General features: G+C 42.3%; 8 protein-coding genes across 12 annotated transcripts; 3 read left to right on the forward strand and 5 right to left on the reverse strand.

The window, feature by feature from the left end:
- Positions 1–10,807: 10,807 nt before the first annotated feature.
- LOC133461489 (protein FAM8A1-like) lies at positions 10,808–19,501 on the reverse strand. Its single transcript, XM_061742438.1, has 5 exons — positions 19,177–19,501; positions 15,609–15,729; positions 15,380–15,503; positions 13,250–13,389; positions 10,808–13,158 (listed from the first exon to the last, which is right to left on the reverse strand). The coding sequence occupies exons 1-5, from the start codon at positions 19,451–19,453 to the stop codon at positions 13,014–13,016; spliced, it is 807 nt and encodes a 268-aa protein (XP_061598422.1). The 5' UTR covers positions 19,454–19,501; the 3' UTR covers positions 10,808–13,013.
- Positions 19,502–24,485: 4,984 nt separating this feature from the next.
- Positions 24,486–52,523, reverse strand: LOC133461422 (protein FAM8A1-like). The gene is made up of 4 exons (XM_061742333.1): positions 52,462–52,523; positions 27,908–28,106; positions 24,772–24,911; positions 24,486–24,690 (listed from the first exon to the last, which is right to left on the reverse strand). Exons 1-4 carry the CDS (start codon positions 52,521–52,523, stop codon positions 24,492–24,494), a joined length of 600 nt encoding a protein of 199 aa, XP_061598317.1. The 3' UTR covers positions 24,486–24,491.
- A 632-nt stretch (positions 52,524–53,155) lies between these two features.
- On the reverse strand, positions 53,156–54,844 carry fabp4a (fatty acid binding protein 4a). Its single transcript, XM_061742439.1, has 4 exons — positions 54,683–54,844; positions 54,310–54,485; positions 53,995–54,096; positions 53,156–53,428 (listed from the first exon to the last, which is right to left on the reverse strand). The coding sequence occupies exons 1-4, from the start codon at positions 54,753–54,755 to the stop codon at positions 53,375–53,377; spliced, it is 405 nt and encodes a 134-aa protein (XP_061598423.1). The 5' UTR covers positions 54,756–54,844; the 3' UTR covers positions 53,156–53,374.
- A 4,388-nt stretch (positions 54,845–59,232) lies between these two features.
- mrpl53 (mitochondrial ribosomal protein L53) lies at positions 59,233–64,284 on the reverse strand. Its single transcript, XM_061742441.1, has 3 exons — positions 64,161–64,284; positions 63,041–63,153; positions 59,233–59,433 (listed from the first exon to the last, which is right to left on the reverse strand). Exons 1-3 carry the CDS (start codon positions 64,253–64,255, stop codon positions 59,318–59,320), a joined length of 324 nt encoding a protein of 107 aa, XP_061598425.1. The 5' UTR covers positions 64,256–64,284; the 3' UTR covers positions 59,233–59,317.
- Positions 64,285–69,720: 5,436 nt separating this feature from the next.
- Positions 69,721–123,340, forward strand: pag1 (phosphoprotein membrane anchor with glycosphingolipid microdomains 1). 2 transcript variants are annotated; one of them, XM_061742442.1, is made up of 9 exons: positions 69,721–69,928; positions 105,520–105,555; positions 107,266–107,500; positions 109,928–109,985; positions 112,740–112,836; positions 113,544–113,713; positions 113,851–114,288; positions 119,491–119,550; positions 120,616–123,340. In XM_061742442.1, the coding sequence occupies exons 3-9, from the start codon at positions 107,310–107,312 to the stop codon at positions 120,976–120,978; spliced, it is 1,377 nt and encodes a 458-aa protein (XP_061598426.1). In that variant the 5' UTR covers positions 69,721–69,928; positions 105,520–105,555; positions 107,266–107,309; the 3' UTR covers positions 120,979–123,340. The 2 variants fall into 2 exon arrangements, with proteins under 2 accessions (XP_061598426.1, XP_061598427.1); XM_061742443.1 differs by lacking the exon at positions 105,520–105,555.
- Positions 123,341–124,713: 1,373 nt separating this feature from the next.
- znf704 (zinc finger protein 704) lies at positions 124,714–184,671 on the forward strand. Of its 2 annotated transcripts, none has more exons than XM_061741829.1 (9): positions 124,714–125,404; positions 131,010–131,191; positions 172,478–172,581; positions 175,099–175,376; positions 178,918–179,018; positions 179,899–180,190; positions 181,479–181,613; positions 181,697–181,788; positions 183,062–184,671. In XM_061741829.1, exons 1-9 carry the CDS (start codon positions 125,084–125,086, stop codon positions 183,174–183,176), a joined length of 1,620 nt encoding a protein of 539 aa, XP_061597813.1. In that variant the 5' UTR covers positions 124,714–125,083; the 3' UTR covers positions 183,177–184,671. The 2 variants fall into 2 exon arrangements, with proteins under 2 accessions (XP_061597813.1, XP_061597814.1); XM_061741830.1 differs by having other exon boundaries at positions 131,013–131,191.
- Positions 184,672–196,514: 11,843 nt separating this feature from the next.
- Positions 196,515–219,240, reverse strand: tpd52 (tumor protein D52). 2 transcript variants are annotated; one of them, XM_061742446.1, is made up of 6 exons: positions 219,127–219,240; positions 201,886–202,016; positions 201,647–201,795; positions 200,743–200,844; positions 198,127–198,175; positions 196,515–197,210 (listed from the first exon to the last, which is right to left on the reverse strand). In XM_061742446.1, exons 1-6 carry the CDS (start codon positions 219,143–219,145, stop codon positions 197,076–197,078), a joined length of 585 nt encoding a protein of 194 aa, XP_061598430.1. In that variant the 5' UTR covers positions 219,146–219,240; the 3' UTR covers positions 196,515–197,075. The 2 variants fall into 2 exon arrangements, with proteins under 2 accessions (XP_061598430.1, XP_061598428.1); XM_061742444.1 differs by lacking the exon at positions 219,127–219,240 and adding an exon at positions 209,656–210,030.
- A 2,698-nt stretch (positions 219,241–221,938) lies between these two features.
- Positions 221,939–246,953, forward strand: zbtb10 (zinc finger and BTB domain containing 10). 2 transcript variants are annotated; one of them, XM_061742447.1, is made up of 5 exons: positions 221,944–222,927; positions 229,792–230,824; positions 236,556–236,621; positions 241,688–241,863; positions 243,754–246,953. In XM_061742447.1, the coding sequence occupies exons 1-5, from the start codon at positions 222,265–222,267 to the stop codon at positions 244,042–244,044; spliced, it is 2,229 nt and encodes a 742-aa protein (XP_061598431.1). In that variant the 5' UTR covers positions 221,944–222,264; the 3' UTR covers positions 244,045–246,953. The 2 variants fall into 2 exon arrangements, with proteins under 2 accessions (XP_061598432.1, XP_061598431.1); XM_061742448.1 differs by lacking the exon at positions 236,556–236,621 and having other exon boundaries at positions 221,939–222,927.
- The last annotated feature ends 41,405 nt before the right edge of the window (positions 246,954–288,358 follow it).

A 288,358-nucleotide genomic window follows, 5' to 3' on the forward strand; every position in this document is an offset into this window, starting at 1 on the left:
GCTCACAGAGTGGTGTGTATCCACGCAAGCATGTACTTGCACCGGTCTTTACTGTTCCACTCCTGCACTCTGCATGAATGCACGAGCAGGTACAAACGTGTCCATGTTAATGAAGGACACAGCCTACCGTGCAGAGAGCTGAATATCTGACTTTTTCCAATAGGCAGTTCCAGAGTGCCCTGTTGGCTCAAGCCTCGATTTGAATGACTTGCAGCGCTCAGAGTGCACTGAGAATGCATAGTTGAGCGATGGTGTGTAGTTCAGGGCCACGGTGCACAAGAGGAATAACGTGCTACTCCCAGAGGAGGAGCAGATTCTTTTTACAGTGTTGGGTTACTCCCTAGAGACATACCTGTGTTCTTCACAGGAGGTGTAAACAGTATACAATCAGGGACAATGCATGTGCTAGGTGTGGCCTGTTCGGAGTGGAGTTCTGAGAAATAGAGACGGCCCGCTTAAATGTGCATACTTGCACTGTAACTGACTCACACTGAAATGCCATTCGTGAATACTTTCATCTAAGCAAATACCCCGGACCACACAATCAAGCACGCACTCTGCTTAGCCAGTGATTTGTAGAAGGCAGGCGGACAACGGGTTTGTTACTGCGATTATGGCAGATAAAAGAAAACTACTTACAAATGAAGAGGACGTGCCATTAATCATTTCAAGTCTTCAGAAGAAGCTCTTTAGAGATGTTAAAATACTGTTTTGGTTATGGATTCTCTTCTTTTTATTAGACATGGGCTCTCAACAAATAAACTCCTACAGGCATTTTAATGACTGCATTTTTCTACATTGGTGCATGAAGTGAAAATGTAAGCAAGACGCAGAGTTGCTCAAATTTCAGCTCTTAAGGCTTCTTTGAAAGAAAAACAAAACAATTTAAAAGAAAAAATGTTATTATTAGGGGAAGGAATGCTCATCCTGTGAGTTTTAAAAGCAGCCCTCACTTATGGGTTCAAGGCTGCTGCCTGTGCGTCTCAGAGCTGCTTACTGCTCCCCCTGTTGGTCAAGTGTGGTAGTGTTTACAGCATTGGACCGTGTCACTCTTACTCATCACTTAAGAGCACATATACAGGAACATATATCATCTTGGTTCAGTTATTAACTCGTAAAAGCTCAACTCGAGGGTCTGCAAGGAATCAAAATCATTTTGTCAAAGTTACAACCTCACCAACATACCATCATCTTCACTGCAACTCTCTGACAACCAAATTACACAGGCTTAAAGTTGCCTTGGCAAGTGTAATCCTGCAGTGAATGCCTGCCACTGGCTTACCTGTTCTCACACACCTTCCCCATTCCGCGACACCCGAGGAATAAAGCGCTGAGGATTAGAATGCAAAGTGAGTTCCCTAATCTTGTGTATTAACAGCAGCCAGTTGAATCCCGGACGCATAGGTTTTAGGAAGTACTCCTCAGTGCTCTATAGTGCAACCACGACTTTAGTTTGACTGGTGCTTTTCTCTGTCACGTTCATGCCGTAAAACCGCAGTGAAATCCTGATTATTGCACAGATGGAACTGTAATATAAGACGGCCCTCTGCCTTCCTCTAATTGTAATTCTCTGCAGTCGTGATAAATGTGTTCAACTATCATAACTGCATAAACACCAGCGCCTCGTCTTTCAGAAATGTTCCTTCAGCTGTCTTCAGCTGTTTTCTGGTTGAATACATTTCAAAATAAAGCCTCTCATGTTGATCCACTCTCCTTCATAGTAACCATCTGAATTATTGACCAGTTATGGGAGACTTTCCAACACACTTTTGTACAAACACAAACAATCGAGCATACACACGGTGAGTGATATCGTGACAGGTCTCTACACTACACAGCCACTCACCTGTGGGTCAGAGGGGAGTCAGCTGGATAATAGATGAACTTCAGTGAGCCAGTCTGAAAAATCTGGAGCAGTCGCCCAACACCCTCGGTGGGCGGTTTTCTTTGGCGTGTGTGTGTTTTTTCCTAATAGCCGGTGGAAAAGAGAGCAAGAAACTGACAATCTGAAGAGCCACTTTCTACAACGCATGAGAACTAGAAATAAAGCAGATGGAGGCAAGTAAGGAAGGAAAACTAGCACATAAGGTCCCTTCAGAGAGCTGTGAAGGTGAGCACCCTAATGGAATCAGTCATGGACCTGTGACCTGTGACCTGAGGCCTTCACCCCCCCGAGATGACAATAGAGCCCTTACGTGACGCTGTTGTCCTAAGGCTTGTCCAGCACAGTTGAGAAGCTCCAGGGACGCCAGTTTTAACCGGGAAGGCCCCCTTTCATTCAATATATGAGTGCTGGAACAGGGGTCTAATAGAAATCTTACCCCATCTCACTTTCTTCTGGGTCCCGAACCGATGCTGTGCCTCAATTTGAGCCTGACTACCGTATTTTCTGGACTATAAGCCGCACCTGCATATAAGCCGCATCCGCTCTATTTAAAAAAAAAAAAAGATATGCAAGCCGTAGATATTTATGTTGTTAGATTAGATATTTACTACATGTACATAAGGATTTTGAACTGTAAATGAGGTACATGTTTGTACCTAAATAGATCCTTTCCTAACAGTGTCTTTTAACACGGCAGCAACTTTGCTGATTAAAACGGGACAGAACCAAGAGAAAATAACCGGTATTTATTTATCTATTTATCTGTTTGAAATCTGCTTCTACCTACTTCTATCTGCTAAAGAAGAAGTAGCGTATTCTTCTTTGCATTTATTTTGTCTTAGTTTTGATTCTAATTCCGGTTAGAGCGCCCCGAGCGGTGGAAGAAAAATCCACAGAATAGCTGCACCTTTGTATAAGCTGCATGGTTGAAAACCTATGAAAAAAGTAGCGGCTTATAGTCCAGAAAATACGGTATATAAAGCTTGTGTATTTTAAACACCACTCCAACGTCAACGCTCAGGTTCTTCCCCCAGCAGTGAAGTGATGTCTCATGCCCTTGTAGCTTGTAGCTGGATTCAGAAGCCAGTGCACAAAAAGGTGATCTCCTATAATGTGAGAAGAGCAGGCCCCATCAGCTCTGTGATCTCCCTCACTCTCTCGGTGTCTCACTCTGCCACCAAAGTTATCTTTCTGCTGCTCTTAACACCAGCCGGGCCACAGAGTCTAGACACATGTTTCAAAGGCCTTTTGAAAACTTGAATCAGTGACATTGTTGCCTCATCAATGCGCCTGGATGTCTGACCGTGAGAGGTCTGATAACGCCGATCTTGTAAAAACCAAGCCGTCAGAAATACAATGAAATATTCATCGCTGCAGCAACCGTCTGCCCATGTCGTCTTAGTTATTGTTACGGTGAGTAAGTATGGGATTAATGTCTGACTGTATTTATGCTGGATGAAAGCATAATTAAAAATCCCTGCAAGCATTTACTGCTCACGGTGTAAACGTGACACAGAGGCTGATCCTGAGGGATGAACAAGATCCTCCCACATCTGGTGCTGACCAACGCGTTGTTGTCGTCCCATGCATCTCCCACCCTCGCCGCTACTTATTTATAGATCCCTTTCTCTCTGACTTCTCAGTTCCTTGAGATATCAATTATGCAGACTCCTTGAAGTATACTAGCTCGACTTCTCGACTATCTCCGCAGCACTGACTTCGTCTGAGATGAAGCTGAAAGCAATGCGGCGTACTTTGCCCTACAAATGCCTCCATCGCTCAACGCAGCGCTTCCACTCATCGACTTTCCCAAAAAACCTTCTCATGTTTGAGTAATGGACTTGAGCTGACGGGTTCCTCTTGTGCGTGTCTGCTCTGCGTGTGTTGACAGTACTACATGATTCATCAGCTGTGGAAAATGAGGGGTTTTCCTCCAACTATAAATATCTTTGTCAGCGTGCTTCAAACATGGTTAAGTATTGCATGTTCGCGACAGGGATCCAATGCTACTCACATCTAGTTGATGATCTGCCAGATGTGGCACATGTGTGATGATTCACCTCAGATGCCCTCAAGCCCAAAGATGTCCAATTACAGGGTTAACAGAAGGATTTTTCATAGTTATATCAGATATCCATGATATGCAATACCACCTGTGGAACTGCATATCACAGGTGTCAAACTTGTCATTAAATCACTGAAAGTTAAAGCCTCTCCCTGTCTAGGTTCCCGCCCTCTTTAACCCAAGACGACCTATTTGATAGATGCCTTACATGCAGGAATGGATGAATGTGCTCTGTTCAACATAAAACATTAAATAAGTAGGATTCATAGAGACTGCAGTGTAACTGAGGTCAAAGTAAGTTAAAGAACCAGAATCTGTTTTCATCATCCACACCATCCAACCTTTTTTTTCTGATTTTAACTTGAAAATCAGAAGTCTTTATGAAGACTTTCAATCTTTACAGATTAATTGGCTATCTTCTGGCTCAACGCTGCACTTCATCTCCAGCACACGCCAGCCAAGCCTGAGAGAATCCACAATACACCGGTTCCTCCGTTTATTAGAGAAATACTCCCGCCCTTATCGATGAATTAACACAAAAACACGCATGATGGAGTGGGATGTTGCGTCTGGATCTGTGCTGCGTGTTGCGTTTGTTCTTCTTGCTAGCTGGGCGTGACCGTACTTCCCTGATTCTATTAATAGCAGAGCTCCAATAGCTGACCCGGTGTTAACACACGTTGTCAGTACGCGGACTACATTATAACCCACCCGACCCACTGAGCCATCTGCTATATAGGGGAGGGATTTCCCGCATGTCATGAACACTAACTTTAGATTTAGATTTATTTATTCAGCACAGTATAAAAAACAGAACAAGTAACATACAAATGTAAAAGAGTGATTGGTAATGTGCTAGGCTGAGGCAAAAAGCCCAAGGGGCTTATATGAGGCCTCTACCTATGTAAAATACAGAAAAAGATTGTACAAAGATTGAAAATATGCAGGATACACGATTGCAGTCTAAAAACAAAAACAAAGCAAATAAACAGCAGCATGAATAGAATACATGGTATCTACATGATTAATCTAGAAACATCATTAGGTATTCTGATCAATTAAATGTGTCCTGAGCTTATGTTTAAAATTGAACTAACTCTAGTTACTAGACTAACTCACAAGACAAGTTGGAAACAAACATATATATGATTATGAGCATTTTTTGCACAGCCACATCAAATTTACAAACTCCACCTTCGTTTACACACATGTAGGCCGCACATGTGCACACGTGAACCACGTGAGGACACTCATAATACCCCCATTAGTACCCACTCAGAAGTCATTACAGACCTGTCTGCCACCAGTCTGTGTGTGTGTGTGTGTGTGTGTGTGTGTGTGTGTGTGTGTGTGTGTGTGTGTGTGTGTGTGTGTGTGTGGGTCCAGCTGTTGGATTTACTGACACTCCACCGCAGAGCCATTAACGGCCCGCAGCCGGAGGCCTGAACGCTTTCTGTCATGCAACATGTAACCTCCCGCGTTGCAACCTGTCAAAAACTATAGATGTTTATGTGGGTGTGTAAATTATGACAAAAAAAAACATGTTTTTTCTGGCTTTCATTTGTTTTAATTTTGATTTAAGTTGTGAAAAGTTGGGTTTTGTAACACTCTGTTTGAGAACATAATGTCCTGTGAGAGGTGGGGCTTCTTTGTGAGTGTTGGGCAATACCTAGCAGCTGACATTATTGCTTTTTACACACACACACACACACACACACACACACACACACACACACACACACACACACACACACACACACACACACACACACACACACACACACACACACACACACACACATATTGATATAGTACACACAATGAGCGTGCTCCTCTGTCATTAAATGTTTACCACTTCCTCCTCTCCTCCTCTCCTACCCCCATCCCCATGCGGTATCGTACTACATGCTCTACTTGACAGCTCATGCCGAGCCAGCACATTCCACATTATTACTACTTCAGATGTTTGTGGCCCAGCAGAGCGCTGATTGGCTGAGCCGCCTCCGACACGGAGGTCAGTGGCAGCCAATGAGAAGCCGGAGCCTCCTCAAAACACACGCCCCCCGCCAGGACACACAGAGAAAGCCTAGTTCTGTTCAATCAGGGGGAATTAACTTTAACTGAATTAAATATCCACGGTACAAAAATGTTACTTTACATGTCTTATTTAATATTTTACTCTGCATTCTTCACCAGAGACCAAATACACGTCAGCAGACACAAACATCAGGGGTTCAACATTAACAGTAATGAAGCAAAACACGCACATTAAGTGGAGACATGAATGCACACAAGTGCAGGAACGGAGCCGGTGTTCTGTCAATTTCTGCTACCTGCCGAGAAATGCTACTTTGTGGTTCTGCGCATGCGTACAGTCGATTTTCAAAGATTGATTGCCACGCCAATCATTTCTTGCACCATGTAAAATTGATAATATGGGATGTTGAGTATTTGATCCTTCAAAATACACTACCCATGACATGAATTGCATTACCCTTTGTGAACATTATACGATAAAGAGAAAAAAAAACAATTCTATCGCTTTATTTGATATTCATGCAGTCATTGGCCTTTATTTAACCGGGCAGGTCATTAATAACACGTTCTTATTTACAATGACGGCCTGGCAAGCGACAAGCACCACTTGAGGGAAAAGGAAGTGGTTTAGGGAGTAAAACATAGTAAAATTGTAGCTCTACAAAGGTAGAAAACCATTAGGTAGCATTTTTTGGCAAAGCAGGTTTGTGGCCCGGATCTGGAGCACAGAGACGGCCCTGAACCAGAGACTGAGGCGTCAGGGTGGAGCACGCAGCAGAAAAACAGAGAAAAAAAATCACATGAAATGTTTGCTTACTGAGTCAGATGGAAAGTCCATTTCTTTGTGTAACTGTCTGAACTAGATCCCTTGTATAAAAAATAAAAAAAAACTAGACGGAATTTAAATTTCCTCTCATTATATACGACATAAAAGTCCTATTTGCGGCGGTGTTCATTGCTGAGACTAATCAGAGAGGTACTTAGTGAAGCTAAGATGTGACAAAAGCTACACATTGATACTGCCCATTATCTTTTGATACTTTCATTCATCGGATAAAAGTAATTACTATTTAAAATTATGGATGACACTTTTCCATATGACTTTCTGTAGTTTTTATCAGTAGAAATGTGTAATAAGGGCATATTGAGGCAGTAATAGGGGAGTAAATTGAGACTTAATAGCTGTGAGTATATTTTCAGGTTAAGCTGTTGGTAAAAAAGTGAATTTGGCTATTACACTGTAAGTGCTAATTCAGTGGGTCAGATTATCCCAGGCAGTGTTAAAGATGTCCCTATACTGATGACTCCGTGATATCATGACGCAGCTCTGCAGCCGTCCCCCAACTGAAGGCTGATTTATGGTTCCGCGTTACACCAACGCAGACCTACGCCGTAACCTTACTGTGCCTACGCAGTAACCCCTACGGCGTAGGCTCTGCGTCGATTTAACGCGGAACCATAATTCAGGCTTTAGTGTGTGTCAGCAGGTTTTGCTTCAGCGCTCGGGTTTCACCGCCAGTCCGACCCGACTGATCTCCTTCACCCCCACATTTACTGGCAGAGACAGACGCTTTCAGAGAAAGGAAGAAAAGAAAGAAAGAAATGTTAACATCCAGCGGATAAACAGAAACATGATGTCTGTCTGCATCTGCTGAATAGCTGTCTGCGAGTCAGGGTCACTCCAGCGTCTGCTGTGCTCTGCTCGGTTTGTGAGTCTGAGTAATTGTTGCCAGTGTGTGTGTGTGTGTGTGTGTGTGTGTGTGTGTGTGTGTGTGTGTGTGTGTGTGTGTGTGTGTGTGTGTGTGTGGGTGTGTGTGTGTGTGCGTTTGTACTGTATGTGTGTGATTGTGTTTCAGACACTGCAAGAAAAATGGCCATATAATCCAGCAGATTAGGCTCTTTCCGCAGCAATGACAGGAGCAAATACCTGTAAAGCCTCACCTGGAGGAGTCAGTGAAGACAGGTTGCACGCAGCTGTTGGCGTGCATGTGCAGATGAACTGTGCAGGGCATTGCTTGTACAATAACTGAGGGCTTAAGTGAATCTGGTTGAATTTTAATAGAGTTCTGCAGGGTATTCTATCGCCTCTGGTCCCAAGGCTCAAAGATCAGAGAGAATTTTCAAGCACGGTGTCGCTCAGCCTCGCACGAGCACTCCTTCCTCTCCCTGCTCCCCCTTTTCTTCCCATTTTGCAATCTCCTCATTTTGAACTCCTGTTTCAATCCTTTCCTTCCTCTTGGGCTTTTGTTCTTCAGTTCTTTTTTGTCTTTCTCACAATCCCTCTCAGTGTCTCCCCATTTTCTGTTGTCCTCTCTCACTATCCCTCTTTTTCTCTCTCTCTGTCTCTCTCTCTTCACTCCGTCTTCCTGTGTAATTTGTATTAAAGCCACTCGAGGCGTAATTATTACATAGCTCCTCTCGGCTGCAGTGTGCAGAGTGCAACTCATGTTTCTCAGCACAAAATCTCACGACTGAAGGACAAAGTGCTGCGATGAACTTTAAAAATCATGCATAACCGCTGGAAAATGTTTGAATAGTTTTGCACGCACAGAGATTATACAACAGAAAGCTAATTTCTCATTGCCTCAAAGCCACTGAATGTGTTTAATCTTTTGAAAATCTCATTGAAAATTATTTTAACTCAAAATGTATGGAATATATTATGAATCTATAACTAAAACATTGCATTTACGTGCGTTTCCCTCCTGCATGGTGCGAGGCCATGCGCGTGGGAGGAAGCTGAACTTCCGAGTGCATCCCACAATCCCCAAAGGCGAGATGTTGAAAGATGGAAATATGCAAATGAGGGCCAAAAACAGAAAAGAAAATGAAATGAGGCTATAGAGCTTATAAAAAGTTTTCAATTTAAGCTGATCTTTTTGTCTTATTTGTGTTTAGCTGGAGTGAGGAAGTCTGCAAGATGATTACCGACTCTTTAATTCATGCTTGCTATTTAAAAGCTGCGATTCTGAGGAGACCCAAATAAGCCTTGCATCTTCCTGCTGGGACCATATTACAAAATATGCTTGTGGCTAATCTTACTCAAACACAGAATATTAATATTCAACAGACAAAAAAAAATAAATAAAAAAGAGAGATTGAAAGTGAAATCATTAAAAAGCTCAGCTCTGCTAAATAAACTGTTTCAGAGGAGGGTTTTGATTTTGTCCTTGATAGGCAACACCATCTTTGTTGTGTGATATTTTGGCACAAAAGTAAAATTCTGTCCCTCGGATGTCCCTGCAACAAGAACTGGAGTTTATCAGCTGATACAACCACATGAGAAAGCCTAAATATTCATTCACAAATGACACTTTACTTGAGCGTAAAGAAGCAGCATCAACATCTCTGCTCTCGGAGGCTTCTGGTATGGACCACCACATGTTGGATAAATGCATTCCTCATAAGACAGATAAATATCCCAGATTTTTGGGGGGAAATTTTTTGAAATGTCCAAACTGCAGACAAGAAGGCAGACTCAGCCTGTTGTCTGCAACAGGTCTCAAAGCGAGGGTCCTTGGCATCGGTGCCCTTGGATAAAAGAAACCGACACTTCTGTGATGGCAATATGAACACAGAAATATGGACTGGTATATTTTAGCACAATATATGCTGCTATCCATGCATTTTCAACAAGATAATACCATATCCTACACACTTTACAAGGCCTAAGTGAAGAAGAAGGACTGGCTGGCCATGACAACCACACAATACTGATGTACACCTTAATGTAAATGTTTACCAGAAGAATGGGACAAAATAACGGTCGAAAATTCATCATTTCGTGTCCTCGGTGTCAGAAAACCTGAAAGTGTTGTGAGAAGTACGGGCAGGATTACAGAGCAGTAGAGCATTGCAGCTCCAGTCTATTTTAGGGGTGTGCTGCAGCAGGGAAATGCAGAGAGTACTGTATGTATCATCACATTACATTAAATTGATGACAAAAAAAAACAGGAAAACATCTTAGGGGTACACACAAATGAAAGCCAAAGTACATTTGATTTACATCTTCCAGATTATTTTACTATCTTTGATTTGGGGTTTTACTTTCTTCTCTGAATTTGTCCCCTTGTTTTAGTTGTGGACATAATTGCGTGTTGGAGGACAAGAAAACTGCAAGTTTCAAATATATTAAGCTACATGAACTTCTGGTTTCAACAAGGACCCATTCCTAACCCAAGAAAGTAAAATGACACTTAGTTCATTAACTTTTTCTGTTAATTAATATCTTTAATGCCTCCAGCTAACTGTAAATGTTTAATCCTTGCATTCATTTCTATGATTTTAATTCTTACTGTATTCTGTAATTTAGTGATGCGCAGACTTTTTCTGTACTTCTGTTCTTTTTTCTGTAAAACAATGAAATCCCTGATTAAAAGTGTTTTTCATGATCTAAGTTTAGGTGACTTAGTAACTGGTTTTGGGGGAAAGTTGTAATTAACAATGAATACGTGTTAATGCTTCTGTTCCGTTTCTAATCCATATATCTCTTCTTTTTCTGTGACCTGTTAGCACAGAGATTTTATGGCGTCCTCCCATGGGGGGCAAGTGTTCCCGTGGAGTCACTGCTGGTAATCTTCCCACCTGGAGCCAAGCGTGGTCGAGAAAGAGACCGAATAAGAGTAAACCTCAGATAGTGACAGTAAAAGCAAGTAACTTCTACGCTTACGGGGAACCCTCCGATGTATCTGATGACTTCACATTTCACACCAAAGTTACAACTTTTCAGTAATTTCCATATAGTTGATGGCAGTTGATGTTGGTGTGATTTGTCCCAATTAAACAATATTTGAAAAACACATCTCTCAATTCTGATAAAACACAGTTTAAAGTTTTATTCTTCACTTCAAACTCATTTTTTCAGTCATTAATACAAAACGTGACTGAGAAAAGTACAACTTTTAGCATAAAACATACCAGGAACGAATGTCCAAACTCTCACACAGATAAGTTCCGTGTAAGCAAATACAACTATATCATCACTGAGAGAGAGAGATTGTCAGTGGCATTAAAAGGTTGTGCTGCACAGCCAGCGGGACGTCATGTTTCATGCACATTTGTTGCCAGTTTGTGTGTGTGTGTGTGTTCCAGATGCTGCAAGTAAAATGGTCATATAATCCAGCAGATTTGACTCTTTCCACAGCAATGACAAGAGCAAATAAATTTAAAACAGTTTTGTTTCAGGGGAGATTTTCCTCAAACGCTGACAGTCAACACAAAGAAAACTGCAAATTTAACGAAGGACAGTGAATCCGGTCTGAGGAACTGCTATGCGGGACGTGTCATGAATTACAGCTGTTGATTTTGACCTCTGGAACTGTGAGGTCACACAAACTAGGTGAGCAACGCAGGTACAGCCAAGTTGTTTTGAATGTCAGAATGGACATGCCCTCAATGACGACTGCAGTTGTGGATTTACCAGGGCCCAGGATGCGCAGGTTCCTATTCCACAAAGTATGAGAAAACAAAAAAAAAAAGACAAATCTAGCAACCTCATTTTAATTTCTATGTGAGCCTCAGCATGTTAGCTCTGCTGCCCCCTTGTGGTGTGGCCCAGAGTGTGCACCGGTGGAAACACTGAAGCCAGTCCCTCCGTCAAATAACAAATAAACACATAACGCTACACACTCAACTTTCGGTACAACGTCCATATGGACAAATAACAGATATACAGGCGTTCCAACATTTTTAAGACAATTTAGGACCTGAAATCTGCAGGATTTTTACTGGAAACCTTCCACCTGTGATGCAACAACACTAACCATTGCTGCATGGACGATGGAGGAAACTAACACAGGGAGTAATTTAACTCATAAAACATTTAGATAACCTTGAATCTGCGGTAAAAAAAAACTTGCAATAATTAAAAGTGAAACGTTGTGATTATACCGTTCGGTCAGTTCAAGTCTTTGGTGATGAGACGAACTGCTTCACTGTGGAACGATCTTTATAACTCTTGAAGTACAACAGAATCCTTTTAATCCCATATTACCAGTTACACAATCCCCCACTTTTGCAAGCACGTCTTTAGGAAATTTAATTTCTCTTTAATCTGATTTAATTACACTAGTATTTTTTTTTTTTTTTTGCCCTTAGGCTACAAAAGCCTCCCCCTCAAGGTGCATAAATTCATAGATGCTTTAACAGCTACTTCACTTTTGCATTCTCTCATCTTTTTTAATAAAATAAAACTCCACCTCTTTTCAATATGTTCAAGAGAGATACTAAAACATTGCAAATTGTTGTATCTATTTCATTTTTCATTTCTCCCCCTGATGTCTGACCCTGGTTGAGCTGGAGTACGACTAACGTGAGCAGAGCTAAAGACCGAACAACAGAGACTGAATCATCTCAGAGGAAATTAAAGATGTGGGATTATAAAACTACAACTGCAGAGATATTGTATAATAACGGAGATAAATGTAACTTCTTTTTGCTACAGTGGCCCCGAGTTACACATGAGACAAGAATTGAAAAATTTCAAATATTTGAACCTCTCATGAAATCTTTTAGTCGCTTTTCAAAAACAATCCTTCAAAAGTACAAAGGACGTGAAGAGTGCCGACACGTCTTTTTGTTCTCCTTCATGTTCGAGCATAAATACATTCACGATGTAAAAGGAAAATTGTCAATAGCATACCAAATACTCAGTTTTTTCAACCAGAGAACTTTTGAAAAATATAAACCATTTAAAAGTGTCGCCGCAAAAAAATATCAAAAGTCACATCGTGTGAGGAGAAGTCACTGGAAAGTCCACGATAGCACCTTGTCAGATTACCTTGAAAAATATCAAAACTCCCAAATACTTCAGAGGAACAACAGCTTACCAGCTGGAACAGGAATCAAACATTTAGATGTTGTTATAGTTTCGCTGCATGAATTGGGCCTAAATCTGTATTTATAGTAAAGTGCAGTACAACTTTCCTCCAGTGTTTTCAGTGCAAGTAGACGTGATGAGGAGCAGACCCGGATCTGACGCGGCTCTGCCCGACCCAAGTGTGACGGAGCCCTTCTCCGGAGGCGGAGCTACCTCCCCCCCCGGCGCTGGACCACTATGGTCCCCGCCACGATGTCGTACACAGTCCTGTTGTGCTGGAAGAACAGCAGCGTGATGAAGACGGGGAAGAGGAAGGCGATGGAGAAGTTCTTGTTCAGGGCCCGGACTGCAGAGCTGCAAAGACGAAGGTGGAGGTCACATCAGGACAGATGTTTCACAGTCACGCGCTCATCTGAGCCGAAAACACGAATAGGATACCACTCACGCAGAGAGGGAGACGTTGGATGCTGGGACCACCAGGATGCGGTTTGGTCGGACCAGAGTGGACGTGTCACACGTCACCACCCGCAGACCGAGCAGGAACTTCCCTGGAGTTGCACCGCCGGCACCCCAAATGCAGATAGTCTGTTTGGGCAAAAGCAGTCAGCTTGTTACTAGGGGTGTAACAATACACTAATCTCACGATACGGTACGATACACGATATTGAGGTCACGATAACGATACGATATTATAGCAGTATTTTTTTTAACAACCTTGAATGAGGAACATATGACGGGAAAAAAATGTCTTTTATTTGAAAGACACAAAATACAAAACAATGCTGTACGTTTGCCCTATTGTTACAGTTTGTAATGCTTTATAACTGTTTAAGTTTTAAAGAGAAAGCCAGGCCAACCATTTTCCACAAACTGAACTAAAAGTAAATGTCAGGTTTGATTTATGCATCTTCAGTTTCATACAAGTACAAATATTTACCCACAAACTGAATAGTTTCTCTCATGTATGATTTGACTTTTTTCTTTTCCAGAAATTTAACAACTAAAATTAAATAAATAAATAAAAGTAAATAAATACATACAATTTTACATTATAAAAAAGATTGATTCATGCTCACCTTATAAGTGTAAGAGGAGATTTATTTTTGTTAAGAAGGTTATTTTGGTAATTCAGGGTTGATTATTTTATAAATATATTCTTTATATTCTGATGTAAATTAGGGACTATAATTAAACTACCGCAGTCAGTTTATCTGTAGTAATTAGTATGTTTTAGATTGGGCGGAGTGATACGCCACAGTACGGCACTGGGTGTTGTGTTGATGTTCTAAAATCCTACACTGTTGAGGGACATTAAAGTACACTGGAACTCAGCAGAAGTTGTCCCCGTGTTTATCCTACTCACGACCCGAAAAAGGTTTAATTTAATAAGGTAAGGCTTCACTCTACCCCAGCCTTACATAAGTAAAAGTTCAGCGCTCAAAACGGGACCGCAAAACAGTACTAGTTTCTTCTGAGCGGAGGAAGATTTTGGTCTGCAGGTCGAGGCGCGGTCGTCACGCGTGGTCGGATGCGCGTTACTAGTCAACACAATGGATTAATATTAATAACCCAATATCGCGATACAGTTTGTCACCTCCACGACACGTTTCGTGACGTTTTTGTATTTTTTTTTTTTTTAATTTCGTGGCACGATATATTGTTACACCCCTACTTGTTACTGTACTTCTATTATTATACTCACTATATTAATAAACAATATTTACTAGTAACACCATAACTCATTCTTAAATCAGTTTTTTAAACCACACATGACTTTCATTCCCACCTGGGAAGCCGAGCCTCAGATGTGACGCATGACTTCATCTCAGGCAACTACTAACGCAACGTTGCATCAGCATCCTCTGCAGGGAACCGCGTTGTGTTGTAAAGATCTCACTCTGTCTGACTGTGAAGCCGGTCCTCTTCCACATGGATGAGGACTCTGGTTTATACGTTCTATTTGTCTAAATGGTTTGGTTTGGTTTGTTTTCTGCAGCAGTTTCTCCTTCAAAAACACTGAAACAACTTAAAAACATAAGAGAGCAACTTAAAAAAAGGACTGTCAACATTAACAGCATCTTTATAGGCAACAGGTTTTAAAGTTTTACTGCTAGTTCTTAAAGTTTTAAACCGACTAAAAGACGTTCTAAGATCCAGATCAAAATACAGACATGATTCATCTTTTATCCCTTCGTAAGTGCACTATTTGGTACATTTATACACCAGTTTGACTTGCAGTGTAATGACTGAATGTGTGATCAAGCCGCTGCTTGAGACCTGCCTTACGTACTGACTTTGATTCGAGCCCGACGCCCGAATAATTCAATGTATTTAGAAGCGTTTTTCTATTTTACTCTCTTTTTTCCATTTCTACTACTTTAAAGGCCTTGCTATTTGATTAAATAAGTTTGAATCTGATGGCAAAAGTCAACTCTGTTGTTTTTACATGTGCCTTGCAGATAAATTTGAGCTTAAATCCAGAAAACAGCAGTGTACGCGTAAACTGTTTCAGTTCCCGTTTGCAGGATCGGTGTGAATGCACAGAGCAGAAAGTGAAGGCAGATTATAGACCCACCTCGTAGACGCAGACCAGCACCCTGTACACCAGAGCCACAGCCATCATCTTCTGCAGGTCCTCCATGGACGTGTTCTCATCGATCTCCTCAACAATGAAGTGGGTTATAAACTTGGCAATGTCTCTTAAAAGAGGACAGACAATTGGTCCGTGAGTTTGGACCTGGACACTTGATGGTTTTAGTCTGGAGACTGTGTCATCTCTAACACTTATGGCTCTCTGTACTCACTTCATGCCACTCAGATGCATGATCCACAGTACAATGGTGGCCTTCACGCAAAACAAGATGAAGAAGTCCACCGTTTCTGCCAAGAACCTCTGGAAAGGAGAAGGGATGGCATACTCTCGACCTGCGGGGCAAATAACAACAACACTAATATGAAAACTCAACAGATTTGTGTGCAATCGGAGCGAGATGCTGGATCACTGTTAGGGTTGCCAACCGTCCCTTGAAAAACGGAATCGTCCTGCATTTATAAACTAAAATACGCATCCCGTATTGACCTGAAAAGGGATGCACTTTGTCCCGTATTACTGTGAGAGTCAAAAAATAGTCATAAAATGCCAATGGAAAATGGCATTGAGCTGTTGAGTTCATAAGTTATTTTTCTGTTTTACTACAACTGTCGCCTACAGTCATGGTCTTTGAGGCACAAATATGTTTACAAGTTTTCTACAGACTTTCTGAACTTTTGTTATTGCACTAAAAATGTGCACTATTACAGAATGGATATTCTTCTTTCTTTCTATTGTTTGATATTAATTTATACAATTTTAAGTTAAGCAGTAAAGGATTCTGTTTTTCTTTATTTCAGACTACAAGGTCCATATTGTTTAAGAAAGATACTTATTTTATATTATTATTTTGTATTAAAGTGAATTGCTGGATAATAATTTGTTTTCCATGTGTTCATGGCATTCAAAAATATGCATCTAATTCAATTCAGGTTCGAGTCAAACAGTTAAAAAATAAAATCGTTTCATTCACAGAAAAAGGGTCTTAAATAAAAAAAAACAAAAAATAAATAAAATCACCAGGCCAGGAAGGGTGAAGGCAATCGGGTTGGCCGGCCCTGCCGATGAGGTGTCCCTTATTTATTTTCCAGGGAGTTGGCAACCCTAATCACTGTACACATTTAACCCTCCTGTTGTCCTCATTTTCTGAATACACCCCGTGTCCTCTGGGTCAAAATGACTGGTCTTCATTAAACCCCCATTATAAGCACCTTAATTGAATTTTAAAAACCAAATGTCATCTTGTTTGAAGAATCAACTAGTCATTCATCACGAAATGCGTGAATGCTTAAGTTTTCCCTCTTCAAAAAAATGTGCAAAACTTAGTTTTGAATGCATTTTTATTCATCCCAATGACTCAGTTTCTTTTTTTTCCCCCTCCAATGAACAATTTTAGATAATGTACAATACAAAAATATGAAATATAACATATCCCATTCAACTAATTAGCACATATACTGTAGGGCAGTGTGCAAGTGTACAGCCTTTGCAGATATATTTATTACACCTGCAGCCACAGTATAGTCCTTCTTTTGAGGGCAGAACTGACATCTCTTCCTCTTATTTGCCCTAACTGGGGAAGTTACATTTCAAGTTAAAAGTGGTGGATCATTGTGACCAGTACTGGAGTTGAGGGGGGATGGCATCCCCCCACTGATATAAAAACAGTCAAAATCATCCCCCCTGTAAAACTGCCATCCTGCTTTTCCACCCCTTATGTCATTTCAACAATGAATGTGGTATTACTGCTATTTCAACATTTAGAGTCATCACCAGAAAAATAACTTATTTGACAATTTTCACCTGTTGTTCATGTTGAGTTGGGTATTTATTTAATTAGTGATTTTATTAGATTTTTTAAAGATGAAGGTAACATGTAGACTGCACCTTTATTTTTAATTTCTTGTATTTCTTGAGGACATTTTGTTATCCCCATGGAGGCAATTTGTTTTACTGTCAGTCTTTTCTCTTACTTCTTGCTTTCATTTCATTACTTTAATCTTTTTGAGGGTAGGCAAATAATAAGCTTTGCTTCAGCCTACACCTTTTTCGGTCTAGATGGTATTTGTATATTGGAAATTTTTTGTAATGTTTTCTTTGAATAGTGTATTAGTTTTCTTGTTGTCATTTTTATTCTTTTTTTTAGTGATGTCATGACCGAAATAAACTAAACTAAACTATTTGATGTAAGCCCAGTGGATATTTAAAGCTTACAGAAGGCTGCATTTAAAAGGAGCTGTATGTAAGAGCAATAATAAAACGAATCATAAAATGACCCCGATATGTCAACAGACATTTAAAAATCATGTTCATTTCAAATACTTATGTCACTGACAACAGCACTCAAGCCAGGATATTCCAGTTTAAAAAGAGGAGTTGCAGCCCTCAACTGATGTTTATGTTGTCATTTTTTGTTTTGGCCTGAAGCTCCACCCTCCACCTATCTCCCAATCACCAAGTCAGTATTGTTTCTGAAGCTCCACCCTCCACCTATCTCCCAATCACCAAGTCAGTATTGTTTCTGAAGCTCCACCCTCCACCTATCTCCCAATCACCAAGTCAGTATTGTTTCTGAAGCTCCACCCTACACCTATCTCCCAATCACCAAGTCAGTATTGTTTCTGAAGCTCCACCCTCCACCTATCTCCCAATCACCAAGTCAGTATTGTTTCGGTATCCGGGTTGCCAGCTCGGCTCTAATTATCACAGCCATGGCAGCCTACGTTCCTGCTGCATTCTGCAGCCTGCCTGGCAACCTCTGGTCGGGGGGAGGGTACACGCCAATCAACAATATTTTGAAAGTGACTGCAGTAGGCTACCAGTTTTGGCAATTTCTTACAGACGGCTCCTTTAACTGCTGCTATGTCATTCCTGCAGTATTTCTGCAGGTGTTTTGGTCAGTGCTATTATGGTTAGTGCAGGGTTAAGCTCGTTTCCATGCGCACGTAGACTGTAAAACTGCCATCCCCCCTTTCCATCCCTTATGTCATTTCATCAATGAATGTGGTTTTACTGCTATTTCAGCATTTAGAGTCATCACCAGAAAAATAACTTATATGACAATTTTCACCTGTTTCAAGTAAATTTTCACTTGAAATAAGTAGGAAAGATTTATCTTCTTATTACAAGCAAAAAAATCTTGTTCTACTGGCAGATTTTTCTACTTATTTTAAGTGAAAATCTACTTGAAACAGGTGAAAATTGTTGTTTTTTACAGTGATGAGTCTTGTTTTAAGTGTAATAAGATTTTCTTTACTAAAATGAGACATTTTAACTAGAAATAGGACAAATATTCTTATTTTGAGTTTTTGCAGTGATCCATTTTACTTATCCTGTGAAGGACAGAGTCATATTGATAAGTTCAGAAAACTGTTTTTTATTTTTGTGTTTTGATGTATTTGATGTAAGCCCAGTGGATATTTAAAGCTTACAGAAGGCTGCATTTAACTGCTGCTATGTCATTCCTGCAGTATTTCTGCACGTGTTTTGGTCACTGCTATTATGGTTAGTGCAGGGTTAAACTCGTTTCCACGCGCACGTAGACTTAAAGGCTGATTTATGGTTCCGCGTTACACCAACGCAACACAACGCCTACGGCGTACGGTGCGCGTCGCTGTGTACCATACGCCGTAGGCTCTGCGTCGATTTAACGCGGACCCATAAATCAGGCTTTAATCCTGCTGTCCACCAGACTCGTGGCCTCGCTGAGGTTTGGAGAATCCCACACATGTCCTCAGACCTTTTCCCCGATAAACGACCCCCCTCTGCAGACGGAGCCCTACCTGCGGTAGCCGCGTTCCCGGTCTGCTGCTGGGCCGGCTGCGCGGCCCCGGGGTGCTGGTACCCTGCGGGGCTGTAGGGGTACCAGCCCCGCGGGTCCGCCGGCTGGCCCGCGCAGGGCGGAGGGAAGGGCAGCGCCGCCGGGGCCAGCCAGCCCTGCAGCCCCGCGCAGCCCCAGTAGTACCGCCACATCCAGCGCTGCAGCTCCCAGCAGTACTGCGTCGTGGCGGTGGTCGGGAGCGGCTCCGCTCCGGAGTCCCGGTCCCTGTCCCCCGTCATCGCTACTCACACGCCGGGGAGACTCCAAACCAAACTCTTACATAATTGTCTCCGGCAAAGCCTTTCCGGCCGTTCATTAGCCGCCTCCACTTCCCCCTGGACGGGCGGGGGGGGCGGGTTGCGTTATCCTTTCATACCCTATCTTTTATACATCAGAATATTAATTCTTTAAGTTTTAAAAGAATGTAAGTCACATAAAACAAGCTATTATAAGTCAACAGTCCCGATGGAATCAGCTAAGATCCGTCACATGGCAGGAACGACTACCAGCTCCCCCTCCTCTGTCTAGATTGGTATAAACCATTTAAAGGGACCCGCCACTGTGTTACAACAAATTCCTTTATCCGATATTTTTTTAACTTGAAATGTAACTTCCCAGTTGTTTTATATTAATTTATACAATTTTAAGTTAAGCAGGACAAGTTTCTGTTTAAGTAAGAAACTTATTTTATTCAGTTCATTTTGTTATTTTGTATTAAAGTGAATTGCTGCTTAATAATTTGTTTTCCATGTGTTCATGGCGTTCAAAAATATGCATCTAATTGAATTCAGGTTCGAGTCAAATAGTAAAAAAATCGTTACACTCACAAAAAGGGGGCTAAAAAAATTCACCAGGCCAGGAAGGGTGAAGGCAATCGGGTTGGCCGGCCCTGACAGCGAGGTGCCCTTTATTTATTTTTCAGGGAGTTGGCAACCCTAATCACTGTACACATTTAACCCTCCTGTTGTCCTCTTTCTCTGAATACACCACGTGTTCTCTGGATCAAAATGACCCTTCTTCAGTAAACCCACATTATTAGAACCTTAATTGAATTTTAAACACCAAATTTCATCTTGCTTGAAGAAACAACTTGTCATTCATCACAAAATGCGTGAATGCTTAAGTTTTCCCTCTTCATTTGTATTTCAAGGTCACTATGATCCGCCACTTTTTTTTACCTTGTCTGCACACATATTATTGATTGATACCATGACGGTAGAAACCAAAAGTGTATATATGTGCATTATTACTATATGTAATATATACATATATATACGCACACATATGCGTACACATACATAAATATACACATACAAACCCAGTGTTGTTTTTTTTTTTTTTTTTTTTTGGGGGGTGGGGGGGGGGGTGACGACATCCACTGCCAATCCAGGAAGCAGGAACACACGGAGACACACGTCAAGCACTGGAAATCTGCAACAAAAAACCACAAACAAAGCACGAAACCGGCACGGAGCCATCCAAAACACGAACAGCAATCGACCTAAATCTTGAGATCTGATCGCAGTTTGAGCTAAGCTATCGCTACCGCTACCTAAACCCAAAAACTAGAGAGCCAGCATGCAGGTGAACAAGCCAGTGTGTATGTCTATGTGTGTGTGTGTGTATGTATATGATATGATCCGCCACTTTTAACTTGAAATGTAACTTCCCCAGTTAGGGCAAATAAGAGGAAGAGATGTCAGTTCTGCCCTCAAAAGAAGGACTATACTGTGGCTGCAGGTGTAATAATCTGCAAAGGCTGTGCACTTGCATACTGCTCTAAATGTGCTAATTAGTTGAATGGGATATGTTATATAGTCTGTGTCAACTGCCAAATGAACTTATTAATTAATTAACTTCTCCTCCCTTTTCTCTCTTTTGTCCATGTTGCAGCATCCTTTGCCGGACACCGGAACCTGCAGGTGGTCGTGGGTGGCTTGTAGCTTGCATTACGGAGCACAAGTCTTTCCCCGACCCTGCACCCCAACCTGGGACTTGCTGATTGGGCCGGAGCTTCGGGAGCTGCGTGCTGGCCTGCGGTCCCCACCCCTGGTCATCCCGTTGCTGGCCCCCCCTTCTCCTCCCTTTTCTCTCTTTTGTCCTGCAGGTGGCCGTGGGTGGCTTGTAGCTTGCATTACGGAGCACAAGTCTTTTCCTGACCCTGCACCCCAACCTGGGACTTGCTGATTGGGCCGGAGCTTCGGGAGCTGTGTGCTGGCCTGCGGTCCCCACCCCCGGTCATCCCGTTGCTGCTTCCACCTGCCTGCTGTGCTGTTGCCGTCCCTGACCCACCAGTCTGGCCCTCGGCAGGAGGGTCCCCCCTGATGAGCCTGGTCCTGCTCAAGGTTTCTTCCCTCCTAAAGGGGAGTTTTTCCTTGCCACTGTTTGGCTTAAGGTTTTTCTCCCACTAGGGGAGTTTTTACCTGCCATTGTTTATGTAATAACTGCTCGGGGGTCATGTTCTGGGTATGGGTCTCTGTAAAGCGTCTAGAGACAACTCTGTTGTATTAGACGCTATATAAATAAAATTGAAATTGAAATTGAATTGAAATTATTTGGACCAATACAAATGACAATATAAACAATAACAAAATAATATCAAAATCACAGTATTATATAAAAATCTCAATATTTCAAAATGTGCTAATAACAATACATTCACTAAATATTTCCATTTAAAATCAATAGGCTAATAGAATCACAATAAACATAAAATAGGTGGTTATGAATAAAGGTAGTCTATAAAAAATGATCAATTCTATATAAGGGTAATGAAAGTACTCATTCTATATTTATATTATATACAATTCTTATTATTATCTATATAAAACAATTATATTATTCCCTTATGCCTTTAGTCACACAACAATTACATCAATCATATACGGTTCGTCCGAAATGCCATACTAAACAGTGTATACTCAAAATGTATACTTAAGTTCGGCACACTATGAGTAAATATCAGTAGTATGCATTAATTGGGACGTTTTACTCAGAGCGACACGGCACTTCCTACCGTTCGGAGGGGGACTTGTTACCATGGTAACAACTCCTGTCCAGATCTGTGCAGACCTGAACCAGAAGACCTGAGAGGTCTGGATGGTTGCTATGGCAGCAACAAGTCTCTGATGTATTTAGGTCCTAAACCATTCAGTGATTTATAAACTAACATGGAGTACATTTCAACTTTTCTGTTGATTTAAAGATACCTGTTGACACAAAGTAGTCCCTGTCTTTTAAGTAAGACTCAAACCAGTCAGGTACTGCTCCAGAAGGTCCGACCCACTTCTCCATTGGCTCTAGTAATATACCATGGTCACGGGTGTCAACCGCTGCACTGAGGTCCAGTAATACCAGCAGGTTGGTTCTCCCCCAGTCTGGATTTATGTGGGTGTCGTTGAACACCTTGACAAGGGCGGTCCCAGATCTGTGGTGAGCACGAAACCCTGACTGGAAGACGTCAAAGCGGTGGGTCAGAGTTAAGATGGTATTTAATGGTTGAAACGATCAATAACCTTACTGGTGGAGATGGGTCAGCAACTTGTCCAGATTGGTCTTTTTCAGCAGTGGTTTGGTGACCGGTGGGGAAAACACCTGACAAAAGGGATGAGTTCACTATCTGAATCAGATCAGATGCCGTGACGGGTAAAACCTTCTTGAAGCTGTGGGTAAAACATCCAAGACAACAATGAAATCCCTGATTAAAAGTGTTTTTCCTGATCTGAGTTTAGGTGACTTAACAACTGGTTTTTGGGAAAGTTGTAATTAACAATGAATATGTGTTAATGCTTCTGTTCTGTTTCTAATCCATATATCTCTTCTTTTTCTGTGGCCTGTTAGCACAGAGATTTTATGGCGTCCTCCCATGGGGGGGTTTGGGGGGAGGCAAGTGTTCCTGTGGAGTCACTGCTGGTAATCTTCCCACCTGGAGCCAAGCGTGGTCGAGAAAGAGACTGAATAAGAGTAAACCTCAGATAGTGACAGTAAAAGCAAGTAACTTCTACGCTTACGGGGAACCCTCCGATGTATCTGATACATAATTCAAAACCAAGACTTCACATTTCACACCAAAGTTACAACTTTTCAGTAATTTCCGTATAGTTGATGTCAGTTGATGTTGGTGTGATTTGTCCCAATTAAACAATATTTGAAAAACACATCTCTCAATTCTGATAAAACACAGTTTAAAATTTTATTCTTCACTTCAAACTCATTTTTTCAGTCATTAATACAAAACGTGACTGAGAAAGGTACAACTGGTAGCATAAAACATACCAGGAATGAATGTCCAAACTCTCACACAGATAAGTTCTGTGTAAGCAAATACAACTACTTCATCACTGAGAGAGAGAGATTGTCAGTGGCATTAAAAGGTCGTGCTGCACAGCCCGCGGGACGTCATGTTTCATGCACATTTGTTGCCAGTTTGTGTGTGTGTGTTCCAGATGCTGCAAGTAAAATGGTCATATAATCCAGCATATTTGACTCTTTCCACAGCAATGACAAGAGCAAATACATTTAAAACAGTTTTGTTTCAGGGGAGATTTTCTCAAATGCCGACAGTCAACACAAAGAAAACTGCAGATTTAACAAGGGAGACTTGGAACTGGCGGGACGTGTCATGAATTACAGCTGTTGATTTTGACCTCTGGAACTGTGAGGTCACACAAACAAGGAGAGCAACGCAGGTACAGCCAAGTTATTTTGAATGTCAGAATGGACATGCCCTCAATGACGACTGCAGTTGTGGATTTACCAGGGCCCAGGATGTGCAGGTTCCTATTCCACAAAGTATATGAGAAAACAAAAAAAAAGAAAAATCTAAATGAGCGATCTCATTTTATTTTCTATGTGAGCCTCAGCATGTTACCTCTGCTGCCCCCTTGTGGTGTGGCCCAGAGTGTGCACCGGTGGAAAACACTGAAGCCAGTCCCTCCGTCAGCTGGAGAAGGGCAAGTACAGCCCAGGCAGCTACGCTACACCCTCACAGGGCCACAAATAAACACATAACGCTACACACTCAACTTTCGGTACAACGTCCATATGGACAAATAACAGATATACAGGAGTTCCAACCTTTTTAAGACAACTTAGGACCTGCAATCTGCAGGATTTTTACTGGAAACCTTCCACCTGTGATGCAACAACACTAACCATCGCTGCAGTACAACTTTCCTCCAGTGTTTTCAGTGCAAGTAGACGTGATGAGGAGCAGACCCGGATCTGACGTGGCTCTGCCCAACCCAAGTGTGACGGAGCCCGTCCCCGGAGACGGAGCTACGTCCCCCACCGGTGCTGGACGACTATGGTCCCCGCCACGATGTCGTACACAGTCCTGTTGTGCTGGAGGTACAGCAGCGGGATGAAGACGGGGAAGAGGAAGGCGATGGAGAAGTTCTGGTTCATGAGCGGCGTGCTGAAGATGAATAAGAGGAAGGCGATGAAGCAGTTCTTGATCAGGGCCCGGACTGCAGAGCTGCAAAGACGAAGGTGGAGGTCACATCAGGACAGTTACGCGCTCATCTGAGCCGAAAACATGGAATACGAGACTACTCACGCAGAGAGGGAGACGTTGGATGCTGGGACCACCAAGATGCGGTTCGGTCGGACCAGAGTGGACGTGGCACACGTCATTACCCGCAGACCGAGCAGGAACTTCCCTGGAGTTGCACCGTCGGCACCCCAAATAAAGAGGGTCTGTTTAGGCAAAAGCAGTCAGCTTGTTACTGTACTTCCATTTTCATACTCACTATATAAACAAACAATATTTACTTGTAACACCATAACTCATTCTTAAGTCAGTTTTTTAAACCACACATGACTTTCATTCCCACCTGGGAAGCCGAGCCTCAGATGTGACGCATGACTTCATCTCAGGCAACTACTAACGCAACGTTGCATCAGCATCCTCTGCAGGGAACCGCGTTGTGTTGTAAAGATCTCACTCTGTCTGACTGTGAAGCCGGTCCTCTTCCACATGGATGAGGACTCTGGTTTATACGTTCTATTTGTCCAAATGGTTTGTTTTGGTTGTTTTACTCAGCACCCAATGAAGAAAAGTTCCTGAGTGAGGGCTAAATGAAAAAGGAGAGCACGTGTACCACCTCCCTGCAGCAGTTTCTCCTTCAAAAACACTGAAACAACTTAAAAACGTAAAAAAAACAACTTTAAAAAAAAGAGGACTGTCAACATTAACAGCATCTTTATAGGTAACAGGTTTCAACGTTCTACTGCTAGTTTTTAAAGCTTTAAACTGACTAAAAGACGTTCTAAAAACCAGATCAAAATACAGACGTGATCCATCTTTTATCCCTTCGTAAGTGCACTATTTGGTACATTTATAAACCAGTTTCACTTGCAGTGTAATGACTGAAACCCCTGCTTGAGACTTGACTTACTTCTTGACTTTGACTCGAGTTCAACACCCAAATAATTCAATGTATTTAGAAGTCACTGCTTTTCTATTTTACTCTCTCTTTTCCATTTCTACTACCTTTCTACCTTCTTCTTCCGGCTCTCGGTGAAGGCGGATGCTTTTCTGCTCCCTCTCCCTCCCTTTCTGCCCTGCTGCTGCTTTTTGTCCTGTCTTGTCTTTTTAGAGCCTCTCTATTTCACATCTTCCGAAACTCTCTACAATCATGGAATTGGTTAACTGGTCTCTCAGCACAATTGACCAGTCAGGGGACAAGGGAGCCATTGGAGGAACATGTGCCTGTTAGGAATGGGCGATATTTTACCGTTCACGATATACCGTCAAAAAAATGACTCACAATAAGAATTTGTCATCTCGCGGTAAAAACGATAAATTCCCGTTGATGACCTTTTTGTGTAAAACTGATTTATGGTTCTGCGTTAAATCCACGCACAAAGTACGTGAAGGAAGGAAGGAAGGAAGGAAGGAAGGAAGGAAGGAAGGAAGGAAGGAAGGAAGGAAGGAAGGAAGGAAGGAAGGAAGGAAGGAAGGAAGGAAGGAAGGAAGGAAGGAAGAAAGGAAGGAAGGAAGGAAAGGGGAGAAGGAAGGGAGAAAACAAGGAAAGGAGGAAGGAAGGGAGAAAAGAAGGAAGGAAGGAAGGAAGGGAAGAAGGAAGGAAGGAAGGGAAGAAGGAAGGAAGGAAGGAGGGAAGGAAGGAAGGAAGGAAGGAAGGAAGGAAGGAAGGAAGGAAGGAAACAAGGAAAGAAGGAAGGAAGGGAAGAAGGAAGGAGAGAGCAGGAGGAAAGAAGGAAGGAAGAAAGGAAGGAAGGAAGGAAAGGGGAGAAGGAAGGGAGAAAACAAGGAAAGGAGGAAGGAAGGGAGAAAAGAGGAAGGAAGGAAGGAAGGAAGGAAGGAAGGAAGGAAGGAAGGAAGGAAGGAAGGAAGGAAGGAAGGAAGGAAGGAAGGAAGGAAGGAAGGAAATGAGCGAGCAAGAAAGAAAGAAAGAAAGAAAGAAAGAAAGAAAGAAAGAAAGAAAGAAAGAAAGAAAGAAAGAAAGAAAGAAAGATAAATTCCCGTTGATGACATTTTTGTGTAACAAACATGGTGGATCTCATCTGAGAGCGAGATAGATTTATACCGTAGTTGAAAAGGTGGAGTTGAATTGGTATTTTTCTTATCGTCATTTTTATCGTTATCGGGATAAATGCCAGAAATTATCGTGATACATTTTTTAGTCCATACCGCCCATCCCTAGTGCCTGTCGATTCTGTTGGTCGAGGATGTTGAAGATGCCTTCATAATTGGATTAATGATAACAGGATTTCTGCTTTTTGGAGCTGGTGGATTCATGCTGTTCTGGCCCTCTCAAAGCTGCCCGACGTGGCTGAGAGGATAAGCTCTGCGACCAACACCAGACCTTGGAGAAGTTGGAAGCTCGGCTTGGCGGGAATTGACCACAAATTCGTCTGTTTGGAGTCGCCATTGATGAACCAGAGAGTTAAAGCAGACGAAAAATGACTAGAATCTGGCTGTTTTTTCAATACAATTGTTGATTCTATAATCTGACCTTGACAGAGCGGTTTGGCAGGCTGCTCCAGTCACAATCTCCCTGGAGGAATGAAAAACAAGGTGCTCTGCCCCCACTAGCCCTCCCCTTCCCAGGACATCTGTGGACCCGTAACAGAACTGTACCGGGCCGTCTGATAACGTCAAGGACAATGGCTGAGGAGTAGCTCTTGGGCAAAGTTCACAGACTTACCGCTCACACACACACATTTGCTGATAACCACACCTCCCTCATTTTCAACGCCTTCCCTGGCTCCCCCCCATACCGACATGCAAGTCTTTGTGATGATGTTAGTTGCTTTGTGTGCTGAGGTGTTTTCTGCACCTTGACACTGTGTATTTATACACAGTGTGAAGATGCCTTTCTTTGCTCGAACCCAGTGTTACCCTTGGGAAAACAGGCGCATAATAAACATCTGTGTCGCCGACGGTGTATCCAAAGTCAAATTCACTGTTTGATGTATTCTAACCCTGTCAATTAAAGTCTGATTCTGATACTGATTCTGATTCTTAAGGACCTTGCTATTTGATTAAATAAGTTTGAATTTGATGGCAAAAGTCCACTCTGTTGTTTTTACATGTGCCTTGCAGATAAATTTGAGCTTAAATCCAGAAAACAGAGCAATGTACGCGTAAACTGAGGAAGCAACAGTTCCCGTTTGCAGGATTGGTGGAAAGTGAAGGCAGATTATAGACAGTGCAACATGTGACCCACCTCGTAGAAGGAGACCAGCAGCCTGTAGACCAGAGCCACAGCCAGCCTCTCCACCGTGGACATGTTCTCATAGATCCTCCCGACAAGGAAGTCGATCATTAAAATAACCAAAATGAAGAAGTCCACCATTTCTGCCAAGAACCTCTGGAAAGCAGAAGAGATGGCATACTCTTGTCCTGCGGGGCAAATAACAACAACACTAATATGAAAACTCAATAGATTTGTGTGCAATCGGAGCGAGATGCTGGATCACCGTTAGGGTTGCCAACCGTCCCTTGAAAAACGGAATCTTCCCGTAATTATAAACTAAAATACGCGTCCCGTATTGAGCTGAAAAGGGACGCACTTTGTCCCGTATTACTGTGAGAGTCAAAAATAGTCATAAAATGCCAATGGAAAATGGCATTGAGCTGTTGAGTTCATAAGTTATTTTTCTGTTTTACTACAACTATCGCCTACAGTCATGGCCTTTGAGGCACAAATATGTTTACAAGTTTTCTACAGACTTTCTGTTTGCACTTTTGTTATTGCACTAAAAATGTGCACTATTACAGGATGGATGTTCTGCTTTCTTTTTATTGTTTTATATTAATTTATACAATTTTAAGTTAAGCAGGACAGGTTTCTGTTTAAGTAAGATACTTATTTTATTCAGTTCATTTTGTTATTTTGTATTAAAGTGAATTGCTGGGTTAATTGCTGGATAATAATTTATTTTCTATGTGTTCATGACATTCAAAAATATGCATCTAATTCAATCCAGGTTCAAGTCAAATAGTTAAAAAATCGTTTACTCACAAAAAAGGGGCTAAAAAAATCACCAGGCCAGGAAGGGTGAAGGCAATCGGGTTGGTCAGCCCTGAGAATGAGGTGTCCCTTATGTATTTTTCAGGGAGTTGGCAACCCTAATCACTGTACACATTTAACCCTCCTGTTGTCCTCTTTCTCTGAATACACCCCGTGTTCTCTGGATCAAAATGACCCGTCTTCAGTAAACCCCCATTATAAGCACCTTAATTGAATTTTAAACACCAAATTTCATCTTGCTTGAAGAAACAACTTGTCATTCATCACAAAATGTGTGAATGCTTAAGTTTTCCCTCTTCATTTGTATTTCAAGGTCACAATGACTTTTAACTTGAAATGTAACTTCCCCAGTTAGGGCAAATAAGAGGAAGAGATGTCAGTTCTGCCCTCAAAAGAAGGACTATACTGTGGCTGCAGGTGTAATAATCTGCAAAGGCTGTGCACTTGCATACTGCTCTAAATGTGCTAATTAGTTGAATGGGATATGTTATATTTCATAGTCTGTGTCAACTGCCGACTGAACTTATTTGGACCAATACAAATGACAATATAAACAATAATAATATAATATCAAAATCACAGTATTATATAAAAATCTCAATATTTCAAAATACGCTAATAACAATACATTCACTAAATATTTCCATTTAAAATCAATAGGCTAATAGAATCACAATAAACATAAAATAGGTGGTTATGAATAAACGTAGTCTATAAAAAATTATCAATTCTATATAAGGGTAATGAAAGTACTCATTCAATATTTATATTATATACAATTCTTATTATTATCTATACAAAACAATTATATTATTCCCTTATGCCTTTAGTCACACAACAATTACATCAATCATATACGGTGCGTCTGAAATGCCATACTAAACTGTACATACTCAAAATGTATACTTAAGTTCGGCACACTTTTGAGTAAATATCAGTAGTATGCATTAATTGGGACGTACTACTCAGAGCCACACGGCACTTCCTACCGTTGGGAGGGGGACTTGTTACCATGGTAACAACTCCTGTCACAGCAGCGTTAGCAGCACCGCTCCGCTATTTCCCCTTTATCCTGGCCGAAACAAGATGACATCATATATTATTATATACGAATATTATAATATTAATATTATATAATAATATTATTATACTTAATATTATACTTATGACATATACATATCTGCGCAGCAACCAAACACCGCTGCATTGCATTGTGGGAAGTTTCTGCTTAGCTATTTTCCATCAATCCACACTAATACATTTCTCCGGAATGAGTATGGATAGCGCATACTATTGTGTACGTACTAATGTTTTGGACGCACTAAAAAAATCTCACATAGGCTACTGTTGTTGCTACTCATTAGGGTGGAAATATGCAATTTCGGACGCAGCCATAATCTCTCCCATTTATCCTCTTTATTATTGACTCAGACCTGAACTTCAACAGCTATCTAAAGTTTATCACTAAATCTGCCTACTACCACCTAAAAGACATTGCTAGAATTAAGGGGATTCTGTCTAAACAAGACATGGAAAAACTTATTCATGCATTCATTTTCAGTAGGTTGGATTATTGCAATGGCATCTTTACAGGCCTGAACAAGAAATCTATCAGGCAGCTGCAGCTGATCCAGAACACTGCCGCCAGAGTCCTTACAAACACCAGGAAACTGGACCATATTACACCGGTCATGAAATCACTACACTGGCTTCCAGTGAGTCAAAGGATAGAGTTTAAAATCTTACTGCTGGTCTACAAAGCACTGAATGGTCTTGGACCAAAATACATGCTGGATCTGTTAGTTCCCTATGAAGCTCCCAGACCCCTGAGGTTCATCTGGATCTGGTTTGTTGTGGTTCCCAAGAACCAGAACCAAGCAAGGTGAGGCAGCGTTCAGTTATTCTGCTCCTCACCGGTGGAACAAACTTCCTGTAGACCTGAGGTCTGCTCCAACTGTAGATCCTTTAAATCAGGCCTAAAACATTACTGTTTACTGAAGCGTACTAAATTAAATACTTACCTGCTGTACTCTACTGCCCTTATTTTTAACTTGTGCTTATTATTATTTTACCTCTTTTCTTATCATTTTATTTCATGTATTTGTTATTGAAGCGTACTCTTAAATCAGTAACTTGTGCTTTTTATTATTTTACCTTCTTTTCTCATAATTTGATTTCATTTTATTTGTTATTTACTGTCTAATTATGTCTTGCTGCTTTTAATGTCAATGTAAATCACTTTGAATTACCTTGTGTTGAATTGTGCTATATAAATAAACTTGCCTCGTCTCTTTGTTTACATATGACGCATTACAGCCTGTGCGCTGCCTGGTTACCTTGGTAACGGTAAACTACAGCTGCTAATCAGCTGTTTGGGCTCTGGCTCTAACCAGAGACGTTCAATAAACGAGACAGCCCACTACAGTTCGTTTTCCTGTATCTATTGAGTCCTATGGGAAAAGTGAGCGTGAGCACAGATTATTACCAATTCCTTCGCCCCATAGTAACCTAAGTAAATATGGGACCCATTTTTCAAAAGCCACAAACCTTCTGAACATTCTGACACCAAAATGGAAATTTTCAGACCTACAGATTAGGAGAAAATGAACTTTGTTTGAGACCTGTCTCTGTCTGAGCAACACACTCTCGCGAGATTTGGCTCTCATCGTTTTCCCATCGGATAAAATGAAAAAACTAAAATAAAACTTGCTTCTTTGCTTAATAATACTGTTATTTTTATTATTTAAGTCTTTTTGGAAGAAAGTTGTACTGTATCTAGTGTTGCATGTTCCAAAACGATGTGGGGAGAGGGGCGGCCACGCCCACTTAGGAGACCGGAAGTGTATACCATTTCAAACCATTGCCAGTAACGGCAATGCGCTCTTTGCTCTAACCGTCTACATTCGTTAGGATAAAACAACTAACCGTTAGAGGAAAATTAATAAAACACAGAAAATATAAACAACAAAACACTCCAAAAGTGTACTCATACATATGTATCAGTTGAGTCAGGCAAACGTTACGTCCGACTCCGATTGACAGTTGTAACATTAATTTGACGGTAACCGGCAACTCCCGGTCCCGGTTTAGGAAACCAAACTAGCACAAATACCGCTAACAAACTACACGTTACGATGCAACAGTCCACTAAACAGAAAGCTAACAATATTGACAAACTGTAGTAATGCTTATGCAACATTTACTCACCTGAAAGAATAAATATAAAAACAGCTGATCGTCAGGGGCTTTTACTGGTCAGAGTGTTAACTGCCAACTGAAGAATTCAGCTCAGCCACAGCTTTTATACCCCCAGGTGGTCTCGTGCCTTTTGTACTTAAAAAAAAAAAAAAAAATGCTTAAAAGTGAACGGGGGGTAATATGCAATAAGAGCTAGATATAAAATAACATATTTAAGTGAGCAGGCAATTGTATATACAAGACTGTCTCAGAAAATTAGAATATTGTGATTTTCTGTAATGCAATTACAAAAACAAAGATGTCATACATTCTGGATTCTGGATCATTGCAAATCAACTGAAATATTGCAAGCCTTTTATTATTTTAATATTGCTGATCATGGCTTACAGTTTAAGAAAACTCAAATATCCTATCTCAAAAAGTTAGAATATTCTGGGAATCTTAAACTGTAAGCCATGATCAGCAATATTAAAATAATAAAAGACTTGCAATATTTCAGTTGATTTGTAATGAATCCAGAATGTATGACATTTTTGTTTTTTTAATTGCATTACAGAAAATAAATAACTTCATCACAATATTCTAATTTTCTGAGACAGTCCTGTATATAAATATGCTATGTGCCACATGTGCTTTTTTGCAATCACAGTTCCCAATAGAACAGCCTTTTTCTGATATTTGGTGGCAAAAGACAAAGGGGTATTTGTCCCGAGAATGGCTACAAGCGGATCCGTCTCCCAACATCTCCCATAAGCCATAGAGAAGAAATGGAAAATACCTTTCCAGTATGTATGAAGTTTACTGCATAAGAATGTACTAAATTACCAGTCGCAGTCATCATTACCAGTCATCTGTTGCAAATGGGTGAAACATCGGGAAAGAAACTCTGTAGCTTTTCTCTAGAATAATACAGTCTAACGTCTTAAACTGTATAAGAGAGTGCCTGACATTCACAGAACAGTCATACATACTTTTCAAACATTCATCCCATACTTTTTCTTCCAATTCCACATTCAGCTCATTCGTCCATGTCTGCTTACTGTAATACTTGCTGTGTTCGACTTGTTGTTATTTTGATTCTTTTTTTTTTTTTTTTAACTCAATGTCGGCACTGGTTATTTTATTTTATATCATTTAAAATGGACCATGAGCAGTGCCATTTGTACCAGAATTAGCCAAGGCTAATTTAAACTTGGATTTGGTTTGTATGGAATTCATTAGCATTTAATATATTCCTTCAATGACCAGCATCTCTAGTCTACAATAAACAGCAAGATACTCAACATATTCATCTAGCTAAATTAAGTTACTTTAACACATGAGGCCTTTTACAGTTATTTTAATCAATTTTAAGGCTACCTATCAAGATCTAAATTACAATCAAACACTAAATTAACTGATGATTTAATAAAGTTCATTTTGTCTATGGATTTACAATTCAATTTTCTAATTCGTTTGCTCTGCCTTCATCAGTTACAAGATGGTGTGTGTGTGACCCCTCATTTATCAGCTGATAGGCGATAAGGCGAAAGGAATCGCCAAAACATGTAAGGTAATTAAAAAACCTAAAAAGGTTTTTGTTGGACTGAAGAATTAGAAAATTAAACTCAATTAACTGTTCCTTAATGTGCCTTAAAGTTTAGTTTTAGTTTAGTTTAGTTGAGTTTATTGGTCCTTTCAATTTCCACAACACCATAACCCAAAGTACAGGTAACTCGACATAGCTTTTAGTGCAATGTCATTAATAAATATCATTCCATACAGTATTTATATAAGCAATAATACAATAGTACATACACATACCTACACATATACATATGTACATACACACACGCATACTGTATATACATATATATGTACACACACACACACACACACACACACACACACACACACACACACACACACACACACACACACATACATACGCATATATACATACATACATACACATGTCCATAGGTACATGCCTGTACACATTTTCATTTCTGTATCTAAGCTGTTCCACAGATTAACTCCTGTCACTGAGATGCATCGTTGTTTGACATTGGTTCTTGCCTTTGTTTTCCTGAACATACTGAATATGTTCCCCTTAGTTCATATTGGCTAACTCTGCTTTGGAAGAGCTTCTGAATGCTGTCAGGAAGAGTTTTATTGTTGATTTTAAACATAAATTGCGCTGTTTTAAGGTCCACTAAATCTCTGAATTTAAGCACATTTGAATTTCAATCTTTTTCAGAAAAATTGTGTTTTCATTTCTGTTAATGATGTCCTCCTCTACTCCATCTTTATTGGTAGGATCGTCTATTTGCTTTGCCAGGTCATAACCAACATTGACAATGTAATTATTGAAATCATTTGCAGTCTCTTTAATTTTGGTCATGATATGTTGATTGTCTTTGATAAAATAATTAGGGTATTCTGATTTTCCTGTACCTGGACGCCTCCCTAGGGAGGTGTTCCAGGCATGTCCCACCGGGAGGAGACCCCGGGGCAGACCCAGGACACGCTGGAGAGACTATGTCTCTGGCTGGCCTGGGAACGCCTTGGACTCCCCTCGGAGGAGCTGGAGGAAGTGTCTGGGGTGAAGAAAGTCTGGGCATCTCTGCTGAGGCTGCTGCCCCCGCGACCCGGGAACGGATAAAGGGGCGGACGAAGGATGGATGGATGGATGATTTTCCTGTGCCATTTTTTATTATACTGTTAACTACTTTCCATGTTCCCTGTATGTTGTTCCTATTTTCTATTAATTATTTATTATTATTTATTTATTTATTATCTATTATTGTTTATTATAATAATCCTTCCAATATACTTATTGATTTATTTTTTATACTTTTTATATTTGATTTCATCTTCCTTAGTTCTTTTTTTCATAAACTGTTTATAAAGTAAGTTTTTCTTTCTACTGGTGTTTTCTAATCCCTTAGTGAACCAAAGCTTGCTATTGTATTTGGCCTTCTTCTTTAGTGTTTTTAATGCACAGCACTTATCAAATGAGGCATTAAATAATTTGAGGAATACCTCATGAGCTTTATTAGGATCTTTTTGTAAGTCGACCTCATTCCAGTTTTGACTCCTTAGCTCTGCTCCAAGAGCCTTGATAGATGCTGGTGTTTTATGTCTGATTAATATAAAATGATCCGAGTTATTATTTGTTTTATTCTTAAAAATGTTCTGTAAGGTTGCAAACACTGGAAGGTGATCACTTATGTCGTTGAGTAGCAGTCCACTTATTATTTTACTCTCATGTTCATTGGTAAAGATATTGTCTATTAATGTGGCACTGTCGCTTGTTATTCTGGTTGGTTTTAATATGGTTGGGAATAGACATTGACTGTACATTGTATCAATAAATTCACTATTTTCTTTGTTATCATGTGGGTTTAACAAATCAATGTTAAAATCTCCACAAAAGCCACTCTGTGTGGCAATACAATGCGTGACCACATAGGGGCGTAAATATCTACTGTGCTGATTAAATGGCAACTGACAGGTCTGTGCTAATGAATGGTCCAGCAGGCCTTGTAATATCACTTTGTCCCACTAGAGGTACATTTTGTTTCGTCCTACCGTACACCCAGTACTGGAGTTGAGGGTAGATGAGGGTGGATGGCATCCCCCCCTGAAATAAAAACGGTCCAAATCATCCCCCCTGTAAAACTGCCATCCCCCCTTTCCATCCCTTATGTCATTTCATCAATGAATGTGGTTTTACTGCTATTTCAACATTTAGAGTCATCACCAGAAAAATAACACCAGAGAATAACTTATTTGACAATTTTCACCTGGTTCAAGTAAATTTTCACTTGAAATACGTAAAAAAATCTGCCAGTGGGATTTATCTTCTTATTACAAGCAAAAAAGTCTTGTTCCACTGGCAGATTTTTCTACTTATTTTAAGTGAAAATCTACTTGAAACAGGTGAAAATTGTTGTTTTTTTCCAGTGATGAGTCTTGTTTTAAGTGTAATGAGATTTTTTTTACTAAAATGAGACATTTTAACTGTTTGTTGTTGATTTTGAGTTTTTGCAGTGATCCATTTTACTTATCCTGTGAAGGATAGAGACATATTGATAAGTTCAGAAAACAGTTTTTTATTGTTGTGTTTTGATGTATTTGATGTAAGCCCAGTGGATATTTAAAGCTTACAGAAGGCTGCATTTAACTGCTGCTATGTCATTCGTGCAGTATTTCTGCAGCTGTTTTGGTCAGTGCTATTATTTGTAATATATTATATTATTTGTAATGAGCACAAATTATCTGTCCCCATATGATAAAATCCACCATCCCCCCTGATTTCTTTTTACAACTCGAGTACTGCGTACACCCATTCATTCTGATTAGGGTGACATCAGTTTTCAACCTTTAGCACTTCAGAGCAAGTATCAGCCAATCGAATCGCTGCCTTTACAGCTAGCGCCAGACAGTTAAATCATACATGATGGTGGGGCCATTTTAAAGCATGTTTGTGTAGTGAGTACAAAGGTATTTAATTGGGTGTTTATAGTGATGATGGCATGTCATGGCGGTGCGCCCGTCGAGCACTAACGCAGCAAAACACGTAGCTGACACATAAAGTTCCTTGTGGTACGCCATCTCCATGCATTAAGAAAGGGTATGGCTTCATAGAGTAGCTTTAAGCTTTTTTAGTAGCTTTTAGCATCCTTTCTGGAGCAATGTCCTCTGGACCAAAGTGTGTATGGTCATGATCCTCAACCTTGTTTCTTAATAATAGTTCAACAGGTCAGTTCAACTCAGCTCAAGACAACAGCTCATAGCAGCTGGCAGGCGTGCTGGTGCTGGTGGTTTTCAGACACAGGAACTGAGCATCTTTGGGTCATTGAATCAGCCACAAACCCCTCTGTCTGCACACCAGATTATTCTAGAGTCATATTTTCAGCTTAATCTTGGCAGAAACTGGTTAATGCAGCATGACAATGAGGTCAAGCCCTCCAGCAAATTTACAACAGAATGGCTGGAAGAAAATCAAGGTGTTGTAGTCAAAGTTCAGACCCTAACCTTGAAATACTGCTGTGGGACCATGAAGGATGAAGATCTTTGTTGAGGATTTAAGAGAGCTGTAAATGATCGTTCACAAACATCAATGAGTTGAAGCAACTTTGTGGCGAATAGTCTGGCCAAATTCCTCCACGTTGATGTAAGAGACTGATAATATCACCCTGAAAACAATCACTTCAAGTCATTTTTGCTAAAGATGGTTCTACAAGCTATTGCGTGGATTGTGTTTAACTTATATCAACTATGAATAAGGAGACTGTGTAAAATGTCATATGTTGCTGTTCATCTAAACTTCCTTTTACCTTAATTTATGGATTTATATTAGGAGCAGATATACTTTTTTAAACATATCTTGATACATCAAATCATAGAATTAAAAAAGGGTGCCATTTTTTTTCTATATAACCTTAAATAATCTGCAGCTTGAAATTTAAGCATCTTTCGTCTTGATCCTTTTTAAAATAACTCAGAATGTTTCAGAATGTTCCACAAGAGAGCAGCAGAGGCCCGCTGACCCAATTTCACAACATCAAATTCAGCTAAAAGAGCACTCTACTTCATAAATGAGTCTGTCATCCTACATTTGCATTATAGGCCCTTGTTACCCAATGTTGTGTCCCCTGCTTTTTTCCCATGTTTGGATTCTGTGCATTTATTTGAATATAAAGTAATTGGCTGCCGTTTGTGGTGGTTGTGTTTGTTTTTGGGTTGTTGTTCTTCTTAACCACTTAGGAGGCTGTACGCATCAACAGCAGATGATGAGTTCTGGTCTGCAAACGCCGAGAGCTCAAATATGTAAACTGGGGGACAAATCATTAGTCTTGTCTATTCAATTCAATTCAATTTTATTTGCATAGTGTCTAATACAACAAAAGTTGTCTCCAGACGCTTTCCAGAGACCAAGAACATAAACCCCCGAGCAATTATTACATAAACAATGGCAGGTCATCACTTCAATACTAGGTCTGCAAACAATCTCCATCCCACCTTTTTCAGGACTACTTTTTCCCAATTTTCAGTTAGGTTCAGGGGTTCCTCTTTATTGGAACACCTTACCACTCAATATTAGAGAATGCTCGAGCACAAATAATTTCAAAAAACAAATCACAACTTTTTTGCTAGCCCAGTTTAGCAAAACTTAACAACTAATTTCCAGAACTTCTCTGCACATCCTTATTAGATTCCTGTTTTTTTCTAGTAATTTAGCTTATTCTCCTTAGTTGTCCTATGTTTTACATATCTCTGTAGATATTGTGTGTGTCTTTATAGGAGGACCACTCGACAAGCCCTTATGGGTTTTTTTTGTTCCTCCTGCACATTTTTTTCTGTTACATTGTATTTCTTTTTTTTTTGTTGTTTCCTTTTTTCTCTACATACTGTTTGTCTGAATTTTTGGCGGTTGTATACTTTTTATGTGCAAATAAACTAAACTAAACTAAACTAAAGGTAAAAACTCCCATAGTGGGAGAAAAGCCTACAGGTCAATGAGGTGAAAGTGGTGTAAAAGCTGACCCGCCTATCATTCAGGTGAGGAAAAGCTTTGCTCGTTTCTGCTCTCTCTCCCCCTCCCTCTCCCTCCCTCTCTCTCTCTCTCTCTCTCTCTCTCTCTCTCTCTCTCTCTCTCCCTCTCTCTCTCTCTCACGGCCTTTCTTTCTCTTTTTTCCCCTTTTTCACGTCACTGCATTCTGCAGGATCTGTTCGGCCCCGTCATTCCTTGCCTCAGTCTCTCTCTCTTTGCCATCACCATCTCGTTGCCACCCCCCCCTCTGCTGTGATTAAAGGGTAAAGGGGGCATCGTATTTGCTGACGGGGCTGGCCTGACTCGGTGGGTTAGGTGTTAGCTCTGCCAGTTCTACATGATTGTCCTGGAACAAGTGAATGGAGCCAGTGACGCGGACACCAATGAGCGTTATCCCGGTGGACAGAGACCCGGTCAACATGCGATGACTGTGCCCAAAAGTAATCGGGTCCAAATAAAAGCTGCGTCCTGCAAACGCTGACCCCCACAGAAACCCAACAACCTGGTGGGATTATGACTGTGGAGGTGTGTGTGTGTGTGTGTGGTGCATGCTGGAAAGGAGGTGAATGCACGAGGGGTTGGGGGTTACCCAGATGCTGGTGGACTTGACAGCTTGGATATTGTGAATCACGATTGTTTCCATGGTTTCAGTGCTCTTGAAGGGACAATTGAACCCAAATGAAGTGTGAAGAGGATGAATAATCATGATATAAAAGTGTGAACATTTAGCCTCCCGATCCAATCCATATGTCCTGAGTCATTGTACAATAAATATCCTAAAATGTTGTAATCCTGCGTATTTTTAGGGTTTTGAAAATCCTTGAAAGTAAGATTTGTGCCCAAAAACATATAATGTTGTTGTCAACCAGGAGCCAAAGTGCCGATGGTACTCAACACGCATCCTCTTGTATTCATGATGGGACATGTGCATGTGTTGTTACCTTCATCCCAACACACTCGAGCTTGTCGTTTGTCATCTATTTGTCTTTTTTATTACAATATTAAGTGAGACAGACCAAAGGGTGAAGAATGCTTTTACTCACAGTTCATCCAGTTCCTGTGAAACATGTTGCCGTGTCTGAACAGGATGTGCACCGCACTCCTAGACATGCACGGATGGGACAAGGTCATCACATAATTGCTTGCAGACATTTTTCAGACCTCACAAAGTCTTGAGTGTTGTTATTTTCTTGGCTTAAAATAGACAACTTCATTGGACATTAAAAAGTTGCATATCTATTTATCAAACGTCTTATGGTTGAGGGTGTACGTCAGAGCCACTGGACTTCTGCTGCTCTAAAAGAGCCACTAAGCGGACTACCAATTCCTCTCAAAGAAGTTAGGAGCCGGGCTTCTTAGATTTGTGGGTAACAACCATCCAGGGGTCACTGTGCATGAGATTTGCCTCTCCGACAACCACCAATGCAGTACTTCATCCAGCAGGCTTTCATGGCAAAGTGGGAAGACAGAAGTCTCCCCACTAAAAGCATTCCTTTCATTCATTATCAGACAGAAAAAAGATCTTTTTGATGTGATGAAACAGAGCTTTGCCTCTATATGGTGAAAACCAGCAGGATGTACCTCATTATTAATAATAATAATAATAATAATAATAATAATAATAATAATAATAATAATAGTAATAATAATAATAATAATAATAATAATAATAATAATAATAATAAATTTTATTTATTATGCACTTTCCATTCAGTGAATCTCAAAGTGCTACAGAATTCAAGGCAAGAAAATCAACACAAAGCAGCAGTATCGTCACTAAAACGTAAAAAATCTGCAGTCAAGCATGGCGATGACAGCATTATTATGTGAGGGTTGTTTTCTTTCCCCAAACAGTAGCTGTCAGGATAGTCAGGATAGTCAGGATAGTCAGGAAGTCAGGATAGATGGAAGAGTGGATACAGACAAATAACTGATTCTTTGTAAAGCTACCCTATGTAACAATACCACGTCTGATCACATGGGGGCGGCAGCCTCTGACTTAAGACAACAAAATTCACTTCCAGTGGGAGAGAATGGTCCTGCAAGATGTGTCGGACACTCCCCACTCATTAGCACGGTAACACGGTAGCATATTAGCACAGTAGCACATTAGCACAGTGTCTATTTTGTCAACACAGCAGATTTACATGTCCCCACGTGGTCACAAGTGTTATTGATCCATTTGGTGGCTTTAATATGAATCTTTGATATGAAACCAAATAAATTGGTAAAATAATGAAAACAATTCTGTATGCACCATAATTGTTCTAAACCATTTTAACTAAATATGTGTGGTGATATTGTTCATTTCCTCTTTCTTTAACAATCATTTGCTCACATTTCTGTCATTCCATGAACTAAGGGCCAAAAGACTTGGATGAAATTGTGTTTTTCGGGCTTGCAAATGATTCTGGGATGCATTGTTGCTAGGAAAGTGTTGTTAGATGTGAAAAGTGATGTCACACACAAGTGCCAGTAAGTATTTAGTCAGCAGTCTGGGGAAAGATGGTTAAACAAACAAAAACAACCTTTTTTTTTTCATCTTAAACAGCTCAGCCTTTTTAGATAGTTGACTCCCAGATACATGTGGGAAACAGCATTAGTCTGAGCCAGGATCGGGGGGCCCTGGTCCTCGAGGGCAGCTGTCCTGCATGTTTTAGATGTCACCTTGCGTCACCTGGTTCAGAATAATTGTCATCATTAAGACGTTACCACCGTCCCTCATCATTGGTATTTGCCTGATTAGAAAGTTCTTACAACACTCAGGTTGTCTCCCACTAATATGACAGAGGTCCCAAACACTTGAGAGAATCCTACGTGATGATGTTTCAGCATCCGACCAATTAAAAGACATCAGCTGAGTTAAAATGAGGCAAAGCTGTTCATGTATTTTAAGGCAGTTCTTCGCACACGAGGGCCTCATTATATGACATCATGAAAAAATCAACCAGAAGAAATCAAACAAGACATCAGGAAAATAAATATTGGGTACTACTTCCAGTTGCCTGAAGGTCCCGCGCTCATCTGTTCAAACAATAACACGTACGTTTGAAGGGAGTCAACGTCGACCGCTGCAGCTCAGGAAGGAGATGGCTTCCCTGTCCCAGAGTTGAACCCTGTTAAACGTCTATAAGATAACATGAGAACAATAAGAAAGCATCTTGGTTGAAATAAAGCGTATTAACATCTACAATAATAAGTGTTTTGTCGCAACATGAAATGCAACAAAGTGAGGAGGAAGTTACTGCTCCATGAAAGCGTGAACGTGAAACGTGCACAACAAATGAACTTGTGGGAGTAACAGTACATGGACATGAGCTATTCCTCCAGACTCTCATCAGGAGATGAACGCTTGACCACAAACATACCTTCAGATTATTTACAAAGTGGCTTAAAATTACTGTCAGACATGGAGAACAAAATCTTTGTCTTTTCATAAACTCCATCTAAGCTTGTGGTTGTTCGTTTGTGTTTGCCTTTTTTCTTCAACTGTGAACTAGGGTTAAACTTTCACTGCAGACAAAGGTTGAAACACCCTGATTTAGCCCTCGAGAATAGCCGCTAGGTCACAGGTTAAACAAAAAGAAAGTATTCATGGGTGAACGTGGGTTCGCTCTTGTCCTGTTTCGGGAGGGTTGGGGGGGTCAGCCGTCATGTGACTCATGTGTAAGCTAAAATGACTGGCCACAATCCGTCTGGTATTTCACGTATTTCATTGTGCAGCTCAAAATAGTTCCCAGACTCTCAAATAGGACCGCTTTATGTCTGTGATGTCAATATACTGTAGTTCCTCTTTCATTTTAACCAGATTTCATCCACTGAACCTGGTTACAACTCTGTGCACTTGTAGCATAAGGACTTCTTCTTTGTGGGCAGAGCAGAGGGAAGTCATCTTTACCTTTGGCCCAGAGAAGAGAAAAATCCCTGCTTTGCTGTATACGTAGCAGCGGGCACTAATTAAGTGCATTACCTCTGCTTCCCTGGAGCTCTGACAGGAACACCCAAGAATGAGAGTCCAACTGCTCTCCTATCAGCTTCTGGTCCGAGAAACGCCCCCAACCCCGCGCTTTATCCCTCACCCAGTTCTCTTCATTTCCTGCCCCTCATGTCCATTCTCCTCTTCCTGTCCCACCAGATGTGTTTTCCTGACTTCAAGTTCAATCCTCCTGTTTTCAGAAGGGTTGAGATCTGCAACATGTGTAGTTTCTAGCCCGCTCGGTCCAGCTGTCCTGAGGGTTCATCATGTCTCACTGCTACCGTCACTCCCACCAGATCCTGACGTTCGGTCACATGCTTCATTTCTTTCCCTTCTGCTTTTTTATCCCCCCACCTTCTCTCTTTTTTTCTCCCCCATCAAAGGCTCTCGAGAAGACAAAGACTGCACAAAAGAGTTGACACACACACATGGCTGCTTGCTTGTTTAATGTGCAGCTGTGCATGGCAGGAGGGGCAGCCAGGTTCTGTCGTGGTGAGCTATGGGTCTCACCTCCAACAGCTGTAAACCCTCGGACCTCGCGGTGACGGCCCAACTCCTAAACTTTACTCAAAAAGGGGGAAAAAGTACACTTGTGGAGGACCTGTTGCTGTCAAAAATGTTTTATTGCAACCATCATTTGGTTGGTCAACGTCATTTAGAATTTAGAATTCTTTTTAGAATTTAGAATTTATTGAAGGATAGCCCCTTGAGATGTAACATCTCATTTTCAGCATTTCAACAGAGAGAAAATAAAAATAAATAAATAAATAAATAAATAAAAATAAATAAATAAATAAATAGAAAAAAGGACAAAAAATACATAAATAAAATAAAAACATAGGCAATTTATTTTAAGATGAGAATATACTGCCAACTTAAAACAATGAAAAGAGGTAATAGAACACAAAAAGAGGGGAAGATTATTCCAATCTGATGGAGCTTTTAAATAAAATGATCTTTTACCAACCTCTTTTAAAATTCTAGGAACAAAGAAAAAAGGAAAATTCATATGTCTAAGTGAGTATGGAGAGTTATATAGAATCATGAGTTCTTTTAAATACGGAGGACAGTGAAAATAAACACATTTAAAAAGGAACTGAAGCCAGTGAAATCAGTCATCTCTAAAATGTGAACTTTATAAAGTCTGCTGTGCAGCTGAACTTTGTGGGGACTTAGTAAAGCTCACCTGACGGGTGGAGGGAGGTGTGCAGCTCGGGGTTTGTGCAGCTTAGCGGCCGGTCTGCAGGCAACTCGAAGAAAAGGTCAGCCTGTGAGTAATGGTTTCCGCTTCCCTGCCGCCTATCAGAGGCAGCGGTTATCTCTCCAGCGCTGGCGGGAAGTGTCTGTCGCCTTCAGCACGTCGCAAAGTGTCCGTCAAGCCAACTTTCCTCACAGCCCATTGTTTTGTTATGAACTTGTTTGTGCTCCATTAGTTGGGAAATCTAACACAAGTTAGTGATCGTATATATAAGGTAACTGTGAATAAAGGATATCAGTGTCCACAACAGTATTAGTTTTCCCAATAAAATGACATTTAACCCAGCTTGAAAAGTGGTCAAAACCCCTGTTATGGTGAAAAAACTAAATGCAAAAGAAAAATGAATAGGTGAAAAGTTGCTTGTTTCTCTCATATTGGTAGTAAAATTACATTTAATTCCACTTTTTACAGTTTTAGATTTACTGAGAAGGAAAACAGCCCAAAGCAAATGTTTGGTTTTACTATTTCTTAACACAAAACCTTTCTGTAAGATTCTCGTCTATAAAGTTTTACTGAGTTTTGAGAATGACCCGACCCTGAACCTAAAATCGCTTTGATCATTGCGGTCAAGTTTTATTGTTGTCCCTCAAAGCAGTCATCCTGACCCGTCGTCATTGTCAGGTTTTATTTTTAACTAATCGGTCAACGGGACGTTTCCGCCGTCTCAGAACATCTGATGCTAAATTATTTTGGCATGCAGGAAATCTTTTTTGTGAAGACATCCTGCCGCCTCCGCACCAGAGTGCAGCATCCCTCGAAATGGAGGTATTTTGCAATTAAACAGGGTTTTAATTAACCCCTTTGGCAATATTGATGCCTGACGCTGGACATGATACCGTTCAGAGACGCCTGCAACTTTATGTGAATGAAAGCAGGTCAGACAACCGGCAGTTTGACCTTTGAGGCATCAACGGTTTCCAGAATTCCTTGAAACCCTAGCGATCCGGCCCGAGCAGCAAATGGCCCGCTACGTCGTCGTCTGCCAGGACAGAGCGACCAGGACCCAGAACAGGAGCGTCTCCCGCCACACGCCGGCTCGGCCAGCGCTTCACTTTGCTCATTTAAAGGGGACCTATTATGGCATCTAATACCTATTTTCAACAGGCCTTGGATGTCTTAAAAACAAGCTTTTGATTGTTTTTGATAAATAAATTAGAAATTCAGCCTCTGAGCCATGTCTTTATCTTCCCATTCTCTAACCTCATTATCTATGCAGGATTCTGAGTGGGTGGGGCTATGATAATGAGGCTCTGTGCTGATTGGCTGCCTGAATGACGGGATACACCGCTAGGAAAAAATGGCGGAAGCTCCGTCCGGCGGAGTTACCGTGTTCTACTGCATGCAATGCGAGCGAGCGTCAGCGAAAAAATCAATTCCATTGCGTTATTTTCTATTGGACTGTCCTAACTGTCCGCGTCGCGCAGCACGACGCGGTGCACCGTTTTGAGCTGAACATTTGTCAGACACCCTGCTTTATTTTCTTCCTGTCGCTCACGTTGAAAGCCGTTTGAAAGCGCTGTAGGAAACAGTCATGGATGAGGAACGGCTGATCCAGTTAGTTGAGATGAGAAGTTATCTCTATGATTCCTCCTCATTTCACTACAAAAACCTCAATAAAGTGGCAGCTGCTGGAGGGAGATGGACAGAGAGCATCCGATGTCACGCAGTGCTACGATAGTCGAACGCTCGCATGCAGTTACACGGTTTTATAGTTGTGGGCGTGGTTTGCATTTTGGTTACGTAACGAAAATGCACCGAATCTGAACGGCTGGTAGATCCACATCACACTGGACGGCTCATCCGGGCGGCTGTACAGACACTGCAGAATTTGGTTACTTTCCTCCTTCTCTGAGTTGGCAGGCTGAGGGGAGACCACTTTATATATGTTAAAGCAAGAGAAAACCTGTTTTTCATAATAGGTCCCCTTTACATGTGAGACGTGCACGTTCTGAAACACACCATTAGAACATTTGCTTAAGTTTTACATAATAATACATGAGCACAGCTGCAAAATGTATTTGTTCTGTTCAAGCTCACACAAGGCCGTAAACTGAACCTCTCCGCATGTTTCTTTCTGTGTGAGCAACACATGTCTGACATAAACAAACATGTCAGACATGATTCTAAACTTCCTGTTGAGTTTAACACTAATTTCCCTGCTCTCTTCCATCGGCATCGACCCTCCAGATTCCAGATTAGGCACCTTGTGACACGGCAGTCGGATAAGCCTAACAATGTGATGAGCTGTGGCCCATTTGGAGCAGAAAATCACCGGCTCTTTACGACCTTTTCACTTCCTATAGCTAGATATTTTTTTCCCATACTAGAAGTCGCACAATAAAGCAGGCAAGTATTTTTTACTTGTATGTGTACATAAAAGCCATATCTGGGACTTAGCTGGTCTCTGGGGGGAAGGCCATTGTGTAGGCTTTGGTTTTCAGTCTCACTTTAAAGATTTCCACCATCCTTCCTGTACATGGCCTTTACAATCCCCCGCAGGAGCCTCGCTCTATGTTAAACCTTGACAGGAACTCCAGCTGGGGCGACTTAGAAAAACTGTGGGTTGTTTTTTTTCTCATGCTCTTAAAGCCAAAAATGTATTTCCTCATTAGATATCGGGGATTCCTTTGGAAGTATTTAACTCCCTCGGTGTGCTCCCTTCTCCATGGCAACATCACCTTAATTAATGCTGGAACATAAATCTGTAGGGCAGGGAACAATTTCAGTAAGTGTCCGATCTCTTGAGTTTATACATTTAGCAAAAGTTGAATATTTTCTGTTGATAAAGAATGAATGTGCACCGATTAAAGCTGAAGGAGCCTGGATTTTCTCAAGAGAGGATTCCTGAGAGAGAGAGGGAGAGAGAGAGAGAGAGAGGGACCGATTTGGCTGGAGGGGAGCTGGACTAAAAACGGTCCAAATCATCCCCCCTGTAAAACTACCGTCCCCCCTTTCCATCCCTTATGTCATTTCATCAATGAATGTGGTTTTACTGCTATTTCAACATTTAGAGTCATCACCAGAAAAATAACACCAGAAAAATGTGACAATTTTCACCTGTTTCAGGTAAATTTTCACTTGAAATAAGTATAAAAATCTGCCAGTGGGACAAGATTTATCTTCTTATTACAAGCAAAAAAAATCTTGTTCCACTGGCAGATTTTTCTACTTATTTTAAGTGAAAATCTACTTGAAACAGGTGAAAATTGTTGTTTTTTCCAATGATGAGTCTTGTTTTAAGTGTAATGAGATTTTTTTACTAAAATGAGATATTTTAACTAGAAATAAGACAAATATTCTTAATAAGATTTTGAGTTTTTGCAGTGATCCATTTTACTTATCCTGTGAAGGACAGAGTCATATTGATAAAACAGTTTTTTATTGTTGTGTTTTGATGTATTTGATGTAAGTCCAGTGGATATTTAAAGCTTACAGAAGGCTGCATTTAACTGCTGCTATGTCATTCCTGCAGTATTTCTGCAGGTGTTTTGGTGAGTGCTATTATTTGTAATATATTATATTATTTGTAATCAGCACAAATTATCTGTCCCCATATGATAAAATCCACCATCCCCCCTGATTTTTTTTTTACAACTCGAGTACTGGACAGATCGATGAAGTGCAAAGTGACTTCTGAGTACATTTACAGTGACTCTGAGTTTAACTCTCTTAAACACACTTACCAGGAGGATTTAATAAAGTTCATTTTGTCCATGGTTTTACAATTTAATTTGCTAATTCTTTTTGTCAGACAAGAATTATTAGGTTTTTTAAATACCTGCCGTGTTTCGGCGATGCCTTTCGCCTTCATCAGAGTCTTTTCTGACAAAAAGAATTAGCAAATTAAACACTTACCAGGATTTTGGATTGGGGGGGGGGCGTATGACGGGTTCAAAAACATAACCAGCAGACGGCATTCTGTGATCACCGGGCACAGCTTTCTTAACACTCGTCGATGAAATCTTTCATACGACTGGACTGCAGAGATGAGTGAAGGGAGGCCTTGTTGCCTGGCAACCAGCCTCCCCTGCAGTCCGGGGCCTCCTCAGACATCATTGTTTGGCTTTTCAGTTGCCCCGGAGACACACCTGGGCTCAGCCGGGGAGCCATATACATTGTGCAGGAAGGGTTGATATGATATGAAGCTGATGTGTTTTTAGTGAAAGTGGAGCACGCTTCAGAGAAAGTCTCCCTGGAAAGCAGGCCGAGGCTCGACCTCAGGGCCATCCCTGTCTCCCAGTACAAACCTGAGCGCAGACACGGGGCTGGGACTGGGGCTGGTTGTGTTTTTATGCTGGCTTTCCTGGCACCAAAGCTACCGGGAAAGTTGGTGTAAACTCGCTTAAAGAAGAAAAAGAACCTGTTGCTGCTACTATGTTTATATAAAGAGCTAGAAATGAAGATCATCGTGCTTGACTGGAAGTGATAAAACGAATGAACAAGAACACGTGGCATATTTGACCGCATCATTCTTTATTTAGTAAAAACCAAAATGCAGAAAAAGGGTGTGAAAAATCAAAAATACCCTTTTCTTGACAAAAAAAAAGAAAGTCCAGAGTGCTCAGAAGGTTCATCTAAATCATGTGACGAAGGTGCTCTTTGGTGGGAAAAAGGATGTCAAAAAAGAAGAAAAATCCAAGGCACTCTTCTTCAAATATAAGAAGCCTTTATTTAAAATGGCTATTTCATATAGAAGATTTAAAAAATGGGTTACAGGCCACGCGTTTCGGCCACAGCCTTCCTCAGGAAAGAACTTTTTTAATCTTCTATATGAAATAGCCATTTCAAATAAAGGCTTTTTTATATTTGAAGAAGATTGCCTTGGATTTTTCTTCTTTTTTGATACCATTTTCTTCTTCCAACTAAGACGGTAATGCTGATCATCAGCAAGTGTGAACTCATCAATAAAAGCAGACATTTTAGTACCAGCTTTCTGATCTGGTGCATTCAGGTGTGTGTTAACACAATGCCAAGGAAGAAAGACTTCAGCACTGGTCATAGACACACAACTGTCGCTACCCATTAATGTTGGATGTCACAGCGAGAAGGATGCCAGTCTCCCCGGGAGTGGGTGTCCAATAAAGATCATTCCTACATCAGGTGCTCAGTAAAACTGTAAAGATTCCACTGGCTGCTGTGTATCTCATAGCTTCTAGGCCTCAAGTAGCCGCTTCAACATTAAAGTTAAGAAAGACTGAACGAGTAGCCTGTGGTTTGTTTGTAAAGTCATCAGGGTGAGGGCCTTCTGCTCGTAGTAGCACGGTTTAGGATTACAACGTTGCACCTGAACAAGCAGAGAGACCTCTGGAACAATGTTCTTTGAACAGACAAAAGCAAACATGGATGTTTGACCTTGCTACACAGCTCCGCTTTACTCAAAGACACAGAACACACACAGAAATCAAGCATGGCAGCGGAGGGGCGATGATTAGGGCTTTGGTGTTGCCACGGCAACTGGTCATCTTGCAGTCAGTGACTTGACCATGGACATCTTTGTGTTCAAAAGTATTCTCCAGTCAAATATGAGACCATCTGTCCAACTGGGCTGGACCTGGGTCATCCAACAGTACCGTGATCCCAAAGCGAGCGAAAAAAAGAGATAAATGAAGGTGTTGCAATGACACAGTCAAAGTCCAGCCCTCAACCTGACAGTAATACTGCGGCAGAGCTTTAAAGAGAAGGATCCATACATGACTTCTCTCAGAACTCGGGTGTGATGCCGTGAAGAAGAGGAGGCCAAGGATGATCCAGGAGGACGTTAGAACCTGACAATCATGCAGGACACGTTTACCTGCAGCGATCGCTGCTTACAGAGTTTCTGCAGGTTTCTAGATCCTGCTGTGTACTTCTACATGTGGCTTACTTCTTGTTAAATCAACAGAGGTGTCAAAAGTATTCACATTAATTACTCAGGTAGAAGTATAGATACTAGAGTTTAAAAATACTCCTGTAGAAGTTGAAGTATCAACTCAAGTTTTTTACTCAAGTAAAAGTATAAAAGTACTGGTTTCAAAAATACTTAAAGTATAAAAGTAAAAGTAATGTAGGGGGAAAAAAGCCATTAAGGACAAAAGCCATTGAAAATGAATGTATCTTAGTATAATGCAAATATATTAAAGAACCATATATGTGTACTATTGAGCATTAACATGTGTTTCAGAGAGCAGGAGATATGATGACTAGTTGCCTATAAGTATTGTAATGGTGCAAAAAGTCAAACTTCAGAGGCATGTTATCATTTATCCTAACCTTTATTGGAATGTACATCCAAGTTTAGTTGCAGGAATCTGAGGGAACGGATGTAAGAACAAAACTGGACAAGAACATCTGAAACAACCACAACCAAATTCACTCTATCCGGATGGAGCAATTTAACTGGATAGTTTTCTTTTTAAAGGCCGAAATGAAATAGAGTAACGAGGCTGTTTTTAAAATGTAAGGAGTAAAAAGTACAGATAATTGCGTGAAAATGTAAGGAGTAAAAGTAAAAAGTTGTCTGAAAAATAATTACTCCAGTGAAGTATAGATAACCAAAATTTCTACTTAAGTAAGGTAACAAAGTATTTGTACTTCGTTACTTGACACCTCTGTAAATCAATAGTGACACAGCGAAGGGCCACAACACGAGAACGGATGAGAAAAACCACCACGAGCTCTAGAAGTACTTCATTTTGTTTCCTTAATTAAACATCAAAGACACACAACCAAAGGAGAATAAAGGAAAGAAAAAAAAAACCTTCACCTTGTTAAACTCTTATCTGCCGAACCCTTAATGTTTGATAGGAAACAACAGTTTTGTGTCTGTCTCTGATCTGTGCCTTGCAGATCATCGCTGTGACGGAATATCAGCCGCTCACACGTCAGACAGCATTCAGACACTAACCGTCTCCAGAGATGCCGCTCAGCTTCCATCATTATCTTTGACTTGTTGAATCAGCAGCATCTCAATGGGGATGCAGCGCACGTCAATTAAGAACACTTGTGTCCTATAGCAAAGGTTTTAAGTGCGAAGTGGCGGTCCTGGAGTCATGGGTCATACATGGAGAACTTGTGCGTGTGCTCCATAGTTTACGTTAAGGACAAGCAGAGGAAGGGTGTCAACGCCGCCCCTTAAGTGGAGCTTTCCAGATGTTATGCAAAGGATGTGAGCTCATTCCTGCGGAGCCCAAGACCACCTTTCTTGACACAAAGCATCCCCGGTGTCAACCAGATTTATTTGTCTAACAGGCACAACAACACACACTAAGAGCTTGGCAGCAACGTGTTATTTTTAGAACTATTTTCCTGAACACATCGGATGTTCCAGACTGAGAACAGCTCTCTGGAGCATCGTACGTTTTTCTTTCTCTCGTTCTTTCTTTAATGTCCTTCACAGCGGAGGTTTACGTCAGGGAACTGCAAGCAGAAGAAGATCCAAGCGGCTTCCCTGGTTGTTTCAGGTGGTCCAAAGGAATCCCTCCCATATGCACGCTGGGAACCATGTTTATGTTTCTCATGTTTTAAACGCCAAGGTCACCTCTATTCAGTTATTCAAGGCACTTTCAGAATGTGACGCTGTTTTAAGATGTTTCCAGACACACCTTTCAAGTTAATTAAAGAAAAAGTTGTGGACTGAATGATGTATGAGATGAAACAGATCCGCCGCATTCCCTGTTGTTATCCAAAAAAGATGGTGTGGAGGCCCCGGGGACCTCCACGCTGTGCACCTGTAAGGAGATCCGCACCACAAGTCACGTGAGAGGCCTTTACAACGTGTACACGGAGTCCTCTCAACAGCTAAAAATTTTGATTAATAAAGCTGAACATTGCAAAAAGTACAACATACTTTACTTTATTGTTCAAAGTCTAACATATCCTGTAACGAAGGTTGAAAAGCTTGGTCTTTACTTTAAGAAGGTTTTAAAGTCGGCGTTCATTTCCAGCGTTGTTGACCCGACTCCATCACAAACTCAAGGACTTCTGTCAGCAACTCCTCGCTGATTTAAATGTCAAAGCGAAAGCTTTTTGGTTTATCCGTTTTTTTCTCGTATGAATATCGTGTTTTTTTTTCTTTTATTACACACACTTTTTATGTCGTTTCACCCAGATTTCCACATCTTAGATTTAATAAAGAAGAAGCAAAATCCCATTTTTGCATATGCATGTCAGTTCTGGTCACATTGACCTTTTCTGATGACCAAAAGTCAAAATTAATTCTTAGAGGACAGTTTTCCTTGAGTATTTTTTTTAAAGACTTTGAGGCTCTAGTGACCTTTATTCAAAGTGTAGAGAGGAAGGAGGTGGAGAGAGAGAATGTGGACGACATGCAGCAAAGGGACTCAAACCTGCGACTGCTGCAGGAGGACTGTAGCCTCAGTATATGGGCTGCACTTTAACCACTGTGCCACCCAGCTTTCCTTTTCCTCGAGTATTAAACATGCACTTTGAGGGTTGTATTTCCTTTGCCTGTGAATGTTTATTTCATTTTATGTGGTGCAGACCCTCTATGTGAGTAATTTTAAAGAAATATATAAAAAAAATGAAAACATGAACTAGATTTGAAACAAGAATCCTGTAAAAGGAGACTCATACTTCAAGATACAGGACCCAAGTGATGCTAAACACAACAGTTAAGTGTCATTAAATCCCTAAAACTTGTACAATGATGCAGGTTAAGTGAACGTTTCTGCAGAAGTCTACACACATAGAAACAACACTCTTGTTTCAGCAACTGTAAAACAGCCGTTTTCTCTTTTGAGGAAAGGGAAATTTCCTGCAGGCCTTAACGCGCCGACCTTTGCTTGCCGTCCGCTGTGACATGTTCCCTGACTTGGCTTTGTCCCAGACGGTCCAGCATCGCACATCCTTGATCGCTGCCGGTCCTATTGTCCAGGCAGAATGGAACAAGAGCTCTGGCCCGCAAGTTCCACCTGCTTCAGCTGTTTTGACCATTAGGTCCAATCAGTACTACAGCCTCCTTTTCCTGCCATGGGAAAGTGGTCGTTGTCTCGCGATCTTGGGGGTCAAAGGGTGAGGAGGTCTGATGGAACGACATGATACTCTGAGTTTTTCCTCTGCGCTCCATCTGCATGTTCTGTACGGCTGCCAGCAAAAGCGCAATGGGAAATGTCCCGCTTCCCAAAAAGGAAAAATATAAAACGCTACCCCCTCTGACCTCCCTGGAGGAGTCACTTCATTGCTCATTTATGTTTAAAGGAAAATAAGAGTGTCTGAATAGTTTGATTGTAGACATTAAAAGAAGCCGACATATTTTTGCATTTTCCTCTAATTGGAAGAGCATGAACCGAAAAATGAGACAATTATTCACCCTCCAATGAACTCAGGAATCACCTTGTCAGATTAGCGAGCGTTTCCATGACAGCACATTCATACATTCCTCTGCATGCTTTGATGATGCGAACGAGTCCAAGGAAAGGATGCTGCTGCAGCTGGTACACGGGTGTGAACATGCAAACTCAGGAGCCAGTGTTTTAGATAAACTTATTTTTTTTTATTATTTAAATCACCACAACAATTTGCAAATAAAACCAAGTGTCTGATGTTAGCGAACAGGGCACAGAGATCTGACTTTGGCAACACAGTGAGGAAAAAGTGGGCAGGAGATCAGAACACGCGGTTACTTCACTTTGGCATCTCGCTCATTGAACTGAGCCCGTCGTCCAGCGTCGCATCCGAGGAGGGAGGGCATCACATTTCCTTCACGTATGTCCTCACGGCCACCACGTCTCCCATTATGCATCTCTGTTGGACCAGACACATCAGGTGAGTTAAGAGGATCTGGGGGAGAAGCGTCTTGGATCTCAGCCGTCAGGCAGAGGACACCATCAAGCCTCAGATGAACTCCACAATTTGTGATCTTTTATTATATGTTTCCATTTTTACTCTCCTCTTTAAAAACCAGTGTGGTGTTTTTTTTTTGTTTTTTTTTTCTTTTTCTTTATACTGTACTTGGTTGTTTTTCTTGTCTCTGTCTGTCTGTCTGTTGTGAGTGCTGGGTTGGGGATGGGAATGTGGGAGGGATATAAAAAGATGGGAAAAATGGAAGGATGGAAGTGTTCCCAGTTATTTTGCTTTACTACTGTTATACAATGTGAAACTATTTCCAATAAAAAAATAAAAAAATCATAAAAAATAAAAAAAAACCAGTGTGCATAAAAGATGGATCACAAGTTGCAGTCATTTGTATTGTAAGTTGTGTGATGATGTCTGTAAAATATGCATAAAAGTAATTGCAATTCTGCAGCCCAACTGCAACACGTAGGTAGAATCGTACTTGTACAGGTAGAATCAAATAAGGCCGTTCTTACCGCTACCAACTTTCCATCTGAAATCTCCCTCTCGATGCTGGTTTCTCTGCCATCCCAGCTCTGTCTCTGCACAAGCTTGCCGTTCTCCATGGTCACCACGGTCTGCAGGGGAGGAAACAGAGCCAGCCATCAGTCCCGGCCCCAGGGTGGGGGGGTTTCACCCTCCCCGGGCCCCCCAGACCCTACTAAATCCTGAATTGTGTTAAATCGACGCAGAGCCTACGCCGTAGGGCACGGCGTAAGGTACGCGGCGACGCGCAACCTACGCCAAAGGCTCTGCGTTGGTGTGACGCGGAACCATAAATCATCCTTTACCCTCGTCTTCCTGTCGTCTGCGGTCGTCTCCTCGAAGGGCTCGTTGAGCTTGAACTTGATTTCAGTGGTTTTGAAGGTGCTCTGGGACTTGATGCAAACGTTTCCCTGGTCGTCCATGCTCACTATTAAATTGGGTTTGGTCCGGTTCCCCACCTGCCGGGTTGCAAATCCCACACCTGCAGAGCAGGAACGCAGCGTGTATGTACATGTTTGGATGGAAGCACTTTATGCATAAATACAGAGAACAGCTATCTAAAACAACAGTAGCAATATACTCATTTGAAAAGCCAATTAAAATAAAATTATAAATAAATAAAAAAAATAAACTATATTAAATTGACAATAAACAGATGTATACTGCATATTTTCTTACCAATTGCTTTCATGTAGTCATCAAAATTCTCGCTGGAAATCATCCTCCATGTTCCAACAAATTTTTCAACCATTTTGGCAGTATTAGATGGATATCCCCAACAGCAGCCGCGAACTTTAATCAGACTTTGTGTCACTTCTGGTGTGTGTGGGACAGGAGGACAGACTCAGCGCTTTTAAGAGGCCAGTTTCTCCTTTTTTTGTTTTTTCTCCTGGGAAGGCCCTGCCAGCCAATCACCGCTCGGTGCGTCACATGAGAGGCTGAAGCTCCGCCTCCAACTTCGTCTTCAACAAGAATCCAAAGCTTTTCTGAGCACTTTAGAAATCAAAAAAAGTCATCGATGCATCTTCAAGTGAACCTCAATGTGAAGGGAGAGAGATTAAGCAAATATTGTAAAATTATACCAATAATAAGAGGTATTAAATAGCATGAATTAAATGACTGTCAAAATCTGGCAATGGACATATAAGATCGGTCCCATTTTTTTTTAGTTAATAACTAAAAGCTTAGCAGCTTTTTTGTTGCAGGCTCAACATAACAAGGGTTGCTTTGGGTCATCAGCTTTCACTAAGCCTAACAATCACAAATGCAGTGATTGTCATAATAATGTCTAATGTGAACTTTCAAATGAGCAGGACATGTCGCCTGAGTTGCAAGGAGACATTGTGAACAAAAAAAGAAGTATACTTTAGGGGAGGTCTTCAACCCTGTCCTGCATGTTTTAGATTTTGAATTGCATCAACACACTTGATTCAATCTTGGAGCTCTGAAAACTTGTGTTAGAGAAATTGGAGCAGCTTCATATCATACTTGTTTCTGTTTTTAATGTGAATCCAGAGCCTTAGCCCTGTGGCTTCCACTTGAAATGTATTTTATCTGTGTGTTGTGATTTCTATGCCTTGTAATTGTTGTCATTTTTGTTGTGTGACTTGTGTGTCTGCAATTGTAATTTCTTTTATGCTGCTGTCTTGGCCAGGCTTCCCTTGAAAAAGAGGCCATTGTGTCTCAACGGGACCGACCTGGTTAAATAAAGGCAAAATAAAAAAAATAAAAAAATTCTAATTAAAGGTGGTCATCAGCTTCTCATACAGGTCTGCACAAGTCTGTTAATGACACAGTCTTGTATCAGGGTGTGCTGAAGCAGGGAAACATCTAAAACATGCAGGACAGGCGGTCCTAAGGACCAGGGTTGAAGACTACTGCTTTAGGGGGATATATTTGTGTGTTTCAAGTGACTACTAAATAAAAATGTTTTGCCTCTGTACAGTCACGTGATGCATTTGGAAGCCCATTCATTTCTACTATTTCTACTTTTTTTCTTCATGTTTGCGTCTCATGCATTGAAAAGCTTCAACTCACGTGGTGGACTTCTACACTGCAAAAACTCAAAATCTTAACAAGAATATTTGTTTTATTTCTAGTTAAAATGTCTCATTTTTAGTCAAAAAATCTCATTATACTTAAAACAAGACTCATCACTGGAAAAAACAATTTTCACCTGTTTCAAGTAGATTTTCACTTAAAAAAAGTAGAAAAATCTGCCAGTGGAACAAAATTTTTGCTTGTATTGAGAAGATAAATCTTGTCCCACTGGCAGATTTTTCTACTTATTTCAAGTGAAAATTTACTTGAAACAGGTGAAAAAGAAAATAGTATTTTTCTGGTAATGACTCTTGTTTTAAGTGCAATGAGATTTTTTTGACTAAAAATGAGACATTTTAACTAGAAATAGGACATATTCCTGGTAAGATTTGGAGTTTTTGCAGTGTAGATAGTGCATATGCTGTGCTACCGTCCAGTGCATGCCAAAAGAAACCGAGCAGACTTTTGAAAAGCGAACGTGTTCCAGCTGATTGATTATGTGCTGAAAGTGTACAGGCTGTTGGAAGGATTGCTTTTCTACATGGCAGCAGCAACTTGGCATTAGCAAACTCAACCTCAGGAAAAGAAATCATAAAAAGTAGCAACTTTATGTATAATTAAGGGGATGTGGTCACCTTCAAGGTCAACCCTGACCTAGATGGTCAGCTTCAAGGTCAACGCTGAAGCTCAGCAGCAGCTTGTGCCACGGAGGCCTGGAGCCGGGCTCTGGCCTCCATAGCTCCAGGCCTCCGTAGCTCCAGGCCTCCGTGGCTCCAGGTTCCATGGCTACAGGCCTCCATACCTCCTGAAGCCACGGAGCCTGGAGCTATGGAGACCTGGAGCCACAGCAGGTCATTTCAGGACGTTCCCAACCAGACGTCTGCTGAGACCTGCGGTCATTCAGCATCTGTGTCGGTTTCAGATGTCCTGTCGGTAGCAACACTTGGAATGAGGATGATTGGACAGATTTGACAAGAATGAATATAAAGCCAAATTAATGATTATCAACGGGAGCTTAAGTTAAGAGAGCCAATCTAAATTGATGCTTGAGTTCCAGTCGGCGTCCCGAGTTTGTTCGCTACAGCTGGTTACATCATGACACCCTTCCTACATGGGAAGGAAGCTTAACACCTGAGTGACCTCAGAGGGAGTTTTCTCAGTTCAAGGCCACGAAGCCAAATGCACCACCTCATCTTTGTAGTTTCTTGTGCTGGCCCCTTTTTTCTCTTTTGTGCACGTTTTCAGGCCGGAGCTTCAGGAGCTGCATGCTGGCCTGCGCTCCCCCCCATCCCCGGTCATCCCATTGCTGCTTCCACCTGCCTGCTGTGCTGCTGACGTCCCCGACCCCCAGTCTGGCCTTCGGCAGGAGGGTCCTCCCTTATGATCTAGGTCCTGCTCAAGGTTTCTTCCCTCCTAAAGGGGAGTTTTTACCTGCCATTGTTTATGTAATAACTGCTCGGGGGGTCATGTTCTGGGTCTCTGGAAAGCGCCTAGAGACAACTTGTGTTGTATTAGACGCTATACAAATAAAATTGAATCTACTTTGTACACACACATGTTAAGCAAAGCTAAATTCAGGTTTCCTCATATTTAATCTTATTTTAATGTTTATATTGATATATAACGTTGATATTGCCCTAAATCTATTGTTTTAGTACTGTAAGCCATGACTAGAAGCTGAGTGCAAGGTCCGTACTACCTCGTGAGTAAGTGTTTGCTGGTATGACAGTAAAAGTCCTTGAGTTCTCTCAAACAGGCGATGATGTCAGCCACCGCAGGGATCCTTACGCTGCACGCTCCAAACCTCGGGTTGATGCGGAAGACAAGGATTCATCACCAGTTTCAGGTCCTGCTTGGGTTGCCAGAACAGCCATCACAACAAAACACAGAAGTGGAGTCAGTTGGAGCAGCTTTTGCTGACAGCAATGAAACAGAAGCCGTAAGGCCCCGTTGAAGTAGACGTGGTACCGACGTTAATGCAGCTCAGACACTGATACTTCTTATTCCATAACTGTCTGGTTTGGCCTGTTTACTCTTAAAACCAGCAAACTGAAGCAACATGTGAGGATGTGTTGTAAGATTTCCGATGCTCGCCATCTCGTCCATGAGAAGATCAGCTCACGGGCCCAGCGGAGGTCGGGTAGTGTGGTCACATCGTTATTTTACTGTGTTTCTGTGAGGCGTTCTGGACCCTAGTAGCCTCTTATCTCTGCCATGTCCACTATCCTGGCCAAGAACAGAGATGCACATCCGTTTCATCCAAAAAGAAAGGACATCTTTGGTAAATCTACAGCTTGAATCGTAAACATGGGTCAGACCGCAGATTAACAGTCATCACTAACTAGTGATAGTTAATTAGTCGTCATATATATACAGGACTGTCTCAGAAAATTAGAATATTGTGATTTTCTGTAATGCAATTACAAAAACAAAAATGTCATACATTCTGGATTCATTACAAATCAACTGAAATATTGCAAGCCTTTTATTATTTTAATATTGCTGATTATGGCTTACAGTTTAAGATTAAGATTCCCAGAATATTCTAATTTTTTGAGATAGTATATTTGAGTTTTCTTAAACTGTAAGACATGATCAGCAATATTAAAATAATAAAAGGCTTGCAATACTTTAGTTGATTTGTAATGAATCCAGAATGTATGACATTTTTTTTTTTTTTTTTTAAATTGCATTACAGAAAATAAAGAACTTTATCACAATATTCTAATTTTCTGAGACAGTCCTGTATAACCTCTTTTATTCCCCAGGCGTCAAATCTTAAAGTTTTGATGGGGGTTTCATCTGTCCAGGTAAAAGTGCTTTTTGTTTTTTTCCACCCTGTTCCAGTGGGGCCACGTCACAAACTCATGTAAACCCTGCTGTGTCAAACCCTGGAGCCGGCACGGCCTTCTCTCAAACACTGGAAGGGTCTCTTTTATCAGGAAAGTGTTGCATCATGGAAGGACGCGCTCCGCACTGATCACAGCACATTTTTTAGCAGCTGAAGCAATTTAATTGATCTCTTTAATGTGCTGAATATAAGTGTAGCTGATGTCTAAGCTATTTTTCCTGCTGTTATTACAAGTTCTTCAGCTGGGAAATGATGACAGCAGTGTTTTTATGATGAAAACAAATCTGGTACAATCTGATCAATGAATGTCTAAAAAAAAACCTCTAGAAGCATTACATGAATTCAAGATATTTTAATATGTTACGTATCCAAGAATATACACAGATAAATACAAATTTATTCACAGAATGAGGAACATGTGGTCATTTCTTTGCAGGTTTGGCCTGTGCTGCCTTGGCGGTGCACCGGGACTGAAACGCGCTGAGCATCTCGCTGCTGGTCAGCTTCGCTCCCTTCATCAGCAGCTTCTCTCCATCCACTGCAGTTAACACACACACACAATGAAATGACTCATAAGGACACAATGTTAAAGGAGTTTGTTTAAGGAGGGTGAAAAGTTAACTCTGAGCAAAAGTCAACTCACAACGGGACTTGTTGGTACATAGTTCAGCCGAACTGTGGCCGACATTTGTGCATTTGGGAAAATGCTTGACTCACTGTGGGGGCAAATAACTTTGATAACGCATTAAGCAACAACAAAAATTCATCATGAAATTCCAACAGGAGGTCAGAGGGTCCTGAGCTCTACATGCCAGATGTTGTGCTGCGTTTGCAATCCCGTTCCTCTCGCTCTTTTTGTGTATCAGGAGCGGGCACGGGCTCCACGCGCTGCTCTGGCCCGCTTCCTTCACCTAAACCCCGTCTCAGCTGGGATTTATGTCTGCCCTCCATGGCCCATGGCTTGTAACCTTATTTAACATGAAGTAAATGCTCATAATCACCATTACGGTCTCGAGATGCTCCGATCGATCGGCAACCGATCGCAATCGGCCGATAGTACCCCTATCGGTTTTGATTGGAGTTCTCAAAATAGTTCAAAGCGGGACGATCTGATGGCATTTACAACAACAAACCGCCGCCCGCGCGCACGTTCCCACTTCCCAGACCCAGGTCTGGCATGTGGACATTCCTGTAACAATTAGAATTGACTTTAAGGTCCTGCTCCTTACATACAGAGCCCTAAATGGACAAGGACCAAGCTACATCTCCAACATTCTAACAAAGTATGTTCCAAAAAGAACCCTGTGGTCGTCAGCTGCTGGGTTATTAGAAGCTCCCAGAAACAGTCAAAAGAAGATCGGTGATGCAGCTTTTGTCAACTACGCCCCAAAACTATGGAACACACTGCCCAAAAACATCAGGGAAGCTGAGTCGGTAGAAATCTTCAAAAGACAACTATCTCTTCACTCAAGCATTTAAGCATGAGATATCCGGGTGACAAACCGCGCCTTAGTTGCCACTTTCCTTTAATCTATATATCATTGATTTTTACTGTCTGCATTACTTTTAAATGTTTTTATATGATCATTTTTATCTTGTACTCTTATTTGTTGATATTTTTATCTTTTTATATGCCTACGAGTGCAGCATTTTTACCTTTTTATATTCATATATTCATTTTTTATATTCCTTTTTATATTATCCATCTTAGTAGTTGTTCTGTGGAGGAATTTGGAACTGAATTTTGTCAGGGTTATGTAATATATCACTGCACTTAAATATTTGTGTTTTTTGTTTTATTTGCTGTTGTTGTTTCTTTTTTGTACTGTTACTGTTAAGCACTTTGAGCTGTGACTTTCGTATGAAAAGGTGCTATATAAATAAAGTTTATTATTATTATTATTATTATTATTATATTACGAAGCATCAACAGTGAAAATAGCGTTGCCGGTATGGAAGTTTGTCCGAAAGGGACAACAAATTTGCAGTTTGCAAGGTGTGTGCAAAGGAGATACTCCGAGGAGGAATGCTGGGTCAACCCTCACCGAGCCGGTCACCTTCAAGCTCAACGCTGAAGCTCAGCAGCAGCTTGGGCCTGCTGGGAGTCGACTCAATGCAGGGATCATTTGAAATAGCATTTGAAGCGTAGATTTCTCTTATAATTATTTGGAGTTTTCAAAGTTGGCTCCCGCTAAGGCAGAGAAAGAAAAGTAGCAACGCCACTAACTCAGCTGAACGTAACAGAGACCTATAAACAACAGCAAGAAAATAAAGAACTACATCGTAAGATAATGGGTTCATACGTCTCGATCATCATTTCTGTTGTAGAATACATTGGGTTTAAACGCGTCGTTAGCTGCTTGGATCCGCGATTCATGCTGCCGAGTCATAAATATTTCACAGATGAATGTCTGCCGGAGTTATACCAAACTATATACAGTCAAATCCAAACCCTAACCCTTATGCAGGACGACAGTCGTGTCAGTCGGCTTCACGAGGGACATTTGGAGTTTCTAATGTGAAGAGTTTCCTGGGTCACACGCGGCGGATTCTATCGCTAAAGCTTTCGCAATTCATTTTTATTTTAAGATTTAATTCCTTTTTCCACAGAAAAACTAAGGTTTAGTTTACAACTTGTATCAACTCTAAGAGAGTGAAATGTTTACTGTTGTCTGTGTTGGTGCACATGTTGCTGTACACATAATTACTGTCTCAAGAAAGCTTAAGCTAGTAAACTACACATACTCTTTCTAAATCGTCTCTAGAGTCTGAAATATTGCACATTGCCTCAGCCTGAAATAAAACAGTGGTCAATTGATGACAGTTTCTCATCTCCTAATTTTTATACCTAACAATACAAAATCAGTGATGAGAATCAGTACATGAGACAACAATATTGACGAAATTATGGCTGTCACGCTGTGATCGTGGTTGGCAATATATCGGGATCGGCACATACCAGATAAAAAACCAGATCGGTTATCGGCCCTCAAAATCCTGATCGGCGCGTCTCTATTACCTATTGCTGTCATGATCATACAGATCTGGGAGAGGTGAAGTGCACTCATGAGCTCTTTCCACACAGAAGTCGAGCCAAAATGATGTTAAACCGCTGTTGTTTCTCTTTGGTTATTGACTCAGACCAAACAGTGGCAGCTCATCAGTGTGTGGTTACATACACATCTAAATCAAGCTATTGGCAACAATCTAGTTAAGGATTAAACTGGAGGTTCAGAGAAATCCCAGTCTACATGTTCGAGAAGACAATCGATTATTGAGTGAGGTGCGTTCAACTCTGCAATGCTACGTGGCACCACGCGCACTTTCACGTTTGCATTCTTCCGGTACAATTAGTAAATAAGCGCGAATGAGAACAACAACATGCGAAAAAATGGACGTTAACGATGCAGCAGCTCTGTGAATGTCGTACATACTAAGCCTGATCATGTTGCAGGTACGATGCAGCAAAGTCTCCCTCTTCTTCTTCTGTTACCATGTTGTTGTGATGCCGTGACTGTTATTATTCCTGCTCCCGCGGCTGGTCACTCCGGAAGGGGGAGTCAGTAGCTCGGCTAAGTGTGGGGTTGCGTATACATGCTGGAATAACTCGGATTAGGAAGCATTATCTGGCACTAAAAGCTCGATCTCAAGAGCTTCAGTTCGGCCCAGCTGAGGTGTATACATGGCTTTTAAAAATTTGAAATCGGTCGGATTAAGGCAACAACTCGACTTTCTCCGCAAAGTGAAGCAACGCTCTTCACTGAAGAGCCTGATCTGTTAATGGGTTCAAATTTCTAGAATTTTTCTTTTCCTTTGTACATTTGGCTTTTTACGTCGTAAGAGCTTTTTTTAAGGTTAATATATTAGTTGGTCAAATCCTACAAGTTCTGGTTCTGCTGTCTCTTCCGTGTACTTACTTATTTTCTGTATGATTCACAGAAAATAAACAATCTTTGATTGATGCTGCGTTCACGTTTTCACATCCATCTCTCAGCCACATTTTCTAAATAAGTCTGTTAACATCCAATTTATGAAGAGGACTTTAAGACCCCGTTCCGACGCTGTCCACTGGTAGAACTGCAGAGTCACATGTGGGACGAGAAATCGACAGGGAACTAAACAAAACCACCAGTGAGTGCTCTCACCATAAGTTATATCCACTACGGGTTCAGAGCCGTCGTGTTTCACCAGGGCCTTCACCTCACAGTTCATGTTGGTGGCCCGGGCCTTCTCCGAGGCCACCTTGGCCAGAAACTCCCTGTGGGGGCAAACAAAACAGTTCAACTTTATTATCACAGCATTCAAACATTTTTAACCAGAATGTGAACCATAATGTGAATCAGTGTGATAGACTGTCAAAACTAATGACAATAAGCAATATTGTTTTAATTGATTTATTCTGTCAATTGATTGATTGTTGCTTTGTTTTTGTCTGATGTTGTTCTTGCCAACTGCTGGCTTCTTGGCCAGGTCTCATTTGAAAAAGAGATTTTAATCTCAACGAGACCCACACCCGGTTAAATAAAGGATAATAATAATAATAATAGATTCGCTAGACATCAATAGACAATCTTCATGTCCATACAGAACACCTGACTTTGATGCTCTTGTGCATTTTGCTGCACGTCGTACTTCATGTTAAGTATTATTACATCTAGTTCAGGAAATAAACCTTTATTCACTACAAAAATTCAAAATCTTAACAGGAATATTTGTCTAGTTAAAATGTCTCATTTTTAGTCAAAACAAATCTCATTACACTTAAAACAAGACTCATCAATGAAAAAAACAACAATTTTCACTTGAAATAAGTAGAAAAATCTGCCAGTGGAACAAGATGTATCTTCTCATTACAAGCAAAAAAATTGTTTTAAGTGTAATGAGATTTTTTTTGACTAAAAATGAGACATTTTAACTAAAAATAAGACAAATATTCCTGGTAAGATTTTGAGTTTTTGCAGTGATATTAGTCCTTGAACTCATTCAAATCTGAAGCAACGGATTGAAGTTTTAACCTTTCCAACCGCGCCGTTACCCTTCAACAGACCAGCTGACACCGACTAATCACTACCAGCCTGATGTTGAAGCGTTACCAGCAGTTTTTATTCACTAAATGCAGTTTTTAGTGAATAACCGGACGGATGAACATGTCCTGACTGCTGCAGCTTGTAGCTGTGGGAGCTTTAGGAGCCAAAATACAGCCCGACCCCGCGCAACAGACTCCCCAACACCAGCTTGTAGGTGCATACAAGGCCAACCTCTCACCGTGTGGAGCGAACACCGCCTTCAAAGGGACAAAACTGGACTGTTATTTTCTTCACCGCCTTCAGAACCACATTAGCTTTCCTGGCGGCCGCCATGTTTCCAGCTGAGTGACCTCTGACCTCGAGGGGCGGTGAGACGCTCTGGCCGCTAGAGGGCGCCAGAGGATAAGCAGACTCCGTAGACGCCCCATGGAGCTGCTGCGATACGTCAACGACGCCGCCATATTGGATGTGGCAAGACTGCGCTGTAAACTAATACAAGTAAATTGACTTATTTTCATAAAGCGCCTTTCTACAAAGAAATGTACGTTTTACGTCTCATTTATTCATTCACACACGCACTAATATACTTGGGAAACAGTTAGGCACCCAATATAATATATTTAATTTTCTCAGATGACAAAAATAAGAACTTTATTGATCCCACATAGGAGTAATTCATGTTATATCAGCTATAGAGAACAAGGTAGTGCTGAAAAATAATATATATCTCCCCTCACAAAAATAAGAAAAATAGAGAAACATATTTTCTCATCAACAAAGCATATTTTACATAAACATATTTAAAAATTTTCAAGTAACAAAATAACATATTTGAATATTTTTCATATTTTTTCAGTTATTTTATTGTCTCTTAAAAATTGTTAAAATATGTTATTTTGTTATTTGAACATTTTTTAATTTGTTTTGTTGATGAGAAAATATACATTACATTATCAAATATGTATGAGTGAACAGAGCATTTTATTTGATACAATAATATTTCTATAGAAATCAGTCATAATAAAGGGGCTACAGGCATTTTTAAGCTTATATCCATTTTCACCAGGGCTGGTTTCATGTAAACCTCTGCTTAGATTTTGTCCTCCACATTTCTCTTTAAATGTATGTACTGTTACTAGAGAAGTCTGCGTTGGGCGTTGGATTGTGTACAATCGCAGCAGTAATAATAATGGTAATGATTTATTAGTTGTTGAAGTTGAACAAGTGCGTCAAATAAACATCTGTTCAGATGAACACAAAAACAGCCCGCAGGCTATTAGTGTTAAAACTACAGGAACATACTCACAACTGATCATAAAACATGCCGAGACTTGAAAACATTTTGCAAAGAAAAATAGAAAAAGACTAAAAAAACAGATATGTCAGCATTTATTTAATCATTTGTCATGTTTCCCTTTACCAGAAAAAGGGATGTATTCTTCATGTCACCCTATGTAATAAATGATTCAAGAGGGGACTGAGGGAAGTAAGCTGTGCAGGGGTTTAAACAGAGAAAAACGTCAAACTTTTCTTTTATTACTACTCTTACGACATTGTATTTTAATTGTACTTTATTTGCTGTTTTACTGTAGTCTTATTATATAATGTACTTTATTTAAAACATTTTTTATCAGTAAATCTGCATTGTGCATTGTGTTTGTTACGCAGGGGTTGCAACTTAGCTCGTTTTTTGGACCTTTTTTCTTATAAAAGAAATCTGCTTTGGATCCACTTTGTTCCTCCTAAATCTGCCCTTCTCCGCCAGCAACACCGTCGTTACACTTGCTTGACCCCGTAAGCCCTTCGCATTTTTTCTTTAAATCAAAAGAGGCATTTTAAAACCCGAAAGGGCAGCATCTCGTCCTGGGTTACGTGACAAGGCACATCAGATCAAGCCCGAGGAGAGCCAGCTGTGGTCCTCTTCTGTAATCATCAGTATGTCCCAGGGCAGAATTATGTTAGAGGATGAGTGGGGGGTGGGGGGTCTTTCAGGAGCTAAGTCAATAAAGGAAGTGCAGCTCTATGGACTAACGGGCGGCTCATCTCCTAATCAAATAGACAAGGAGGATGGAGGCTGTCCCCCCTCTTGCAGTACTTATCTCATATTTAATCACAATAAAATATTTTCTGGTGAACTGGAGAAGTTTACTGAGTTTACAGAGGATCAGAACTGCATTTACTCATTAAAAGTGCTAAAACGGTGTTACGTTTAGCTGCACAGGATTCATTCATCCTTCTCCTACTTTTGTCATGGAGTTTGAATTTGGACTTTTTGGTCGCTAATCTTGAACAATTCAGTCTTTTTGTTTTATTATAATGTTTCATCTCTTATATAATGACTTATTTTGAAAGAATTGCTGACCATAAACCACCTCATCCACCCATTTTGCCTTTGGGCTGAATTTCTCCACTGAATTTGCACTTCCTTGACCTCAGTTTATCATTGAAAGGTATTTATAGGTCCCTCTGTTTTCAGGCCTTGTGAGGAGCACATGTGTTACTCTCAGATCAACACACCCTAAGCTTACACAATCTACTCTGACTGTATCGTGCCTCAAGTCTCTTTCCTGAATGTCCGACGGTCCGTCCCAGTCTGTGACAGTTGAACAGTAGAGGGGCCTCTAAATTTAGACATAAAGCTACTGAAGGCAGAAGCATTTCCTTTACACACCCCGTATGTATGACAAACACGCGCACCAAGCGAGTGTATTTGTAGGAAACGTACTCGGTGCTCAGCAATAAGAAAGAGGGGGAGAAGGTGAAACAATGAAAGCTCGAGGGGATGTTTGACCTGAGAGGAAAACCAAGTTATTGTCTCGGTGTAGGATTTCATTTAGCAATCATTTATCTCCGCCTGCGCCCAACGATACAACATGAAATGGTCTTTAATGGAGGCAGTGGACTTCTGCAAGCGTAATTCAACACCACAAGGCTGTCGTTGCTTTCTCCTTTGATTTGTTAAAAGAATGCTTGTAACTGCATCTTTTCTGTGCTGTAAAATCAGCGCTCAAAAAGCACAGTTTTTCCCAGATCCTCACACCTCGGGTTAATTCAGGCGTGATATCCTTAGTGGTAAATATGGAGCGTCACTTGAGAGAATTACTCGGGAAATATCGTGTGACTGAACAGCCTCCGGGGGCTATATCAAGTAGAAATACCAGTAAATGCACTTCCAGAGAAGCGCCGTCGCTGCTACGGAGTGTTGTTCTGACTGCATGGGAGTTGTACTTTGGTGGTGCTGTTTGTTGTGTTCATCGGTCAGGTCTGCACCTCAGGAACGCTCGTGAATCATCAGGCTCTTTCCAGAAGTATTCACAGCACAACACTGCAGCATGAACTGAGAAAAGTGAGAGAAATGAAGCTATTGCGTTCACTGCATTCACAGTTGTGAGTTCTGTGTAGTTCTTTTATGTCTCCCTGCAGCCTATAAAAGAAAAAAAAGAATTAGCAAGAAAGTCATAAATCACACAATTCATAATTCACCAAAACACCAAGTCCTTTTGAGCCTCTCAGGGTTACGTGCTCTGTATTTGAGCTCATTTAGTGTGCAGGTATCTAATGCAGACTGAAGGATGATGGGTATTCAATTAATAAACATGGACAAAAGTCATGTTTTTATTTTGACATTTTTGATTTCGTATGGCAAATCCTAAATACATGTCAGATTTTGGGGGGCTTTTTCCTTCTTTCCTTTCATGATACTCTGTCTCCTGCATCTTCCTCTGTCACTACATCCAGAAATCTCCTCTTTGGTCTTCCCTTTTTGTCTCTCTTTCTCTTGCCAAGCTGCTTCATGTCCAGCATCCTTCAACCACTGTCCAAACCATCTCAATCTGGTCTCTCGTACTTTTATCTTCACAAGATCCAGCCCTGGTGGTTTTTCTCTGATGTGCTCATTTTCAATCACATCCATCTGCGTCAAGCTGAAAGAAAATATATGTATTCAACTCTGCTGACTTGCACTCAATCATTTATGACATATCAACTGGGATAGTGCCTTTGAAGAAAAAGGTACTAAAAAAGACAGAAGAAGACAACAGGTGATGCACCGATTGACACCATGTGAATACTAATCTGCTTTTGGAACAGTAATGTAGTATAGCCCATTTTAAAAATGAAAGTAGGAACCTGCAAATATGTCCTACTGGGTACTTTTAAGGCAAAATAATCTTAATATGAATGGGTATTTATTGGACTTATATGTCATTAGTTTTTATTAATTATTAGAGTCTGAAGGGATTCCCTAAGCACATAAGAGACGGTAACTAAGTTTGTGTGAAGTAAAGAAGTAAAAAAAATAGTTTATTTTACATTCAAATGCTCTTTAAATTCATGTGTTGCTTAGAAAATCATTTACTGACAATGTGGTTGGATAAAGCGTGGCTAAATTCAAGAAAACATGACCTTATAGTGACCGGTTCCACACTAGGCCGGATTATCCATATACTGAACCGGGCTAGTGCCCAGGGACACCAGCCAATGAGCGGGCACCAAATCAAATCACTAACTGGACCATATATGTCATATTTTGTTATTTTCTCTATATATTTGCTGGAAGAGAAGCAAACAGGTACAGCAGTAACCAATGATATAAAAAAATGCATGAAATAATAATAATAATAATAATAATAATAATAATAATAATAATAAGAAGAAGAAGAAGAAGAAGAAGAAGAAGAAGAAGAAGAAGAAGAAGAAGAAGAAGAAGAAGAAGAAGAAGAAGAGGAATTGCCTTTTAGTGAGTGCCTTAACAACTTAACAACCATAAATCTAACAGCCAACACATTGCTATTTTATCATATGTGCTGTTCCCTACCTTCACATCAGCTCATTCAGTAGGCCTGATTGATTGTTTAGTCATATGCTGTAATAGTTTTGCATGTAGTCCTCAGACAGGCCATATATGATGGAAATGATGATAGTTAACATGTTTAGATTAGATTAGATTAGATTAGATTAGATTAGATTAGATTAGATTAGATTAGATTCAACTTTATTATCATTGCACATGTTAAAGTACAGGGCAACGGAATGCAGTTAGCATCTAACAGGAAGTGCTTGTGCAGTGAAATAAACACATTGTACAGCATATACACATATACTGTATACACATATATATATAAGTATGTATGTACATAGTGCAGATTAATAAATACTGTTGTTATGAGGTGCAGGTCAGACATGAAAGAGTGATAATATATATTATAAACAGATTATAAACAGATGAGATGTGATTATATGATTTACATTTATTTGAGATGCAGTATGTGGTGTTACATTGGCGTGTGAGTTACATTCTGATTGGAGCATCAGTGTAGTATGGCGTTTATAGTATTTGATCCTTCAAAATACACGACCCATGACATGAACTGCATTACACTTTGTGAACATTATACGATAAAAAAAGAGAAAAAAATAATTAAATCGCTTTATTTGATTTTCATTCAGTCATTCGCCTTTATTTAACCAGGCAGGTCATTAAGAACACATTCCTTTTTACAATAACGGCCTGGCAAGCGATAATAACCATTCGGGGGGGAAAGGAAGTGGTTTAGGGCGTAAAACATAGTAAAATTGAAGCTCTACAAAGGTAGAAAACCATGAGGTAGCATATTTTGCCAAAGCAGCAGAAATTGGCAGAACACCGGGTCTGTTTCCACATGAAATTGGAGTGGAGATTGGAGTCGTTTAAAGCTGGACTACATTTCCCATGAAGCCTTGCGCGGCTGCTCCCGGACTGCCCGCCCTCCCCGGCTGCAGCCTCCGCTGCCTGGAGTCTGCACGGCCACACGGCGGAGCGCGTCGAGCCGAGCGGATCCGCGTCTCTCCGGTGCTGAAGGCGATGCGCGCAGCCCGCGGGACGAGCCGCGTCCCCGTCCGCGTCCCCGCGTCCCCCCGCCGGACCTGGACGGACGCCTGAACACGCCGCACCTCTACCGACTCAAGCCGATGCTGATTTTTTTTTAACATTTTTCTTTTATTTCTGGACAGCCTCTCAAATCTCTGGTGAGTGCGCCGCGCACCGTACGTTGCGTGTAGCCGCGTACCCTACGCCGTAGGCTCTGCGTCGGTGTAACGCGGAACCATAAATCAGCCTTGCCAGTCGAGCACAGACGGAGACTTGTTGCCCTCCGCGGAGAAGTCTGTGCTTTCCTGGCGATGCCGAGTGTCGTCTGGTCCTCTCGGGGGCCGCAGATGAATACGCTCCTGACTGGATCAGCTTTTCATACTGAGCCGAGGTTCCCATGATGTTTTCAGTGACTGGACGTTTATTATGTCGAGATTTCTTGTTTGTTATTGACTCAGTCACCCAGAACATTTAGGGGAAGCTGTCAGATCTTTACAACTGAAAGATAAGCCTGTACCTTTTTAGATCAAGTTCCCCCTATTGTGGCATTATTGATTACACACACACACACACACACACACACACACACACACACACACACACACACACACACACACACACACACACACACACACACACACACACACACACCATATTATGGATGGCCATGTCTGTGGCTGCTTTTAGCCTGCTGTTGTTTTCATAAACATCCATCCTAATTGACACTGACATGTGTGGCCTTTCCTGAACCCAGTGCTATTATAAATGTGTAAAAAGACCCCCCCCCAACACAGACACTCACTCACACTCACTCACACTCACACACACACACACACACACACACACACACACACACACACACACACACACACACACTCACACTCACACTCACACTCACACACACACACACACACACAGAAACGGCAGATGAATAACAGCCCCTCCTCTGCTCACCTGCCAGAAAGTCCCACTTTTACCCCCCTCCGCCCCACACACACACACACACACACACACCCAGCCCTCCTTCAGCTCGTGCCCGGTTGTTGGACATGCTGGCAGATCTCCCACAGCAGTCTGGTTGTCACACAAGTTGACATTCACTTCAGCAATCACAATTTGCACTTTGTTTCTGCTTCCCTTTGCATTCACAGCACTTCCTGTGTTACATGCTAAACATTAATGAATAGTTCCCTTCTAGGCAGCATCTTTTGATAACAACGCGCTGTAAATGAATACCGCTTTATGTCGGACAGCTGCTAACAGTTTAGGTGACCTTATCCAAGCCTCGGGCGACGGCAGCGTGCCGTCGGGCGTTTAATCCAACATGTTGTGAAAATGTCTCGGAGCGCTTATCCTTGCAGGATTTCTGCTATCATGTCTTTACTAGACGGAAGAAGCTTGAGGTTTATGAAGAAGACATGCCAGAAAGGGTCGGAGAGGGATGCGCATCCATGACTAAATCCCTGTCGCTCCGTGCGCAGCTGCCTGTTTGGCGGTGAATAACAAATGCTTTGTGGCGGTTTTAACTTCTGAGTGTTGGTAGTGAGCCGGCAGTGCTGGAATGCAGATGACATGCATGCAGCTGTTGCCCAAGAGGAGGAAAAAAATGCCCCTCTAGGTGCAAGTCGTTGGATGAGGATGGAAGGGGGGGTTCGGGCCCTTTTTGGGTGGAAACTTCTGTAGAAAGTAACTTGCGTGAGCAACAATCTGCGGAGCATCCTGGAGGCGAGGTGCAGCTCGCCGTGTGTCCGGAGAGACCGGCAGATGTTTCTGTCCTGGACCTGAAGGTCGCGTCACTCTCGGCATGACTGCGACTTTCATCCAGCTTCATCACACTGCCGTCCAGACGTCATTAGGCAGACTGCTCACATTTCACGGTCACTTGGCCCCTAACAAGCAGGAACCCCCGTCTCAGGCCCCCCTAACTCCCATCATTGGAAGGCTAACAGCGCAGCGTCTGGATTAGGGCTGTTCGATTAATCGATTTTAAATCGTAATCGCGATTATGTAATTAGAACGATGTTAAAACGTGAAACTCGTAAAATCGATTTTTCACTTTTTTTTTTTAACCTTGTCTGCAACACATATTAATGATTGATACCATATTAATGATTGATGGAAATACCTCTCAATACCTGCGACAAGTGCCCCATGGGAGAGGCTCTTTAGTGTAGGAGGGGGCGTTGTAACATGCCACCGGGCATCCCTCAAGCCAGATGCGGTAGACCGGCTCGTGTTCCTTGCAAAAAACTTGCAAATGTGAATAGCAAATGTAATGACTGACATTACACACCTCTACCTCCTTCATGGGTTGCATTATTATTTAGCATGCAAAGACCCAGTTTAGTTTAATTAGAAAATGTCTTGTTTTATTTAATTGGAAATATAACTTACTGTATGTTTGCAAGTGCTGATTTGCTGATTTTTTTTTCAGAGATAAAACTTTTTATTTTATTATATTTTTTAAAACTTTTTTTCAACTTATTTTACAGAGTTTTGCACTTTATTCATTCATTTTTGGTTTAATAAGAGCAAAGTTTGCACTTAAAGCCCAATGGGGCAAATGTTCAATAAAAAAACAGCATATTTGAAATCATTTCTTTGCCTTTTGTCAATTCACAAAATAATCGTAATCGTAATCGAAAATCGGATTTTGAGAGAAAAAAATCGAGATTTTATTTTTGGGCAAAATCGAACAGCCCTAGTCTGGATGTGCTCTCCAGATTTCACATTTACCTCTCAGGCCCCGTCTGACTCCTCTCCTCCGCATGCCTGGAGGAAGCGTGTGCTGCTGTGACTAGTGATGAGTGTTGGGTAAATGTCAAGAATGACCAGGATTAAATTAGAAAATAGAGGGAAAATAAAGTATGATACTGCTGCCACCGATGTGGAACCAAGCCAAATGGAGGAGCTAAATCAGATTAGTTCACCTGTGGAAGCAGCTCCTGCCAAAAAAACAGACGTTTCACAATTAATCACTTACGTCTGTGGGACGACCTGTTACCAGCGGGAATCACCCATTCTGGCGCCGTTTTAACTTTTCTAAGCATTTACTAGCGTTCGATATGGCTAGATTTACGGACCGATGTGTCCGGATTTAAAGGCCATATCGTTCTCATTGTTTCACTCGCGCTGATTAAAGTTCAACTAAGCCAACATTTCTGGTTTATTGTTCAGTGCTGCAGCCGCGCTCATTACTTCCTGTCAGATTCAGTTCTGTTTATGCGTCTGTCTCTTTTACGGTGACGTAGACGTAACAACTGCAGCAAAAGTCTGGAGCTCAGACAAAAAGCTTCGGGCAGTTTGATGAAACCCGGGAGCCACCGACTCGCTTTGATGTGGGTTCGGGCTTTTAACAGTTAAAACAAACACAAGGAAACGTGAAGTGGCTCTAGCAGGAACCTTTTCCAGGAAGCAGGGTCTGTTAGGTCCTTTTCTCAGCCGCCCTTAATTTACCCCGCAGGACCCAGGGACCTGACGGAGCCAGGAGATCTCCCTTTCATCTCCAGCGTCGGGCATAACTGTGGGTCACACCGCAGGAGTCGGGTTCGCTGTTTGTAAACACAGCATTCGGACTCCAACGTTGAGGTTCCAGGTCCATCTTTGCATGCAGCCGAGCTCATTCATCTCTTGTTTTTAATGAGTCATTTTGCAACCCGAGGCCCGTCCTTTTGGGAGGATGCTGCTGGCAGAGAGGGATAAATATTATCCAGGCACGTGGTCACGCCAGCGAAATTAGATTTGGTCGCTGAAAATTGTCTTTGTGTCTTCGGCTTGTAAAGATTAGAAGGTTTAAAATGAAAAATGAGACGGAAGCGAATTCAATCAGCAAGCAACGAAGTACTGAGCGAGAGCAAAGCTGTTAGATGCGGTTATAAGGGATGAGTAGAATTAAAAATTAGAATGTAATTCTAATAATAATAAGAGATTGATCTACGGTACGTGAATCTGGTCATCGCTGTAGCTTCCCTCCCTCTCTCCAACACCACCGACTACCGTTGCAACAGAGGTTTTAAAATGTGTTTCCTATGTAGCAAAGGGGACTTTGCTGTTCGGTTATTAGAGGATCTGAAGTGTTTTTCCTTCAGAAGAGAAATAAACGAGAGAGAAAAAGCACCCAGAGAAAGGTGCTGAGTTGTGCTCAGAAGTGCACGTTGTTTTACTCGTGATTTAAACTCTTAAGGGACGTTCATTGTTTTTTATTTTTGCTTTCTTCTGCATCTTTGTTGGAGCAGCAGGCTCTCAGAAGGGAAACCACCTGATCTTTTACTGAGCTTAAAATATTACAGTTATTGACAGGGCCCATTGTTAATTGTTGTTAATTGATGAATGAACTCGCCCTGAACATGCGGACGACCGTGGACGACCTGAACATCCAGTATCAGATTCAGGAACTGTTGCTGAGGAGGATCTTTTTCACCTTTGACGAGAAGCTGAGTCATGTGAACATGTGAATCTTAGGTATGCAAAAATCTCATGGTTGTACACCCTTCTCTCTGTTATGCCGGACTCGTTGGACCAGTACCTGGAATCCTGCCTGAGTGTGCCTGGGATGTTTCTGATCACCTGTTTGACCAAACAAACACACACAGCAGGTTCACAAGTGCAGAGTCTGACGCTTACAGTATGCAAAGGAGGAAGCTTCTTCCAGGGTCATTGTCGTCACTTACCGTCCGTCAGTTTTAACAGCTAAGATCTTAAGATGCGATTTCTGTCACATGAACAGAGGTCTTGCTGATGGAGACACGAGCACTTGCTTCCTGAAAAGTCTCCAGATCACAGATAAAAAGTTGAGTCACGAGTACATCCGTTCCCTGATTTAATTAGGGCCCGAGCACCTTCAGTGCGAAGGCCCTATTGTATCTGTAGGAATTTTTTTTTTCTTTCTTTCTTTCTTCTGACAAAAGGAGGGCCTTTTTGCCCCCCTAAACGTGCCCAAAAAGCCAAATTTTGCACGCAAGACCGGCCTGGCGAAAAATTTGATATTTAATGGTTTACATTAATGGGCATGGCGAAATGGCTCAACAGCGCCCCCCGGAAAACTTTGTGCCTCAAGCCCCACAATACGGTTTGACCTACATGCACGAAAATCGGTACACACCTGTATCATGGCGCAACTTAAAGAAAAGTCTCTTGGCACCATGGCCGAAACCGAACAGGATGTCGGCCATTTTTAATTAATCGTGTCATTTTGGCGAAATTTATGCCATTCCTTCGGCAGTTAATACGGCCCGAACCGTAACATGTCCCCAAGTGTGTTATACATTAAAATGTGCGTCTCCATCTTCCGACACCACGCATTACTTTTCTCTTTCAAAAGCGTTACCGTGGCGACGCTAGACGCCAAAAAGCGTGCCCACCCTTCATCTGATTGGTTCAGACAGAAAAAACTTTGCGCCTCAAGCCCCATAATACGGTTTGATGTACATGAACGAAAATCAGTACACACCTGTATCATGGCGCTACTTAAAGAAAAGTCTCTTGGCGCCATGGCCGAAACCGAACAGGAAGTCAGCCAATTTGAACATTCTCTTTACATACTCTTTCAAAAGTGTTACTGTGGCGACGCTAGAAACCAAAAAGCGCGCCCCCCCTTCATCTGATTGGTCCATATTTGATAGTTCCCCAAAAGGCACCAAGTTTGGCAATGCAAGCCAGGCCTCGCGATGAATTTGATATTTCATGGTTTGCATTAATGGGTGTGGCAAAATGGCTCAACAGCGCCGTCTAGAAAACTTTTATCTGCCATAACATTTGAATGGTTTGACATAAAGAGTCGTGGGTGGTGTCATCGGACTCGGTATTGAGTCCTTGACCATAATTGGTGAAAATTAGCCCCGCCCCTTCTTCTGATTGGTTGTCCCTATTTTCTGCTATAACTTTTGAATGGTTTGATATAGGAAGTCGTGGGTGGTGTCATTTCGATATGCTTATGGGGGCGGTGGCCGTGAGTGCGAGGGCCCGTTCATCGCTGCTTGCAGCTTTAATTACATTTGTGTCTTCCATTTCTCGTTCCAGAGCACATTTATTAGAAGACTGTTTTTTTATTATTATTATTATTATTATTATTATATTTTTATTATTATTACTATTGCTTGAAAGTGCTTGAATTTCCTTTGAAGTCAAGTACCTGCTGTTGTGCCAAGCACAGGGAGGGGACACACAGCCACATCCTGTCTGTGAGATGAAACCAAGGTTTCTGGGAAGTGTGGTTTCATTTCTGACTGACACACAACTTTTAGCACCTTTAAGAGGTTTAAAGATAGTCTTCAAGTCCTGCGTGTGATCAATCAATAAACAAGGAGCATGTAGCGTGTGTTGAGTGCTGAGGTGAGATGTACAGTGTGTGTGTGTGTGTGTGTGTGTGTGTGTTAGAGAGTGAATGTGGACTGTTCCTTCCTCTTGAAGTAAAGTGCTGTTTTGCAGCAGGCCTGCACTACACTACAGGGCTGGGATGCTGTAATGTCGCCCAAGGGGAGATTCCTCATCTTACACTGCTGGCTGGTGAAGCACTGCAGGGAGGCTGAGCTCACAGACACACACAGACACACACAGACCCAGGCACACACATAAACGCAGGCATCCTCGTTATTTGTGCACACGGCGGGCCTTATCTGTATTCTGTGCAACATGCTAATGTTGTGTCTGTTTGCAAGATAGTTTTCTTATTGGGGTCTGCCTCCGTGCTGGAGTGAACTTTGTGTCACTCTGCTCATGCAAGCATGGCTTCATTCATGCCTGCCTGTCTGTCTCCCATAAAATCATGCAAAAAAAGATCCTTTTTTAATTATGAGGAATGCAAGATAATTTGCCGGGGTCTTGTCTTATGCAGTGAGGTTTCATGCCACTGCGTTGCACCTTGTGATCGTAAAAATCGTCTCCTCTTGCTTATTTATTTGTTTACTTCCTTCCTTCCTTCCTTCCTGTTTGAGCTTGGACTCAAAGAGTGCAGCCTGCTACCATTCGCTTTCCAAAAATAAATCTATACTGCTGGATGTGCAGGCCCATTAAAAACAAAGCGCTCTTGATAACGTACCTTTGCTGTATCAGGCCGGCGAGTCAGCCGTCATCCAGAATGAAGCAAAAATGGGAAGAACCTGTTCAACCTGGATCTGTATTGGGGCCCATGGTAGTTTGTTGCTTTATCGTTGGGACCCTTTCTAGCCTTTAAAACCTTCAACTGCTGTCTTTTTATTCGACCACTGACGGTATGTGGTAAGTAGCGGTGGTATTCCATGATATCTAGCTGCAGTATTTGGTGGACAAGGTGCATTTTGAGCACTTGGTGTGACTGCTGGTTTGGTCTCAGTAAATGTGTAACATTTGTCTGTGCTCCTTGTTTGCATGGATGTGTTACTCCACATAAATTGGTCGTAGCTACAAGATGCAGCACATACAGCACTTCATTCACCCCCCCCCCCCCCGCATTTCAGCACCTCTCCTCTCTGGCCTTCTTTCACTCTTTCACTCATAACTTTCCTTTGGTTCGTCTGCTTTCAATTCCCCTTTCTTCATTTGTCATGTGTTTTCCTTATATTCCTTCGCTGGCGCCTTCTTTTGTTTCCTCTCTTTTTAGTGTCAGTAAATCGCCTGAAAAACAGTTGCAAACACACACACACGCACACAATTAACGCATACCTCCCACTTCCCTTTTCCCAAGACGGCTCATAATAGGAAATGCCCCCGTTATCTCGTCGGGTACCAGCGTGCTAATAAAAGCTACAGACAAACAAGGTGCAGATATGGACCCTGCAGGACTCCTGCTTTGAGTACAGTAATGATGCCCAAAGCTGAACGGGACACCATCAGCCTCTTCACATGACCATGTTTTTGACATTCATTAATGTACTAATGCTGCACAAGATTGTTGGATAAGTGAGAAGTAGGAAGTGAGAGTGGTCTGCTTATCGGAGAGTGTTTACACACACCAAGGTCTACGTACCATGTGTAAAGTGAGTATATAACGTAAGAAGCGCCAAATGAGTCCAGATGGCGTCTAATGTGTCTTGGAGGTGCAACAAAGCCAAGCGTGCGTGAAGGGTAAATGTGTGGGGGGACCAGATTCTGATTGTTGTATAAAACTCACCGGCTGTAAGAACTGCTTTTGATCTCGTTCCAATTTTATCTTGAGGTTTGTAGCGTCGGCTAAAAAGCTCTGGTTCACACCAGCGCTGGTACTAAAGTATCACCACATCCTCTAATTATGGACCACGTAATAAAAACAGAAGCGAAACGAGAGCTTCTGTTGCCGTCTTCTAGACGGATGAGAAACCGCCGCTGTCGCAGCGGCTGCAGCGTTTTCATGCCACCAGCACTCGGCCCGGGCCTTCTCGGCCTTTTGGAGGGGCGCGTTACATTGACGGCGTCCTCTTAAAGATGCTGAATGTGTCGTGGGATGAATTTGGAGGAATTAGCATCATTCACGGATGTCTCCAGCTGCCTGACGGCGGTTTCTCCTCTTGTTAAGTTGTCTTATCGTTGCTAATAGACAAGTTTCTGTGTTTGATGTTGTTTTAATTACTTCATCAAAGCATGACGTTGCAGGACGTCGATCACATCTCCTCAGGGTGCCAGACACACGTAAACTTGAAAGTCCTCGCCTGCTAACAACTCTGGAAGAGCATCTTAGAACGAAGCAAACATCACGTGGGTCTTTGCATCTCTGAAGGAAGCCATCAGTCGTGATTTCTGTTTTGACTCGGCATTAAAAGCGCCTGAAGAGATTATCTGGCTGGTAAAGAGGAAGTGATGGAGATAATTCTATCATTCTTCCCCCAGAGATGGCTCCTAGTCTTATTGAAAATGACTGATTACAGCAGGGAGGATATTTGTTAATGGACCTCAGGGGGTCTGGGAAAATGGGAAAGAGCAAATCTTGGAGCATGAGAATTAGCAAAACCTTCAGAAGGATGTAATCAAAGCTGTTTTCTTAAATCATCTCGTGACCTCAATGAAGCAGATTATTTACTGATATTTGCAAGTGATTCATAATATTTACCGTCTTCCTCTGTTTTTGCTCTCCGGCGCTCGTCCCTGCTTCCGCAGCGGAGCTCTGAATAGTCGGGCTGTGCCGTCTCGACCGGCTGGGGAAATGTGAAGGAAGAAAGAGAGAGAGGTTAAAACAGAAAGACGCCGAAACAGAGCGAGACAGAGAATTAGTCCTGAATGAATGAGTAAACAGAACCAGAGGAAAGTTGTCTGAGCCAAGTGGACGGACAAAGAGGGGCTTGTTGAAGTCCACCGGGAGACTTTCAGCTCATTTCCACTCAGTCTGGATGTTTTCTTAGGTTTTTGGAGGAAAAGTTCAAGTTTGGCTGGTTCACCTGGCGGAGAACTGCCATGATGCCCAAGACCAGTATCCAGGGGGGTTTCTTTACTTTTAAACGGCCCTTCTTTTCTTTTTTTCAGTGGTTTCATTTTCGGTTTGGGTCCATATCTGGTACTGAAATGTCAAAGCAGCCCAAATACAGGAGATGGAATCTGATTTCTTTCTTGTTCATTAATAATTCTGGACGTTTTCAGACTGCAGCGGACAGGGGCAGGTCCCGTCTTCTTTTTGGGTCTGAGTCACGTCTTGTTTTTGGTTCTGGTTCCAGGTCACGTCTTGTTTTTGGTTCTGGGTCTGGGTCAGGTCTTGTTTTTGGTTCTAGGTCACGTCTTGTTTTTGGTTCTGGTTCCAGGTCACGTCTTGTTTTTGGATCCGCACTGCAAAAACTCAAAATCTTAACAAGAATATTTGTCTTATTTCTAATTAAAATTTCTAATTTTAATCAAAAAAATCTCATTACACTTAAAACAAGACTCATCACTGGAAAAAACAACAATTCTCACCTGTTTCAAGTAGATTTTCACTTGAAATAAGTAGAAAAATCTGCCAGTGGAAAAAGATTTTTTTGCTTGTAATGAGAAGATAAATCTTGTCCCACTGGCAGATTTTTCTACTTATTTTAAGTAAAAATGTACTTGAAACAGGTGAAAATTGTCAAATAACAAGTTATTTTTCTGGTAATGACTCTTGTTTTAAGTGTAATGAGATTTTTTGAATAAAAATGAGACATTTTAACTAGAAATAAGACAAATATTCCTGGTAAGATTTTGAATTTTTGCAGTGCGGGTCTTGGTCACGTCTTGTTTTTGGGTCTGGACCAGGTCTTGTTTTCTGTTTGAGGGACACAGATCCACTTCCACCGAAGCAAATGGACTCGGTGAACGTGTTGTTTTAGAACCACTGAAGTCCAGTTGTGGCGACTGACACCGACCCCCAGGTCCTGCGGGGGAACCCGGTCCCTGTGCTCAGTCCCTGCGCTCAGGTCCTCTGGGAGTGTCCAGATTTTCAAGACAGGCACGTTGACGGCATCAGACGGTGATGAAACATGTGTCAATAATGTCTCATCCTCACTGTGGTTTCATGGGTGGAGTTCAAGGAAATGTGCTTCTCAGCTTCTTGATTGAACCTCTCATCTTCTCCCCCGGGTCACGAGGGAATGCTGATGTTCTGGTCCCGGTGTTTTACTCCCAACCTTTACCGGATTCTCTGCCTGTCTTGTATCTGACCTCCTTCCCACTTGATGTGCGGTGACTGATGCGGCAAAGCCTCGGCTGAGACTCATCCAGGCCGAGGACTGCTTCTGAAACACACTGTGTCTTAGCATGTCTGCTCTCGTTGACCAGAATGGTCCTTGTTCTCAGCGGCTTTTTAAAAGACGGAACAAGATGTTGTAGATGGTTCAGTATAGATTTCCATCTGGGTGTTTGGGTTTCAGAGCAACTTATTTTGGTCAACATGCTAGAAAACTACAAAAAAAGAATCTCTGTTTCATATACTAATAAAAGATTGGCTCTTCCTTTTTTTTCTTCTTAGTCATCATTAGGGTTTGTGGTTTTCTCTCCTGAAAGGGCCGTGTCGTCCTAGAGAGCAGCTCGGCAGGGAACAAAAATAAAGGCAAACTGCCGACATTAGCGTTTCTGTGCGGAAGCTGCACCTCGTCTGCAGATAGTGGGACTTCTGACAGGAGGAAGAAAGACAAGGAGGGGGAGATGAAAGTGGCATACCGGCCCGCTTCTGATACAGGAAGTGATGTGAGCACGTCAGCGAGGGCGAGACAGGCTGAGTAGTTTGACCAGACTTGCTGAGCCGCAGCGTTACATGGGTTTTGGGCCGGAGCCAAATGTCTTAACTACGAAAACTGAAGGAACTGGAGCGATGAAGACGAAAAGCACTGCAGGGAGGTGAGAGCTAAGAGGAAAGCCATCGTGGTATTTCACAGTTCTTGTTGCTCTGAGAGTCTCGACAGCAAACAGTGGTTGAAAAGGCTTTAACCCCCCGAGACCTGGTGTCACGTGTTGTTGTCCAAGTCATTATTGAATTTCTTAAAGGGGACCTATTATGAAAAACAGGTTTTTTCTTGCTTTAACATAAATAAAGGGGTCTCCCCTCCGCCTGCTAACTCAGAGAAGGAGGAAAGCAACCAAATTATGCACGCTCTCTGTCCATCTCCCTCCAGCAGCTGCCACTTTATTGAGGTTTTTGTAGTGAAAGGAGGAGGAATCATAGAGATAACTTCTCATTTCAACTAACTGGATCAGCCGTTCCTCTTCCATGACTGTTTCCTACAGCGCTTTTAACCGGCTTTCAACGCGAGCGACAGGATGAAAATAAAGCAGGGTGTCTGAGAAATGTTCAGCTCAAAACGGTGCGCCGCGTCGTGCTGCGCGACGCGGCCAGTTAGGACAGTCCAATAGAAAATAAAGCAATGGAATTGAAGAAAGAAAGAAAAATGGAAGCAGGGCGTCTGACAAGTGTTCAGCTCAAAACGGCGCGCTGTCTCACTCGCGGCCAGTTAGGACAGTCCAATAGAAAATAAAGCAAATGGAGGGATGGAATTGATTTTGTCGCTGACACTCGCTCGTATCGCATGCAGTTATGACACCGTAACTCCGCCGGCCGAGGCTTCCGCCATTTTTTCGTAGCAGTGTATCGTGTCATTCAGGCAGCCAATCAGCACAGAGCCTCATTATCATAGCCCCGCCCACTCAGAATCCCACATAGAGAAGGAGGTTAGAGAATGGGAAGATAAAGGCATGGTTTAGAGTCTGAATTTCTAATTTATTTAGCAAAAACAATCAAAAGCTTGTTTTTAAGACATCCAAGGCCTGTTTAAAATAGGTATTAGATGCCATAATAGGTCCCCTTTAAGGGGGCCCAAAGCAACAAGACAGTTGCGCAGGTCTGACGAGGTGAAACGTTTTTAAGCTTGTGTTTCAGAATTTGGATGCAACTCATCTGTGCGATTAATCGAGTTTTAATCATGATTATTATTATTTAAGGGATTATTTGAACAGCTCCACCAGCGCCAACTTGAATCATCAGTTTTAAAGTTCAGTAAATGCAAGAAAAGTGTTTTCAATAACTATGGACCAAAATATTGTGACTTTGATTTTCTTTTTGTTCTTTTTAATCCCATCGAGCAGCTGAAAAAGTGCAGATCCAGAGGTGTTTAGGAGTGGAAAGATGTTGATCTGAGCCAGCGGCAGCTGGACCCGACCGGGAAGTAACTGCGTGCAGGAAATCCAGACTGTAATAAGAACTGCTCGGCACCGACCCGCTAGACATAACAGCCATTTGAACTTCTTGGCACGCTGTGATTAACGTGTTCCCTCCAATTTTCGGGGTGTTTTAAATGTTTTTCTGGATTTAAGAAGAAAAAAGATCCTAATCTAAAAGGATTTTTGAGTATCGTTGGAAAAGTCGCTGAAGGCATGAAGAGATGAGTTTCCTGGATCTGCCAGACCAGCAGGTCAGGTTTGACTGTGATGTCACGCTTTCAACTTTAATGCTCGAAAAACAGTAAAATGGCCTAAGAATAAATGAGAAGCAGCAGCTGAATTTTGCTTGAATAATGGCTGAAATGCACGTCGTTGTCAGAGTGGTTGGGCATTTGTTTGCCTTTAATCAAACTCCATTAATCCACTAATCCCGCTGTATCATCCGCACCGAGAGGTCCTGGAAGGGAGCGCGGCTCTCCCCAACCATGAAGGTTATTAACGTAATCTGGTTACAGACGTGTGCAGGATTGTTCTCTGGCTCTGGCGTGGTGATTTGAACAAAGCGTCCGTATTTGATAAATCTGCTTTCTGAAGTATTTGGTACTTATATAAACAGGATCATTACCCGGGGGATGAAAACCCGGCCTCAGAGCCATGAATTATAGTTATGACAGTTGTTATTAGGTTCTTCTTCGCCACATGGTGTGTTGCAATATGCTTGCAGTGCATGTTTTTATGTCTGTGATTTTAAACTGTAGTGCACTCAGGGTTTTTAATAGTTTATTTCAAATAAAGGGATGAGGAGAAGACATACGCTGCACATTACCATATAGAATAGCAGGGATGAACGACCAATGATGCATAACCATCCAAAACCTCTGCGGTGTGCACATACGCAGACGGCCGTCGGCCTCGGCCCTCAGCCTCCTCAGTAACTAATCAGTCAGACAGCATGAACGTGTTCTCTCATTAAGCATGCTGAACACCAAAAGCAACACTTCTAATGACTCTGCAATGGCTGCTACACACACACGCTGTACTTTAAGACGTGATGCCACAATAAATGTGTTAAGCTGCATAAACTCTGCAGACAAAGCACTTGGGTGGGAGTGTTGTCTGACTGCAGAGTGAATTAACAAGGATGTGCAATATTGAGACTAGCAACAACAGCTGTCAGATAATGAGTGTGGCTGAGCGTTTCTATATGCTGTCAGGAAACACAAGGTTTAGGACCTGAAGCCGTCCCAGTGTGTTCTCCCAAACAATGCAAAGACTGTTCCAGAAACTTCACATCCTATTTAGCGAGATGTCGGCGTTGCGTTTTCACTGCAGGCCCTTTTAGCACTTGTTCCTGCGCTGTCAGCTTGGATCCACTGAGGGGTTGGGGTCGAGCATTAAGCCCGCTCAACTCGTTTAGTCAAGCTTTTCTTGACTGCACTTCACCGAGCTGACGTCGGCAGCCGACCGTACCCAAATGAGATCAACAGGGGTTCGCGAGCAGCAGATAACAGCGCTGCCCAATCTGGGGAAACATTGTGCGGCGTCTGAAACCCACAATCTGTTGTTTCGGGCGTGGCTCCTACATGATATAAACAACAGTCTGGCAAACAGACTTTGACGTAACATTCTTTAACATGAAATTAGTGGCCTAGGTGTGAGTAGGATTTATGGACATTTTTGCCCCCTCCCCCCCCATAAATCTGTAAAAACTGACCACGAACAGCTTTTATGGATGGTCTAGTGCGGTCAGTGGGGAACAAAAGCGGCCCACGTATGGAGAAGACTTGCAGAAAGCACGACTGAAAAAGGCGGGTAATTGTTTCTTCACAACAACACAGACAGAGGCTCGTCCAGACCGCGAGCAGATGAGGCTCAAGTGTTGAATTCCTGCAGGCCCAGCGACCAACTAAGCCAACAGCAGATGCGCACGTTTTCATTGACTTCATTTCATTTCATTACCATTTCCTGTAGACAACATCAACACTTTGGATAGATTGAGTGACAGCGCATGAGCGGAGGTGAGCGTACGATGTCCTCATCTGGTGACTGCTATGCTTATTACCTGCTATTGTGCAACGTCACAGGTTAGGTCACCTTTCGGTCGTGTTAGTACTTGTTGATGCAGGAAGGAAGTGTGGCTTCAGCAAAGAAATGGAAAAGCTGGTCATGCTGTTGCCAAATTAGTGTCGACTCCTTTGCTTTTTTTAGATGGATCAAAGTAGAGTGAGAGACTGCTGACCATGTGACTATCCCCACGATGTTATCATTAAAAAACAAACTCATTCTCTTTTTTGATGTTCCATAAAGGACTCCATCCTCGTCTGACCAACTTAATCTTTATTGCACAGATATGAACTTTCACTTTTAAAAAGACCACAGAAGCTCTTCCTTTGGTGCTTTGCCTGGGGAATATGAACACAGAAGGAAACACCACCCTTTCTGACATCATAACGTCGCACCACCAGAATAAAAGTCTCTCCAAATCAACTTGAAATCCAAAAGAATCAGACTAAATCTTTTCATTGAAAATCAGTCAAATCATTAGTATTTTGAACATAAGAATACTGCAACACATTTACCTTTCATTCTTTAAACCTCTAGTTGTATCTGAGATGATAATTGAATTATGATAACACTCTTAATAAGTCACAAAACACAGCCAAGCAGAGCACTTAGGCTTTTATACACGTGTTTGCCTTTCTGAAAAATGTCATTATTATCCTCTTGGCAACCAGCAAATGGAGTGCTTTCGTCTGTTCATTGTCAGTGTCCTGTTGCCCCAGGTAACAGGGTTGCTAGGGGACGGATGGACCAGCTGGCATCACCAAAGTGCCAGCCTGGCATGTGTGGCTCTCCACTTCTTGGTTTCCAGCTCATTTCTCTCGCCCGATCGAGCCCCCGTTTGCAAATCCACTGAGTCGCAAAGGTTTGTGCGGAAAAGCAACCGTACTTGTCAATCAATCAATACAGAAACACAGAACCCCAGAGCTCTATTGATTATGTACAAGTCCTAAATAGGCACAACTCAACCACTTGAGTCACTGAGCAGTTTTATGGCTTGTTCTCCCCCTGTAATTAGTGTGCCTTCCCCTATTTCATCAGTGTCCTGCATCGTCAAACCAATAAAATCATAGTTATTCTTTCATATTTATCAATTGAGAAATGTGAAATCATAAATGGACTTCCTGTTTGTTTCCGGTCATCGAATTCATGGGTTGATGAGTGCGTTTGTGCGTTTACAGTAGAAGATCAAATCCTTTTTTCTTCTTTCTTCTTTGGCTGTGAAGTGCTTAAATAATCAAGAAAATCTGCCGCGATGTGACGCTGGGAGGTGTGTGTGTGTGTGTGTGTGTGACAGAGAGAGAGAGAGGAAAGGAAAGGAGTGGAGGTTTGAGGCGCCAGCAAAGAGGATATGTCTGGCAGCTGTGTCATTTCGTAGAGTAAAGGATTATGGGAGAATTACAACGAATGGACAGGAGGACCCACACAGACACAACTCTCCCTGGATTGTGTGTGCGTATGTCGGAGTCGGGGAAGCTGTTTATTCCTCAGCTGCCTCCAGTGACTCACCATTGTGGGATTCATAGCAGCTGGTAGCAGTTGAGTCACCGTCTACCTGTTGACAAGCGGACATTAGTGACAAAGCCTGGATCACAGCAGCTGATTGTTCACCCGCACCTCTGCCATGTTGTTCCTGTAGTCCAGCCTGCCAATGACAAGTGAATGCAGACACACTTTCAACGGCAGTGGCATTTGCACACAATTGCAGAGTGGGTCACGCCCACATGTTCAGGTAAACACGCACATCCCAGACACTCCAGACACGCAGCCGGTTGTCTGGGATAGTCTGTGCGTAACGTGTGTGTGAAGGCACGTGTGAGCCTGCGTAATTTACGCATGGACGTGTCATCGCCACACTTCACGGCTACTCCGTATCCTCGAGAGCATCCTCGGCGCTCTCCGAGCTCCTCGTGTGCGTTGTTGTTTCACTGGGACGCGCTGCTGCTGGTGCGAGACAGCCTGCCGAGCGATGACAGGACTCAGGGAGGATGAACGTCTGAAGGGACGATAACGAGCTTCCTCATGTTGGATCCCGGGATGTTTGTCACGATGCTCACACGTTCACTCAGATGTGTGACGGCACCGAAGCTGCTCTTGTTTGGAAGCGTCAGTCAGTTGTGAATGCGTAGCGATTGCAGTTATATACACACACACACACACACACACACACACACACACACACACACACACACACACACACACACACACACACACACACACACACACACACACACATTCAGAATACATTCACAACACTAGAAGTCACACGATAGGGGGGGAAAAACGGGTCTGTTGTCCCGGGCCCAGGGTAGGGGAGGAGCCCAGAACTGAACCAAAAAAAAAAAAAAAATCAAAATCGTCATCAAAAAAAAAAAAAAAAAAAAAAAATTTAATTCTTATTAAATTATGGAATCATTTTTCAAAATGTTTCAAAATATGCCTATTTGTGAAAAAATATGTAGTATTTTAGTTACATAAAAGCTTGTTATTTGTTTTCTGTTATCATTTAATTCAACCATTAGAATGGTCAAAATGTCCGGTCAGCACAAGTCTGGTGCTCAGAAAAGAAGAGAAAAGAGAAGAAGAAAATAGAGGCCTCAGAGATTCTCTACACAAATATTTTTAAAAAAGGTGGTGACGGTGAAGCTGGAATTAATAAAGTCAGCGTAGAGCAAGGTAAGAAACAGCGCAGCCAACGTTTACCAACCTTGTAACTTAACCTAACTGGCTAGCTCTAATGTTAACGTCCATTAGCTTGTATAAAAACCTGAAGAGCAGAGGGAGAGGAGAGGAAGAGGAGAAGGAGAGATCCGGGCGCAGGGGGGCCCATCTTAGATTATTTTGTCCGGGGCCCCGGCAAGACTGTCAGCTGGACTGCTAGAAGTAGTCAGGAAGAAGCAAATGAAAGAAAGTACAGCTTGTATACGACCAGCACTTTCATTTCCCCAAATCGACTGCGTTCATTCCAGCTCCAGAGGTCTAAAGGGGAGTTATGTAACGCCCTTCGTGCTTGTGTTGGCCGGGCGTCTTCCTCGTGACCTCAGTTCCTCCAGGATCCTGCTGAAGCTCGTCTCCGAACACCAACACCAGCGCTCGCACTCCAATACCAACTCCCTGTATGTCTTCGGATCGATTTCAAGGTTTAATTGTTGGCTTATGATGAGCTTAATGGACTCACACCGTCTTATCTTTCCAACCCGCTACAACCACATGTAACCAGAGCTGCTCCGGGCCTTTCAACTTCCTCAGACCAAGGAAGCGTTTTTACTCTCCGCTTTTAATCGAAGCCCATTTCTTGCTAACGTGCAGTACTTGGTTCAGCAACAGTTGTTTTAAATGTGCCTGATTAACTTTATAATAACTCTGTAACATCTCTCCATCTAACCAACCAAAAGCAGCTTGGCTGAATGTGCAGCTGTGGACATAAAACAATATTTTCTTCACTATTTACCTTCAAAAATATCCACAATAAGATCAAATTCAACAACAAGTTTTTAAAGTTGCGTTAGTAGAGTATTTTTAGTAACTTTTTGAGGCCAATAACCGAATTAAAAATAAAAAAGGGCTTCAAAGCTTCTGAAAATACAATGCAGAGACGACGAAAAAGCTTTTCCCATCAACTCATCACCACAGAGATGCATTCAAGCCGTGAAAAGGTGGAACCTGGGATGCACGCTCATGCATAGGCTTATTGTGCATTATAATAATAATCATTATTATTATTATTATTGATGTTATTAAAGGCTTTGGTTATTATTAAAGCCTTTATTCCCAGAAACAGAGATGCTGTGCTCAACAAATCTCAGGATTAGGCTTCAGAGCTCATCATGGATTCATCATTTTGGAGCAACATCGTGACACATTCATCAGTTATTCATGGAAAGACGACGGGGTGTATCACAAGATCGTCCCCCGTGTAAAACACCCGCTAGAGATCGTAGGTAAACAGCTTTACATCACAGGACTTTGCAGAGTTTCCTGAAGGGTTTGGACTCCTCATCTGCATCTCGTTCGGGGGTTTAGTTTGCTGCACGTCGGCAGGCGGCTCATGATTTCTTCTGCTGCCTCCATCCTCCCTCGCGTCTCTCCTTTCCTCCAGAAATTTTAAAGGCAAAGTGGTGTGTCTTTTCTTTTTGGGAAGACTTCAAACATCTGTTCCTTTAGCTTTTATCTTAACAGCGCTTCACATGAAAGCAGGAGGGTTTTCTTCTCATTATTATTATTATTATCTTTATTATTTTTATGAGCCTATTATGGCCACACAGTGAGGGTCTTCACTACTATAGGAAGTATGGTTTTGTTTTTGTTGACTACTTGTCTCTTTCACCTTATAATTAGCAATGTAAAACAATCAGTGAGGGAGGTGGCAACCACAACATAATAGGTTTCAGATGGATATTTCTCTTCTCGGCTGCTTTTTTCGCGTCAGTGTCTTCAGGACCAATTTAGCCGACAAAACAGGCTGTAAAAACAGGCTGAAGTGGTTTCTTTGCTTGCTAAATGAAGAATGTCCCGTTTTTTAACGATGGGAATATCCACCGTCTCAGGACCAAAGACAGAAAAAACTTCAAACGCCCGCCGGCCTGTTTTTCAGGCACTTGTGGCCGGTTTCATCGCAGTAACAAAGGCCGTATCCAGCTGTTTTATTAGCGGGCTGCCAGCAGAACAATAACTGCGGTACCTACATGCAGAGGGGGGGGGGTTACGTCTACTACGCTACATGCAAGGGTAGCCACAGAGGCCAGGAAGAGAAGGGAGGGTGCCCGCCCAACAAAAAACAGGAAATTGGCCACGCTTTACTTTCATGTCCAGCTTCGTTCCTACTAATTGATTTGCAGAGCCGCCTTGTGGCTCTGACGTTTCAGAGGAATCAGCTCACACCGCCGTTGCATATTTTATTGTCCTTTTTGGTGCAAAGGCGGCCTTTGACCCATTTGTGGCCCCCAGGACTGCAGGCTGCGGCGTTAGGCCTGCGCTAATCCTCCAACGACCCAGAAAGTCACTTGCGGAGCAGGTGGCTGTACGGGCCATGGGCCCAGTAACACAGCAGTTGTGTCATGTGGCGGAGAAAGTGTTTGGAGCCAGCGGGGGCTGGGCATCTTTTACCCCCGATCGATGCTCTACAATCAAAATCATGAGATCTGCAGCAACGCTAGCGGAGGACGGGACAGTGCATGTGTCTGAACGCGTGCACGCTCCAAGACTGAGGATTAGATGGATGCGTTAAGCCGGGCAGACACTGTGCGATTGTCGGCTCGTTTTGAACCGATTTTCCACTCGTGCGACTATTCTTTGGATCGGGCCGGATTTCGACCCAATCGTTGCTCGTGCCTCGTGCAGTAAACGTGGGGTAACGACGAGAGATTAACACCTCACGACGAGCTCCCGATCACAAATCGTGAGGTCGCAAGAAAATCAAACGTGTTTGAAATCCTGGTCGCTCCTCGTGAAGGAATCACAGTTGAAGCAGCTACGACCCGATTGGACTCATCCTTTCACAGAGAGCATGCGCAATCTCTGATGTCACGTCAAAAACTATTATTTGTAGTTTAAAGTGTTTGCAAATTCACATTACAAATCATGTTTTAATAGCAGAAAAAAAAGATTTCCCACGTCTGCCCAGCCAATTCCTTTTCCAATCACGACATTGTCTAATCTTTTTTCATTTATCGCCACACAGAATGGCACAAATTGCTAAGGCAGCGCGTTTGTTTTTGCTGAGCATCTTCGGTGTCTCCCAGTTCGGGGTTCCTCCTCTTCCACTTCTTTTTGACGTTTCAGTTCCAGTAACAGAAGTCTGATGTGAGGATTATGAACGTATAGTGTGAGCAGACGGAGCATCAGAGCATCGGGTCGTACAGTGTGAGACCATAAATCGTGGGCTGCAAACTTTTGAACTCAGCGATCTAGTCGTTTAGTGTGAGATGGGGCTGAATCAAACCATTTAAAATATCGCACAGTGTATGCCCGACTTTGGTTGTGTGCAGGCGAGACGATTCCAGTTCTGCTTTACTGTTTACGTCCCCTAAACATGGCTGAGGCGTCCCTCCATCCATCAGCTGTCTCTACCAGCTTCACACTGTTCACTGGTATCCAACATGGGTGGAAATGAGGGCTCAGGAGGGTGAGGGAGGCAGCTGCCTGCCGGTAGGAAGGGTGCTAGTTCCATTCCTGGCATCGGAAGACCCCGCATTTCCCCTGTTGTGGTCGTTGTGTCCAGGATATAAAAAGCACCACGTGACTTCTGTAAGTGGATGGGTGAATGACTGCGTTTACATGCGTCAATAACCCTTTTAAAACCCGAATATTGGCAATAACCCGAATTTGCACGGCCATGTAAACACCAATAACCCTTTTGAATAACCCGAATTTGCTCATATTCTGGTTTTTAAAAACCTGAATATGAGCCCTGGGTTACTCCTTTTAAAACCCAAATATTGGGTCATGTAAACGCCTAACGGAATATCCCCATCAAACAGAACAGGAATTTGTTTTCTGCGCATGCTCTGTTCACAAGGAATCCTGGTCTTTTGAGTCCAGGAAGTTCTTATAAACGGAGAAACACAAGACCACGCCACACTTTTGGAGTGAGGAGGAGACTAATCACTTCATAAATGTAATGAAGGATATGAACATTTTGGCATTTCTAGATGGTAGAAAGTACCGGGATAGCCAGATTTAAAAGAAGGTGAGCGAAAAGTTGCGCAAAGCAGCATTTGTTTTGAATTTGGATACAGGAAGAAGAAGCGGAAATTACGTAATTGCGTCATCATGTTCTCCGTGCGTCGCTGGTTTGATCCAGATATCCCGAATGATCAATTACCATGTAAACGGAATATTCTGAATGTTTCAGTAACGGGAATATTAGCAATAACCTGAATTTTGACTGCATGTAAACGTCGTCAATGAGTCCTGCGGTGTTTTAATGCACGTCCCAGGCAGGTGTGACTGCAGTACCAGTTTTTCTGGGCCACATAAGGACGCCGCAGTCTCTGGTGAGAGAAACCCAGCGAGCACAGAGAGCTGATGTGGACTCCGAGCTGCAGCCTCCGGCGTTGGGGTGACTCTAGGGACAGAAATGGAAAGGTTGAAGGTTTGCAGTTTTCCCGCCGTGCAGCTGTGTTTCCTGCAGCCTCCCGTGAGGCTGTTTGGAGGACGGCATGTGGTCAGAAGAGCTAGAGGACGCTCTCAGTGGTCTTCACCATTCTGTGGGGCCTCCTTTTCCAGATGTTTGTCGTCTCACGGCCTCTGTTGAAGCCCTTTGGTTGTGTGTGTGTGTGTGTGTGTGTGTGTGTGTGTGTGTGTGGGTGGCCTGTTTACATTCCACTGATTCCTCCGGGGAAGCGCGCTGCGTCCTCTCTTCCCCTCAGCCGTGCCTGAGAGAGTGCACATGTCCGCATGTATTCATCTCTGATCGTCTGAGCGTCTCCGTGGGACGCAGAAACGATCCTCCGACCAGCAGCGCCAACAGAAACACGCACATCCTGATGGACGCGATCGGTATCAGACGGCTGCGTTTCAGAGTTTTGAATCGTTTGCATGTATGATACTGGCTTAAGTTTAAACTTGTGGTTCAGTCATTTGAGGTTTCTAGCAAAGTCTTGTCCAACAACTTTGCTTTCAGAGGAGAAAGACTTGCAGATGTTATTTCTGTCCCGAGGCAGCTTAGGGGGGAAAATCTTCTCTGGCCTCGTTCACGCTATTAATTCCTCTTTAAGATGATTTTATGCCCTCTTGCTAAGATGACTGTTGCTTTTTCTACCCCCCTTTTGATCTTCAGAGGAAGCATCACACACTCTCCTAAAGGCTCTGCTAAAGGCCTGCTGATAAAGAGAAAGGACAAGGACGCCCACATCTGGTGTTGGTGCTTTAATCCACTTCCTCTTTTGAGGACTCCTTGCGATCCACGTTGAACGGCATCCGGCCGGCGCTGATGGCGTTTGATATGTAAATGCTGACGCTAAGTGAGGCTCTTAAGTACCGGTATATGTCAAAAAGTCAGGTCCTTATGGTTGTAGTATTTCTTCTGTGTTGTAATTTGCGTTTCTCTCTGCAGCATTAGTGGGGTCAGGGCTGTGTGGAGTGGGTCGTTTGTGCGTGTTAGTCTGTGTTAAGTGTCCGGGGCCGCGTTAATGGCCTGATAAGAGCCGACTCACAACCACTGAGAGCCAAATTACAAATGTTGTAATATAATTACTGTTGATATCAGGGGGCGATCTGGAGAAATGTTTGTTCAGACGAGTGAGGGCGAAGCACGACGCAGAGGTGCCTGAACTTCAGGGTTGTTACTAAGAACAACAGTTTTCCAGCTTTATAACTGAAGTTGAAACAGAAAATCAGCCCAGAAGTGTCGGGAGGAGCGGTGCTTTTCCTCATTTATCCAAGCAAACAAACTCCTCATGACGACACCTTCCCTATAAGCTGTCTGGAGGTGTGAACGAGTCTCTGTTGCACCATAATGTATTCTCTCACGCGCCTTCCCCCCTCGCCTGTCTGCCACTTGCTAATTGGTATGTCTCCATCCGGATGACTCTGACGTGCGTGTCCAATTTTCAGTGTGATTTTCTCTTTTTTATTATGTATAAATCCTCTAAATACGCTTGTGTGACTGGCAGCTGATTTTCCGCCACCGGCGAGCCTTCTGTTTGCTGCTCTGGTGCACATTGGGCTGGTTCACCCTCTTCTCAGGACTCCCCTGGGACTCGCTGAGCTGCTCCCATTAGCAGAGTCGAGACGAGCTGCGGCAGCCGCTGCCTTTTTGTTAATCTGTTGATTGGAGAGGATTTGAGCCTGTATCTTAACGTGGTTTATGAATACATGAAGCAGTGTGTTAACAAAGGGAAATTCAGCTGTGGGGTGCAGGTTTGCTTGTGCGGAGGCCTCTGTCATGAATGATGATGTCCCTCACTTGTTTCAGCTTGTGACGGAGGTGAAATCATTTGGCAGCTTAAAGGGACAGTTACACATTTTTGTTATTGTGACTTCAATAAATCTTGAATTCTGAAAAGATTGATAGCACTTTTAATCTGATGCAACAAGTCCAACCCATCCATTCATCCATCCATCCATCCATCCATCCATCCATCCATCCATCCATCCATCCATCCATCCATCCATCCATCCATGACCAACCATGACCAACCATGACCGCCCATGATGGCCCAAAGTTTCAACGTCAATAGAACACCATTAAAAACATTAAATGCACCAATCAGAGCACTGAAGTGCCCTCACGGCACACTCACACATTTGCTCAGATGTTTTCGGGATGAGAAGAGCCGCCGGCGATTTATGGTTCCGCGTTAAATCGACGCAGAGCCTACGGGGTAGGTTACGCATTGCCGCGCACCGTACGCCGCGCGTCGCCGCGTAACCTAGGACGTAGGCTCTGCGTCGATTTAATGCGGAACCATAAATCAGCCATTATTCTAGCGAGATCTGAAGATACAACACAACAACGAGCAAGCGAGTGATTATGTACATTCACTGAGTGAATATTATGAAAGTAAAATATATATTTCTCTCTAGAAATGTAATCAAAACGCATTTTTATGCAGAAACTAACTCAAAATATTGATTTTATCACTAAAAATTTGAAATGTCCGCCATGTTTTTTTGTTTGATTCAGTCTGGAAATGATGATGTAAAGCATTCTGGGAAATTTTTCTGGCCGTCGGTCGCAAAGTCAGCATCTGAAAACCCTCGCTCTAAAGGGCTAGATTCATACCCCCTAGCCCTCGTTATGTCCACTACCCCTAGATGCAAAGAGGAATTGGGACACCATTACCTTCACGGGAACGCTCAAAATTTAGGGGTAGGGCTGAAAAGTAGGAGTAAGGGGTGTATTGGGACTGGCCCTTAATGCTCAAGTGGTGAAAAGCAGAATATTGGCCCCTTTTTGTATTTGGTCTCTAGTCCCTGGAGGTTTCCCTGGAAACAACTCTCTCTGCAACTTCAAACTGACAGTCGACAAAGGTCATTTTTCTGGAAAAAGACATGTCCCCGTACCGTACCGTACCCGTGTCCCTGATGCTTAGCTCGACCACCAAACGGGAAGTCTGCTCACTTTAGCACAAACCAGAGGATTTCCGCTGGTTTCTGATTCTGCTCCTTTCGCCTCAGGTTTTCCTGCGGGATTCCTCTTTTGCTTGAAAATTGAAAATCAAATGCAATTGTGAAAAAGGTGGAGATAGCGCCGTGTCTGCCCGGTGAAGCCCTCCGGAGCCGCTCATGCATTTGCCACTGGTGGGATTGGACCGCAGAAATCTGATGATCCCAGCTCTCCGCAGCACTCCCCCCCCTTCTGTTTGCTCGTATAGAGGTTGCCATGTATGTTCAGCTTCAAAATCCCCCCCGGCCACCCCCCAACTGTCCACCCCGCCCCCAGCTGCTGTTGCTGATGGTGGATGTGCCCTTTACATCCCGGCAGGCCTCCATATTTTACCATATCTTTACTGGATCAACACGCTGAAGTCTGGGGATTTCCTTTTTCTTTACTTTGACTTACGTGGAAGGGCAAAGATGCAGGTAACAACATTGATGGTCGAAACCTGAAGAGAAAAAGAGGAACAAATACTGCATAGTAATAGAAATATTGGTTAAGCAGAGAGAGAGAGAAAGCGTGCATGTGTGTTCACATGAACAACCAGAGATGCTGGTATGTGGGATCGGGAGTAACAGCGGAGGAATCGGCTGTTGCTGAGGAAGAGGAGGTGAAATTCCAGCCAGGAGAAGTACGGCTGGAAAAATGGTTTGAAGTAAAAACGCTCCCGTACACCCATCAGGAAGCCAGAACATTTTATAGGGTTAGACGCCCCGCCGCTCATCCCGTGTAGGTCCTCTCGTACACCCGCCCTTGCTGTGTTTAAAACCATGTAAAGACGGGTCACATTTCAACTGTTCTCACAGACACACCTCGGCTTTTACTCCCTTTGTCCAGGAGGCTTGTGTCAGAGGAGGGAGATAACGCTGCACTGTGATTCCCAGAGCTGCCGCCGCCGTGTAAGCTTTGGGGTGTGGCGGTATGAAAGAAGAAAGGATCATATGGGTTGTTTGTGGTTGGAAAGTGTTTTTTCCCACATGACGCCTCAGCGCTCCCCGCGCATACACAGCAAAAAGAACAAGCTCATTCTTCTGCAGGCATCTGTTGCATCTCCTGTGCAGCTTTTTGAATGAATTATCTCCATGGATTTCACACACCGACCCAACATCCTTCATCCTTTTCCATTCACCCTGATAATCCCTTTATCTCGGTAGCTATTCAGCTCATAAAGGCCAGGGCCGCTGAATAATGATGGGGTTGTATCTGCTCCTCATTCACACTAATGCTAATCTGCATCTCAAGGTGACAATGAGAGAGGAATTTTATGCATGCAGTTGTTCTGCGCGGAATAAATCAATCTGCTTTCCAGGGCTGCTTTCCATGCACATCTATGCATCTGCTTAGAAGAGAGCGGCTCATATTTTTCTTTGTCGCTTAAATATTGACAGGCTTTACGAAACAAGATGCACAAACACTCGTGTTAAGGTATACAGACTTTAGATTGATGCCAGTGGCCTCTCTTCTTTCTTTTTTCAAGCTGGATGTCAGGTAGAGCTGGGGATCGATTCAAATGTCAAGAATCGATTTGATTCCGATTCTTAAGATTCAGAATCGATTATCAAGATTTGATTCGATTCGATTCCGATATTGATTTGGGTTAGTGTTATTAAAACTGTTTTTTGAGCTGTTGCATGAATGCAAAATATTACTACTAGTATTATATTGAGATTAAACAGCAAGTATTGGAAGCTAATGATGCTGTAAGGACCAATCAGCTCCCAGAATGCTGATAGAACTGCTTTCAGAAACATCATGTGGGTCAGAATTACCAAACAGATCCAGGGAGGAAACAGAGACGTATGAAATCGGTTTTATTTTTTCCCACATTCCGTTTTTATTTGTTCCATTTTCTGTCTATTTTGGTTTTAAATTTTTGAGCATTTGGTTTTTAGCATTTTTTGCAAATGTAACCCCAAGACAGTATATAAAGTAATGAAACATAGACAATTTATGCAATTATAACCAAACACTTTAATGTTTTCATACCTTTAAACATATTTAAAGGCAAAAACATGGCACCAGTTATTCTCGTGTCCAACAAAACATTCCTTTTTTGGGGATAAACAAAAAAAAAACAAAAGTTGTAATGTAATGATGAAAAAAAAACCATAAATAAATAAAATAAAAAAAAATTAAAAAAAAAGGAAAAAAAATCGATCTTTAGACATATGAATTGATTTTTAGGAATTAATATGAGAATCGATTTAGAATTGGGAAATCGATTTTTTCAACACAGGCCTAATGTCAGGTTTCGATTTTTTAAATTTGAAGCCACTCCATAATCTCCAGAGACAACAGTCAATAGTTATTCTCCTTTTTTTAGTTTATAAATGTCAGAGGTCGCTTCGGCAGCAGTGCTGGTTTGGGAGTAGCAGACACAAGTTAACGGGAGGGTGAAGTTGTTAACACTGATGAGCAACTTCCGCTTTTCAACTTGAGGGTGTGTGAGAAAAATGTAAAAGTTGTTTTTTTTTAATCTTTTTTTATCGACTCTGAGAAATAACAGAAATATCTGTGTAGCACAAATGTCAAGGAAGGGAGGGCAAAAGTGGAACTAGAGTCGAGGGTGGAGAGGCGTGACTGTGACTGACATCAAATCCTGATGATGTCAGTTGCTGGGGTGGGGTGGGAGTTAAAAATAAGACAAAAGTCATCAATATTGTCATTTCTGTTCCTGATCTTAAGCTTTTAGCAGAAACCCTTCCCACAGATGATTCAGTAGCGGCTCAGTTAAATAACAGCTCGCTGTCCGTTGGGGTTAGATTCTGTACTTTCCAGATCAATTTGTGTTTTTACAGAAACATCTGCGGGCTCTCGCCAGGCTCAAGGGTCAGCCTTGTCCTCCGAGCCGGGCAGAGGACGGCAGGAAATGAAGCTTCCCCCGAGGGGGATTGTGACAGTAACTACAGGCAGATTTAACAGACGTGCACAAGTGTTTACACAATCGTTGCACATGTGTCCAGAGCTTGTGTGCACGGTAATAGCTCAGAGGAGCCGGAACGGGTCACAGAGCGATTAGGGAGCGAGAGCGCTTGTCATTTATGGTGAAGACACGAGACACATGTTGCTGTTTCCGTGGCCCTGCAGCTGCTTTTTACAGAAAATGACACCGTGTTTAAATGAGAAAAAAGCTTTTCTGCAGGGGAGTGGTTCTCTGTGTGATGAGTGTAGCACGTACGGTTCATATTAAAAAGAACAAGCATGACTCGTGTGTAAATGTTCCTTAAAGGGAGACAGAATGATGGAGATGCCTCGTTGATGGAGATGCCTCTCCAGAGAAAACGCCCCATATTTCATTCGTACATCCCGAGCGAGAGATCGATTTCCAGATGTTGCTGCCAGAGTGTACAGCTACTGCGTCTCTGGATGATCCTGCGTGATGCTCCAACATCACGCACGTATGTAACTTGAGAACTGAGGAAAAACGAGGGGAGCGTCGTTAAATAATGCAGTTTGAGTGTCCGCATTTGGGGAGGTTGGATCAATTTCTCATGCTAAAACCAATCAGCCCTTTGGGCTGGCTGCTGTTACCGTGGCAACGCAGATTCGTCCCTTGATGAGAGGGAACCCGTTATCCCAGTGACGCGGGCGGAGGGGCTGAAGTGAATTTAACTGGGTTTCAGCCTTCGCATAGGTCGCCTGATGCTCGCAGCTCGCCCTCTTTATTATGATGTTGTCTAATTCAACAGATTTCACGGCGTGCGCTGGTGGGCGTGCATGTGTCTGCACCTGATTACATTGTCTCAGTCAGGGCAGGAGACTTTTATTTTCTCAATACTCCCTGGGGATGGGTGTGTGTGTGTGTGTGTGTGTGGGTATGACTAACACACTGCTGTGTTCTTTCTGCTTTCCTTCCTGTGTTTCCATTGCCTTTTATTCCCCCTTTTTCTTTTATCTCTGCCTTCTTTAGATTTGCTCTCTCTCCTCTACATCATGCTCTCCGTATACCTTCATCACTCCCCCTCTTCTCCCTGTTATCTGCCCTTCCCTCCCATCTCGGCTGCTCTTCTGTCCTCCCTCTCCCCTCCCCCAGCTCCTTCATCCCCCGACCGTCCGCATGGCCCTCCGGGTCAGGACACAAGGCGGTCGGTGTTCTGTTTATTACCCAGAGCATCCATGCTGATTGATTTTTCACTTTTTACGATGACCATCTGGCCTCGGAGATAATGATGATGAATCCAGTCACAGTTCCCTAAAAGAATGCGTTTGATGGTCATTGATTAACCTAATTCATTGATTAACGACTTTCTGCTATCAGAGGCGTATTGTGGAGGAAGTTTTATTTTTTTGTTTCTGTGTCATCCCTGCACTAAATGTTGTAATCATTTAGTCTTGAGGTTTGTGTCTTTGTGAGGGTTGTTTGGTCACATTTCCAGTGTCATAGATTATTAGTGTTATAATAAAGCAGCAAAGGAACAGGTGATGCTAATAAAAGAACAACATAAGCTTTTATTTTCATGATAATTAAATTAGATGACTTGTCTGTGCAGCAACTGATGTAAATGCATTATAACAATCAATGCAGGAAAAAGTAATCACTAAAGGACGCTTGTCTCAATGTTCATGCACAAAACCTGAGAGATGCTGCCAATTTCTTCATCTTTGGTTTTTCTAGTCTTTAAGTTAGGAAGCTTGTTCTGACAACAAGCGTAGTTCAGGTTGCTCTGCTGCACTGAAGGAAACATGAAAACGCTGCGAGGCACGCCCAGATTTCATCAGTTGGAAAGCGTACTTTGCGTCTTCAGGGCAGCCTGCGCTCTCAGGATCCCCCCAGAACCTTTTAAAAATGTGGGTCTCATACGCACATAGGCGAAAGGCGGGGGGTCCGGGTCGTGGGGGGCACTGTCCCGCGGGGCCTGGCACTCCCCGCCTCACGGTTTTAACAGCAAAATAGACACTGCACATTCAACACTTAATAAATACATTTGACAAGGACACGTAGTTCGGGAGGGGGGGGGGTCTGTGTCAATCGATACTTGGCCCTCCCTCCTCCCTGTTTTTATGGCATTAATCACATGCACTCAACACAAGGGGCGGGAGGGGGTCCCACATCACCCGCGTTCCCTCACCGGCCTGGGCCTGGGACGGGTGGGTCGGGTTACCCGGGCCTGGCGGGGCCCGCCGTGCAGCCTGGGGTGCCTTCTGGCGGTGCTGGATCCCCCCGGGGAGGGGGAAACGGTGCGTGATTGTATGTCTGTGTCGGTGAGAATGCGGTATGGAAGGGTCCTGCCATGGAGGATTTGAGCCTCCATTGGCAGGACATCAAAAACTTAATAATTTATCAATATTATATTATACAAAGATGGTTATTATTAGTATTATTATTAGTATTATTATTAGTATTATTATTAGTATTATTATTAGTATTATGTATAGTATATTATATTATTATTAGTATAGGTATCGGATAGGTGAATGGATGAATGAATGGGATGCCTGGGTCTGGGGCCCTCCGTTGTCGGGCCTGCGCGGGTGTCGCCTTGTTGGGGGGTTCCCTCTCTCCGGGCCCGTCTCCGGTCCCCCCCGCTGCCTCTACGGCGGGGCGCCCCTCTGGTCTTGGAGGGCCACTTTTGTGGGGGACGGGTGCGCCTGCCCGCGTCGGCGGCCGGGGCGGCTCTGTCTCTCCGGGCGGGCTGGCCCCCTGCCGGGTGGGGGTCGCTGGCCTGAAGGGTGAGGGCCTCCTGGCCGCGTGTCCGGCCCGGACCGGGTGGCCGGGGATTGCCTGGGTCGCGGTCCGCCGCCGCGGGATCCCTGGCTGCTTCTTTCCGCGCCGTGGGGGCCCCGCCCGCGGGCCCCCTCGGCCGCCGCCGGGTGTGGGGGGGGGTCTCGCAGGCGGTGGGTTGCCTCCCTCCTACTTCTCCCCTCTGTGGGGTTGCCGGTGGCCTGGGTTCCGGGCTCTTCCTTGTCGGCCTCTGGTCTCACGGGTGGCGGGGTTGCTCCCCCCCCTCCCCCACTATAGATACACTTCAGGTGGAGCTTTGTTTGGTTTATTACACACACACACACACACACATACACACACACACACACACACACACACACACACACACACACACACACACACACACACACACACACACATATAGTAATTTAGTCACACGCATACACACACACACACACACACACACACACACACACACACATGCATGATCATATACATACACACACACACACATAGACATACACACTGGCTTGTTCACCTGCATGCTGGCTCTCTAGTTTTTGGGTTTAGGTAGCGGTAGCGATAGCTTAGCTCAGACTGCGATCAGATCTCAAGATTTAGGTCGATTGCTGTTCGTGTTTTGGATGGCTCCGTGCCGGTTTCGTGCTTTGTTTGTGGTTTTTTTGTTGCAGATTTCCAGTGCTTGACGTGTGTCTCCGTGTGTTCCTGCTTCCTGGATTGGCAGTGGATGTCGTCACCACCCCCCCCCCACCCCCTCCCCCCCCAAAAAAAAAAAAAAAAAAAAAAAAAAAAAAAACACTGGGTTTGTATGTGTATATTTATGTATGTGTACGCATATGTGTGCGTATATATATGTATATATTACATATAGTAATAATGCACATATATACACTTTTGGTTTCTACCGTCATGGTATCAATCAATAATATGTGTGCAGACAAGGTAAAAAAAAAAAAAAAAAAAAAAAAAAAAAAAAAATGTGGGTCTCAACAGTGCAAAACGGCCGTGTGGAGGTGAGATGTGGAAGGAGAACATGAGCGAAGGACATGCAGACTCTGGCGAGGGACATTTAATATCACCCCGAGTTAAGTTAGTAGCGGGAGATTAGGGTTACCATTACAAGCTGAAGCAGTTAATGCTCAAAGAAAATGATCACATGATGTTTTGCATACATCCATGTGCACACCCTGGTTCAGTCAACGCAAAAAAAAACAGACGAAGAGAAAACATGGATGTGTTGAAGCTATGGGGCCTTTTTTTCCCTGGAAATAATGCACTCATTGTTTTATTTTCCAGCTCCACTAGGATTTCAGATCTGAACCTCTGGGCTTCTTGCAGAGCTGCACACGAGCACTCCAAAAGTTCTCCAAAAATGTGGGGCCTTTTTCTCCTGCTGAAAAAAAAACTGGAAAATTTATTATTGGAAAAATGCCTCTGGCCCCCCTTTTAAAAAGCTTCCTGGGGCTCATTTCTCAGCAGCCATCCATCCTTAAACCTCCCCCCTTCCCGTGCACCCTAAAGGGAGATGTCACAGTGCTGCAAAGACATCTGCAGACGTTCATTCTCATTTCATCCCCTGCGCTGTCCAGCAGATATACTCCCCCGCACACACAAACATGCGTTGTGTGGTTCGCTGCAGGGTCAGGTAGAGCGTATGGCTGCAGAGCAGCAGGGCTCACGCTGGCTGCTGCTTCCTGCTGCGATGGAGGTTGCCGTTAGCGGCGGGCTTGTGTATATAGCGGGTGAGGGCAGAATTTTGGACTTTTGCCTTTAATTCCCAAAACACATTCCTCTTTTAAATGACTTTCCAGTAAGTTATTTTCCATGGCACGAAACCGAAGACGGCCACAGCGATGGTCTCGTTTCCAAGACTTCTGGTTTCTTTCATCAGTGCTTTAATGTGCTCGGAGACAGAAAATTACAGCATCACAAAGTGCAGTTGTAGCTCTTGGCTTGCTCCTCTGAGTTTCAAAACATTGGCCTGTCACAAGCTTTCCACACTAAATAAGATATTCAGAGCCATTATGTTGGATATTTATAAGAGTTTGTGGAATGCAGTCCCTCCTGGGATGAAAGAGCTGATGGCCTCTTCGATGTTATCGTGCAGCTGGGTCTGCAGGTTCCTCATATTTCAGTAAATACAGATATTTTAATGGCGTGCTCTTCATTTGTGTATTTTTTACATTCTGATCATTCAAATGAGGAATATTTTAGGAATATTTAACTAAACTGCAATGGAAACGCCTTTATTTGCATCTGCAAGTCACCTCGTGCAGCAGGTTGGGAGTTTTCTTGGAAGCCGCAAAGCATCTGGGTACTTTTGGTATTTTGCAGATTGTGCAAGTGTTTGCTAACGTATACTTAGCAAAAACATTTCTAAAGCAGCCCTGGTCGTATTGCATCTGCTTTCAAAAGTGGCTGCACACTTCTCAAGGTTGAGGTTTATGTCGCGCCAAAACCTTTATGGAAACTGAGCTGCAGCGTCGTGATTGCACGAAGGTTTTGAATCCAGACTCACAGGGGCCTGGAACACAGGAAATGGGAGCTAAGGTCAGATCAGAGACGGCAGGTACAGAGGACTGGACTCGAGCCTGGTGAGCTTGACTAATTGTTAGCAATGCTGTGATCCGGCCAAGACTGGAGGCAAGAGACGAGCAGAAATGAGCGGTGCTGATGAGCTGCAGGTGTGGACTGTTGCCACACACACACCGGGAACCGGCTCTGCTCTGATCCGAGAGTGGGTCGCTCGGGACGCTGCACGGAGAACAGGCAGCGGTCCTGAGCAAACTGTGAAACCAGAGCAATCCCAGGCCGCAGACTTCCAACAGGAATACTGATAAAAACCTGTCAACACTTTTTAAACAAGGTGATGTCCAACCTCTGATGATGTCATCATGCAACTCTGCGTCTGTTTCTGATCACAGGAAGCATCCTGGGTCCACTTTTTTCAGCAGGTCGTGTACTGCTCAGCTTTTACAGACTTGGTCAGCTGGAGAAGTCCGTATAGGAATAAATCACTTCTAAACAGCTTTAGTTCTTTGTTCTTATGATTCTTCCTGTTGAGGCGTCACAGTTAACAGCCGCACATAACTGCTGTTTAACATGCTACGACTAAAAGAGGCACAAACCTCGCAGATTTATGGTTGTTTAGCCTCTCAAAGCGTTCATATGGTCAAATTTAGATCATCTTTGGTTCCTACATCCATGAACCAACATTTGACTGAAGAAGTTCATCATCTCACCACGAGATGCGTTCAGTTGTTCCTCTGCATCACAACACCTTCCTCACTTCATCGTAGGGCTGGGCGATATGGACCAAAAGTCATATCTCGATATTTTCTAGCTGAATGGCGATACTCGATATATATCGATATTTTTTCTGTGACATACGGTAATTGGGGTTTCCCCCAAAGCATTATAGCATAGCATCTCTGTTAGCTTCATTTTTTTCTGAGGCAAACCCTTAAAAAAACAGTTTTAATACAAAGCCTCGTGCCAAATGTCACACAGGTACCTTTATTAACAGAGGTCTGCACAATATCAACATGTATAAAACAAATGAAATAAAAATAAACTACCTGCATATATAGAATAAAAATGCTTCTTGAATAAAATAAAACAAATATCCCTTTCCTGCATAACAATTAAATTAAAATACACTGTGCAATTAATACAATGTAGACCAGGGGTCGGCAACCCAAAATGTTGAAAGAGCCATATTGGACCAAAAACACAAAAAACGAATATGTCTGGAGCCACAAAAAATGAAAGGTCTTGTATAAACCTTAGAATGAAGACAAATAGTGAAAGGAGAAATGTCGAAAAAAAAGTCAAAATGTGGAGATTAATGTTGAAGTACAATCTCGAGAAAAAAGTTCAAATGTTGAGAAAAAAGTCGAAATGTTGAGAAAAAAGTCGAAATGTTGAGAAAAAAGTCGAAATGTCGAGAAAAAAGCCGAAATGTCGAGATTAAAAAGGAGAGGAAAAAAGGAAGAAAAAAGAGGAAAAAAAGGAAAGAAAGAAGAAAAAAAACAAGAAAAGAAAGAAAAAAAGAGAAAAAAGAGAAAATAAAGACAAAGAAAGAGAAAAAAGGAAGAAAAAAAGAAGAACAAAGGGGAAAAAAGAAGAAAAAAGCAAAAAAAAACAAGAAAAGAAAGAAAAAAAGGAAAGAAAGAGAAAAAAAGGAAGAAAAAAAAGAAGAAAAAGGGGAAAAAAAGGAAAAAAAAGGTGAAACATTTTTGAAAAAGCTCCAGGAGCCACTAGGGTGGCGCTAAAGAGCCGCATGCGGCTCTAGAGCCGCGGGTTTGCGACCCCTGATGTAGACAGTAACAGGCAGACTTTTCCACTGAGGTTGACAGTTGTGCAAATGACAAAACATTTGTGCAAATCTCAAATAAAACATTCAAGTCAATTTGTCACAAAATAAGCTATATCAAAATCATTAAAAAAAAAAATTATAAATTTTATTTATTTTTTTTTTAAATCGATATAAACGATATTGTCTCGTACCATATCGTGTTTGAAAATATATCGATATATATTAAAATCTCGATATATCGCCCAGCCCTACTTCATCGTGAGTTTTAGTTGATGATTCAAGCACTTGAAAGCATTCTTGGTCACGTCGGTTGGAGGGCGGGTCTGACGAGTAGCTTGTGTCTACGACAGCAAGCAAAAACCTCAACCAAACCCAAAAGAAAACTGAAAACAAGTGTGCCCATGGGAAACCGATACCACCTGCAGCTTCCTCGCCTGCCACCAGTTGCATCAGCTGCAACATCTGTGGACTTTTTCTTCCTTTTTTTCTTTCTTTCGAGATCTCAATTCCCATAAATAGCTCTGATGGGTAGAAGGAAATGTTGCCATGGTGACAGAGCACTGTGGCAGTCAATAATTATTCTGCAGAGCGTGGCGGCACACGGTGGCAGGGACACCTGGTCGCCAGCCTCTCCGGGAGAAGCCAGAGGAAAATATTTCACCTGCTCGTCGCTGGCGACCTCTTTTAGACTCGTTTCTGTGGACATGTGATGTAAATATACATGGAAAGACCCATCAATAGAGCAGACTACTCATGAAACATGCCTCAAGGTGTGTGAAAGAGAGGGAGAGATAGAGAGAGAGCAAAGGAAGAGAAATGTCTCTGAGAGGTTGCCGGCAGCCTGTTGTCCATTAATGTTGGTCTCAGAAAACCATCACGGTTCCGTCATTGCTCTCCCACTTACATGCCTGTGCAGCCCACACACATGCAGACACACACATGCAAACACACACTGGCAAAGCAACACAGACCTCCCTCTCTGAGGCAGCAGCTCTCCCCGCCCTTTCTCATCTTTTTTTTTCAATCTGCTCTCTTCCAGGCGAGGCCGACCTGACTAATCATCCCAGGTGTCGAGGTAAGGCCGAGTTCGCCTCTCGCACTGAAAGTAACATGAGCTTGGGGTGTTTTTTTTTGTTTGTTTTTTTTTATCTGGGGGAACACAACCGGCACTCTGGCGAACACAGAAAGCCCTCTCTGTCATCTGCAGAAGAAGGTGAAATCGGTTCCCAAAGCTGAAAGGGGATTCGCCGCATAACTTCCCTGCTGCCGGAGCTGGAGTGGCGCTTCCACGGCTCCTGCGCGCGTCAGCCGCATTAGCATAGGCAAGCAGAGGGGCACAATAGAGGTTTTCACCACTGCTGCAACAGACACACACATTTCTGTAGTCGCAGTGCTCCAGACAGCCGTCTGGCAGAAAACAGACGAGAAAACAGACGGGGAAAGGTGGTTTCATGTGGTTTGTGCCGACTCATCAACTCAGGTGACTCGAAGGAAGATGAGAAAAGCTATAAAGACACAGAGAAAACACCCTCAAATGTGATATATTTGTCCTTTTGCATTGCACGGGTCCTCTCTAACTTATCCAGCACCAGACAGTCCCTGCCCCCCCACCCCCCATCCCCCGCCCCACAGACACCTGCAGAATCACAGCACACACACTATGAAACACTCCACCCTCTCAACATTTTTTCACCTGACATTTGATCTAGCTCCTGTAACATGACCCCCCCATCCCCTGATTGTTTCACCTGCAGTCCCACGTAAATCATCTCTGGTAAAAATCAGGGGCTCCGTCAGTTCGGTGAAACCCAACTTTCGCTGTGAGCCCGGGACGTGAGCAGGTTTCTGATGTTTGTGCGCAGAGCCCACATGCCGCCTAGGCTCTGGTGAGGGGCCACTGCAGCAGACTGTCTGCACTGCAGTGTCACGCTGCTCTCTCCCGCCACCTGCTGGCCGAGTCTGGGCGCGGCATGCGGGCTGGGCGGCCGGTTAATGATGCACACAATTCAGAAAAATATCCTTTCTGTTTTACTTCAGACTTCAACCTTGTAAACGTATTATATTTAGACATTAAATGAAATATATTACTTAAAAAAACCCACTAGATTGAAACTGTGACAGTATTAATGTGAGGGCTGATTGAAGTCCATTCAGCATAATGTATAAAATGGTGTATATATAATAATTATTATATTGTTTATGAGAAGATATGTGTGTGTGTGTGTGTGTATATATATATATATATATATATATATATATATATATATATATATATATATATATATATATATATATATGTATATATATATATATATATGTATATATATATGTATATGTTGTATAGGTATATTATTTATAATTGCTCTGGTATATCATTTATTTATAAAGCTCAGGTATAATATTTATAATGCTCAACTATAATTCATATTTATAAGGCTGAGGTATAATATTGCAATGAAGTGCTGTACTATTTCTATAAGGTAATAACAGGTATAATTTTTTTTGATGAAGTAAAGCTTGCTGTTATATTTTTTTCTTTTTCTTTTTCAAGCAAAACTGAAATAGAAACAAGGCGTAGGACCTCATAAGTTTTTCTACTTCCTCCTACTCCTTTTCTTGCATGACGGTTTATTTTCCCTTTGATTTTGTTTAAATGACTGTTTATTTATATGCTTTTTTTGTTGTTTTTGTTTGTTTTGTTTTATGTATGCTCGAAATAAAGATTTCAATCAATCAATCAAGTCATTGAACTTGTTTTCCTCTTGTTTTCCTCTTGTTTTCCCAGCTGGTGCCGGTCCGATGTCCTCTCCCTCCACACTGTGATGTGCCATGGCTCCGGTGCTAAGTGGAGTGTGGTGGGGGCCGGAGGCGGGTGTCGTGGGCTCAGGTACGGTGGCCGCGGCTGCTGGTGACGCGTCGTGGGCGGGCAGCGGGCAGGTGGTCCTGGTCGTCTCCCTCAGCACCCTCACAGCCTTGCTGCTGGTCTCTGTGTTCCTGGTTCTGTGCGCCAGCTGCCAGGGGTGAGCATCGACACACACTCGTACCGCTCTCATTTGATGATGGGGGGGCAGAATAGCTCTGATTTATGCACAAAGTCATACAAAAAGAAAACACGATTACTTCCATTGTTGTTCTGCATTGTTGACAAGTTCACTTCCTAAACGCCCACCAGAGAAAGAAATCCATCTTCTGACGGCGTTTTACCAAAGCAGAGCTCTGAAATTCAGAGGCTCCCCATTCTGTCGGGCTGTGTCTGCATGGTGGTCTGAAGAGTGACACTAAACTACACATGGGTTCAAAAAAATAGCTATCTTCAGATAGATAGATAGATAGATAGATTCCATCCCTTATGTCATTTTATCAATGAATGTGGTTTTACTGCTATTTCCACATTTAGAGTCATCACCAGAAAAATAACTTTATTTTCACCTGTTTCAGGAAAATTTCACTTGAAATAAGTATAAAAATCTGCCAGTGGGACAAGATTTATCTTCTCATTACAAGCAAAAAAAGCTTGTTCCACTGGCAGATTTATTTCAAGTGAAAATCTACTTGAAACAGGTGAAAATTGTTGTTTTTTCCAGTGATGAGTCTTGTTTTAAGTGTAATGAGATTTTTTTTACTAAAATGAGACATTTTAACTAAAAAATAAGACAAATATTCTTGTTAAGATTTTGAGTTTTTGCAGTGTGTTTTGCAAGTATATTACTTATCCTGTGAAGGATAGAGACATATTGATAAGTTCAGAAACAGTAAAAACAGTTTTTTATTGTTGTGTTTTGATGTATTTGATGTAAGCCCAGTGGATATTTAAAGCTTACAGAAGGCTGCATTTAACTGCTGCTATGTCATTCCTGCAGTATTTCTGCAGGTGTTTTGGTCATTGCTATTATTTGTAATATATTATATGATTCGTAATCAGCACAAATTATCTGTCCCCTTATGATAAAATCCACCATCCCCCCTGATTTTATTTTTACAACTCAAGTACTGTAGATAGATAGATAGACTTTATTTTATTTTATTTATCTCTAGGGAAATTCAAAGTATTCAGCAGCTACATAGATGCCCAAAAAGCAGGTTAGTATCAACAACAAACAGAAAAACTTGGTTAGTAATATATAAATAACATAATAATGCAGAGCATCAATGAAAGTGTCAAGTGTAGATAAAAATAAATAAATATGGTGGTGTGCAATTTGAAATGCCATCATCAGTCCAGTGCAGAGTCCTGCTGGGGACGTGGAACCATCAGTTCACCTGGCATACGTGTTTTTGTACTGAGTGAGGAAACCCAACCCCACACAAGCCCAGACGACGTTTCAGTCGAAGGATGGCCGTGTACGTCACAAGTTGACATCAGGGGAAATGAAATCACGCTTAAGCGTAGGGCAGGGGTATTCAACTATATTCGGCCGGGGGCCACATCTGCAAAAGGACTGTATGGAGAGGGCCGCACAATTTGAAAATTTGGGGGCTTTCAAAATGTATTTTGCACTCAAAGACGAAGACTTATGTATAATACATTTGTATTATACATTTGAATATATCTAGTTTACATATGAATTATGTATTAATTGTCTCCAGATATAGTCATTGTTAATGTTAAATATAATATTCAAATAAAGAAATATTATTTTAAATGCAAGTTCATTTTGAAACCATGCATTGTGCAAACTTAATGAAGTTGATATTGACCTACTTTTAATAAAACACGCCATAATGACAAAGCACCACTTTCCACCAAGATTTGCTCATTGAATATTATATTAAGCATTGGGCACAAGCATTTCAGTCCATAGTAGCCAGTTTGATGTTATAAATAAGCAACTAAAATATTAACCATAAGCTCCTTTATTAATGACACATCTGTGCATTATATCAGCAAAACAAAACAATCACATGAAATTATAGGAGGCTTAGAAGTTCATCTGAAATGCAAAGTCCTCACTTATTCAAATGAAAAAAATGTCAGGCCAATCCTAGAAGCCTATGTCAACAAGTCCTCTGTACAACGGAGGTTAATAGTAATGTGACAAACATTAACACTGTGCAACACTGGCAAAAAATCTGAAATACATTTTTTCTTTTTTTTTTTTTTTTTTTCAACAAACAACCCCTTTTTTGAAATATGACCAGGGGCCACATAAAAGCTCCTGGCGGGCCGCATGTGGCCCGCGGGCCGCCAGTTGAATATCCCTGGCATAGGGTATAAATCCCTCATCAGTCCTTGCGGAGCAGTGACGCTGGATCAGTGTGTAATTCTGTAAAGATGTTTCTAAACTGTAGAAAGAACAAACTTCTTCAGCACCTGAACATTTATACTGTCCTTCGACGTTAAAATGATGAATTACTGGCCCTTCTCTGGTGCTGATGAAGGTATAGGCACCGACCTTTTCTGTCTGTCCTGCTCCGTTCTCTCATCTTTTCATCCTTCTCTCCCTCAGGCAGAAGAAAACCATAAATGGACATCCAGCAGCAGACCACGAGAACCTCGTGAACGGAGTAAGTTAGGCCTTTTCCCTCATTTCTCATCTAGACTATCATTTACTGAACATCTTAATCATTTTGTGTGTGTGTCTTGCCAGATCAAAGCTCTCATACCTATTAAATATTGTGTGCAATGATAAATAGTTTGTAGATGTGCAAGATGTTTGCTCTGATGTTTGTTTCTTACACAAAGAACGTGAAGTCCAGTTGACTGGATGTACCTGGACCTGAGTATTCAGTGTAAGACTGGGCCTCTGATCCAGGGGCGTTAATATGAGCCAGAATAAAACCCCAACTGGCACATGATGGAGGCTCATGAGGGGTCACCCAGAGGCCGACCGTACGCCGCTGCAGCTGCCAGCGTTTAGCGGGCTGCCTACTTTCTATGCATGTGCTACAAAAACGGATGTCTGAGAGAGTAAAAAAAAACAACAAAGCCTTGTCTCAAGAAAATTTGAATAATATTTTAGATGATTTTGCTTGTTTTAAGAACTGTAGTCAATAATTATTTTTTTGGCCCATTAGCAACGATATTTTTGTTTAAAATAAGACAATTTATGGAATATTAGGGTTCTTTCTAGCAGCTGTCAGTAAAATCTCAGTTTCTTTGTTCTTTTAAATACGGAGCTGTAGAAAACAATGAAAATATAATTGATAATTGATACCAGTATGACACCAGTATGACACCAGTATGATACCAGTATGATACCAGTATGATACCAGTATAACACCAATATGATACCAGTATGATACCAGTATGACACCAGTATGATACCAGTATGACACCAGTATGACACCAGTATGATACCAGTATGACACCAATATGACACCAGTATAACACCAGTATGATACCAGTATGACACCAGTATGATACCAGTATGACACCAGTATGACACCAATATGACACCAATATGACACCAGTATGACACCAATATGACACCAGTATGACACCAGTATGACACCAGTATGACACCAATATGACACCAGTATGATACCAGTATGACACCAATATGACACCAGTATGATACCAGTATGATACCAGTATGATACCAATATGATACCAATATGATACCAGTATGACACCAGTATGTCACATGCAGCTGAGTTAAAGTTACAACTCAAGCTGCAACTGCACAAAACTCATGCCTTCACGTTTTGAATCACGTCGGCCGTAGATCATCCAACACAACAAGACCGATCTCTCCTCCATCACACTGACCACAGAAAGCAGAGTGAAGCCTCTCTGCAAACGGTCAAACAGGGACGTCCAGCTCTCTGCCAGCAGCTCCTGACGTCCCTGCTCATCATGGGGACACGCAGAGACCCCCTGACTCGTGTGCTGTAGGTTATTGTGATAATAAACTAAATCTGAGGAAAGAAAAGAAAGATGCTCAGAGTGAAACGCTGGAACGAAAACGGCGTCCTGGGTGGTGAAGACAGTAATTACCAACTGCCATAATAACGATGTTTCAGTAACGATGCAACATTTAAGAGCGACAAATGTCCCGTTTTTACCTCTCCTGTTATGGTGTCCCTCCCTCTGAGGGTGTGTGTGTGTCTCACACGCGTCCATGTGCACACACACATCCAAGAGAGCCTTTTTACATGTGATTGATATCTTCACGGTAACCTTGTACATCAGCTTAATTGTCCGTCCTGTCTTATTGTTACGAGAGGGAACCATTTGTGTGATGGACTGTGTCGAACCCTGACAGGTTAAATGGGGGTCTTTGTCTTTGCACATGAGTAGCTGAGCTCTTCCTCCCTCGCCCACAATCTGCCCAGCTCTCCTTCCTGCGGCCAGCGCTCACAAACTCTCCCTCCCCTCTTTATTGTTTGCTCTTGTTTTGTCTCACCGCCTGTGTGTTGAAAGTGGGAAGAAAATGCATTTAATTTAGTCAGAGTCAGGAAAACATGACTTCTCATTTCTTATAAAGTCCAGCCAGGAACGGGATAAAAAGTTTATTTTTATAAAAGTGTGGTTTATTTTAATTTTAGGGTTTTGTTTGGATTGCAGTGCAGTTTACACTAAAAGACACACAAAAAAAGCTTTGAAAGACGTTGTCATGACAACACCATTCCCAAATGCAGTTAACAGTCATAAGAGTTATTTAGTCGTGGGGACCCTACGTTAGACTAATGAAGAAAAAACAGTATTTATCCACAGGTTTCCTTAAAATTGTGTGTTTCAGCCAAAGAAAATTTAAAGAATGAGAAGAATTATGAAATAGTTAAAAGATTACATCATTGACAGCCACAGCTGTGACAACATGTGGCCACTAGGTGGAGCCGTGGAGCTTCTCATGCCAAGGAAAACAACTTTAAACAAAGAACATTCTGCGTTTACGTGTGAGAGGTTTTCACGTTGTGACTGATGACTTTGCCTTTGGAAACAAGTGCAAACTGCATCTTGACAACCTGCACGTGCAAGGTGCAAGCTGTCATTTATCATTGAAGAACTCATTAAAAAGCAGCATAATTGAAGATATGATCACCTTTTTTTTAAATTTGATACTCTTAAAAACGGTTTCCTAGTAAAAATGCACTACATCAACTAATCTCAGGAAAACAGACATAATCAGGGTGCTGATACATCAAGAGGACCTGAGGACCCTTGAAATAATTTTCCAAACATGTTGCCCTGCCACAGTGGCTTCAGGATTGCACGGAGGTGTGAAAGTCATCCTGTGCAAGCTGACAGGACTACAGATTGATTTCTGCTCAGCGCCGAGGTGAACCCTCACAAACAGCTCCCCCTTTGTTGTGCAGGTATCGGAGAGAGAGACGGCCAGCCAATCGGCAGACAGCCCGGTGACTGACGCGGCGGTCAGCAGCTCTCACAATGGTCCTCTAACCAGCGGTACAAGTGAGTGGAGACATTAAGCTTCATCTCAGCAGGTCTTTGTTGTCCGTCTGACTGCCCGGTGTTGGAGTCACGCCACGTTCTTTATTAAGTCCCAGGTTAAAGGCCTTTGACGTTCAGCTTTGGTTCCTTTCGGTTGTCAGCTGTTGTTTCTGTTGCTACAACATTCAATTGATGTCTTTAGTCATCCCCACCAGCTGTGCACCACCTACCATCTGCAAAAAACTATAAAAGAAACGTCCGAGCTAATGTAAAAAGGAAGAATGTGTTAAAAATACAGGACTGTCTCAGAAAATTAGAATGTTGTGATAAAGTCTTTTATTTTCTGTAATGCAAAAATGTCATACATTCTGGATTCATTACAAATCAACTGAAATATTGCAAGCCTTTTATTATTTTAATATTGCTGATCATGGATTACAGTTTAATAAAACTCAAATATCCTATCTCAAAAAATTAGAATATTCTGGGAATCTTAATCTTAAACTGTAAGGCATAATCAGCAATAATAAAATAATAAAAGGCTTGCAATATTTCAGTTGATTTGTATGACATTTTTGTTTTTTTAATTGAATTACAGAAAATAAAGAACTTTATCACAATATTCTAATTTTCTGAGACAGTCCTGTAGCTTCTGCCTTAAGTTAGCATCAAAATATCCGTTGGATGTTGTTCTTTCCTCTAAAACTGTCTTTCTTTTTACTCATTAGTCCTCTCAGACACACAGGACACTAGTCTCCAGCTGTCCGAGGAGATCCTGTCCAGCCAATCAGAGCTCAGGTCCTCCAAGTGTCCTCAGGACCGCGAGCTTCCCAGCATCCCCCCCGGCAACGCCCTGGTGGGGGACAGACCCCCGGTCTCCGGGGACAGCACTTACGAGGTTAGCGTTTAAAGTCACCTTACAGCGGCAGACGGAGGAATGAGAGCTTTTGTTGTCGGGCTGTTTGACTGAGCTTAGAAAAGGACTGAACAACATCTCAGAGACGTTGATGACGTGTCTTGTTTATTCATGTCCAGGTGGTGAAGGAGATCGCGGTGGCGTCACGTGACGTCAGCGTGGAGGACTCTCTGTATGAGACGGTAAAAGAGCTGAAAGAGTCCCCGGCACAGCCCTGCCTGCCCAACGGTACCGTCCAGCTGAGCCATGAAGAGCCTCCTCCTCCCCCTCACCCCCCCGCCCTGCTCAACGGCCACCTGAGCCCGTCCACACCTGAGCGGGGGCCGCTCTGTGCCGGGGTGGAGTACGCCTCAGTCGACCTGAACAAGAAGAGCCGCCACAGCGCCGACATGGAGGCGAAGAGGCGCTCCGATAACGCCGCCGTCGCCTCGCACAAGCCGCTGGAGGAGCCGGAGGAGGACGTTCCTCCGCCGGTGCCGGAGAAGGTTCTGGATGAAAACGACAACCAGCCGGTGCTGGTGAACGGGCTGCTGGGAGCCGGCCTGCACAATGGAGAGGTGAGGATTAGGCCTGTGTTGGAAAAAAATTCCAATTCTAAATCGATTCTCATATTAATTCCTAAAAATCGATTCTTATGTCTAAAGATCGATTTTTTTTTCCATCATTTTCGCCAGGTGAACTTTAATCCCAGTAGTCGGACACACAGTTTGTCATGACACTTCTGAAAAAGGCCAGGTGCTTCATGGCAATATGTGTGCGTGGTGACAGAATAAATTAGATAAGCTAAAATGATTTGTTTACTGCATGAACTGTCTTTTTTGCACTTTAAATGGATATTGAAAGGCCTGTTTGAGTTATTTATTTCTTAGTTATTTCAATAATTATTGAATAATTCAATAATTACTGTGAAATTATTATTTCACTAGTTATTTTACAGTCATATAATTCAGGCAACAGCTCAAAAAACATTTTAAATAACACTAAGCCAAATCAATATCGAATTGAATCATGATAATCGATTCTGAATATTAAGAATCGGAATCGAATCGATTCTTGACATTTGAATCGATACCCAGCCCTAGTGAGGATGCTCCCAGTGTCTCTCCCACCTGTAGATTCACACGCAGAGACATGGTTCTAAATCCATGCAGATTTAAATATTCCTGCTTTTTTTAAGGGGTCAATTAAACCCACAAACCTAAAGTGTGTGGAGATTGCACGAGAGTGAGCCTAAAGTGTGTGAGGGAGTGCACGAGAGTGAGCCTAAAGTGTGTGAGGGAGTGCACGAGAGTGAGCCTAAAGTGTGTGAGCGAGTGCACGAGAGTGAGCCTAAAGTGTGTGCACGTGGTGGGGTTGGGAACAAAGAAGGCTGCATGTGTGCGTCTCCACCATCATCATCATCTATTAAGCTGCTGTCTCAGTGTTTCGTTAGAAGACCAGCTGACAGAAGGAGGAAATTTGATAGTGTTGGAAGGAAAAGATGAGAGAAGATTGGAAAAGGGGGGGTGGGGGGTGGGGCAGGAAAGAGTAATAGATTAATAGAGACAGTGATGGTGAGATGATTGGAGATTGACTTAGAAAAAAAAATGCTGCAAGGACCAGTAGGCGAGAGAGAGAGAGGGTCCAAACCCAACAGGAGTAAGATAGATGTGGGGGGGTGGGGGGGGGCAAGAAGCCCAGCAGCATACAAATGAAGTCCTCTGTGGAAAACTAGAGAGAGCTAGTGAAAGATAGAGGGATGATTAGGAGTTGGATGCCTTCAGTTGACGCGCCGAGCTGCATCAGAGAACAGACCAATAAACTCAGACCTGCAGCTCTGGAAGCGTCACATCAGTTAAAGACGCTCCACGACAAAGAGCTTTCCTTCTTTCATCAGACCCTCCTCTTTAGTAGAGTTTAGTCTAGTTTTCTTCTCCCGTCCTGAAGGGTCGTCTGGTGGTCTATTGTTCCCCCGCTGTCCCTCTCACCCCCAGTTCCTTAACCCTTGTACTGTCTTTGGATCAAAATTACCTAATTCTCCTTCCATCCTTCCATCCTTCCTTCCTTCCTTCCTTCCTTCCTTCCTTCCTTCCTTCCTTCCTTCCTTCCTTCCTTCCTTCCTTCCTTCCTTCCTTCCTTCCTTCCTTCCTTCCTTCCTTCCTTCCTTCCTTCCTTCCTTCCTTCCTTCCTTCCTTCCTTCTCCCTTCCTTCCATCCTTCTTTTCTCACTTCCTTCCTTCTTTCCTCTTGTTCTCTCCTTCCTTCTTCCCTTCCTCTTTTCTTCCTTCCTCCTGCTCTCTCCTTCCTTCCTTCCTTCCTTCCTTCCTTCCTTCCTTCCTTCCTTCCTTCCTTCCTCCTGCTCTCTCCTTCCTTCTTCCCTTCCTCTTTTCTCCCTTCCTTCCTTCCTTCCTTCCTTCCTTCCTTCCTTCCTTCCTTCCTTCCTTCCTTCCTTCCTTCCTTCCTTCCTTCCTTCCTTCCTTCCTTCCTTCCTTCCTTCCTTCTTCCCTTCCTCTTTTCTTCCTTCCTTCCTTCCTTCCTTCCTTCCTTCCTTCCTTCCTTCCTTCCTTCCTTCCTTCCTTCCTTCCTTCCTTCTTTTCTCACTTCCTTCCTTCCTTCCTCTTGCTCTCTCCTTCCTTCTTCCCTTCCTCTTTTCTCCCTTCCTTCCTTCTTCCCTTCCTCTTTTCTCCCTTCCTTCCTTCCTTCCTTCCTTCCTTCCTTCCTTCCTTCCTTCCTTCCTTCCTTCCTTCCTTCCTTCCTTCCTTCCTTCCTTCCTTCCTTCTTCCCTTCCTCTTTTCTCCCTTCCTTCCTTCCTTCCTTCTTCCCTTCCTTCCTTCCTTCCTTCCTTCCTTCCTTCCTTCCTTCCTTCCTTCCTTCCTTCCTTCCTTCCTTCCTTCCTTCCTTCCTTCCTTCCTTCCTTCCTTCCTTCCTTCCTCCCATCCTCCCTTCCTTATTTTCTCCCTTCCTTCCATCCTTCTTTTCTCCCTTCCTTCCTTCTTTCTTTCATTCTTTTCATTCTCCCTTCCTTCCTTCTTTCCTCCCTTCTTCTCTTCCTCCTTCCTTGACCTGAAGACAGCACAAGGGTTAATAGATCTCCTCACGGCGAAGGATGTGCTCACTGAAACGATTGAATGTCATTGTATCTCCGTTCCTAATGTATTTGCAGCCCAAACAGGAATGAACGCCTATCAAACACGTTAGGTGTCTACGGTGCAGACTCCTGCTGCTGGGAGACGTGTTCATGCCGGAGGACTCGTAATAATTGAGCAGTGATGCTGCTTTTTAAGCTTCTGGTGTTCGTCTGCTGGAATTGGTCTTCAGGCGTTTCCTTCCTTCAGTCCCTCTCCGAGTCTAAAACTCATCAATGCTGTGCAGGATTTCTTCAGCAAGTTAAAATCTCATCTTGATGATCGTCCTTGAAGTGATTTAATGTGCAGCAAATACAGACAGTACAATGTTTTCATAACCCACTGAAATGATGGACCTCACCTGTAGCTCCTACCTGTGATCAATCTCGGCTACATCTCCTTACACTCACACACGCAGCACTGGCGCGGATGTTTGCATTAACTTAATCTATCCACATCGTGCACACACGGCACTACAACGTGCGTGCTTATTGTTTCATATTATATTCTGCAACCGAGACGTCCCGAGGTTGATTAGAGGTCAACCCAGCACTCTGCGGTCCACGCCCATGTTTGACCGTGTGTGTGTGTGTGTGTGTGTGTGTGTGTGTGTGTGTGAGCCTAGTGAGCACCAGCTGGCCACCATCATTATGACATATAGTCTGCCTTCATGATTGATGGTATAAGCTATAGAAACTCTTTCACTGACTCTCTTACACACACACACACACACACACACACACACACACACACACACACACACACACACACACACACACACACACACACACACACACACACACACACACTGCATACAATAAGGCATCTGTGTGTGCATGTCGAGGAGGGGACCCCTCAGGTGGCCGCTCAACAACTGCTGCACTTTAAATTCTTGCATTTTTACATCTACATGGATTCTAAGTTTCTACGTTATAAAAAACGTATTTTCTCAAACGCCGTGCGGCAGAACAGTTGTTAAAATGCCGTAAACAGCGTCGAGGCTTGTCTGCAGCCGTTCACCTGCGGATTTTTCATGTGCAGTAGATGGACTGAAGCCGACGGGCTGCCGGGATACGCGTCCAGGTGAAAAACAGAATTCAGCATTTCAGCACTATAATCTGATCAATGCAGGTCACCTATTTGTGCACTTGAGTGGTCGTGCACGCGGTCGATCGGAGCTGATGTGTTCATACTGATCTTATACGTGTGAGTGTGTTTGTCAACATGCACATTATGGGCAGTGACACGCTGACACCTGAGTCAGCTGTAATCAGCTTACGGTCGTACTCGGGTTCCCTGTACGTCCCATCTCCTGCTCGCAGCAGCATCAACACCAGCCCCTAATCTCCCCTCTTATTGTAAGACGTCAAAATACTCGTCTCTCTCTGCCTACTGACGCGTAATGCGGGATTTTGCTCAAGTTTGTGAAATTAAATCTTTAAGACTCTTAATTTAATGCATCAAATGCATTGTAAATGCTTTTTTTTTTATCCCTCAGTGGGTGAGTTCATTAAAATTCCACTTTAATTTGCAATAACTCTTGAGGATATGGAAAGCTTTATATTTGATGACTGACGGGGCCAAGTCACCTGCCTCTTAGTCCCCCGGGGGAGGAGGCGGGGGCTAATTAAAGTGAAATGTGAAAGGCGTCTGCTACGTCGTCCAACTGTTTGTTGGATCTATTAAAGTCATCATGTCTCCAAACGTGCGCCGTCCATAAAGCAGCCACATTGATTTACGCTCCCTGGAAAATATGGAGTATGAAGATTGTTCCCGGACAGCTCGATGGAGGATCCCGGCTTTCATCCGCATGTAGGACCACGGCATGCAGAGAGAAGCGGCCGTACCTGGAAACATGCGCCGGCATTCACCCTCTCTAAACACAAACTTGATCTGTCCTTGCACCGTGGGGGGGGTTATATATGCATATATATAGTGTTTTCTTCTTTCCCACTTGCTATGAACTACTTAGCGCGTGCTGACAGCAATATTGAGAGTCTCGTTTGACTGCTGAAGTGTTTTGTTCTGCTGTCAGATGCGCTTTGTTGATTAATTGCTCCCTCATCGATCAAAAGGCAGAGCGGGCCGAGGCGGTGCAGAGACACATCACACTCCCTATTGACTTTCCCTCAATGATTTCTTAATGAACGGGTGCTTATACGGAGTGTGAGCTACTCATGTAGCGCAGGGGAAACAGAAAATGCAGAACGTGTTTTTTATCCCCCGACTGCTGGAAATAGTTTAGAAGTTCATTATCGATCAGTTGCCAGCGTTCCCTGAAATTCAGAGAGATTTTTTTCACTGGCGTATGCGCTTTTTAGAGTTTGTCAATAGATTTGTAGCGTGCTTTATTAATGCAGCTCGATGAGAACTTTAAGGGTTGAAGTTGTCTGCAGGATCTGTTGCAACCCCCAGATCTCTGCAGTGCAGTCTGCTGCCTTTGATCAACTCTGCAGATGATCGGTTTACACTTGCGGCAGCAAGAAACCACCAAAGTCTTGAATATGTCTTTGGGAACCTTTCAAACAATCTCAGCAGCCACTTTCGGATGAAGTCATCGCTGCGCTCGTAGCCACGAGGAATGTTTTTAACTTCTGAGTCTACACTTTTGTGTTCAAGCTGCCGGGTCTGAGTGTTTCTCTTGTTTCTCCTGCAGTTACACTCTCCTCTGTCTCCTGCGCCGGGGTTCAACAATCACATATTGTCCAACGACGAGGTGAGCGTGTTTTTAACTCCCTGAACTCCCCTCACCTCCCACACTTCGGGCCAGTCCCAATACACCCCTACCCCTACTTTTCAGCCCTACCCCTAAATTTTGCACGTTCCAGTGAGGGTAGTGGTGTCCCAATTCCTCTTAGGGGTAGTGGGCATATCGAGGGCTAGGGTGTATGAATCTAGCCCTTCACAGCTAGGGATTTCAGATGCTGACTCGCCGACCGAGGGCCAGAAAAATTTCCCAGAATGCTTTACGTCATCATTTGCAGACTGAATCAAACAAAAAACATGGCAGACATTTCTCATTTTTAGTGAATAAAATCAATATTTTGAGTTAGTTTCTGCATAAAAATGCGTTTTGATTACATTTCTAGCGAGAAATATATATTTTACTTTCATAATATTCACTCAGTGAATGTACATAATCACTCGCTTGGTCGTTGTTGCGTTGTATCTTCAGATCTCGCCAGAATAAAGGCTGATTTATGGTTCCGCGTTACACCAACGCAGAGCCTACAGCGTAACCTACGATTTAACGTGGAACCATAAATCGCCGGCAGCTCTTCCCATCCCCGAAAACATCGTAGCAAATTTCTTAACAGGTGTTATTTGGATAAACGGAGCTCAGGTTGGGGATCTTAACGGTTACTTTTACGCCTGAAAAAATATTAAAACTTAATAAAGTGGCATATTAACAGCGCTACAGCGGAAATTTAAACAGCTTCTAGCTCTCGGCTTCCTCATATGGTGTGACGTATGTGCAAACGTAACTACGCAGTCGCTTACGTACCCGAACGTAAACCACGCAGTGAAGTAGCAAGTGGTGTCCCAATCCCTAGGGAAGATTACAAGGGCCCTACGCCTGTGGCTTCATTTTTAGGGCTAGTGGTAGTGAGTGAGGGCTAGTGGTAGAAAGTAGGGGGTGTATTGGGATTGGCCCTTCCACTTCCAGAGCACCAGGAAGATTTTAAAAGGAATGTTGAGCAGGATTGAGACATGATGGTAAAACTTTGGCCGAGCATGGCGTGGATGACACCTTGGTTTGTATCTTTTCTCCGCCTTACAGGCAGCGCTGTATTCTACAGTCGACAAAACAAACTGCGACGGCGTCATCAACGAAGAGGACAAAGAGCACGATTACAGCAGCATTGCAGAGATCAAAGGTCTGGTCCCGGCCTCGTCCTCCAGCGACCTCTACGCCACCGTCAGAGATATCTACACGGAGCACGACGAGCCCCAGCCGGGGGACGACCCGGCCCTGGACGGCATGGAGCCCGCCTACGAGACTATCCGCATCCCAAAGACTAGCGGCTCGGAGGATGACTGTAGGGCCGGCGGGGAAGCGGAGGCAGTCGGCGCTGCCAGGGCCGAGCCCGACTACGAGAGTGTTGGAGAATTGGGTCTTCATCCAGAAATGTCCCGCCTTTGAGTGTTTTTTTTTCTCCTCTCTCTCTTCTTATTTTTTTTAAAACTCCATTCAAAGGTGAAGCATCCCACAGATATCACCGTAATGCTCTAGAGCGGCTGTCGAGCACTTTCCGGGTGCATGACTTGAAGAAAACATCAGAAAACGGCTCCACACACATGTGGGTCCTCATCAGCGAGTGCACGTCTGAATGACAGCTCTGGTACAGTTTATCATATCTGGACTTCTTTAATTTATATCATCGGTACTCGTAGGCCTTAACGACTCTTCATTCTGAAAAAAGAAAAAAAAAAACATCCAATCACAACACATATGCTGCATTTTAAGCTTAAGCCTAAGACACTATTAATGCCTGATTTAAAAAAAAAAAAAAAATGTCTCCAAGAATTCAGTGCCATATAGTTATATAGATAAATGCACTTAGCACATGTGAAGGTTACATTAACGCTGCAGCAGCTCGTCATCATCTTATCTTCTGGTTGCCCTCGGCGACACGTTTTATTGAGGTGTCGTTGGGTGTATTTCTTAGCTGCCGGCGCTGCGGCACCTCCGATGCACAAATTGTAAGGTTACAAGGTCAAACTGAGGCGACGAGCTGTTGGATGCTGCACGTTCGGGGGTTAAACTCAGAACGCTGAATCAAGCTGGGAAACAGGGTGACGGGGGGGGGCTTTCAACCGGACTTTTGATCGAAGAAATGAAGTTTTACAGTTCAGTCATTTTTCTTAGCTGTATTTATTGGAAGTGTTTATTGTGTAATTGTGAAACGTTAGCGTGCGTCTGAGAGGAGTTCATAGGATTTTATAGAAGTTTCTAGCATTTTCATTGAGATACTCAGAGAAAGGGAGTCGTGAGGTTAAGAACAGTTTGGTACACATTTCTGTAACTATTTAAAGAATTTGTTTAAAGAAGAAGAAAAAAAGACATTTTGAGAGTGAATCATTGTCATTTTGCACACAGTTCAAAGTACTTATATTGTGAAATGGCAACAAACTTGTACTATTATTGTGTTATTTGCTTCCTGTGTTTTTGTCGAGTCTACTTTCGGTACAAGATACAGTATTCGGTTGGCTTAAAGCACAAGGTTGAGTTTCATGGTACTGCATTTATAGATATATTATCAGAGGCTTAATCAGAATCCAGTTACGTTGCTGCACAATTTGAACCTGTAATGTTTTTTGTGTTATCAGAAAAGAAAATAATATCTGTCTGTTTGTAGCTCGTACTGACGACATGCCGATTAAGGCTTGTATATAGTTAAAGCACTATTTTAACCACCCGCTGGACATTTTATGTAAACTTTTACTCGCTTGTTCTTTGTTCAGAGTAATATTTGAAAAAGTCGCTCTGTTCAGAGCGCTGATGTATATCGAGCTTGTGTGAAGGAAGTCGTGCTGTCCAGATGTAGCTCCAAGTGGCGACTTAAGACGATGTCAGAAAAAAATGGTACAATTTTATTTTTTACTTTTTAGCACTTGCATTTTAAAAATGGTGTGGTACTTTTGTTTAAAAGCAAAGTAATGTCTCAGATCTGGTGACTGATGTCTGTTTTAAAACTTGGTATGGCCCGTGCTTTTTGCTGTAAATATTTTCCTGTCACAGTATTTACTCCGTCTGCAGAAAGGCTGTTTTCAGCCGTCTCCGCCCACTTTAAAAAAAAAAACCTGCATCACACCATCTTCTGCCTTTATCGTCATCTTCTCCGGCTCAAGTGTCAGTAGACGTCCAGAGGCTTGTTTGCTGGTATTTGATATGTTGTCACATCTCCCAGTATTCCCACAGTGAGAGGATTTTAATGCCATATGCTCCTCCTAGTATTCTACGACGGGTGGGAGATAAATGTCCTTCATCAAGTGTGTTTAGTCCACCAGTGTTATTTACTCGCTCACATAGTTCCAATGAACTGATGTGGTGGTATATTCGGCTTTTTTTTAATCACATATTGCTCACAAAATACTATAAAGGTACTTTAAGGAAATGCCAAAGGAGGATGTCTCAGTGCCAAATCTGATCTGGACAACAGCCAGACACGTCCGTAAACATTTACCGAAAATCACTTGGGTTCTCCGGCCGAGACGTGTAAACACACACTTTCCTCTCCAGGGAGGGTAGTTTTGGTGGAGGTTTTACCAAAGCCCCCGCCCCCCATCTGCCTCTCCCGCGGCTCTCCCCCTTCCCTAATGAGACCGTTTGTTCCCCCAACAACCAACAGACAACTCCACGGTGACACCGCCTTTGATCAGAGGGCAAACCCTGTTTTGGCAGTTATGACCACATCTGTCACTCGTCTCTATCCGGCCTCTTTTCGCTGCATGTAAATATTTTATGACATGAATTGTTCTATTAAAATATCAATATAATAAAATGTGTCCTTTTGTATTGTTTATTATGGGGAGGGAGGGGGTAACATTGACATTAATAAGCTTTTTTTCCCCCTTTTCTTTTACCGTGATAACCTTCTTTGATACATTTTCTCAGTTACTGGGTGATAATTAAAATAAATCACTTGGTTTCCTGACTGGCGCATGAGTTATCACAGTACATGTAAAGGTGACATTCATCACACATTTCTTTGAGAGCAGATACTTAGTTAAGGATGCCATCTACGTGACATCGTGGCTTGCCTTTAAACCTCCAGGCAGAAGCCAACCCAGAAGTAATAAAAACTGCAGTTCCTCAGCTGACCACTGGAGGCTGTCCTCCAAAATCTCCACTGACTCCCATGATACAATATTTGCAGCAGATATAAACGTATTTACAGCCTCACTTGATCTCAATAGCTTGATTTCAAATCCATCACAACTGTGAGGAGGATTGAATTTATATAAAGCAAAAAAAAAAAGTATTTACAATTTGGGGTGTAGACTTTTAATTGGTAATTGGCTTAGCCGGTAGCTGGTCTTCATCACCTCCCCACCAGTCTCTTACTCTTACTCAATGTCTTCAGTCAAAGAAAACTGCAGATACGGGCCATGTTTGGGCCAAACATTCTTTGTTTGTTTTTATGTTATTTTGTAGTGACTTAATATGTTTGGGTTCACTTTTGGATATTCACAATCACAAAAACAAACATGTGGAGTCAATTTGATTATTTCACCATATCACTGTAAAGTAATAGTCCCATTGCACATGAAAAAAATAAGCATTTCCAAATGAGTTATGGCATGAATTCTGGCTGATCCAAGTTTCCATCCTGTAGCCTAAATTCCCGCTTTTTTCCCCCCTCCCTTCTCCTTCCTTCTGCCATATTCCATCCCTCCCTCCCTTCTTTTCCTATCCATCCTTGCGTCATTGTTTTTGAATGGAGCATCTTCCAGAGTTGCGTTAACCTCCTTAGAGGAGAAGGTGGGGGCTTGTGGAGGCGTGTGCGGAGCCGACCAATCACAGCCCGCCCTGGCCGGCGGACTGCACATGTTTACAGGCAGCATTCCGCCGGTAGAGGCCCTACTCGGTGTCAGCAAACCGCGGACTGGAGTCCGCAGAGGACCGGACGGGAGTCGCCTCACAGGCTCATTTTAAATCTATTCCGGTATTCAAAGACAGGGATACGATGCGTATACACGACTAGATGTAAGTAATTCGATGTATTTGTTATTTATCGCCTACGTAGTATTCATTTTCAACCGAATTGGTCGCGATTTTGTTGAATCGTGCACCAAGGTCCTTTAGGCTCCCGTGACTGGAGCGCGCTCCGTGTTTTCCCGCCTCCCCGTGGGCTCGCAGGCAGCAGTGGGGAAAACAAACAGGTCGGACGGAGGAAAAACTGCGAGCCGGTCGGATGTGGAGGTTGTCACGGCCGCGTCTCACGTCGGTGCTTCATTTCACTCTTAATTCAAACTTCTCCATTCCCTCCGAGCTCGTCGTCTTCGGGACGCGTTGGACTTTCCGCTCCCCTTTGAGTATGTTGCCGCTTTCTATTCTGTCAGAGCTTGCGGAGCGAATATTGCATCTGCAGAGGGTTTGTGTTTTTCTCGACGTTTTTTACCGGCTGTAATTCGACATTTATTATTATTATTATTATTATTTTTTTGTGTGTGTGTGGATGATTTAAACCCACCCAGCAGGGGTTTAAACCACCGGGCTCTGAACACAGCCCAGACCTGCAGACATGCACACCAGGCGCCTGGTGAAGCGCTCCATCCTCGGCAGCCGCGTCTACGCGCCGAGCCCGACGGGGGACGGCCCGGTGACAGGCGTGGGGACGGGGACAGGGGGGGTGCAGGCTGTCACCCAGGACAGCAGGGACACCCCGGGGACAGGGCTGGTGCAGGGTGTCCCCCAGGACAGCAGAGACGGCCCGGGGACCGGGACCGGGACCGGGACCGGGCTGGCCCGCCGCAGCGTGCTGCTGCACGGCGGCAGCCTGAAGGAGCTCGGGCAGGACCAGATCTCCGCTGCAGGGAAAGCGGCGCTCCGCTCCAGCCTCAAGGTGCGTGCATATGCATGGATATGTGTGTGTGGAAGTGTGTGCATAATTGAGCCAGCAGAGGCCCCGGCCGGCAGGCAGCGCTTCACTGTTTTTGTTTTGCGGTGTTTTGCAGCTTTTAACCGCTTCCTGCTCGGAGCGGATTCAGCGCGGGGACCGACGCCGCCAATGCCGCCGCCGACAAAATGCAATATTTAACCGGCTAAGACCAAACGTGCACCCGTGATATTGCACATACGGTCGACTGGGGTGCATATTTAGTCAAATTACGGACTGTCATGACATTTGGCGACATCAGGTATACAGGACAAAGGGCTCGTTAGGGCCTGCGCAATGTTTATGTGGGTGATGAGGGAAACAACAGACGCGCTCCCACTGCAGCGTTTTGGACAGAGAGATCTGAGGAGATTTTCTTCCTTTTTTTGTTGCACAATTGATCAATATATGACATTTGTTGCAGTCAATTCGTCCAGCTTTCCTTTTAAATGGTTTGCTTCATTCATGGATCGTGCAGTTTGCCAGAAAACTCACAACTGGATGACAAGTGCATTTATTTTAATAATGCTATTATTGTCAGAAACGGACCGTACGGCTTACTGTGGCATTACATGCGATATGGTCCGATCTGCCATTGTGTATGGAGCCTAATAAGCACTAACCAAATTGGCATCAAATCCAGCTTTAATATTTGGCGGCTGGAGCCTCAGATGAAGATTATCTTCTCCAGGAAGAGAAGCCAGCACAGCCCTGGGATGCAAAACAGTGTTATCAGGAAAGTGTGTGTTGAGCTCTATCCTTTTATTAACTGGGAAGGGAGTAAATAACAGCTTTTGCATGACTGATTTATTTACCTCCCTGTCATGCCAGTGTTTCGTGTTGCTGTTATAGATGAAGTAACTTGCATGCTATTTCAGTAACCAGAAGGAAACCTGTGGTCACTTGTTGTTTCCACATATTCTAGATTAACCACTTTTTTCTTACTTACTTTTTCTCTATTTTGTACAGCAGCAAGGCTAGGACTGCTTTTCGATGTAAGACTGCTAACTGTCATTTCAGAGACACATATTTGTCCAGTAGCTCTGCCTGGACTTCTGCATGGACAATTGACAGACCTTTGTGTGGTGACATGCATTGCACACTTGGATTCTGATCTTTTGAATTTGTGAATTTGTGTATGCAGTTCAGCAGCAGTAGGCTGTTGCACAGTACCGTCACAGTCATGGGTGCAGGCTCGGGTGGTGTTGCTGAGGGTGAAAGCATAGTGCTGTCGGCAGAATGGACAAGCCTCTTTCTGTACGATTCAGCTCCCACAGAGGTCGAAAACAAGCCATAAAACGAGGAGGAGGAGTTTGCTGTGTGTGTGTGTGTCTGTGTCTGTGTGTGTGTGTGTGTCTCTGTGTGTGTGTCTGTGTGTGTGTGTGGAATCACATGTGCGCCAGTATTGCTTTTTATGTGCAGAGGAGTGTAATAAAGCACGGATGGGATTTTCTCCCGGTCCGTGCTTGTGCGATCAGACTTCTTAACAATTTCAAGTGGGGGCTGTTTATGAGAGGGCGCTGCCCCATTTACACACCAGCAGCTGCACATCCAACAAAGTGGGCACCCCTAGGTTGGCAACGGCCGGTGTGCTCCAAAGAATCTGGAGGCTCTGGCTCGGTGCCTTGTTCTGCAAATGAATGTTGCTTGTTTGTGTAAGCAGAGTTTAGGGGGGGGGGGGTGTCGGGATGCCACTTGTTGACTTGTTGGTTTGTTCCAGTGTGTGTTGCTTGAGCTATGCAGCAGCAATATTTCAGACGTTCCTTGTTTTTGTCGTGCTGGCGTTGGTTGGGTGTGAGTGTAGGCTGACCCAGAGTCGCTGAAGCAAGGTTGTTGACAGAGGCTGAGCGACTCTTTGTTCTGACGCTGAGCTCCCCGGCAGGCCGGTGGTGGCCCAGCGACATCAGCATGAGGCGCAGGGAACAGGCGGTCAAGTCTGGATGATTAATCCCCTGTGGAAACGTATGAGTAATCCCTCTGAGGGAAGAAGGTGTATTTGTTTATATATATTTAGTGCATGCTGTTTACACACACACTCAGGATTAATACACACGTTGTGCTAATCAGATCAAGTAGGGGTTTATTGTCATTTCAACCACATAAAAAAGACTGTGATCCTCAGGGACCTCTAATGGTGCAGCGTGGAGGAGTTTGAAAGTGAATCCTTTTCAGATGTTCATTTTTCTCTCATTAGACGTAAAACCAAAAGCTTTTGTCATAGAGTTTGCTGCGCACCATTTAACTTCTCCCGTTTCGTTTAGACGTTTTGTCCACTATTGATATAGTGAATTATTGAACAGTTTCTTTGTAACTGTTGATCTTATCAGATCTATCGTAAAACTTCAAATAATGGCTGAGTCCCAATTATCCGCCGGGTGTAGCAAAATAATTTTTATATTAAACGCCCATCCCAAATAAAGGACGGGTCAAACAATGTTTTTCTGTTAGCCAAAAAAATGAGGCAATAAAAACATGGGTGGGTTTTGTGAATATTTAGATATGTTGCAGATTGATTCTTGAGATCAGGATTATATTCAACATAGATTGTCGATTGATAACGATACAATTCGGTACAAAAAGGAAGTTGTTTATAGTCACTGTGTACAAAATAACCAAACAAAAAAACTAAGGTGAGCTTTGAGGAAGGGCAGCGTAGTAAAAGCTGATAGACGTTTCTAGAGTTTTTATATTTGAAAAGGTTATTTCAGCAGATTACAAACAAATAATGAAAAACCTAACTGATACTGGTTAACCCAAGTGTTGGAAAAACAAAGCTGAAGCGCTGAAGCGAACACGGGAATGTAGAACAAAGCAGTTTCTCTGAAGACAAGTTTAACAAAGTTGTGGGTGGGACTGCATCCACTGAGAGATGAACAACCTTATAAGTCGAGTTCTCTCGCAGATAAATAGTTTTGTCACATTATTTGACACATAAAACATTCAGGATATTTTGACACTCAAAACATTCAGGATATTTTGACACATAAAACATTCAGGATATTTCTGTGGGTGACAGGTCTTGATGACACAACCCTGGATCTGCTGTCTGAATCCAGTCTCTCTCTGTCTTATTTATTATTTATTTCGTGAATTCAATCAAGTTTAACCTTTTATTGTTTCTGTTCCCCAAATCTTTCTGAGGTGCTACTGACTTTAAATGAGAAATGAGCATGATTGCTAATTAGAATCAGAATCAGCTTTATTGGCCAAGTTTGAACATTGTTGGACAAGGAATTTGACTCCGGTTATTTTGCTCACTGTACCCAGATTTAAAAATAGTAAACAGTAAATAAACAAATGTGGCACTTATTAACATAAATATAATTAAAACACGCGACCCGGGAACGGATAAAGCGGCGGACGATGGATGGATGGATGGATGGAATAATTAAAACAATTAATTAAATCAAAACAATAACATTTCTCATGTTAAACCTTTCGTACTCGTTTCTGACATTTCCGTCAGCTCATAGATTCTTTTGAATGTCAGCGTCATTAATCAAGACGATGTTGATCACATCAATGACCACACGAAACATAAAACAGAAATACATGTCTTCATGGCCTGGTTAAACAAACAGGTTTGGTCTCCAGAACTAGATTTCACATCCATAAAGGTTCTGGATCCATGTCAGATGAAATGATATGAAGCAACAGATGGATTTATAACATGGGGCGTAGCCTTTTGATTGGTAGTTAGCTTATCCAGTGGCTAGTTACCACTTCCTGTTCCGTTACTGTTGTGTTACAAAGCTTAGTGAAGAAATCAGCAGTTTGTACTCACCGGTGTGAACCGGTACCAACCCAGCATCACCTAAATGTCGCGATCACCTCTGATTTCACCACTAAGGCGATATTCAGGATATTCCACTGCTAACGTCCCCCAGCAGCTTCTCCAGCGTGAACTGGCTGAAGTAACTAGTAGTCACCGCTAACTTTGACTGGCGTTTGGTGGGCAGGTTCCAGTTCGCTTCTCGGGCCTGTTTGCCCATTTACAACGTGCCACCCTGCATTACCAGAGGAAAAAGGCTTTAAAACTGCTCTTCAGAAAACCTATGGGATTTCGCATCCCTATGTTTAACGATATTTAAGTCTGTGGTTCACTCAGTAAAATATTTCCATGGCAACACGTTCCTCCTGCTGAGTGTGTGCATCACTTTAACTTTGGATGATACATGTGTGCACGCTGGAACAGACCTGAAGGGAGTCAGTGAGGTTTACCTGCCGGTCAGCAGGTAAATTCTGGTCCCTGGCCGGTTGATCGGTGCATCGGCAGTTTTAACGTGATGAATGAGGCCAGAGAGAGGGAGGGAGGGAGGAGGGACCCATGCTGTGTTTGTGAGGTGAGGGGCGCCAGCTTTGACACAGGCATCTCAGCATCACCAGTGACTTCACCATCTTTAGTTTTCATGCCATGTTCCATAAGAGCGTGAAGGGAGGCCTTGATGTCGGTGTCTACTCGTCATCCAGGACACATGCGCACAACAATAAACCTTCCTCCGGCCCGTGTACTCCATCCTGTTGCTTTACTCAAGTCTTTGTTACATGTCTTTGTGCAGTTTGTGTCACCAAGCGACATTTTTTCCTTTCTTTTCTTTCTTTGACCCAGTAGTTTAAGTAGATCCCCCTCTGTGTTGGTGTGAGCGCACACGTGGAAACCTTCTCCCCAGTCAAGGTTAATAACGTTACTGTACTTGGAGATAAGGACGAGTTTACGTACTCGTGTGAGCGCGTAGCCCGTTGTCACCGACGGCTGAGTGTGTCGCTCTGCTCATGTTTGGAGATTTCCTGAGTTTGTAAAAGAGCCCGATGGCTGCAGATCTCCAGAGCTGTGCTGTTGGTGCGTAGGTGCTTGTAGGTATAGACACATGCCATTTGGTGCGGTTGTGCAAGAGACAGATTGATGTTGGGCTGTTTTTCTTCTCCTAAGACTGCTACAAGTGGGCGTATTCAGGGGGTTGTGGTTGGACAGACATTCGGTGCTGCAATAATGTGTCTCTCTGGTCTTTATGTTTAGAGCATGCTTATATGCTGATCCAGGCTTAATAGGCTTACTAAAAAAACTCTTCCAAAAGGAGGCAGAATATGACAGAGATTTTTCTTTTGGCTTATTTACAGCGAGAATAAGAGCTTTGATATTTTTGGTGATATCTCTGTTCACATTTGGCTTATAGTTGTAGACCTGAATCGTTGGTTTGTGCGTGTGTTTTTCCAGTGTGTCCTTAAAACCTTTTATTTTTTCCCACTATGTGAAATATTTACAACCGTGACATTTGACGTATCTACAAGATGTTAAAATATGGATGGAGCTGAACCTCCTCCGCTTAAATGGAGATGAAACCGAGGTCTTTGTGTTTGGAACAACTGACCTTCTGACAGGATGGAAGGATGATAGGCTCTTCTCTCCAAATGTATCTATGCGTTGTTTTCAGTCAGGTAGAACGGGAATTTGCCTCAAAGTCTGTAAAAGTGACTGATCCACATTTATCAGGCCCACCTCGTGTAAAACCAACTTGCTTCTGTGTGTTTTCTGTCCAAGGATCTCATTCCTCTTTTCTTGCCCCCCCCCCAGCAGATTTCCAGTAACGGCGTCCCAGAGAGCCAGAAGGGGGAGGGCGGCTGCCTGAGCCCAGAGGAGGAGCAGCGGCTGCTGGACGGCAAGCGTGGGAGCCGGGACCTCGAGACTCGATCCGTGTCCCTGCTGGAGCAGAAACGCAAAGTAGTCTCTTCCAGCATTGATGTCCCACACGCCAGGTAGACCCCTGTGTGTGTGTGTGTGTGCGTGCGTGCGTGCGTGCGTTCGTGCGTGTGTGTGTGTGTGCGCGTGTGTGTGTGCGCGTGTGCGCGTGTGCGCGCGCGTGTGTGTGCGCGTGTGTGTGGATGCCAACTCTCTGATAGCAAGTGTCTGATTCCCGTCCCTGAGGGGGGCTTGGCTCATGTCATACTGGCAAAGTTCAAAGAGAGTTTATGACATAGATGTGTCATCTCACAAACATGGCACAGTTTACAGCTTATGTGGGGTGACGTCCTCTTTTTGCATCTCATCTCTGAAGCTAGTTTGGCAGCACATGCGAGCATCATGCAGAAGTTAACAATATACTGTATACTATACTGTATATCTGATCATTTGCATGTTACTGCACATCAACATCTTGAAATTAATATATTGTTATTTCATACAATATGTACTGTAAGCTTAGTTTCTTGCAAGATTGTACTCCCGTCCTGAATATGTAAGGGATAATGCCCGACGAGGTGTACATTATCAGAAATATATGGACGATGCGGGGGCGTGAACCGTCCGACACGAAGCGGAGGACGGTTTGCCTCAGTTATATCACATAAATATTAAATAAGTTATTCATGCTTTAATGTGTTTTCAGTTAAAGTCATTCGTTTTATAACAAGCCACAGCTGAGCGGCTGAGCGGACTATTTAATCTCTCGTCTGCAGCCGTTGTAACCTGGTAAGTTACAACGTTTTTTAACAAGCCATAACTCAGTTTCCTTGGTAACGGGAGACATTCTAGTCCGCTCAGCTCCGCTCGGCTATTTTCTTTTCTCTCCTCTTCTGCATCCCAGTCATCAAAATTGTTCAATTCACCAAATAAATTAAAAGAAATTACAAAATCACTTATGTCACCGTCCTGCGGTAGCCGGCTCTTCTTCTCTGAATCTCCGTTGCCGTGGTTACCAACTGGCAGTTGATCCAGCGCAATGATATTAAAGTTATCAGGCAATTTGACCGAACTTGTTTTCTAGGTGTAGGTTATCACTTATTAACCTACACTTGCCAGACAATCAGAATCGAGTATTCACACAGACCGTGGTATAAAATGAATATAATCTTTTTGACTGAACCTTGAAGAAGCAGTCGTGGGTATGGTTGTATAAATGGAATGCTGTTGGTCGTTTCTTACATTATAAAACTGGTGCAAATCGAGCTTGAGGCTCAAACAGATTACAGACTATTAGATAGTGTTTTATGTTTAGCATGTTCTTAATGAATGTGTTCAATACGGGGACAGCTGTCATTTACATGTTTTCACCTTTGATTGAAACTTCGGTACATAATCCATCGGATCCTGCTCCATGCACAACTGGAAACACTTATTACGTTACAATTGTGGGTGTAACTTTACTCAATCAGTGCCTAAAAATGATAAGAAAGCTACTTGGTCTCTTTCAGCAAAGCAGATTAGGAGACAACACTTACTCAGAGCTGGTGTCACGTGAAGTAACTGTTATTCATTTTGAGCTAAGGAGGCCTCATATCTCATTTTGCTCACACGAGTTAACAATGAAATGTAGCTCTCAGCTGATAATATCAGAATCTGCTCGCAGATGTCAAAGTTAAAGCAATACAGAGCATCAATTCAGGATCTATTGCTCAAGGAAAAAAAATTAAAAATTACAGTCTTCTGTTTTATTCACTGCATTTGGAGTGTGTAAAGCACCAATAATAAAAACCATGTTTCACAACAAAGAAAATAAACTTTTAAAGCTTACAGGACTAAAACAAAATGGACAGTTACAGTTCTTAAGAAAACTGTAACTGGCAAAATCGGTATCGGCAGGGCAATAAGGGATGGCAGAGCTCCATCAACCGTTTTCTGTAAACATGTTTGTTCAGGCAGCAAAGCTGGACATTTTAATACTTTTGGAGCCGGCCCCCAGTGATCAGTCAGGGAACTGCAGCTTTTCTTTGTTCAGCATTACTTTCTACCCAGAAGTTGGTATGTTGGTGAATTCATGTTATGTAAACTGTGAGAAACTAACCACTGAAGATAATGTTACTGGTTTTTACAATATTTAGTTGTGTTACCATAAGGTCATTAAAGGTTTAACAACAAGTGTTAAATGTTTAGTGGACAAAAACAGTTAAGGGATAGTCGTGTGGTTGCATATATCTATCAGTCCACCTGAATGTGCCATCAGAGGGAGAGATATTGATATTATCTTTTATTAGCAAATGCATGACAACAATTTCATTGCATCTTTCCATCTAATACCCGTAATTATTTGCATATAGTAAAATCATCTGGCTGCTGGTTTTATGTTCTACTCCAGTCATATTTAGTCTCTTGATCTTTGCTCTCATCCTAGGATTGGGCGTGCTCAGCTGGGCGATGCTCTTTGAGGTCTTAGATTAAGTCAGTTTACTAAACATTGTGGTTGCTGTTGCCTTGAGGGTTATTTTTAAGCTACGCACTTTGGACGTTCTGTACTCGCAGTGAAAACAATCCTCATTGAAAAAAGGTTTCCTGACGACTACAGTACATCATTGTGCTGCATTAAACAGCAAAAGGAAAAAAAAAGAGTTTAATCAGGACCAGTCTGGATATCTTCCCTGATATGTCTGAAACTGTACATCCCTAGTTGCTACTCTGACAGGTGTTAGGACGTAATCTGCCATGAATGAAGCATCAGTCTGCTGTGGAGATTACTCACATTCCAGAGAGTTGACCTTCAGAAGAGTGGACGTCTCAATAAGGTTATCTCAATACCAAGAGAAGCTACAAGACTAAAAAGAAACTACGTTTGAAAGTGCACGTGCTTTGTTTATCAGAGAGAGAGAGAGAGAGAGAGAGCAAAGTAGCTGAGCTCCTCTCTCAGACAACAGGTGAGGGACTTTAAACTGCTGTTAAACTGTCGTGTAAATGTAGCTGTGTTTGTGTTGAGCTTTTTGGTGTTGAGGTTTTTTAGCAGATTGGCTGGATCTTGAAAGCAGACACCACACTCAGGGTGCAGTGTAAAGTAGATTATGCGAGGAACTGAATCCTTTGGAGTTTGGTGGCTGTGAAGCCAACGTATTTACTGCCCCAAAACAACATCCAGCAAGCAACATGTCATGGACACACACACACGCACACGCACACGCACACGCACACGCACAGAGAAGTAAGGGGGGACAAAGAAACAGGAATAATGCATAAATAACAAACGGACCAGTTTTTAACTGGAGCCTACACAACAACAAGATTAAACAATAGGGGTGGGCAAAAATATCGATATGGCAATATATCGTGATACTACCAATTCGATATTCAAAATTTTACAATTTTCAGCGAACTATGTATAACATTTTGAATATCGCAATATCATATTATATTGTGACTGAAGTATTGTGATGTGTATTGTATCGTGAGGCCCTTGGCAATACCCATCCCTATTAAACAACTAAACTAAACAAGTAGCTAAACTAAGGCCACGTTTACACATAGCCGGACATGTATTTTATTTACAAAAACGGATATTTCCCCCTCTACTTTTTGAAAAATACCATAATTTACACAAACCCGCATAAATACGCTGTTAAGGTGCTATGAGCATCCAAACCTACAGGGGGCAGTGTAACGAGAAGATAAAGTCATGCTAGCCAATCAGAATCCTGGAAAAAAACATCAACAAATGACACGAGTAACTTCCAGTTACTTCCAAGATGAACAAGAGTCTTTCGTTTGGAGTGACAGAAGTGGAGTTACTTTAAAGTGTGACGTTAGAATATAAAAGTAAAATACAAGAAAATATTGACGGTGGCCAAACAAATTGTAAACACAGGTCACACACATGATGCTGGTGACATTTCTGTCGCATAATGTGACGTTCTGAAGAAAAAAAGGCAGTTTTTTTCTGTTTAGACGCAAACGTGAAGACAAAGTTTTTAAAAATCTCCACTTTGGCCGGAGTTTTCAGAAATGATCGTTTTTGGTGACTTTGAGCTTTGTTTTCGTGTAAACGAACGGCCAAAACGCATGAAAACACCACCGTTTTTGCTACGTGTAAAAGGGGCCTCAGTAGACAACAGCTGAATGCTTATATTTGAGTATAATTCATTGTTAACTTGGCATATTCTGCACGTTTAGCTTTAATGCTCATATGCTCAGAATTCCTTTCACTTTTGTGAATATATTTTGAAATTGTGAAAAAGTGAAAGCTTCAAATCCACTACGTGAGCTATTGATGAGTATCAATACTACTTCTGGCTAACTCTTCTCTGCACTATTGAAATATATCTAACGGCGCTCCGGTAAGCATAATCCGCAACTGAAGCTGGTCGACAAAAGTGCTGTTAAAGGTTAATGACCAGCAGTGAACCAACTATTCAGATTCTCTCATGATTGTGAGGCGGTGAAACCTAGTAAAGCCTTGCACTGGTAATTGATCATCCCTCCCCATCATTTGCTGCTGGTCCAATCGAAGGGAACTTGCTGAAAAGTACAGTAGAAGTCTGGAGCTTCATCACTACGTCCGGTTCAATCTCTTCAATTTAACGATTATTTGATTTGACTGTCCTTTGCCCATTACAAGGAAAAGTCTTGTTTCAAATGTAATCAATTAAATTGATTGGGCAGAGGTGGTACACCTGTCATGTTGTAATGACCTCCTTGAATATGGATTGCATGAGTATTGATAATCATACTGCCATCTTGGAAAAGCTTATTGATCATCTCACTGCTCTCATACAGTGTCAGCTCAGAGACAAAATAGAGGCAAACTTTACATTTACTCTCCTAATCTAACAACAAGACAGCAGCAGAGAATGTCTTTAAATCATAATTTGCCCCACGTAGTTATCCTAAGGACTGAAAAAAACATGTAGTGTGCAAATGTTGCTTTTAACACGTGGTTGTTGGACAAAGTTACAAAGGTATTATGTAGCTATCCAACTTGTGTTATTAATATTGATTATATATTGTTTTTCATTGAGGCAAGAAGAGGTAGGACTCAAAGATCCCCTTTGGAGGAAGAGTTAGGCAGGAGCAAAGTGGTTTTAATGTGGATTAAAAGATGCTCTTTGGGTTTCTGGATAATTTGGGAGCCGCGCTCAACTCCCTCCTGGTGATTTTTTGTTCCAAGAGTCTTCAGGATTAAAGTTCAACAGGTTCCTCTCGTTCTAATGTCACAGGCTTTTTCATGTGGAAGTGAAAAGTCCAGCTCCCTTCACTTGAGACCTCTTTTTTTGTGGATGGCACTTCAAAGCCTGGTTCTCAAAATCCAATGATTCATTGTACTTAAAGTCGACCTATTATGAAAAACGCGTTTTTTCTTGTTTTAACATATATAAAGTGGTCTCCCCTCAGCCTGCCAGCACAGGGGAGACAAAATACCATGAAATTCTGCAGGGTCTCTGACCCCCGCCTTACAGAGTCCCCCAGTGTCACGTGACCTTTTTTTGAGCCATTCTGAATCTGCGCCTATGGTGACGTCACCATAGGCGCTCATTTCCATAGGTTCAGCCTCCGCTGCTGAAACCACGCCCACAACCAGCTCTCTGGCTCTGGCTGGAGCGGTGCTTCCTTCAGCCAGTCAAGGCGCCGCGGATCCGGGTTAAATCATCCAGGTTCCCGGGTGGGGGCGGAGCTGGGTCCTCGGGGGTCTGTCCCAGGTCGGACCAGCTTCACTCTCCGAGATTTTCAGCGAAATCTGTCGGTTTGATCCCCGGTAACGGGAGATGCGCCGCGGATGCGCTCCGGAGCGGATCTGTGCGCCCGCTGTGCGGTTGCAGCGCCAGCGCGCAGAATCCGCCGGGCAGATCCGGCTGAAATTCCGCTGGTCGGTCCCCGGGAGTCCCTGCTACCAGTCCAGGCCGGTTCCTGCGGTCCCGGCCGGTCGGAACCGGTCAGATTCCCTGGTTAAAGCCGCGGTGATGCGCGCTGCTCCAGCAGCGCTGCTCCCGGGCGCCCGGCGTGGCTCCGGGGCCAGCGTTCAGCATCCGCCGGGCAGATCCGGCTTAAATAGTGCATAAATGTTATTTATATACAACTCATATTTTATTTTTTTAACAATAAAGTTTCCATTTGTGAAAATTCAGTGTTGTGATAATTTACAGGCTTGGGCTGCTCTGGCGGAGCGAGGATTTATTCTCCTCCCCTGCTACACGTCATTCAGGGAGCCAATCAGCACAGAGCCTCATTATCATACCCCCCCCTTCCCTAAAAATGAGGCGCAGAAAAAGAGGTTAGAAGCGGTAAAACTAGTGACAGGGCCCACAGGCTGGATTTATGATTTATGTGGAAAAAACAAGCTTTAGATTGTTTTTAAGACATTCAAGGCCTGTTTGAAATATACATTAAATGCCATAATAGGTCTCCTTTAAGTGCTAAAGCCTCTGCAGAACCAGACTCACAATTCCATTTTCTGTACAATTTATACAGTAAAGTGTACTTTGCACCATCAAGAACATAAAATGTTCATTGTCACCACATCATTGGAGCAGATATGGCTCTGAGCTTGGAGCTTTGCTGCATCTCTGCGGTGACTTCTTCAGCACACAACGCGAGTATTTCCTTCAGATTAAGATCCACGGCTCCCATCCTCGGGACACACCTGCCACCGATTTCTATTTTTTTTTGCAGCTCCACTTCATTGCTCGGGGAGAAACAGTGTCGCCCCTGACCACAAAGTGGCACTTATCTGTAATAGAAACAATGGGGAGGAGAGATGCTGGGAGGTAGGAGGCTTGGAGGAAATGGTGGGAAGGAGACCAGGGACTGTGAGGAAAATGAGCAAAATGCACATGGATGTTGCGGAGGAAAGAGGGTACAGGATATGTAATAGTCTGTAGTTGTAAAGATAAAAACAGAATAGACAAAAGAGGGGAAAATGTGCCGGAGGATTTTTCAGTTTCTTCCAGAGCCAACTCTCCAGAGACGTCTGACCTTGAGGTTGTTAATTGCACTCTGGAAAAACTCCCTCTCTGCTGGTGATTTACTAAGAACATGTCTGGCGGTGTGACGGCTCAGCAGATCCCCAGCAGATTCCCAGCATGCAGCGGGTCTCCCACCTCAGCGGGACTCACTCGATGAGGCCCACCACGCTTCGCAAAAAGTAGAGAAACAAATGACAGTTGCGCTCCGTACTTACCCGAGGGAGTTTTGTGTAGTTATGATTTATGGTCCAGAGCTCTCATTAATTTATTGAGAAGCTTTTACTGCTTTATTGTTTACATGGCGTTTACTTTGCTTGCATTTTGTCAGATCTTTCACCAAAAAATCAATCGCTGTCGTCTAATGACTGACCTACTTTTTCGCTTCGCTCCAACGCATAACTCCCTAAAGAAATGGTTTCCTTCTTGTTTTATTCTGCAGAAAGTGCTGAGTTTTCAGACGCAGCGCAGAAATATGATTGCTGTGGCTTGTTGTAATTTGTTTAGGCCATATTTCTGGTGTGTGATGCTGTGTCTACTGATGGATCGGTCATCTCTAAACGCTGCCAGGCGGCGGCCGGAGCCAGCTGCTGGGCCTGCTCCTTCCTCCAAGGGCTTATGGTTTCTCTGTGCAGGAAACAGTCAATTGTAATAAGCACTGGCAGGGACGGACGGGTGCAAAAGAAAGGCTTGCTTTTTTGACAAATAGCATTCTGGAGACTAATTGCTAGCAGGGGAAGTGAGGTATAACCTCAGCTGAAGAGAAAATCAAGAGAGGACTTTGCTTATAATTGCAAAAAAGTCCCAAACAACAGTTCAAATCCTCTTACGCAGACTTCCAGCCGTCACACCTCCCTTTCTGTTGCAAACTCATGTTACTCACATTTGGGCTGGTGACCAGATCACTTGCTCGCTCTACAACGCTCAGTTATCATGTACTATATATATATATTTCACATACACTTTGTTCACTTCAATTCAAAGTCAAAGACATAAATAAATGATAAATTTAAAGACAAAATACATTTCCTTAAGAAATAGCTTGACACCTCCCTTAACAAAAGTTGTAAAAGCACTGTAATCTCACCACCAACAACTAGGCGGCAGCGCTGTTTTTCCTTTTGTAGCAAATAAAGTATATTTTACGTTAGCTGGAGCCAAGCACCGACCACCTTTTTATTTTATTGTTGGCTTTGTCTCGAACACAACAAAACCCAATCAAATTAAAAGCATCAAAATATAAAAAAAAGCAAAACAATTTAACAGTCTCATTCAAAAATAAAACACACAGCAAAACAATGTGTTCGAGAGGGAACAGGAGGAAGGCAGAACGCTTGTCTTCTTGCACCTTACCTCTGGGTTGAGGCTCATGCAGAACTAAGATTGGTTGCAGTCCTCGACTGGCCACTGGGGGCTCCAAAAGCGACCCCCGATTAAAATGTCCAACTTTAGAGCAGAAATAAACATATTTAAAGCCTGGTTCAAGAAACGGTTTTTGGTGTAAGTCATTGAGGGGGGTGAATTTCTTTGTACCACGACAGGAGAGTTTATATAAAGTTATACATTTATTTCTAATATGCTAATCTGTTTGATTGACTGTCGGCTCAGCCAATGGCTAGCCGTTATAATTCCCTCATCTGTAATCTTCATGCACATATGCATATAGTCCACCGTAAAACGTGTGGCGGCAGATCTACACATATTTCGGCGCTGTTGAGCTGAAGGAGCTGGGAGCTAAAGCTAAAGTTCCTGTCGGCTTCCAGGGAAACAAACGCCCCCACGGACCAGCGTGTCACGTGGTCTCATGCTCCGTCCGTTGTTAATATAATACATCCATGGTTGTTTTACACAACCTCTGGTTGGAGCTGATAAATGTTGAGCAACAATCTTTTTAGCAGAAGTGTTAAAACTTGAAACTCGAAAACAAAGAAGAGAAAATATAATCAAAATTACAACGCGAGCGCGGTATAAATGGTGTTATATAATCCTGCATTGCACGCAAAAATATTTAGTAATAAATGAATAAACCAATGTCCCGCCCTACATGTTCTTGTGCTGTGCACACGCATACGTACGTGTATTTAACAGGACTGGCTGTCTCTCCGTGGTGCTGATGCAGGGAGTGTGGTGAAGCTGGGTGGCTTTCAGGACCACTTTGATGCCAGAGTGAAAGCGTTTGTTATTTTCCTCCCATTGTTGCTGAGCGTGCTCACGGACCAGCCAGTTCCTGTGGCGAGACAACTGTGCGCTCCGCTCTCGTACCGTGGAGCAGCAGCCGACCCAGACACACAGAAAAACCAATCAAATTACAGTCTGTCTTTTGATACGGAGCATGTTTCATAATATGTTTGTTTTTCCTTCTGCTTGTGGTTTGGTTCGTCTCTGAGGACGTTTCCTACTTTCTGGACCACTGCAGCAGCTCTTACTCCGTTACTCCGGTTCTTGTTGTTGTTTTTGTGAGGGTTTGTGGGGAAGGAGGGTGTTTTGAGTTTCGAAATAAAAGCAGAGTAAGTTCTCTAGAGAGCGTGGGGACAGAGAAAGGGAGGGAAGGAGTTGGAGAAAGAAAAGTGTTTTTCTGGTTTGGATGCCAGTAGAGTTGAGAAACCACGAGATTATCATCTAAAAGATCGTTCTGTCGTTTTTTTCCCTCTAATTCTCTGACTCACTCTCTTGATCTCATCTTGCTAGTATCTGATTGAACGTTGATGTTTTTTTCCCCTTAGAATAATATACTTAATGTCAAAATATTCAAATAATCTGATTGGCTTCACTACAGACAGCTAGAAATAACAGAAATGTGTTTATACACTGTAAAGCAGCCTTGCCGAACATGCATAATTGAATGTCCCTACTCCTGTGCTATAATGGCTCCCTAAGCCCCAAGTGGGGTGTGATTTATCATAATGACTTTGACATGCTGTTTTCTTAAGGATGTTGATTTTATTATGTCTCACAAACGCGAGCCAAGGAGCAAATGAACGGTTGGGGCAAAAGTGAAAAGACATTTGCACGGAGGGTGCTTGAAACTGCTCAGTAGCAGTAGTAGAGTCATAAAAGCTTGAAAAACAAAGACCTCAGAGGCGGTTAAGAGCAGGGATTTGTGCAGAATCCCTCCTCAGGTTGAGCTCTATCACAACGGCCGGAGTCCTGATGCCCCGGCTTTAAACGAGCCAACAGGGACTCCGGGATCCTGACTCTTGCTTACATGAGGTCAAAAGGTCTCTGATCGTATCTCGGGACCAGGTGGGGTTATGTCTTAAAAGATATCGGCTAAATCTTCAAATCAATTTGGGTTTCAGCTAGCCACTATGCATGTATTTACATACCGGCGGTATTATCTGGCTCGTGCCACGACCGCGCCGGTAGCCGTCACATGTCAGATCTGGATCTGCTCTCAGACCGCCCACTTTTCTGTCTGTGCTCCGTCGGTGTTCACTTTTCTAAGTCAACATGAGTAGACACTAGGGATGGGCGGTATGGACCAAAAAATGTATCACGATAATTCCTGGCATTTATCCCGATAACGATAAAAATGACGATTAAAAATATACCAATTCAACTCCACCTTTGTAACTATAAATCTATCACCACATTCAGTCTTTGGAGCCACCAAATCACTGCTCTTTCTTTCTTTCTTTCTTTCTTTCTTTCTTTCTTTCTTTCTTTCTTTCTTTTCTTTCTTTCTTTCTTTCTTTCTTTCTTTCTTTCTTTCTTTCTTTCTTTTCTTTCTTTCTTTCTTTCTTTCTTTCTTTCTTTCTTTCTTTCTTTCTTTCTTTCTTTCTTTCTGGCTCCCTTCCTTCCTTCCTTCCTTCCTTCCTTCCTTCCTTCCTTCCTTCCTTCCTTCCTTCCTTCCCTTCTTCCTTCCTTCCTTCCTTCCTTCCTTCCTTCCTTCCTTCCTTCCTTCCTTCCTTCCTTCCTTCCTTCCTTCCTTCCTTCCTTCCCTTCTCCCTTCCCTTCCTTCCTTCCTTCCCTCCTTCCTTCCTTCCTTCCTTCCTTCCTTCCTTCCTTCCTTCCTTCCTTCCTTCCTTCCTTCCTTCCTTCCTTCCTTCCTTCCTTCCTTCCCTTCTCCCTTCCCTTCCTTCCTTCCTTCCTTCCCTCCTTCCTTCCTTCCTTCCTTCCTTCCTTCCTTCCTTCCTTCCTTCCTTCCTTCCTTCCTTCCTTCCTTCCCTCCTTCCTTCCTTCCTTCCTTCCTTCCTTCCTTCCTTTCCTTCCTTCCTTCCTTCCTTCCTTCCTTCCTTCCTTCCTTCCTTCCTTCCTTCCATAAATCAGCTTTACACAAAAACGTCATCACGGGAATTTATCGTTTTATCGTGAGATGACAAATTCTTACCGGTGGGGAGTTTTTTTGACGGTTTATCGTGAACGGTAAAATATCGCCCATTCCTAGTAAACACGACCACCAAGTTAGAGTTTTGAGATGCTCAACGTTGCAGTGTGTGTCAGTAAAAGTGTTTTTAAGAGCTGTATTTCTTGAACTTGTAAAGCATCGATCTCTTTAAGGTCTGAAAGCTTCCTTCGCTGATGCTCGGGCTGATTTTCAGATACGGTGGGGCGTTCACGGATCCATCCCACCCTGCTGTTAAACCGGCTTTAGATTTATTATGCGCCGACTAAACAAAGGCGAAGCCTTCTCTCTTTCTCAACATCTGAAGCACACACATGAAAGCCGGGGCGAGTCGATGTGCCAGCGGCGGCTCAACAGGCTCCCAGGAAATCACCCGGCTCTGATGCCGTGAGAGTAGGCCGTGTTTGCATTTATATGCCAAGTGGCTTCTTCATTAAATTCACTGAGTCTGTAAGTGTAGATTTGAGAAGGGTTAACCATAAATTAGTGAGCTATTACACAATGATGTTGAGTTATACTTGTGCGTGTGTGGTTTTTCTGATGTAACATGCTCGACATGCGGGATGTCCACTAACGTCACATAGAGCCAACTATTATGTCCAACGCCGTATTTGTAGCCATCAGAGGACATTAATCTGCAATTATTGACATTCATTCAGCTTTTCTTGAGTTTGAACACTCGTTATGGGCGAAGCGTAACTAAATGTGTCAATGGGACGGCGCTAAATGTCAGCCTTAGAAAACGCCTCTCATGCTAATGCGCCCTCCATCGTAGTGTTGTGTTCATGTTTAGTGTTCGATCCCGCTGTACATTAATCTATAATGCATAGTGCGGGGAAGGAAAAGCCATCTCCGTGACGTGAGACAGTTGGGCCTGTTGGCCCCCGGCTGGTTCAGACTAATCCATAGTTAGCAGCTTTTAATGGACTGATGGCTCTGCGCTGAAGGAAGAGAGGAGCTCTGATTGATTCCACTGATGGATGCGCGTCATGGTCGTCTCACATGAGGTGGGACTAAGTGATGACGCTGTCAAGTGTCTCAGCTTATGTCCAAGCAGAAGCGCTAATGAGGAGATGAAGCTGCCTCTTTTCGCTGAACTTCTCTCTGTAAAAAGACCACGTTTCACCTAAACTGAGAGGTTAAATAAGCGTTAATTGGTGTTGAATTACTCAAAGTTGGTCTTTCAAGATCACTTTTGGACAAACCTTACTTAGAAATTACCATATTTGTGCATTGAAAATGCACAGTGTGTACATTCTGTCAATCATTAACTAACTTACTTGTTCCAGGAGATATAAAAGTATTTTGTAAATGTACATCCAGTATGTATGTAATTATGTATACTTCGTCATAAACACACTTGAGTGTTGCTAATGAAGTGTAATGAATAATAACATCGAATACAGTATTTAGACTGTATTAAGATTGTTTTTGTTGGTCTTAAAATTTTAGGAAAACCAAAAATAATAAGGTAAACAACAGGATCAGGTGTATGAAAGTAACTTCTTGATGTACGCTTCAGAATTATCTGTAAAACTGATAAACGTCTCACCTCATTTTGTGGTTTTTAACGTTTAAAAACTCAATAAGTTTCCATGTTAATGTTAATGCTGGATGAATTATTATTTTGGTCTTGGAACCAGGGTGTACCTGCGCAGCATCAGCAGAACGATGACACCTGACAACATTAAGTGGAAAACAAAATAAAATCGTACATTTATGACAAAATCCTTTTGCAGGACTCGCACGTATTCACGTTGTTTCATTTCAGATATGTATGGTAAACTTGTATTTAACTTTAAGGCTTGATCTCGATGTATTTTCTCCCCCGTTAGTTTGATTCTGTTGTTTTTTTTTTTCTATTTTGAGTTATGAGGTTTTAATCTTTTCGCACACTTAAAATCTAGCAAGTATAAATGTGAAGGCGGCGGTTTCATCTCGTGTAAACGCAGTATTTCTGACTAGATTTTGGTTTGGGGCAAAGACACGGTGACACGACGGGGAGGCGACAGGCGTGTCAAGTCCAACCTATTAAGACTCAAACCCAGTCCCCCCCGGCCCCCGCAATATTTCTAATTATGGCTATCAATTCTGAGGCTCCATTGACCTGTCTTATTTAAATTATTGATAACTGTCAGGTTGACAGGCGCTTATTAATTAAAATGAAGATGTTCTAATTAAGATCAGGCAATGAGGGTGTCATAATTGTGGCCCCTTTTTAATTTGAGTGTCACAAACAAGTTTTATCGCAGTTAAGCAGAGTGGGGCTGGTGTGGCGGGGGGGGGGGGGGGGGGTAGAGGTGGGGAAGCGGGGTCTCAGTTCAGCATGGGGTGTATTTCGGCGTACATTATTACATTATTACATGTTTGCTTCTCATTGGTGCAAACGTCCAACGGTATTGAAATGTTTTTTTTTACTGGTTTGGAGCATTTTGTTAAGGTTCCAACGGTCTATCAACATTTTTTTTTATATTTATTATTTCTAATAGAATATAATTTATATTTCATTTGGTTTTAATAAATTTGCTCATTTTCAGTCATTTACAGGACTGTCTCAGAAAATTAGAAAATTGTGATAAAGTTCTTTATTTTCTGTAATGCAATTAAAAAAACAAAAATGTCATACATTCTGGATTCATTACAAATCAACTGTCTAAGATTAAGATTCCCAGAATATTCTAATTTTTTGAGATGTGATATTTGAGTTTTCTTAAGCTGTAAGCCATGATCAGCAATATTAAAATAATAAAAGGCTTGCAATATTTCAGTTGATTTGTAATGAATCCAGAATGTATAACATTTTTGTTTTTGTAATTGCATTATAGAAAATCACAATATTCTAATTTTCTGAGACAGTCCTGTATATAGCATCTTGAGGGATTAAAGTTGAAAGAAAAGAAAGTTAAAGTGTACCTAAACTCAATGCCAATGAGGAGAGACATCAACACTATATTCCACCATTTTTTCACGTGACTGTTTTTTCTGTACATCTATTGGCGCCTTAGAGAAAAGCCTCCAACGATGTCTTCTGGGCGATGATCTGGGATTGTTTTCCAGCCACACTGTCGTCTAGTCGTCAATGATTTGACCGTAAACCTCTGGACACCGAAGTAATCTGGAGTCAGACGTGAAGCCAACAGCTAAAGCGTGGCTCTAGGATCACGTAACACGACGATGATCACAATCAAATCAGCAAATCTGTGTTGCAACGGTCCACTCCTCAAACCAAAGGAATGCTTGGTGGACGTTAAATAAACTGTTGAGGCCAGTAAACCCCAGTCAGCTGATGCAACGTTTTGTCCAGAACTCCTCTTGTACGAGGCGTCAGACTTCTGAGACAGCTCAGATGGGTGTGAAAGCTGTCCACTCATGTGGTCTACGTCGGTTTTCCACATCTGCTTCTGTGTTTGGCTAAATAACAAACATGCTGTGTTTTTATTAATCTGAGGTTGTTTTTACCTTTTTTTTTTGCACATTAGTAAAGTAACTTAATGAGACACCGGTACACATTACTGTCCGTGCAGTGTTTGTTATTATATGGTTTTAACCGCATTACTTGTGTGCACGTTCAGGGGTTTATGTCTGTTCCGTGGTTAATCTTAATTAAATGAGGGAATACATCGGTCCTGCATATGACTCGCGTACCACATTTCTCTCCGTCTCACACGCTGAGAGCCAGACCCCTCCGAGACTGATCATGCTAGAGAACAGGGGTCTTTGTTCTCTAAAGAGGGTAGCCGCACAGAAGAGAGAGAGAGAGAATAAAAACACATGTGTTTCAAAGCAGTTCCTCAAGTATTGTTTTGATCGCCCCGATCCTGAGAGTCGTCACAAGTCACCATCAGTCTGGAGCGACACTAGTGCCTCATTTTTGCTTATCGCTTTCCCAAAGAGAAATACAGTGGGCACAAGGTTATATTAATACAACTCGTCCATATTAGATAAAGAAAGAACAGCAATATTGCACCAAACACAATACTTAAAGGGGACCTATTATGAAAAACACGTTTTTTTCTTGCTTTAACATGTATAAAGTGGTCTCCCCTCAGCCTGCCAACTCAGAGAAGGAGGGAAAGCAACCAATTCTGCAGTGTCTGTACAGCCGCCCGGATGAGCCATCCAGTGTGATGTGGATCTACGAGCCGTTCAGATTCTGCTCCCTTTCGTTACGTAACGACGGAGCGATTTACATAGGTTGGCCTCCAATGCGTGAAACCACGGCCACAACTAACTCCGCCGGCCGGAGCTTCTGCCATTTTTCCGTAGCGGTGTATCGCGTCATTCAGGCAGCCAATCAGCACAGAGCCTCATTATCATAGCCCCGCCCACTCAGAATCCTGCATAGATAATGAGGTTAGAGAATGGGAAGATAAAGACATGGCTCAGAGGCTGAATTTCTAATTTTTTTTAGCAAAAACAATCAAAAGCTTGTTTTTAAGACATTCAAGGCCTGTTTAAAATAGGTATTAGATGCCATAATAGGTCCCCTTTAACAGGACAAAACAGCAAATGCCTCACTGAGGGCGACTGAGCTGGAAGCACAACTTTTCAAAAGGAAACAATTCATGAAGTAAAATGACACCCAAGCGTGACTGTGGCCAGCGTTTAACACCCGGATCTAGCGTGTGGGTGGCGCGTCGAGCTGGGCCCGCCAACACGCGCCTCTGAGGGTACGCTTAATCATGAAATAAAACCATATTCTATATCAGTGTTTCCCAACCTCTGTCCTCAAGGCCCACTGTCCTGCATGTTTTAGATGTTTCCCCTCATCATCACACCTGATTCTAATTAATGGTCCTAATTAGCTTGTCATCAAGGTCTGCACAATTGTGTTGATGACACAGGTACTTGTATCACGGTGTGCTGAAGCAGGGAAACATCTAAAACATGCAGGACAGTGGGCCTCGAGGACCAGGGTTGAGAAACACTGTTCTATATGATTACAGCCACCAAAAATAAAGGATCTTTAGCAAATTTTGTCGGACCGCGAGGCCTGTGCAAGTGCTTGCTCCTGCGCGTAGGAGAGCACCTTCTGTCCGAAACAGATGCATGAAAGATATTTACACCAGGGGAGAGACTATAATGTGTTTAGGGTGGCTGCATGTAATTTCACCTTCAAAAAGACTGTTTCTATACAGCAGCCCGAACGTGCACTCTTGAAGCCATGATGGCGAAGCTAATTAACTCAGGCTTTTTTTTTTTTTTTAAAGAAAGCAGTAGGTTCAATGATAGAAAACGTTCCTTTGAAACGTTTAAACGTCTCCCCCACATGAAGAGTCCTTTAGTGTGCAGGTAAAGGTGTTTGTGGCTCTGACGGCTAAGATCCATCTGGTAACATCTACATGGCTGCTTCTCAGACTGGACAACGGTCGGATATCCCTTTACTCCATAATTCAATCAGGAGCGTGCATGCTCTCTGTCCCCAATAAGATCAGAAGCTGAGAGCGGGCAGCAGACCAGAACCGTAAATAAGAAACCAGGCAACGTAATCCATCATCTGCTGGAGAAAAAGAAACAAGCGATATTGGCCATCTTATCTTTTCTTAAATTAAAGCTTTGCAGGGGAGCTTATGAGATTACTTTACTTGAATTGAAACTAATAGTATTTTGAAAATTTAATAGATCTTTTGATCCCCGATGTTTGTGTCCAGATGCTTGCACGCTCTCAGCTTTTTAGAAAAGAGTCTGATTAAAAGTTTCCCACTGCGGTGTAAAGACTTTAAACGGAGGACCCCAGCTGCTGCACAATCATGCCAGTATCATATCCAACATATGTACGGACACAACTAGCAACCGGCACACAGGATTATGCATCAGTCTCTGGAGGCCTCGTCTGGAATACTTCCCACTTTTCTGTCTCTCCTTCTTTTTCTCCTTCGTGCACGAGTTTCCCCGGTGAGCTGGCATGTAGGCCTGTCGTGATGCGTCTGACATTGACTTCAAAATATCCTCTACGTTGTATTTTGTCGTCCAACGCATCGCTACGCACACGTGGGCCACCCCAAAACTAACAGTTTGGATTTTGCAGAAAGGAGATGGAAACTGCAACTTCGTCACAGCGAAGCCCTGCAAAAGCCCCCCAAAACGGGCCTAAGTCATCAAACGTGAATACTTTAAATTTAGTCCCAAACGCCACACCACAACAGCGATGTTGGAGCATCCAAAGCAGAAGCCCCCCCTCGTCCCTCGTGGACGGGAAAATAATAATTGCAAAAACTTGTAGAAACGAACGTCAAATGATCAAATTATAGTATGCATCAGCTCCAACATTTGACATTGTCATAACTCTGTTTATCAGCATAAAAAACGTTTTTTAAATTTTTTAGCCCCATCCACCATAGAAAGGTTCCTTTTGTGATTAGACATTAATGAATTAATAACATATTTTTATGTATATAAAAAAACGTTATTTAGTTTGAAACAGTCAGTGCCCTGTGTTATCCAGATGTTATTTTTAACACATTTGAATAATATGCAGTGCAATGCACTATAACACTATATTATTAAGTATGTTTTGCATTTATTTGATACATTATGGTTTTTATTTATCAAACAACAGACAAATAGATCGTTAGAATAATCGCCCAATGAATCGCCCGTTAGATTAGTCGAGTAATCGATAAAATAATTGCCTGTTTAAAAAAATAATCGTTTAGCCCCAAGCCCTACTGGCACGTGCGTGCGTGCGTGCGTGCGTGCGTGCGTGCGTGCGTGCGTGCGTGCGTGCGTGCGTGCGTGCGTGCGTGCGTTGTAGAGGAGGGTTAGGTGGAGGGCGGCTGCAGAGTTCAGTCAGACGACAGCTGGTACTGTTGCCCTCACATTCCTCCATCTGAACAGGTCATTCAGACCATCTCCTGTTTTCCTTGTTTTCCACCGTCGTCAGAAATCGTTCAATATCAGTGAAGCAGCAGCAGCGTCGCTTCCCTCCCTCCGTCCTTCTCTCCTTCCCTCCTTCCCCGCCTCAGCGCTTCTCCTCGTAAACAATCAGAGCCGGCGGCTTCGGTCACGTGAGCTGCCATCATCTGCAGCCGCCGTTGTTATTGTTTTGATCTCTGTTCCACACGCTGGACTCGACCCCCGTGAGCTCCGCCGTGCATGTGGGAGTATGAGCGGTGATCTTTAGGGTTGGGCTGGGACTACGATCTTGTGCCAAACTCGAGCGCTGTGGAGCTGCAGGAACTTTGTGTGCTTGTGTGTAGATTGCGGTAGCTTTGGCAGCATTACCTCACCGTGAGCTGAGAATGGATGTGTTTACCAGCGTCTCCGTGTCTTTGTGTCGCTCCTGAAGCTCCCGCTCGTGTTTTCTCCCTCGTAGCTCTGTGAGGATGAAGGGGAAACTCAACACCCCCCATTGGACGGACACAAAAGCATTTTCAGGACTTTAGGTCTGCACACATGCACACATGCACACATGCACACATGCACACATGCACACATGCCACATGCACACATGCACATGTAATGTAGGCAGTCTCCCCATATGCCGTGCATAATTCATGATCCCCCACTGACATCAATGTAAACACGGGCGCTCCTTCGCTTCATCTCTTTGTGTGATAGTTCATCAGTTGTACTAACAAACTTTATTGCAATAACAATTTACCTTTAGGAAGTTGTTGTATGTACATCCTGAGACATGTTTTGCCACGTTGGGTATTTTGCTATCGTTGGCGTGAGTTTCTGATAGTTGAGGCGTTTGCTGACCGACGTGCTGAAGCACTTTTCTATTAAGGAACAACTATGTGCAGATTTTCACCTCCTCCACTTCCTTCCCCGTCATTTAATACCCCGTGTTGTCATCGTTACTCCCACTCGGGGAGCGTTCCTTTTTCCTCTCTCTGTCCAAATCTTTTGCTTTCTTTTTTACTCCCTTTATCGCTTTTTCATTGTTCCTCTTTGCCCAAAACCCTGCATGAGCTTCCCAGCGTCTTTTTTTTCTTTCATTCTTCCTTTCTTTCTTTCTTTCTTTCGTTCTTTCTTTCTCCCTCCTGCTGTCACCTCCCTTGGCAATCTGTATTCTATGTTGCGTTCTTCATCTCTGTTTTCCCGCTCATTCCCCCCTTGGTTCCCCCATGATCTGTGCCTCTCTCACCCTCCCACACCCTGGACCTCCCTCTCTTCCTTTGTCTTCTTTCACTGCTGCCTGATGCCTTCTTGGTGCATGTGCGTGTGCATGTGCACATGCGTGTGCAACTGTTTTCCCCCCGACTGACTGAGAGAGATGTTGGCCCACTGCTGAGCCGTGTGCTGGCATTGCAGGACAGGCAGCGCAGCAAACTTGCGCTAGCATATGAAATCAGTTGTGCCGAACACAGTGAGCCAGACGCTCGTCTGGGCGCTCGCTGACAGAGGTCCAAAACCTTCTGGGATTTTTGAAGAAATCTGCCTGCGCACTACAGATGGGCGGTATGGACTAAAAATGTATCACGATAATTCCTGGCATTTATCCTGATAATGATAAGAATGACGATTTAAAAAAAAAAAAAAAAAAAAAAAAACAATTCAGCTCCATCTTTTTAACTATAAATCTATCTCGCTCTCAGATCCGCCATGTTTGTTACACAAAAACGTCATCAATGGGATTCTTTCTTTCTTGATTTCTTTCTTGATTTCTTTCTTTCTTTCTTTCTTTCTTTCTTTCTTTCTTTCTTTCTTTCTTTCTTTCTTTCTTTCTTTCTTTCTTTCTTTCTTTCTTTCTTTCTTTCTTTCTTTCTTTCTTTCTTTCTTTCTTTCTTTCTTTCTTTCTTTCTTTCTTTCTTTCTTTCTTTCTTTCTTTCCTTCCTCTGTGTGCGTGGATTTAACGCAGAACCACAGGCTTTACACAAAAACGTCATCAACAGGAATTTATCGTTTTTACTGCGAGATGACAAATTCTTACCGTGGGGAATTGTTTTGACGGTATATCGTGAACGGTAAAATATCGCCCATTCCTACTGCGCATACAACAGACGTTTGTCTTTGCCGGTTGTCCAGTTGTTTTTTTTTTTCAGATAGGAGAAGTCATTTATAAAAAGAGTAGATTTAATTATCCGGTTAATGTGCACGGTGAGTCTCACACATGCTCATCGAATTAATCATGCAAACATGTCTGTCTCTATCCCTAAAGGAGCAGTTGCTCCACAATCATCCATTTTAATGTGATTTTTGTCATAAACATTCAACCAAACAACCAAACTGTGGCCCGCTAACAATGCTTAACACGTGCGTGCAGCCTTGCCTCAAATGCTAAGTGACTATTACCACGTTTGTTGTCTGAAACTGTCAATCAGTTTGTCGCGTCGCTTGCAGCTCCTTTGAGGATCGGCGTCGCCACGTCAACAGCACGGCGACTCGCAGGTGCACGCACGTGGTAGCCGTGCAGCACTGGACTCCCGACACATTTTAATATGCAGTTGATAGCTCAGGGGCTTGTCTTGGCAGCGTACAGGCTGTATTATTGTTTGATTCTATCTTTCTGTTTGGTCTGAATCATTCATGATGCCGATGCCCTGCACGTTCACAAAGGAGGATTCTCACAACTCCAGGTACTTGGTCACGAGAGCTGCAAACACTTAAAGCACTTCCCTTTTTTAAATCATCTTTTGCATGTTTCTGTCACCTTTTTTTCTGCCTCAAAGTGTGATATAATATAAACTGCAGAAAGCACGGTCTTCCCTTTGGAATTTGGGGCGGGGTCTCCAGCAGCGAGAGCGAGCCGCCCGGGGGGGCGCCCGACTCTCGTAGGGTAGAACTTGATCCCCCTCAAAGGTCCCACATTACAACAGAAACCAAAGCCAATGTTGGTTTTAATCCAAACCTTCGATCGATTAATCTTCTACATGTGTACAAATTATCAGAGGAGTTCTTTAGTTTCAGTTTTCATGGAAGAATGATGAATAGAGGGTAAAATAAATCCCTCTTAACCTTATTTTAGGAGTGATGAATGCGTATAGCTCTGTAACAGCTTATTAAAGAGTGTTTGTGTGGACTTGTTGACATGCTTGAGAAGGAAGAAGGGCTGCTAACCTCTCTTTAACTCCATTTCTTAGTTTCCTCTTAGCTTATCATCGTATTTGTCACAGCCGTCTTTTGTCTGTCCGTATCACATCCTCTTAGGACACAGCAGCAGATTATCGTCCTCGCCTTTTTTGAGAGCTTCCTCTTTGTCTTTTGTGCTTATTTGTCCAAAACAAAACATTTTGATTGCTAAAGAACGGCTGAAGCAAAAGGTCATCCGCTCAAGCTCCGGACTTGTGTTGACTGTTTTATTAACGTGATGATTTTCACTGATTGACTCTTTCTATGGTTCTACTGGACGAGAGGCTTGTTAGTTCATCTTCAAGGTTTCTTCACCAAAAAACTAAACGTATGAAACATTTCTAACATGCCAGTTATTCCAACAACCAGAACAGTTCAGTTTACTTGTTAGTGGATACAGTAATGAAAGCGATTGTTGCACAAACGAGTAAACTGTTTATTTTTTGTGAAACGGTTTGGCTTCTTTGCAGAAGTTTGATTTGTGCTGATGAACTGGACCGGCCTTGGATGACAGATGCTTGACATGAACATATTTCTGACGGGTCTCATCCAGCATCAGCCGTGTCCCGTAGCCTCCAAATGAACAAACAAGTGGGAATACCTGCCCATGTGCAGATAAGGCAGCGCATCGTGCAGCACGGGTTTGTCTATTCCTGTTAACACGCACCTAAAATGGGGCTATAAAGGTTTCTCCTCCTAAGGGAAGCCTCCAGCATGCAGATCACCAAATTAATTAAATGTTATGGCAAAAGAAATACACTGAACTCACTCCTTCTCTTTTAACTATAGCCACACAAAAGGTTAAATATTGCACAATTAAGCAAATAGATGGTAGTGGGAGAGCCGGGGAGGGAGAATGAAGGGATGAGGGTGAGAGAAAAACAGAGGGGGGGTGTAAGAGAGGTCCTTAAGGTAAATGTTGAAGCGGCAGGCACATCCTTTGTCCTGCCACTGGATCTGCCTGGAGGCTGCACAAGGTGCTGGACTTTTATAACGCTCTCCATCAGCCCGGCTTTTATGAGCACATTCAGCCAACACACACGATAACGTGCACGCTGAAACACAGGGCTATCTCCCTTCTTCAGCATTTAATAGGGCCCCCCTCTTTTTTCCTAGTGGGTGCATATCGCTCTCCCGGGAGCCGAGGGTTTGAAGGTGTGTGTGGAAATATCTTCCTACATCGGCCGCGGCTACAGCCAAGGTGTTTATAATCAAGCTCAGTGGTGATAAAAAGGTGCTTATGGGCGTTTATGCCTATAGTTTATGGCACTTATTGGCAAGAAGTGCATGTCCAGAGGGCAGGTGGGGGGAAAAAGAAGCAGCTGGGGCTAACTCGTGGAGCTCTGATGACCCCCAATATAACCGCGTCTGTAATCAGTCAACACCGTAATGGATGTGTAAACACAAAAACCAGCAGTGGATGGACAATCTCTTAATGAGATTTAAGCAGCATTTTTGAGTGTTTGCTATTATTCACATGTTCGTAGTCTCGATCTTGTTGATGTGACATGTGACGAGCCTGTTTGTGGGTCAATGACGAATAAGGATTTTCAACAGGTCAATTTTAAAATAATAAAAAAAGAATATTTATTGCAGTAGTTCAAACATTAAGAATGTTGTGTACACATAAATTCATATAAAAATTTTAAATTAAAGGAGCATGAGGCTCCTTTTAAGAAATGAGACTCTCTAGCGCCACCCTTCGCCACGACGGCCGTTGGGGGTACTGCAGTCAACAGTGAAGCTGGCACAGGAGAACGGGGAGAACGCACATGCAGCGTCATGTGACGTCACATCCGCAGGACAGCGCGGGAAATTCGGCCCCCGAATTGCAGCACATTTTGCAGCACACAGCCTGTTCAAGGCAACGGAGAGATACACTAGAGGACTCATTCTTTTTGGTTTGGAACACTTCATCTGACATTATTACTAGAAAACTTAAAACGTATACGAATTTTTTTCATAAATCCTGCCTCAATCCTGCCTCATGCTCCTTTAAGTGATTTCAGAGTTTTTTGTCAAGATGAATTGGCACTAGCCTTAAAAAAGGTAATGTGGTGCAACCATGATTCATATTAAAATGAATTAATTTCCTTAACATTTTGACATCTTTTTTTTTTTTACAAGTTTTCACTATTATACAAAAATGGTTGTTTTTTTTAATGGTCGCGCCACATGATATTTCATAAAATGGACGTCATCAGTCAAACTTTGTTTGTATATTATGATGGAAATATAAATACAAATGTGTTGCAATCTTACACACTACAAGACATTTCGGAAATCATGCCAGATAGGGCAGAAGATTGATTTAAAAATATTTAGAGTGATTTCAAAAAAAGTTTTCAAAACAAAAGTCATGGTCGGACGGTCGCACGAATCCCAAATAACTAGTATTTTTCATAAAATTCAAGTCAGTTCATATGTGGGACAGGTAGTTCATATATCTGGTATTTTTTTTATCCATTTAAACCTTTTTTGAATTGAAAAAAAAATCAGTTTTTCAGAAAATATAGGCATCACGTCATTGACCCTTGTACGTCAGCTGACTGTGACACGTCCTGCCACAACTACACTACCGTTGTTGTTCTGTAGTTGTTGTTTCCACCTGTTGGCGTTTGAAGTGTTTCACGATGGAAGCGGCAGCTTTAACACTGATGCCGTAAGCTTCTGTTCCTCTACATTTAACATTTGTGCAAAAAACATTTTAGTGAGGGAGTGTGGTTATGCTGATGTCCGTGTGTGAACGCTGATAATGTCGCTGTCATGCCAAACAGACGTCTTTTATTTTAACTCCTTTTTGAAATATACAATTTTCAGCAGCATTTTCTTCTTAATACCAATTCTGTTACCTCGGCTTTGAGTTTCGGTCTCATACCAGGCAGAGGTCGTGTCAGAGGTCCAATTGTCCATCAACAAAGCTGAATCCCTGCACTTCTTTTATCTTTCATGACATGTTAAAGTCTTGCACGGCGCGGGGAGAGCAGTTCCAGACAGGCATTACCAGTCCAACTGTACAGACACAAGTGGTCAAATCTGACATCTTTGAGGACCGGCAGCAGCTCGCCATTAAGGAGATTGAACTCTACAATTTTGCCTGTTATTGCCGCAGCTTTCTGGCTTTTAGAGGCAAATTGATCTCGTTTCAAACTCCAGAGTTGGCTGCTGCGGTTTCCTTGTCTTCGCCTTTTAATAACTTGTCCTCCCTGTAACCTGCTCTGCGACCTCTCTCTATGTTCAGTAGCATTTGTGTCCCTTCTTGAGACCGCAGCCTTGCATGATGACATCCCACCAGAGTATTAAGCCATGTTGTCCAACATCTAGGTAATTCTAGCTAGCTGGCTCAGTCCAGCGATGCTTCTCCACCGACTGACCCAAAACAGGAAGTTGCAAGGCAGCATTTTGGATATTCCCGTGTTGCCAATAAAGAAGAATTCTGTTTGTAGCAGATGACTTATGATTTATTGGATGGTGCACAGATGTAAATACTGGCAGATCCTGATGTCCTTGTGTTTGGCAGGACAACTCTGTTTTAAACCCCACCTGTCAAGTGGCTGATCGACTGAGTCAGACTTCTTACGTTGACACAGATTACGGCAGAACGGCATCATTGCTCAATACGGTAATGAAGACAGATCTCAGGGGAAAACCAAAAGCATTATTGCTCTTCCATCAACGTGGTTTTATTATAAACAGGACCGTAGCAACAACTGGAATGATGACAATGACCTCACTGAGCTGCTTGGGAATATAAGTCTGTTGATCATTTCTGCAGAACATTTAAGGCCCATCAATAAAACATTTTCTTCCCTAAGAGCAAACTTCTCTTGGTACTTGAATGCATGCTGTCTGGAAATACAATAGATGATCCTTTTATTGTACGTTTCTGGATGGTGAAGTTGCACCGGACAATACATTTCTGATCTATTGTTCAGCTCTACCACACATAAATCATGCTTATATGGCCATAAGAAAGGCTTTCTCATGAAATACTTCACCCATATCACCCCGTCTCTTTGTGGTTAGTTTTGATCAGCGGTAAGAGGGGGATATAGGTAAAGAGAGGAAGGACTGGAGGAAGGGAGGTAAAGAGCACAGAGGGATGGAGAACACCAGCTGCCTGCACAAAAGGTTGTGCTAACCCTTTTAGCCGCTGCCTTTGTTCACAGCAGTGGACTTTGTGTGACCCCCTCACTTTCATGTACAAGTATGTGCTCAGGTCCTATAAATGTGAGCAGGAAGCATAAACGTCTGACTAAATGTGACACGCGCGAATGAACGACCAAACAAGCGGCTCTGAGCCGTGAGACGCTGCGTGTGTGTCGTACAGCAGCATCGGTTCAGAGGAAACCCATCACACTGCATACTCGTGCACCCGTGTGTGTTACTGAGGATGCATCACACTTACCTTCTACCTCTCTTTGTTCTGCCATCCTCCCGATCATCACTTTTAAACGCGTCTCTGTCATTACATGTAGTTTCATGAGAATTTATTTCTGGAACAGTATTTCACACTTTTCTGAATCGCTTTTTTGTTACAATTTAGATCAGTTATTTCTTTTTCTTTCTTTAATTAAGATTAATTAGTAACAGCACTGCTCCTTTAAACTTGCCTGATATCAGGACTTACCACATGGCTGACTTTCAGGTGTTTTTCCTCTAGTCTAATAATCATCACTCAGTCAGCGTCTCCTCGGGTTTGGATCGTTGGTAAATATGTGTTTAGTGCTTTTTTTACTTTAAGTCTGTGATGGATTTGTGTTTTTGCACTTTTTCTTTAAAAGAAAAAAGAGGCAGCAAACAATGCGGCTTTAAAAGAAGCTGCATTTGTTGTTCATGTTTCACAACAACGTGTTTGTCAAGGTCTTCCTTTGATTCAAGAGTAGATCTTGTTATGCAGAGTGTGTACCGCGATGGAAAGATAACACCAGGGATTAGTCTAGTGCAAGAATGCTCAAGTATGAAAGAAGCAACAAGACTATATTTGAACTTAAAACGGGAGCCGTGGCTTCAGACATTAAATATTAAGCCACAACGATCGGACAAATCAGAGCGTACGCCGCAGCTCTCCTGGGACGTTGGAGATGCTGGGTATTTGGGACCTAATGATTTTGATGATTAATGAGCTAATGAATATGTGTAAAAAGAGAAAATAATTAAAACAAGGCCAAGTCTGCGAACTCCAGGGATGGAAACATGTTTGTCGCCCCCCCAACCCCCCCCAGGCGTGTTTTCACCTGCTGCTGTGATGGAGATTGTTCCTGCTGCTGTCCTGCCAGTGGGATCTTTAACCCAAAGCTTCACATGTGTTTATCTACATCCACCCTCGTTTCACACAGGAAACCTCACTGATACTGCATATCTAGGACACGCTTGCGAGGCACACGCGTGTGTCAGTCAGAAGGCTAATTAAAAATAAAAGTGCAGCAGAGGGAGCAAGAATCCCTCCTCCTTATCTTAGTTGTGGACGAAGGGTTAACTGAAGTTATTAAAGAAAGAACAAATCAGGACGTATACACGTCAGGCTGACACATACGTTCGCCAGAGGCCCATTTCTCTGCCCTGTGGTGCTTTTCCTTGATTAACCATCGCTCACGCTACCTGGAAACGGCACGTCTTCACACACACACACACACACACACAACCACACACACACACACACATCGTTGCATCTAAGCCATTAATGTGTCTCTGCTCACAGTCTGTCATAACATATTTACATTCAGGTTCAGAGGTCATTCTTTCATGCAGAGAAGTTTGACATGGGATTAAATTACAAGAGTGCTGCATGCTTATTGTTTTTTTATTGGATCGAAGAATTGAGGAACGACTAAATGAGCTTTAATTTTAATGCATTTAGTTATTTGATTGATGTAGTAGTAGGAGATGCAATAACCTGTGGCTTTGTTCAGTTAATACAACATGGCCCAAAAGATAAGATAAGCATTTTATTATATTATTTTATATTTTATATTTAAATCACTCCCTATTAGTTCATATTTTTATCTTTTTTATCTGTTTTTATTCTGGGGCTCCTTAAATCATATTTAGATGTACAAGAGAAAAAATGTGCGGAATTCAAAGCATTTGTTTTCGTTTCAGATGGTTTAAAGGGTAGAGAGATTTCTGATAAAGGCTTCACGAGTGCCAGAATATAATTAGCCTTTGCGGCAGTCAAGCAAAAAGTGAAATTGACGCAGAAGCTTTTCTGTGAGGATCTTAAATCAGCTGTGAGTGACACATGAACGGCCTTCACATATTTCCACGAGACCCTTTAAAACCCGCTGACTTGACGTGTGCCTCTGAGTGTGTTAGCACTGATGTGCTGTGAAAATCATTACAAAATGAAAAATAACAGCTTCAAAGCTTTTGATACCACATGTATATGTGTATTTATCAAGCTAACGTGGCGGGTTCAGGTGGAAAGCATCGTCTCTCCCTTGTGCACGAGTCTTTGTTTACATAGATGATCTAATTTCCAATTTAGTGTGTGTGCATGGGTGTGGGTGTCCGTCTGTGTGTGTGTGTGCACTGTCTCCCAGAGGTGAGTGGCGCGTAAGTGCTTATTAAATTTAAGTAAAATAGGTTTAAGAGCAAAAGCAGAGATGGGAGGCTTGTGCTTAACCCGTATCTTCCTGCTGCAATATTGAAAAGGGAGGGAAAAACACTCATCGCTGCACCGCTGTAATCAGCTGCGCTGAAATAAAGTGTGTGATGGAGAGAGTGTGTGGGTCAGCAGGGTGGTTTCAACATATCTGCCTGCTCCCCGCGTGACCCATATCTCACTTCTCTCGGCGCCGACACGGAGAAAGAATTGGCCAAACAGCAGCAGATGAAAAAAGAAAAGTTGAGCCGACCTAGGGCTGGGCGATATGGACCAAAAGTCATATCTCGATATTTTCTAGCTGAATGGCGATACTCGATATATATCGATATTTTTTCTGTGCCATAATTGGGGTTTCCCCCAAAGCATTATAGCATAGCATCTCTGTTAGCTTCATTTTTTTCTGAGGCAAACCCTTAAAAAAACAGTCAGTTTTAATACAAAGCCTCGTGCCAAATGTCACACAGGTTCCTTTATTAACAGAGGTCTGCACAATATCAAAATGTATAAAACAAATGAAATAAGAATAAACTGCCTGCATATATAGAATAAAAATGCTTCTTGAATAAAATAAAACAAATATCCCTTTCCTGCATAACAATTAAATTAAAATACACTGTGCAATTAATACAATGTAGACAGTAACAGGCAGACTTTTCCACTGAGGTTGACAGTTGTGCAAATAACAAAACATTTGTGCAAATCTCAAATAAAACATTCAAGTGAATTTGTCACAAAATAAGCTATATCAAAATCATTAAAAAAAAAAATATATATATTTTTTTAAAATTGATATAAACGATATTGTCTCGTACCATATCCCGTTTGAAAATATATCAATATATATTAAAATCTCGATATATCGCCCAGCCCTACCCACATTTCACTTCTCTCGGCGCCGAGACGGACAAAGAATGGGCCAAACAACAGCAGATGAAAAAAGAAAAGTTGAGCCGACCTGCAGAGCGTTGTGCTGCACAGCTGTGGCTGACACACACACACACACACACACACACACACACACACACACACACACACACACACACACACACACACACACACACACACACACACACACACACACACACATGCACGTACACACACGTACACACACACAGCCTCCCTGGCTCCGTGCCCGGCTGATGTGGCCACACCCTTGTTTTCTCTCACCACAGCCTCCAGAAGAGTTTGTATGCTTGTTGTGGGAAAAGCAGGAAACGTTGTGCGTCTGTTTCCATCAACACTTCATGTCATGTGTCGTCTTTATATAGCTCTCTCTTGGTGTGTGTTTCTTTGTGTGTGAGGAGACAGCTGAAACATGGAGATGCATAATCAACTAATTAGCCGGGAGCATATTCCTGTGATTAGACGCGGCGCGGCTCTCAGGAATAATATTGCTGAGCCTGATTGGCTTCATCATCGTCTCTGATCCATACGTGGCCGGGCCGCACATTCAGATCTGAGCACAATAGAGTACGCAGGATTTCCATCGCTTAAGGAGATGATGCTGGTGCGGCCGGCTGTGCTCAGGGAATACGATGGGAAGCCTCGGCGTGTTAACTCATTCAGTCATTACTCCACCAATGTAGGTGAATTCTGACAGTTTAATAAAACTAGAGACTTTGGGGGCTCATCTGTCAGTTGGTTTTTTTATTTAGTATAAATTACAGGAACCACATCGAGGTCGCTGTCTTCCCTGTTTTAATGCGTCTCGTTAGTTCTCGTTAGAGGAAGTTGCACACATTGATTCAACAAGTGAGTTCCCCTGGAGATGACAGAATTACCGTCTCTGCCGTTATGAAAGACGTTGTGCGTTGGTTTAGGTCTTGATAGGAACTTCAGAGCTGTTCTCCGGTGTTCGGGGAGGACTCACCGCGCCGGTGTGACGGCGGGCTCTTCGACGGCTCACACTCCAAGAGCCGGCGCGCACAAACACTACACGTTCCTGTTTTCCATATAGATCAATATGCTAATACTCCAATACATGAACATCCATGAGGTGAATGTTTAATCTACTCTATATTTCATCTATTTCAGGTAAGAGTGAGTATTGAATTCAAGCTTGACGATCGCAGTATATGTCAGAAAAGTTGTAATTGGATATTTTCCCCAGATTGTTGGAGGTTTTTTATCTCTAGTGCCCTCATGTATGTAGTAATGTAACCCCCCCCCTGAAACATTTGCTTTGTGTTGTAGCAGCTCTGCATGGGGGTACCTAGACATTTCCTTGTGGAGCCCATTTTTCAGGGTAGGACTATCTCTGATCACGTGGTCCTATCCAGGGTGTAATGTGTGCATCTATGTGCTTTTTACGTGGGCTTATGTTCAATCGCATAAAATTTACTTTAACAGACTTACTTATAAAGTACCTTTTTTATTTTGATAACTTCAACTCCCGTCCTGGTCGTCTCTCGCGATGGCGGCATTTCCTGTATTAGTATTTCACGCATGAGCAAAGACACGGGCTCACGGAGCTCAAGTGGACATTAGGGCTGGGCGATATATCGAGATTTTAATATATATCGATATATTTTCAAACGGGATATGGTACGAGACAATATCGTTTATATCGAGGAAAAAAAAACTTTTTTTTTTAATGATTTTGATATAGCTTATTTTGTGACAAATTGACTTGAATGTTTTATTTGAGATTTGCACCAATGTTTTGTTATTTGCACAACTGTCAACCTCAGTGGAAAAGTCTGCCTGTTACTGTCTACATTGTATTAATTGCACAGTGTATTTTAATTTAATTGTTATGCAGGAAAGGGATATTTGTTTTATTTTATTCAAGAAGCATTTTTATTCTATATATGCAGGCAGTTTATTTTTATTTCATTTGTTTTATACATTTTGATATTGTGCAGACCTCTGTTAATAAAGGAACCTGTGTGACATTCGGCATGAGGCTTTGTATTAAAACTGACTGTTTTTTTAAGGGTTTGCCTCAGAAAAAAATGAAGCTAACAGAGATGCTAACAGAGATGCTATGCTATAATGCTTTGGGGGAAACCCCAATTATGGCACAGAAAAAATATCGATATATATCGAGTATCGCCATTCAGCTAGAAAATATCGAGATATGACTTTTGGTCCATATCGCCCAGCCCTAGTGGACATCATGCAAGGATTCAAAGGCTCAAGAAGGTGATGACAAAATGAGAAAACGAGGAAGGGACGGAGCAAGAGACCAAACTAGTGTGTTTTGGTCAGTGTCGTGAAAGAGTTAAAAATGATGACTTTGATTTAGAGATGGAGAAAGAAGTTCCCTCGTTTGTGAGGAACTCAGAGTCGTCGCTGCTCATGCACATCCAGGGGAGACGCTTGTTTAGGAATCCTCCTGGAAGAGTCCCTACAGAGATGGATGGATGGATGGATGGATGGATGGATGGATGGAAAAAGAAAACAAATTGACCAAAACCTTCATAAAAAAGTGAGAAAATCAATGAAAGATAATATCCAGTTAAACATTTAATAACGATAATAAAAATGCTAATTTACTTTGGTCCTCCCATCTATGAGCTGTAAAAGTCCTGTTGCAGCAATAAAAGTGGGACCTTTCTCTCCACCGTGTGCTGCTGGCGGTGACTCCAGCCATACGTGCACGTCGCACGGCGTGAGGCCGACTCTGCTCATCACATAATGCAACCGACGCTACGCTCTGCAGGACGTCGAAAAGCCTATTCACTGCTTTAACGCGCCGCTCTGTAAATACCTCAGGTCTTATTGAAATGCTGCGTGGATGCTTGTTTTCTAACAAAGGAGCGCTGAGTGATGCAAGCGCCTTCACACACACACCTGCCAATCAAAACCTCCCTCATGCACATTATCATGCACCCTGTCATGTGTGGATTCCTGCGGTATTACAGACGTGTGTGTGTGTGTGTGTGTGTGTGTGTGTGTGTGTGTGTGTGTGTAGGAGGCGGTGGAAGAAATCAGATAAGCAGCTAGTAGATGCAGAGCTTTCTGATTTATGGGAGCTTATTGAGGAGGAAATGGGCTTCATAGTCCAGTGGCTATTATAAACGAGAGGCCTCCCTGCACCGCACAGCGCCAACAAAGCCAACTCAAACACACACACACACACACACACACACACACACACACACACACACACACACACACACACACACACACACACACACACACACACACACACACACACACACACACACACACACACACACACACACACACACACACACACACTTTTCTCACACGATGATGTGCGACAGCAGAAGTCAGAGTGGGAGGAGAAGTCGGTGAGGGACGGAGAGAGACGTGAAGAATGGAGAGTCAGTCCAGCAGGGGTGAAGGGAGGAAGAGGAGCAGCAGGACAGACTGGAGACGGAGGAGTGGAGGAGTGGAGGAGTGGAGGAGTGGAGGAGTGGAGGAGTGGAGGAGTGGAGGAGTGGAGGAGTGCTTGGCAGCGCCGGGCCGTGTTTCAGTGGAATTCCTGTAACCCGCTACACCTTTCATCCGCCTTTATTAGAAGTGATTGATGGTGTTTTGGACGACATGGAAAGCCAACACCGCCAGGGTTGGAGCATACGTGGAGACTGACCTCGGCCCATTTAACTTCTTCTATCAGCTTTAAATAGAAGACTGGGTTTTTTTTTTTTTTTAGACGCAAGTTTCATTCTATTAATTTAATTGAACGAATCTCGAGCATAAACAAACTACTTGACATTTTCTGCAAGTGTTTGAAATGAATAATTTACAGCAATGCTTCTTGTTTTCAAAGCCTTTCTATGCAAATGGTTCACTATTATAGCATGATGTAATACACACACACGCACACACACACATAAACAACAGTATGTTATAATAAAGGCCACATGTGTGGTGGTCTTAAAGAGCTCGTTTCAGTGTACAGTAGAAGAAGACTCACCGTAACGTCATTATGGTTGAATTAAAGCCCAGCGAGCCTTCGGACCAACACAGGAACACCCGAGGTCATGCAGCGTGTCCCAAAAGGGTTCACACGTCTCTACCTTCAGAAATAATGCCTCTCTTTCTTTTTATTTTCTCTATCAACATGCAACTGCTCTTAAAAATGTGCTGGAAAACCAAAACCGAGCCCACGTTTACTTGACCTGCCGTCTACCTGTCAGATCCAGCTGCTCACAGTAACATAAGCCCCTGATGTTTTCACTCTCTACGCAGTGTTTTTGTTGAAACTGGACACTGCACCCCCCCTCTCTCTCACACACACACACACACACACACACACACACACACACACACACACACACACACACACACACACACACACACACAATGGAGGCGACATGTGACCCCGTCTCCCGGCTCACTGGTCCTCATGAGGGCTCTTTATTCTGTTCAGTTCACACATCTGGACGAAGAAGAGCAACAGATTTGAGCATCTGCCTCACACACACGCACACGCACGCACACACACACACACGCACGCACGCACGCGCACACACACGCACACACACACGCTGACACACACACACGCACGCACGCACGCGCACACACACGCACACACACACGCTGACACACACACACGCACGCACGCACGCGCACACACACGCACACACACACGCTGACACACACACACACACACACACACACACACACACACACACACACACACACACACACACACACACACACACACACACACACACACACACGCCCATCGCAGCCCCTGAAGAGGGAGCTGTTGGTTTACTCGTGTTTCCATCACAGAAGGTTGATACGTCTCATCTCTGCTTCTAATTTCTGTCGTTTTCAACATGTGTTCATGATTTTCTCAGCATTCATTCGGGGATCCGCTGGTCTCTTTATCTCTGAGATATCCAGTAGCTCTTGAATTTCCCTTTAACAAATTATTTTTCTTCTTCATCTTCTTCTTCTGCTTCTGCTTCTGCTTCGGGGGGGGGTGGCTGTAGATGGACGTTAGTTTGACCCTGGTGGTTTTTGTTGCTTGAACGAATCATTCTTTGAGATTAAACAGTCTGAATAAATATGATTAATCTGCAGCAGCATTAAAAGATAAAAACAGAATACAAATTTATATTTTATTCCCATGTCAGACCTTGAAACTGAGTCATGATGCCGCTCCATAGAAAATATTGGCTCGTTTGAAATTTAATGGTAGCAACACATCTCTGAAAAGTGGCAGCGGGGCAATGTTTACCGTCGTGTAGCGCCCCCTCTTCGTTTAACAACTGTTTGTGAAGTGAGGGAGGAAACTAATAGCTGGACTTTTGGGAGAGGGATGTTGTCCCAGTCTTTTCTGATGCAGGATTCAAGCGTACAAGCGGTCCTCGGCCTGAGTTTTTAGTTTTGTTTCTAAATGTTCTGCATGGGTGACGGGTCTGGACCGCAGGCGGGCCATGCTGCCGTGTTGGAGGTTCAGCATCGTCCTGCTGAAATATGCAAGGCCTTCTCTGAAGAAGACATTAAGATGACTTTCAGATGACTTTCCAGATGTGCAGGCCGTCTGTGCCTGAGGCACTGATGCAGGCACTTATACAGCAAAAACTCAAAGTCTTAACAAGAATATTTGTCTTATTTCTAGTTAAAATGTCTAATTTTTAGTAAAAAACAATCTCATTACAATTAAAACAAGAATCATCACTGGAAAAAACAACAATTTTCACCTGTTTCAAGTAGATTTTCACTTAAAATAAGAATAAATCTTGATAAATCTTGTCCCACTGGCAGATCTTTCTACTTATTTCAAGTGAAAATTTACTTGAAACAGGTGAAAATGGTCAAATAAGTTATTTTTCTGGTAATGACTCTCGTTTTAAGTGTAATGAGATTTTTTGACTAAAAATGAGACATTTTAACTAGAAATAAGACAAACATTCCTGGTAATATTTAGAGTTTTTGCAGTGTAAAGTGGGCACTGAGAGTGAGCTGGATGTTCCCTCCCCCCTGTCGTCCACCAGGACCAGTTGAGATGGGCTTTGGGCTGGAGAAGACGACGCGTTTCCAGATCTTCTCCAGCTTTGGCCTCTTCTTTCCCTGACTGAGGCGCGGGCTGCATCTGCGTGTTGCATTGACGCGCTCATTAGCCCGTGCAGGGATTTCCAGTCGAGCTGCCCGAGGGCTTGAAGATCACAAGCCGCCAGTTCTGACCTCTGGCCCCATCCCGTGCACGTGTTGATCTCTGCTGATTCTCTGAACCTCTTGATGATACGACACGCTGGACGTGATGGCATCTTCAAAGTCTGGGTGATTTTACGCCGAAGAAACATTTTCCTGAAACCGCTCCACAATGTTTTGATGTAGTTTGTCGCAGATTGGTGAAACTGGGCCCATCCTTACATCTGAGAGTCTCTGCCATGATCCTTCTATCGTGATGCTGACCTGCTGCCAGTGACGCTAACTGCTCTCAAATGCTCTCCAGTCCTGTTTGATTTGTGCAAGTTATTCCTCCCGCAGCCTGTTGGCCCCGTCCCAACCTCCAGCTCCACACACGTGCAGCAAAAACAGCTTCTGTGCTACGTTTGATTATAAAATATAATGCGATATGATGTGCACAAGTGAGCAGACCTCATGAGGAGAAAGTGGTTTCTCTCAGAAGCCTCAAGTCCGGGTTTAGCGCAGAGTTCATTGTGAATATTGAATTTGAATTGAAATATTCAAATTAAAGAGTTTGTTTTATGAAAAAAGGCATCTTGGCAGTCTTTTATCGTTTTAACAACATTAGCTTCATCTCCAGTGGAAGCTTACTTTCACCATTGGTGAGTCGCCAGCAGGAAGATAAACGTACGTGGTCTGCTTCAGTAAACAGGACGACGGCCCTCTCGGGGAACCCCGCGGGTCGGGTACAAGAGGTTTTATTGCAAATTATTAAAGTGAGAATATTAAAACACACACACACACACACGTTTCCATGTATAAAACTCATTTTGCAGAATTCACAATCCATTAACCGTCCCGCCGTGTCACGTGTCCTGTGTCTTGTCCTGTGTGTGTGTGTCACACACACACACACACACACACGCACACGCACACGCGCACACACACATACATGCACACACATATACATACATGCACACACACACGACTGCTCGGATGAAGTCCAGGTTTGATAAAGCCACTAATGACGGATGTGACTTGGGGAACCCCCTCCCCTCCCCCTCCTCCTCTCCGTCAGACGTGACATCCTGGTAATTAGTCTTCCTAACGTGCTTTTCTGAGATTTACTCTTTCATATTTCAAGACGGATAAATCTCACAGTGATTATTGCCCGTCACTGTTGCCGTGGAGATAATATCTATAGGCACAAAATGGCCTCCCAAGGTGACCAGGAAGTGGTTTTACGACGCCGTGGGGTGGGGGGGTTACATGTGAGAGAGGCAGCTGTGTGCGGGTGCAGCTCCCGCCCCTGATTGATGTGGAGACTGTAATGACATCATATACAGCATCAGAGAGGCTCGTAAATTACCATCAGCTAATGGAGGCTGCTTCTTTGTTAGCTCACTCCTCTCCTCTTCCTCTCCTCCCTCTCCTCTCCTTCTCTTCTCGTTCCCGTGAAGTAATTGTGTCGTTCCTCTCATTAAAAGTAGCGACCAGCAGATGAAGTTTTATGAGTTTTCAGCTGAGCTGCAGATGAGCAGTCAGACTCTCATCAGCGGTTAAGTCATTCATCTTATGATCGGTGTAACATGTTATTACATACTTGAGGTTTACTCTTGATTTTAGTTAAACATCAGTAAATGTACTGCCAGCTCTCTGTTAAAGTACCTAGTGGGGGGTTCCTGACTATTCATTTACATTTTTGCAGGAGGATGGATCAAAAACCCCTTTTTTAGTGTAATTACAGCTAATTGTTGGTGAAATTGTGGACGTTTGACCCTGAGCGTAATCACTCTCGCAAGAAATGATGCAAAAGTAATTCAACACAAGTCTTTTGTGCAGAAGAGCTGTGGAAGTCCCCGTCCATCTATGTCCCCGTGTGGAAGTCCCCGTCCATCTCTGTCCCCGTGTGGAAGTCCCCGTCCATCTCTGTCCTCAGTACTGAGACGGCAGGACAGTAGCTCCCTTCGTCAGATACGTGCCTCTGATAACATTTTGCAGTTTTAAAATCCCTCCATGTGAAGTCAGGGACTTTCCCACATTTCTGTTTGGTTCTTTTTTAACTGCAGTCAACACTGAAAGAGGAGTGGCTTCTAGAAATAAATATTTGGGCAGATGCCTGGGATTTAACTACAACCTTAAAAAAATAGTGGTTCTAGAGCGTCTCCAATATTTTGGTTGTGCAGTTTTTTGTTTATTTTGTGGTGTTTTGTTTTGTTGACCGAGTGGACGCCCTGTCACCTCCCCGCTGCTTCATCAGGCTCTCTGCAGTCTTGGTGCAGAGTGCAGAAACAAATGTCCTTCCTTTATTTGTGTTAATAATCGTTTCAGCGGGCCTCTCTAGTGAAAGCTGGATTGTACCATGAGCCGTGAGATGCAGTTGTCACGCCTTGTTTGCAGCATCTGGGGGCAGAGCTGAACTGGGTCTGGTTGGTCGCTGACTTTCTAAACAACCATCAGCACGCTGCTCACTAGGACTGACCCAAGCTAATGACACCGTGATGGCTTGGAGGAAAATTTTCTTGACTTGGTATCTTGATGTTTTGGTTTTTTAAAATGGGAGTCGGTTGGAAGCAAAACTAGTCTGGAGGCAGCGCCTATGGTCGTCAGTGGTATTGCACCTCAGCATTGGTTTGGATGTGCTAACCCCAACACATGCTATGTTTTGCTCACTTTTCTGGGAACCCAGATGTTTTTGTATCACTTGCTGGTTGTCTGCAGCTCTTTATGGAGTCAGCTCACACAGCTTTGGACAGAGTTTTTAAGAGCAGCTTAAAACTGAAATCTGTCTTCATGTTATAGGGGACCTATTATGAAAAACACGTTTTTTCTTGCTTTAACATATATAAAGTGGTCTCCCCTCAGCCTGCCAACTCAGAGAAGGAGGAAAGCAACCAAATTCTGCAGTGTCTGTACAGCCGCCCAGATGAGCCGTCCAGTGTGATGTGGATCTACGAGCCGTTCAGATTCTGCTCCCGTCGTTGTGTAATGACAGACGCGATTTACATCGGTTGGCCTCCGATGCGTGAAACCACGAACACAACTAACTCCGCCGGCTGGAGCTTCTGCCATTTTTTCATAGCGGTGTATCGCGTCATTCAGGCAGCCAATCAGCACATGCCTCATTATCATAGCCCCGCCCACTCAGAATCCCGCAGAGATAATGAGGTTAGAGAATGGGAAGATAAAGACATGGCTCAGAGGCTGAATTTCTAATTTATTTAGCAAAAACAATCAAAAGCTTGTTTTTAAGACATTCAAGGCCTGTTTAAAATAGGTATTAGATGCCATAATAGGTCCCCTTTAAGTATAAATGTGCAAATGTGCATCTTCTCATCTGGGCTGCCTCTAACTTTAACCCTTGTGCTGTCTTCGGGTCAAGGAAGGAGGAAGGGAGGAAGGAAGGAAGGAAGGAAGGAAGGAAGGAAGGAAGGAAGGAAGGAAGGAAGGAAGGGAAAAAAGAATGAAGCAAGGAAAGGAGAAAACAAGGAAAGAATGTACGAGGGGAGAAAACAAGGAAGGGAGGGAGAAAAGAGGAAGGAAGAAGGAAGGAGAATTAGGTCATTTTGACCCAAAGACAGTACAAGGGTTAAGGTATTTCACAGTATTCTGCTGGACTGGAGGTGTAAAATGAGATGTATAATAACGACTGGAGGAAATGATAAACACTAAGTAAACAGTCTGTTCTCTAAACCGTGTATTACAATACTCGCTGGCTTGCCCGCACAGCGCTTGTCATGTTACAGCAGTAGTGAACATGCTCAACAGGTACTGACATGTCTCTGAGCATGGATCGTGTCTCTGTCAGGAGTAGTTAATGCCGGAGGATTAAGATGCCCATCTTCTTGATCACATTTTCTGCATGTCAGTTAGATGAGACAGATACACGTGTTGGGTTGCGGTCCATTAGATGGATTGATTTGTGCCAGTACCAGCACTGTGAAATACAAGATATGCATCAGTCTATTGTAGTTGTGTATGTTTTATTTAGAGTATTAAAGCTGTCAGTTGTTGTTTTGTCTGTGGTTACAGGGAATTGGGCCAGTTTCCCTCTAAAAATAAGGTTTAAGTGTAATGAGCCACTGATGCTGCAGACGTGGATGCAGCGCACAACCAGAAGCTCTGTGATGGAAAACATGTGGCTGTGGGAGGAGAGCAGAAGCGAGCGTCTGTTTGGTTCTTAAGAGTTGAGCAACATGAAGAGCGCGTTTGTTGTGGTCTGCTATTCATCTGGAGGTTGATGCTGAAGTTTGAGCCCCCTGGGATATTTTTTTTAAACCTATTTACAAAATGCAAATATATAACATATTTTTCTTTGATTAGAATTCAAAAACATGCATTCTTCTAGATGTACCACTCATCAGGTAACCACAGATGATCCAGACAGACTTGATGATGCTGAGGTCAGACCAAAGCCTCCAGTTCTCCTCGTCCTTCTTTTCTTTTTTTTTTCTTTTTTTCTTTATTTATTTTTTTGTCTGCACACATATTAATGGTTAATACCATGCTGGTAAGAACCTAAGGCATATATATGGGCATTTTTAATATAAAATACATATAATATATATATTTTTTTTTAAATGTCACATATATTTAACTTATTAATAAATATATGTATGTATATATATATATATATATATATATACACACACACACGGAGGCGTACATCGAGCACTGGAAATCTGCAAAAAAACTAAACAGACAGGAAACAGGCAGCAACCGTCCCAGGTCCCGAGACCCAATCACAACTAAGCTAAACTACCGCAATTAACTAACCCCCAAAACTACAGAGCGAGCATGCGTGCGTGCGTGCGTGTGTCGTCCTTCTTTTCAACGCTGACAGTCCCGATAACTTTGACCAATCAGACGCCTCCCTGGTGGTACTGCACGGTGGATAAGTGTCCGCCTGCATTTTCAGACATGCAGCCCCAGATGAGCCATGTGAGCTGCTTGATCACACACTGAGTGCACGTATACCCCTTTTCCACCAAACCGGTTCCAGTGCTGGTTCACAACTCGTTCAACTTGCGAACCAGCTGAGAACTGGTTTTCTTTTACACAGCTTGGGTGCTAAGGGGAGCCATGTCATTACGTCACTGCAAACGTCAGTTACGTCGCTGCGTTTGCATTGGCACGAAAATTGAAGCTACAACAATGTATTTGCTCTAATTGCTCTAATATGGACTTGGTCCGTGTAGCTCCGTGGACCATATCACTAAAAGACTCTCTGTCTCCTCCACAGACCACTGCTGCTTTGCTGCATCCATAATAATTAGTTGCTTATTTGAAAATATTGCAGTCTTGCTATTGCTGTTGGTCTTAATAACTCTGTTCCCTCTGCTGACGTAAGCAGTTCTTTCCTCTAGCCCAGCAAGAGTTGGTGTTACCTTGGAACCGCTTTTTTCCTGCCCAGAGCCAGTTCTTTATTAGTGGGAACAGAAAGCCCGGTTCCAAACTCAGCACCGGCCCAGAACCAGAACCAGTCCTGGAACCGGTTTGGTGGAAAAGGGGTATTAGAGGAGTGCAGATATAGGAGCTGGTGCTGCTCTGGAGACAAAGGGGCGTTGCACCAAACTTTGGTCTGATTTCAAATGTTGTTCTGTCACAAATCTTCACAAATCACGTATTTAAAAACAGAAATGTTTCTTTTGATAAAAATCCACTGGTGTTATTACTTGGGAAAACACCAGAAGAAATTAAGAGGAAAGATACTCACTTGTTTTTAGTTTTAAGAGTAGCATTAATTAAACAAATTACAAGAAATTGGTTAAAGGATGATAATTTAATTAATTCTAAATGGAAGGATCTTGTAAATGACGTATATGGAATGGAAAAAATAACAATGAGACTTAGAAATCAAGTTTATATTTTTGAAGAAAGATGGGACAAATGGGTGAGGTAAACAACAAACAATAGCCCTTATGACCCATAAATGATTTTTGTGTATGTTTTGTCTCCGAACATGTTTATACTTCTGTATATAGGATATCCTCTGAATGAAAACTTATATGTATTGACAAAGTGATATATATGTATGTTTTTAATTATTTTTTTTGTGTGTGTGTTTTGTTGTTTATTTTATTCCATTGTCCTTTTATTTTATAAAAAATTCAAATAAAAAATAAAAATTTAAAAATATGTATAAAAACAGAAATATGGCGTTTCTGCTTTTGTTTTGGTCGTTTTGACTATTTGCTGCTACTTCTGTGGTCTGATGCCACACACTTTTCATGCCCCTTAAAAGTGCACAAAATGCACAAAAATACAGTTAATTAGCTAATTTCAGTCCTTCTGGTGACAGTTAATTTCCAACCTAGTGTTCATGAGTGTGACTGACTCTTGGGTTCTTGTTTTGTTTTGTCAGGCGGTCGGAGGAGGAAGTGGACATGGACAAAGTGACGGCCGCCATGGTGCTGACGAGCCTGTCCACCAGCCCGCTGGTCAGGAGTCCCCCAGTTAAAGTCAGTGGTGAGTACAGTGTGGAAATGTCACATATGATCTTTACGTTTCGTGTCTGGATCCTTTTTCTGTGACAAATAAGGCAGAAACTCAACCAGACACCAAAGAAACCGCTCTACGTCCAGCCAGTCATTGGTACTTTCTGCTTCCTCTGTGCCGTTATCTGGCGCCTGCACGTGGAAGCTCGGCCTGATGGATGAGCACACCCTGCTGTGCTGCAGGACGGCCTCGTCAATGACCTGCACACACACTCTGGATCCCTGCCACGCGACATGGCAGCAACACTGCAATCACTTACGTTCATTTAGATTCGTTACTGAGCGTCTGCCGCTGGCCGACTGTCCCTTCAGCTGAGCCGACGCGCTGAACGCATATCACAGACATCAATCAGGCAGAAACTGGATTTTAGATGGCAGCTGTACGGCTGTTAGTTAAAGCTGTCACACAGTGATCGCTGCTACACTGCAAAAACTGAGGAATATTTAGGAATATTTGTCTTATTTCTAGTTAAAATTTCTCATTTTTAGTCAAAAAATCTCATTACACTTAAAACAAGAGTCATTATCAGAAAAATAACTTTTTCCACCTGTTTCAAGTAGGGCTGTTCGATTTTGCCCAAAAATAAAATCTCGATTTTTTTCTCTCAAAATCCAATTTTTGATTACGATTACGATTATTTTGTGAATTGACAAAAGGCAAAGAAATTATTTCAAATATGCTGTTTTTTTATTGAACATTTGCCCCATTGGGCTTTAAGTGCAAACTTTGCTCTTATTAAACCAAAAATGAATGAATAAAGTGCAAAACTCTGTAAAATAAGTTGAAAAAAAGTTTTAAAAAATAGAATAAAATATAAAGTTTTATCTCTGAAAAAAAAAATCAAACATACAGTAAGTTATATTTCCAATTAAATAAAACAAGACATTTTCTAATTAAACTAAACTGGGTCTTTGCATGCTAAATAATAATGCAACCCATGAAGGAGGTAGAGGTGTGTAATGTCAGTCATTACATTTGCTATTCACTTTTGCAAGTTTTTTGCAAGGAACACGAGCCGGTCTACGGCATCTGGCTTGAGGGATGCCCGGTGGCATGTTACAACGCCCCCTCCTACACTAAAGAGCCTCTCCGATGGGGCACTTGTCGCAGGTATTGAGAGGTATTTCCATCAATCATTAATATGGTATCAATCATTAATATGTGTGCAGACAAGGTTTTAAAAAAATAAATAAATAAAAAAAAAAAATCGATTTTACGATTTTCACATTTTAACATTGTTCTAATTACATAATTACGATTTAAAATCGATTAATTGAACAGCCCTAGTTTCAAGTACATTTTCACTTGAAATAAGTAGAAAAATCTGCCAGTGGGACAAGATTTATCTTCTCATTACATGCAAAAAAATCTTGTTCCACTGGCAGATTTTAAGGAATTTTAAGGAAAATATACTTGAAACAGGTGAAAATTGTGTTTTTTTTTCCAGTGATGAGTCTTGTTTTAAATGTAATGAGATTTTTTTGACTAAAAGTGAGACATTTTAACTAGAAATAAGAAACAAATATTCTTAAGATTTTGAGTTTTTGCAGTGTACAGTACGTGCATGTTCGAGATTACACTGTTTCACAGCAGCAAACGCTTCAAACTTTACTCACGGTAAACATTTGGAGACTGTTCAGACTGATGTTTCCAGTCACACAGACTCAGACTTCACAAAGGGAAATCTCTTTGTGGTGATATTTAGAAGGAAGAAACTTCTTTGATCTGTAGAAACAAGACGCTGTGAATCTCAGTGAAATCAAAGAGAAGGAACTTTTTTTTAGTTTCTGTCACAGTCAGCTGAGTTGCTGTTTTTACCTGAAGGTTGTGGCCCCATCGCCTCTAGAAACGCCTGAAATAGTTCATGTTCCAGACCAGATATCAGCACCACTCAAGGGGACAAAACTTATAACTTATAATTTTATATTTTAGATGCTGGTGCATATCCTGGTTTAGACTCATGTACAGGATATCTGTCAATGTTTCACAATATTGTCTTTGGTATCATTTTAAGCATTCATTCAAGCTAAGATGTGAATCTTTCTGACCAACATAGAGTTCACTGCAGCTCTTTAAACTATAAACACACATTTTTACACAATTTTCACCTAAATGATATACTATCTTTTAGCCCTGTGTCATCTAGGAACAACAGAGACACACAATACAAAAACTGGAATACTCACAGGACCATAAGGATTCAGGAAATGTATAATATACCAATACTATATCATTGTTACAGGTCTAAAATGTAATTTTCTGAAGGGGGTGGGTAACTTCATGAGCTGATAACTATGATACAGCTGCCACTCAGGAAGGGTTATCATACCAAAATATCATCTATAGACATAGATATTTTCAAAAATTATAAGTAAGTTTTGTCACCTTGAGTGGTGCTGACAAGTGAAATTTTGGGCTCTGGCCCCTGGACTAAAAGGTGCAAGTCGTGTTCTTACCTGTGTCTCGTCTCCACCTTTGTGTCCACAGAGGGTCTGGGCGGTTCCTGGATGGACAACGGCTCGGCCGTGCCCTTCACCCCGTCCAGCAACAGCTCCTCGGGGGGCTACTGGAGCTGGTCTGCTCCCAGCGACCAGTCCAACCCCTCCACGCCGTCCCCGCCGCTGTCGGCCGACACCTTCAAGCCCTTCCGCGTGCCCAGCCTGGGCGGCGTGGGCTCCGGCCCCGCGGGACCCGACGACCCCAGTCTGGACGAGCAGGACGGCAGCAGCCTCCTCTTTGACGAGCCCATCCCTCGCAAGCGCAAGGTGAACGTCTAAAGACCCCGGTCCGGGGGCACGGCGGTGCAGCTGGTAGTGCAGCCGACTCACAGCTACAAGGTCCCGGGTTCAACTCCCACCGGGGACTGTGGGTGGAGTCATGGGGGGAAATGACCTTTCTGTGTGGAGTTTGCATGTTCTCCCCGTGTTCCCTTGGGTAGCTAATGTGACGCCACGTTTACACATAGCCAGGTATGTATGGGATCAAATTAAAGCCATAAATATTTTGTATCTGTAAATAAACTTTGTACTTGTAGAAATATTTTGTTCGTGTGCAAAAAATATTTGTACTTGCAAAAAATATTTGTACTTGTAGAAATATTTTGTGCGTGTGCAAAACATATTTGTACTTGCAAAAAATATTTTTGCAAGTACAAATATTTTTTGCAAGTACAAATATTTTTTGCACACGAACATAATATTTCTACAAGTACAAAGTTTATTTACAGATACAAAATATTTATGGCATTAATTTGAGCCCATAGGTATTTACAAAAACGGACATTTCCACCTCTACGTTTTGAAAAATACCATCATTTACACGAACCTGCATAAATACGCTGTTAAGGTGCTATGAGCAGCCAAACTTACAGGGGGCAGTGTAACGAGAAGATAAAGTCATGCTAGCCAATCAGAATCCTGGAAATAAACGTCAACAAATGACACGAGTAACTTTTAAGTGTGACGTTAGAATATAAAACAGGTCAAATACAAGAAAATATTGACGGTGGCCAAACACATTGTAAACACAGGTCGCACACATGACGCTGGTGACGTTTCTGTCGCATAATGTGACGTTCTGAAGCCTAAATGTCCATTTTTCTCTGTTTACAAGCAAGCAAATCTCCAATTTGGACGGAGTTTTCAGAAATTATCGTTTTTGGTGACTTTGAGCTTCGTTTTCGTGTAAACGAACGGCCAAAACTCATGAAAACACCACAGTTTTTGCTACGTGGAAACGAGGCCTTAGCTACCCTCACAAAAACATGCAACAGTCCTGGGCTACACATGCCTCCTCTGGCCAGCCCAGGCACCTGATGGATCTGGCCGGAATAACGTGATCCCTCCAGAGAAGCTGTAAAAGAAGCGGCCTGCTCACTCCTCAGGTTAAGGAGGAGACTTGAGCTCAGTGTATGGCGGGAGGGAGGGAGCAATGCCCAGGAGCACTGGGTGATTAAAAACCAGAAAAAGACTGCGATAAAAAAAAAAAAAGACCCCGGTTCGGCTCCAGTCCAAGTCCAGTCTCTGAAAAACGAAATGGGACAAGACACTTTTACATGTGTTTAAATTCCACTTTTGCTCTTGACCCCGTTTGTGTGATTGAAACGATGAGGTTAATTGAAGATAAATAACATACACATTTGAGGTCATTTGAAGGGTTTTTTTATATTATTGTTAAACTTGGATTGTCCAGGACTCCCGTCCTCTGTGGGATCTGGATCTGATCCAGGACGTGTCCAACGCGACGGCCTCGTGCATCGTGTTTTCTTCCCCTCTTTTGTCTCTTATCCTCATAACGAATGTCCTCCCCAGACGTTCACCTTTCCATAATTTTATGTTTGTACTCCCCGGACGTTCACCTTCACACAGAGTCACTCCATTACACACATAATGATTTTAATACGTGTTACATCAAACACAAAGATACTTAAAGCCTCATGTCGCCCGTCGGAAGCAATAAATACTCTCTGGTGAGCTCGCACTTCACACTCGGCGGCGAAGGGCACGGGCAGCGAGGGGGACGGGGAGAGAGGAAGGTTACGCGTGAGAGAGGAGACGATGGTTTCAGAGAATCACAGGTTAGAAGAAGCGCGGCGGGGACATAAAGAGGTGCTGTGACGCCGTAAATGACGGCATTGGCTCTAACGGACGCACGCTGGAAGGGTTTCACGTGGCATTGTCTGCCTCTTCTCCCGGCAACACCACACCACTTGAAGCTCCCATTGAATTAACTGTGAAGTGTTTTTATTTAGTTCTGAGAGGGAGCGTGCGAACATGCTCAGCAACACACACACATGCTCAGCAACACACACACATGCTCAGCAACACACACACATGCTCAGCAACACACACACATGCTCAGCAACACACACACATGCTCAGCAACACAACAAAGCAAAAATTATGTAAAAATTTAAAATATTATCCAACAAAGTGTGTTCATATGAAATATCAAAAACAACAGCTCATTGACATTCAAGTTGGTTTGAGTAATATTTAAGTAATTTAGCTCGAATAAAACGATAAACATATATTAAATTATTGTTTTTTGTTCGTTTTTTTTTTTTTAAAGAAACATACATTTTCCTTTGCTGATTTATGTTAATCAGACATCAATCCAATAATAAAATACTCAACCAATGTCAAAAAGCCAAATTAATTAATCTGTCAATCGATCATTTGAGGGAATATTTAATAATATTTTGGGGAGCTTCGTCTAGCTTTGGGGCTCCCATCCCGGCCGCGTAGCGCCACACTGCAAAAACTCAAAATCTTACCAGGAATATTTGTCTTATTTCTAGTTAAAATGTCTCATTTTTAGTAAAAAAAATCTCATTACACTTAAAACAAGAGTCATTACCAGAAAAATAACTTATTTGGCAATTTTCACCTGTTTCAAGTAAATTGTCACTTGAAATAAGTAGAAAAATTTGCGAGTGGGACAAGATTTATCTTCTCATTACAAGCAAAAAAATCTTGTTCCACTGGCAGATTTATCTACTTATTTTAAGTGAAATTCTACTTGAAACAGGTGAAAATTGTTGTTTTTTCCAGTTGTTTTAAGTGTAATGAGATTTTTTTCTTAGAAATGAGACAAATATTCTTGTATTCTTGTAGTTTTTGCAGTGCATGTATAAGATGAAACGAGACCACAGAGCTGCAGTGGACGTCGCAGCACTAAGAACACAACTTAATTAATCCCCACTCAAGGCTCCTCGGATCATTTTGAAGAGTTCTGGCGTTGCAGCAGAGTAATCTGTACGACTGTTAACGTGCAGCGTCGAGAGACGAGCTGCAGCTCTAAAACTCTGCTGATGTGAAGCAACGCGGTTAAATACGTCACAGTAAAACCTGGACATGTTTCAGATTCTGCTTATAAACTCCAGACAGATGATTCACTAATCAAGTGTGTAGAAGTTTAATTTAGTGGACTTTCAGAGCTTTTTTTAGACCCCAAAGTTCCTACTTTAGAGAGCAATATCTCACCTCCACAATAATATCCTTCTATGAAGCCGTCTTCAGTCACTGATGCTGATGCACATTCTCACCCCCAAAATCTGTGCTTAAGATTTTAAAAAACGCCTCAGTAAAATTGGTCGTATCGTTAAATTTGCATAATTGTGTTCTGGATGATTAGAAAGTGGAGTGAACCTCTCAGGGAGATTACACACACGTGTCTGTGGTGTCAGGGGTGATGTTTGTAGATAAGAGAGGTCACATCCTCATCATTTTTCTCCCCTCTGTCATAAAGGAAGGTGATTATGTTTTAATTGGGGGAGATGCTGATCTGCCTGTCTGTTTCCTGCAGAACTCCATGAAGGTGATGTTCAAGTGCCTGTGGAAGAACTGCGGCAAGGTGCTGAGTACCACGGCCGGCATCCAGAGACACATCCGCACCATCCACCTGGGGTAGGACGCCTGAACACACGCTTCACGTCTAGGGCTGGGGATCAATTCAAATGTCAAGAATCGATTCGATTCCGATTCGTAAGATTCAGAATCGATTATCAAGATTTGATTCGATTCGATTCCGATATTGATTTGGGTTAGTGTTATTAAAACTGTTTTTTGAGCTGTTGCATGAATTATATGACTGTAGTTATGCAACATGTTAATACTAGTATTATATTGAGATTAAACAGCAAGTATTGGCAGCTAATGATGCTGTAAGGACCAATCAGCTCCCAGAATGCTGATAGAACTGTTTTCAGAAACATCATATGGGTCAGAATTACTAAACAGATCCAGGGCAGCAAACAGAGACGGATGAAATCGGTTTTATTTTTTCCCACATTCCGTTTTTATTTGTTCCATTTTCGGTCTATTTTGGTTTTTAATTTTTGAGCATTTGGTTTTTAGCATTTTTTTGCAAATGTAACCCCAAGACAGTATATAAAGTAATGAAATATAGACAATTTATGCAATTATAACCTAACACTTTAATGTTTTCATACCTTTAAACATATTTAAAGGCAAAAACATGGCACCAGTTATTCTCGTGTCCAACACAACATTCCTTTTTTGGGGATAAACAAAAAAAATAACCAAAAGTTGTAATGTAATGATGAAAAAAAAAAAATACATAAATAAATAAAAGAAAAGAAAAAGAAAAAAAAATCCCCCCCCAAAAAAAAAAATCGATCTTTAGACATATGAATCGATTTTTAGGAATTAATATGAGAATCGATTTAGAATTGGGAAATCGATTTTTTTCAACACAGGCCTATTCACGTCTCCATTGTTTGTAAAGTGTCCGTTAACACGCGTCCGTGTCCCCTGCCGTGTGCAGGCGCAACTGTGACTCCGACTGCAGCGACGGCGAGGAAGACTTCTACTACACGGAGATCAAGCTCAACACGGACTCGGTGGCCGACGGGCTGAGCAGCCTTTCCCCCGTGTCGCCCTCCGTCCTCTCTCCCCCACCTCCCCCCCCGTGCCCCCTGCCCCCCCTCAGCCAGCCGGACTCCCACCGGCCCCTGCAGCCGTCTGATGCCAGGGAGCCTCACGCCGGCGGGGCCACGCCGCTCAGCCGCTCCGCGCCCAGCGCGCTCTACCTCATCCACACAGACCACGCCTACCAGGTGAGTCTCCCTTCTGTTTACCTGTCAGCGAGCCGGGGAGCTGGGGGAGAGACAGTGACTGCGTTTACATGCAGTCAATAACCCTTTTAAAACCCGAATTTGCACGGCCATGTAAACACCAATAACCCCTTTGAATAACCTGAATTTGCTCATATTCAGGTTTTTAAAAACCTGAATATTACCCCTGGGTTACTCCTTTTAAAACCCGAATATTCGGTCATGTAAACGCCAAAAGGAATATCCCCATCAAACGGAACATGAATTTGTTTTCTGCGCATGCTCTGTTCACAAGGAATCTTGGTGTAAAGGCCAAAGAACAGTTCATAGTTTGTAACTGTTAACATGATTAAAAATGTGTTACTTAAGTTCAGGATATATAATTTCATATACATTATATGTGTTAAAAAGATACATTATTTGTTTTAGGATTACATAGAATAGTTAAAATGTAAAAGTATATAAGAATTCATGTGTTTATGTATGTGATTTGGAAGTTATTGATAAAAAGTGTACTTTAAGAGTTACCTTCACACCTGCCGTGGATTGCCTGTGGTGGATGAAGGAGATTCAGTCAGAGTTTGAGAGCTGTGGAAGCAAACGGTTTTTTATACCTCTCTCTTTTGCAATTAGTTACAAAAGGTATTTTTTGGCCAGCTTACTTTTCTTGCCAGTGGATTTACACTCTGGGAATGAGTAATAAAATGGAGATCCTTATTTTTGTTTTACTACAGCGTTTCTGGAGTGAACTTTTTTGATCCGTGTTGCTAGGCTAGCAACAAACACCACTTGTGGACGTAGCTTCTTGCTAACGATTGACTGGGGCAGAGCAAGCCATAAACAACTATCTCAAGTTCTAATTTAAACCTCTACACTTGGTCTTTTGAGTCCAGGAAGTTCTTATAAACACGGTGAAACACAAGACCAGGAGGAGACTAATCACTTTATAAATGTAATGAAGGATATGAACATTTTGGCATTTGTAGACGGTAGAAAGTAAGAAAGATAGCGAGATTTACAAGAAGGTGAGCGAAAAGTTGCGCGAAGCAGCATTTGTTTTGAATTTGGATACAGGAAAAAGAAGCGGAAATGACGGTAATTGCGTCATGACGTTCTCCGCGCGTCGCTTTTTTGATCGAGATATCCTAAATGATTAATTACCATGTAAACAGGGATAACCCTGTTTGCTCACGCATGTAAACGGAATATTCCGAATGTTTCAGTAACCGGAATATTAGCAATAACCCATGTTTTGACTGCATGTAAACGTGGTCAGTGTCTGTCCCCTCAGGCCACGGCTCCGGTGTGCATCCCGTCCTGCAACAGCAACACGAGCAGCTCGGCAGCCACCAGCTTCACCCCCACCAACAGCTCCAGCTTCAGCATCTCCTGGCAGTCGCCTCCTGTCACCTTCACCGGCAGCACGGTGAGAAACAGGCCAGACCTTCCTGGGGGGGGCGTCAGGTCCTCTGGGGTTTTGTGGCTGACTGGTCTGTGCTCTCTCCTCAGATGTCCCCCAGTAAAAGCCAGGGATTCGGCGAGCAGCGGTCCCAGACCATCGCAGTGCTTTCCTCCCCTCCCAGAGCCACCGCTGCCCTCAGGTACCCAAGCCTTTTATTAAAGAGGAAGGTGCATCTCCCACGTAACACGGAGTTTCATCCAGCACGTCCAGCGGTTTTCTGCACAAATGAAACCCTACTGAGACAATTCGGCCTTGTGTTTAGTTATCGTCTAACGGCGCTGCAGAAAGGCGCTTGTTTTCCTCCCCGGTGTGAAGAGTTGCTGCACCCTGGTGTTAGTTTCTGTCGTGGAGTGAAAGGAGAGACGGAGAAACAACTCTGTTGATTTTCTCATTTGGTTCTCAGCAGGAGTTCAAACTCACAAAATAATGTGTGTGTCCGTTCTCCGAGACACGAGTCACAGACAAACAACACTGCTGTCCACGCGTGCACGTCCCAGAGGGATGGGTGCTTTGATTTACTTTTTTCTTCATTTTTAATCTACATATCGGTGCCATGCGTGTTTAAAAGCATAATTTGCATTCTTCTGTGCCATTAAAGTTAATACGGTAAATTAGTTCTTTTTCCTTTTTTTTATGCTGATTTCTTACACGTTTGTTCTTTTCTCAGAGTTGGTATAACTGTTCATATTTATGGAGAAAAAAAAAGAGCTTTTTTGTTTTTTTCTTGACCACTAAAGAGCATTGCTTCAACTTGTGAGATTAAATCGACTTCGTGACTTTACAGTCTCGGAAAGGTCTTGGATGGGCATGAAGACGTTCCTACACTACACTCAAAAAACCAGGAATATTTTTCTTATTTCTAGTTAAAATGTCTAATTTTTAGTCAAAAAATCTCATTACACTTAAAACAAGACTCATCACTGGAAAAAAACAACAATATTCACCTGTTTCAAGTAAATTTTCACTTGAAATAAGTAGAAAAATCTGCCAGTGGGACAAGATTTATCTTCTCATTACAAGCAAAAAAAATCTTGTTCCACTGGCAGATTTTTCTACTTATTTCAAGTGAAAATTTACTTGAAACAGGTGAAAATTGTTGTTTTTTTCCAGTGATGAGTCTTGTTTTAAGTGTAATGATACTTTGGACTAAAAAGGAGACATTTTAACTAGAATTAAGACAAATATTCTTGTTAAGATTTTGAGTTTTTGCAGTGTAATGATCATTTAATTCCTCTGAGAACATGTGAACATATTTATTTACTTATCACTCTGAAGAATATGTGCAAATTTTTTTGCGGTTTCAGCACTTTCATCCGCGGGTTTTGAGGGTTTGATGCTCTTGAGGGGTTTTAACACAGAAAGGCGGTGTTTACGGCGTCCTCCACGACTACATTTGTCTTCTCTTTCTCCAGTCGGAAGGTGCGCGGCGAGGGCAAGAAGTGCCGCAAGGTGTACGGGATGGAGAACCGCGACATGTGGTGCACGGCCTGCCGCTGGAAGAAGGCCTGCCAGAGATTCACTGACTGATCGCACCGAGCAGCGCGACGCCACGCCATCAGGCCCCAGAGGGAGGAAGGACGGGGCGTCTTTGTGCATGTATTTCTTTTTCTACGGCTCCAAATCGCAACTGTCCGTGGAGCTCTGGCTCTGCCCGTGACCCCACTGACCCACGCCAGCGGCCCAAGCAACGGGGGGGGGGGCGTCAGAGTGGTCGCGTCATCGCCGTCCAGGATTTCCACGACGGCCTTGCCATTCCCTCTTCCCCACTAGTGGGAAGTCCCAGTGCAGCTAAACGGTGTAAAAACAAGAGATCTAAAGATTTCTGCAGGTTTTTCAGTTTTTTTAATGTTTGCTTTCGTGTTGCATCTTTCTATGTTTTGTACAGCTCTGGATTCTAAACGGAAAGTATCGTCACTAAAGGCATCTCGAGAGAAAAAAGCCAAGAGATTTTATATATGCGTTTCATCCAAAAGATTATAAAGAAAGGCTTTCCTTTTTTTTTCATCAATAAGAATAATGGGCCTATTTGGTGAAGAACCGGGAGGTTTTTTTTTGTCTGTATTATTTTTTCTTTATTAATCCGTTTCTGGACATTTTGAGGCGATCTGGCGTCCCAGCCTCCGCCGGTCCCCCCGGCGCTCCTCGCTGCCCCGCAGGAACTTTGGACCGGCTGACGGGACAGAGGAACGCCAGGTGAACGATCAATGCAAAAAAAAAAAGGACAGACACAGATGGACCGTAAAGCATCACGATGCAGCAGCATTCACACACATACACACACACACACACACACACACACACACACACACACACACACACACACACACACACGACAGCTGATCAACACATCTGGATCCAGTTCATTCATCTTTATTTCAGGGATGAGATTCTGAAGAAAGCAAAAACCAGCAGCTCAAACCTGGGTTTACTTCCGCAGCGCTAACTCCGCTGCTTCCTGGTTTACAGACGAGAACCCGCTGAAGACTTCCCTGACCGGGAACACTTCGGGGTCACACACAGACGTTAAACAGCCCCCCTCCTCCTCCTCCGGTCATTTTTACCCCTTTCCAAGGAGAAAAATGAAAATCAACTTTCCTGACGATGAGCTGAAGGAGGAGGGAGGAGGGTTGACAACCAAAACTGCTCCACTGATCTTGTCATCTTTGGAAACTGACATGATTTCTGTTTCCCACTTTGTCTACTAGGTGTCCAATTTACCCGACTACTAGAAGAAGTGAGCTAAAAAAAACTAACTGAAAGCTATATATTAACCCCTGAAGATGTAGCCACGCCTCCTTTTTTGAAGCCTTCTTTATGAGAGCAGTTCTGGGAGCTTTTTTATTTTATTTTTGTCGTCTAAAGTGCACTGCCCGCATCATTTACTGGCAACGTGCGAGCAATGGACCTTCTTAAGAGTCTTTTTTTAACTTTGTTTTGTTTGGTCATTTGAATGTGCTCTTTTTAATCTCATTCTCTCAAAGGCAGGATGCAAAATCACACGTTACATATATATATATATATATATATATATATAAAAAATAGTTTGCAAATGAGGGAATACTCCTGTCGGCTCAGGCTGCAAACTATCTGCTTTCAGTGTTGAGGAGCGAAACAGCTGCGTTGAAGTTAAGACATATTTCCTTTACGTTGCATAATTGTTTAAATGCATCCTGTATTCTTAGTTTTCTGCATGCCCACAACCATTATAGCCATTATAGTCATTGTTTTTTTGTTTTGGTACCCCAACACCAGCTAATAAACTCAGCTATTCACCATTTGAACATATGACACATCTCATATCCTCTGTGTGTACAGAGTCATCTCCTCTGAGCTGCTGACGTGTCCGTGGCCGGTTCTGGGGGTCTAACTCTGCCAGCGTTAGAGCTGCACCGGTCGCAAGCGTGATGCTGCACCAGGAAATGATGTTCATAGAAGTTTAAACTTAGAAGGAGCCTTAAAGTCAAGTCGGTTCGGCAAGAGATATTTAGATTGTGTCGACAGGAATTTTCCCTTGAACAATGTGAAAGTATTATTACGAAAGGACACGTCTATGTGCATAAAGAAAAGGAAAAGTGTTTAAAATCAAAGCAACAAAGACCTTGAAGGTATTTGCTGATTATAGATACAAATTATAGATAAAAATATATATAAATAAACAAATCTATAGATATGAAATCCGTCTGAGGTGTAACCTGCAGACTCCCGCAGCTGCAGCTCAGAGCTCCAGCTGATTAAAAGCTTTATCTGCTTGTGTCACGCAGACCCTCCTGTAATCGGTTTGATTGACAGGTCCGTGTGTTTGCACCGATGTGCAAACACACATTTGTGTGTGTGTGGGCGTGGACGTAAACGTGCAGCCTGCTCGCCTGTCCCGACTCCGGAGCATCACTGTTGTTCTTCCCAACACGTTTACACATCTTCACCTGGAGGCCTGAGGCGTCTCAGGGCTCTGCCGCTCCAAGGTGTTTGTTTTGGTCCTCTTTCCATCGTTGTACTTTCATATTCTCCTCCGCTGGTGTCTGTAAAAGTGGCGTCGGAGGCAGCCGGGAGTCCGTCCTCAAACACGTCCCCACGCTCACGGAGGTCGAGACCGGACAGTAGAAATGGCAGCTAATTTTTTAGGAGAAGTTATTTTCTGGCACTTTGTTGATGGTTTAGAGATGAGGTGATGTGACCCCATCATTCAGGGTTCATCACCGGGATGTCTGCTGCCGTGTTTCCCCAATTCTCTCTGGGAATGCACTGCAAAAACTCAAAATCTTACCAGGAATATTTGTCTTATTTCTAGTTAGACAACATTTTTTGTAAAAAAATCTCATTACACTTAAAACAAGAGTCATTACTAGAAAAATAACTTATTTGACAATTTTCACCTGTTTCAAGTAAATTTTCACTTGAAATAAGTAGAAAAATCTGCCAGTGGGACAAGATTTATCTTCTCATTACAAGCAAAAAAAATCTTGTTCCACTGGCAGATTTTTCTACTTATTTTAAGTGAAAATCTACTTGAAACAGGTGAAAATTGTAGTTTTTTTCCAGTCATGAGTCTTGTTTTAAGTGTAATGAGATTTTTTGACTAAAAATTAGACATTTTAACTAGAAATAAGACAAATATTCTTGTTAAGATTTTGAGTTTTTGCAGTGTGCTGGGATTTGTGTTTGTGGCATGACTCCGGTGACGTGGTGGCCTCGGCGGTGCTTCACATACGTCCACCAGCAAGTAAAAACACCAATCCTCCAGCCCACCCAAGTGTCACAAGTTAGTGTCACTTTGAAAGTCCATCGGCCTCCTGCTTAATCATCATCATAATCATCATCATCGTCACCATTGATGGTTTTGTTTGGTGATTTCCTCGTGTCATGGACCAATTTTAGGTCCAAACTGCAACGTTTTAGTTTGAGTTTCCATTCAGGAATGGGTTACTTGCTTTGCCGCGAGTCTTCATCTGATCTGTTAATCTGAACACGTCCAAGACTCCTCAATAACAGCTCTGCAATGCAAGTATACTTTAAGTGTTTAAAGTTCAACAAAAGCTTTTGGGAGTCGGTGTGATGGATAAAGTATCTGAAAGTGAAACTTTTAAGAAACATGTCGGACTATAATCATACTCTGATCAGTGGGAGTGGTTTGTGGTCTGACTTTACCAGACGGTTTTGAGAAAATCTGTTCTGTTTTGATTTCTGAATGGCTCTGAGCCAAAGGCTCGTGGACACAAATGAAAGCCTGCAGCCAATCAGACAAAAGGAGTTAAATGGTTTGAGTTGGAGGAAACAGTTGCACATCTCTTGTAAACACATGTAACTCAACAAAATAACCTGAAGTTTAGTAGCAGAGCACTTACAATGATGAAAACCACGTGAAACAATCAAAAAATCTCCGCATGGAGAAAAGAAAAGGATTTGCTTGAGCGATGTCTTTAACCTGAGACGAGCCCCCCTGCCGTTTTTCCTCCACCTTGCTGTTTGAACAACATAAAAGACACGGTTGCGTCTCTGAGACGTGAAACTTCAGAAGACCGTGTTGCAGAGACGTCTGGGTTGCTGGATCATTTACTCTCCGCAGACGAGGATCATAATGCTCATTATCTCACTCCCCAATCGATGCCTCCTGATCTGTCCCTCCCACTAATTAATGCTGAAACGATCTCTGAGCCCTGACAGAGGGATGGAGGGAGCGGGGCGGATAAACCAGACCCCTTTTCTTTTAAATGGAGCGGCTGTCTTTTGTTCTCCGGCGTGTTTACGCCGGCGCGGGCTGTTAAAGGGCTGACCTGTGATTTATGCGCAGCATAAAACAATATTGCATCACTCTGCTCCCGGATGGCGTGGAAACCATCCCTCACCGGCTACCCGGGCTCTCCACGCGTCTGCCGTGGGCAGTGATGCTTTAACGGCGGTTCACGGGTCGACAGTTTCATCAGCGCTCCTGGTTTATGTACCTGATCAATGCTTCATACGTGACGGGGGGAGGACTCTTCATGTACCCTCCGTCACACACTTGCAGGTCAACGCAGCACTCAGGACTACAAATGAAGCTGCGGCTCAGAGTATCTCAGCATCAGCGTGACATCACTAACTCTGCCCCCGTGTTTTATCCAGACCCGTCAGCAGCAGAGCCACGGCTTGTGCCTTTAGGACGCTGCCTGCAGCTCCGAGGCTGCTGGGTAGCCGCCCCCTCCCTCCCTCAGACCTCCGTAGGGGGCGCTCTGTGGGACCAGTCAGTCACGTTCATGGTCACGCCATGAGTGCAAGGAGGAGTAGGAGTGTCCAGACCCCATAGACATATATACGTAGACGCCGTATCGAGTGGTTTTGCCTGCTGCTGCAATAAGTCAACGTCGTCGCCATATTGGATGTGGCAAGACTGCGCTGTAAACTAATACAAGTAAATTGATTTATTTTCATAAAGCGCCTTTCTACAAAGAAATTTACGTTTAACGTCTCATTTATTCATTCACACGCGCACTAATATACTTGGGAAACAGTTAGGCACCAAATATAATATATTTATTTATTTTCCCAGATGGCAAAAATAATAACTTTATTGATACCACATAGGAGTAATTCATGTTATATCAGCTATAGAGAACAAGGTAGTGCCGAAAAACAATATATATCCCCCCTCACAAAAATAAGAGAAAAAGAGAAACATATTTTCTCATCAACAAAACAAATAAAAAAAATTTCAAATAACAAAATAACATATTTGAACCATTTTTCAGACAAAATAACTGAAAAAATCTGAAAAATGGTTAATAATACATTTTTTTACATTTTATTTATATAGCGCTTTTCTGGGCACTCAAAGACGCTTTACATTAAAACAAAACACATAATACAAATTACAATTACACAGGACAGTACAAAAGGACACAACATGAGACAGGACATTAATCACACATTAAAAGCAGTTCTGTAAAGGTGAGTTTTGAGGTTCAAATATGTTATTTTGTTACTTGAAAAATTTTAAATATGTTTATGTAAAATATGCTTTGTTGATGAGAAAATATGTTTCTCTATTTTTCTTATAACACGAATTATTCCTATGTGGGATCAATAAAGTTCTTATTTTTGCCATCTGAGAAAATTAAATATATTTGGTGCCTAACTGTTTCCCAATTATATTAGTGCGTGTGTGAATTAATAAATGAGACATAAAACGTAAATGTATTTGTAGAAAGGCGCTTTATGAAAATAAGTCCATTTACTTGTATTAGTTTACAGTGCAGTCTTGCCACATCCAATATGGCGGCGACGTTGACGTATCACAGCAGCGCTTGATGGGGCATCTACGTATATATGTCTATGTCCAGACCCTACTGACCGTTGCTATGGCTACCGTGCAGCCCGGTGAAGCGTCTCTGCCAGCACAGGTGTAGGAACAGGAACAGGCGGGGCTCGGCCTCCGTTCATCCACAAGGAGGACGGTTAAAACACTAATGATTAGACGGAAGTCCTTCCTCCACCCTCCTCGTGCGTGGGGGAGCCTGAATGTGCCTTGCAGATGGTGGAGTTTGACCAGGCGGGTGGAGGCTCCGGACCGGCCGCTGTGCTACGTCTCTGGTGCTGACCGGTCCGAGCTCTGCCCTCCGTCCTCTCTAAACCTGGCTTTTGTGATACGAACAAGCTTCTGGGGGAGTGGCGTTCCGGAGGCCCATTTGGCTCCTTCTCTGCTCCAGAAAGATGCTGAAAGATCAGAGGGACTTTTCTACTTTTTTGCTGTAACTTGTAAACTGTTTTTTGATCCAAAACTGTTTGGATTTGTTGGTGTTTGAGTCTATGGTGTGTTACCCCCACCCCCCTTCTTTGTTTTCCCAAACATGGCTCCTCTCTCTCTCTCTTCCCCCCTTTTATACAAGGGCTTGTAGATAAACTGTGTCCGCGTGAGGAATCTCTGTCGTGGTGCAGCCTACAAATGTTTGGGAAATCAAGGAAGCCTCGTCCAGTAATCTAGCCTGTGAAACAGCCGGCGCGATGGTCCGTTTTTAGCGTGGAGCTGCTGAGTGGTTTCCACAGGAACCCGAGGAGACGCCACTTGCTTTCTGCGTGAAGGTGGATGAATATTGATGAGTTCAAACAGACAAACAAAGACAAAACAACCTCGTCCGCCTGAACTCTTCCATTGGCTTCAATCGCTGAGCGTCCAATTGGCTGAAGGCTCATTATTTCAAGAGTACTTGGGGCGCAGCTCCTCCAGGTTTTACCTGAATATGCAACAGAGGGGTGACCCCCCCCCCACCTCTCTCTCCGTAACGGGCTCATCTCGTCGGCTGTTCCGTCTGATTACAATCATGTAAAACCTCAAGAACTCAATGACTGTCAGACTGGATTTTTACACTTTTTTCAAGCCGTATATGAATACTGCTCTGGTCTACCTGTGTTTTTAAAGCTGCATGTGCATGCAAACAAGGAAGTTGTTGACTTTATATAAATGTGCTCTATTTGTGCCCACGGGGGGGGATGCGGCGCCTTTGCTGCACACCTCGCGACTGGTGTGGCGGCAGCAGAGGTCACGGCCAACAGCCCGGTGGCGGGTTTGAGGGGGGTCTGGTTGCATCGTTTCACACAGCTTCACCTTGACGGTTTGATCCACAGTTCATGGTTCCAGCCTACAGAGCAGGGGTCGGCAACCCGCGGCTCTAGAGCCGCATGCGGCTCTTTAGCGCCACCCTAGTGGCTCCTGGAGCTTGTTCAAAAATTTTTGAATATGGAAATAGATGGGGAAGGGAAATATATTTTTTGTTTTAATATGTTTTCTGTAGGAGGACAAACATGACACAAACATTCTGAACGTTTTCCAATGCTGCAAAAATGTCTAGAATAAATATTACATTTCAAGATTTCTGTTAACCAAGATTTGTACAGAAGAGTATCAGGGCCATGCAGGAGAAAAAATACTGGACAGGGGAAGATTTTTTTTTATTGTGCACTTCGAGAAAAAAGTCAAAATGTCGAGAAAAAAGTCAAAATTTTGAGAAAAAAAGCCGAAATGATGAGAAAAAAGTTGAAATTTCGAGATTAATTTTGAAATAAAATTTCGAGAAAAAAGTCCTGCATGGCCCTGATACGCTTCTGTAGAGGATTCAACGTTTCTTGGAGCTAATCATTTGCATTCATTGCCTGAATGTTTGCTCTGTAGCGAGAAGTTGTCCAATAACAAAAAGAGTCATGTGTAAAGACATTAGCAGCTACATTTGCAGCCGAGGACCCAGTTAATATACTGTAGATGTGCAGCATGTGCTGCCTTCATTCTAAGACATATTTGTTTTTGGTCCAATATGGCTCTTTCCACATTTTGGGTTGCCGACCCCTGCTCCAGAGGAACCAACTGACTTCAGCCTCCAGAGGAGTCTGTGATCACTAACTCGTCCACCTTAAAACATGCTCACGCTGCGATTACTCCACATCCACCGGGACATTTCAGCTGGAGACAGAGAGAGAGAGAGAGAGAGAGAGAGAGAGAGAGAGAGAGATGGCCAGCGAACACGGGGATTACGCCTCTCCGGGTGCACAGATTTAGTCTTTCCTCCCTCACGTGATCGGCTCCGTGTGTTGCTTTATCTTCAGTCCTTCTAAAGCCTCTAAATGTAAATGTTTAATGTGTCTCTGGACTGTACACTAAATAGTAGTCGCAATCTATTGTCCTCCTCCAGATCTGCTCAGTGCATCAGGTGGCCCAGCGGGGTTGTTGCAGAATGTCAAACCTTATCTGACATCAAACAGGGAGAGGAAGAAAATAGGCAGAGGGGGGGAGAGGGGGGGGGTCGTCTCTGTGCCGAGGTGCTCAGGTTGTCGTTTCATGACCAGGGTCGGCTCTTCAACATCAGCTGCATATCTGCTAATATGATGCTGAACACTCCCTCAGCATGCAGACCAAGGCCTCTGCAGTGGTAGATCCATCTTGCTCAGTCAGACTCATTTGCTTCACAGCTGCAGGAGCGGGTTTTCCTAACGCTTCTCCCCCGTAAATGGATGCTCCTTTCATTTTCCTGTGGTTGACAACCAGCCTGTAAACTGCGGCTGGTCGTCAGTCACCAGGAGCGACGGTGTGTTGATGGAGAGGGGCAGCTGCTGTTGTTGTTGCTGTGCAGCCGTCGGTTCAGATGGAGCCGCTTCCCTCCCGACTCGTGCAGCATTTATCATCCGTGCTGCGTCGCCAACCACGTGGGATTAATTAAGCAATAAACTGCAATTTATGTCAGCTGCAAACGGTCGTCGCCCAGACTTCCAGGCAGCTTTTCTCCCCGCGCAATCATGTATGTATTGATGTTTGGTGTCCCGGACCCCCCCCCCACACACACACACACACACACACACACACACACACACACACACACACACACACACACACACACACACACACACACATAAACACACACACACATAAACACAAGCACACGTCACGTGGGCCCTCACTGCCCGACATACGTCCCTGTGGCTGCAGGTCCCGTATGGGCAGAAATATGTGGCACTAGAAACTGAATTTGAATAATTTATATTTGAATTTGAATTGCTCAACTTGAATAATTGCATTAAAAAACTGAATCTGAATCACATAATTTGAACTTGTATTGTTTAATTTCAATCATTGCATTGAAAAACTGAATCTACATTCAGTTCTCACAATTCAAATTCAGTTCTTGCAATTCAATTTCAATTTTACTGTGCCAGACATCCGGGTCTTCCGGAGGAAGAGCAATCGAGTGCAGATACAAAGCAGAAATGTTTCTACAAAACGGCAAGACACTTTTTACACAGAATGGAGAAAACGCAATAGGTTTTGAAATATCTAGCTCCCATTGGTGGTTTACATCGTTGAAAGAAAATAGAGGTTATAGTAGGCTACGTGAAAAGGAGTTCTTTGTATCTGCACTCGATTGCTGTTCCTGCGGAAGAACCGGAAACTGAATTTGAATTGTGAGAACTGAATGTAGATTCAGTTTTTCAATGCAATGATTCAAATTAAACAATACAAATTCAAATTATGTGATTCAGATTCAGGTTTTTAATGCAATTATTCAAGTTGAGCAATTCAAATTCAAATATAAATGATTCAAATTCATTTTTTAGTGGCACATATTTCTGCCCATAGTCCTGTCCTGTGATGGGGATGTGGAGGCCTGACCGCCCGAGGTAGTTTCCATCTGCTCAGTGAGGCACTTACACTTTCCTCCCGTGTGTCTCGGTGCTTGTGTGTGTGTGTGTGTGTGTGTGTGTGTGTGTGTGTGTGCAGTCGTGGTTGAACTGCCGCGCGGCCCTCGTATCTGCTGCGCGTCGCCGTCACCGCGGACACGAGCTTCTGCAGAGCATCACCCTCCATTAGAAATGAAACACAGGGGTCACATTGCATCTGGTGTTGATGATGCCGTGGTTGTGCTTTTTTTTTGGGCGGGGGGGGGGCTCTAGCCTTCCTGTAAATATGTCGGCGGCTTCAGGTAGCGTTTGACCTCAGAGACGATGGTGAATGTGGGACATGACCCAGCTACCCGCTACCCGGGCGGGTGTTTGTTAGAAGCTGGCAGGTCGACGAGGAGGAGGAGGTGGTGACGTCATGCCTGATACAAAGATTTATATGAAGCACGATGAAGTGTGATTTTATATTTTTTACAGGTTTCAGTTGTTGGTCCACCGGGCTCTGGTGGTTCTGTGTTTTCTAGTCCTTCATCTGCAGCTCTGGCTAAAACTCACTTCTGTACGCGCGCTCTTTCAGGGTCCTCTTTCCCAAAGTCTTATTGTACAGTTAGAAGTTATAACGGTTTGGAGAGAGGAAATACAGAGGTGTGAGGAGCTCATGTAGCACAAGGTTCCCCCTCCCCGGCCTGGATCCGGACCAACGTGGTCCTCAACAGGTCGTTTTTAGGGGAAACGAAGGCGCTCCAGCCTTTATTTACGCTCACACGTGGATGCTTTTAAACTTTTTTTTAGTTCTCACATGAGCCAAACTTGACCTGGACAAGTTGATCAACTGGACTGGTGGGAAAGACAAATGGGAGGGTTATTAGCCGTGTTAGAACGGCAAATGAGATACTCTGTGTTTTATTTCAACACACATTAACGTGTGGGTCAGATGCAGTCGCACGGCTCGGAGCAGCTTCACACAATGATCTGTTTCACCTCAGCAGGACATTGTTTTCGCCCTCTTTGGGGATTTCTGGGTTTATTCTGAGTTGTTTTAGCCTACTGGACCTCACACACACACGCAAAGCCATGTTTGAACTGAATGTTCTCCTTCTGCACATTTAAACTGGACCGCTTCTCCATGTTACACACGAGCAGTCGTCAGTGTCTCAGACCGAGTCTGTAGGGGACCTTTATTAACGTAACACACCAGGAACTTGCAATATGTATCTGCTCTTTCACAAAAATGTAAACTCTATTGCACCAATGATGTTTTCTTATATTCTTTTTTCACAATATTAAATGAATTCTATCGATATATGATGATCTTTCTCACACGAGAAGGATCACGCTGACTGTTACCTGTAATTTTTCTTTTCTGATCTGTGTGTAGAAACTGCCACTGTTCTCGTTGTAAATGGTGTTTATTGACTATTTGCGTTTTGGTGCTGTTGTTGTTTGACTCGATGTTTGGTTTTAGACCTGGTGCAGAGTCGTCTGTTTAACTGGGAGGTTCTGCAGCATCTGGTGATAACTGAATAAAGATTTTTTGGCAGCTGTTTGTTAAACTGTTGTCAGTGGTGATTTTTTTTCTTTGCCCATCACCGCTTAGCTCAAGCTATCTTTTTCTCTGCTGTAACTAAACTAAGACATCTATCTTTACCAGTTAAATGCATCAGTAATCTGGGTATAAAATGACTATAAATATTTCCACTTTTCTATAACTAAAATATCTGAATTATTCCTCCTCACAGCTTCTTCCCATATCCATGATGTATTATTGATGACATGCATACAAATGTTGGATCATATCATATTTGTAATTCTGGTACATTTGCTACAAATTTTAAACTTGTGAAACACTTGTTATATAAAAGGTTCCCACCCCTGAAACTTTAAAATTAAATCCCAACACTAAGACGAAACGATTAAGATATGTCTTTGGAAATTAACCGAACAGGCTCCTGTTCGTATTAGTAAGAAAAGTGATCCTGGAGCTCAGTTTGTAGATCCGCTGAATTAAAAAGCCAACACTTGTTAGTGAGTCAGCAGTACAGGACTGTCTCAGAAAATAAGAATATTTTGATAAAGTCCTTTATTTTCTGTAATGCAAAAATGTCATACATTCTGGATTAATTACAAATCAACTGAAATATTGCAAGCCTTTTATTATTTTAATATTGCTGATCATGGCTTACAGTTTAAGAAAACTCAAATATCCTATCTAAAAAAATGTGAATATTCTGGGAATCTTAATCTTAAACTGTAAACCATAATCAGCAATATTAAAATAATAGGCTTGCAATATTTCAGTTGAATTGTAATGAATCCAGAATGTATGACTTTTTTTTTTTTTTTTTTTTTTTTTTTAAATTGCATTACAGAAAATAAAGAACTTTATCACAATATTCTAAAATATTCTAATTTTCTGAGACAGTCCTGTAAGCAGCCTTGGCTCCAACCAGTCTGCTCTGGACTGACTGAAATAAATACAATAAGAGTAAAATAAAGCCATCAAGTTTAGTGGCACTTCTAGACTTGGCTGCCCTCTTGTGTTCAGACGAGGCAGCGCAGCTGAATTACATTATTGAGTCTTCCCACACAAACAAGACCAGAATGAAACCCCCACCCTTCCAAAAACAAAGTGGTCTGAGTCAGGTGGCTTCAAAAGTATTTTTATTAAGAGTACATTTTCTCTCTGTGGTTCCATTACAGAACAAAAACGTGCTGAATTCATGACTCCCAATAAGCCCCTCACAGCTGAAATACAACACGTTCTCTCAGCGCGGAGGGTCATGGCTAGAAAGACCGTTCCATGAAGACAACATACTTCATTACTGTTGGTCCGAGACTACAAGCCCCTGCTCGTGGTCGGGAGGAGGCTTTTCTTCCTCAGTACCAGGTAGTGCTTCACCCGGCAGAGGCTTTCAAAATGTGTCAAATCCCTTCAACCAACGCTTTGTTTAGCTTCATCTGTTGTGTTCAGATTGGCGCTTTGAGGTTTCAGTAGGGATGGACCTGTTCAGTAGTTTAACAGCTTCTAGGATATAATCAATATAAAGCCAACAACAGATAGGAGCTTCGCTGAAGACGCGACTGATCCGACTTCGGTTTAACACATAAAACAGTCTTAGCGTGATAGCAGCATGTTTATTCAGCACTGGAAGTAAGTTGCCACTAATCCAACGATAGAAGCTGTTTTCATTGTTTAATATCTAAAAACTTAAGCATCAGTGTCCTAACTACCCTCTAGTGAGGCTTTTTCTTGCCATGCCTTTGTTTAATGTGTTACAGAGCGCGGGGAGGCGAGGTGTTGCCTCCCTCGCAGAAACAATGGGCGAGTGTTTAAATATTGACTCTGGCTGGCGGTGGAAGAGACACATTTATTTCACTCTCACCTCGGGTCAAGGCTGAACCTTGGCGCCATGTTTGCTCTGGCTGTTCTGCACATCTTTTGTTTTGTTTCTACTCTGGTCATCAAAGCGTGCAGAAAAAGGGGCGATATTGAGCTGAAATGTTGCTCCTACTTTAAAGTCCGAGGTTACACTCGCGAGACTGTATAAATTAACCCAAAGCTCCGAGCTTCCAATGCACACTGTTGCGTTTATATGACACAAAAAGGCAAACATTCATAGTTTGGAAACAGTGTTAAGACACCTTACTGGTTCTGTGCCGTCTCAATATTAGCACATGGATGTAAACGATAAACAGTTTGGCCGATAATCCGCAGTAAACCGACAACGGAGGCACAGAACATGTGTTTAATAACAATAACTCCGACATATAATTTAGATATATATGCAAACGCTGCTGATCTAGACACAAAGAAAATGTAAAGCGTAAATCCTTCTCTGAAAAAGCTTTTTCTTTTTTTTCTTTTATTTTTTAACATAATTGTGCAAGTTTCTACAGTCAAACCAGTATTCAGTTGATGAAGAAAAACTAGATTGGAGCATGTTTGGCGTCCGAGGCAGAGAAACGAGGAGTGCAAATCTTAAAATGGGAAGAAGAAGAAGAAGATACAACACGGTGAGGGGGGGGGGGGGATCTTTCACAATGAGCCTGAACACACGACCTGCACGAAACCACGTGTCTGAAGCCATCGGTGCTTTCAGCTTCCAAAAAGCCAACAATTGGGTGCACGTGTCAGAAGAAGCGATGGGACAATTAGATCACATGGAGGCTGGCGAGTCATTTGTTTCCAATAAAGGGCGACTGGCGCACAAGAGTTCAGGGCGGGGAGGGCGGGGGTTAGGGGGCACCGGGGTCAGACGAGGGAGGAGGGAGGTCAAGAGGGGTCAGGAGGCCTCAGTGCATCAGCGGGTCCTGGGTGGGGGGGTCGTCCGGCTGACTGCTCAAAGACTCGGCGGTCGGAGCGTCGCAGCCGTCCGGGTTCCTGTCGTCGCTGCCTTCACTGGCGGGGGGCGAGGGACTCATTTTGGTCTGGGGGAGGAGAAGAGACGAGGGAAAGTAATTAAATCATCTTTGACCTTGGAGGGAAAAACATCAGAAAATACCATTTTCTTTTTGGTAAAGGTAAAGAATATCGAACCCCAGACTTCTGTAAAAGCCTGTTTCATTCACGTTTAGGTCCACAACGCTGGACTTTTCCTGATGAGCATTCAGAAGATGATTTACGTCTCACTTTGGATTGTCAATTAAAATACGTTAAAAGTGCACAGAAGGGAAGAATTGTGCACGTGTCCAGATGGACAAACTTCCACCGTCAGCATGAGTCTGCAGAAGCCTGATGTCTGCTCCAACTTCGCTGATTAATAGATGGAGGCCTTCCCTCGACCAATTACCAACTAGCAGGTGATCAACTCTGGTAAGAGATGTTTTCTCACGACTACGAACCCGGCGTCACCATCGCACGCAGCTGCCTGCAGCGCCGCAATTACCATGAAATACCAGCCGATAAAAGGCAAGCGTGCGTTTGTTTATTATTAATGATGTGTATGAAGAACAAATCACATAAATCACACATTTATATATGCTTAGCTGATAAAATATTGATGAATTCAGGTCCCAGGATGCAGGCTCAACTTTACTCTTTGGAAAGTGACTTGCTCTAAATAAATCAAATGAAATGATAATTAAAAATACGGTAGATGCGTGGTCTGAGGTGTGTATGATTGTGCACACGTGTGCTACTCTGATATGTGCAGACCCCCCTGCAGGTTTACCATGTGGCCCCGAGTTACTGGATCATAAAAAAAAGCATAAAAAGTGCAGAATAATAGTGGGCGTCTGAGTCACAACAAGTCCACGTCAGGGTCACGGGCGCTTGCGTGCACACAACCCTGGGTTTTGACTACACGGCCTGAGTATTTGCAGCTGCACTTCATTCATCTTTTACCTTCAACGTCTCAACTCTCTCCTCCAGTGTCTTGAACGTTTGAGCGTTCCTGAGAGGGAAAAGAGAGACAGAATCAGACGGAGCTGAAATGACTGTAATGACCAGATATCAAAGTTTAGGAAAGCACACATACATGCACCTCCAACAGCAGAGAGGGTGGATGAAAGGCTGAAAGCAGGAGCTCTGCAGCCCTCCCTAAAGCGACCTGAATCTTTTCTTTTTCACTGATCATATCTAAATCGAAACATTGAAAAAAAGAGATGCAGGAACAAAGCAACTAAAGAAAAGTCAAATTACGTTGAGTTCTTACATAACTGTACCACAGTTCTGTCCAAATAATACATTATTCATTAATAATCTGCAGGGTTTTAGTTGCGGTATCACTCAAAACCAGATGTTGAAATAAAAGCAGAAGAAGAGGCTGCAGATGACTCCATCTCACTGAGAGCAATGATGTGCTCAGTGCACGACTTAGTCTTTACTTGTTTCTGAAGGCGGGAGTTTCCCCCTCCTGCAACGCATCAGTGCTCTTTTATCTCCGTATTTCTGTTGAGGTTTCTGTTAGAGCAACACTTGACAAAGCAGCGGCCTGGCTGAGCGAGATTATGAGAGCTGCGGCATCACAGCGAGCTGATAGCAGCTGTCGCTGGAGGAACGCGCTCACGTACAGTAGTCTACAGTATGAATAAAACTTCCCCTTTACTCTTGTACTGCTGCTTTATTCACTTCACCTCCGTCAAGTTGGACTCAACCAGTTCAGCTGCTCTTACCTTATGGCCGGCATGCTAGCCGAGTGTTGTATCGATTGTAAACTATCCGACAGCATGATGGAGGAAGAGGTGGGTGTTAGTATTCATGTCAGCATCAAAGCACAGTGGGCACATTAAAAACAACAAAAACAGATAAAAATCAGGCTCAGATGTGTGCACAGCATACAGTTTGGGGCTAAATTATTCTAAAAAGCGTAAAAAGTCCTATAAATCCAGCCTCATCCCATTAAGATGGACCGTGTATCATCACATAAGGTACATGCTAATCCTGAGTATTAAGGGTTAAGACCTGGTCGTAAGCAGCAAGACCCCGCTGACCCTCTGTGACCCCTCTCAGAGCGGTGTAAAACCACCACCCCCCCATCCTGGACACCACCCAGAGCTGCAGCTCATCTGTAAGGCTGCACTTCTCAGCACAGCGTGGCTTCCAGGGGGCTAATAATCTTGTTTGCAGCTCAACAATCCCGAGAGAGAGGAGGGGTATGACAGGGGAAAAGACAGATTAGGGCCTTTAGGGGGGTGGGGGCGGTTGGACAGTGTTCTCCGCCACACAGAGTACACCTATATGAGCTAATGGGTTTAAGTCCCCGGGAGACATGGACAGATGTATTTACTGCCACCTCATGTACATTTACTCATACAGTCACATTTTTTTTTATTTTGTTTTGTTGTTATTATTATCCAACATGGTCAAACCTTCTTGGCTGAAGTAAATTCCCCCAATAAAGAAGTCTTTCTAAATGGAAACAAGCAGACGTTGCACTAAGACTGTGCAGCAGATGAAACCGGGCGGTCACTTACTCAATCACAACATTTGCTGCATTATGAAACAGAAAATAGGACTAAACGGGTCCTAAACCAAACCAAGCAATTCATTCAGCAGGCAGGCATCGGTTTCACTTTTAAAACAATCAAGTTAAAGGGGACCTATTATGAAAAATATGTTTTTTCTTGCTTTAACATATATAAAGTGGTTTCCCCTCAGCCTGTCAACTCAGAGAAGGAGGAAAGCAACCAAATTCTGCAGTGTCTGTACAGCCGCCCGGATGAGCCATCCAGTGTGATGTGGCTTCCAAGAGCCGTTCAGATTCTGCTCCCTTTCGTTATGTAACCAAAATGCAATTTACATCGGTTGGCCTCCGATTCGTGAAACCACACATTCAAACTAACTCCGCCAGCCGGAGCTTCCGCCATTTTTTCGTAGCGGTGTATCGTGTCATTCAGGCAGCCAATCAGCACAGATCCTCATTATCATAGCCCCGCCCACTCAGAATCCTGCATAGATAATGAGGTTAGAGACTGGGAAGATAAAGACATGGTTTAGAGGCTGAATTTCTAATTTATTTAGCAAAAACAATCAAAAGCCTGTTTTTAAGACATTTAAGGCCCGTTTAAAATTGGTATTACATGCCATAATAGGTCCCCTTTAAGTTTTAAGAAAAAACTAGTGAGCCAACACAATGATGAACACCCTTGTCCCCTTGTTTCCATGCTGCTCTGCCGTTTGTCATCGTATCAATAAACAAATGAGGTGACGGATACACAACTACAGAAACACAATATTACACATCTACAAAATGTGATTTCAATTCAATCTGCAGCATTTTTGAGTAACGTTTAAAAGCTGTGGACACGCAAAAGTGGGTTAACAGTAGCAGACAGTGGCGACGTGCAAGAGAACCACACGGCACTGCAGCCTCGGGCAAAACATCTGGCGGGACCGGCTTCAAGTGTAGTAGAGTATTGCAAAGGGAAGCCGCAAATGCAAACCCCCCTTTACCTTTAAATGCACATGTTGACGTTGTCATGTCGACGTTGTCATGCCGACGTCTCCCATCTGACTCACCTGACATCGTCGAACTTCCGACTGATGGCCGAGCCCATGTTGGTGAAGGCTGCGGTGGCTTTCAGACCCGCCTGGGACAGAGTTTCAGATGTCCTTTTATAGCTGAGACCAGACAGAAGCAGGGAGAGAATATGAGAGAAGATATGTGTGTGATAAAGAGACTGAGGAATCAAATGCTCAACAGATGCATCCAGGCCCAAACTAAACTTCAATGTATTCTTTTTTTTATATATATTATTATTAAAATATGACAGCATCAGAATGCTGCTCATTTCCTGCAACATAATTCACGTCAACCGGCCCCACACATGCCGCAGGGAGTCTGTGAACATCTCTTTCCTCGTTCGGCAGAGGAGACTTCACAACTGTGCTGACAGCCGGCGGCCGACACAAAACTACGAGGCATACCCTGAATGAGATCAAAATAAAACGCAGCGGCTCATGAATTTCACATTCTTTCTCAAAGGGAACGTTAACTTCAAAGAACTCCAAAAATGTTCAATCACATGAATTCAAAACAGGAGAAGGACAAAAAAGAAAACCTTGAAAGGAATCACCGCGCTGCAGTAAAATTCAATGCACTCTTTGCTAAAGATGCGCAACAACTTTAATGTCATTGCGATATCAATATTGTAAAACCGTTTTATTTTGTCATCTTTTCACAACTTTGCTAAAATTCCCCCGATACTGAAATATCGTTCAGTCTCTGTGTGGGTCACTTGCTCTTTGGGGTTTATGTTAGCAGCGATGCAGAAAAACGTAACAACTTCTGCTTAAGCATTTGTTAATCACAGGTTCCATCAGTGTCACAATATTAAGAGAAGATGTTGCATGTTTCTCCTGGAGATGTTGCATGTGTCAGCGCTGATCTTGGCTTGTACACAGATGGGACTGAAGTACTTACGCGGTGGAGGTGGTGACCTCTTGCCAGGTTTTGGTGATGTTCTGTTTCAGCTCATTGAGAGGTGTAATGCCCAGCTTCCTCTTGATGTCCGCCATCCTCTTCTCTTTGGCCGCCAGCACCTGGGACAGAGTCTGGATCTCATCTTCAACCTGAGCAGGTGGAAACACACTCACATAGATTAGCTACAACATATACAATTGAAAAGTAAGACAAAAAAAGAAAGAAAGAGAGAAAGCCACCTTGTCCAGCTCCTCTTGTAGCTCCTGACGCTCTTCCTCGGTCATGGCGGGCGGAGGAGGAGGAGACGGGCCGACAGACGTTACAGCGTCCTCTCCCATCTCTGGGACCGAGTCTGGCTGCTCCTGGGAACCTGGAGGTACAGACGACGACAGACTCTTCACCTGACAACGCACAAGTCTCTTCAAGTGATATCTTTTTTAAGACGCGTAGGGAACCATGTTCGTAAAACGTATCACGTAGCCCGAGCAGAAAGGCGGAGAAAGTTTGCTGCCTTTAGTTAAAGTTAAAGAAAACCGGTGACTTAATTCAAGACAAGACGGAGAACTGCTTCACAGTCAAGAAAATGCTTTTTATTCTCACATTTACATTTTCCCCTTCAGCTCACGCAGTGTAGACATGGTCTTTGATGTTTCCACCTCTGGCAGAGCTGTGCCCAGTACGAGCTCTGGTGGATTAATTATACAGTAATATTTCTGTGTGTACGAGGACGCCACGCTGGGTTCAGACGGTGTAAAGAGCGCGTGCATGGTACGATCTGCTGGTTGAAGGGACAAAAACAGATCAAACAGGGCTAGAAAGGAGCCGGATTTGACAAACCTCTCAGATTATCTGTCTTTCCAATAATAATAATAATAATAATAATAATAATAATAATAATTAAAGCTGCAAGCAGCGATGAACGGGCCCTCGTGCGTGCAATTTTTACCAATAAAGGTCAAGGACTCAAAACTAAGTCCGATGACACCACCCACGACTCTTTATGTCAAACCATTCAAAAGTTATTGCAGAAAGTAGGAACTATCAAATATGGACCAATCAGATGAAGGGGGGGCGCGCTTTTTGGCATCCATCGTCGCCACGGTAACGCTTTTGACTGAGAAAAATAAGGTGCATCGTCGCAGGATCGAGACGCACATTTTGATGTATAACACACCTGGGGGCACGTTACGGTTCGGGCGAAGAAGCGGCCAAAGGAATGGCATAAATTGCGCCAAAATTAGACGATTAATTCAAAATGGCCGACTTCCTGTTCGGTTTCGGCCATGGCGCCAAGAGACTTTTCTTTAAGTTGCGACATGATACAGGTGTGTACCGATTTTCGTGCATGTACGTCAAACCGTATTGTGGGGCTTGAGGCACAAAGTTTTCTAGGGGGCACTGTTGAGCCATTAGGCCACGCCCATTAATGCAAACCATTAAATATCAAATTTTTCGCCAGGCCTGGCTTGCGTGCAAAATTTGGTGACTTTCGAGGCACGTTTAGGGGGGCAAAAAGGCCCTCATTTTGTTGGAAAAAAAAAGAGAGAACGAGAACATTTCCTACAGATACATTAGGGCCTTCGCACTATCAGTGCGAAGGCCCTAATTATAGGGTTGACCAGGTTTTAATAATTGTTTTAATGGTGCTCCCAGGACATTTAGCTTTAGCTGTACTTCACCTGAACTTCAACAGAAGTGGCGGCGGGGTGAGTGATCATCAGGTGTGGTCATCTCTATAAAGACAGGTGTTTGGACAGTTCTCTGGTCTGAAACGTTCAGATGTTGCGTTACGACAATGGCGGTAGGACAGGAATCATCAGAGATCTCAGAGCTGATCGCTGTTACTCCAGAAAATGTTACAGAGACATTTCCAAACAATGCAGTCCATCATTTTGCACAAGAAAGATTATTCACAAGTAGAAACACTCAAGACGGCTGTCAAACTTCCCATCTGTGGACATCGCCACAAGTTCGCCCCAAGGTCAGCCTGTGTAATGCTCTGAAACATTACTAAAACCCCAAGAGCAACATCTCAGACTGTTAGTATGGTAACATGTGAAATGTGAAAAGTTCATGACTGCAGAATTAGCAAAAGACTGAACAAGTATGACTTGTTTAAATGGATTTCCTTAACAAAGCCTCTTCTCTCTAAAAAGATCATGTCAGCATAGCTTAGGGTTGTAAAGTTATGTCTGAACGGACAGTAAAACCTTGAATGTCTTGTAGACGGACGAGAACAGAGTTCTGATGTATGACGTGATGAAAACAAAACATGACATCAGCAAAAAAACACTCCCACCAACTGTCCACCGGGGTGAGGGGGACATGGAAACATCACAGGCACCGACTTGATCATGAATAATGTCTCCTTACATTCTGAAGTTAAACATTAAGCTATCTGTCAAACAGCTAAAGTTGGCTAAAATTGGGACAAAAAAAGAGACTCAAAGCGTTGCAACAGCCCAGTCAATGATATAATGAAAAAAAAGGGAACAAAATAGATGACAAACAGTGCTAGGGGGAACCAATGGAAAGAGGAACTTCATGCTTTTACTGCGTTATCTCAGCAGAAAAAGGAGGTGCACCTACAACGATGCCAGAGACAGAGCGCATGTGGATGTTTAACTACTCAATATTTGACTTCTGCCATGTTTCTGAAAGGTCAACAGTGTGACTAGTGTGGTATCAAAAGCATAAAGAGCAGCTGCCATCACCTCCAGCAGCCGTATCACAGCCAGAGCAACCATTGGTTTTAACCTCCACCCAACAAACAAACTAAATCTATTCAATACTGCCGTCGTTAACGTGTTTGCAATGAAGCCATTACAATAACTTTATAATCAAACACTTACTTGAGTCATAATTATTGACATACACCTACACACCTACACTAAGGGCCATCGTCCAACAACCTCAATGAGCTACTAAAGAATAAAAATCTGTTGGATTGTACTGATTTTAGAAAGAGGCCAAAGGTTGTAAGCAGAAGCAACATCATTATAATCATTTGGCCAAAAATAACTTCACAAGAGGCGACACACAATATACGTGCGTGTTTCTGCGCTGCATGATGATGATCTTAAGAGTCGTCTAGCTGCAGAAATTCACCATGAAATGCCCATTATTTAAAGAGCACACCCGGCTTGGTAAGTATAAAGAAAACTGGCGAGTAGCGGCGCTACAAATCACTTGATTCCTGATAAAACATATTACGTTAGTCTGGAAATCTCACCAGGAAAACTCTGACATACTCATTACGCAAGTAAGCAGTTTATTAACCATTTAAGATGCCCTTAGATGAGAAAGCATCTGCGTGGGAAAGGGGAACATACCGCAGCGGCGAGCACTGGAGTTTGCTTTTCAGAAACTACTTGAGAAAAAAATAAAAAGCATTGTGTGACAGCCACTTCTGTTTTTAAACAGCAGTACTCAATTTACAAATAGAAAAAAGGCCTCACAGGAACTGAATTTATATCTGATTTTACTTTTTTGTTCTTGTTATCTAAAGTGAAGTGATGTAATCTTGGCAGTGGGTGTGGCCTGTATGCAAGTCTGGGAGCAGCTCTGTTTAACCTTGAGGCGGTGACGCCAACCGTAGGTGCGAGGAGCAGAAGAAAGCATCTAAAAAGGGAGGAATGTTTGACTGTGAATGTCGGCAGTAGGCAGACGTTTGGCTTGCTTCACCAGTGCACACCCGCCCACAATCTCTGCCCAACCTTGGGCAGCAGTCACAGCTAAATCAAGAAGGAAACAAAGACGAGGATCCACGCTTGAGAAGAGAGCAATCTTAACAGAGCTATGAAAAAGATTAGACAAAAAAAAAAAAAAAAAAAAAGAAATATCTCACTGCCATTGCTCATAAGATTAACCGGATGCCACACAATCATCTTAAATTGACAAATTAAAAAAACAAAACACTACTTATAATGTTGTCATCATGACTAAACCAAACAATAAAATGACAAAATTACAGGTTATTATAGTCAGGAGTCATTAATCGTTATTGACTTTTTAGTAGTAAATATTAAAAGCTGTTGTTTTGAGTCTAATGCCCTAGAAATGTAACTATTATCATCATTTTTATGCTAATGTATACTTCAAGTATAGTGGCCAGCAGAGGTGGACAGAGTACTTGACCCCAGTACTTGGGTAAGAGTACAAATACTACTGGTCAAAATTTACTCCGTTACAAGTAAAAGTAGCTCAGTCAAAATATTACTCGAGTAAGAGTAGAAAAGTACTTGCTTTTAAAGGTACTTAAAGGGATTGTGACATGAAAAACACATTTTTCTTGATTTTTTGTGTTTTGTTGGGTGTCTTGACATCAATTACACCCAAAAAACAACGAACTTTTAACATTCAGTGTATTGTGTGCTTTCTGGGATTTTCCGCATAACTGTGCAAAAACGGCGCATGTGGTTTGGTGGCGGATCGTTACGTAATGATCCGCTAAATCACCGCCCCCTCCACCCAGCTCCCTGTCTCCTCTCCTCTCCAGCACCATAAAGGCTGATTTATGGTTCCGCGTTACACCGACGCAGAACCTACGGCGTAGGGTTACGCGGCGACGCGCACCATACGCTGAACCCTACGGCGTAGGCTCTGCGTCGATTTAACGCGGAACCATAAATCAGGCTTAACACGCCTCTTTTGTTCTAATCACCGGAGGAAAACTGCTAAGAAGACCCGCGGCCACTGACTGGACTTAAGATAAGGGGACACTGCTGCTTGCATGCCTTTATTTTTATGATTGTTTGCTGTGGTTCGCCCTCCTGCTTTTCCGTGCATGCTTCGCCTGTCGCTCCGACGCCGCTGTGAGCGTATGGCGGGAGGAGGAGGAGGTTTGGAGGAGGAGCGGAGCAATGATTGACAGGAAAGGGGGGAAAGGAAGCATTTTTCACGGCGCAAAAAAACACTGTAATAAAAAGCCAGGAAAAGATTACTAGAGTGAAGTTTTTCTTGTTACACTCTTTTAGACACATTTGAGGGATGTTGCCCAAGACTTTTAATAGTGTTAAAAGCATGTTAAAAATGATGTCACAATACCTTTAAGTATCCAAAAGTAAATGCTTTTAAATTTACTTTAAGTAAAAGTAAGAGTAAGAGTAAGAGTACATTTCTTATTTTCCACATCAGTAAATTACTATATTTTTTCTAAATGAATTTAAGGATCTTTTAACTCTTGTTTCTGAGAATTCGATGTTGAGTTGTTGAAAGCAGAGAGGTAGTTCTGCTTCGGCAGACACAATAAACATTTGAAAATAAATGTCTGTGGTTTTTCTGTGCCCTCGTTTTTTACTCGGTCGAACTCAAACATTGAGTTAAGATACGGCCAAGGATTTTGTGAAAGTCCCTGCTCCGAGTCCGGCTCGTTATCAGACTCAGACGACTCAGTGGATTGTCTTTCTTCTCCTGACGCAGGCGTAGCCATTGTTGCGGCTCTGTCTTGACAAACGCAGGCTACTTTGGTGGTATCGTTTTGAGGAGGCTTGACGTATTTCCGCTTTACGTACATCCCAGTGGAGAGCGTGCACTGTGATAGGTCTCCTCCTTTGACAAAAACAGCTTGTGTCCAATAGGATTTTAGGGAAGAAGAAAAAAGAGCAGACCTGAAAGTAACAAGTACTTTTCAGCCTTCCTAGAAATTTACTCGAGTAAAAGTAAAAATATTTGTCTTGGAAATGTATTCAAGTAAGAGTAATAAGTACCAAAGAAATCTAATACTCAAGTAAAGTACAAATCCTCTGGATATGTACTTAAGTACAGTACTCAAGTAAATTTACTCCGTTACTGTCCACCACTGGTGGCCAGCACTAGCATAAAATGACCTCGTATCTAAACACAAATGCTGGCAGGTATACAGCGTCTGAATCAAACTTACTCCAAATTTTGTTGGTAGTTTATATCAAGACAAAATGTATCAGTGGAAAACTTAAAAAACAGACAAAGTGACTAAAGAGAAGGACAATTTCATTATTCCATGATGTTCAGTCATACAAGGAAGAACACAGTGGAAAGATGAACAGATTTAAAACGTATGAGCAGTTTAAGATAATATTATGCAAAGTCAGAGATTCAAACCACTGCAGTTGAAGAGAAGTTGAAACAATTAGCTGAAGTACAACAGCGCTGCGCTTGAAAGTAAACACAGACACAGGAAGAGCATCATGTGTCGGCCGTGGAGAAGAAACACTGATTTAAAGTCCACTTTAACACGTATCTCAGCTCATTTGAGTTAAATACAGTACAGTAAATACAGTAGGAGTCAAACAGCAAGTAGGTAAAGTTCACATGCTGTTTACATGTGTCGTGGATCTGAAGTAATTAGCTATGTGTAGATATTTCCTGGGATATTTATACCCGGCAGTCTGGCAGGAGTTGTGATGTCTAAGGATTGTTCAGATAAAGGCAGGCGAAAACATCCCTTTAAAAACATATCCACTGTTCTCCGTGCACAACAGCCAAGTACAGCCACTCAAAGGCATTTTCATAAACTAATGTTATTTGGTCAAGTGACTCAGACTTATTTAAAAGGGGACCTATAATGAAAAACACGTTTTTTCTTGCTTTAACATATATAAAGTGGTCTCCCCTCAGCCTGCCAACTCAGAGAAGGAGGAAAGCAACCAAATTCTGCAGTGTCTGTACAGCCGCCCGGATGAGCCGTCCAGTGTCATGTGGATCTACGAGCCGTTCAGATTTGGCACATTTTCGTTACGTAACCAAAATGCAAACCACGCCCACAACTATAAAACCATGTAACTGCATGCGAGCGTCCGACTATCGCGTAGCACTGCGTGACATCGGACGCTCTCTGTCCATCTCCCTCCAGCAGCTGCCACTTTATTGAGGTTTTTGTAGTGAAATGAGGAGGAATCATAGAGATAACTTCTCATTTCAACTAACTGGATCAGCCGTTCCTCATCCATGACTGTTTCCTACAGCGCTTTCAACCGGCTTTCAACGCAAGCGACAGGAAGAAAATAGAAGCAGGGCGTCCGACAAATGTTCAGCTCAAAATGGCGCGCCGCGTCGCGCCGCAGCAGCCAGTAAGGACAGTCCAATAGAAAATAAAGCAATGGAATTGATTTTGTCGTTGACGCTCGCTCGCATCGCATGCAGTTATAACACGGTGAGGACACGGACATGGTGTAAAGGCTGATTTATGGTTCCGCGTTACACCAACGCAGAGCCTACGCCGTAGGCTACAACGTCGATTTAATGCAGAACCATAATTCAGGCTTGACTCTGCCGGCCGGAGCTTCCGCCATTTTTTCGTAGCAATCAGCACAGAGCCTCATCATCATAGCCTCCCCACCCACTCAGAATCCCGCATAGAGAATGAGTTTAGAGAATGAGATGATAGACATTCCTCAGAGGCTGAATTTCTAATTTATTTAGCAAAAACAATCAAAAGCTTGTTTTTAAGACATTCAAGGCCTGTTTAAAATAGGTATTAGATGCCATAATAGGTCCCCCTTTAACAGATCTAAATGAAATAAAAATACCAGGAAGTATTTTTAAGCACATTGCCAGTGTGAACATACCAAACTACAGACGCTCTTCGTTTTTTTGGTCTGGACCTAAAAATCACATTTGTGTGAATACATCTTACAAGGAATGTTAAAATATGTCTGAGATGAAATAGTTTATAACTTGGAGAAACCACACAGTCAACAATGTTCTGAGCAAATATTTGAGTGAACTGAAGAAGAGTAAAAATGGCTCCAACCAAGTTAAAATAAAAAAAAATATTTATGGATGATTGGTGGGAAAAAATAAAAAAAATTAATTAAATTACAAAATGAAAACAACACAAATATTAGCAAAGGCTGCAGTCAGACCCCTCCAACATTTACTTCTGCCCTCGCAATTAGTTCGTATTCCCCCAAATTAATCCCTTTAAATTGACCAAACCATGCTGGGGTTTTCAGCACACACACAAACATGCACACAGACAAAACTGCACACAGAAATTCCCCCCTCCTTTCTTTCCTCCTCTGAATTACCTTTCGCTTTGACGGCTGGTGAGCTGGGCGGTGTGTCGCTGTAAGACGGGGAGAGGTACAGGTAGCTGGCGTTGACCCCTTGCTCAAAGTCAAACGGGGAATGGTACTCCTCCAGAGGGTCCATATTTACAGCTTGTTGGGTGTTGTTGGTCGGAGTGACGGCCACCTCCTCACCATCAACACTACCCGAGCGAAGCTCGCCAAGTGGTGATTGTTTCCATGTGATCCAGCCGCGTGCTGGTTGTCTCCACGTCCCCTTGTTTACAGCACCCTGCACTCTTGTATAAGCGATAAGAACCAACACTCAAAGAGGTTTTTATACCAGCTTTTAGGTAGTCATAGTGACAGTAACACCACAAGGTGTTTTAAAAGCTTGGCTCCCTTCTCCGTTAATAAGTTACCCGTCTCATGGAGCAGCTGTTGCAGCATGCACACCTGCACTCTTCCTGCCCTCTTCAAATCCCAAAGGTAAATCTTTCAGTCCGTCCTTTCAGCTGTCCTTTTGCGTAATCAGTGCTGTCCCTGTGCTGATGCTTGTCACTGTTAGCACGCGGAGCGCTGCAGTGATATTGCACAAGTCTCCAGTTTCAACACTTTCACGTCTCTCAGCCAGTTTCTTTCCTCACTCACTTTCTGTCATCCAGCCTGTCATCCGAGGAGGAAAAACCAGAGGGTCCATTTGTGTAGGAAGGTCACGTGGTGTGTGTGTGCGTGCGTGTGTGTGTAGGGATACATTAGGTGAAAAGCATAATCTGCAGTGTCCCAGATTATAGCAAAGCACTAATCCAGGGTGGGCAGGCCAGTCTAAAGCAGGAGTCGTGCTTGTCAGCTAGAATGGGGAGGACGCCCAAGGCGACGCTGACTATTGTCTGCACGCATGTAGACGGAAAAGAAAACGCTCTGTTGGAAAAGAGAAGTACCACTGTCTGTGATCAGAAGCACTAGGACATTTATCACTGTTGAACCACAAGGGCATTCACTGAAATTTAAGATCATTATTTTAACATCTTTTCACAAATTCTGACTATTACCTTTAAAACTAAAACAACACAATCGTGTTATCTAAGTCAGACTCAAATACACAGGCAGCAAACACTTTAACGGCTTTAAACACCTGCTGAGACGTTCACGGCTGCAGTGAAGTACAAAATCAGTCTGGTGACATTCCAGCACAAATTTTATTACAGAGGGCGACTGCATGTCCTCAGAGCGGCATCAGCTAGAACAAAGACAACCACCAGTTTAAACTAAAGAATGAAACCAGTTTAAAACTGGATTGTTGAGTAACTAATCAGAATATGCAATGTAGTGTAAATATACCCTCAATTATTCCTGGTACTATCTAAAACATTAGCTAGAGTAGGAAGAGAGACGGAGAGCACAACCCTTCCAGTTTATGGAATTAGATGAGCAAGAATGCGCTGATCTTTTCCAGGAAATGCCTCACATTATGAAACAAGGACGGGCACTTTACCAGCCGCACTGGAGGCATGGTAAAAAAAAATAAAAATATATTTTCCTACACCCCACTGGAGGTGCAGGGGTTCCAGTAAATCATAACAGATGTTTATCAAATGGGTGTAATAGCAGGTTCTACTGTGCATAGCTAATGTAGGCCCATGTCAGGTTCCAACCCCCCTTTCAAATGATTTCAGCTCACAAATAACTTTCTTGCAGTCACTCATCACAAGCTATCAATTATCATTCACAAAAACAAAATAACCTTGGTCGGCATCACTGCACGAGAGAATACATGATCATGTTCAAAGATCCAAGCACAAATGTCTACATCAATACGCCATCATTTCAATAAATATATCCGTAATGTTTTTTAGTGTTTTATCTTAATATTTATGTTGCTACAGAGTGGACTCAACATTAATTTGACATTCCAGTCCTCTTGATCAAGTCACTGTATCACCAGAGTGAAAGGTTTTTGAAGGTAAATGACTTAAATGCTTGAATCAGATAAATTGCTAAAAAAAAAAAATAAAAAAAAAAACCAGACTTGCTAATAAATAAATAAGTAAATTCATACAAAAAATGTCAGAATTTAATTTTTTCCCCTCGAGCGAGACTACAGCCGCGAACAAACAGCCATTTTGAAGTGGTTAATGAACCACAGCATGAGATCAATTACACTACTATTCAAGGCATAGCCTGTCACATGATTGGCCTAAAACAAGAATCATGAGACATGCATGACGGTGGATGCAACAACTGGGCCCACAAAGTTCCCATGAGATGTGCATCATGGGAAAACAATAAGGAAAGGCATGGGTGGGACACACATACTGTACATGTGTATCCAATCTACATTTCGGCTAGCAAGTGGTTGTAAAAACATCTGAAAAAATAGGTGGAAACAGCTGTTCTAGCCTCTCAGAGGGGACAAGATCCAGCTTGAAACATCTCAGAAAAACCACCCACCGCCGTCTTCTAGAAACAACATTTCTTGTGCTGAAAACGCACAAAAACTGACATTTTAAAAATGCACTACTAAAAGTGGTATAAACAAAAAATAGTAAGCTATAAAAACAGAGGCTGTGGATCAATGGGTGAAGCCAGTCGTCCGACTCTACCCACTGTTTATTGGCAGATTGATCCCTCGCCCCGTTATGTGTTGACATTTCCCCTGGGCAGGACAGTGAACCCCACATAGCCCCTCAGTCTGCTCACTGGGATGCTAGTGCAGAAATCAAACTCGCTGCTGTATATAAAGGGAGCTGTGTTATAGAAGTCCTGCAGTGTAGGTATATTTTTGTAGATGGGTCAATGAGAAACACTATTTTGAAGGCATTGTAGAACCTGTATACGGCTAAAAAGGCACTACATAAGCTTGAGACCTTTTGCTATTTTAAATGTAAATGTTTTTTTACTTATTGTTTAACTCAAAAAGGAGCACTAAGACAGAATATAAAAATTTGAAACTGACTTTTGCTCATCTTTTCTGGAATTTGATTCAAAAAATACTGAGTTGGGGTTTGCCAGTGTGTTACACCACCTCTTTAAAAGAGACCAAAGGAAATTTGGTCTCCCTTTTAAAAACAAAACAGACTGCAGACAGGCCACATTTGCACTCAGAATGTAATCTGAAATTGGCAATATTTACGTGCACGCTCATAATACAAGAAATAACTGTATTCTACATGTGTCAAGGTTTCTGACTATGAACATTTGTCTTGTGTCCCTTTTTTCGGTGTGTAATGCCATTAATGTTTGGCTGTGTCCGACTATAGTTTCTATCACTTTTTGTATTTTTAAATAACCAACAGGCTGTTGCACCCAGGTCTACTGGAAAGTACATCACAGTTAGTGAATGTCGTCGCTGCAGGTGTTCAAGTGCTGTCTTTAGCCAAGAATGCTGGCAGTTCAGTAAAAGGCACAGCAGAGGAGTCCTATGTTGGTGCTGGTTCTTTTTGACGTTTGGGTTCACAGTATGGCTTGCGCATTAAATGTAAAATAGAAGGAGGCACAAAATCTAAGGAACTATTGTTTAAAAGTCAGAAAGTACTGATGTGGCCAATAATGGTAAGAAATCCAGTGACAGCAGGCGTGAGAAGAACGCACTCGCTGAAGGTGTGGGCGGGAATGATCCAAAATCCAGAGTGAGTGGGTGAGTGATTATAAAGTTTTACCATGCTTCTGTGGATGAAGCAATAATGGTTTACAACACTGCTTTTGAGCCAGTCCAGGGATTTCTACTCCAGAATTATCTGTCCTTAATGCCCGACCTGAAGATCATGCCAAATTCATTTACTTTTATTTTTTGTGGCACTAGTGGCTTTTATTGGGAAAGTAGATACATGGGAAACGGATAGAGAGAGGGGGGGGGAAGACATGCAGTAAAAAGCGACAGGCCGAGACTTGAACCTGAGGTATCCAGGGCCCCGAGATCGTGGGAATAATAGTGTTATGGCTCTGGAGATATTCCAGAACTATTTCATGATAATTAGGAAGGTCGGATATGGTTTGCATTTAAACCAATACTGGTACAACAACAAAACAAAACAATCTGAAAAGAAAAAAAAGAAAAAGGCCAATAGGGCAATACCAAGTACCCCTTAGTGATGCGTCAGGATTTAAGAGGGCAAGTTGCAGCCAGGCGCTACAAATCATCAGTCCGTGTCCACCAGCAGCTGTATAGACCTTACAAAAGAAGACATGTTGGCCCTTCGCTGCTCTGTAGGATTAATGTGTGTTTTAACACAACGCAAAGGGAGAATTATACAAGAAATTGGTCATCAATTTGGGAAGGAACCTAAAACCTTTGTCAAACAATTTGATATCAACAATGAAAACACTCATTAACAAGTGGAAAACGTAGTTAATCTCCTCATGACTGGACTTCCCAGCAAATTTACCCCCAAATCTGAGTGCAGTCCTGAGAAATACTAACCAACTCATGGAGTGAGGGGCTTCATCTTCCCCACAGGGCTCACTGACCACGACAGGACTCAACAGCACAGTCAGAAGATTGAGCAAGTATGACTTATTTGAAGACTCATCCAGGAGAAAGTCTCTTATAGCTGAATGGAAGGACAACTGAGGTTCACAAAACTTCATCTAAACAAATCACAAGACCATAAGGACAGATGAGACCAAAGCAGAGTTGTTACACCATGCATCGTGTTTGGAGAAACCCCAACACTGCATTTTGAGAGAAACACCTTCTAGCCATTGCTATGCATGGCAGTGGAAGGGTAGTGATTTGGGTTTGTTTTGAAGCCACAGAACCGGGGTACCTTGCACACACTAAGTCAAGCATGAACTCTTCTGTATTCTAGAGGTAAATGTGAGGATACCTGCCCGACTTCCACAGCGCTTGGTCACAAGAAAGGAAAATGATCCAAAGCCCACCAGCAAATCTACGCAAGAAAAGCTTATCGGAAGAGAAATAGATAAATCGATGTTTATGAATGGTCAACTAAAAAGTCCCTTATAGGTAGGTTGCACTAAATTAGGTAATGTAGTGTCCTGCTGGCAGCTGGAAGTTAAAATGTTTCTGTTATTAAATGCATCATGAATGGTCAACACAAGCTCAACACCAGAACCAACAATTACAAAACCAAACATGTTAACATATCTATAAGGACATACCATCAAACATACCATGACATGTTTGAGTGTTTAAATAATTTGCAAATCATGACATTCTGTATTTATTTACATTTTACAGAGTTTTCCAGATGTTTTTTTTTTTTATTTGTTTTTTTTAAACTAAGTAGCAAATATGGACCTATGCCAAACAAGGTCTGCCATGTGCATAAGACATGCATTTCCTTTATATAATGTGCACACTGCCCAGAATGTCATATCATGGTTACATCAGGGAGGCTCCGTTCAGACGGGATATTAAAATGGATGTAAGTAAAGCTTGATATCGTGAGGCGTATCTTAAACATATTTTGTACTTCACTGGAAAGAGAAAAATATGCTGCACATGCCAGAGAAGAGCAGCATACCTATGAAGTATAATATAAAAACTAAGAGCAAACATATTATTCTACTCAATTTTCTCTCAGTCAGCAAGCAAGGAGCCATGTTTTTGATTATGCCACCTTAAAAAAAATAAAATTTATGAGAGAATGTTTCTCTCTTTTTCTGACAAAGTATGCACTTATAATTGAAACACAGGGCCTTGAAAGTTGTATTGTGTATTCCACAAGCAGAAAAACTGGAAAAATCATCTTCAGTCATGTGAGAAGACAATAGAGAGGTGTTGAAAATCGAGCCAGAAATACTAGTCCCTCTGGATTTGAGGGGTTAGGCTTATAAGAAGTCTGGACATGTCGGTAGTCAGTGTCATTTACCACCATCAACAGCATGGGTAGGAAAACAACGTCATTTTTAAATGCAACTGAATGACATGCTTAAATCTGTTAACAACTGATACATTTATACGCCCCCTCTGCTTGATCTGTCAGTAAAACTTCAAGTTTCTCGCTACCGTGTCATGTTGGAAGACTCTCTGCAGGCAGGGGAGACAACTGTAAGGCCAAATCTCACAGGCTAATGAAACATTCTTTTAAAGCTGGAGGAAACGCAGGGGCTCGGTGTGCTCTGTTGGTCAAGACTCATAACAAATTCAATAAAAACTGTTTTGGTTTCAACAACATCAAAGAAATGCATCTTGTGCAGTTCTGATTTTTATACAGATTAACTTTCTTGCACTCATCTTTCTACAGATGCATTTATGTAAATTACTTTTGTCAATTAGTGTGATGTGAACCCTGTAATGTGAGGAAAATAAAGCTTTAAACTTATTATGTCTGGATACATCAGATGCAGCACGTGTCAATTCAGAGAACTATAATCTCTTCAAACACACTTCTTTAAGAGCAACATGTGACAGCTTTGGCTGGTAACAGGTGCATTTAGTCGAGATTCTGTATAACATCAGTTATTATCTTTTTGATATTATTACCATCTCTAGTTTAGCCGGGTTTCTGTCAAATATTTAGGTCAAGATATTGACTCATAAGAAACTGATGAAATAATTTCAACTATATTTGGAATTATTATTTTCTGTTAAACTACAATTTCAATTCCAAAAACATTTCAATAATAAAAAAGGGAATGCAATAATTTCCACATGTAATAAACCCATATTTTATTACCAATCAAACATAGCGTATCAGATATTGAAACAGACATTTTGCCATTTCATAGAAAGTACTAGCTTATTTTGAATTATTTGAATAGAAAAGATCTTACACATCTGGAAATCTCTATGTGCCGAAAAGCTGAATATTTTGGAAGGACATCTGCTCCCTCCCAGACAACGTCTCCTTCAGAGAAGGCTTTGCATATTTCATCAAGAAACACTGCTAAACCCCAGACTGCATCCATCACAACAACATACCTCCACAGGAGAAGAGTCAAGGTGCTGGATTGGCCCGAGTGCAGGCCAGACCTTTCACCAACACAAAACACTTTGCGCATCTTGAAACTAAAATTTCTGTAGTGAAGCCCAGGACTGTTGTATCAGACAATTCCTCTCCTAAAACTCCAGCCACTTGTCTCTTCACTTCCCAGATGTTTACAGACAGTTGTTAGAAGAAGAGGGGATACTACACACTGGTAAACATCGCCCTGTTCCAACTTTTTGGTGATGTGTTGTTGCCATCAATTCAAAATAAGCCAATATTTTACATGATAAGGCAATACATCTCTGTTTCAATATCTAATATGGTGGTTAATGTTCCACAGGTAGGAAAATACGGGTTCATGAGATTTGCACGGTTAATTTTCTTGCTCAGACCAAATCAGCTGTACATTGCTGGGAGGGGGGGCTGTCAGTGAGAGACTTCCTCCCACAGCTGAAAGCAGGAAGTTGTTCTTCAAATCTAATAAGTCAAAATTGTTAGCCACTGCTCATGATCAACCTTATTAAACAAATGACTTGAAAAACAAGACGATCAGAAAAGCCTGACTGTCATTTTTGAACATTTCATTCTAAAGCAAAATTATAGGTTTTTACTCTGGATGTAGAAAAGAGTGAAAAGGAGAAACATGTAAACAACATTAAAATACGACAAAATAGAAGCACAGTGTGAAATATCTTAACATTTAGTAATTGCCAATGTTTAAATTCAAGACTTTGAAATCAGCCTGAAGGGATACTCCTAGCTGAAAATGCCCTGAGCCTCAAGGTCCCCATCTTTCCACAGTATACAAACATCATGGCTAAACTATTTCACAGCCCAAAAGACTACCTCTATCTCAAGATTTAACAGACAGCACAACTACCAGGACTCCAAGAAAGAGATGTTTGTCATCAAAATTATCTAATGTTTATGTAATAATTGCTCGGGGGTTTATGTCTATGTTTATGTTCATGTTCATGTTCTGGATCTCTGGAAAGCATCTAGAGACAATATCTGTTGTATTAGACGCTATATAAATAAAATTTAATTGAATCTAATACATACACAGATGCAGAATCAAACAAAAGCAGACTGCTTCGAGAACGCCACTAAATCAGCATGATCCGATTTCAGCTCCTCTTCCAACAAGTCTAAGCTGCCCCTTTTTCATATTGAACTCTGCATTCAAAGCAAAAAAAGAACGTGATATTAAACTTCTGGTAAACTGATTTTTAAGGGGACATATATAATGATATACTTCAAAGTGCTTTTGCAGCTTCGAATCATAATGACAGTAATTAAGATAGAGAATACACCTGCCAGGGATAAACGGATACGACACACTAATGAATCCTGCTCTGTTGCCATGACAATGTGTCTATATAAAAAGAGACTTGTTTTGATTTTTAGATCAGATAGAAGAGATAAAAAAAAGCTTCTTTCATTTATTCTAGTACAGAAAATTTTATAGCTTTATTTAATTAAATTATAAGATAATTTAATGAAAACTACATAATTGCCATTACTGTATTCAAAATAAAGATTCCGATGAATACCAATCTGAAGTACAGCAAAAGGATACCCTTGATAGACATGTGGCATTCACTATTTTCAGCACTGTATAAGATTCATTTTTAGCCAGACACGTCTTACCTGAACAGTTGGTATTTCATTTACACATATGGTGGAAATAAAATGTTATGTAGTAGGGGGAAGCCTTTAAACGCATATATGCAAAGCACTGAAAAGTTCACAAGTCAGAGACAACTAGCCTGTCATAAAAGTGACCTCCACTCGTCAACGAGATAAGATAAAATGTAAAGTTCTAAACTTCACCAACTGCTCACAGAATTCATTTTCCTTTGGTCTGCAATGAATACTGACAAATTAGGAACGAGTCACAGGTTATTTATGATAATCTTGTAGGAATACGCCATATATATTGTTCCTTTCCTTTAATAAAGAAATAATTAAACATTGAGAGCAGTTGGCTGCTCAACAGGAGCAGAAATATCCAGGTGGAGGGAGGAGTAGAAAGGAAGTAGGACTGGTGGGTAAAGTGCACTCTCAGCAGTGATTCACAGTTTTATTCCCTAATTGCCACTTAAACAGCGAATAGGAGGGTCAAATAAAACTTGTGCACTCGATTTCAACGAGAATATAAAAGTCTGCCTTTATTATAACAAACATATATAGTACGTGCACTTTGCTGCCAAACATTTGGACCTTTTAAATATGCATTTATTTCATAACCGTGTGGTTTTTGTTAGAGCGTAAATGTTAACTTCCTCCTTTATGTATTAGCTCACTGGCTGATACACGATGGGACACATGCTCAGTAATAGTCCACGTCCTTGTTATTTTTGTAAATGCTGACACTTCATTTGTTTAATGAAACGGTATGATTTATTGTCCTTCTAAAGACTTCTGTTGTTTCTCTTACAAAAACATTTAAATTGGACAGTAGCATATGGTGCAGGTCAAACTTCGGTCGCAGCGACGAGTTAGCTAACTAGTTTGCTGAGTTTTTTCTGGGGCAAAATCAGTGTCAATAGGTCTGTTACAACTCTAACACGCCAATAAACCCGAGTAAATTATTCACCTTTCTCTGCATCCTCCATGGCGCGGCTGGGAGTCGTTTGTAGCTGTTTTGCGTGCAGGTCCGGAGTGTGCTGGCTGGGCTCGGCGGGTCTTCCTGTTCTCCTCACGTTGCCAGGCAGCGGGGCGGGGCTCCGTGACGTCAGCACGCAACAGTGTAAACAGAGGTGAGCACGTGGACCAGGAGACCGTCAACACCAACACTCAGCTGAACATCAGGGACACGTCAGTGCAGGCTCTGACTCTGTTACTAAGATTTAATCATCCATATATATATATATATATATATATATATATATATATATATATATATATATATATATATATATATATATATATATATATATATATATATATATATATATATATATAGTTTTGAGTTTTATTTTTGTGTCGAAGACCCATCCCTTACAGGATTATAAGACATCATAAACAGAAAATCATCAATATACAATATCACACTCACTTAATTGGGAGCTGCACAGTGTACACCGGAAAAAGCAAAATAAGTAAATCAAAATAAAAAAAATAAAGATAAATGAATAAAATTAAAAAAAATTCTCCCTAACAAAAGCCAGAATGGATATTTTCACATATATGTTACTTTTCTTCGTTTATCCCATGCTTTCTCTAAATAGTCAGCAAGTGCAAATACTTTATAATCAAAAATCCATTTGAGCCTCTTAGCATCAATTACCCACATCAAATCCAAATTCTTACACCTATCAAATAATTTCTGACGCAACTCATGATACAGAGGACAATAAAATACAAAATGGAACTCATTTTCAATATCATTAATGTCACAGTAAGGACAAATCCGCTCTTCTTCTGGGACTCCCCGATAACGTCCTGTACATATATATATATATATATATGTATGTATATATATATATATATATATATATATATATATATATATATATATATATATATATATATATATATATATATATATATATATATATATACAGTATATATATATATATACTCACCCACAAAGCTGAACTGGAACAAACTTGTGGTCCTTTCCGATTTTCACAAAAAGAGCAGTGACAATTTAAGCATTTTTCACATGATGTTTGTGCCTTAACAAACCTGCTATTTCTGATCTCACTTAGATATGGGAACAGAACAACTCATCAATAAACCTGTGGGAAAGTTCCATGTCTCTTGTTGAATCGTGTTAATTCTTGAATGTAGATAGTAACAAAAATATCCTCTCTGCGGAACATGCTGCTATAATTGTGGGCAAAGGATTTTGCCTACATTTTAGTACTCAATTCCCAAGTACTTTTTTTTGTTTTAGCTTCTCTCCATCACACACAATTCACCAAACTATAGGCAGTGTATCAGATCACGTTTTTATATATTTAAGAACTGAGTTGAAATGGTTTGACCTAAGGGGAGGGGATAAACTTGGAGATTTGCATGAATGATCCCCCAAAGTTGGCCAAGGCATTTGTCTGGGTGCTGATATTGAAGGTTTTTATCTAGCCTGAACTCAGGCTACCAAGCCTGGTTAGTTGTCTGGCAAATGTGGCTAAATGTGCCATAAACTGGTCTAATCCAACCACCCTTTGTCTATTCAGTCCTGTTCAGGGTGTTGGGTTGCAATGTTAGAGCATATCCCACCTGAAATTCCCAAAATGTGGGATACATCCAGCAATGCATCACAGAACCTGTCATTCAATACCTGACAGAATAAACCAGTATAATGTGTGTCATACTTTTCACTTCACATAACTCTGTTGCTTCATTCCAATTGCGATACCTTGCTCATAGGGAAAGTTTTAGTAAGCTGGGGAAATAAATAGACACAGTCAAAGTAATTGTGCACAGCAGGTCTTAACACCTCTTTGGGAATTCACCCAGCACAGTGGGACATACTACTCCCCACCTTGTTGTAAGCAGAACCTTGGGTAAATCTCACTCTTGTTCTCACTCTGTGTGTTAAGCCCTTAATTTGACAGCAGTGAAACTATACACCCAACTATGTTAAGCATTACACATAAAAAAACACCCAAAACAAAACACGTAGATTGAGAAAGGCGATTATATGAAAGAGTGCCACCTACTGGAACTCGTTTGACGGCATGAAATCAAGAAACATGTTGATATATTGGAATTACTTAATCGGAACCTGTCATTGAAAAAAAAAAAAAAAAACAGCTTCTGAGCAACATGATCACGTAACTACAGTCAAGCTACAAATGCATTTTCAATTCTAAAATGATTTATCGAAGACAAACATCCTGGCATAATAAATAAGTTAAAGTGTTATAATATTTTGATATGCCCTTTTTACTTTAGACACATTTTAAATGGTTGCACTCGAGTGTGGATAAGCATGAATAATTTTCCATAATGGTTCATATGAATAAAATATATTCAATTCAATTAAATTTTATTTATATAGCGTTTATTACAACAGAAGTTGTCTCTATAGGCCCCAAGCAATTATTACATAAACATAACATAAACAATGGCAAGGAAAAACTCCCCTTTAGGAGAGAATACATTTATTAATTGATTAATTGATCATAAAATGATAATTATATATAAATGATGTTTATTATATGATCAAATTAAATACCCTACTACAACAAACGCACTCAATGACAGTGGTGCGTGCCTGCAGAAATATCATCATTGTGCACGCAACGCAACTTACAGCACAATGGCTGAAGTGTGGGGCGCACAAGCCGACAGTTATGAGCCAAGAAAAACCGGCAAAGCCAGAAGATGGAAAGCATGCGGAACATGGGTGCAGCCTTTAAACACAAAAGCCCCCTCGCTGGTAGATCTGGGCAGCACCCCCATCTATCTTCCTTTAAAAGCCGCCCCTCTCCCTGCGCCGGCGCCCCCCCGTTCTCCGCTCGAGGTGCATTGTGGGGAGGAAAGTCGCTGCCATTCGACCTCTGCGGGGCCTGCGCGGACGCAGCGAGAACCCTACAATCATTATGCGCTCAAAACCTTTATTTATTTCCGCATAACCTATATAGTCTCACCGGGGAGGGCCAGGCAGGCAGGAGGAGCAGGCATCTTTTTCGGGGGGGGGAAATCCATCGTTTACAAGTATATTATTTCTATTTTGGTTGTCGTAGAGAGTGAAGATTGTAACATATATATCAACAGAAAAATGTCCGGGGAGAGAAACCGCAGGTCGTTGGCTTTCCGAGGAGGTGGATCCTCCGCCGGGTTCACGGGCTCCGCCGGCCCCGGCAACAACAACAGTAACTGGGAGGCCCCGGCCGGCCAGGACCGACATTTTAACGGGAACAGCAGCAGCCTGGACCCGGAGGAGGACGGGGACCCGGGGGCCAGGGGACCGGCGCAGGGGCGGCCGGAGGGCGCGGGGTCCGGGGGCGACAGCACGGAGCCCGAGGCGGAGGAGGACGACGACCAGGACCCGGAAGAGGGGGACGACCACGCCGGGGACGGCTCCATCGAAGCCGAAGCTGAAACCGAAGCCTTGGACGGGTCCAAGGAGGAGGAGGAGGCGGATGGTGCTGTGTTTCCTGCGGGACGAGGCGAGCCCCAGCCCCGCAGGGGCGGCGTGGAGATGCGCCCGCAGACGCTGCTGCAGAAGAAGCGCTCGCTGTTCCACGGAGCCTGGCTGCAGGAGTTCCCCTGGCTCCGGTTCTGCCAGGAGACCGGGCTCATGTCCTGCTCCTGGTGCCGCCACCTCGCCGGGAAACACACCGGGGACGAGCTGGTGAAGGGGAGCCGCAGCTACAAGCGGGCCTCGCTGCTGAGGCATCACCTGTCCCCGGAGCACGGCAGGAACGACCCGGCCAGACAGGTGAGACAGCCCGGCCCAGCAGGGCCGAGCACCGGTGTCGGGCCGGATCAATGCACCACACTCCTAGGGGCGGATTTGGGGCTTTTAGTGGTGTTTTTATGGCGCAACTAAGGCTAAAATCATCTTTCACCTGAACTTCCCCGATCCCTCCACGGCTAAAGGCTGAGTTATGGTCCTGCGGTAAATCGACGCAGAGGCTACGCCGTAGGGTACGGCGTAGGGTACGCGTTGGTGTAACGCGGAACCATAAATCAGCCTTAAGACTACGTTGCGCGTCTCCGCGTTCCTTACGCCGTTGGCTCTGCGTCGGTGTAACGCGGAACCATAAATCACCCTTAAGTGGTTAGCTCAGTTTAGCACGCCAAGGCTAAGTGTGGCACTTTGACACTTTTAATGGCGCAACTAAGGCTAAAAATCATCTTTCACCTGAACTTCCCCGATCCCTCCGCGGCTAAAGCCTGAATTATGGTTCTGCGTTAAATCGACGCAGAGCCTACGCCGTAGACTACGCCGTAGGGTTACGGCGTAGCCTACGGCGTAACGCGGGACCATAAACCAGCCTTAAGCCTACGCCGTAAGCTCTGCGTCGGTGTAACGCGCAACCATAAATCACCCTTTAAGTGGTTAGCCCCAGCTTAGCTCGCCGAGGCTAAGTGTGGCCGACACTACATGGTCATTGCCGGCACTGGAAACCCCCCAGCCAGGCTGGGGGAGTTACAGGATGACAAAACGGTGCCACTTATAACCCTAGTTGACACTATTCTCCCTGATAAAAGTTCCAAGTGCGTGTTTTAGAGTAGTTTGCCCGCACAGACACCTGCTAACAGCTGGCCGTCAGGCTGAGCTGTGGCTGGTAAATACATGACAGTTGTTGCAGAGTAAAAGCACAGATCTGTGCCGTGCAGGTTTATTTACTGGCTGCAAGTCTTGATTGCTAGCTTTTGCTAGAGGTCAGACAATGGCAAGGGCTCGACCCTGGCAGCCTTTGGGGAGCCGCACCCCTACCCAACCCCCCTCAGTCACGGGTGACCTCTGGCGCATTTCTGCCTCCTCCTCCACCCACTCCTCCTCCCTTTAGGGAGCTAAATTAGAGGCATTGTGCGAGAATGACCCCCCAAAATCCATACATGGTGTCACTTGCAAGGCTGGACAAGAGGAGAGGAGTAAATCATGCTGCCTTGGACTGGACCCTGACAGATACTTGCCCAGGGGCAACCTTTTTGCTTTTTTGTAATTTTTGTTCATAGGTTTAAATGAGAAAGATGGATGTCAGTATGGACACAGGATCGCCTTTAACCTGTCGTATTTGTTCCGGGATTTGTAGGCTCTCATGCTTTAACCGTTGGGCATAGTTTGTAATTAAGGACAGGCCATGCTGCACTTTGGAAATGACCTTTCTGTGTGTCGTAAAGATTATCTGGTTACCCTAATCTTGAGGAAGGAAAGAAAAGTTAATCATACTGTCGACCTATTAGACTATTTTCATTCAAAACAGTCGGGATACTTTTATCCCAGTGTTTTTGTTGCAGTTTAGACGGCAGTTCTCCCACCGGTTTTCTGTCACTTCGTAGAAAAAGGGGATTTGAGATTTGTCAATAGAGTTTGCTCTGAGTGTTTTACTCATCGTTTCATAACTGGAAAAAAACCCTGCAAAACTTCCGCACTCACTGTTCCCATCTTACTTCATATTCTAACAATGACCTGAGCTGTCAGGACAATTAAGAGCACACTACTATTTGACTCTAATTTGTCAGCGAAGCGGATTTCACTACTACATTTAGTTCCTTCGTTTGTGCACGCAATCACTAATCAGAATTACTTAAAGTCACCCACTAACTTGTACACATCTCCTCCTAATTGGTAAGAAGAGCAGTAGGAGTGGATTAGGGGCTTGGTGAGGCTTTTCCTTAGCAACAAAGACCCCGAACACTGTGTTAAGAGGATGTTCAAGTCGTTTTGTCATGTGGACTCTGGAAAGATACAATCCTGTTCCTACATTTGTGGAATCTATTTCTTTCTGATTTGCCTAGAATAATATTTGCTGCTGATTGTCCTTAATTAAGGTTTGCTGCAGACCACCTTTTGAATAAAATGGTCGTGTTCATCAGAGACACAATGTTGTTTAAATGATGAGCAGCACTCCAAGATAGGCAGCATTGTGAAGCGGTACATTAAAGAGGAATTATGGCGTTATGAAGCACTGTCTTGTTCTATTCCCCCATTCCTGATGTTAGTGAGGCCTCTGCTGCATTTATTAAAGCTAACTCAATTAGCCTTAGCACACCAAGGCAGCTGTAGTAAATGTGGGTATCCTTGGAGAAGGGGGCCGTTGTCCTTAATTTGTGTCCTCGCGATGCTGTCTTGTGCTCAGATCGCTCCCTGTTCTGATCATTGGTAAAAGGTTACAAGACAAAAGAAGACTGTTGTTTTTTAAGAGCTAAGACTTGAAATTATATATATTCACCATAGAAAAATGCTTGTTTGAGGCCAGCACGGGCAACTCCAAACCATTTCCTTTCCACAGAAACACTTCTGAGCTTTATGGAGACTATGGGGAATTCATGAAAAACAATATACCTTTATGTTCCCTTTCTCTGGCTGCATTTGCACTTCTTCTGACAATGCTGAAGCGACGTAAACGCAGTCCTGTTGGTGGTAGAAGGGTGAAAGTCATTTTAATGTCCATCGGAGGCTAATGTTAAGAACTTTATGGTCAACATTTTGCCAGTGTTTACCAGATTTGTGTTGTGAACTGGTTGTCTGGACCAATCACTGATGGTTTCATGCCAGGAAAGCTCCTACTCTGATGTAGGAGCTGCTAAAGACTGTATTAAAGCAGTTCTACAAACTACAATCAGCTGGAGTTCTTGCAGTGTGGACACACAAAGAAGGTTCGCTTCCTCCAGTGATACCTTTCAACAATGAAAACGTGCCTGACGTCTGAAATGACCTTCAGCATCCTACAAAATTTGTATGTACTAGCATTTAAACTAAACCTTGCAAAACTGCATCAATATGTGACAAAAGTGCATCTTCACTGGTCTGTATGCCGTCCTCTTCGGTTCGGCTTTTACTGCTTTTGTGCATTTGTGTTTGATCATTTGCATAAAATATAGATTTTTAGCTAAATGTGTTGCACCCAGTTTTGGATAAGGTTCCTAATGTGTTAGTCAGCAAATTGTATTGATTGACCAAACAAATGCATCTTCTGTGTGTCTTGTCCGGGCCCGAGTGCTGACAGTGGGTGACTGGACCTCTTGTGTTGGTTCTTGAAGACGTTTCATCATTCATATGAGAGATTTGCTGGTTTGGAGTGTCCGGCTTATAAGAAGATTATTGTTGATTGCAAGACCAAAACCAAGAGTGTATTTCCCACATTCAACATTTATTTTTATCCCCTAATTTTAGGGAAGACACTCACCTATTGTTAGTCTCCCCAAATGGGGTAGAAACTCACCCACTGCAGCCCAGAGCCTCGCAGATAGATGGGATGTTTATTGGGGGCCACAGGTCAGGAGACTGGGTGGGGTGGAGCCAGAGGGAGAATTCTTGTAGCTGAGAACCCTCTTGTGACACCCCCAGCTCTTTAGCATTGTTGGGAGGCAGTGAGACACTCGGTGCAGCCCTCCCACACCTTGGGCCAAATGCACACTGCGATATTGTTCTAGCATCAGGGGACAGACGGGTTGGACGAGGAGAGGGGTGGGCCGAGTGAAGGACGCGGTAGATTTAGGGGGGAAAACTGTAGAAGATGGCCTTAGGGCTGGGTTGGTCATGGGACTGGATTGATGGTGGGTGGGGGTGTGAGTGAGGGCATGGATGCAAACGTGTGCATTCAAGGTAAACAAAACTGGCTCCAGTGTGTCATTATGTTGCATGAGGACTGGAGTCGTATCACATGATCTGTTACAAGTGGGTCTGAATGCTTTTTTCATGCATTTGGTGGCCTTGGGGCTTTCTGGTTTGTTTGGGTTTGTGGTCTGTTTTGTTGAGCTAGTCAGTTAAAGGAGTGTATCTTCATTGTATGGTCAGTGCAGCGCAGCACTGAGCTTGAATTTATGAGCATCTTCATTTGTTTAATCCACTTGTAAATCACCAGCTATTGGCAGCTCACTTTAGATTTTTTTTTCCTCTAAGCTTTCATGTTTGACCTAGATCAAAGGATTCCTCTTACCCAAGAGTTTTCTTGGACGCCTGTACCCCCGTTTGGCCTTCCATTCTTCCATTCTTGCCATCGCTGGCGCAAATTAGAAGTTAGTCACGCAACTATCGGGAGAGGTAGACGGCGTCCCAGCGTTCTCTCTTGGAAAAGGCAGGTTTTGCCTCCAGCAGCTGCTGTGCAGTGCTGATCTGTTAGATCTCTAAGCTCTGAGCTCATACGTGGCACATCTGGAGATGGGATGATGCTGCTGATGAGGCCAGTATGGAGCAACTTATCCGGTACCAGGCTGGGTTAGTTTGATTTACGTGGTGCGTACGCACAAGATTTAGGCTGGCATTTAGAGGAGGCATTGGTAGTTATTCGAAATTACAAAAAAAAATGACTTTGGGGCTCTCTATTGGTTATTAGTTGGGTTTTTTTATTAAACAAAATAAGACTGTGCTTTATTATAATGTTAAATACCAAGGTTAAAGCTTATTTAAAAAAGTACATTGCAGTAAACAAAAACAAAGCAAGCCCAACGGCAACTGTCAATCTATCTTGAAAGCATGTCTGACTCCTCATTGCCCTTCTTTACCATACAATATGTATTCTAATGTAATACACAACGCGATGAACATATCCCTTCAGAGGCTTTGATGTGTTTATCATGGAATAATTGTTCTCCCTCTCTTCTCAACCTCTTAGCCTCTCCCATATGAACCACGGCTCCTTTCTGTGTTTGTGAGTGGGAGCTGCTGTGTAATAAGAGAGTGAGTGCCATGGCTCTTCACAAAGGCCCACAGTGAGTGGGCAATAAGCCTCAGGGAGAACACGAACTATTGTGAAGACTAAAATGGGGTGACCCAGCAACTCCTTCGCCACCGCACTAGCTTTCTGTTCCCCGTTGCTCTACTTCTTCCTCCCGTGCCCTGTTCCACAGTGCTCAAGGTTTTTCTCTTTTTTTTTTAATTTTCTCTTGCGTTATCACAATGCATACCTGTCATTTATCTTCTTTTCACTGTAATTTTCCACATTTTTCTCTATGGTTGTGTCTCTTTCCTCTTAATATGTCCTCCTTACATCCTCTATTTATATTACGATCTGCAAAGGCATATCCACCCCCATCCCATCTCTCCATCTCTGTCTCTCATTTTGTTTCATCCCATCTCTCCATCTCTCCCTCCAGCTGTGGCAGAGGAAGATAAGCCCCCCTATACTGTCCTCTGTGGCCAGGCTGCCCTGGACAAGAGCTGCAGTGTGGAGGGAGCAGGGGTGGTGGGTGGATGGGTGGGTGGGGGCTGGGTGGGGACCTCAGAGAAATGGATTTAATCTGAATTACTCAAGCTGAAACCCCAGCTGTGTGTATGTGAGGCCAGCTTGGTTTCTGTGTGTGTACAGTACACATGTGTACGGGGGAGAGATGCTGGTGGGTGGGGGCAAAAAATGCAGGACTCGAGCAATGTGAATTATTCTGGATTAGGACATCTGCTGTGCAATTCAAAAATGAGCTAGAGATGTATGCCCCAGTTGTGTGTATTATGTGGAAAAAATAAAATAGTGGCAATATGCAAGCTTTGCATATGTATGTTTTTGTTTTTTCTACACATTTAAATTTCCCTTGAGCACATATGCATTTCCCCCAACTGAACCTATATGGTTATAATGATGTTTTGCATAGAAGCATATGCATGCATGTGTGCTTGTGTCTCTTCTGCCTGAGATCAAGCTGGCCCTTTGCCCTCCCACTCCCTCCCGTGCCGGGTGATTGCCCTGGTGAGTGGTACGTGTTGCAGGGTATTCCTGTCCGTGTGCCAGTTCCCCTCCCATGCAATAGCCAGGTTGTTTCCTGGTTGTGAATGCTTGTAAGCCCTCCTCCAGCTCTAATCGTGGTTTGTTTCACAATGAGCCTGCATGTGAACAGTGAGATAGCTTGGAAGAAAAAAATATTAAATTGGGTAACTGAATTTTTACAGTCTAACAGAAAAGATAAAAGAACACATTAGTTGTTTTTCAAGTCTTGAGCATAACAGACTGATCTGTTACTGAAATGATGGAATAATTTCTTCTCTGTTGGATTAAAGATTGTCAACACATAAAAAATGGCCATGGAGGACAATTCTTTTCTTTCTTGGCTGTATTTGGATAAGAAAGAAATGCCAATTTCACATTCAGTTTTTTTGCTTTGGCAGTACAGCATGCACAAATGTTGAAAATATGGTGTTTGTTTGATTCACTTATCCCCGTGGCCCTGCTCTCTAGTGTTTAAGTATTTGAATGCAACATGTTTAGACATGACCTTTGCATAACAAAAATACATTTTTGGCAATGTCTAGATCGATTTTAGTTACATAAAATTAAGGGAGGCTTAATAAAGAATTTTGTTGCATTATGTTTTTTTCTTTTAGTAGCTATGAGGTCAAAGTTTGTTCCAGGAAACAATGTAATTATAGTACCTACATGAATAAGATTTATTTATAAAACATTTTTTATTCAGCTTCACACCTCCGCCTTTTACAGGAGCCTGTCCAACCTGTTTCACCTCTCAAGCAGGTGCACAGGCGTCACACCGGGAGTTGAGGGATGTATGTGTATATGTCCTTTGCATAGACAGACTTATTGAAGAGGAGATCTTATTTGTGTTTTCCTTTGCAAATTACTTTTGTGAGGATTTGTGTTTTCTACACAAATGTTAACCCTTCTTTCCTTCTTTCTTCTAAAAGGAGACTGTGAAGCCCTCGGAGAACACCTGCCCCTCCTCTAACTGTTCAGAAGAAGATTACCGAAACAAGCCCAATGAAAACTCCTACTGTTACCAGCTTCTCCGGGAGTTGGACAAGCAACGTAAAAGTGGCATCCTTTGTGATGTGAACATAGTCGTCTCAGGCCAGGTGTTCCGCGCGCACAAAAACATCTTGGTAGCAGGTAGCGGCTACTTCAAAACCCTTTACTGTCTGACCAAGAGCGAGGCCCAGGACCAAGCCACTGTAACACACCTGGATGTTGCTGCCGTGCAGGGCTTCTCAGTTATCCTCGACTTTCTCTACTCCGGGAATCTGCTGCTCACAAGCCAAAATGCCATTGAAGTGATGTCTGTTGCTAGTTACCTCCAAATGACAGAAGTTGTACAGTCATGTAGGGCTTTCATTAAGGACGCCCTAAATATCAGCATCAAACAAGAAGCTCCAGATTCGGTGGTGGTGGATTACAACAAGAGGCAAATGGTCGCCAAAGAGGGGCAGAGAGGGCTGGACCGGAAGCCAAGCACCTTCTGGGCCACGAGCATCCTGTCAAAGCTTTCCATTAAGGCCAGCTGCAACCAAGGAAACGATGCAACTGAAGAAGATGCTGAAAACGGTGGTGTAAAAGAGGAAACCAGTGACGTAGAGGTGTCGATGGCTGGTCGCGAGGGCAGTGCCCTGGTCAGCCACAGAGCCACGGGAAGCTGGATCCACCAGAATGACAGCTCGTCCGATTCAGCAGAGGCCAATGACAACCGGGCAGCGGGTAGCCAGACGCAGGTCTTCGTCTGGAACGAGCCGGTCACCGGGGGCACCGCCGCAGCACCCTCGGCCATAAAGAGACGGGCACCGGACGCTGCTGCTGGAAGTGGCCGAAGGAAAAAACAGACCACCACACGGCGTTTCGTCTACAACTTCCCACCGGAGCCAGAGGAGGGATTCGATGAAGGGATGTTCATTCAGCCTTCGGCCTCCTACCCCAGAGATGACTTCTCCTCCCTCTCAGAAAATGCTGGTAAGATACTCATTTGCACTTTTAATACTCTTTTCCTTCAAAAATTTCTTATACAGGACTGTCTCAGAAAATTAGAATATTGTGATAAAGTTCTTTATTTTCTGTAATGCAATTTAAAAAAAAAAAAAAAAAAAAAACTAAATGTCCTACATTCTGGACTCATTACAAATCAACTGAAATATTGGAAGCCTTTTATTATTTGATGGCTTTATTTTATTATGGTTTACAGTTTAAGATTAAGATTCCCAGAATATTCAGATTTTATCTGATAGGATATTTGAGTTTTCTTAAGCTAACATTTTTGTTTTTGTAATTGCATTACAGAAAATCACAATATTCTAATTTTCTGAGACAGTCCTGTACATTTTTAAGTATTCTTGGGGTTTCTTCTCAGGATGTGAAAAAGACTAGATTTATCTGTGTTTAAGACATTATTTAGAAGTGAAAGCTTCGCTATTGATGTCTTAAAATATACATTGTTCAGCAATACGAGAGCTATACAGTACAGTTTTCTTAAGACACAGCAGGCGGTGCCTCACTTAAGGACACTTAGTTTAACATGCTTTACATGTTTAAGTAGCCTCTAGAACATAAGCCTCTGGTACAAAAAGCTTAACAATGACCAGGGTCAAAGAAGGGTCAGAGAAGAAGAAGAAGAAGTGGTGCTAGTTGAATCTTTGGTGAGGAGGTGCTAAAACCAGAACTACTGAAACGTAAAATAAATGCACAGTGATATAACTAATTCATCCACATCTTTGTGATTCTTCTGGTTAAAATAGATAAATAAAAAAAATAGAAGTTAACAGAAACTTGTTTAAGGCTCTCGGCTCTCCGATGCAACAGTCAAATTAGTTTTGCAAACTTGTTCTAAAGCTACAGATAAGAGAACTATGTCAGCTAGTACTAGTTGCCGGCTTTTCTGCCACATGCCTCGCCCGATTGGCTGTTGCGCAAACCATCTTAGCTATTTGTTGGCACTAGTGTGGAGAAGAAAAATAACAATTTCCAATAAAACTGAATGCCCATAAAACTGAATGCCCAGAAAACAAACCCATATATGAGTCGTAGAATTTTTTTATTCTAGTTCTTGCTGTGGTGTGACCCGTTACTGCCTACTTGCACGGAGACTTGAGGGTGGTTATCTGATTGTCGCAACTAGGACACTAATGCAACCTGAACTTTTATCTGAGTTCTTTTTTTTGTGTGTGTTTGCAGGATGTTGTTTTGGCTGTGAGAGAATCGGGGTTAGGGAAGACAAATGTGTAGATTTTAGCTTTGCTCTTTTTTGTTTGTACCAGCAAGCCACGAATGTGCAGTGAGAAGTTCCCAGGGTTAATTCTGAGTAGTGCTTTATGTATCATTGGTATTTATGTGATGCAAGCACGTCATGAAGAATCAAATTGAATCATAACAAATTGATTTTGGATGAAGGGAAATCTGGTGATCCAGCTCTAAAGATGTATGCTCAAACGGCTCTGTGTCTTCATGTTTCCACCGCTGTCACAAATAAGGCTATATTCACACGAAGATGGAACGCTTATAATTCCAAAAAACGTTCTTCGTAAAGACAAAGACGTGTCAGTAAATGTATGCGTCCACATGAATGTACTCAATGGGCCAGAAAAATGCTGTAAAATATGTGACGGGACGAGAGAAAACATGCACAAAACTCTAAACGGAGAAAATGGTGGCGGTTACGGGTGACGTGTATCGCGCCCGCGTTTCAGAAAAGTTGCAGAGAGGCGGTAACAACAGAAACAAGTAAACAGCGTCTTCAGATCTTTCCACTCTGGAACCCGGTTTCAAAAATGATTGTTTACCGCCCCCCAAAATGCCGGCCGCGTATGGTTTTATAAGATACCGTACTTTTGCTTTAGGCCTCAGTTTGTCTTTGTGTGGAGTGTATGTGTGTTTTGAGGCCCCCCCCCCCCCCTCCAAAAGGAAGTGAGGGAATGCTGATATCTGTGCATAGCTGAGTAGTGAGTAACTGCTCGTCAAAATTCCTGGTAATTACCTGAAAGCTTAGTACAGTTAACGGCTACCTGGAGAGATGAGGTGTGTGTGGGTATGGGTGTGTGTGTGTGTGTGTGTGAGATGTTACCACATTTCTGAAAGGATTTTAACACAAAAAAAGGGACATGATGCATAAACTTGGAGTAAAGTAAATCATTTACTTTGTGAAGTCGTAGGTTAAATTTAAAGGAATTCTTTGTGATTTAGCATCAATTTTGTAATTGCTGTCTCGTATCCAATCAATTTCCAAATCCTTTTTTTTCTTTTTCAGATAAAACTGTTCCATCCTTTTCGTCTTTTCTTTCTCTTTGTACACTCGAATACCTTCCCCACTCTGTCCTTTAATCTATTCATTGCAAACATCCATCGTATCCTGTCGGCATCCAGTGAGCTGCCTTTGGTAATCTCTTCTCCTGATTCAAGCCATCTCCTTTTGTTGGTCCCATTAAGCGTTGCTCTCCATGTAACCATAATGATAACCCATTCTAAGTGGCATGGACACAGGAAAGGAGAGAGGGAGTGTGTATATGTGTGTGTGTGGCATGAAGAGTGTAGAAATGGAGAACTACTTTTTGTGAGGGAGAGAGAGAAGCCCTCCCTGATACAGGATAATGAAGGAAGCAGTGGAAACTGTTGTTCCCCCAGGCCTCCTTCCCTAAATGCACTTGAATGCTCTTAGTGCCTCCAACTCCACCTCAGGCTCTGTTAATGTGTGCATGAAGTGATCCAGTGTGCTGCAATAGCTTGAAGAAACGCCCTCCTATGGGTTTGCTTTCAAGTGCACTAATTCTTCAGCCTTATTTTTCCCTCAGTGTTGTAGTTTAGCTCGAATTCTGTCACGTTTTCCTCACATGGATATTTCTATGACTGGAAAGGTGTAACGCTTGCGTCGCTGAACTGAATGGGGGTTCTGCCCGTCACAGCGGGAACATAACTTCCATCAAAGTTTGGGGAAATGTCAACTTTTGACGCGAGCCGATCGAGTTTTGGCTAGGTAGTACATGGGGGCAGGGAAGTTTCAAAGTATGTGACTTATTTACGTAGTAAAAGTAAAGAAGTTTGATTGCTCGTTTATGGTACTGTAGGACAAAGGCGCGAGTAAAGCACCACCCGTTGAGCGTATACATGACTTTGCTGTGTGAGTGTACAGTTAGTAGGTGCACCGTGGAAATAAATGTAACATTGTGGTTGATTAGTGTCAACGTTTCAGCTATTGCCACACGTCATTGTAATTCACGTATGATTATTTTAGCTTCCTGTGCACTTGTATTAAGATCATGATACAGGACTGTCTCAGAAAATTAGAATATTGTGATAAAGTTCTTTATTTTCTGTAATGCAATTTATATTAAAAAAAAAAAATAAAAAAAAGTCATACATTCTGGATTCATTACAAATCAACTGAAATATTGCAAGCATTTTATTATTTTAATATTGCTGATTATGGCTTACAGTTTAAGATTAAGATTCCCAGAATATTCTAATTTTTGAGACAGGATATTTGAGTTTTCTTAAACTGTAAGCCATGATCAGCAATATTAAAATAATAAAAGGCTTGCAATATTTCAGTTGATTTGTAATGAATCCAGAATGTATGACATTTCTGTTTTTGTAATGGCATTACAGAAAATCATAATATTCAAATTTTCGGAGACAGTCCTGTATATGATAATAATAAATCTTTCTTTCTGAAGCACTTTTCCTAAATAAAGTTAAAAAAAACACCCCCCCAAAAAGCCCCTGCCCACATACATGCAAATATAACAAACACAAATTTGACTCCAACCCTACAATAAACTGCTTCCTAGAACATCACTAGTTAAATTTAACATATCCTATAATGTCCATCACCATAATGTGCAGCAGCGTGTTTCCACCGTGGCTGCTGCACGCCTGCAAGTACACACAGCTCCTTCCTGTGGTGGAAGCACATGTGATGCATGATTGGAGAACCACACTCTTATTCTAATGTTTTATCTTCTTCATGTCCTCAGCCTGAAGAGGATCTCTAGTCATGCCTTTTGTGCATTTAAATATTTGTTCAGTGTTCTACCACTAACTCCTGAAGTGCTTATAACCCTGCTGAGGTTATTCTTCAACCTGAGAAGCCCAGCACCTTTTATGGACAGAAGGCCAGTTGTCAGCGTTACACACAGCGTGTCTCTTCTATCTAGTTCCAGTGAGCCTTGCATTGTATACAGGTTCAGAAAAAATATGTCATGTAATCTCTTCAAATGTTATTTTTATTTAATTTTGTATTTGTTGCTTCACAAAAAGTAATTTGAACACTTACAGTTGTTGGTCCATCTACCCTTTAGTTGTAGCACAGAAAAGGAGGAGTGAGGTCTCACCATTCGGCTTCTTTTTGACAGAAACACACAAACTCATTCGGTTTGGAAATAATCTGTAAAACCTGACGGCCAACTTGCGTGTTTGTTTGAGCCTGTGAAAAGTCATGCTGCAATATTAGCTGTCCCACTTTCCCACAGTGAGGTCATACTGGATTTCATTTTGCTTCAGTTTGATCTTTGTGCTCAGGCCCCAAGGATGGAAATGTTGTAGCTTTCTAAAGCATTTGTCATACTTTCTTTTTTTTTTGTACTTCCTTTTAAAGTCTTTGTTGTTTTTACTCTCGTTCTTGTTTCAGTGGGGCTTTTCATCACATTCAGCCAACAATAATTATAGTAAATCCAATTGATTTGGTTAGGTTTTTTTGTTTTTTTTACATTGGCAGTAAAGCATCTATTACTAACTGCAGTTTTTTATATTGTCTTCGTCCAAATCCTCCAGAATTCAGATATCTGAATAACACAAGAAGAAATTAACGCCTGCTGGCCCAAAAACACAAATTTCTGTTGAGAAAATAGGTGTTGGAGATATTCAGGTGCAGTGAGTCACAGGATAGTTGTTAAAATATGAACGGTTCAGGATTTAGATACCGTAGTTTGTCATCAGGGACTGTTTTTAGTGAACTAAGCCCACCAACAACCGTTGTAGTCAACTCTGAGGGCTTCAAACGCTGCTGGATGGTTTAAAGGACGTGTGTTGCACAGGCATACAGATCAGAAATGTATTTGCATGCAAACCAGTCTCTGGAGTGTACACACACACACACACACACACACACACACACACACACACACACACACACACACACACACACTGTAGCCCATGCACCCATCCATAAACCCCCAATCCCTGAAAGGTGCAAAGCTGCTAGTGCCAGTCCCTTTACTCCTTAATCCACTCTAATGCACTGGGGTTGTCCTCACTATTCTAAATATTGACCCAGGGAGAATGGTCATGGACACACACACACTCACACACACACACACGGGTGTGTCTTTAATGGGCTCCAAGTGCTGATGCTTTAGAAAGACTGTATACACATACACACACATACAAACACAGGTGGTTACAAAAGCTGAGTGTAAGATGAGCCAGTGTGAGGGCTCAGATCTTTTATTCTCTCATTAACCCCCTCTCTGCTGGAAATCTACTTAGCTTGTTGCCGCGGCCTGGGAAACGCACCGCTTTGCATACAGTTGGGTTCTGTGAGTTTGTGTTTGCCTCTGTTGTACGCGGAAACATCCATTGTTTTTTGTGGGGGTGGTGAGTTGTGTACACAAGACATTGTGAGGTATGTACCCCCCAGGCTCTCAACCACCTCTCATCTCTCCTTCTTTCTCTCTCCTCTTGTTCCCTCCCCCTTTCCCAGAGTTGGCCAATCAGATCCAGTATAGCATCATCCAAGACTTACAGCAAGGGGAGTCCTGGGAGAATGGTAAGATACCACTCTCTAGCCAAATTTCAAGTGTTTGGCTGATGTAGTGAAACTTGAAATATTTTGGTATTATGCAGCTTTTCAGATTAGTGTGATCAAATCTTAAACACTCTGTTTATGTGCCAATTTAAAGCTCTGGTTGATTCCTGTAAACTTTCTTGTTGTCTCAGTTTTCCAAAAAAATTCCCAGATACTTTCTCAGGGGTTAGATTTCCTCTGGTGCATTGTGGTAAATTTAAACAAAATATTCAAACAATCCTTCAAAGGTGTGTATGTTTCAGGATATTAAAAAAAAAAAAAAACAACCAAGAAACTAGTGAGATGAGGCCTTTCCTTCAGCCCATTCACCTAAAACACCAAAACTCTTGATATGTTTGCATGCACAGTTTTAACATGAGAACCGCCAGCTTGCTAGCGCCGCAGTCGTCCCACAGACGGCCAGATGTGGTTCTGTTGTTACGGTACAGAAATCAGTTCTTTAAGTGAAAAATTTAGTTTTAACACTTCTCATCTTTCACATTTTGTTTGTGTGCATCTGTATGTGTGTGTGTGCGGGTGGGGTTGGGGGTGGAGGACTGATATCGGCTTTTTTTTAATTCATTACAGATTTATCTTGTGAATCAAAAATTATTACTGTACTCCCCAAAACATGTTATTCTAACAAACTAAATATAAAACAAACACGCAAAATGCAGACGGTGTGCGTGTTTTTATAATAATGATGATCATGATCATCGTTGAACGCCGTCGGCTTTAATTCTTTATTTGTTGCAGTGACTTCAGACATAGGCTACGATATCAGTTTATATTCTGGTAATGTCTGTTGGTGGTAGTCGTGCCCTCTTTCAGCTTGTTGGCATTGGGCTTTACTGACGTACCTATTATGCCACATCCCAAAAAGGTTACATTTTGGGTTTAGCTTATCTCAGCAAATTGGAACAAAAATGACTGGACAATTTCAGGCCTCAGTTACATTATACACTTGTAATTTTCTTTTCTGAATTCCTACTTTGGATTTTCCAGGTATTTCCTAAAGCTCCAGTTCCATCAGAGTTTTTCTTGCCAGTGTTTGGCTCAAGGTTTTTACCTGCCATATTTTAAATAATGATCTGCTCCGGGTCTCTGGGAAGCACATTAGAGGCAGCTTGTGTTGTAATGCATAACATATGAATAAAATTGAATTGAATTTGAATATGCAGGGATTCATTTAACTTCAACCTTATCAGGGAATGTTGGTCCAAATATGAGAGGTTTGATCCAACTTAAACTTCAGTGGGATGATGCTTATATGCAACGTAAAGCCTAATTTCAGACGAACCAATACAATTATTTGATTTTTCTCATTTCTAAAAGGACTGATAATACAACTCCAAATATAAATCATTGCTGTGATATGGAAGGTGTGAATTTGGGGGGGGAAATCTTAATACGTCTAATTTCTGAATTTCAGGTACATTTTTGAGAAATTAGACCTTTTGTGAGGATACATTTTAACTTTCAAAAATGACCCTGTTATGGAGCTAGTACATTTAAGATCACTTCTCCCTAAGCTGCTGCGTGTTGCTGTGTGGCCAGCTGTTGGGGAACAGGACATATTTTGACAGACTTAATTTGCCTTATGTACCTCTTTCTCTTAGACCTCAATAAAAATGCAAATGACCCAAAGCTGAAATTATTCTAATAAATAGCGATCTGGGTAACTGACGTTTGAAGGGCTGTTAGTTGAAATGCTACAGTTGTGATCTCAGATCCCTCAAACAGCAGTAGTTAGGAATTATCACTGGATGGATGGATGGATGGATGGATGGATAGATAGATAGTACATAACATCTATCTACCCATCCATCTATCTGTATGAAATGTTATAACCACTCAGGGAAGGAATAACTTTGGGAAAGCCTTTTCGAGCAAAGCAACGTTACCTTCTCAACTACCACTATATAAGGAAAAGAATCTTTAGATCAACATTTTGTAGAGCAGTGGTTCCTAAAGGGCATTCTTATAAACCAACGGGGGCCCCAGCAGAAAAGGTTGGGGAACCACTAGTGTGGAAAGAGCTTTTTGGCGGTCAGGTATCTGGGCTGGAGTCGGGGTTTATTATAGTGCAGGGTTGTATTACTGGCGTTTGGAAGAGCTAGCCTTCACTTTTTTTGATGACAGCAATAATGTAGAAAATTACATAAAGGTTTTAGAGCAACATTTCCTGCCTTCAAGACTTCTTTTCCAGGGACAGCCATGCATTTATTTGATAAGACAACGCAAGACAAACTTATTCACGTTAGAAAGAGAGTACATATCCTGGACTGGCCTCTCTGCAGTCATAACCATAGACGCAATGACAATAATCCTGTGCAAACATGTGTACACCTTTTAATCCTATATGTGGATGATTTGGATTACAGCCAATGAGAGAGCAAGACATCCAGTCTGTGAGGAAGGTAATTCAACAGAACTAAGTTGGTGTGGTTTTAGAGACTATTTGGCTAAGAGATTCACTATCAGGTCCTGTAGTGTGTGACCCTTTGTGACTCTGTCTGCAGTCAGTCGTAAACCGTGAACAAGGAAATAACTTTAAGACCCTCGATTGCTGAACAGTGAATCCTGTAATCTGAACAGGCGACTCTAAAGCCAGCAGGGGGTTGTTTTTAAGAAAAAAAAAAAAAAAAAAGTAAATAAAGAAAACTGTTACAGGTTTGTGGTTTTATTCGTAATCCTTTTCCTGTAATTCCCAATTTACCCAATGATACAACTATAGATTATGTTTTGGACTCCACTTCCCACTCCTTAAGGGATCAGTTGCAGATATTTATAATCAAATTCATCTCCTACATCCAGAACCTGTAAACTCCATTAGGTCAGTGTGGGAGGAGGATGCGAGGATGGTTGTATCTGGGAAGATCAGATTCTTAAACGAGCTCATACGTCTTCTTCCACCTGTCCCAGAGATGCTCTAATTCAGTGTGAGTTTGTTATGAGAACCTATCTCCAGCTTTGACCTGATTGGAGTCACTAAGGCAGCTTGGAGAGAGTAATATGGTTCCAGATATCAGGGATGTTTATGGCTGTATTGGCCCAACACCAGCTGGCTGATGATTGATTGATTGGTATGTTGTTTAAGTTGTTGGGTATGCAAAAATCTTTCCTATTTATTTTTTCTAATAAAAAGGTTGATGTCTTATGTGACTTATTTATATATGTTTGCAAAATCCAATAAACAAGGATGTTTAAAAACGCCTTTTTTCACAGCTGTTAACAAAATTATGGTAAAAAGAAAAGAAAAAAGTGCCACCTTGACCTCAGTAACAGAAGTCATTGTTTCCTAGAATAGAATACTACAGTGTAACAGTTTTTTAAGCTTTTGTATATCCATACCTTTCTGAAGGTCTTGCCGATTTTATTTTTCACCTGATCTCGTGTTGATGGGATGGCGTGCTTCACGTCACTGTACTGTTGCATGAGCTATAGCCGTCAGACAGATGGCTGCCGAGGTCGGCCATACACAGTTCACCATCCACTCACTGACTGCCAAGTGCCCTGTTCTCTTAAGCCTTGCATAATCTCATATTGGGGTAAATTTGCTGGAAAGTCCACTCCCGGTAAGGTTGGCAACAGCCTCAAATGTTTTATGCTTGCAACTTTCTCACCAGATGATTATTTTGTTTTTGCACATGCAAAACAAAAGTGATGCAAGTAAAAGACGCAGTAGTTGCTTAAATCACACGAGTGTAAGAATTGTGGTTCTTCTGGAAAACATGTTGGTGAAAAAATGTACTTTGGTGCAGAATAACGACTTTACTTTTATAAGGAGGCCTCTGAAAAGGCAAAAGGAATTAACAAAAAATGTGGAATGAGCCATAAATATGTCCTCCACTAATTTAGTTTCTGCCTTCGGCGACTCTGGAAGTCGCATCCTGACCATCTGCTAAAGGAGGGGGGGATCACACTTAAAGCACAGCCAGTTTAATATGAATATTACAAATGTTTAATATCAACACGTTTCTAAACATTCTTGTATGATGATTGCATGAAAATCCATCAATAAAATGAGTTTACAGTGCGTCCCTTATTTTTAATAAAATGGTTAGTTTGTTTTACAGCTCCTGTTTTTGTGTTTAAAGCGCAAATATTCTACATTCAGACAGAACTTATTATTAAACCGACATAGTCAAAGGCTTTTGGCACTTCAGCATAATTTATCATAGTTTGCTACTTCAGAGTAGTTTTCTCTGCTCGTGAGTAAGATGATTGTCAGGATGATGTGTTTTACACCTCTAAACTCTCATTTGACACATTTTCGTCGCACAACAAGGTTCTTTCCTGCGGAGTTCAGGACACACACACATGCAGAAGGAGGGACAGGTGACCTGTTTCTCATCAACCCCCCGCCCCCTAGCAACGCACCTTGACAACGCTTCTGTTGTGTTCTCCCTGGCTCAAACAAAGGGATGGGACCTGTTATCCCTCAACGCAGAAAACTATCACTCTGTTTGGAGCCTTTTTTTAAAATCAATACTTGACTCATTTGTTTGCACGGCCAGCTGCCCTCATTAACACGTCCCCGGGGGGTTAATGGCGGAATTCAGTGTGCAAAAACATGTTGGTTTATTCGCCTTAGATGGTAAAATAATATTTGCCCTGCTTTGTTAGTAGCGGGTCATAGCCAGATCCATGTCGGCGTGGATATAAATCCGGTTACATATTGTTCGAGGTGCATTTAGACCGTTGAGCAGCTTTCATGCTGTTTTATCACCTTAATAATTGAATGAGAGTAATTTAGATGGTGGTTTGATTTATAGGTTGGTTAGATGCATCTGTTTTCTTTTATAGTAATGTTGTGGTGATAGCTCAAACATGGAGTTTAGCCACAGAAAAGCACAGCTTTGTCATAACCTCATAAAGATAAACATTAGAATGTCTTTTTTATTATCAGAATGTGTAAGTGACTATACGATTTGATAAATTGCATATTAGTTCCTAGCATTTATTGAGTTATGTCTTCCAGGTCATTGAAATGGAAAGTTTCAGTTTGTAATCTGTCTCATTGTCTATTGTGTTTCTCTCCCCAGGTGAGACTTCTCATCTAGCCCTCAATAAGCTAAAGTGCCCCCACTGTAACTACATTGCCAAGCACCGGCGCACACTCAAGAGGCACCTGATCATCCACTCAGGGGTGCGCTCGTTCAGCTGTGACATCTGCGGCAAGCTGTTCACCCGCCGCGAGCACGTAAAGAGACATTCCCTGGTGAGTCCGCATATGCACACTAACCTCTCCTTTCACCACGGCGCGATGAGCATCCTCCAAGTCCTGCCAAGCACCACAGCATTCTGGCCACAGTCATTTCATTCCACACCACCTTGTGTGGTTTCTGGCAGCTTCGCTCGGGGGAGTGGAGGCACAAGCAGAATTTTGTTTGGCTGCGTTATCTAGTTTTTAATGCAAGGGAGTGAGGGTTGGGCTGCTCTCAAGGTGGTACAAAAAAACGAAGGAATACATGTGAAATAAGGATGTTTAGTATAAAGTGGTGAAGTCACGCCGTGTGTTTACATTTACTGCTGCAGATATATGTAAAACAGAACCAGACCTTTTTTCTTATTCCATCCTGAAAAGTTGTAATATTTATCTTGCATATTCTTTTTTTTAAATATTAAGTTGAATAAAATATAACTAAATGCTCTCCAGTACAAAAGACAAGTAATGACCAAAAAAAACATCCTGCTCAATTTTAGAGAACTTCCAGACAGAGAAATAAAAACAAAACAAGCATGATAGAGAATATAAATAAAACTTGCATAATAGCTCACATTTTTGACACATGCTTACTGGTTGTAACCCGACATGACTCCTGTGAAACAGGTGCTTCTCCTTCATTTCACAGCCATTTCCACCAGAACAGTTGCAGCAGGCAGTAACTTTGCTAAAAGCTTTCAAGTTTTCAAGTCCAAAAGAGACGGCAGTCATTCACGGGCTCCCCTGCACGTCACGTTTTCTGTTGATGCTAGTACATGTTTCATTTTCTGGTTATCTGTGTGCCTGTCCAGAGTTTCCTGAGGTAGTTTCTTCTGCGTCCTTTGGTCCTGACCCCTGGAGATCAGTCAGAGCCAGAGGGATGCCTTGTGCCTCTGCAGGGTGCAATATATCGCTAGGGTTACTGGGTAGAGAGGCATGAAAATGAAGAAAATTATAAATAATTGCAGAGAATAACGTAGAGGCCCATTCATTTATAAATATTGAAAACATATTTTAATAAAAATGAGGAAAAAATAATAATTCCTACAGATAAAATAGGGCCTTCGTACTGTAAGTGCTTGGGCCCTAATAAACTGAAAAGAATGCAGAAAGATACAAAATCTTCAAAAACAATGCGATATTAAAATTAAAAGACAATTGATAAACAAAAACAATGCAGTATAAAATAAAAATGTGAAAATACAATATGATACAAAAATGACAAACACAATGGGGAAACCAAAAATAATGCAGGATGAAATAAACAATAAAAGCTTTCTCTTGGAGTATAGAAATAATACACATATGGTTATTAGGTTGTAATTGTTGGATTTACTTTAACCAACGTTACCTGTAGAGGACAAAGACCAAAACATATCTGTTTTTCTTCTCTTTTTTTATGACAGTTTAACGTGCAGGTAAATGCACTTGTTTTTATTGTCAGTTGGAGAAGGATAAGAGTCCCTTTTATCTCATGTCTGTGCAGTAAATGCAGAGCAACTATCGGCTACTGATATCTGCGTAAACCACCGCCAGCATGGACCAGAATGTGCCTTCCAGCACCTCATAAGCTCATTTACACTTTATATTGTGTTTATTTAATCCTTGCAAAAACCCAAGTGTAAAATCTACTTAAGTCAGGGTGCGCCAGACTACTTCTTGGCTTGTACCGGCAGCGCCTTGGATTTTCAGTGTGCCAAAATAAGCAGCTGAAACCTCCAGAAGTCGGCGCGCCGGGCCAGGAGAGAAGAAGAAGAAAAACATGGCACAATGTGTTGCTTTTGACTCTCGACGTGTGAAGGAAAATGAGTAAACATTTTCCAAGCAATAAAAAATAATCTGTAATTAGAAGTTAATTTGTGACCGACTTGCCGCCCCCCCTCCCCCCCGTGTTCCTTCCAACAGGTCCACAAGAAGGACAAGAAATACAAGTGCATGGTGTGCAAGAAGATCTTCATGCTCGCGGCCAGCGTGGGCATCCGTCACGGCTCGCGGCGCTACGGCGTGTGCGCCGACTGTGCCGACTCGCACCAGGCCACTCAGGAGGGCCTGGAGGGCATGGAGGGCATGGAGTTTCCTCGGGACGAAGACTTCGACGCGGAGGAAGGGGAAGACGTGGAGGGGGAGGAACCCACCGACAACGACCAATCAAACTGCGGCGAGGGCAACGCTGGTGTTGCCCCAGAGGAGGACTAAAAATTATAACAAGCTTGAGATACAAATGATAAAAAGTTGATGTTTAATATATATATAGATATATATATGTACACAAAATCTAGCTGGTAAACAATCAACTCCAAAGTGCTATCAAACCTTGAGGTTACTTAATTGTGCAAGTATATAACAAAGATATGGATTTTTTTTTTTTTTTTTAAGTTTTGTTAGAGTGGGAACTCCAAGATGTACAGATTTTATTATTATTATTATTATTATATTATTATTATTATTAAAACGTGTCCAACTCTGGGCCCAGTGCCCTCGAGAGAATGATTTCTAATGGCGAATAATATGAGTCAGGCTTTTGGTGATGTATTTTTAGTTCCTGTTTTCTTTTGGGCGAGAGTTGGGCGGAGATGATGTAATTTTTGAGTTGAGGTAGGCCAATCATCAAAACAAAGAAATGTTAATTATTTAATTTATGAAGAGAGGTTGTTATGGTCTTATCAAATGCTATAATTTGTGTGTTTTGTTTTTTTTCGTCTGCAAGCAGAGGCGCAGTAAAAGCTGTGTCTCTGAAAGTGTTGCGTGGTGCTTGTAGACGTACGCAGAAGAGGAGCGTCGTCGTCCACAGGAAGATTTGAACGTACCCTCTAGATCTATTTAGATGCGCTAAATATTTTTCTTTGTTTTGTGTTTCTTTTTGTTTGTTTTTTTTCTCCTTTCCCTGCACAAATCTTGGAACCAAAAAATCTGTTTTGTAACTCTAACATTACAGCCATATTTATGATTAATTTAAGAGGGCTGTGATATTAATGCCAAACAGACCGCACACCAAGATTTAGCAGGAAACAAAAACTACTGAATACTCTTAAAAGAAAAAGGAAAAAAAAAGACAATGTTGGGTTTGTTGTTATATGGGGGAAAAAAATTATTAAAAAAAAAAAAAAGAGTACAAGGGGAAATGTTATTGCTAGCTTTATACAAATCACGGCGTCACAGTAACACTTTATTATTGTTATTATTATTAAACAAAAGCATTTGACTTTCACTTAAAGCTTGAATTTTGCCAAATGATGAAACGTTTGGTGCTGTAATGCTTGTTGCAGAATACTGGACCTACAGGCTATATATGATGTTTATAATCATGAAGCTTAAACTGACTCAGTTATGCATATGTAATCAGCTTAAACTATAGAACACTGTTGTGCTACGGCGACTATCAGGTATGCTTTGCCATCGTTTTTAAGCTTTTTATTTTATTTAATGCACACTCACTCTCTCACATACCATTTTCTAGAACTACCGGCAGTACTATGACGTTTTGAGGACCTAAGCGGACATCGATACCCGTATGCGTTTGTTTATATTTGGTACTGAGGTTTAAAGTAAATGCGTTAAATATATTTTGAATCACTTGAATGTTGGTTTTCTTTCGGGGGGCGGGGGAGGGGGCTTTGAAAATGTGCGGAAATCGTGACGCGTGGCATTTTTTTAAGTCAGAAAATCTCAGTTTTCCATTTGTAAAAGGTATATGTCACCAGTTTTTGTTTTTGGGTCTGCCAGGTAGAAAACACTTTGTTCCACGTTGAAAGTGAAGCTCTATGGCGCCTCATAGACGTGCACTTACTTTTACCTTCATGAAAAGATCTCTTTTTATGTTTGCGTTTCCCCAAAAGCGGGTCTGAATGGAACTATATAAAAAAAACTGTTCTTTCTTCCAATTGCGCAACTTTTCTTTTTTTTATTATTATTAGACGTTTTGTTTTTGTTATTTAATATTATATATAGACTCCAAAATGCAATCAAGACTGTTAATTTCTATTTGTCCAACCAAAATTGTCGTCTTTTAATTATTGTTGAAATATGATGTATGAGAAAAGCCAGGTGAATACTTGCTTAGTGTAGAAAATCCTTGCTCGTGTCTGTAATTGTTGAGATTTTTTTAAATGTCTTTATGCTACAGAATCATACACTTTACCCTCAGAACATATTATTGTTTAATTTTGTTTTCCACGGATGTCTCCTTTCTCCTTTATTTCATGAAGCACATATTTTCTAGAGAAACACGGATTGTTTGCGGGTTAAAACCTTGGAACAGCAGTATCTGTTTGTATGCAGTGGAATATACAGTATGTACTGAAGTGCTTATGATACCGAAGACGTGTCACTTCCTCTTATGCTCTGGAAGAAGATATATTTTAAGTCATAGAAATATTCCTCCTCTTTGCTCACTTTTACCTTCAAGTCACTGTGGGAGGGGTTATATCACGGATATATATATATATATGATTATGTTGAGACTATATGAGATGGATATATATATATATATATATATAGAAATGAAAGATAAATTATTTAAGCAGTGGACTTACTTACAGGAACACACTGAGAGTCATCTACCAAACTCCTGCCATAGTGGTTTATTTCTGTGAACTTTAACCTTCCGCTTTGTGCGTTCACGCCGTGTGCTTGTTCATCTCACCATCCTGTTGTCATGTTTGTTCTTTTGATACTATTTACCATCCTACTGATTTTACTGTAATGAATGAAACTCAAAAACTATGATGTATCATTTTAGATTTTATGCTGTATTTGTTATATGGACAAAAAAAGAAAGAGAAGAAAAAAATAAAAAAAATCACAAAAAAAAACCAACAAAAAACCAAACACTACAGATGTAAAGCAGAGGTTTTTTTTCCCCCAGCTGTATTTTTTTACGCTGTTGCAAAAGGTTGTATTTTTCAATTTCTCTCGAACTTAAACAGTGATGCAAAACTCGGGCCGCGCCTCGGTGCCCTCTGAACACAAAGCAAATTCAGGTTACTCTTTTTACGTTTTTATCAAAGGTTTCAAAGATGGAGCTACACTCTCCTTTATTCTGTCTGAATTGTACTACTGTTCCTCTATACTACATTTTACGAATAAAAACTTTGATATTGCTTTAACCTTTTCGTCTGCTTCTTTACCTGCGGTAGGAGCACGCAAGTGCTCAAAGTGCAAACAGCAGCTCGCGCGGTGGCAGAGTCCACCCTGACACACCTGCGGGTGGAGATAAGAGCATGTGACGTGCAGCAGACGGGCAGGGCAGGTGCACCCAGGAGAAGACGTGTTCACCCCTGGGTGACAATGTCAAGACAACTTATTTCTTTTCCCTCTGTCAGATTTATATCCAGAGAAATATTGAGATATCTGGAGGAAATCAGGCTCCCTGGAATATAATTCACCATCTTTCACCAGAAGGTGGACAGGTATGGAGGTAGATGTGTGTCAAAATGATTCAATAAAAAAAAAGACTTCAAAACTTCTTTTACATCAATCAAAGCACTTCAAATCAAAAATAATATTTTCAATAAAAAAAGTGTTTCAAATGCAATTTTTTGGGTCTCAAAATATTTTTTTGCATTCACTTTAATTGAAAAAGTTTTTTTTTATTGAAGTGATGTTTTTTCATTGAAAATATTTTTTTCTTTTTGAAGCAATTTCTTTTTTAATTAAATGATAAAGACACAAATGTCCTACCCATAATATGGCCCAAACGCAAAAAACACTACTTCAATCAAAAAAGTTGCTTCAAACAAAGAAAACTTCACTTCTATCAAAGAAAACATTTCCAATCAAAGTAAAACTGTTCAAATGCATTTTTGAGTCTCAAATATTTTTTTTGCATTTAAACACTTTTTTCTTTGATTTAAATCTTTTTTTTTTATTGAAGTAGTTTTTTTGTAATTGAAAATATATTTTTTGATTGAAGCAATCTTTTTTTTGATTGAATAATTAAGACACAAATCTACCTCCATAAACAGGCAGACGGCCATTCCATCTTGAACTCTGAGAACAGAAAGTGCTGCCCCCTGCTGGCGGGATCTGGCTAAGCACCCCTGTTCTGATGGACACCAGGGGGCAGCACACGTCTACATTTTCTCATGAGAAAACCAGGCGACACGTACAGAAGAATGAAATTGGTTGATGCAGATAAAGAATGGATCTGTAAACAGCGGTCCTGTGGGTTTATAATGAGTTTTAAGCTCGCTGACATCCAGGATTTTTTTGTGAACGCCCACAAACAATCCTTGTAAGGAGCAGTTTCAGCCCTTACTCACACTTATTTGATTATTTTGGACTTTTGAAACATGCAAAAGTCTCTTTCCTTCCCCATGTAGTTGTGTAAATATTATATGCCACAAAATCTTTGATAATAGATGAAACGTCTCTAACCCCAGCTGGCATGATCAGCAGATTTGTAATGACTTGATCTCATGGATGGCATGGTTTTCCTGGGTAATTTATCTGAGGGGCTGACTCCAGTAAATTCCACCAGTTTGGGTGAAAACAGACCAAAACAAATGCTAAGAATGCATTAAGAGTCCCGTCTGCTGGGACACGCTGGTCACATTCGCTGTGGTACACGCTGTACTGACACTTAATAATCGTGTGTTTATTTCCTCGTGTGCATGAGAACCGCTGCGTGTCCGGGTGTGTGTGTGTGTGTGTGTGTACGCATACACAAGTAATCATCAAACGTTGGCATTGTAGTTACCACTGCCCTGTTCTCTCACCGTGTGTGTGAGTATGTGCACAAGCCTCCTTCCTATTCACAGGCCCTTTTGTGTGGGTGTCTGTCAGCGGTGTTGTCTGCATGCAGGCCCCCATTGTATGGAGCCACTGCTCCTTATTGACACAGGGCCCCAGGCGCTTCGTGTTCCCATGGCCCCCCAGCCACGACGGACGGAAGGCTGAAACCGGAGCCCCGGACCTGGGCAGAGTTTATTTGCGCTCTCCTCTCGCTCTCCCTTGGTGCTTCTGTAGTTTATGTCCACAAGGTTGGGAGCTGAAGGGATGGCAGCGCGGTGCGACTTTGCGTGTTTGTGTGTTCTTCTTGTACTCGGGGGATGTTTATAGTGCGAGTGTGCGGTTGATCTGACATTGAAATAAATCCAGGCGTTTGGTAATCGTATGGTCACAGCTGCAGGGGGAACCCCACCGCTGACCTTTGTGTGGGTTTGAAATGTGTCCATGTGAGTTTGACCTTCGCTGCGCATCAGTCGCCGCCGTTGACGGCTCCATGCGTCACCGTGAGGCGCACACAGGTCAAGGGGAGAGCAAACATTAATTAACATAATTCCCCGATCACAATTATCTCCGCCGTGACCTTGGGTGACCTTGTGCTGGTGTTGAAACAAATCCAATTTGTGTGTGTAAAGTGTTCCCAGCAGGAGAGTTAATGATGTGTTTCAAGCACCTCGCGTTCCGACTGCTGCTCAATAACTCATTTTAGTAAAATACAGTAAGAGTCGACCTGTCGCAGTCAAGTTCAGTCTTAAAGAAAAGTTTGTATGATTGGCTCTTTTCTTCAGACGGGAAGAGCCGTGGCAGAGATGGATGGAGTGGGAAAGATGGCGTCACCTTGGACGCCGCTGCACTGGCAAATAAGGCCCAGCGGTGTCTCCACTTTCTGAGGAGACTAAAGTCAAAACAGAAGCCAGCTGCCGGCGAGCCTCCGTCAGTGTGTGCTGAGCTATTGCATCATGGTCTTGATTTGCCAGCTGCTCGGGGTCATTGCCAACCCTGAAAAAAATCATTAAAGGCTCTGCTTCCCCTCCAGGACGTTTACAGTTTGCACTGCTTGAAAAACAGCTCGCAGCATCCTCCAGGACATCTCACACCCTGTTTGCACAGTCACCCCTCTGGAAGCTGGTTTAAGGCAACAAAAGACACAAAACCCACTGAAACTGGTCTTTTTCATGCCGGCTGTACTGGCAGGGGCGTCAATTGGGTATGGCAAGGTATGGCAGCCGCCACACCTTGGCTTCAAGGGAAAATGTAAATGTTTGTTTTTGAAATACATTTATGGAATTACTCTGTGTCTATTTGTATTCATTATTCTATTACTTTATACATATAGAATAACTACAAATGCAAATCTGAACAACATTATCGATTTCACTAGTTATTATACACTGCAAAAAGTCAAAATCTTAAAAAGAATATTTGTCTTATTTCTAGTTAAAATTTCAAATTTTTAGTAAAAATCTCATTACATTTAAGACAAGAATCAAAAACAACCATTTTCACCTGTTTCAAGTAGATTTTCACTTGAAATAAGTAGAAAAATCTGTCAGTGGAACAAGATTTTTTTGCTTGTCATGAGAAGATAAATGGCAGATTTTTCTACTTATTTCAAGTGAAAATGTACTTGAAACAGGTGAAAATGGTCAAATAACAAGTTATTTTTCTGGTGAAGACTCTTGTTTTAAGTGTAATTATATTTTTTGACTAAAAATTAGACATTTTAACTAGAAATAAGACAAATATTCTTGTTAAGATTTTGAGTTTTTGCAGTGAGCGAGACTGCATTTGAAAAAGTTCCAATTTTCTTGACCACACAGATAAGCTACATAGCAGACTTCTGTGATGAGTATTTGCTGGACATGTTGATTTATACTCTAATTAAGTTCTGGGATTCGTAACCTTGCCATACCTTAGCTTCGACTAAATTGATGCCACTGTGTACTGGGAACCAGGAGTGTGCAACCCAGACTCCTGCAGTTTGGACGCATTTGGGTTTTTTTTTCACTTTAAATCCAATCATTTAATATTAAGACTGTTATCATAAACACTATTTCATCCCCTGTGCTCTGCAACAAACGCCTCATCAGTCTCAACAGCGCGAAGGATTTAGTGCCATCTGGTGGCGAAGCCGGAGACTGCAGCCAACTGAAATAATAAAGAAAAGAACTGCCTCTCGATCCAGGCTTCATGTTTTCCTTCTACTCTGATGAAAAACATTTCTCTATTTTGCAGCAAAGGTTTACATATTCTATTTTATTCTACTTTATTTGTTGAAACTGGTTCAGCCAACGGCCATCTTTATAAACCTGAAGTAGAAAGGAGCTTTGATAAATAAAGCTCTGACCATCCTTTCATGTGCGTGGACAATGGAGCCCGGGGCAGGAGAGTGTGCGTGTTTATGGTGTGTGTTTGTGTGTGTTTGTGTGTGTGGAGGGGGTGGGGGGGCTGCTGGACCAGCGGACCTCGCCTGTAAGCCTGGCAGGGCCGCACAAAACAACACACACATAAACACACAGGAGGAAAGTCATTACCATGTGAAAACGAAAAGGCAATTAAGACGTGAAGAGTTTACTGGCCTGCGGTTTTCTTGGCCTCCCTCCTGTCCTCTTCTTTCTACCCCGGCGTTATTTAGCACCAACATCTCCCACTTCAACCCAACGTCCATTTACACCCAGCACAAAGTGAAACGCACGCATTGTTTGTGCCAGATATAAACTTTCCGCCTCAGGCGTCCCTCGGTTTTCCGTCCATGGGTGACAGAGATGCGTGTTGGTGCTTTTCATAGCTATACACATGTGTGTGTTGTGATTGTGTGCACTCTCTCTCCGCCGTGTCGTGTTTGTGCTCGTGTTTTATTCCTGGGATGACATTGTTTTTCTTTGATGTCATACTTTGTGCGTGTGATCCTTCGGGGTCTGCCTGCATCTGTTCACGGCCGTGTGTTTGTTTATAAGCATCTGTCAGTGTGTGCGTGCATGTGTGTGTGTGTGTTGGGGGGGGGGATTTGTACACATACCGTATCATCTCAGCGTGTGTCCCAGCTCGTCTGTGGTGTCAAGAAGTGACACGTGTTCGTGTGTACGGCTGTGTGTGTCTGGGAGAAGGTGCTGGTTCCCACAGCTCAGATCTAATTCGGCTGTAACTCAATCTCCGTGTGAGTGCTGCTCCTCCAGTGCTCTCTTCTCCCCCTGGAGTGTGTGTGTGTGAGTGTGTGTGTGTGTGTGGGTGTGTGGCAGGCAGAGAGACATTTCCCCTCTCAGACCCCGTAGGATCAGTTTACCGTGTCAACGCCAGAAGCCTGACAGCAGCAGCAGTCGTATTCACACACACGGACACAAATTCACACTCGTATATATAACTGGGAGCCGTGTGCCAACCTCCCAGTTATCTGCAGGGCTGCATGCGCGTGTGTGTGAGTGGTCGTCGGTGTTCATACATGTGTGCGGTTTTTTCCTGCAGGAACAAGTTCAGCACAAGAGCTCAAAGGCCTTGTTACTTCTAGTTTAGCATCAATATTCGGGGCTGATACCAGACGGCTATTCTCAGAGGTGTCAAAAGTATTCACATTCATTACTCAGGTAGAAGTATAGATACTAGAGTTTAAAAATACTCCTGTAGAAGTTGAAGTATCAACTCAAGTTTTTTACTCAAGTAAAAGTATAAAAGTACTGGTTTCAAAACTACTTAAAGTATAAAAGTAAAAGTAATGTAAGGGGGAAAAAAGCCATTAAGGACAAAAGCCATTGAAAATGAATGCATCTTAGTATAATGCAAATATATTAAAGAACCATATATGTGTACTATTGAGCATTAACATGTGTTTCAGAGAGCAGGAGATATGATGACTAGTTGCCTATAAGTATTGTAATGGTGCAAAAAGTCAAACTTCAGAGGCATGTTATCATTTATCCTAACCTTTATTGGAATGTACATCCAAGTTTAGTTGTCATGCGGCCCGCAAGAAGTTTCTTATGCAAAAAACCGAAATGTTAATTTACTAAAAAGGAAGGCATAAATAATTGCCATGAATCGCAGCATATCCGATAATATATTTCTTCTACAAATCCATCGTTATTCCACAAAGAGAGCAGTTTTCGACATTTTTTTTTGTTTTCTAGAATGCATTTGTCGATTTTATTTCTTTGTAGACGCTCGTTTATTTTTATTAACTGACTACTAAACTTGGATTTAGTTGGAAGCAGGAATCTGAGGGAACGGATGTAAGAACAAAACTGGACAAGAACATCTGAAACAACCACAACCAAATTCACTCTATCCGGATGGAGCAATTTAACTGGATAGTTTTTTTTTAAAGGCGAAATGAAATAGAGTAAGGAGGCTGTTTTTAAAATGTAAGGAGTAAAAAGTACAGATAATTGCGTGAACATGTAAGGAGTAAAAGTAAAAGTCGTTACTCCAGTGAAGTATAGATAACCAAAATTTCTACTTAAGTAAGGTAACGAAGTATTTGTACTTCGTTACTTGACACCTCTGTACCAGACTGCTATTCTTTACTCTTCTCTCAGCAGCATCATCAACCAGTTTAACCCCCTCACATCACCTGTATTGTGTATATTTATGCTCTTCGGTAAAGCAAAAACAGTCTTGATCTCATAAGTCACGGCTGGGTTGAAACACGTAACCATAACAACACACAGGAGCCAAAGAGGAGCAAAAGCAGCCTTAGTTTGATATATTAACACTCTGTAAGCCAGTATGAGCCCGTGCTGTCTGCTGGGCTCACTGGCAGAACGGCAGAACAACGTTCCCACCAAATATATGGATCTAATACAGGAGGTGACTCATGGAAAACGCCTGCGAGGAAGGATATGAAAGATATACAGCTGTGATATTGATATTCTTATCGTTTAATTTATCTGATGAAGTTATAGCCTGTAATTATGCTCAGTGGAGTAGGTGCTATGAGTTCATTGGGTTTAAATTAGTAATAAAGGTCCATAATCTGCATGGTTGCCGTGGAGACGGCAGCCTCACCTGAGAGCAAGGTTCAGTCGTGACTTCAGTTATTACATGGCATTCACTTCTGGTCCGGGATCGTATACAACAGAAAAAAGAAGTGCCCAAAGGAAATTTAAAGTTAAATATATACGCTAAAATGAGAGAAAGGAAATATACATGTTGGATGTTTTGTGTGGAGAATTTATGGATTTGTGTATAGGATTTAGAAAAAAGAGGAAAAGAAAGAGACTTATTTCGAAAAAAACCCAAACCATAATAGGTTTAGTGGCTAGGAAGGTCTGGGCCGGGGCAGGAGTGTGTCGACAGCTGAGGGGGCGTCGGCTCAGAGGCTGCTGAGGACAGAAACTAAGAAAACTGGTGGAGAAGTGAAGGATGGAGGGGGCCACTTCAGACGGAAAACAAATTCCAACAGATGTGAGCAAGAGTGGGAGTGCTGTGTGTGTGTGTGTGTGTGTGTGTGTGTGTGTGTGTGTGTGTGTGTGTGTGTGTGTGTGTGTGTGTGTGTGTGTGTGTGTGTGTGTGTGTGTGTGTGAGAGAGAGAGAGAGAGAGAGAGAGAGAGAGAGAGAGAGAGAGAGAGAGAGAGAGAGAGAGAGAGAGAGAGAGAGAGAGAGAGAGAGAGAGAGAGAGAGAGAGAGAGAGAGAGAGAGAGAGAGAGAGAGAGACGGAGAAAGTGAAGAAAAAGGGGGAAATATCTTGTAATGGATCAGGCAGGCTGGGAGTGAGTTGGTGTGTGTGTGTGTGTGTGTGTGTGTGTGTGTGTGTGTGTGTGTGTGTGTGTGTGTGTGACCAGTGGGAACATGTGACTGTTTGTGTGAAAATAAGAGTGTGTGTGTGTGTGTGTGTGTGTGTGTGTAGACCATTGTTCATGCAGATGCTGGTGCCTTGAGAGTTTTAATGCTCAAGTGTTTATACAGTCACTGCTGTGCATTCAGCTCTGTGTTATTGTTGTATTCATGCAAGTGTTTGTGTGTGTGTGCGTGCACGTGTGTGTGTGTGTGTGTGTGTGTGTGTGCTTTGAGCATATGCTGAATAGCTGCGTTTGGCAGGACAAGCATGCTCCTCCACTAGTGTGACTCCGTGTGTGTTCACGTAAAGCAGTAAACTAGCATCAGACGTTTTTATACGTGTAAGTAAACACAAATAATATCCCTCATTTTGTTTAAGAATCAGAGGTTAAAGACTGTCAGAAAGTCACAAAGAGTCCTAATAGTTTCTAATAATACAAAAAGAGGCATGAAAGTTAAGATTTATGAAGGAAAAAGAATTATTCTTGAAAAAGTCAGATGAGGAATTAAAGTCATAACAAAGAAGATTATTGATTATAACTTCCTAAGTAATGAATCTTCAAAGGAAAATAAGAAAAACAATCAATCTGTTGGTTTCATCTCTCTCACATTGTCGTGTATCAGGTGATCTTCGCGGTGATGTGGAGGATGTTTGTTTGGCTGCTTAATGGCTGAAACCAAAGGGAATAAAGTCCTGCTGAACTTGCACACCAGCAACAGGTCCAAGGAATTCACTTATCAGTTGTATGGCTCTTTTTTTTTTTAAGGGTTTTAGAAGCATGTTTTTGTTTTAGCAGTCCTGCATGGGAAGATGACTCCCTGCTCTTTGTGTCCAACATCCGACATCCCGAGATACACAGTCTTGTGTTAATTGTTTCTGGTGCAGGCGGCGCAGCCGCAGCCAACAATGACCAGAGTCAAGATGTCTGCTTGATTGGTTTTTGAAGGACACACCAAAGAGACTGTTATCCAGCCTTGCTGGCTCTCAATTGTGTGTGTGTGCGCCTGAATCCCCAGGCTCAGTATCCCCTGGGTCACCAAGCCCTACATTCAGACCCGTGTTATCCTGCATGACGCTACTTCCTGCTGCAGTTGTTCGCTGCTGAACGGCAGCGACTTTAAATGACTGAATAGAACAATCAAAGAAATGAAAGGCCGACAACATGCACACAGGAGGCTGATAAACCCCCCCACGCACACACACGGATACACACTCTTACACGCAGAACCGCACATGCAGAATATGCTGCACCATGCCACGGCTTGTATGTTCCTCATCATAAATGATGTATGTTTACAGAGGTTCGTTTAGATCCTTAAAGTATATTTATCAAACAAAATAGTTTTGAATCAGATCTTATGGAGCGGGGCGGAGCAGGGGTCCCAGCCTAGGGGGGGCGAAGCATTCTAGATGGGCCCTTGTGGCCTAAACATCCCCGTTAAAACATAATCGCAAAAAAAATGCCACAGATCAGCGTCTCTGACACACAACCACAGCAGCAGGCGACACGGTCAGAACCATCACATGAGGTTTCAGCACCATGAATTTTGCCAGTTATTATGTCAAACCTAATTATACCTAATGCAGACTTTAAGATATAAGTATCAAACTGGAGATAAAAATCAAATGACATCCAGTGATGTCTATGGAAGCCCATTTCCGCCAGTAAAAGAAAAAAATAAGATGAAATCTTAGCATTAAAAATAGAAATATCTCCACGGTAAGTCATTATTATGACATAAAAAGTCATAATTTCAACTTTTTATCTCATAATTATGACTTTCTATCTCATAATTTCAACTTTCTATCTCATAATTTCGACTTTCTATCTCATAATTTCAACTTTCTATCTCATAATTTCGACTTTCTATCTCATAATTTCGACTTTCTATCTCATAATTATGACTTTATATCTCATAATTTCAACTTTCTATCTCATAATTTCGACTTTCTATCTCATAATTTCAACTTTCTATCTCATAATTTCGACTTTCTATCTCATAATTTCAACTTTCTATCTCATAATTTCGACTTTCTATCTCATAATTATGACTTTATATCTCATAATTTCAACTTTCTATCTCATAATTTCGACTTTCTATCTCATAATTTCAACTTTCTATCTCATAATTTCGACTTTCTATCTCATAATTTCGACTTTCTATCTCATAATTATGACTTATCGTGGGGATATTTTTATTTTTAAGGCTAAGTTTTCATCTTAGCCATAGATGTCGGATTTGCCAAGTAGCACAATTCAGACACGTGTGTTCAACCTACACGACGACAGTTTACAATGTGCGACGACATGTATTTAAAACAATGACCGAGCGACACGGTGGCCAAACAGCAACAAACAATATAGGAAAGGCCATATATTCAGCATTATGACAATGTTATCAGAAATAATTAATATTATGACAGTTTACCAATGATGGTTTCATCCAGCAGTGGTCAGAGAACCACAACAAAAACTATTTCCATCCAAAAACACTTTTTTTTCCCTCTTCGGCGTGGGCCCCCACGGAGCAGTGGGACCGGGGCGGCTGCCCCCCCCTGCCCCCCCTGCCCCCCTGAAACTAAATCATTGATGAATTTTATTAAGATTAGGCACCTAGAGCTGATCAGTGTGTTTGAGTGACAGGACTGTGTGGGTAAGACGGGCGTTTGATGCCAGCAAACACTCGTTTCCTCTTTGCTTCGCTTCTGTTACTCCCTCCGAAGGCAGAGCGTCGACGCTCCACACTGAGGCCTCTCTTTCCTTTGACCTGGACGACCTTGGCACAACATTTCTACTAATGACCAGCTTCCATTCAAGTGAATGAAAAGCCTGTATTTCTTCATGCACAGTTAGTGCCAGTTTAAAGAAGGCCCCAAAGTCCTGGACCTGGGTAACACCCGAGGAGGTGACTGGCTTGATGAACCGTCCTCACACTGAAAGCTTTTAACAAGACTATGTACCACAAAATCCAAAATTATTTGCAACTTTATACTGAAGAAGTTCTGTTAAGACCTAATTTCCAAAGCTACCCTTCACACTTTTCTCCTGAAAGAATCGGCCTCTCGTGGTTGCTTTTTTTTTTAGGTGTAATCACATTACTAACTTGTAACTACTGAGATGACAGTGTGATAACAGAGAAATGTCTTCATTGGCATCATCTGTTATTCCAAACCAATTTTCCTATTTCTGTTGGAATGTGTGCATCGAACCCTGGCACCCGTCTGTAACGTTTTGTTTTAGCCAGTCAGGAGGATTTAGGTAGAAAAACACCCAAAACCCTCTACAATACATGTAGTAGGACGAAGAAAACACAACAAGATTTCTTCTTAACAGTTTTTGTGTATAAGTCGGTTTGTTTCTCGTCTGAAGGCTTGCCAACTCTGCTCCCATGTGTCCACTCCAAGCCAGCTGTCGCCCTCACACACACACACACACATGTACTTCCACCCCCCCAACACAGTTCTTGACCTAAAGACACACATGCACGTACTGAAAGATTGTTATATCCGTCTATGCAAAGCATGCATGGACTCCTAACCACCCAAGTTGATTTCTCCTCCACTAATTCTATCAAAAGAGGAAAACTGAGCCAGTGTTAATGTGATACTGTTGACCGTAACATCGCCCTCTGTCTTTTGGAGTCCTGGGTTGGAGTTAAGTTGTGGTGTACCACAAGGCACTGTACTTGGACCTCTCCTGTCCTTTATTAACATGCTACGTCTTAGTCCGCTTGAGGAAGGTCAGTTGGAGTCTTTCACTCCAACTTTATTTATGAATTCCTCTTTCCTGCCCTCTCAGCCCCCAACCAGTTGCGGCATATGTCCGCCGTTCAGCAGTCTGTCTTCTTTCGACAGTCACCTGGTGCTTGTTCAGGACAGAGAGCTTTAAAGGAGCTTGAGGCAGGATTTATGAAAAAAATGCGTATACGTTTTAAGTTTTTCTTGTAATAATGTCAGATGAAGCGTTCCAAACCAAAAAGAATGTTTCCTCTAGTGTATCTCTCCTTTGCCTTGAACAGGCTGTGTGCTGCAAAATGCGCTGCAATTCCGGGCCCGAATTTCCCCGCACTGTCCTGCGGATGTGAGGTCAAATGACGCTGCATGCTCGTTCTCCCCGTTCTCCCGTGCCGGCTTCGCTGTTGGCTGCAATACCCCCGACGGCCGTCGTGGCGCTAGTGAGTCTCATTTCTTATTCTTGCCTCAAGCTCCTTTAAAGGAGAACTTTAATGCAATCGGTTGGTCTAGTTCAGGAGTCGGCAACCCGCGGCTCTAGAGCTGCATGCGGCTCTAGAGTGGCTCCCTGGAGCTTTTTCAAAAATGTTTGACCTTTTTTTTCCCTTTTTTCTTCTTCTTCTTCTTTTTTCTCGGAGTGCATAATGAATGCAGCATGTGTTGCCTTCATTCTATGGCTTATACAAGACATTTCATTTTTTGCGGCTCCAGACATTTGTTTTTTGTATTTTTGGTCAAATATGGCTCTTTGAACATTTTGAGTTGCCGACCCCTGGTCTAGTTATCATTGATGTTATTTTTATTGGCTCCATATTAGCTGGACTTATCCATCCATTGTCTATACCTGCCTAATCCTGTAGGGTCCCAGGGGTCTGCTGGAGGTCATTACAGGCAGGGGTGCACCCTGGCCACATATTAAAACAACCAACCATGCACCCTCACACACACATACCTATGCTACGGGCAATTTAGAATTGTCATCTTCCTAACATGTTTCTGGACTGTGGGAGAAGGCCGGAATACCTGGGGAGAACCCATCACAGGGAGAACATGCAAACTCCACACAGACAAGACTCCTGACGGGAGTCAAAACCAGGAACCTTCCTGCTGTGGAGCAACAGAACTAACCACTAAGCCACTGTGGTACCCCTAGCTGCAATTGTTTAAAGGCACAAACAAAAAAAGAGAGAGAATTAAACTTCCAATTGGACTTATTGGGAGATTAATTCTGTTTTTGGGTTCCTTTAACGCTGAATGGAATTGAACTATCTGCTTTGTAAAACACTTTGTAACATTGTTTAGAAAAGTGCTATGCAAATATCGTTCATTATCATTATTATTATTATCATCATCATCATTATTATTATTATTATCCACTCTGCCTTATCTGTACCAAGCTTCCTACCCGTCTCCATGATCCTCATGAGGTCAGATCAGGCTCAAAATTGGGGTTACAATTTTTTTGTGTGTTTACACACCCTTGATCTTACAAGTTTGATCATTATTCTTTCATTTATTTGCGAAAAACTGGGTGAAGTAAAAAGTAAACATATCTATTTCCACTGGTTTTCAATGTTGCTCTGAAATACATACAGGGATAAGGAGAATGGTCTGATGTGTCTGTGATCAGTGGAGCCTGATGTTCAGTCTTGGAATCCAGCTGTTGCCGAGCAACCGTAACTGCTGTTATCTGTGTCTCTGTGAGGAATTGTTGTGTCCAGTTAAGACCTGTTTACTTGCTCTGGGCAGTTTTAGAGGGTGATCCGATCACAAGTGAACAGTCTTAAAGCAATATTTCACGACTAAACCTACCTGTTATTCGATGAGCGGGACTGTAAACTGTCATTAGGGACAAAAACAATGTAAATCAAAGCCTTTCCACTGAAGTGATAGTGAGAACAGGCTCCCTACGGACACATTTTAATGTTTCTACTTGTAAAAGAAGTGTAATAAAAAGAGTGTTTGTAAAAGAATCTGTTGATTTACTGCGACTTTGTCAAACGTCTGTTTAGTGAAGCAACAACTCAAACAAAAGAGAAAGGTAATGCCTCCTGGATCTAACACTATTTTGCCGAACCGGTTCTGAGGAAGCAGCAGCCATTAACCCTTGTGCTGTCAAGGAAGGAGGAAGAGAAGAAGGGAGGAAAGAAGGAAGGAAGGAGAGAGAGAGAGAGAGAGAGAGAGAATGAGGTAATTTTGACCCGAAGACAGCACAAGGGTTAAGAATAGAATAGAATAGGATCCTGTATTTTCCTTTAGGAGGTGATGTAAACATACCGGGGACACACTGACATCCAGTCACTTGAATGGTGTTCGTAGGTGGTTTGGGCCACATGTGATGTGACCACCTTTCTTTCAGAAACCAGACGAGGCCTTTCAGCGAGACCCTGGACACAAACTATGTCTACTGTAGACAGAAGGACGTCCTCGTTCACACAGCAACAAGGATGTCTCAAAGTGCAACACAACAATCTGAGAAAAACATCTGACCCAAAGGAAAGGTGTTTTTTTTCTTATTTTCATTGGCAACTTCTCTCGATTTAGTGGATCATTACCTCCCACAGGTAAAAGAAAAAAGAAGAAATTGTGTACTTGCAAACGTTTTCACTGTCTGTGCAGACACCAGAGGGGTATTACAGGAAGCAGGTTCAACAAATTCCGAGTTTAAACCTTAACTCCGAGTTGACTGAGATAGGAAAGTCGGAGTTTTCGGTTCCAGAACAGCGGATATGAGTTAGTTCAATCAACTCTGAGTTTGTTAAGCTCGAGCTAAGCGCGTGCGTGAGGGATATAAAAAGCCAAAAACTCTGCCGCTTGCTGTCCGTGGTGCAGAAAACAGATTTGTATTGCGTAAAGGCCCATTGGCTGAATTGACGCCACTGAGGGAGGAGACGGAGAGAAACTCAGGCTTTATTGAAGTAAACCTGCTAGCGAGCAGGTTAGGTTCAGAGGCTCAGTTGCCATAGTAACTGACTCAAAGTTTGAGTTAAATCGCTTTCTGGAACTGAAAACTCAGTTTTTCCCTGATCTCAGGCTTAACAAACTCAGACTTTTCACTAAACCCGCTTCCTGGAATACCCCTCAGGTGTGAGTAGTTGCAACTTGTGATTGGATAACTCAGATTAAACATTGAAATCAGGTGGGAACAAGATCTCGGTGACCCTGAATGACATTTAACCTCCCTCAGGTAGCAAAACATTCATTTATTCACTGATTTCACATCGTTGCTTTTCCTCTCAAACATTTCCTACAACTGAATCTTTATTCTTCCCTCCAGTCTTTATTTTCTCTTCTCCTGCCCCAGAACCCCCCCCCCCTCTCTCAGAGTGACAAGCTTTGCATCTCTCCTGCAAGTTACCTCTTGCTACAATCACACGTCCACTCCCAGAAACCCCGGCAGCCTCCAGCGCGCCGTACTTGACGACATGCAGACAAGAGCATTCCCACCGAGGCGCGGCAGCGTGTTTGGGAACTGCACCCTCACGTGAATAAACACACACGACACAAACTTAGGAGCGAGTACACGTATACACACTCAAGTGCCACTTTCGCTTATCGTGGCTGTCGCAACCCTTCCCTTGTATTATCAGACGGCCCGAGGCAGGGCCGTATCCAGCCTGGCGAACATTCAGCACTTCCCATCCCCAATGAACGGCCATTTACTGTTCGGCTCTCTGTTATCAATTACCATCATCGCTATTATTACCACGAGTCCTCCACTTCAAAGGCCCCTTCAAAGCCGTCTCATCAGGGACAACCTTCACAGGGGATTGAGACTTTATTTTTGAAGTTTTCACGTACAAAAACAGTAAACATCGGAGATAATTGTTCTGACTTTGGCATTAATTTTCATTCCAAAATGAGTTATCTGTTGTTGGAAATGTGTGACGCCCTCCCTCGTCTGTAAAGTGATTAGTCATTTAGGAGGAAAGAGACTGACAGAAGTGGCTTGATGCTTTTTAATCTTAATATTGAGTTGTTGTTGTTTTTTTTAAAGGCATCACCATGGTGAGTTAGTTTCAAATATTCATGTTTGCTTGTGTTTACATCTGCTTTGCAGAGATCTGGACCGACGAGGGTGAACGTTATCTAAAAGTGGAGCTGAACGTATCCTGAAGTCTTAGTTTGGCCAAACAAGTCTTCACTTCCTCCTTAATCAGGTTTCTAATGTTGATAATATTTAATTGAAGAGCCATCGGTGTGAAAACTCAGTGTTTTCACATAATAACTGTGATTTTACAACTTCAGAGGTAAAATCCTTGTTGCTTTGTAGAATCCAGACGTCAAACATCGTAGCTGACAGAGGTGTCAAAAGTATTCACATTCATTACTCACGTAGAAGTATAGATACTAGAGTTTAAAAATACTCCTGTAGAAGTTAAAGTATCAACTCAAGTTTTTTACTCAAGTAAAAGTATAAAAGTACTGGTTTCAAAACTACTTAAAGTATAAAAGTAAAAGTTATGTAAGGGGGAAAAAGCCATTAAGGACAAAAGCCATTGAAAATGAATGCATCTTAGTATAATGCAAATATATTAAAGAACCATATATGTGTACTATTGAGCATTAACATGTGTTTCAGAGAGCAGGAGATATGATGACTAGTTGCCTATAAGTATTGTAATGGTGCAAAAAGTCAAACTTCAGAGGCATGTTATCATTTATCCTAACCTTTATTGGAATGTACATCCAAGTTTAGTTGCAGGAATCTGAGGGAACGGATGTAAGAACAAAACTGGACAAGAACATCTGAAACAACCACAACCAAATTCACTCTATCCGGATGGAGCAATTTAACTGGATAGTTTCTTTTTTAAAGGCCGGAATGAAATAGAGTAACGAGGCTGTTTTTAAAATGTAAGGAGTAAAAAGTACAGATAATTGTGTGAAAATGTAAGGAGTAAAAGTAAAAAGTCGTCTGAAAAGTAATTACTCCAGTGAAGTATAGGTAACCAAAATTTCTACTTAAGTAAGGTAACAAAGTATTTGTACTTTGTTACTTGACACCTCTGGTAGCTGGATGTTGACTTGGCAGCTTGATTCAAAAACTCGGTTTTATTTGGGTTTAAGGATCTCAGGATACCTAGAATCTGTAATAAAAGTACCACAAGCATATATTTTTCCCATTTATTTTACTTTTGCCACCAGAAACAGTCTGATGGCCTGCAGCATCCTATGAAGTGGGAGTTGAAGTAATCCTGAATGAAGGGATTACGCTTCTTTTCCTTTGTGGAGCCCAAACTGAGAGGACAAGAAGCAAAATAATTAAACTTTAAGGACCTCGTTTGTACTTGGATGTGTGACGAGGCCTTAGACGTCTTCACTGGTGGTGGTGGCGGCGGCTTTGATGCTGATGTTAAGCAAAATTTGTCATCACGTCGAGCCTCGTTGACTGACAATGATTTGGAGCGATTGTTCACGTTTGAACATTTCATTTAACACAGACGCAGCTGAGTGAGTGCGTGTGATGTCTCGGCAGGGCGGATAAGTATGTCAATTATACTGCTGTCATGAACACACACCCGTACACAGACACACACACACACACACACACACACTTGTCCTGCCTGTGCTGTCCATTTGTTAGCTTTTGAAATATTAATCACAGTCAGCTGCCAAACTGACAAGGAAAGGATGCGGAGCATGACATGTACGCATTCACATGCATATCAGTAACAGGTTTTACACCACACACACACACACACACACACACACACACACACACACACACACACACACACACACACACACACTGATTCAGACTGCCCGCTGGACTGCGGTCTCTGTCCTCTCTCTCGCCTGGGCATCTGTGGGTCTGGGGGTCCCAGCTGTCCCAGGGATTATAACAATCGAGGGATGAACCTCGGGGGTCGGCGTGCTCCGTGACCCAAACTTGATGAGACTGCAAACTTTGTTTTGTCTTTACTTCACCTAAAAGCTCTGCAAGCCGCAGAACTTATGCTGACATCAAGAGAACATAGTACTTATTTTTCATGACCATAAATGCGCCCTTTTCCATATTAACCACCGACAACATATTATTTTCATTACTGATGTCTATTTGACAAAAACAGGGTTGTGGCGTCATTCATTCATTTTCCCCTTTTTGCACAAGATCTTTGGTTTTATTTTGGTCTGCCCTCGGCTTGCCGTTCCTGTCCTTGATTTGTTTTAAACATATCCTTCTCTTGTTTTTGCTTCTAATCATTGTTATCCTTCCACATTGTCTGGAGGGATAACAGCAATTTTGGAAGATGGATGATATCATGAAACTCTAGAGCCGATGCTACCGAACACGTCGTGAGGTTTCACTTAGCATCAAAGTCTTGCTGTGTGCAAAACGGGAGCACGACTCGTCTCAAGTTTATGTTGGCTACCTTAAATAATTACATGTTTTGGGGAAGCAAAATTGAATTAGGGCTACAAACATCAAGTAGGCCATTTCTTTAAATAAAGAGATAAATAAAAATCACTCTTGGCTGAATTGTTTCCGACAACTGTAAACTGAAATGTTGAGTTGCTTGTGGCGACCACGCGGAGCGGCTTCAGATGGACGTTTCTGCCTCACCTTGAAGGAAATAAACCCTCACAGACCTCACGGCCACACAGAGAGGTGACCGCTGTGGCGGCGTGCATCATGGGAACAAGCAGGCTTGTTTTAAATCGCGGGGCTAAGCGATGGCCCGCGCAGCCAGGGGGGTTCCTGGATACTCGGCATTCCTGCCCTTACAGAGGCCTGTGAGAATCCAAGGACATGGGCAAAGATATTTGTATGTCTTAAATAGCCCTGTGTGCGTGTGTGTGTGTGTGTTTATGGGTTTATGTGAGGAGGAAAACGTGGCTCGGATAACTCAGATTTGAGCTCGTCGTGGTGTCTTGTGTATTCCTTACGGAAGAGTATTAGGGCCATGCAAGAGAAAAAAAATTTGAGAGTGGAAGATTTTTTTTTATTGTGCACTTCGAGAAAAAGTCGAAATGTCGAGATTAATGTTGAAATTTCGACTTTTTTTCAACATTTTGACTTTTTTTTCAACATTTTGACTTTTTTCTCGACATTTCGACTTTTTTCTCAACATTTCGACTTTTTTCTCGACATTTCGACTTTTTTCTCAACATTTCGACTTTTTTCTCAACATTTTACTTCAACATTAATCTCGACTTTTCGACTTTTTTCTCGACATTTCGACTTTTCTCAAAGTGCATAATGAAAAAAAAAAAATCTTCCTCCTCTAAAATATAATTTTTATTTTTCTCCTGCCTGGCCCTAATAGTCTTCTGTAATTCCTGGCCGGGGCTGCCTGCTCCTGTGTAAATATATGTGCAGGGAACCTATCACTGGAAAGCTACTTCGTAACCATAGCAACCAGGGGTGATGTCTGAACACAAACCCAATCTGATCCCTTGAAATGAACGGTGCGGATGGTCTGTTAGTTATTATCAAATTTGTCCATTCATGTGACTTTGCAACATTCCTCTCTAAATTCTGTACGTGTGCGCGCAAGTGTGTGTGTGTGTGTGTGTGTGTGTGTGGGGGGGGGGGGGGGGCCCATTAATGTGCAATCATCAACTATTACCAGGAGGTCCCACTGGGGCCCTGACAGCTGAGTGAGCCCACTTTCCCATGCTGCTGGGGGTGAAAGGTCAGCGTGCAGCTACTGCTGCAGTTGCTACGACTCTTGGCAGACAAGGCCTCTCCTGTGTGGCTGTATACATCACTGCCTGCATGCAGCTCAGACAGGGGGGGGCGTGGGGGCCGTGTGTGCGCTGCACCGAGTGTGTGTGCTGCACTGAGTGTGTGTGGGGACGTACCGTAATAACTTAGCCAAAAAGCTGCTTTTCAGTCTCCGTACGTGTGCATGCAAGTGTGTGCGCGTGCATGTGTGTGTGCAGGGCGACTGGTCGACGCAGGAACCACAAACATGGCCTGGTTTACAGGGAGTGACACAACTTGCAGCCTTCAGCTTCGGTTCTTTGAACTAAAGAATTTAAAGCTTCTTCCTTTCTTCCAGATTAAAATGCTCTAAACACTAAACTTTTTTCTTCTCGTCACCTCTCTTTAAGAAGTCACATCTCCAATGATGGAGGAAAATTACAGTTTCAAAAACAGGCATTAAAGTTGACAGCGAGCCCACCTGAGACGGGGGAGGGGGATAAATGGCACAGGTGCAGGTGAGGTTTCCTTACTGGCACTGCTCACCTGCCAGGTGGCAGCTGCATGTCAGCGCACTATGAGATCAATTTTAAGCCTTAAGCCCATCTTTATACTTTACTAAGCTCCTTTAGCACCCAGGAAAGCAGTGTGTGTGTGTGTGTTTTTGTGTGCGTGTGTGTGTGTGTGTGTGTGTGTGTGTGTGTGTGTGTGTGTGTGTGTGTGTGTGTGTGTGTGTGTGTGTGTGTGTGTGTGTGTGGGGCTTTTGATGTTGCCTTTCCACCCAAGGGGAGAGCCTTTGAGACTCAGCAGCCGTCACCTCGACTCCATTGTAGCTGCATGTACAATCTTGAAAGAGGGCAAAATTGTTTCCTTTGGAACTGACGATCTGTTGGAAGTCAAGTCGGCGCTCTGATAAAAACACATGTCGCTCCAGGCTGCATTTGGTTCATTAAATCAATTACCCTGGAGAAGCACACCCTTTGATGTATATTATGAAAGAAACACGGGCACGGATGACACATGAGGGCTTTGTCATTCTGTGGAAAAGGCTGAGAGACAGGTGTCTTTGGGCAGCTAAGCCTCCCCACACTTCAAACCGGCCGGGTGCAAACACAGCTCGGTTGTTGTCCTGCTGGAAGGCAGCTCCGGAGAGGCCCGGAGGCCCGACGCTTCGGTGTTAAACCGCGTTGTAATCCCACGGTGTTGAACCGGGATCCGCCTGGATTTAGTCTGGTGAAGCTGAGCGCCCGGTGCAGGTGCAGCTGATAAGACAAGGAGATTCACACGCGTACGCCAGACACGCTGTAAAAGGGTCTTCTGGGAAGGACAGGCTTACAAAATCATTACATCTCCTTCCACCGCTCCTTCTCTGTTTTGTAGCTGTGAGTGCACAGATCTAGACTTTGAGTTAGATCAGCAGTTCCCAACCTTTTTTCCTTGGAGCCCCCCCTACTTGTGTCTAAGAGCAGCGAGCCGCCCCCCAAAAGAGTAAAGTGATTTGTTATTTAATTGAAAAAAATGAACATTAATTATGTTTTTTTGATACATTTCTCTTTGGTTTACCCTGTATACAATATCTATACAATATCTGTCTGTCTACCTCACACACATTCTACCTGCTTTTTTTTTCTTTTGCACTACTTTTATTTCCATCGCAATTTTTATACTGTCCTGTAATTATATATATATATATATATATATATATATATATATATATATATATATATATATATATATATATATATATATTTTTTATTTTTTTTTTTTTATTTATTTATTTATTTATTTATTTTTACTTTTTACTTTTTTACCCCCTTCCCTCCATGTGTGTGTTAAGTTACTGCTGCTAACATGTGAGTTTCCCCATTGAGGGAATAATAAAAGATTATCTTATCTTATCTATTATACATATGACTTTGTTTTTTTTTCACTTAATTTTGTGTCACCAATGTTTAAAATCCGCACAAAAAATAATTGCAAGGACATAAAAATATTTCTGAAAAATGTCTCTCAATATGAAAGCGAACATTTGTAACATTTTTCCTTTAACAACCTGTCGGAGTAGTAGTATGATTAAATGTTGAATACCGTATTTTCTGGACTATAAGCCGCACCTGTATATAAGCCGCACCCGCTCTATTTTTAAAAAAACAATAAAAAAAAGATATACAAGCCGCACCTGTATATAAGCCGCATCCGCTCTATTTAAAAAAAAAAGATATGCAAGCCGCAGATATTTATGTTGTTAGATTAGATATTTACTACATGTACAGAAGGATATTGAACTGTAAATGATGTACATGTTTGTACCTAAATAGATCCTTTCCTAACAGTGTCTTTTAACACGGCAGCAACTTTGCTGATTAAAACGGGACAGAACCAAGAGAGAATAACCGGTATTTATTTATCTATTTATCTGTTTGAAATCTGCTTCTACCTACTTACATCTGCTAAAGAAGAAGTAGCGTATTCTTCTTTGCATTTATTTTGTCTTAGTTTTTATTCTAATTCCGGTTAGCACTCCCCCTAGCGGTGGAAGAAAAATCCACAGAATAGCCGCACCTTTGTTTAAGCCGCATGGTTCAAAACCTATGAAAAAAGTAGCGGTTTATAGTCCAGAAAATACGATAATTATATAATACGTTTTTAAGTTTTTATCCTGCTAAATAACTAAAATGACCAGAATATATTTCTAAGTGGGTTTATACAGACTTGGATTACTGTATTCCATTAGTTGTGTTATTATGATTTTCTATTTATTTAACATGCACAAATATAATTTGTACAACTGCATATCCTCAAAGCAGACAAAGTTTTGCGCCCCCCCAGAGATCTCTGGCGCCCCCCCAGGGGGGGCCCGGACCCCAGGTTGGGAGACACTGAGTTAGATTATCCGTGTCTCCATTTGCTGCGTATCCGGCTTATTTCTTCTTCTGGCTGGATGCTTAACAATAATCACAGGAGAACTGCTTTTGAATATTATCACCACGGATCTCTGTAGTGAAAGTTAAGACTTTAAAGACTTTTTCCGCATGCATAAATAGTTTCAGCCAATTATCTCAAGTGCTTAAACGTCTTGACAGAAATCCCCAGAAGGCAACATCTCAGAAAGGAGTCCTCGGTGAGACTTGACGGCACAAAGCTGTTCCCTTTGTAAACGTCAGTGATTCACAAATATATGTCACATTCATATAAGTTTACCAAAAGGTCTAAATGTTCTCAGGAAGTAAATGTGAGATGACTTTTTTGGTAATGTCACAGGGGAGGACGGAGCAAGGAAAGAAGGCCGAGACGATACCTGAACATCAGCACGATATGAGGAAGTGGCGGGACAAAGAAGGGACCCAAAAGACAGAAACTTGAGGGCATCTTTCCTGTCCCTTTGAGAAAGTGTATTGTAGACGGTAATCCGGTGCTATGACAGTGACAAAGTCCATCCCTCCCTCCTTCCCACAGGCTGCAGGGATGAGTCAGACAGTGAGGAAAACAAAGCAGCAGGCAGGAACCTGCAAGGATTACACTCTCATCATGTGGAAACTCGACCCTGCAACCGGAGCTTCGGGAGCCTGCTCTCTGACGGCACGCACGAGCTCCCGCCTGACTGCCAGTGTGTGTGGTGTGTGTGCGTGTGTGTGTGTGTGCTTAGACATTTGAAGTACATCTCTCTTTCGTATGATACACTGATCCCACATTGACGAGGTTCACCGTCTTCCCCAAAGAGACTTGACGAATGGACCCGATGGTCTTCTGATCGGGAGAAACCTTTACTGACATCCGAGTAAAGGCCTCCATCTCCGTCGCCATGGAAAACACAGAACATCAACATGCTACCGTAACTACTGAATGAAGCCTACAGTATATCTGCACCATGTAGTGACAGACGTCATGAGGAGTCCGTTTAGGACGAGGCTGTGATTCATGCTCAGGTCTGCAGAAACAACCCACCCAGCCTCGTCACATACGTATTAATATGCAGCTCCACCGGTACTACGGCCCAACGACAACTGCTGAAATATCTAAAATATCACTTTACAAACACAATTTGGAACAACATGGTGTAAATAAGAGAGGTAAAAGACACTCTCGGATCCTGTTTTTGTACCTCTTTAGGACAACTTTGAGACTTTAGGAAAGGTTTGAGATTTTAGATCTTCTTTGAGACTTTAGGACTACTTTAAAACTTTAGGACTACTTTAAGACTTTAGGACTACTTTGGGACTTTAGGGAAGTTTGATATTTTAGGACTTATTTGACACCTTAGGACTTCTTTGAGACTTTAGGTTTACTTTGAGACTTTAGGACTACCTTGAGACTTTAGGACTACCTTGAGACTTTAGGACAACTTTGAGACTTTAGGTTTACTTTGAGACTTTAAGACAACTTTGAGACTTTAGGACTACCTTGAGACTTTAGGACTACTTTGAGACTTTAGGACAACTTTGAGACTTTAGGTTTACTTTGAGACTTTAAGACAACTTTGAGACTTTAGGTTTACTTTGAGACTTTAAGACAACTTTGAGACTTTAGGTTTACTTTGAGACTTTAAGACAACTTTGAGACTTTAGGACTACCTTGAGACTTTAGGACTACTTTGAGACTTTAGGACTACCTTGAGACTTAAGGACTACTTTGAGACTTTAGGAAAACTTTAAGACTTTAGGACTTCTTTGAGACTTTAGGAAAACTTTAAGACTTTACGACAACTTTGAGACTTTTAGACAACTTTGACACCTTAGGACTTCTTTGAGACTTTAGGACAACTTTGAGACTTTAGGAAAACTTTGAGACTTTAGGACTACCTTGAGACTTTAGGACTACTTTGAGACTTTAGGACTACCTTGAGACTTTAGGACAACTTTGAGACTTTAGGTTTACTTTGAGACTTTAAGACAACTTTGAGACTTTAGGACTACCTTGAGACTTTAGGACTACTTTGAGACTTTAGGACTACTTTGAGACTTTAGGACTACCTTGAGACTTTAGGACTACTTTGAGACTTTAGGACTACCTTGAGACTTTAGGACAACTTTGAGACTTTAGGTTTACTTTGAGACTTTAGGACAACTTTGAGACTTTAGGAAAACTTTGAGACTTTAGGACTACCTTGAGACTTTAGGACTACTTTGAGACTTTAGGAAAACTTTGAGACTTTAGGACTACCTTGAGACTTTAGGACTACTTTGAGACTTTAGGACTACCTTGAGACTTTAGGACAACTTTGAGACTTTAGGTTTACTTTGAGACTTTAGGACAACTTTGAGACTTTAAGAATACTTTGAGACTTTAAACCTTGTTCTTAACTCCTGAATGAAGCCTACAGTATATCTGCACCATGAGGGGTCAGTTCAGGACGAGGCTGTGATTCATGCTCAGGTCTGCAGAAACAACCCACCCAGCCTCGTCACATACGTATTAATACTTAGTCAGGATCCGTTCCCAGTGCAAAACTGCCCTTCGTAGTATCATTTTTCAGAAGATTTCCAAAGAAGCCCCCCCTCATTAAAAGAAACAGATGAGTTACAGGAAACGGTTCCTAGTGGGAGTTGTTGTCGTGGCAACTCCTCACCATCTCAAGAAAACACCTGAAGAAGTTTCCCAAAGAGGGGTAATGTACGCCTCGCGACTCGTGGTGGTGGAGGAAGCCGTCCACTAATCGTGAGGTTGGTAGTTTACACCCTCATTACCCAGCATGCTCGGTTAAGAAGCTGAAGTCTGGACGGCGCGGCGGTGCCGAGCGTCGCGGCTCCACGGCGTGTGAGCGTGTGCTGATGGATGAGTAACAGATAAGTGTCTGGGCACTGGATTCATGACTCTGGCGTCCAGTCCACGGCAGAGAACTTTACAGTAAAGATCAGCACTTCCTGTGTCGGAGAATAAACGTCCACACAAACTCTCTCAGGTTTCCTTCACTTTTGACTCCCAAAAATAACCAACTAAACGATGAGACGGCAGCTTTTCAGGGGCTCGCAGGCCCACATGGCTTAAAAAAGCAGGGCTTTCCAAGGTGGTTTGCCAAGTGAAAACACACACACGCACACACACACACACACACACACACATAAACTGTGGTGCATTAAGGTCATTCTTGTCTTATGTACGACACAGCGACCCACTGAGAACCGCGTGGCCCCGGGCCAGCCGTCTCTGATGTTCACATGTGCTGCACCAAAGATTGCGGCGCTCGTGTGTTTTCAGGCGGAGTGGAGCGGCGGAGGGGTGTGTGTGTAGCTCTGTGAGTGATTGTATCTGCGTGTTTTGTTTTGGTAAAACGTGCTTGGCAGTGGAGGAGCCGTGGCGACAGTAATTAGACAGTGATTGTTTGTTGAGGTTTCTTCATCACCTCTGTCCCAAACTCTCCAAGTGTCTTCGTAAAGACTTCCACAGTGTGGATTGTCTTTGTGGTCTCGTTGTGTGTGTGTTTGTGTGAGTGCGTGTGTGTGTGTGTGTGTGTGTGTCTGTGTGTTATGCAGGGAGACTTCACACACTCCTCTGTCCCCCTGTCTCCTCCTCTCAGTCAGTGAGTCTGGGACACGAAGGAAAAGGCCAATTATAAAAAACCCCTCGCTCCATCTTTGTTCTGTGGGCATAAACCACTTCTTTGCTTTTTTGTTTTCATTCTTTCCCCTTCTTTGGCTTTCTGACATTCCTCGTCCATTCCCACCATCCCCAAAACCCCCACTCTGTCCCGTTACTCACGCACACATGTGAGCTCTCTCTTCTGGCCCACGCCAACTTTGTTTTTTTTTTTTTTTTCTTCTAGCGACCGTTCCCAAAGTCTTAAAATAGTTGCCGTGCTTCCTGGTCCTTCATCAGCACCATATCTTATCATATTTGAAAGAAAGGCTAGGTGGGGCTGCTCGTCAGACTGGCTGTTGTTATGGCAACGGCTTTATCCCATGACACTTGATGCTGTCATGATGTTTTTGGTTTGAAAATATCCACCGCTCCCGTATTTTTGTAAAAGGGAAATTAAAAATAATTATTGGTGGTTCCAGCATCAAGATGACAGTTTAAAGATACAACAGAATAATAACAGAGGAAGGACGAGCTTGATTCGTTTGACTAACTTTCACAAGTCTAAATGGGAAAAATCACAAAAATCAGGATATAATTTATGACTTTGGAAAGAAGAACACCCACAAACAAATGTTTCATCCAAAGTTTTTGATCTAATCTTCGATGAAGTTTCTTTACAGCGCCAGGCCATGTTGGGACATGAACAGAGAGCTGGAGATTCAATTAAAAAAACAAGGGGAAAGCTTGTATAAACTAGCAACTCCCATTTAACCGAATCTCTGCTGCCTAAATATAAAATGATGAACATGACAGATATAGTGAGGAGATAGCGATGAAGCTCGCATTGTAACCAGAGGTAACGAGTTACATATACTCCATTACATTTACTTGAGTGAATCTTGGGAAATGTTGTACTTTTAGGAGTAGTTTTGAATCACTATACTTTTTACTTTTACTTGAGTAGATTTGTGAAGAAGAAACTGTTCCTCTTACTCCGCTACATTAGGCTACGTTGAGCTGTTACTTTTCTTTTATCCCTTTTATCCGCGTACGCGTCAATCTCATGACATCACTGAGTGATTCTTTGGGAAAAATGTTTGTTTTTGCATGTTTTGTCACATTTACACAGACTCAAACACACACAGAGTTTCTATGAGTTCATGGGCTTGTTCTAGTTCTGCCTGGTTAAAAAAGAAAAGTACAAAGGCTTGAAATTTTGTGCTACTTGTGCTTAATTTATTTTTTTATTCTGTTATTTTATTTATTTTATTATTTATTAAAGTACTTGAATTTACTTTAAGCTTATTTTAATTTGAGCTATTTTTTATTTTTAATATTATATTTTAATTTATTTTAATTTATTTTATTGATTTAATTTGCCTGAAGATAATTATTTTGTACTTTTGTCTGTTTGAATGGTTGTGTTAAAAAATAAATCAGACGTTACGCAACAGTTACTCAGTACTTGAGTACTTTTTTCACCAAGTACTTTTTTACTTTTACTCAAGTAATTATTTGGATGACTACTTTTTACTTGTACTTGAGTCATATTATTCTGAAGTAATAGTACTTTTACTTCAGTACAATTTTTGGCTACTCTACCCACCTCTGATTGTATGTGTCGTCTACGGTGTAACAGAGATGGCTTTTGTCATCTAGCTGCTATATTGCAATTAGCTTACAAATAATGCCTCTGTGCAACAAAAATCAACAACATAGTGGGTTTTAATGGCATTTGGCTCACCTTTAATGCCGATATTGCAATCAGCATTCACTTCAATAAGCACAGAGAGTTGCTGAGTCTGAGAGAGCAGGCGGGGAATGCTCAACAGTCCTGCTCCAGATGGAAAGTAACTTATATGCTGTCATTCTCTGAAGAGCTAAAACGAAGGAAAACATCGCTGCAGGAGACGTTCACGGCCAACACTGACATCGCCCTGCATCTGGCTGTGTACAAAGGTAATAAATGAATAAATAAAAAATTACCCAAATCAAAGCGTCATCCTCGCTGGCTCAAGGGTTTCTGCTGAACTGGTCTGCCCTGGTTGCCGGGGACGACACGTGTACTAAAACCCTCTTTCTGGAAGAAAACACTACGTCTGGATTTTATTCTCACTGTTTGATGTACTGTGTGTTTCTGAGCCGACGTCCTCACACACAAGTCACCTCTACATTCATAACGCAGCTCCACTGTACTACGGTACTACGGCCCAACAAGAACTGCTGGAATATCTAAAGTATCACTTTACAAACACAATTTTGAACAACATGGTGTAAATAAGAGAGGTAAAAGACACTCTCGGATCCTGTTTTTGTACCTCTTTAGGACTACTTTGAGACTTTAGGAAAAGTTTGAGAATTTAGATCTTCTTTAAGACTTTAGGACTACTTTGAGACTTTAGGACTACTTTGTGACTTTAGGACTTCTTTAAGACTTTAGGGCTACTTTGAGACTTTAGGACTACTTTGTGACTTTAGGACTTCTTTAAGACTTTAGGACTTCTTTAAGACTTTAGGACTACTTTGTGACTTTAGGACTTCTTTAAGACTTTAGGACTACTTTGAGACTTTAGGTTTACTTTGTGACTTTAGGACTTCTTTAAGACTTTAGGACTACTTTGAGACTTTAGGAAAAGTTTGATATTTGAAGACTTCATTGAGACTTTAGGACAACTTTAGACTTTAAGACGTCTTTGAGACTTTAGGATTACTTTGATACTTTAGGACTACTTTAAGACTTTAGGACTATGTTTATGTTTATGTTTATTAAGGATCCCCATTAGTCCCCCCCCACAAACGCTAGGCTAGTCCTCCTGGGGTCCTATTTAAAAAGTACAATATAAACAACAATACACAATAACATACAATTCCAGTTACAAAACATACACAGATCCAATTGCAATTAAAAAGAGAAGAAAAGAAGAAAAAGAAAAGAATAAATCACAGTTCCCAAAATGATAACATAGCACTATTAACTCTCCAATCTAAAAAATGACTTAACATGTTTTTTGAATGATTTCTTGTTTGGAATGTTTTAAGACCACTTTGAGACTTTAGGACTTTTTTGAGACTTTAGGAAAACTTTGAGACTTTAGGTTTACTTTAAAACGTTAGGACTACCTTGAGACTTTAAGACAACTTTGACACCTTAGGACTTCTTTGAGACTTTAGGTTTACTTTGAGACTTTAGGACAACTTTGACACTTTAGGACAACTTTGAGACTTTAAGACAACTTTGAGACTTTAAACCTTGTTCTAAATGTCTGTTGGTCTGTTATTTTTGTTCCTTGGCACGTGTAGCCCTGATGGTTTGGTCACCTGATGGAATACCCGGCTCATCAAAACATGACACAAGGACTCCTGACAACCTGCAACCCTGTTATTGCTGACTTTCATCCTCACTGAGCCGTCTCGCCGTTGTTATTACTATCAACACAGATCACCGGCTGAAGACATTTCTGAAGACATTCCAGCCCCAGAGTGGATGAAGCTACAATCTCAGAGTATTTCTTATTTTATATTCATTTCAACAACTGCACCCAAAAGGATGTCTCCTGCTACAGGGAGTCGTAACCCCCCCTGCATAAACGCAGCCAGATATTCCTTCAATTGAAGCTGTTAATGATATTTTAACATACTGCACACTTCTTTTTTAGCCTTTCCCCAGATTAAATCTTGCATTAAATTGAAGAGGCTAAAAGTTAATGGCCCAGTACAGAGAAACGGAAAGAAGTCCCTATGAATATATATTTCACAGTGATGGACAGCCGAGCTGCAGTGGGGTGTTTCGATGCTAAAGTAATTCCCACTGATGAGACCCTTAAGAGACAAATAGTGAGCTCCTCTGATGTTGTCCTTCCAGCTGCCCTTTCACCTCCTCAGACAGACTTTGACTCACACACTGCTCATGTGAGCACACACTTTCTCTTTCTCTCTCCCACAGTCGAGCTCATTTGCCGTCTCCCACTCTCATATAAACACGCTCACACTCGCACATGAAAAGCTAGAATCGCTGCTCAGTGTCCAACTCTGGGCGGTGTTCCCATCCCCATGGCCTTTCCCAGCACAGACAATGCTTTGTGTCCCACAAAGGAAGCTCTCATCCAGGCTCTGGGGCCCTATTTGGCCCTTAGCGGCCCCCCGGACCCCAGAAAGACCCCCTGAGTCGCCCCAGCGCAACCTGCTGAGGTGCCAAGAGGAACATCTGTGTGACTCGAGCGGAGAGAGCCTGCAGAAGTTCTCACACTAAAGAGCGTTGCTCATACTCTTTCGTCTGTGAGTTTTTTATGTAAAGTCGGATGGGTGTTCGCAAGTGTCGGCGTTCATGTGAGCACAAGTTTCCTGGGTCCTGGGAGTCTCCGAGCGCGGATAATAAATGGTGTGTGAGCAAAGGCAGTGTGTGTTGCCAGACCTTTTCCAGTCAAAGAACCACGTGTTCAAGCAGCCGGCCTGCCATCCGTAGACTCTGAAACGGGGTCACGCTAACAAGAACGGATGGATGAGGCAGGAAGTGGAGGGAGGAGAAGTGATTCAGTGGGAGGATGGCTTGAACAGATAGATATCTACTGTATATGAATGTAGGATGTTGGATATTTGTCAAACCGGTATTGATGAAGGCTATTTAACTTGACGTGTATGGATTGCACAGGGGCATCATGCATCCTTACTGACTCTGGTTTTTTACTGATAAATAATACAGACTTTGTTCGCTCTAAAAATTCTGAAGTAGTCTGAAGTAAAAGCACTTGTAAATGTTTGTGGAAAAAATGTGCAATAACTAGTGTTGTCCTGATCGATCGGGCCCGATCAAGGCATTTTCAAAACATCGGTATCGGCCAAAAAAGTATCGGGACATACCTAGTTATTAATGTTTTTAATATATATTAAATCGTTTTATGTATCGTTGCATTTAACGTCACTTCCAGATGGCGGTCGGCATCAGTAACATGGTTTACATGTTTGAATTGTGAAGTTTTATATCTGTTCATGTTGCATTAAGCTGCTGCTATTCATTTCATGCCATTCAGAATGTTGCACTAAGGTTAAGCCAAAAAGTATTTTAATTTTCTTGTGTTTGTGAGTTTGACTGGATGTCATTCAACTACCTCTTTTGAAGTTAAATTTATTTATTTTTGTTATTGCACTATTCTGCACTTTTTGTTTTAGTTTACAATTTCATGTTTTTACATTTTGTGGCACCAGTGCTGATAAACTTTGTTGAAATATATGTCCATGTTGTTCTCTCTTTTTTTTTTTATTAATTGCCAAGATGTATCTGATCGGGAAAAAGTATCGGAAATGTATCGGGAGCCAAAAAAAGTGATCGGATCGAGAAAAATCGGGATCGGCAGATACTCAAACTCAAGTGATCGGGATCGGATCGGGAGTTAAAAAATCCTGATCGGGACAACCCTAGTAATAACCAATAATTTTCTTTGTATGACATAATAATAAAACATAATTTTGCATAAAATGCAGGTGATAAAAATATATTTGGGCGTTTCCCTCACGTTACTCATCACGTTCCTTCTCACAAATGTCTATGAAGCTCAAAATCGTTGAGATAGTGATGACAAAACCCATCAAGAGCGTTTTAGACAGAAAATACCAATGTAATACAGAATAATAAGGTACAAAAATGCCATCTGAAATGTTAAAAAAGGTCAGGGCCTGATATTTCTGCACATTTAAACGTAAAGCTCAGCTTTTTTTTTGCCGTCTTCAACATTCTCATCAGCTTTTCTTTGCAATTACACAGAGATTTTTTGATTTCTAATTTAGTTGCATTGTTGCCAAAATAATCTGGTTCTGGCCAGCAACTTGAAAAATACAACAAAAAAACCCCAAAAATGTAACATGTAAATACCATCTTTATGTTTTCGGTTCCTGTAATGATGTCAACCCCTGATGTCTTTCCTTTTGTGTGGTAGCTGAATTCATCTGAGACAGGGAGGTGTTGCAGCTGGGACCTCACACGGTCCACACCCTCAGACTCACAAAACACATACTATCCAGCGCAGGAAGTGACATCATTCACGACCGGCCAAAATACAGGAAGCGTGACGACAGGCTGTGGAGGACATGAGGGACGCATCGGCTCTGTAAAACCCTCCAGCTGCTGCTGCAGATCCGTACCCACCGATGTGCACGCACGCGTGAGAACTCCAGCAACATATTTGACACATCAACTGTCATTTTGTTCAGGGCCAAAAGCCTTTTTATTTATTTTTTTATATATATCATCTGAAGTCTGGAAAAGTGTGCTTTTATCATTAAATAAAATGATCTAAATGTGAGTGGCCTTATGGGTGATTTAGGTCCGCTCACAGTTCCTGTGCGCCGCCCGCCGAGGTCACCGCCCTGCGTGTTTTATGTGTTACTGCACTGATTCAAATGGTTGCGTCGCTAACAGACGTTTGCAGACCTTGGCGACACGCCGATGGCGAGTGCCTCATCAGAGTCCTGCGTGCTGCAGCAGCTGGACGTCAAGAACTTGCAGACCAGAACTTGTTAAATACCAAATGAAGATCCCGCAAACGTGCTCATGCATGGTCTCTATCTGTCCGCATTGATTATTCTTGAGAATGTGATCAGAACAGTTGGACGGCGTGATTCCAGTAAGAATTTGCTGATATTTTCCACAGATCTCCAGAGGATGAGGTTGCCCCGGGTGACCCATGTGCACGTCTTGCTTCTATTACCATTTTCACAAAAGCTCGCTCTGTCTGTGCGTTCGTGTCTTCATTGATCTGCGTCCCTCTTTAATTTCTCTCTGTGTATCTTTTGCATCCTCTGCGTCAGTGTTTCTGTCTCCTCGCCTTGTCTCGCTCCCACACACCCACAGCACACAACAAACACACCACCACCCTCTTAAGTCCTTCCCGGCTCATAATGTCATGCCTCTTAAGAAGTATGCGTCAATAACCACAACAGTACACACCGCACGCACGCAAACATACACAGAACACAGCCCGCTGTCGCCGAACATGCTCCCAAATATTCATGAGGATTGTTTTAAAGCAACAAAGCAAATATGTGCGGTTAACACCAGGCTTTCAACCCGGGGTCTGTAATCGTTGAAGAGATGACACAACTCTGTTTCTTCCCAACCTGCCAAGTTGCTTTAATTCTTTTTCTTTCCATTTTTTTTCCTCCATTGTTCTGTTTTCATTAAATCCCACTGAATTTGCACAATTCGTTCCTATTGACCCCGATCACGTGTGAAAGGTCAGGCGAGAGTGTATCGGTGGAGATCTCCGGAGACTAACGCCTGCGCTGACAACTCGGACTCCTCGCATCGCCAGCAAAGCCCTTCCTGAGCCTGTGAAACTCCGACTTCTGTCTATTTCCATCTGCAGGGATAACAAACATGGCGTAAAGTTCCTGATAAAAACACAAACACGGGAAATATTCCTGAGTCCGCTGCCTGTTTTCACATGGCACGTCCAAAATACCACGAAGCCCTCCGCAAATAACTAAAATAGCACAGTTTCTTAAATCAAAACTAAACATCTTAAAGTAAAAAAACAGATTCTTGCACATTTGAGTGGGAATTATTTTAATGCAGCTCGATGACTTCGTAAATGCTGCAAGGAAGGCTCGTAAAGTCTGCTATTGTTTTATTTTTCCTTCTTATCCTTCACCCACTTCAGATGTTTTTATTTCATCATCACTTCCTGTTGAGACTGCGACCGTGTTTCCTGTAACCAGTGAAGAGTTTCCTGGTGTCCTCTCGGGGGGACTGGAAAATCCTGAGATGATATTCAGGAGCATGCTACCAAAATGCGGTGCTATTTTATTTGTTTTCTGTCTCGAAAGAAACTTTGACTGTGGGGATCATTTCCCTGTTTTTTAGTTGTTCAACCTCTTTCTACCTCTTTTTTGGTTTTTGTCTTTTATGTTACAAAAACATATACCTTTTACATTTTAAAAGAAAAAAAATGACATATTTCTGTTGTAATTTCTGCTAAAATGGCTGTGTTTACTCACAAAACTGCTGCAGTTAATTTCTACGCCATGTTTTATGGTGTGGTATTTTTTATTTTTGCTTTTATTTATTTATTTTTGGCTCTTGTGGTCTTTATTAGCAGCGATCAGACAGGAAATGGAGACAGAGAGGGGAGGAAGACGCACAAGGAAGGCCTCAGGCCGGGACTCTGAGCCAGGTCGGCTACGTGGACTCTAAAACATAAAAATCAGTTTTTTCTTTAAAAACATTCGTTTTTAAACATCTAAATCTCTTTCTATATATTTAAACCGTAAACATGTTTAAAAGCTTGAATTCATCTGACTAGTTTTGGTCTCATGCTGCCTGAATATGTCATCGTAGGGAGGATTCGTTAACTTCTATAAGGTCTTTTATTTTGAAAAACTTATCTTCTTCTTCAGGTATTAACAGATCTGGTTTTTGGTTTGGCTTTATCTACATTTAAAGGATATCCAGGACTTTACTTTCACTAAAAAGCATAAAGCTGCACTGTGTGTTTTGTTGTTTTTTTATCTTTAATTTTATTTTTAAAGAAACGTGCGGCCTCAGGGAGGCCAGAGTTGAACAGGAGTTGTTTGCACGTTTAAAACTGGTTCAGACCAGCGATACGTACATTCACAGATGCGGCCTGTCAGTCCAGCCAGATACAGGAAATTTGATGAACCTGACACAAATCCAGGTGTGAGAATCGCGTCTTATCCTACCAAAGAGAAACTGGAGCCTCCAAAACAGAAAAAAACACGTCTCATGAGAGAAACTTTAGTTTTTTTATCATTCATAACGTTGTGCTTTTGAGCGTTCTCATAGGCACAGGTGAGCGTTTTATCTGTTTCAAATATAAACATTTGTTAATTCTACATACCGTGCCAAAAGTACTCACTACTATTATTTCCTGAATTAACTGCGTGCACACGAGGTTTCACATGTGGTTGTCGCTGCGCGAGTGTGTGATTGTGGGTAATCCTTTCCAGCCGTTTCCCCTCCTCTCCTTTCTCTCAGTCGCAGGCCTGGGAAGCAGTCGTGGGGGAGATCTCTCACAGCCACTCGGTGTGCGTGTGTGTGTGTGTGTGTGTGTGTGTGTGTGTGTGTGTGTGTGTGTGTGTGTGTGTGTGTGTGTGTGTGTGTGTGTGTGTGTGTGTGTGTGTGTGTGTGTGTGTGTGTGAGCGTGTTTCACAGACAGCTGTGTGGACGGCCGGGAGCAGCCGTTACATCAGTGACACACACACAAACGCACACACACACACACACACACACCCACACAGCCGTCTCATCGAGGCATCCGACCCCACCCTCCGCTCCCTAATACCCTCATCAGTACTTCTTCTCAGCAAAAGGAGATGTCAGCTGGACTGAGGCAGATCTATGACTGTGCTAGTGTGTGTGAGTGTGTGTGTGTGTGTGTGTGTGTTTGGGGTTATGACCACCAGACGGCAAAGCGATGCCCTCTTTACATGTGTGTGTGTGTGTGTGAGGGTCATTTTGCACGGATGACTACATGTTCATGTACCATCTTGTGCATGTCACTGCAAGTGTGTGTATGTTTGTGTGAGCAGCGAATCAGAAGTAAAGAAGGTCCAGTTAGAATTTTTTCTTGCTTTTTTGTGTTAATTCAACATAAACTGAAAACAGGATGTTTTTAAAGAAGGTTCGTTTTTTTTAATGGATTAGTTTTTTTTATTAAAGTGACCACTGTCGTGTTTATTGCTTCAAGTTTATTGGTGCCACATCTTAGCTTAGCCAGCCATCCTAATTATCACCCTCTAATTATAACAGTTAGTACTTTGGCACTTCTGGATCTTGCTTTGGTTTCCAGGCGTCAGGACCTACAGATGCAGTCTGGACACCACTGGATGGTCGTATAACCAGTCAGAGAAATCCAAAGTACCACTTCAGATAAAAGCATAAAAAAACGAAACAATTTTGTGCTTTATTAGGAGCGAGTCTTGGATTTATGACGGACACGGCCAACTCCTTGTTGGCTGTCATCGGTTTAGCTACTCAGCGATGGATTTGACCCGAGTTCATATGCCGTATTTTCTGGACTATAAGCCGCTACTTTTTCCATAGGTTTTGAACCATGCGGCTTATACAAAGGTGCGGCTATTCTGTGGATTTTTCTTCCCCCGCTCGGGGCGCTCTAACCGGAATTAGAATCAAAACTAAGACAAAATAAATGCAAAGAAGAATACGCTACTTCTTCTTTAGCAGATAGAAGTAGGTAGAAGCAGATTTCAAACAGATAAATAGATAAATAAATACTGGTTATTTTCTCTTGGTTCTGTCCAGTTTTAATCAGCAAAGTTGCTGCCGTGTTAAAAGACACTGTTAGGAAAGGATCTATTTAGGTACAAACATGTACATCATTTACAGTTCAAAATGGTTCTGTACATGTAGTAAATATCTAATCTAACAACATAAATATTTGCGGCTTGCATATCTTTTTTTTTAAATAGAGCGGATGCGGCTTATATACAGGTGTGGCTTGTATATCTTTTTTTAATTGTTTTTTTAAAAACAGAGCGGATGCGGCTTATATACAGGTGCGGCTTATAGTCCAGAAAATACGGTAAATGGACATTAATTAGCATTTCATTCACCAGCAAAGCTAAAGTAGTGGGCGTGTTCCGTCTTTGAGTAACTGTGTCCGGTTCTTCTTGTACAGTCCATGATTCAAGCACATCTGGCTGGATTAGTCCAGCGTTGCAACATGTCATTGTGTTGTGAGTAGTTCCACGTCGGCTGGGTGAGTGGGAGCAGGTATGGAAGATGTGCTGCTATGAAGCCACAGAACTATTACTATATCCATATAAGTTACACATAAGTAATTTCAAGGCATGAAGGGGCTGATTTAATGAAAAACAAGACTTTGATTAAATTGAGAAGTACACAATTATGCAGCTGTGGCCAGATTTTATATCTTTTGGAAACAATTTTTTTTCCGTACTACTTTGGTTTCTCCTCTTCAATTTGGAAAATCTCATGTTGCAATCAAAATGATTTAGTGTATGTTTTTTCAAAGCGCAAAGCTCGGTGTGGGAGCCTGGGGGTGCGGGGGGACAGAGGGAAGAGCACGACCCCGCTGTTAGTGTTGGTACAGCCACAGGGACCCAGTAAAAACAGGGCTGTCAGTAGCACTCCTGACTGCGAGGCTCTACGTCGACCCGCAGACCAAATAAACAGCAATCAGCGCTGCACCAACCGCTCTGTGACAAACACACGCACTGACAGCCAAGCTCGCCGCTTGGTGAGTAAACCTGGACTCAAATCGCTGCAGCCACACACAACGCGCACGAATGCACACACACGTCACTCACAAGGCCAAAGCCAAACAAGGCAGGGAAGTCTGTCTAATTAATGTTTTGAACCTGGTCTCATAGGGATGTAATAACAACACGCAAGTCGGGTAGTCACAGGCTGTCTGCGACTTCCCACAAACCTGGATCTGACTCCCAACATCTCACCTTCATAGATGACCCTCATGTTGGAGACGTTTACATAACTTCATTATCTAAGACCAGGATTTCTCCTCGTGCATCAGTGAGGAGCTGTGGCCTTAATTTACTTTGTTTTACATTTATATATTTAAACATGTATTTATAATTTTTCATATCTACACACACGCACACACACATATACTATATATTCAGGACTGTCTCAGAAAATTAGAATATTGTGATAAAGTTCTTTATTTTCTGTAATGCAATTAAAAAAACAAAAATGTCATACATTCTGGATTTATTACAAATCAACTGAAATATTGCAAGCCTTTTATTATTTTAATATTGCTGATTATGGTTTACAGTTTAAGATTAAGATTCCCAGAATATTCTAATTTTTTTAGATAGGATATTTGAGTTTTCTTAAACTGTAAGCCATGATCAGCAATATTAAAATAATAAAAGGCTTGCAATATTTCAGTTGATTTGTAATGAATCCAGAATGTATGACATTTTTGTTTTTGTAATTGCATTACAGAAAATCACAATATTATAATTTTCTGAGACAGGACGGAAAAAAATGTCTCTTTATCTTTTTCATAGAATTGTTATTTTGGTAGTGGCCTCTTAATAGGATTCAATATAAAATCTAACATCAATTGAAACATATTGTTGGCGAAGTCACTGGACTTTTATTTTGAAAAACTGCTACAAAAGGACATGGTTTTATTTGTGTGGAACTGGTGGCACATGAAATATCATTTAATTTTCTTGTGCACTTTTATTTAAAGGCTCTCTTCCATATTTTGTTGTTTTACTCCTCCCGTCACTTTAACGGTTACCTCCATCTCCTTCCACCTGTCTCCTTTACTCTGCCTTACCTGACCTCCCACCTGTCTGCAGGAATTATGATTCTGCGTCTCCTCTGGCTCCTGACCAGCTCTTCCCTGCGCTCTGCTCCAGCCCTCAGTGTTTTGCATATTTGGGTATTTAGTTATCCTCCCGTTGCAGTCTGTTTTGTCTATTATTTGGTGTTGCCTCCTGGTTTCCCACATCTTGTACCCTCAACCACAGCAGCTTCATGACCAGGGAGGCCACCAGGATTGTCTCCTGGTTCAGTTTTCTTTTCTTTGGCTTATTAACATTTACACCCTGAACTTTTGATGAAATTACTCAAATAAGAGCGTACGGACTAACCATTGCTTCATATCTAAAGCATATTTGTTGTGCAGAAAAGTTCACAGAAAGTGCAACTAACACTGATACTGCAGATCTATTGGTCACGGGGGAGAGTTAGTAAGTAAATAAAATGTATCCATAGAGCACTTTTCACAGATGCCAGTCACAAACAACGTAAAACATCACTTGAAAGCCTGTCTGAATAAAAGGTGCTTTCAAGAACCGGGATAAATAAGCATCTAACCAAGGATTAGTTACCACGTTGTGCCAAACTCTGTCAGAAAATGATTGACTGGTTCCAGAAAGACAACATGTAATAGAATATAATAAATAATCTCAGTACAGAACTGCAAAGTAGTTTGGTCTGTCAGCATCTGCAGTGGAAATATTCAGAGGGTTTGGATGGGCGTGTGAGCCGCATCACCGAATGAGGAGTCTGCATTAATCAATCGAAAGAAGTGACATCTAGGATCTCGACGACAGTCGAAGGATGATGATGATTAATCAATACATCCACAACGACCTGGAGTAACTTGGGGAAATATTGCCAGTCATTTTGGTCTTGTACTGTATCCCAGAGTGCAACATGGATATGTGTTATGCAAAGAGTAAGCTTTATGTGACACCTCAGGGGGAGACAGTGGCCTCGTGAGCTGTAGTTTTCACATTTAAGCTTCATTTTGGGAACAATGGACATTTTAAATGTCAAATAGGGCTTGCAAGCATGTGAAGGTGCCGTTTCTGGTCTACTGAAGCAGGAAACATATAAAGCATGAAGGGTAGTAGGACTGGGAAACACTGAGTCAGTGCAAGGGTCTATAAGTGTATATTGGATTTGGGGGAAATATGCTATCATCGAAGGAACATTTTATCCTCAGATGTCCTTGTTTTTTGTCAGCAGCACATTGCCAGACCTCATTTTGCACAACTTACGAGAGTGTGGCTTCATCGGCGCGGAGTTCGTGCTTGACTGGCCTGCACACACAGAAGAGAGTCAGACAACAGAAACCACAGACTGTTGGAGTGCTGGAGTTCCTTGAAACGCAAGGATGGAGACAGAGCCGTCCTGCAAAATCTGCAACAGTTAGTACCCTCGGCCCTGCTATGATTAAAAAGAGTCATTAAAACGAAGGTTGATGTAACACAATGGAAAGCATGATACCTCATCTTTTCAGGGACCTAATTATACATCTGTTCATGTCTACATTTTATAAACACAATGCTGAAGACAATGACAATCATATTTGTTTGTTGCACGTGAAAGCAATTTAAGAAAATGCATATTTAAGTATTGTTGCGATTAACTTTTCTTGAAACTGGGTCAAGTAGGTTCTGTTATACAACAGGGCGAGAAAATGTCTCTAAGTTTAATGAAAGCAAAACTCCCCGTTTTTACTACACCCTTGAGAAATAACTCTTATGTCTTGTAAGCAGATCCCAGCGAGCGGGGAGCGCTGCATTTCCGCGCAAGCCCCATGTACAGTGGAGGGATCAGACATCACAAGATCCTACTAATAGATGTGATTGCTTGAAAATGTCTGTGAAGAGCTTCTAAGAGGGTGCAGACAGACAAAAGAGCCCCAGAGATCCCTCTGTGATTGAATAAGCGCAGCGAGGGATTAGGTTTGTCGCAGCCATAAGAACCCTGCAGATATGACTGAAGTGGTGGAATCTAAATAGGCAGACGGGCGGCGGAGCTTGGTCTGAGAGCACTGGGAGATAAAAGAGCAGCCGGGCCTTCGCCGGCAGGGTCTCGCTCGCTCCTCGTCTCGCCGTCACCCACACACGAGCACACGCGTTAGATGCGACGTATCCCTGAGAAGAAAATAACACTTTATGAAACAAATGTTAAACATACTGAGGTCAGTCTTAGTCCGTAGAGTAAGGCCCTGTCCCGATACCCCCCCTACTCCTACTTTTCAGCCCTATCCCTAAATTTTGCGCGTTCCCGTGAGGGTAGTGGTGTCCCAATTCCTCTTTTCACCTAGGGGTAGTGAAGAAAACGAGTGTAGTGGCTATGAATCTGGCCCTACGGATCGAGGGTTTTCGGATGCTCACTAGGTGAACGAGGGCCAGAAAATTTTCCCAGAATGCTTTTCGTTGTCATTTGCGGACTGAATCAAAAAAACCAACATGGCGGACATTTCTTATTTTTCTGTGAATAAAATCAATATTTTGAGTTAGTTTCTGGATAAAAATGCGTTTTGATTACATTTCTAGCGAGAAATATATATTTTACTTTCATAATATTCACTCAGTGAATGTACATAATCACTCGTTTGCCTGTTGTTGTGAATTCTTTTTCAAACCTCGCCAGAATAAAGGCTGATTTATGGTTACACCAATGCAGAGCCTACGGCGTAGGTTACGCGGCGACGCGCGCCGTACGCCGTACCCTACGCCATAGACTCTGCGTCGATTTAACGCAGAACCATAAATCAGTTCCCGAGCCGGCAGGCAGAAATCCCGAAATTTTCGGAGCAAATTTCTTAACAGGCGTTATTTGGATAAACTGAGCCCAGGTTGGGGATCTTAACGGTTACTTTTATGCCTGAAAAAATATTAAAACTTAATAAAGTGGCAAATTAACAGCGCTACAGCTGAAATTAAAACAGCTTTTGGCTCTCAGCTTCCTGATTTTAGGGGTGGTGCTGAAAGTAGGAGTAGTGGGTTTATTGGGACAGGCCCCTGGGAAGATTTCAAGTGCCCTAAAATCTGTGGCTTCTTTTTTAGGGGTAGTGGTAGTGAGGGAGGGCTAGTGGTAGAAAGTAGGGGGTGTATTGGGATTGGCCCTGAAATATCAGGTCGATTTCACAGGTACGCGTTAAACGAACACAGAAACAACCTCTTGATTCTCGTGGAACAACAGGCATTTTGTGAAAATGTCACAAAAGCAAGATTTCCTTTAACAGGCAACAACTTCGGCGCTTGGAGCATTTTTTTTTTCCTCTTGGGAAAGAATAACTGAAGCTGTCGATCTAACCAGACTTTAGTAAAGTAATTATACGGCCTAATGCGTTAACACCTACTGTATGTGGTTATGGTCTCGGATTAAACTCAGATTTATGAGGGTTTGGATTGTTGATTGTTAAAATAAAGCGCTTAAATTAATTTCCATGGTAAAATGAGGTTCTCTGCGCTGGCTCTATTCACCCATGAACCTGGGAACTGAATGTCTTGTGAGGCGGGTGATGTGACACCGCTTCTTTGGAATACTTTAGTGTTTAGTTTTATTTTCATGTATAAATGTACAAAGGTGAACCTGTAATCGGAGCATGATCGATAGCCCGCCGACGCTATTAAGGTAATATATCACAATGTAAAAATCTTGGCTCTGTAAACTGGAAATAAACACTATCCCAGGCAATCACCAAGAGGGGGAGGGCTTATTCCTGCACATCAATTTATGGTTTTATTTTTATTTTAACCTGGGTTTATGAGAGGTTTTTTCTTTAGATGTGACGTCATCCAGAAACCACCTACCCTACCTTTAATGCCTCCAACGCATAGGA

The sequence above is a fragment of the Cololabis saira genome, chromosome 15 (genome assembly GCF_033807715.1).
Source record: "Cololabis saira isolate AMF1-May2022 chromosome 15, fColSai1.1, whole genome shotgun sequence".
NCBI classification, from domain to species: Eukaryota; Metazoa; Chordata; class Actinopteri; order Beloniformes; family Belonidae; genus Cololabis; species Cololabis saira.

Bases quoted from the DNA above. Each gene is read 5' to 3' on its own strand.
- mrpl53 (XM_061742441.1), bottom strand. From the start codon at position 64,255: ATGGCGGCCGCCAGGAAAGCTAATGTGGTTCTGAAGGCGGTGAAGAAA. The intron at 63,154-64,160 runs GTGAGAGGTTGG...TTGCCCCCACAG, and splicing joins GGCGGTGTTCGCTCCACACG to GGAGTTTCTGGCCAAGGTGG. The intron at 59,434-63,040 runs GTGAGAGCACTC...TGTTAACTGCAG, and splicing joins CGTAGTGGATATAACTTATG to TGGATGGAGAGAAGCTGCTG.
- fabp4a (XM_061742439.1), bottom strand. From the start codon at position 54,755: ATGGTTGAAAAATTTGTTGGAACATGGAGGATGATTTCCAGCGAGAAT. The intron at 54,097-54,309 runs GTAAAGGATGAT...CCTCCCCTGCAG, and splicing joins CAGACGACAGGAAGACGAGG to ACCGTGGTGACCATGGAGAA. The intron at 53,429-53,994 runs GTAAGAACGGCC...CTGGTCCAACAG, and splicing joins CAGATGGAAAGTTGGTAGCG to AGATGCATAATGGGAGACGT.
- znf704 (XM_061741829.1), top strand. From the start codon at position 125,084: ATGCACACCAGGCGCCTGGTGAAGCGCTCCATCCTCGGCAGCCGCGTC. The intron at 131,192-172,477 runs GTAGACCCCTGT...TTGTTTTGTCAG, and splicing joins ATTGATGTCCCACACGCCAG to GCGGTCGGAGGAGGAAGTGG. The intron at 180,191-181,478 runs GTGAGTCTCCCT...CTGTCCCCTCAG, and splicing joins ACACAGACCACGCCTACCAG to GCCACGGCTCCGGTGTGCAT.
- tpd52 (XM_061742444.1), bottom strand. From the start codon at position 209,779: ATGGACCCTCTGGAGGAGTACCATTCCCCGTTTGACTTTGAGCAAGGG. The intron at 202,017-209,655 runs GTAATTCAGAGG...CTGTACCTCCAG, and splicing joins ACCAGCCGTCAAAGCGAAAG to GTTCCCAGGAGCAGCCAGAC. The intron at 201,796-201,885 runs GTGGCTTTCTCT...CCACCTGCTCAG, and splicing joins TACAAGAGGAGCTGGACAAG to GTTGAAGATGAGATCCAGAC.
- LOC133461489 (XM_061742438.1), bottom strand. From the start codon at position 19,453: ATGACGGGGGACAGGGACCGGGACTCCGGAGCGGAGCCGCTCCCGACC. The intron at 15,730-19,176 runs GTAGGGCTCCGT...TTTGCCCCGCAG, and splicing joins CGGGAACGCGGCTACCGCAG to GTCGAGAGTATGCCATCCCT. The intron at 15,504-15,608 runs GTGAGTACAGAG...TCCTCTTTTAAG, and splicing joins ATGCATCTGAGTGGCATGAA to AGACATTGCCAAGTTTATAA.
- LOC133461422 (XM_061742333.1), bottom strand. From the start codon at position 52,523: ATGCTGGACCGTCTGGGACAAAGCCAAGTCAGGGAACATGTCACAGCG. The intron at 28,107-52,461 runs GTCGGCGCGTTA...TTTTCATATTAG, and splicing joins ACAGCGGACGGCAAGCAAAG to TGTTGTTGTTATTTGCCCCG. The intron at 24,912-27,907 runs GTGGGTCACATG...TTGCCTAAACAG, and splicing joins TGCTGGTCTCCTTCTACGAG to ACCCTCTTTATTTGGGGTGC.
- pag1 (XM_061742442.1), top strand. From the start codon at position 107,310: ATGGCTCCGGTGCTAAGTGGAGTGTGGTGGGGGCCGGAGGCGGGTGTC. The intron at 107,501-109,927 runs GTGAGCATCGAC...TCTCTCCCTCAG, and splicing joins CTGTGCGCCAGCTGCCAGGG to GCAGAAGAAAACCATAAATG. The intron at 112,837-113,543 runs GTGAGTGGAGAC...TTTACTCATTAG, and splicing joins TCCTCTAACCAGCGGTACAA to TCCTCTCAGACACACAGGAC.
- zbtb10 (XM_061742447.1), top strand. From the start codon at position 222,265: ATGTCCGGGGAGAGAAACCGCAGGTCGTTGGCTTTCCGAGGAGGTGGA. The intron at 222,928-229,791 runs GTGAGACAGCCC...TTCTTCTAAAAG, and splicing joins GGAACGACCCGGCCAGACAG to GAGACTGTGAAGCCCTCGGA. The intron at 241,864-243,753 runs GTGAGTCCGCAT...TCCTTCCAACAG, and splicing joins ACGTAAAGAGACATTCCCTG to GTCCACAAGAAGGACAAGAA.